The sequence below is a fragment of the Periplaneta americana genome, chromosome 13 (genome assembly GCF_040183065.1).
Source record: "Periplaneta americana isolate PAMFEO1 chromosome 13, P.americana_PAMFEO1_priV1, whole genome shotgun sequence".
In the NCBI taxonomy this organism is placed as follows: Eukaryota; Metazoa; Arthropoda; class Insecta; order Blattodea; family Blattidae; genus Periplaneta; species Periplaneta americana.
In genome coordinates this window covers 59,528,916-59,761,955 of record NC_091129.1, presented here as the reverse complement: position 1 = coordinate 59,761,955, position 233,040 = coordinate 59,528,916, and the positions used below count along the sequence as shown (strand labels likewise).

The following is a 233,040-nucleotide window of genomic DNA, read 5'->3' as shown; positions in this document are numbered from 1 at the left end:
AAACGTGTAATGAGAAAGTATGTGTCATGTTCATGACATTTCTGGCCAGTTTTTCCAAGTAATGTTTAATTTGGCTTAACAAATGTTAAAATAACCAACTCTTAACTTTAACTGTTGTTAATACTATTCTAACTACTCAACAGCAGTTGGTAATGATTTTGCATATATAAGACAACTTCTTATTGGCTGATATTATTATTTAAATTCTGTACTGTAGAGTAAGTCATGAAACATGTGTAAAATCGTAACCTGTTACAGTAGCCATGATTCATACAGTACAGAGAGTTGATAAATGAAAGTTGCATTGACTACTGTTGAATAATAATAATAATTATTATAAGTATGGTTATATTTTATAATGCTAAATATGAATTTCTGTTTAGAAAAATCTCAGCATTATGACCACCAGGTGACAATAATTACACGAATGTGTGTAGTCAACTGTACACAAAACCCGAGGAGAATTCCGTATCATAAAATTCTCTAATTCAGGTCCATGTATAAATTATATGTAATTTCGTCCTAAAGAAGCAATTGCTGCTGACACATTTTATTATTTACTCACTGCGTATTTTGAAGCACTATTGACATCGGCTATAGTTGAAGAGCCAGTAACATAGAATCTAGAGTTAATAGTAGCTGGTGAATTGGAACAAGTGGCCTATTTCTGTTTGTAGGATATTCAAATCTGACTTCAATTTCTTGCCATGTTCAGATCGCACATTTCCTCAATATTAAATGGATAATAGCTCAGCATCGAAATAAGCGTCAGTATGATAATCAGTTGACTTATAAAGATTATCTTCCCTATATTAATATTCCAAAATATCTTTTAAATTATATATTACCAGTCTTATGGCCGGTTTCACACAGCTTCATTAAGGTTTTAATGATTCATTAATTTATTTACTGGTTCATTAAATCATTTTTATATCTCACCAAGCATCTTTAGTCTAACGAACCAGTAAAACTATCATTAAATTTAGTGATAGAATTTTCCGTCTTTAAATTTTTAATTATTCATTAGTTGCAATATAAAATGCGGAACGTTTCGACGCAGAATTGTTATATCTGGAACTGCTCTAAAATTAAGAATCAAATGGAGATAATGTTAACCATTTAAAAACCGATCATTTCGAAAATTTGAATGACACAAAAATTCACAAAAGATACCGCGTCACGAAGATCGTGGTACCGGTACTCAAAATTTTAGAAGAAACTGATCATAGGTTAGAATATCATAAAAACGGCTGAGACAAAGCTGAAACTAGTCAACTAAGTAGCATACAACTGAGTTTTATTTTAAGACATGAAAATTATTATTATAACTACATACCGGTACCTAAGAACTATTAGTAAATTAATACATAATGTGCATTCAAACATAACAAAACTTAATTGGTATATTAACTTTCATTTATTAGAATTATATTATAGCTAGTGATAAGATATGTTTGCACTGGCTTTAAAACAGAGATCGAAGAGCTGGATTCTTGGAATTTATAATCATTTTCTTTCCGATGGAAATTTAATTTTCCAGCAGGATAATCACCCCGCCTACACCGCCATAAACGTTCAAAGACGGTTCACGGAAAAGCATGAAAAAGAGGAGGATTGACAAATATCGAGACATCCCACCTCAAAATCCAGATCAGTTCTGGGATCAAGTTCTGGCTACCTGGAAAGATTTCGCTAAGGACCAGAACTATTTCCGCGATCTGGTGGACTCAATGCCCCGAAAATGCCAGGCAGTGATAGACGCCGGTGCCATGTGGATGAAGTATTAGATCCACATGTGTATTTATTTTATTTTTCTTTAATTTGTTTGTTTATCTTTGTTTTATTTCGGGAAGAAAATTGATCTCCCAAGAGTTTTTTAAATTCTCCTAGTGGAGCCAGATTTGCGAAATAATTCGTTCCAGTACACAAAATTTAAAAAATGAAGAAAGGTAACATGTATAAAAATTAGTTACGTTAATAAAAAAAAGTTATCGCCGAGAATCGAACACGGGTCCCTGGGATGGCAACCCAACTCGTTACTGACTACTCCATCGAAGAGTCATGACGTAACTAGCGCGACGAGGCACATATAGCTGCTCGGCTTGAAATCTAGGGAGACAGCGCACATATAAATGTACTGTACTCGTGTAAATATTTTAATGTTCAGTACTAGGTAATGTTTCATTTGGACTGATTTACTGAAGCTTGCTGAATTTTTATATTTTCATTGAATCTGGCAGTTAAAGCTGAGATCTTCAAGATCCCCTATTTGCTCAGAATGACCACATTGGACCTTATTTACTAGGCTAAGATATTTCTTTATTGTTACTTCTATAAAATTAATTATTTATGTTCGCAAAATAGTTAGCGAAGTCCTATATGAAATATGGACTATTGCTATAGTTAACTGGAATCATGCATACTTAATTCTCATAAAAATGCGAGACGAAACAAGTGTTTATATGATTTAATGTTATGCTGACTTCCCTAGTACACTTCATCTCCCACGAGTTATAAAATATTCTGTATAATAACAGGGACACGTGGTTAAAGCACTGCACTACAAAACTTAAGGTCGCAGGTTCGATTTCTGACGAGGTCATTGATTTTTCCCATTGATCTAATCCTGTTACTAGCACTATGTCCTAGGGTTCACTCTGCCTCCAACAGAAATTAATATCAGTATGTCTCCTTGGAAGCAGAGGTGGTCAGTACTTAGGATTAACATCCTGTCACCCCTTAGGGTCTTATGGGTTCTATAGTGGGATAGCTTTGCTTTGTTGTATGATACAATTAAAGGAAAGTGCCATGTATGTTTCATTATTAATTTTAATAGACAAAATATCACTTTAATTCTCCCTATCCTATAAACAATGATAGCTCATTTTCATTGTTTAGCTACAGCAGGCTAGACATAGCACTATCGTGTATTTATTGCTTATGAATAGACATCGGATTTTTAGGCACTAAAAATTGCAGTTTTAGGCGCCTAAAATAAGCTCAAAATTTGTAAAATTAGGCTCTATTTTAATGAAAATAGGCATTTTAGGCACATCAAGGTATCATACTTATTTCTTTCACTGAAATTTTTAGTTATACACTAAAATATGCACAAAAAAGTATGTTTAAACATTAAAAAAGAATACTATATTATATTTATAAACAGAGCTGCACAAATTTAATATATTGAAACTACTGAAATAATGATTATTGATATCAAGATTACTCATTTTAAGTTATTGAAATTCAGTTCCATGCTCAGACTTTATTATAATTATCTGCACAGTACACCACCAGAATTTTTTCTAAATTCTCCACAGTTAACCTTTGCCTTTTGTCACTGAGAATCATTTTGAAAGCAGAAAAACTTCTTTCAACCGAAACTGGTGTGAGAGGCGCAAATTTTAAATTAGGTACAATAGAAACATCAATACTTACTGGAACATTTACACTTTCCCCCGATATCACTCTTGATACTTTTTCCAACAATGAAAATCCTACATTCTTATTTAATACGTTGTCCCACTTATTTTTAACTTTTTTTCCCAGTTTCGCCCAAAGCAGAATGTATGTTCACTTGAGCTTCCTTTACTATTGCTATTTGGCTACAAAGAGATTGTTTTTCACGTTCTAATTGTTCAGTGCTTGCAGGTATGAAAGAAAAGTTTGATGTTATGTAGGCAATATCGTTTTTCACTCGTGAGTCATTCAGACAATCTTTCACTGCTTTCACACACTCTGCACTATCAGTTTCAGGTAATTTATCAATAACTGTGACCACTTCTTTAAAATACTTAGAATAATACACCACTGACTGAATCCAGGTTCCCCATCGTGTAACAACCGGCTGAGGTGGGAGTGGGATATCTGGAAAGTTCTCTCTGAATATTGAAATCCTGGATGGGGCTTTACAAAAACTTTTTTTGTGTTAGAAATAAACGAATTGACAAGAGGAAATTCATTCCGGATTGTTTCAGAAACCCTGTGAAGGCCATGGTGCTAGACAGGTTACATGCGTGAGCTTAGGATAAATGTTTTAAGAAGTGGAGCTGCAGCAACCATGTATGAGGCAGCATCAGTACAAAACAACAGAACTTTAGAATCGTCTATATTACCTGAGTATAAAGACTGTAGGCCTTTATTTACAAAATAAGCAATGGCTTGGCTATTCACTTTCGAAAGTTCCTTAACACATACGAGGTGTGGAATCGAAGGTCCATCAGGACTAAGTTTTCCTACTACCATATTTGCTATATACCTATTCATAGGATCTGAGGTTTCATCCACAGAGACCCATATGTAAGAATCACCTATATCCTCCCGAATGGAAGCTAAAGTTTCATTGTATATTCTGTCTAAGTAATTTTTTCTTAGGGTCGACTCAGATGGGATATTTTGTTTGCAGTATTTTTGTGAAAACTGTCTTAAAACCGGATTTTCAATTGCATTCCAGGGAATGTTAGCAGCAACAAACGCTCTGGTTAAATCAGCATAGAAATTGCTGCTGAGATTGGATGAAGTAGGCTGTGTTAGTAAAGTTTGTTGCAGTTGATTTTTCTGCTGAGCTTTAGCCTTATGAGCCGCTCCTTGCACATGTTGCTTTAGGTGGCACTTCTTTTCTTGCGAAATCTAAAAATGTAAAGTAAACTGAATTAAAATAAAATCCTAATTGTTGTATTGCCGTATTTCTATCACAAAGTTAATGGGTTCGAACAATCAAAATTTTAATTACCTGCAAATACTTTAACTAATCGGAATTTAAAAGGTTAAAGTGTAGTGGTCTTAAAAAGAATTATACCTCAGGATAGCTCAGTCAATGTATAAATATTATAGGCCTACTCATTAAAATTAATAGAATTTATATATTTCAACTATTGTTACATACCTGTTTGCTACAAATCTTGCAGAATATTATTTTTCCATCATAAGTAAATTCTGAATATTCTGTTAGCCATTGCCGGATCAATGTAGATTTTGCACTTATATTTTTCGGCATTATCGCGTTAAACTTCACAGGAAAACGTCCTACCGCTCAAAACTTCTCAACACAAATAAGGTGAGGGAAAGAGCAACTGTTAACGAGCATTCAAATGAACCGTTGTTATTGAGATTCAATTGGACAAAAATTCAAAATTCCACTTATTGTTGCATTTCCTGGTAGTGTTAACACTAGGAGGGCCATTCTTTTAAATATTTTGTAACGGTTTAATCCTACTAATTCGCAGTTTTACGACTTTTCATAAATATTTCAAAAACACTCTTTCTCCAAAAATTGTGATTTTATGACACTCTGAAGGGCAGTACAGCTAATCGGTTTCAGATCGAAAACAGTCATTTTTATAGTATAGTATATCTCTGAATCGGTAGCAGCACATGTTGTGATTGTTGCCTGCTTCAAAACTAAGGTTGGTTCTTTGTCGGCATTTATGCCTCCAAACATGTTAAATTCGGTGAAATCTATTGCGAGTGTTGTGAGATTCAAAACATTTTGTTTCCTTTATCAATGGTTTCATGGCCGGTGTGAAGCAAACTTTCCACTTTTTAAATTCCTTAAATTTCGCAGTGAATGCATGTATAAATTATAAAAAGTAAGAGTAAAATGCGAAACTTTACAGTGAGTTAGGCATTTTTAGGCGAATATTAACAAATTAGGCTCTAATAACCGTTTTAGGGCATTTTAGGGCACTATAAAACTCTTTGAATACCTTTCAATTCCCATGAAACACAAATATTAATAATTATTTTTACTTTTCTCCTAAAGAAACAAAATAGGCATTTGCCCTAGAATCCGATGTCTGCTTATGAAATAGTATTAGTCTTATTTCGTAATAAACCACTGCCTGCTCGAATGCATCTGATTGCTGCTTATACAGCCTGCTCATTCAATGGTCAAACATGTAACATTAATAAAAAAATTGTCACTAGATGGCAGCTCCTAACAGTCAGTGAAGTCACTTGTGGATATAGGTCCTACGTTTTTTTTTATGTTTGTAGTATGTGATTTATATATTATTTTGTTTCGTGACTCTAGCTTTTCTTTCTCTTCTTTAATCCATTATATTCTTTGCTCTTGAAACTTTCTTACCGTCAAATGGGCAAACTTGGAACAGTGTTTAACTTGGAACATTATCATAGGGTATTTTCGTTTTGTCACAGTAACACCAAGCTGTAATAGAACCAATGTGCTGCACAACAAAGTAACAAGTGAAGATTATGTTGCCACTGTGACAAAACGAAAGTACCCTAGGATAATGTTCCAAGTTTGCCCATCTGATGGTACATTACTAAAGTAAAGGATTCACAAATTTATCCACAAAAATTCCTGACATAAGTTTCTGATGGTTATTATTGTTAACACACTTTAATATGTCACACTGGCACAAAATAGATAGAACGACCTTTTTCTTTTCATAGTTTGAAGTAGACATACGGATGAACATAGTACTGGTATATTTGGTGCTGTCATCAGTGAAAGCATTGTTAGAATGGTTTTTTGAGCAGGCAGTATAAGCAGCCATCAGATGCATTCAAGCAGACGGTGTAATAAACACAGTACATAATACAACAGGAGATCTTCAGGCTTATCCAGTAAACTTTCTCTTTAGTTTTCAGTTAGAAAATATCTTTCTATACTCCTATCGAAAGTTCTCTCAGAACAGAGTATGGCCCACTTTTTTAAATTCTTTTTCTGTGCTCTTATTTTAGGTATATATTACATGTACCTAGTGTGGAGTTTATTAATTCTCTTGTTAGCCACTTCCCCCCATTCTCCCTTGGATGTACTTTTAACACTATTTTGGAAAATTATTACTAGTATCTTAATTTTTTGAGTGGTTGAACTCGATCATGATATCACTGTAACAGCTGCTTTATAATATAGCCTTTCAACATTGTATCTAATTTACTGGTTTAATGATTCTTTCAAATTTATTAAGAAGATTAAATGAGTACTCTTCAGTGTCCAATATACAGAATTAAAATGTAATACAGGTATTGTAAAAAGGAGTGATCATAATTATAATAATGATTAATATGTTTATAAACAGTATTCAGTAGGCCTATGTGTCAGCATTAACTTTTGTTGTGAGCCAAAACCTGGATTTGATTTTGAACTTTATTTAAAAAGGTCATAATTCATAGTCATACTTGCATAAAGAAAAATTTGTGACAATTTTCTAAATTGAGTTTCCACATTCTACATATTGTAGATTACAACAGAAATGAAATCTACGAACTTCTCTTTACATATTATACCTACATTCATAAATATTTTTCCTGCAATGTATCGATTTGAATAGACAATCATTACACGATATCTATTTACACATAGCATAAGCATTTTATGTACCGTACGTCAGCTATAAGAACTGAATAAAGTGAGAGGGAAGGATTATCTTTCAGCAATAATAAAAAGCAAACTAACTCAAAATACTAACACTTTATTTAGCCGTAGCAGTTTTGTGTCTACTAAAGTCCAGGTTTGCCATGTCCTGAAATGCTAATTGTTTTGAGAACTGGGATGTTACATACAATCGATATTTACCAATGTGAAAATTTCAAGTGTAAATGAGCAAATACATATTAACAAAATCCATGACTTTTCTTTAATCGCATGTTTTTGCAGGTATATGTTTATTGTTGTTTACTATACTGTAATTGCAAATATTTGAAAAGAGAGTATCTGTGTGTAATGAAATGGAATTTATATGATCATCTGGAGTTACTTTGTGCCGTATTTTAACAAAAAAAAATTTAAGCCGAACCCTATACAGATGGAAGCAGAGTGGTAAATGATTTTCCAAGTGGTACATCTCGCTCTATTTAGTGTGTCTCCATGTTCTTCATACAATAGTCATGGAAATATTGGGTAATGGTTATGTATATACATAAATATCAAATACACTACACTACAATACATTATTAAAAAAATACATGTTGTATTTTATGGTATAGACGTTTCATGCCATCATTGGGATTTCCCTAAATCCCCTGTCAATGCTTTTATATATAGGGTTTATCACATACGATGCAATTGCCTGCCCACATCTTCTATGGCACATCTACTGCATACACCTAGCACAGTTACTGCATCATGCCCAGCTTGTCTCCCAAGTTGTGCGTAAACTAAGAAGCAATGTGGCTAGATCAAGCTCACCTTTATTTACAGAAGGTGCTCAAAATGAAGTCCCTCTGCTCCTAGGGAAGCCTGGCACCTTTTGCATACGTTATTAAACACTTGATGAATTTCAGCCGCCGAAATTGTTGAAATCATAATCACTGAAATACTAAACGAGGCAACGATTTTCTCGGATCTCTTTCTAAGGCAGCTCCTATTTCGTCTAAGTTTTCCTCTGTTAGAACACTTGGTTTTCTAGTTTTCTTTATGTTTAACACAGATCCAGTCTCTTTAAATTTTTATAGTAATCTGTATATCGTCGATTTATTGGGAACATGTATGCTAAGAAATTTCTGTATAAAAGCAAACTGACATTCCACATATGACTCTGTTTTTTCATAGCTTAACACAATAAACACTCATTCCTTCCTAGCGTATAACATAGTGAACGAAATTACATACAATAAAAATGAACAAATGTGTACTCAATCACACAGCAAACGAAACTGAACGAGGCTGAGTAATACGCACTGTTTACAGCTAAGGCACCTGCAAGCTTACGAGAAATGGGAAAGGCCACCAGCTGCGCAATTGATGAGTGCTGTCTTCCTGCCAAGCTAATGCTTTCCAAGCAATGCCGGAAACCTCAAGTTGCATCATACGTGAGAAACCTGGTAGCTGACTTCGAATTTCATAAAATAATAATAGTAATGTTAACAAGAATGATTTATTTTAGCTGGTAGAGTTAAGACTGTAAGCAGTATTTCGAAAATTCACAAGTTTTATACATTTTTCAGATAAACTGGACATTTGATAATGTGTTTAAAATTTTAAAAACTAACAAATGTTAAATGACCTTTATATAGGATATTATTTTTCGTCAGTGGCATAATGTTACCCTTGTATAGGTTACTTTGTGTCATGCAGTAAATTAAAAAGGAAACAAAAAGAATACGTTTTTATTCTAGGGAATACATTTTCTCACACACAGGTGTTAGATTGCTATGCAATGCTATTTTATTAGACAGTAAGAAATTTAGATACCAGTAAATACATAATGATAATTACAGGTATCATTGACGATGATGGTGATGATGATAAAAAGCAGTTTAGAGATATCATACAAAACTTTCACTGAAACACACAGAGTTATCTTTCCCACAGATATTGAGCTCGTTATATCCCAAACTCTTATTTTGTTTGTTGCTGGCTCATTGGGCCCTCTTGAACAGCAGTTGGACATTTTTCCAGAATTTACAGTGTATGGTCTGCATATTTCCAAGATTTTTTATATGTATATGTTCTAGACATTGATGTATATCTGTGGGAAAACTAAAATTGCACGAAGTTACCCCAGATCTACCCAGGGAAAAGAAAATTGAAAAGTAAAAAGTTTTGTCAGAAACAAAAAAAAAAAAAATACTACAGTACATCATTGCAAAAATAACAAACTTGTAGAAACACTACAACTTGAAAGACGATATAAATCAATTTTCCGTAAACAACACTGTAATTTTGAACACATGCAGACAAAAAATCAATTGTTTGTTATATGAATAATGCAATGTGTATACTATATATACAGCTATTTAGTCTTCTTGGAATAAATATGACTTCTACTGTATAATCGCTACATGTCAATAAATACACACACATATGACAGACTGACACAAAGTAACCCCAAGTGATCGTACTTCAAAGCATTCTGCTACCAATTTTTCAAGGCAAAATAATTGTACCGGTAGTTGATAAAATTAAAATAAAATGTATTATGTTGTATGGAATATTAATCATTGTTGTGCGTCTTTTGTTAAATTCCTCTTGGATAGGTATTTTAATTGGTTCTTGCAATTTATTTAATATTTTACATATGGTAAAAAATGGAACTCTCTGCATCATAATCCACAGTTAATTCCCGATTTACCACGAAAATCGTCTGTAGCTGCATTTAGATTGGCAACAGGCCATGATTGTTTGGCCAAACACTTGCATAGAATTGGAATATATCAGTCTCCTAACTGCCCATTGTGCAACTCAAACCAAGAAATGGATTTGGAACACCTGAAAATCTGTGCTTCTGTGGCTGACCATGATAATATCTTTGAAAAATATTAGAGTGCAAGAGGTCAAATGACTTTATTGTCAAACGCCTGGCATTAGAAAACAACAACAACATATGGTATTGTAAATTCTATTGGATTTGCATTGTTAACTCCTATATTCAGAATTGTAATGTATTCTTTTCCTTCAAGATTATCAAAATAGGCCAGATTTTTTTTAGTATAATAAAGAGAGACAATACTGATGAGATGTGAATCAATCACAAGTGTACTAATTATAACATAAGCTATATGTAAAGTTTTAATGAGACTTAATTTTTATATCCCCTTTATTGATTATGAAAATTTTAACATAGAATTTAGAAATTGCTATGTTTCGTCATGCAAGATGTTTAATTAAGTGAGAAAAATATAATTAGTGCTAGTGTTCGTTTCATTAAGAGTATTTGTATTCAGCAAAAATTTCTGCAACCGGAAACAGAAGCAAGCAATGAAGACTGTGTAAGACTGTGAAGTGGCTGTTCACTTAATGGCGTAAGGACCAGTTTCAAGGCTTTGTAAATAGTCCCACTGAAAGTTTCTATGTATATTGCTGACTTTTGTGTAGATTTGTATTATTTTATTATCTATGGTCCCATTCAATATTGGTTGCTTCAGATGTAAATTATATAATCGAATTTCCTCTGCTTTCAAATAGCCTACTGTAATCGCTTGATTTTATTTTTACATTTTTCCATGTATCTTTAGACTGAATTGTCTCTAAATGTTAAAAATGTATGAAACTTCATAAGGACGAAGAACCAGAGTTTGTTTAGTGATGTAAAAATATGTATATACGTATACTGGTTCCAATACACTTTTATATGCCCGCAGCATATTACTTTTTGTTGTAATTTTATCCTTACCATTCTTACATAATTGAAGAATGTTCTGCAATAATAAGGTATGTACACATACCTCGGTATAGTCGACACCATTAATGTATCAAAATAACAAATTCAATAACGAGATTTTAACGAATAATACATGAAACTTATACAAATAAACTATCAATAATACTCATTCAAAAATGCAGATTCGCAAAAGCCTTTCTTTGTTAATGAAAACAATGTTACTTTTACTTCTGCCAAACACCCACTTCTTACACATACCTTGTTATTGCAGAGCACCCCTCAATTCCCTTCCTCTTAATGATATTAGTACATGGAATACACAATACAAGAAACTGCTTATTATTATGCATATGGAAATTCAGAACAACTGATTATGGGTTTGAAAAGTGTCAAATCCCAAGCAAGAGCATGAGTTGTGATATATTTATGTCTTAGTACACAAATATGTATTAAATACGGTACAGTTTGGAGTAAACATGTTACACACGTTACAAGGAAACATAGATTATTAAGTACGAATTTAATGTGGTAGGCGAAAGGCAATGGGAAACCATAATTTTTATAGTGAAAAGTTACATATTTATAAATTCCCAGGCACATAGGTACGTAATACGGGTGCCGCAGCTGTGGCTCAGTGCTATCATGCTGGTCTTCTATTCTGACAATGGTTCGGAATTTATGGTGGACAAAGACGTTGCAGAGGGTTTTTCTCAAGGTACTCTCGTTTTCTTATTTCATTCCACCAACACAGTCAATCTACATAGTTAAAAATAGGTTGGAGTGAAGTCTTGGGCAAAGTATAGGTCTCCATTGTTGATATAAAATTTAATAACTTGGTGCTTGGAGGATACTTGTCTGGAAATGGAACCTGATTCCTGTGACAGGATAGTCCGTCTATCAGCATAGAATTTATGAATGCCACCCATCAGATTTGGAAATATTTATAGGGTGCATAGCAGGCCAAAAGTGCCTACATAAATGGATCTGTGCCAGGTCCGGCCCTCAAAAAAGCTAAGCCGAAGGCAAATGTAAGAAGTGCACTTATCATTTCAGCGTGTTTTTATATTGGTTAGAAGTCTGCGTTTTACATAATTAATAAAAGAAATGTGTGAAGTAGAAATTATATATAGCCTATATATATATATATATTTCTGTTGCTTTGTTCTAAAAAGCCAATGTCAAAAATGTTAGTTTTGAGATAAATGGGTTTGAAGTTTGCGCACTTATTTTGTACAATGAACCTATGACATTGGCTTGTGAATGCTCTGTACCTTCCATATTAACTTCAGCAGACATTGGCCCTTTTAGTATATGGAAGAACAGACCGAGATAAGCTCGAAAGTGTATATAACTCAAAAGTGCAAAAAATTGACATTGGCCCTTTTAGAACCAAGCCACAGATATATGTATACAGTATTTATATTGTGAAAAATGTAAAATCAAAATTTGCAGCTATCTCTGAAATTATTTTTTCATGTACACAATTGAGTTACTGGTATTTAAAATTCACTGATACTACAAATGACAGAAAATCAGTTCTCACCATTGCAATGATATAGGCTTATGCAATGAAAGAAAATAATAAGATGAAGGCATTTAATCTAACATTTACAGAATCTAATGATCCTTACTTCAGTGGTTGAACAGTCGAGAGAAAAAGAAAGCACATGACAGTGTATACTATTCGAGGAACGAGTGCTTTTTGAACAGCACAGCAAGAATTAAACCTTCAGGTACCAAGACACTGCAGTGTCCTACTCGTACAAAGACTTTGAGACAAAGCTGACAGTAAGAACAAAGGGCAAAAACAAAAGTGAGCTAAAATTGAAGTGGGTTATAGTATGAGAGTTCGAATCTCAGATTATTCAGTTTATGAATGATCTTTAAGATAAACATGAGTCAAATCCAGATGATATAAAAAAATGGAGACAGACAGACAGTTAATTGATTAGGTACCTCTTTCCGTAAAATGGAAAGTACTTAAATGCCTACCAGTGAAGATAAGAAAGAAATACTTCTAGTCATTGTTCAGCAGAAAAGCAATTTCAGAACAATACAGACAGTTCAATGAAAAGATTTCTATACGTCTTACTTACTTACAAATGACTTTTACGGAACCCGCAGGTTCATTGCCACCCTCAGGTAAGCCCGCCGTTGGTCCCTATCCTGTACAAGATTAATCCAGTCTCTATCATCATATCCCACCTCACTCAAATCCATTTTAATTTTATCCTCCCATCTACGTCTCGGTCTCCCCAAAGGTCTTTTTCCCTCCGGTCTCCCAATTAACACTCTATATGCATTTCTGGATTCGCCCATACAGGCTACATGCCCTGCCCATCTCAAACGTCTGGATTTAATGTTCCTAATTATGTTAAGTGAAGAATACAATGCATGCAGTTCTGTGTTGTGTAACTTTCTCCATTCTCCTGCAACTTCATCCCTCTTAGCCCCAAATATTTTCCTAAGAACCTTATTCTCAAATACCCTTAATCTCTGTTCCTCTCTCAAAGTGAGAGTCAAAGTTTCACAACCATACAAAACAATCGGTAATATAACTGTTTTATAAATTCTAACGAAAAGATTTCTATACCCAAACTTTTTCCCACCAATGTTTCAGATGATGAAGACTAGGCCTTATGAAGACAACTGAAATTATAATATATGCCTAAATGGACCAAACTTCACTATAACCGAAAATGAGGTTGATAGCTTCTATCTATTAAACAATGTTCTCGACCATTAGGCCAACCTTGAGTACTCTAGTCCTGTTTATAAGCTGTTGAAAATATTGCTCCAAAGGAGATATTCATGAAATAAAGCACAAATTTCTGTAACATCCTATTAAAACTAAAAACTCCAAAATAATCTTGTATTTGTAATGTATGGTGGTTTCACATGCAAAATTTTCATTTAGGCTGGGATTGTACATGTACACATGTTACAGTTACTAATTTTTATTTCATTTTTTGTATTCCATAGATCTTACATCAACATTGTAGCTTTTACATCTGGAATAAGTAAAAATTATACTTACTTATTTACAAATGACTTTTAGAGAACCCGGAGGTTCATTGCTGCCTTCACATAAGCTGCATCGGTCCCTATCCTGAGCAAGATTAACCCAGTCTCTACCATCATATTCGATCTTCCTCAAATCCATTTTTATATTATCTTCCCATCTACGTCTCGGCCTCCCCAAAGGTCTATTTCCCTCTGGTCTCCCAACTAACACTCTATATGCATTTCTGGATTCGCCTATATGTGCTACATGACCTGTCCACTCAAATGTCTGGATTTAATGTTCCTAATTTTGTCAGGTGAAGAATACAATGCGTGCAGTTCTGCATTGTGTAACTTTCTCCATTCTCCTGTAACTTTATCCCTCTTAGTCCCAAATTTTCCTAAGCAAAAAAATTATACAAAAATACATAATACGTAATTATCAATACATATTGTAGTAAGTAGATTGATTTAATTTACAGGCATGAGCAGTTCATCAGTTTAGCAGAGTAGAAGATATAAATGTAGAGAAATTTTGTTAATTCTGTTCTAAACTTTTTCTTATCAAAGCCTTTAAGATAATTAGGCAGTGCATTGAAGACTGTAATACATGAATAAAGAACCCTTTTTATAACAGCTAAGACTGACAGTGGGTAGATGGAAATCTGATTAGTACCTAGTATTAAAATTATACAATTTCTGATTAGTAGGCCTACTAAAAGTATCTAGATTTTTAACATAAAATATAATCTCACGTACAAGAAAGAGACAGATGCTTCAGTCCATTTTTCATGTATTGGTCATCTGAATATACAGACAGTTTAACAACAATGTAGAATTTGAATAAGTACTTTAGTACGATTCTTGGCATCTCTCAGTGCAGTCCCTACCCGGAGATCCGATTGAGGGACTATTTTATCTCTGGAGAATTTTACACTGAGAGACTCCATGAATCATAAGCAGTGAAAAATATAGTGGGACTGCGTTGATCTTAATGCAGCTTATGTGAGTACCTCTTTGTTACTTGTTAGCTTAAACAACAAGTTTAAGCCCCCTCACCACGACAAGGTGAGTACCCACGGGCCATGAGAGACTGTAGTGGACTTTATGTTATCAACAAACAGCTGGATACATTAAGAAGATTGACTGATTATGTAGAATTTGAATAGAATAATAACTTAACGTAAGTGATACAATGAGCCTAGTTTCACGAAATCCAGAATACTGAAATTCAATTTCTAAGAAATGAAGAAATTTGGTATCAATGTGTGCATTAACCCATATATACATAGAAAGACTTCGAGGTCTGCACTATTTCCTACATACTTTTAAGTGTCAAGGTTATGAATGCTTGGTACTTCTATCCTGTTGATTTCGTTTTTCAATCCAATGGCGGGTATTTGGCTTTGCATCATTCATCCAAATGCCCCCATCTATGAACAACGCACCGAAGCTGTAGTTCTTTTTGCCATTCCAGGCATTGTTCTTAGTGCACCATGAGAAGCAAACTACATGGCACTGCATAAATATGATTAATAGAGCAATGATAGAATTATGGTAGGGGAAACAGGAGATCATGCAAAACCCTACCACCGAGTATTGTTTTATCCTTCACAAATTCCGCATGGACAAGCCAAAATTCGAACCTACGTTACCAGCAATGAAACCCGGCACTCTAGTCGTCTGGCTAATGATGCGTCCCTGTGGAATTTTATTCATCTTGATATCCACTGAAACACAATTGCTTCTTATGTTCTGCAAATAAACTCTGAGTAGGCCTAGAGTAATATTTTGTTTCGAAAGTCAATTGGCTTGAAAAAAAAAAACGAACTGTGATACTCTGATAATGCCCTAAAATTATTCCGAGATAAGATTTCTGAAAATATTTATTGAAATTTTAATCATAATTTTAACTTTCTCTTTACCATAATACAGGGCAAAAAGAATCTAATTTATGAAAGATGACAGCGAGAGAAAGTATATCAAGGATGGGTTCTTGTTATCATGGTAACTCCAGTAATATGTAAATTCATGAACGTGATAACTTTTGTTGAAATCATACGGGATATCTGTGTAGGCAGCAACGACACCCTTGTCAGCTTTGATGTAGTAAGTTTATTCACAAATGTTCCAGTGAATGAAGCACTCTCCATTATAAAAATAAAACTAGAATCTGACAACATCTCTTCTTCCACACAACTCTCAATAGAATCTACAATAGAACTATTGGAAATCTGTCTTAAGACTTTCTATTTTACATTCAAAACAGGGTTTTTCCAACAGAACGAGGACATGGCCATGGGTTCTTCCCTCTCCCCTCTCATCAGCAACATCTACATGGAGCATTTCGAGGAAATGAGCTTATCTACTGCTAGCCATAAACCTACACTGTGGCTCCGATATGTGGATGACACTTTCATAATCTGGCCTCAAGGTGCCCAGTTAATGGATGGGTTCTTAAAACATCTGAACTCACTCCGCCCCTCTATCCAGTTCATGATGGAAGCGGAACAGAACAAGTGCATTCTATTTCTACATGTACTGGTCACGAGGGACCAAGAGAAATTGGCTACCACAGTCTACCGGAAATCCACACACACGGGGAGGTACCTTCACTTTGAGTCTAATCATCCTACACACATAAAAAGAGGGATCATATCTATCCTCCACAACAGGGCTACCTCCATCTGTAATAAAGAATCCGACCTTCAAGATGAAGTACAGTCTCTCACCAACACCTTTGTATCCAATGGTTACCCCTACAAATTCATCAGTAGGAACCATCAACAATAACCGAAAAAACAAGAGCATTATTTCTTCTTCCCCTGAGCTCCTGAGTACCATTGTAATTCCATATACTAAGGGTACTTCCGAAAAATTCAACAAAATTTCTAAGAAATATAATATCAGAATGGTCTTCAAATCAAAGAATACACTCCGCCAAGTCCTGCCCAACAACAAACTGAAGTCAGACCCCGCGGACACCAGAGACTGAATTTACAACATTCCTTGTGAATGCGGTCGTGTGTACATAGGGAAGACTAGCAGATCCCTGTCCACAAGAATCAAAGAATATAAGTACAGTACAACTTTAAACAATGCCTCATAGACAAATCCAGAATAGCCCAACATAGCTTTGAATCTGGGCACAGAATAAAGTGGGAAAACACCTCCATCTTACAAACTGAGTGTTCTCTGGTTCAGTGTAAGTACAAGGAAGCCGCACATACGAGTTTTTCGGATAAGGCTGTCAGCCAACCCAGCCTCATTCTTCCGGACATATGGCTACCTATAGTCGAACAGGATGTCAAGAAAATTAAAGAAAAATGCACAAAGTAACACCACTAGAAAACAGTAGTAGTTTGTTTCCCTGCACCACTAGATGGCAATAGCAGTTTAATTGGTCCCACTTGTTTATTACTCTCTTCTACCACTAGATGGCAGTAGTAGTTTAATTGATTCCCCGCTCATTTATTTATTTCCTATTGTTTCATCATTTCACTATTTCCACTATTGGTTATTATCAGTGTCTATTATTCCTTGTTGTTGTTGTTATTGTTCTATATAATTAGTTTAGTTACAATCACGGAATTCTTCCTTTTATTCTATATAGTTTACATTACAACAGCTTATGACATAATGTGTTCCGTCTTTATATTTCGCATCGACCTGACGGTCGTCGATTAGTCACACAGGTTAGCTGTTTGTAATGATCCCCACAGTAGGTTTTCACCTGACGATGAAGAGAGATCCATTTTTCGAAACGTTGTGGTACAATTTTGAAAATTAGCTATGGAAAAAGTCCAAACAGCTCAACCATTGAACTACTAATAGATTAGATATTTCTGGTTCTCGTTATTCTTTACTTTCCACAATAAAATAAATTATAATAAATAAAAATTTACTTAGATTACGATATGGTTTTATAAAAAATAGTATGTAACATACTGCATGTCTTACAAGGCTCATTGCGATCTTCGCATGATATGAAACCCTTGGTAAACCTTGAGTTGCAACCAATCACATTCGGATGCGCAATATTACTTACTTACTTACAAATGGCTTTTAAGAAACCCACAGGTTCATTGCCGCCCTCACATAAGCCCGCCATTGGTCCCTATCCTGTGCAAGATTAATCCATTCTCTATCATCATATCCCACCTTACTAAATCCATTTTAATATTATCTTCCCATCTACGTCTCGGCCTCCCCAAAGGTCTTATTCCCTCCGGCCTCCCAACTAACACTCTATATGCATTTCTGGATTCGCCCATACGGGCTACATGCCCTGTCCATCTCAAACGTCTGGATTTAATGTTCCTAACTATGTCAGGTGAAGAATACAATGCGTGCAGTTCTGCATTGTGTAACTTTCTCCATTCTCCTGCAACTTTATCCCTCTTAGCCCCAAATATTTTCCTAAACCTCATTCTCAAACACCCTTAATATCTGTTCCTCTCTTAAAGTGAGAGTCCAAGTTTCACAACCATACAGAACAACTGGTAATATAACTATTTTATAAATTCTAACTTTACGATTTTTTGACACCAGACTAGATGACTAAAGCTTCTCAACCGAATAATAACAGGCATTTCCCATATTTATTCTGCGTTTAACACTTATATTACAATATACTATTAAGTTTGGGTCTAATTAAGTTAATGCTTATTAATTCGTCTAAGCCATTGCAGAATTGTGTGTAGTTTATTTGCAGACGTTTAAAGTGTGTCAGGTAGAGTGCCAAAATGTTTCAGTCTCAGGAATCTTGAAATGAAATGTCTCTGCTATAGGTTCATGTACAAATGTTAAGATTCTAATACATTCAAACTGGGTACTTGACACAATAAAATTTAAATTCTAAATACATGAAAAGGAATATGAGTAATTTTCAGAGTACACTATAAGCAAGAGGACTAGAGCCCTCTTGACTATACATTCAAATTTTGAATAAAATAATGTAGGTTTACCTAAAATTAAAAATGTTACTTAAATCCTTCCTTAATGTGTCAACTATAGGTGCCACTACTTTACATTCCGAAACACAGAGAGATCAGATGAGGTGTAAACAGGAGCAACGAGATTTTCAATGTACGCTGCTGACATTCTCACGGAGAGGATAAGATAGTGTAGAGTCGCAGTGATATAATCATACAAGTTTATGTAATGATGACGCAAGCATGCACATATTTGTCCTGGTTCGTGTCAAGATTACTGAATCAGTCTCTAAGTGAATGACGAGTAACACAGTACATATTTCTTGTGCATTTAAAGTGAAAGTGTGAATAAGTGTAAACTGTATATTGGCTAATCAGATGCTTTCAACTGAACAACGTGTATATATTTATGATTCACATATGTTAACCAGTCTACCACCCAAGACAGTTTTAAACACAATTCCATCACATACAACAATCCATAATCTTTATAATAAATTTCAGGCAATGGGAAGTGTTCAGCCTAAGAAACAAAACAGACAGCATAGGGTTCTCAAAGAAGAAACATTAGATGACTTTGGTCATCGATTGGAACATTCTCCTAGAAAACTGCTTATACATCTTTCACAACAAGTAGATACCGATTTCTTATAGCTCTGTGCAAAAGCTACTAAATTATTGAAGTTGCAGCCATATAAAATAACTAAGACACATTCTTTTCAATTGGGTGATTCTGCACGTAGGCGCGCATTTTGTGGTGGATGCTGAATAATATTCATAATGGACTAATAGACCCACATTTAATATTTTCCTCAGACGAGGCATGGTTCCACCTCTGTGGTTATGTGTGTTCACAAAACAACCATTATTGGAGTGCTGTGGAACCTGATATCATTCACAAAGTAGCCCTCCATGACGAAGTAACCCCACACACCCTGGAAGAACTGAAAAGTAATATATGTCACGAAATTAACAGCAATTCATAAAGAGGTGCCAAAACTGTGTGGACAACCTCCATCAATAAAGTTGGTAAGTAAAACACTTTTTAAAATAGTTACGAAAATTTATATGGTCGTATCATCATGACTCTACACTATCCGTTCCACGCTGTAAGAGCATCAGTAGTGCACAGTGAAAACCCCGTCGCTCCTGTCCACACCCCATCTGATCTGCATAATTGTCATTTAAGAAAGAAGTAACTAGTACACCTAAATTCCATGCCACTAGTTAGGACGGAGAATTCAATGACAGATGAAAAGGTGGTTGACAGGCTGTCGAAAGGATCATGAAATATGTATACGTTTTATATTGAATTATGGAATTACAGAATTAAAAGTCACAAATTGGTACTACCAGAAAATCATTAAACCCTCTCACCAGTGTAAATGTCAATCATTATGTTTTACATTTTAAAAATAATTAACTGGGTAATTTCCCAGACTGTCCCGCGCCGTGGCGTCACGGTCTAAGGCATCCTGCCGAGGACTCGCGTTACGGAATGCGCCCTGGTTCGAGTCCTCATGGGGGAAGAAATTTTCTCATGAAATTTCGGCCAGTGTATAGGACTGGTGCCCACCCAGCATCGTGATGCACTTGGGGAGCTACGATAGGTAGCAAAATCCGATTGCGAATGCCAGCTATAATGGCTGGAGGGATCATCGTGCTAACCACACGATACCTCCATTCTCGTTGGATGATCGTCCACCTCTGCTTCGACATGTGGGCGTGAGGTCAGCAGCCGGCTGGTCGGTCTAGGCCCTTCACGGGTTGTAACGCCACAGATTATTATTATAATTTCCCAGACTGTGTCGCTGTACATTGACCAGTTTTACACTAAACCTAAACTTAGTGTATACTAAAACCCTAGAAACTTTAGACCATTTCCCACTAACATCCACCATGTTGCCTTTTCTTGCGTTACCAGTTTGAAATTAATGTAGGCCGTGGAAAAAATTCCTATACCTACTATCATTATTTGTTATCAGATTATTCGAATGAGAACAAGCTCTAAAAACCGTAACAAACCAAACCTAACCTTCGTCATATTAACTAACGTTTCCTACCGAACTTAGTATTTAGAGGATTATTACATATTAGCATTACTTTTAACGAATTGTTTCTTATGTTGGAGACATTGATTATATATATATATATATATATATATATATATATATATATAATTGTGTGCAAAAACGGCGTAACTGCAGTAGTGGGGGAAATGGTCTAAAGAATACCTCTTTCCTGAATCTGTGACAGGTTAGCTTAGGATTTTAGTGTACCTTGCATACACTAAGTTTAGATATGGTTTAAAACTGGTCTACGTGCAGCGACACATTCGGGAAATTACCAATAACTGCATTATTATATTGCAATACTGCAAAGTTTCTTGACAACAAAATTGAATATTATTATTTTTTTTATTTCATAATGGCTAATAGAAATATTTGTAACGCCTTATTCGACAAATTGTCCCTTTTGATATAATCGCACATTACCGATACCAATATAGCCTACGAAGTATAATCCGCTATACATCGACGTCGATTTAGCCTACCGTACGTACCAGCTAGGGCTACCGGTATGCGGTAACATTTTTATTTAGTTATGAACATGATGTCAATATTAAAATGTTTCTAGTACGCACTGTATAAAGTATAGGTAAGAAAGCTCGTGTATCTTAGGTTTACATAATGGCTCACAGAACGTAAATTGGATCTTCTGAAATAGTGTTTCTAGGCTACGAAACTGCTATAATTTTCATGATGAATGTAGCATAGGTACTTTTTATGTAACATCCCCTTTACTCTGCCTCTCCAGTATGGTATGTACGGTATATTAAAAATAATTATTTGCATAAAGTAAGTTTAAAATGACAAAATATTAGGCTACGAATAAGTTCCGAAACGAACAAACGATACTAACCTTTTATAGAACATTCTGCCTTCAGCAAGTCTTTCCAGCAAGAGAAATTCACACTACTTGAGTAATTGTTCAACGTTAGTATTTTGCCATGATGTTTATATTAATGGTGCTAATAAAAATAAGTAATTTATTACCGGTATACGTGACTTCGGACATCGATATACAAATACGCACTTCTTCACAGAAACATCCCCGTACACGTCATATGTTTTCATTGGTCGTTGACAATGAACACTATACTGTAATTTTAAGTACCGACAACTTGAATTTGTTGTTTTATGAATGAATATCAAAGATAACTTCTTCTTCTTCTTCTTCTTCTTCTTCTTCTTTATCCTCTATGTATTTATAGGACAATGGCTGAATGGCTGATACGATATTCGATCATATTCTATACCGACATGTTTTCAGTTGTTCATGTAGTGTACAATGATTTCATTTAATTAATTAATTGCTGTTGAACAGTGGTCACGGATTCAATTACCAGGTTCGATTCGCGGGGAGTTTTTCCTTGCAGGAGAAAAGTTTCCTGGGCGTCTGCAGTCTGGAAATTTGTATGAATGCGAGTGTGCCCCGTTATTAATTAACCAGTCTTAAATAATAGTTATTTATGTAATACGTGAAACGTATTTTTAGCGCACGAGTACCGATATTGTTTATGGACGAGACGTAAGCTAAGTCCGTAATATTATCATACGGGGCCCCAAAGGTTTGACGTAACCGGTACTTGTTACATTATGTTTTTTTGGTACAGGTACTCAGTCCGTAAAGTGGTTTCTGAAACTAGTATTAAAATAGAATGTAGTCATATTTTCAATATTTATTCATATTGGCACGCATGACCTTCTATTTATTAGAATGTATTTCCGATATCAATTTTACAAAGGCAGCCACTTGAATAATGTGTTGTCGTGGTTACGAAAAATTCAATCCGTAAAATGTTGCCATGATGACTATAGGATTGATTACTATAATAGCTAATTTTACGGACTGTTATCGGTCTCTAAAGCAACTATTTTACGGACTGAGTCCAAAAAAAATAGCAATCAGGACTGTCGCTGAGCAGAAACCGAAGACACGTTTCAGCCTTACATTGTTTACAGTATAGTCACTGTAACAATGTGTGTTTTTTTTTTTAACTTGGGCGGCCGAGCTTGGAACTACAATGCTATGTTGCCAATAATGGACGACCACGAGATCAGCTGATGTTAGCTAGTAGTTGACTAACATTCATTGACAACTGACACGAAGATAATAAAATAATACAAGAATCGACAGAGAATTAAATACGAAACATATTAATGCTAACATTGTATGCACAACAAATGGTGGCAAGAGAGGTATTTAGCACTCACCACGTGAGAACTGTAACTTTGGCAATTCAACCGTTGTTACCATAGCAATAGGACTCCCACGCTGTGATATTCAATTGTTTTTCCGATCACAGCACTTATGTCATGTCCCATCTTTCGAAAAAAAAAAAAAACAGGTATACAAGCTGACTCAGGGGCGGTTTTTCGGGTGAAGCTCGTGAAGCGCAACTTCACTTATTTACAAGTATTTTAATATTTTATTTTATTTCACTTCATTTTTGTCTTTTACGTTCTGCGTTGTGATATGTTCTGCACTTAGGTATTCTGCATTATGGAACACTAGTCCCATTGTCACTATGGTTGGCGCAGAGTGGAGAAGGGTGGAAATTGCAGCTATATCCCTTTTTCAGAGGTAGAGCTTCTCAATTTGCGGATTTGTTTACGGGTAACCATGGCAACGAACCCTTGTAAGATTTCTATAGAACCTGTCTGCGAGAGTACTTGAATCGCTGACAAAACATTTCTCTTGTAGCTGCAAAGACATTATAGCCTCCTGGCTTGGCTCTTTTGAAAGGAAAACAACGGCACGTGAATACAATGAGATAAAATTCCTTGTCTTTCACAGTGTTCACACTTCTTTGTACCTGTTACTTTCAGTTTGTGAGAAATGTGAATAGAGTGACTGTGTTACGTCTTGTTGCTAAAACGGTATATTAGAAGATTAAGTTAACTAAGCAGTTATTTATTTTTAGTGATAGTTTTATAATTTTAAAAGTGGCGACTCAAATATTTTTATAAACAACGAGGAATGTATCCTATAAACGATAGTGTGTAGCGTGTTACAGACCCCATTTTCGCGATGGACTGAAGGTGATGAAAGAGATGTAGTGTTAGCGGGGAAACCACCGGCGTGGCTCAGTCGTTTAAGGCGCTTGCCTGCCGGTCTGAAGTTGCGCTCGGGCGCGGGTTCGATCCCCGCTTGGGCTGATTACCTGGTTGGATTTTCTTCGAGGTTTTCCCCAACTGTATGGTGAATGTTAGGTATTCTGTGGCGAATCCTCGGACTCATTTTGCCAAATACCATCTCGCTATCACCAATCTCATCGACTCTAAATAACCTCGTAGTTGAAACATCGTCATTAAATAACCGACTAAAATTTAAAAAAAAAATCTTAGCGGTGAAACCAACACTAGTTATTAATAACTTATATCGGAAAAAAAGTTGAAAAGGAAAGGTGCAAGATCTTACAGCAAACATTTTAAAAGTGCGTGTTACAGTGAATATCAGTGGCTGTGCGGTAGTTCTTATTTGGAAAAATTGTTTTGTTGGCCCTGTTTGTTAGTTGGAATAAAAGAATCGGCATGGAACTCGGATGGATTTTGTGAAAACAGATAAAGTTTTTGTCATTTTTTTGAAAAGGCTAAAGAAAGGGGTGAATTTTCAGGGCGGAAATATATTAAGCTGTCAGAAGGTGAACTTTTTCAGAAGTACAAACAATTATTTTTGAAATACGTAACGTCATTTCTATGCAAGTTAACACTAGATATCCAAGACATTGAACAGCTTCAGTTTTGCTCTTTTGCCAATACTTCAAAATTCCTTCAGTATTCAAATATTTTTCCTTCTAATGCTCTTGCCACTCTACAAAAGACTTTCCCAAATTTGTTCAAAGTAAGTCGTTTGAAATCAGAACTAGAACTTCTCTATGCAGATCATGAGTACCAGAACATTTCCCTTGGTACAAGCACTAAAACTTGTAAGAGAAAACAAAGACGTATTGAAGAAACCCATAGGCTCTTTTCCCTTATTGTGACATTACCGTCAACAAGCGTTTCAGTGGAGCGAAGTTTTTCTGCACTCAACCGCATAAAGACAAATCTTCGCAATTCAATGGCACAAGGGAGATTAACATCATTGGCGTGCATCTCCATTCACAAGGACTTGCTACATGATCTGATTAAGAAGCAGCCATTTCATGACGACATCAGTGACAATTCTCCTTCCGTAGAGACAGACGAATCAATCTAATCTACAGAAAATAGGTGTCTTAGATCATGTTCCTTAATAAAAGAGCTTCACCAACTTTTGAGGTTGCGAGCCGCCACTGCAAGCTGTTAGTCTGTTAATGAATATTAAAAAATATATATATAGTAGTCGCGACTATAAAAATATAAATAAATCCTACTAAACAAAACCAAGGGGTGTAGCAACTCTCGTAACTACTGGGCTCATTGGAGGAGAGGAATTAAAAAGGAAGTTATTCAGGAAAAACAAAATGTTAATACCTACTTACGAACTTTCCTATTGCAAAAATAAAACTTAGATCAATCATGTTACTGATAGTCAACTAATCAGTCAGAATAATTACATAACTAATCCTTGTACAAATCACCCCTAATTGAAAAGTGTGTATCAATTGCACAATTCATTTGTATCCTGATGGTAAACTGCAGTTGAGCAAGAGACGAAAATTGATAAATTTCATTAGTAGTATGATACCTATATCGAAAGCATCCTTGTAAGGAAAATAAAATGAATTTTATGTTCGTTTTATACCAGTACATCTTTCGTCACTAGGCCTACATGCTGTTAGTATAGAAGCCTTTTCATATTATTTTATTGATTTACTCTGACAAGATTAAGGCCATAAGGCCTTCACTTCCATCATACCAGATAGCACACATAAATAAATAAAAAAAAATGCTCTGACAAAAATAATACAAATTAAATTAAAGCCCTATAAAGAGTGAACAAAGTTAAAAAAAAAAAAAAACACCACCGATCTCTCATTAAGCTAATGCAAGAAAAAAACCAAGATACTTAAAATAACAGTAATAGCAATTAGCCTATAGTATCGTAAAAAATTCCGCTTAAATATGGTATGTTCTTCGTCCTTGCTTCTATTCGAATTATTGGTATAAATTATTAGAATTCTCATGCTTTACTTTCTCTTTACAACAAATTATATTACAATTTTCCAACATGTAGGGTATTTTAATATATCTCTAAGAATTCATAATTTTCTTGAAGCTCGAACTTACAGTGATAAATACAATCAGAATCATTCTCATGCTGCTCGCTCAAAAATTACACACACATGGCAATACTTGTTCAATAGAACAGTATTTTCTTTAATGTATATTCAGGTATAGGTATCAAAACATGTGGGAAAGCTCTGGGGATTGATAGAGGATTGAAAACCAGCAAAAACGTTCATATAAACATATAGTCAATTTCGCTTAGTTTTTTAGTTACAGTCGTTTGTGGTGTACATAATATCTGTGATGATAAAGTTTAATTTACAACTTACAATACCGCTACTTTTTTCTTATATAGAAGCGCCTAACTTCTACAGAAAGTGCTCAAAATGGCCACCATGAGCTCTAGTACAGGCTTCTGAGTGCTGGATCATCAACTGTCTTACTCTTTCTCATATTCCAAGCATCTGTCGCATCTGCTGATATCCTTCTTTAAGTCACTGGCGAAGAATTTCCATGTTATGAATAGGTCTGGAATACACAATGACCTTTAAATGAATGCTTAAGTAGAAATGAGCTGAATTAAGTTCATTGGAAATTCTTCCAACAAAACATTTAAGTAATTTGTTAAAAAGTCATGTGGCTTGTTTGTTAACACAGATATTATGTACACCACAAACAATGACTGTAACTAAACAACTAAGTGAAATTGATCATACATTTATATGAACATTTTTGCTTGTTTTCAGATCCTCTATCAATTCCCCAGAGCTTTTCCATATGTTCTAATACACCCTGTATATGCCAAGAAGGTACAAGAGGTGCATGGAAGTAGAGCTCCATGCTTTTTCGACAATGAGATGATGTGGTCAGTACTATGCTCCGATGGTCCCTTACTCCCGGAAAAGACGTGGTACTCAATTTCATAGGACGCTGAGTGAACTTCGGGGTCTTCCTAGAAGTAGTGGCAATGAGAAAATCTCATTACCATGCTGGATTGAACTAAGGATCTTACCAGTTCATCTACCAAATATACATTGGCAGTGAAGCAAATTGTCCACTAACGTGGTGCAAGGAAGATGAAGAAAAAGAAGTACAGTTTTAGTACTGGTAATAAACAGTAGTGAAGTCAATAACATGCATGTGCGAGTATTATTCATACGTATTATGTCCTTTTGAATTTTATCTCATTTTAATATAATCTATTTTATTTATTCTTGCACACGCAAACATTCTTTCACACCTTCTCATTTGAATTCAATTCCTGAGAGATTCTTGTTTGATATTGCTGGCCACAAGGGTAAACTATCTTTTAAAGTGCCATACTTTATTTTCTTTTCTTATTTCCATTCCCCAGATGAAGACTAGTGCTCTAGGAGTTTCAGTTAGTCGATGAAATAGAATAGAAAACTTGGAAAGACAAGTGAAGAAACTGTGTGTGGGAGAGCCACGAAGAATCTAGATTTCAATGATAATTGTAATTCCAATTCTTATCTCACCATTACTGCATTAACGCCATATATTCATCTCCCCCATTGATTTAGACTCTACAAATTCAAAGGCCTGTTAAATACCATCAGTTTGCATACATTACTTCACCAGTATTCATATTTACCTTGAAAAGGTGATCAGACTGATCGTGATCAGTTATAATGGCTCTGTAAAAATAACGTCGCTCTTATTTCCAGCAGCCAATCGCGTTGCAGGTCGCCTACATTTAAACGTGTGCATCTTGTGATTCGCTGATTCATTTCTTAAGGCTCGATAAATACTTAATATAATCGCCCGCCATTTTAGCTCTTTTTTTGGCGTTCGCAGAAAACACACGAAGACGTTATTTGCCGCTCAATTATTTGCTGAATTACATTGCGTTTGATTTATTATCATAGGAGATATGATATGATAATGTTTAACGGTGCGGCAAATAGATTCTTCGTATGGTAGCTCGGCAATGTGAGAACAAAAATGGCGAACGATACTACCTACCTAGACTTCATAGAGCCTTTACTTTCTAAGACGTAAGCAAAGTGGTGGAGTCACGCTGGAAATAACAGCGTCGGGACTATAATACCAAAGTCAAACTTCTCTTTCACTAATGAAAATTGGTGAAATAATGGCACAAAATCTCGAGAAAACTTTTCCACATGTACCAGCAGAAGTTGTATTTGTTAAACAAGGCATTAAACCTGAAATATAGAACGTAACGCCATTACAATGTCTTTTTATATGGAATATGATAGCACAGTGACCTCAATGCACTAAAGCAATGCACTAGTATCTGATAATCTACTGATTGGTTTTCAGACATTAAACATTATTATAAATTTATGATTTACCTGAACTTCAATCTCGAAAGATGACTCCCATCTTGGATGCATAATTCACATCTTATAAAAAATGTTCCTGAAAACATCAAGAAGTTCACCTTTGTGGAGTAATGGTTAGCATGTCTGACCATGAAACGAGTGTTCTTGGTTGGGACAAGTTATTTGGTTGAGGTTTTTCCTGGGGTTTTCCCTCAACCAATTAAGAGCAAATGTTGGTAATGTTCGACTGTTGAACACAAAGGAGGAATGGCCCTAAATGCCTGTTGCAAACGTGTAAGACATTGGGCCTTTGATTAATCCACTTTGTAATCATCTGAGTGAAATAAAGGTGATAATGCCAGCGAATAATTCCAGAATTCAGCATCAATCAGTTCTCCTCATTTTCCTAGTGACTGTAGTGACTGCTGCATCTTTAAATCACTGATTTGAAGACTGTAAAGTGTGTTCTTTCGTAATACAAAGCATAATAACTTAGACACTGTTTATTTATAACCTGGACTAAATATAGGACGAAGTCATGCCTAGTGCACGTATTGGATTTTATACTATGCTCGTCTCCATATAAGTATACTGTGTATTATCACTGCTTGCAGTGTTAACCTACATGAAAATAAACATGTTGCAGAAAATCGAAGTCAATTATAAACAGACATCAGGGTGAACATTTGAAATTTAAAAAATTATGTACAAACTATCACACTTGAGTGAAAATGTGTCACTGCCTGAGCTACACCGGCTGTTAAAAATCCTTGATTACATTTTGTTAAAGTACTCTTGCTCATAGCTTTACCACATGGTTACAAAAGTGATGCTGCTCTAACCCTTAGGTCTTTGTTGAGGTGTTTGCCAACTTCCCCTCCTATTCCATAAACAGCCTTCCACCTCTTGACATCAAAGACGACTATACAAGCAGCCTTCTTTGTACCACTGTATTTACCCGCATAATAGACTTCTTTTTTCGATTTTTATAACAAAAGAATAAGGTGTGTCTTTTATGAAAGAAAAAAATTTTAGTGAAAAAAAAAAACACGTATTAAAGATGCGCGCCAGCTTGAATGCTGAAATAATCGATAGAATATGTAACAATATATGGCAGCAACTAATTTATATATCGATTGCGTTGCACTTAAGATGATCGATCATTAGCAGCAGTTGTATAAACAGATGGTAGGCCTAACTTGTAACAATGAATACAGCGACAATAAGACAAGACACTTTATTGTTAACCCATTTTGAATCTTGCGTACACCACTTTTAACACTTGAATATAATTAATTGACGAACTAGTGGACTTACTCGTGTTAAATATTTAACACGAGTAAGTCCACTAGTTCATCAATTAACTTTATTGTTATTATTAACACTAGCCTTACCTCATTCACTGTCAGGTTCAGCATCACTGGTATCATTTGTCACAGATTCACATTCCTCTATGCGTCCAGTGGCGGCTCGTGGGTATTGAATTCAGGGGGGCTGCATACAAAAATAAACCATGCAACTTACTTTATTTAAAGATTAGTTCCATGCACCTTGTCTTTTAGGTTGCAAACTTTTGAATCATCTTCTTATTAAAATCAGATATGTCGTTTAACACAGTATTTAAAATGGAAAATACAGCTAATGCGGTCAGTCTCTCTTCTCTCATCGTATTTCTGAGATAGGATTTTACTCTCTTCAAGCACGAAAAGCAATGTTCTGGTTCGGAAATTGTCATTGTTATGGTGATAGCTATGCATAGTAGTTTCACAACTTCTGAAAATGAGGCCTGCAAGTTCTCAGATAGAAGAAACTGCAAGAGCTTGACTGTGTCACTGATATTTCTGAATTCTTGTCTCTGATACAACACAGTGAGTTCCGTTTTTAGTTTGTCTTTATCGAACATTGGAAAAAGCTTCACACATACATTTAGGTCATTTTCAGGAAATGAGCTTTTGTAGCATTCAAATTTTTCTTGACACAGAAGAGAAGATAATATCAGATGATCTATGAACTGGAATCGGGTGTTAGCTTGTGTGAAAATGAGGTCACACACTTCCTTGGCTGCCGCAACCCTTGTCTGAATCCCTTCGACCTTACGACGCTTTTTAGGGATTTCATTTTCACAGATCTTGCTGCTCAACTGTGCACTGTTCCGTATTGTCTGTATGGCATTAACAAAGCTTGATATGCAGAGTCGGCCTTGGTAGCATAGTCGGTTGCGGGTTCGATCCCGGCCCAGGTCGATGGCATTTAAATGTGTTTAAATGAGACAGGCTCATGTCGTAGATTTATTGGCATTTAAAAGAATCCTGCGGGACAAAATTCCGGCACACTGGCAACACTGATATAACCCCTGCAGTTGCGAGTGTCATGAAATAAACCATAATTTAATTTTTTTATATATGCAGATTTGAACCTTAGAAATATCTAACTGGCGATGTTGTAGTTGGTTGTATAATATATCTACATGATACATCAATAAATGAAAAAGATTGAGCCAGAAATTGAATTCAGGATCTTCAAGAGTACGCAGCAGGGCACTTGCCTCATTTATTGTGATATTGTTACATGTTTCAGATTCCATTATATTTTGAAAACATTCTATCAATGGCTCCTTCTTCTCATGAACAACATTTATTGTTCTTATTTTAAAACTCCATCTTGTTGCCCCCAGCTGATGGAATTGTCTTTGAAACACATTAATCTAATACAGGCTGTGTGGAGATCGAGAGAAGAAAGCAGGGATACTGGATAAATTAGCAAAAAATATGCGAGCTTTGTAGGCTATTTTGTTTAGTGGCTCTTTCCATTATGAGATTCAACTGATGGGCACTTAATTTCACATTTCTCCTGAATTGTTAAGGTACTGAACTGAATAGACTGTAAATATTGTACGGAATTAAACATTGTTGCACTTGTTATACTCACAACAGTAAAGAAAATGTATTTAAAACTGTGCGCTACTGACAAACTGCTGCAAATTTTGCAGCACCTGGAAACTGGATTCACGGCCAGGGGCAGCAGGGGGAGGGGTAAAACTAACGTGCAAAGCATCCAAGACGAGACTGGCAGCTCCAGGGGAGGAAGTGATTGCGTGCATGTCAATGAGAGCGAAATTTTAAAAAAAATTCGAGCTGCTAAATAGAGGCTGTATAATAAATGTATTTCACAACATAAAACGAAACAAGAGCCACAGATGTCTGGGGGTGCTGCAGCTCCGCAGCCCCCCTTCGAAAGCCGCCCCTGTATGCGTCTATTATTTCATTTTAAAGCGAAAAAATTGGGATGTGTCCATTATGCAGGGGCTTCCATTATGCGGGTAAATATCAGTAATATCAAAGCTCGCCAACTGGCAAAGATATGACGAGGCAACTATTTACAATAAGTCATCATTTTTATATACGTGCATGAGTCACTAAGTTAAAATCTTTGTAACTATGAGCAAACAGTAACATAGGAATGAGAAAGGTCACATTAAAGAACAATCATGAGGTGTTTCTTTGTACAAAAAAATTACAAGATTGAGATCAAACTTTGCTATATCTACAGAACCCAAACACATGTAATACATTCATTTATTTCATTCAATGTAAATGTATATAAAATTGTACATAGTAATAGGAAAGATAGCCATTGAGATGATACAAAAGTATAGTTCTACCAAGAAAAATAATTTCGAGCTACTTCATTAGATATTAACAGTTATATCCCTGTGAAAGAAAGAATATTTACATTCCACATGGCTCTGCTGTCAATAAGAAAACAGTGAACTGAAATGACAGCTTCAGTTTGGCAGTAATAATGCTACATCACACATAGTCAACATCACATTTTGCGATAGTAACATCTATTTATTTAACAAGTATACAATGCCTTGGAAGATGGGCACTCTTTTTGCACCGATATTATACTTTCCATCAGTGCTTTTCTTCTGGGGAAAAAGGTGGTGGAACTCTTGTAGAATATAAAGCAGATGGGGAGATGATTACTGTCCAGTGCACGGGAATTTTGTCATTTTAACTTCCTTCCTTTCAAACTTTAAGACTTTCAAGGCCTAGGTGGAATACAAAGGAAAATTAAGTTAAAAACTTAATTATTGACACCATGATTAGATGATGGAAAATACAACAAAAAGGCGCCGGAACATTGTTCTGGCACGTTTTGCCAGAAAAAAAAGCGCTGCTTCCATAAAGAATTAACTGAAAATGGGAAACATGCCTGTTTTTTTTTTTTTTTTTCGTTGAAAGTTAGTTATTTTAATAGATTTTATGTAATCTCATAATATGTTTTCAAAAAACTTAAAAATCGAAAATGTCACGTAACTTAATGTCATTTCGTTAACATGACGTCACTGCACACTGAATTACAATTATTTCTAAGTCAGATGGTGTGAGCTCCATATTTACATTCCTGACAACAGCTTGTCCGTCATCCATTATAAATGTGATTTCTATTCACGACAAAGAATGCTCTTTTATTTTTTTCTGACTCACAGGTGTGTTTGTTAATGTTTTTGAAATTGTATGCTCTTAATGAATCCAGATTTCCCTTAAGTGACAGTAATACATTTTGCAACCTTCTATTCTGTATTGTTGCATTGCTCTTTAATTCTCCATAATAATTCCTATTTATAGCATTATATCTGGATTACTTTCAGAAAACGATAGGTCCAAATTACTACAAAATACGACAATAATGATAAGTTTGAATTATCTACAAAGTTAAACAATAAGTTATACCAGAACAGGAATTGTAATGCTAATAAGTTATCGTCATCAAGTCATAAATTTAATGTGATTTACGTTCAATTGCTAACATACTATGCGATAAATAGCGTAACAAATAACAATGTAAAATTAATAATTAAGTGACAGAAAGGAACGACTCTAGAATACAGATAAGTAGCTAAAAACAGTACTGTAGCATTGCAAGAAATGATGGTCAACTGTACAGGAAAGTTGTGAAGTACGGTAATCATGCAAGATTCAACTAGTATGGTCATAGTGTAGAATTGAAAAATCAAAATTCGGAAAAAGGAAGTACCATAAAGGGAAACATATCAAAAGTCAATGAGTGTTTGATGGAATCAATCAAATGCACTACCAAACAATTCATTTGGTCCAGAGAAAATACTCGTCTTTTAATTTGCTGTTTTTTTTTTTTTTTTTTTTTTTTAATTAAAGTATAAATTTTTAGTCTAGGGTAAATACTTGCCTTTCATTCGCTGTTTTATTTTTTTATGCAAGGGAAAGTACAATTTTTTTGTCCAGGGAAAATACTCGTTTTTATTAGTAAATCAAACACATTACTTATTTCAACTTGATATTTTGCAACATTTCCTAGTTTACGGCAGCAAGGCATGTACGATAAAGAAATGTGATGAGAGATGGTTAACAACAGTCAAAATGCGATTCATGCAAAGAACTGTAGAATGTTCATTACTATCATTACTTTACCACCATCAAAAATTGGTCTTATTGTTAATTATCTACAGCAATATAAACCCCAATAGAAAGAGCATGTCAAGAGGATTGATCGTACTAGATGGGCTAAACAAATCTTATGTCCCAAGAGGATGAAGAAATTTAGGAAGACCTAAAAACCGCTGGCACGAGACCATAATAGATCCACTGGGGTCTAATACATGAAGGCTCACGATGATGATTTTGCAACATCTTTTAAACTAACCATCATTAAAACATCTTCTTGTTACTAAAACAAATTAACAATTAAAACATGCGCCACTTTTTTTCCTCTACTGATCGGCTCTTGTTTTGCTTCCAGCTCGGCACAGAATGGTCACCAATGCCAGAACAGTTTCCTTACCCATATTCTAGAGTCTAGCCAACAAAAATTTAAAAATATTAAATCAATTAATCTATTTCCTCCCAATACTATTAACAAAATAAGCACATGCGTTCTTTGTTACTGTTTAACTGTGCATATGATCAATAAACTTTTTCCTTACATTTCTGCGAACTTTATAATCGTACCATTTACATAGATGCATCAAGCCACTCTGTGATGTTAAGTGTTAAACAGTATTTTCACTTTTCAGCTTGAGATACTTGTGCTAATTATGATAGAAACCATGGAAACTGAATCATTTTCTTGGCTAAATGCTGATTAATTCCAAATTCATAAAATAGACAGAAAGTCACTTTTAACAGATTTGATGGAAACCTGCTTTATACCTGACATAATGAATACTTATGCACGATTTGGGAGAGTTAGATCTGATAATATCCTTTTATTTATAGTGAATGAACTCTACACGATCACACAGCAAGCATAACCTGAAGTCAGGACGTGTGCAATGATGTTTATTTTCATGTATTATTTGCACTAAAGTAGTATTTTAATTAAATCGTGTTCTTTTTCTCTCTCATTAAGGGCAGAAGAATATATAATGTGTTTCATATTCTCTGCAACCACACTCTATAGTGAGTCTACTGCAGACTATGACTCGTGCATGTAACACTAGACTAAGTGTGTATGTGACCATGTGTTGCAGTATACAGCTGTTATCAGTACCAGCGAGCATTGTGAATAGACATAGTTTGCTCTTGCCATTTACTATTTAAAGTTAGATGGATTGTTTCAGTTTTCTCTTGAAGTCTTTATGTATAATTCATACATTTTGTACAAATTCTGCATGTGACATGTCAAGATTCCTTTCTGTGAAGTTCCCTATGAAGATTCCAAAGGTCGTAATGTTTCAATGAAAGAGAAATTAGACAATAATTATTGAACAAACATTGGAATGCTCTCCCAGAAAATCAATATGCAAGCTCGTTCAACAAGTCTGAATTTCCTGAACTTCTACATTTAAAGCCACCAAACTCTTAGGTTATGATCATATCAAAGGAGGCTTGTTTATCGTCTGGTGGTTGGGTAGCTACCTAGGTGAGATTGAATTGAATTGAAAAAGGTGAATTGGGAGGACAAATTTAAAGGTACGCAAAACGCGTCCTTGCAAGGGGTTCGGGGCTGCAAGAAACTAAATATGTGAGCTCCAAGCCTGTTGGCCACTAGTCTCACTCCAGGTTACGCTGCTCCACTGGAGCTCTAGAAAATTTTGAAGAGGAAAACCGAAAATGGACGTAACCTCTTAGGTACCACATACGCGAGGGGGACGGGAATGTGATCAAAATGATCACAGGACGGGACGAGGATGAGATGGCTGGTGTAAATCTGCACATTGAAATGAACTGTGTCATTTCTCAGTGCAGGAGGAGTCGAGAAGACTCTGTCGTCTGTTGTTCAATGACAAGGCAGGTGAAGACCGCCAGGAGAGACGCCTTGAATTCTGAATCTGCAAATTGAAAGGTTCCCTGTCCTTTCGCATTGTGACTACATGAGTGACGTTGCACATGTATTTCATAATTTTATAGGCTCTGAACTAGGGCATCAAGTTGTTTGTTAGAAAAGGGGACCTTATGGGGAAGGGCATATAGGCCCATTTCTCTTAGGGCTCATCCTGACATTTGTCTTAACGCCTTAGGAAAACCACGGAAGTACTTTAGGCAGGATGAGTTGTCTCAATATAAGAGACTAGCCAACTTGGCTTTTAGGAATAGGTCGATTGATTATGAATTTAGGATAGATGTAATTATTAATTAATTTAGAGTAATTAAGGGGTGAGAGACGTAGTGGTTACACAACAATGCTAGGCACCTATTGGCCAATGATTCCTTGCTTTTTGTTCATCATCATCATCCTTCACGAATTAGGCCTCTGTAGACCTGTTTCGGCCCCATCTAGCAGTCTTCTTAACGGTCTTCCTGGTCGACGATGTCCTCTAGGTTTATATTGCATCATAATTTTTGGGATTCTTGAATTTTCCATTCTTCTTACATGATCTAGCCAATTGAATTTGTATCTGGTGATTTTTTCTTCTACTGACTCTACTTCTAATTGTTCTAAAATTTCTTCATTCCTTTTTCGGTCTAAAAGAGTATATCCTGCTGTTCTCCTGAAAAATTTCATTTCCGTTGCTTTGATTCTGTTCATGTCTTTTTTCTTTAATGTCCAAATCTCGCTTCCGTATAGAAGGGTGGGTAATGCTAGTGTATTATATATTTTTATTCTTGTAGATTTTTGTACTAATTTAGCTTTTAATGTATTGTTTATTATTCCTAGAATTTGTGTAAATTTGGTAATTTTCTTGTTCACATCTTTTTCATTTTGATAAGATATTTCACAACCCAGATAATTGAAATTTTGCACTTGTTCGAGGCATTGGTTATTGTGTATTATCTTACTTCTCACTGGGTCTTGTCCTAAAAATGCCATTACTTTTGATTTTTGTGCTGAAATTTCCATCCCAAAATCTTTTAATATTTCATTTAATGTATACAATCCTCTTTGTAAATTATCCTCTGAATTGGAAATTATGACTTGATCATCGGCATAGAGTAAGGTATTTAATGTTAGAGCACTGGTTTTGTTCAACAGTGCGGATATGCCTCTTTAAAAAGTGACTAGAAAACTACTTCTTACGGAAAATACTTCTTTGAAATATATTCTATATTGACCCTCATGTAGGGCGCATGATTACAGCGTTTCGAGATTTACGCCTTTATGTCTTTGTTTAATTCCTGTGTTACGTTTTTCCACAATTATTTTAGCATCATAGCTCTTTTATGCAACTCATAAAGTTCCAAAGTGTCCCTCATTTGAAAACAGCTGCCATCAATGCTTCATTCATATTATTATCCATTATTATTACAAACACAACAATAATTAAGCTAGTACGTGAAAAAAACACTGTTAGCTGCCTAGTGGCAATCCAGAGAAAATAGACAGGTTTGTTTGGCTTGGATAGTTGGTGACATGCCAGGTTGCAGACCACAAGGTGGCAGGTTCTGATTGTTCCTGTTTACTTGGATTACTCATCTAGGCGACTACCCAACCACCAGGCAATAAGCAGGGAAGAGAGAAGCCTCCTTCATTGTGGCCGTAGCTTTAAAGTTTAAACCTATAAAATAATAGTCATATATGCACTGCATTTTGATCAAATTTTTGTAACTGAATCTAACTAAATCAGGTTCATAACAAAGAAACTGACACACACACCATTTTTTTTTTTTTTTTTTTTTTTTTTTTTACCTTTACAAAATGTTAAATTCGCAAACTAATAGAGTTCTGGAAAATCAAATATCATCCACGAAATTTCACTTCTTTTTTCCTTGTTTAACCTCCTCCCAGGGTCTTATAAGCCAGAACCTGTAGGGGAGAGTTAATTCTTTTGGATCACACGAGACATGGACAGTGAAGGGATCTGCTCAATGCAGGGACCACCTAAGACAGTATGAACACACAGACGACAGAACATTCGAGGTAGATGGAAAGTAAATTCCAATCTGATATTCGCCTTTGCAAGTGTGGAAAACCCCACTCGAGATTTGAACCTGGCCCTCCAGAATATGAGTCCGAGATGATAGTGTCTCGACCACCCTGCTTAGTGAAGTTTCACTTCATGATTATAAATCAGTGCGAAGTGAAAAGATAATAGAACCGATATTTTATAACACTGTAAATGGGCTTCAGTATAGAAATGATATTCTCCATTTTTCGCCAAATTACGGTGGTCATATACACTACACATTCTTTAATATATCAATGTAGGTAATGCTAATTTCTCTCTTCAAACTAACATAGTTTTAGCCTCATTTTATACAAATTTTATTTTAAGTGTTGATAACAGTTTAATTTATTATTATTTACACTACACTGTTAAAGAATGTCTATATGCTATATTTTTTTTTACCAAAATTGTACGAAACTTGCACTAAATCTGTCTACAATATGTGTGGAATGTTTTCTTGCACTTTTGTTTAAATTTATGAAGGATTAAAAAATTAAATTACTTTTTCAATTCCATACATATATTACCTTCAATTTAAATCAGAAATCATGAAAACGTATCTATTCTTTCAAAAGTAATTGAATTTTGAAGTAATGAAAATGTTAGAAAAATGACTTCATGGTAAATTGCATGCAAAGATATCAGTACATTTTCACTCACATGACTACTAGGACGTTTTCAAAAAATCATGCCAAGGAGTAAATAATTTAATTTATATCTGAAATATGAATGATACACACATAAAAAAGACATATTTGAGAATTACAAGATATTTCATACCAAATTAAAAAAAAGTGAAATTTGAATTAAATTGTGTATATGACTGATCAAAGAATGATTATATGTATTCTTTCAGTAGGATTATGCCTTGTGTAATATAATCAATGAAACTTTATAAGACATAAGGAACATGTTTGAGAAAACATTCAAAGATAAATTCGTTCAGTTACACAAGAGAAACTTAGACATATGATGTGTCAAAATGCGCGGATATCAGAGGACTTTTCAACATCACCTTTAATTCTGGTGAGTAATTAGTAGAGCTGGGATTCTTAGGCAAATAAATATTTTATTTGCACTGTAATAGTAACTCGTAATTGTGTTGTAAGTTTCGAACAAGGTTACCTGAGCATATATTTTAAATTTTATTTCACATAAAAACATATATTTTGAATTTTTAAAATGTAAATACATATTTTCAAATATTCACATAAAAACACATAAAATTAAGCTTTCATCAAATAGTTTTCGACAAAAGCCCCATTTCAGATTAATCATCACCTAAATGTTCAGTGCAGTTGCCTAGACATGACAGCTACTAACTATTTCTCGGAACTGCCTATCTGTGGACCTCTGGAACTACAGTCTGCTCTCTCACCACAAGAGATAAGAGCTGTCATCACTAAAATATTATACTGTAACTAACACACACAAACATTGATGTATCATTTAAGAGTGGCTTGTAAGTTATAACGCTGATTCAGGAAGCAATTATAATTTCATAAACATCAACTATCTCTGTTTTCGTTTCCAATCATAAACATGTCTCTATGGAGTGCATGTTGTTTCTCAATGGCTAGGGTGCTCTTTTTCCCAGCACAAGGCAGTGTTCCACAATAATCGTCAGTCATTTGTGATGGACAATTTGAGGATGAATCTCATTGTGTACTGTAATTCTTCAGCAGTTGGCAAGACAGCATAATTTATACTGGTGTGTACTGCATATTATTATTTATATTCACATAAAATAATTGAAACATAATAAAATATTTTTCCTTTTTGGTCACATATTTTCCCGATTTTTAGCACCTAAAAATCTGAGCCCTAGTAATTAGTAATAACAGATGATATCAGCATGTTGATCTATAAAGTACTGCAAAAGAGATAGCTATTTTATTTTCCTTATGTTACTGATGGCTGACAGTGTTACATTCCAGCTATAGGGCCCCACTGGCAGAGCACACATTTTCTGTGTCTGTGGCTGCAGAGAATACGAAACACATTGTATTATTATAACAATTGAAAAGTGTGATTCAAGTTCCTCCAATCTCACTTGCCTAGCAATTTATATTTTACTTAGGAATATGTTTCTTCGATAAATATCCCACTAGCTTAATGAAGTTACCAGAGATTTTATAATATTGTATGTAAAATAGAACTGCAGAAAGAAATAATGAAAATCATAAAGTCAGCCCTGAACTTAAGCTTTCTTCAGGAATTTACTTATGAAGCCAGCCTTAGAGATGCAAAACTGATCGCCTTTTAAAATATTATCTTTGATATATCCAGTGGTGGCTCATACTACTAATACTTAGGGAGCTGCACTGACAAAAAGCTTACCTTAATTATTTAAAGATGAATTCCATGCGGTAGCCTTTCACTGTTGTAAATTTGTCCATCACTCTCTCATTAAAACGTGGAACATTTTCTACCATTTCCTTTCCTTTGGACGACATAGCAAATGCAGTCAATCAATCTTCTCCCACTGTGTTTCTAAGGTAAGTCTTAATTCTTTTAAGTGTAGAGAGACAGTGTTCAGGTTCACTTGCTATTAAAGGCAGTGTTATGGCTATTTTCAAAAGTTTTAGCATTTTCAAAATGTCGAAACAAGACAATGGGTTCTAATGTAGCCTATTGGACCAAATTTACACAATCACAAATGAGATTTCAACAGAGAGTCGATTTCACTGGCATATTTCAATAATCCCATGAATATCCCTTGATTATGTGATCCTTGAGACCCTTGACTCTCACTATGCTCTCTTAATGTTAATTTGTGAAAACCACAAAATTTCAAACAGTTAATTATTTTTGAAAATGTGGCTCTATTTTTCTGGACCTGAGCATTGTGGCGTTCATTTGACTTGGCTTGGCTTAAACATGTCTGCACATTCACTGAACCCAGTGTAGCACAAATTAAGCATATTGGTTAAGTGTTTTTTTTATTTTTCATGTTATGCCCTTCTCAACCCACGCTAAATTTGCTGCGTCATTTTTAATTCCAAATAGAGGACAAGAAAAGCAGAAAAGTGCATTTTTTTACCTAACAACCGCATATCCACTCATATTCATTGTAAATTTCAGCAGTGAAACTTCTAGTGTACTGTTTCTGGTGGCTTGGTGCTGTCTGTGTAATATTCAACATAGGTGTCGGTCTCCCATGTGTTTTAATTTTACATTTTTCGTGCAGTGTTAAAGTAAAGTTATTTTAAATACCAGTATTGCACTAAATTATTTATAGCAAGCACACGCACTGTTCAAAAGATGAAAACACATTAACAAAACAGTTGCAACATGTCACTAATAGAAATTCACTTCCGTTACAAAAACATTTAAAACATATGACTCGTTGTACCAGAAGGAAATTTGAAGTTCGTGGAGGTGGAAATGACATTATTCGTTTGGTGTAGCAGAGGAAAATTTGAAACTCGGAACGTGTTTTGAAAACTAAGGGAAGTAAAAATAATAAATAAATAAAAAAAAAGGTAAAGGTATCCCCGTAACATGCCATGAAGGCACTTGGGGGGCATGGAGGTAGAGCCCCATGCTTTCCATGACCTCGGCCTGAATGAGGTGGTGTGGTCGGCACCACGCTCTGACCACCTTTTACCCCCAACTGAGCTACCCGGCCACCCAATAGTACATAAAAAATTTATCGGGGGAGGGGGGCATGGCTGCAGTCCTACAGCCCTCCCTGCATGGGCCACCCCTGGATATATCAAGAAGCAATCATGTCATGTTTTACACTGAATGAATGACATTGTACTGAAAGGAAATTGCTTTTTTTTTTCACTATCATTATGAATTATTCTGGCTACAAGAAATATATTTACACCATTTATCAAACACAGCTGCAAAGAGCTAGAGCTATTCAAAATAATACGTCATTAACCATATAAGGGTATAGAATTTGTAAACAATTTATTTGTCAGAGAAACTGTTCTATTTTGAGAACAAGACAATAGCAAATTTCTGCTACTTGGTATGTTAGGTTATAGACGATGTTTATGGAGGTCATCTAATAGTAAATGAAGGACACCTGCAGAATATCTCACTCAAATTATTGCAAGCATCTTTCTGTTCAAAATATGATAAAACACTCAATGTGTCTCATCGTTGTTATACACATTAACTGCCTGAGAATTTAAATGGAAAATAACATAGTTTGCCTTTAAAAATATATGAACAAGTCTGAAGCTGCTTCAACATTCAGAAGGAACAAATGAAGTATAAATTCATTTTACAATAAAAATTCTATTAATTTTCATTGTTCCACAAACAATTATTTAAAAGTTAGCACATGCCTTTAAAATTATTCTTACTTTTGATCATTATTTTTAATTTAAGTAAAATATTTCTCAATAAACAAAATATCGACAAAAAATGCATTTGTAATGTTTAGCAGCAAACTGTGGAACGTACCATATGTAAATGAGGTAGCAGACAATGACAAAAGGAAATTAAATTCTAAGAACCAGAACGAAACTATCTTAAACAACACTAAAATGTTCAGTAAATTCAAAAGATGATTAACATTTTACAATTAAATTTACTGGACAATTTAAATTAACAGTGATTATAAAGTACTACTTTTAAACAGAAACAAGCAATTCTTGTACCACATCCACATTTATCCTTTTCTTCATCTTCTTCATAATACACCCTATTTTCCTTAAATTCCTTCAATATAATTTTACGGAAATGTTCAAATTCAATATATGTTAAATTGTTGACAGTAAAATTACCGACAAGTCAGTTTTACTCCATGTGGAAGAAATACTTCATAGAACATTTTACTATACAGAAATGAAAGTAAGTGTTAGTGGATTGTGTCAGAGCTTACAAATCCATCCCCATTTGCAGTTTACTGTCAGATTATTTGGAAAGCAATACTAATATTGCTATTTTGCATAAAAAGTATCTACAGCTATTAAAATGTTATCACTGTTTCCCAATACTATTAATATAATCAGAATTCACGAACATTTCCAACTTTTTCGTTCATTATTGCAAAACTAATATATAAATTTGGAAGTGGAACCCATACATGCACACACATACGTGCATACATTCATATAATACGTATATTACATTACATTACATACAGTACTCATATGTTATGCAATTGAAGAAAGAACAATGTAACGGAATACAGTACCACAGAAAAATAATTTCTTTAAAGTTTCAAAATGTGGATATTTCTAAATTATGTTACTTGTGTCTGCAGAAATATATGATAATATTTAAGGATTGAATGTTTTATTTTAAATTATTTATATTCATTGTGGAAGAGGTAATATTTTGGTGCAGGTTTATATATGTCATTTTCCACTCTAGGAACAAGGCAGAGTAAAAAGAAAACAGAATAAGAAGATGAAGTTGTTTTTTGTTAAAATGTGGCCCAATCATCCTGCCGAAGTCAGTATTTCAGTTTGTCATATTCGTAAAATGAACTCCTTACAATACTGAGTGCCCTGAGTAGTAGTCATAAGAATATTCTCTCTGCTCTTGAAAAAAAAAATTGCATTTCATTCCACTTGACTAATAATACAATCATTACTTATCATAACGAACATAACTGTAAATGAAATATTAATATAAATTAACATGTATTTCTCATACCAGTCATATCCATTTCAGTGATAGTATTCTGTTTCATCTTTGTAAAAGGTTTCTGTACACAATTTGGAAACAGTAATCGAACCGAATTCCTGTAATATAAAATAATCTAATCAACTCACAACAAAGTCTCTTAGAGCGTAATTTTGTATATATTCGATTGTCATTTTGTAGGCATAACCATTTTGTTAAGCATTGTTAATAATCTGATTAACAAACGGTTATAAAACATTAGAGATAACCATGCACTACAGAAACCTAGTATTGAATACTTTCAGTCAGAATATTATTACTATCACAAATTAGAGCTCAATTAATTACTGTTTAACTACTAATTACTACTGCAAACATTCTTAAAATTACAATCTGTAGATGTCTTTTTGTACCAGTAACATTTGTATACTTTCTGGAACCCTTTCTGTCAGGTTTTGCCAAATATGTAAGGACTACATATGTTCCTCAACAACAATTGTCTTTGTTTTCTTGCATATATCAGAACACACATAAATGAAAATTATTTCAAAACATTACAGTGGTCAAATTCAGATATCTGGTCCATATTATATATGAACAACGTTTTTATCTTCACAACTTCAATATTTCAGAAGTTTTATCATTATAATTCATGTAGAAACCTGACTGTGGTTTGCTGCAAGCTTTTTTAAATTTGTCAAAGTTAAACATTCATACAGGCTGGCCCAGGAGGAATGTAAAATATTTCAAGACAATGTAGTTTTGGTTAAAATATATCAGTTTAACCCTATATATCTTTGTCCGAAGAAATTGATGGGAGAAATATTGGAACATCTTGCAGTTCCATGTACCATACTTGACATACTAAGTCAGTTCTTTGCATACAGCACCAAATGGACATTGCAATGCAGCCCATGTAAATTGCAGAATACTGGTACTATACTGTATTGTTACCCTACTGTATATAAAACTGAGGAAGAATGTAACTGCACTCCAGTACTCAGATACTCTCATACAGACTATAGTGATGGAATTGTAAGCATTCTGTATGTTACTGTATTTTGTTTCTATGCTTATTCGTCTAGTAAAAAGAAAAAAAAAAAAAACCGTATCCTTATAGCAAATGTTTCCTAGACTCTAATGTAGAGATCAGCATTCACATGAACATGAATACACTTCTCCTGCAGCTATGGTAGAGTTCATGGAATCCATAACAAGAGCAACCTCAGTATGTGCTTTGTATAACTATTTTATTTTCTTGCCGAGTTTGTGGGAAATAAATTTATCGGAACAGCACCAAGATAAGCATTTTCAATAATGTATCAAATAGTATAAATACGTGTATAATGTCCCTCTCCATTTAAAAGTTCGTCCATCAGTATATTTCAAACGTTAAATTTCGGACACAAATATATCAGGTGAAATCAATGTACATTAACTCAAACTACATTATTCTTAAGTATTTTACATTTCTCCTGGGACATCCTGTATAATGTTATCGAACTTGGAACATGCATTTAGAAAACACTAGAGAAGATGTACATACAGATTATAATGAGAAGTTCTGTATAGTGTCAAAGTATGAGTAAAATAAATATTCTAGTCAGCACAGTGTTGCTTATGGTGCAAATACTCACAAGTGCCAACATTTCTAAACTAAGTTTTCGATACCGTTGAATTAGTCTTAAGTGATGCAAATCTACTAACAAAGTCTCGTAAACCACATTTTAATACACTGACGGAAATGGAAAGTGTTACACCATGAACATCTTGACCGAATGCTACCAAACTGATACTCCAATATTTCCATGCCTATGGAATATATATTGATTAAAATTTAATCCTCACGTGAGCTTATTTTCAGTACAGAAAAAGCCATTCCTAAAGATGACGTATGGTGTGAGTGTACATGATGACTATTGGGTGTGTCTAATGTCACTGTACCTTTTCCGGTAGAGATCGCAATACAGCATGCCCAGAGGTCGTGCATGGGCAGCTTATCGCCACCTTTCAAACTTTGTGAATGGTCGCATCATTGGCGTGAGGAACAGGGGAGAACCTTTCCGACAGATTGCGCAGATAGTTGGTTGTAGTGTAATGACTGCAGAACAAGTGGTGACGAGATGGACTCAGGACAACAGTGTGGCAAGAAAAGCAGGCACAGGTCCTTTCAGAAGGACTACACCATGAGAAGATCGTAGGATTCTTCGACTGACTCTGACGAATAGACGGATGACAATAGCTGAAATCCAGGCATAGGTTACAGACAGAGTATCACCACGAACAGTCGGCAACAGATTACTGGAAACTGGTTTGAGATCTTGAGTTGCCATGCATTGTTTACCGCCGACACCATACCACAGACAACACAGACTTGCATGGTGTAGAACCAGAGTCAACTGTGACATTGTGGTGTTCAGCTTCTATTTGTGGCAGTCAGATTGAAGCCAACGTGCCGTAGAGGACCTGGTGAAAGGTCGCTGGAAGCAGCAATTATCGAGGTGCATACCTCTCCAACTCCTGGAATCATGGTGTGGGGAGCTATTGGATATGACAACAGGACGGATTTGGTACTTGTTAAAGGGAGACTGAATGCTCGCCAGTATGTAGTAAGAATGGTAAACCCTGTTGTCATGCCCTAGGGTACCAAATGGCATATTTCAGCAGGATAATGCAAGACCCACACTGCAATTCACACCCAAAACGCCCTTAGGAATGTACGACCCCTGACTGGCCTGCCCGGTCCCCTGATTTGTCACCCATAGAGCATGTCTGGGATGAGATGGAGATGTATACAGTCATACCTGCCTTCAGCCAGCAATCTTCATGAACTGACACAGCATGTGTTTCAGGCATGGCAAGAAATTCCTAAAAATTACATCCGGAGGCTGTTTGTTTCTATGCCACAACGAATAAAAGAGTGTATTCGTGCCTGTGGGGTCACACCTCATACTGATGATGATGATGGTGATGATGATGATGATGATGATGATGATGATGATGATGATGATGATGATGATGATGATGATGGACATCAGTTCCGAATGGACTGAAAGTTTAATCACTTAATACCCGTTATGTGACGAACATCTCCACAAAGTGTGATAAATATCACAGTGGTACTTCATGGTGTAACACTTTTCATTTCCGCCAGTGTATTAATTGCGGAAAAGTAAAAATTTTAATACCACGTAAGCTCACAATGAATGATGACAAAAACAGTTTTTTTCATTCTCCTGTAAAATTTTGATTTTGTGGGGTATGAGCATTTTCACCTTAAGTGACAATAGATGCTCATGCTTTTAAATTTTCAAATTGAACTATTTTTTATATCTCATGAAGTTAATCATCCACAGTATTACTTCCACGTCCAAAACGTTACTTTTACAATATATAATTTTGTTCTCAACCATTCAACTTATCACTGCAGAAAATTTCAAAACGATTGCTGTAATATTCTATAAGAAAAATGTAGATTTCAGAAAAGGGCATTTCAAGAAAGAACTCACATTATTGTGCCTAAGTGTCCATTTAGAAGCCAAAAAATACCCTTAAAATAGTGAAACATATACTATCTGTTATATACTGATTCAGAATATAATGTTTGATATAACTACGTAAAATCTAAGAAATGATTACATTCATTTTATACGTCCTGGTCCCCTTAAAATATAATATCCTTCAAAACAACATTTTCTACCTCAGAAACAATGAGTCATCCATATTATCTTGAATGATATCGAACTTTGAATATAATTTATATGGGCATCTTGGTTAATTCAAGGTTTTCTATTAAAAAAAACATATGCATTACAAGAATTTTTCAAAATACGAAGACAATATTTTACATTCACAAACTAATAAATCATCTTTGCACATTTCACTTCTCAGACTTAATTTGATTGTAAATATACTTGATGCAAGCTACTTAAAATGTTTATATACTTTTTAATACATAATGAATTGTCATTTCATTACATTTAGTTGTGCTTCAAAATTATCCATGGACGACAGCATTTAAATCATAAATATTTAAAACTACAGTAGTTTCTTTCATTCTAAAAATGATTGTTTTGTGCTATACATCTCGGTGGAAAAAATACTGCAATATACAAAACCTGAACTTAAAGTGAATCATGAATACTATGGAAGAGGTGTTTTCTCTAACACATAATGATTTAAGAATACATACAAAATTGCTATTTGTCTTCAATTTAGAGTCATAGGTCTATGTGCCATTTTAAAACTGGAAGCATGTCAAAGCACAACTATTAAATTAAAATACATGCACACACAATATTACAGCAAAGTACCACACAAAAATTGAGCAATAACAAACCAGTAATTGGTGCCAATAACATCTATATAACACACATTTGGTAACAGTCAAAATATAACATGTGACAATAATAATAATAATAATAATAATAAAAAAAAGTAACAATTGTACTTCAAATTACAAGAACGAAATTTAATATCACATTCTCTGTAATCATAATATGCTACTAGGGGTGAGTAACCATTGTACTGTCCAAGAATGTACATTTCCTATACAGAAGGATGAACAGAAGCATCATAAAATTACGTTTCTCTTTCAGCAAATGCAAGCATGAGTCTTCAATAATATTCATTACCAAATTTAATTAAACATGTTATGGGTAACATAGCATTATCTTGTATCTGTAAGAAATCCATGAAAACTTCTAACATGTGTGTAATGACAACAGTATTCAGAACACCAATTCAACAATATAGCTACACATGCAGTATACCACAATGGAAACCTCTGCAATAAGAAACATTAGCTGCTCAATAACGTCTTTGAAATCTATGAAATGAAACTCAGTCACTAATATACTATTTTTCCATATGTTGAAGACAATGTGCAGTACTCGCATAATTATTATCACCTTCATTCTTAAAATTTTTATAACATGTATGACTTCCAACATTGTTCTTATTTTCAACAGCTTAAAGGTTACACACCCCATGTCGGTGCCTTCTTACCCCTGAATACATTGCACTACTTTTAACAAGGCAAGTACGACTTCAGTCATTAATTAAAGCTGATTTATTAACGCCTATAATTTTAAAGGCTGGTACTGGATGTCATCTGTCTTTAAGAACATCACACAAGCGAATTCACTTTGTACATAATTTTGTTTATGTTCACAACAAGTGTATATATTCAGCATTATTCAATTCAGAACTCTTTTGAAACCACTGAAACTTAATTAAAAAATAAGATTTACATAAGAATACAAAAGATCATTTCATTCACAAAATAATAGGGTTTAATATCATGATACCTTTTAGTTGTTCCAGTTTGTACACTTTGATAACATTCATTTCAAAACGTAACAAATCAAAGCTACTGTTGTTGTTGAATTTCTTCCGCATATTTATTCCTCAAAATAACAGTTTTGTACCTGAAGGTGCGAATTTATATTAGTCATGTGTTATTGCGAAAGCAATGTAGGATTTTCCAATGCTCTAGAAATATTTAGAACTCTATTGAGATTTAGCTCCTGTAATGTCTGTATTCTGTAAGTTATTAATGATCGAAGAACAAAGTGGCAGTCATATCTGAATTTTATATTGATCGTATTCTACGGAAATAAACCTTACTTTTTTTTTGTGAATGAAATGATGTGTCTATTTTACGTAAGCATTTTAACATAGCAATTTCTAAATCTTCTTGATTTTTTTAATAATCCCATATAAATAAATTCATTCTGCAATGCTGAATGCTATTTAAGACCTGAAAGCATGATCTGTACACTTAATATTTATTTTACACAGCCGCCACAGTGGTCTAGTGGCTAGAGCACTGGACTTCTAATCCTGTGGACCCGGGTTTGATCCCCGGTGTACCCCCAATTTATAACTTGTGTTGGGCAAGCATGTGGTCCACGTAACACAGGGGTTATCTCCAGGAACTCCGGTTCCCCTGTAGCATCCCAATAAATTTCCATAATCATCTCATCTCATTGCTAGTGTGGCATAGACCAGTCTCCTATGGCGCACCCTAGGCAATGACTCTGTTGGTAAATTGTTCTACATAACTAGCTTCATATGGGTGAATAATATAAGTCAAGCACCTGCCATTAGTAAAAAAAAAATTACAACACTTCGTACATCTCCAGGGAGAGAGGGGATGTGTGAGACAATCAATGTATTACTGCACTTTGATTATATGTCAGTCATCTGAAGAAAGGATCCAATTAAATAAATTTGACATGGATAACCGAGGTAAATAGAATGTAAATCTGTAACTGTATTTATACGACTTTTTTACTTGTGTTTACGAATTTACTGAAAGCTAAATCACCTAGAAAAAAATAATAGATATGGAAAATCACAATACTCTGTATCTCATTCAAGAGCAAGTAAAAGTGACAATATAAGATACAATAACTCTTAACAAGATCATTCAACCATCCATTAAGTAACCGCACCTGCTTTTCTAGAACACACTGTTGCCTATTCCTTGCAAACTCACAGTCCTCTTCTAGAATCTACAAAAATGTTTGCACCCTGAATTCAATTGTTCATAATAATATGTTATCTAGGATATAATAGCTAACTGTAATACGCCAATAATGTTACAATTGAATTAATTCTAAATTCTCAAAAAATATTCCACATGTTAAAACACATTTAGGTAAATGCTACATTATTATGGTACCTATTTTTCACGAACTAAAATTTAATACTTTCTTAAAAATTTAAACCTTTTGAAGTGTTAAAACTATTAAAAAAGGTAATGTACCTTATTGACAGATGGTAACATTTCGACACTTGTATCGTGTCATCGTCAGTGTCTCTTTAACTACTGAGGCTTCAGCTCCTCTTGCTTTTCGATGTTTGCTGTCATCTGTGGCAAGACGAACTGAAGCCTCAGTAGTTCAAGAGACACTGACGATGACACAACACCAATGTCGAAATGGTACCATCTGTCAATAAGGTATATTGCCTTTTTTAATAGTTTCAACACTTTTAAAGTTTTTAAAGAAAGTTTTATATTTTATAATAAGTGTTAAAGTGCACATTAAAGAAAAATAAAATTTAATAAAATGGGAACTAGTTACAGAAAATTGGAAAGGTTGATATAGTCCCAAATGATGAAAAGATCACTGCCATTCAAGCATTTCAACTATCTCATGATGTTATCAAGATTGAAAAACTCATACTTTCAGGTCTTTTGTAAAGTTATACTAAATATTTGACAAAGTTTAAACAACATTATATTGAATAATGAACAGCCATACAAAATTTGTTACTGCTGGAAGCAGTTTATATAAAGACATACTAACTTACTATTATTACTTAGTAGTACTATTTCTCAAAATGGCTTCTTTATAGTTATTTAGACAAACGTCTACTCAAGTACGAATATTAGCACCAGAAGTGGTAATGAAGAAGAGTTACTAGTAACAACCTCATCATTGAAAAAATACTTTTTTTTTCTGTGTTCTTCAGATGTACTGAAATCACACTTTCAAACATCTAGAATTTATCTGCTTAAAAATCTTGAGAAACGTTTTAGAAAACTTGCATATACATTCTTTGAAGGAAAAAAGAATGTGAAAATGTTTTAACAGTGGAATCCTCATTTAATGCTTCTTAATTTAACATTTGATTCTGAGTTTTTCAAGACATGTTTAAACCTCGAATTACTTTCTTCAGAGGTTAAACTCAAGTTTGGTGTTTAAATTTTTGTACTCTAGAAACATTAAATTTGGCTTTCACTGTATTTCATTAACAACATATACTACTATTTCAGACCACTACACTCTATAACTACAATAATGCAGAGAGGAAACAGTAAATATTTTCTGTACTGTCATAATTATTAGGAAATATTTAGAATAATAAAAGTAGCGTAGGATCAGGAAATCCACATGTACTTTGTTAACAATGTCATGGTTCAGCAATGAATGAAGATAGATATTATTACCCTGAACTCTTAAAAACATCACCTGATTGTGTTGTATTAGACACATTTTACTTATAGAATGGCTTTTAAAAATAAGTATAAAAACATTAGATAATCATCAATGACAAAGTGAAAAAAATAGACCTCTATTTAATAAGCTACTTAAAAGGAAGGGAAAAAAAATGGCACAGTGTTGTTGAAAAAAATATGTCATACCGTATCTATTTTCGATCTCTCCAAACGACAAGTCAAGCAATCTCACTATATCATAACAGCTTCATATTTAAAATGTTCAGATTCAGTTTCACAAAGCAGAATACTTGTATCTTGGATTTACTTTTTTTTTATACAAGGTTCGGCAAAAAGATGTGATTTTTTTAGGTTGGCAGTAACTATGGCTAAGACAGTCGCACAGAGGTGGGAGGATTGGGAATGAACACCATTACTGAAGCCATTTCAGTTGCAATGGATCCGTGGAATGCATTGCATTGGGGTTTGCCATGGAGATGTTTTTCAAAACAAATCATTCATTAGTTCTTATGCAGTGTAGATTCTGAAAACATTTAAATGTGGGTCGACATGGGCGAGTTCTCAGCCATAATACAATTTTATTGTGGGTAAAAATTTTAGAACGACTTCTTCAGCATCAAAACGTAAGTCAACAGGAAGGGCAAGGACCAACTGTACACCAGAGACGTAGTAGGAAGGGCAGTGTGAAACTTCACTCAGGCTCCAGGTGTGCATTGGAAAAAATGGACGTCATTTGGAGGGTGTAATTTTCAAAACCTAATTTTGTTCCTTTGTATCAGTAAATGGCAATAATGTCTCTTTTCGATAAAAGAATAAAAACCAGCTTACATTAAAATACAACTGTGTTGTCCCATTTCAAAAAACGTTAGATCTTTTTGCCTGACCCTGCATTTGGTTTAACAACACTGTATCAACTACTCGGTTATTTAGCGTCAATGTAATTTGTTATAGTGAGATGGTATTTGGTGAAATGAGGCCGAGGATTCGCCATAGAATACCTGACATTCGCCTTAATGTTGGGGAAAACCTCGGAAAAACCCAACCAGGTAATCAGCCCAATCAGGAATAGAATCCATGCCCAAGCACAACTATGGATCAGCAGGCAAATGTGTTACCACCCAAGCTATGGCAGTGCAATAACAAAGCAATAACTACTGACGGGAAAAAAGTTGATATAATGTCACTAATAATCAAGAGCTGGAACAAAGAATAGATTGAAACCTGAATGAAATTTCATTATAGCTTTGAAGGGTAGCTTGTCATTTGGAAGATGTTTTCTTTGGTCTGTTTATAGTACTGTAATTTTAAGATAACGCATCAGCGACAATTTGTAATATCTTAAAATTATATGGAAAATGCGAAAAGAAACAAAGAGTGATAAAATCATGCAGTATTATCTCCAAGTCAATTTCTTCGTCAAATTATGTTTTATTCCTGAATGATATTTGTTAAGAAGATTAATTTTAATGTCTGTTATATCAAGATACTTCAAACTTTCAAAGATGTTAAGTTATAGGACACGGTGGAGTATTCAAAAGTTTATTTTTGATCACAATTTCTGTGGAAGCCTAAAAACTCGTACCTTGAGCTAATAGCATTGCTGTATATATCTCTAGAAAAAAAAAATCCAAGGATGTCTTCAGGTGTGCACTCTCAAACGTTTTTGTAGCAATTGAAATTCTTTCTGAATGACATACCACTACATTCTTACATTCCAAACTATTTAAAATTAAATATTCATTATTTTACTCAATATAATTTGTTAAAACTATAGTTTCTCGGCATTCAATAAAGAAAACATGCAAAAATAAAATTAAAAATAGTGTATAAAACATCCACCATGTAATATGATTTTTCTAAATTTACTTTAAAGATTAACATTTCTGAATTAAGAGACCTTGTCAGCAAATTCTAAATCAAAACATGAAGTGGTAAGCTATTTGCTATATATAACCATTTACCTGAAAATGAAAGATAAAATGGTTCATTCATAACTCAATGGCTGAAAGTTAACGAGATTCTCTATTGCAAGATCAACATAAAGAGCTAGGCAATCTATTAACGACATCTTTGCACCAATGTCTCTGACCATCCATGAAATGTTTCTGAAACTTTTTCTTAATTTTAGTTACATTTGGAACAGCAAACCTCTCTAATAAAATTATTTTAGATATACCATACATTACTAGTTTTCATGTGTGCACTATAAGAGTTCATACAAATTAGTCTGCATTTTTCGTATCATTTTTTTTACGAACTCTCAAATTCTAGTCAATCACTATTACCTTCATCAAGCAGTCTGCTAAACAAGTTTACCTAAGTCTCTGCTTTAAATCGAAAGTTTTACCTAAATCTCTGTCTTAAATTGGAAGATTTACCTACCCTGCCTTAATTGAAAGTTTTGAAACCTGAGATTTCTTTCTTTAATCTGTAAAGAATACGAAGAGGTAGGTTTACATACCTTACTCTGGAATTACAAGTATTTAAGAGTTACTGCATCCATCCATTAAGACTTCGTAACTGATTACAATCTATTTTTTTTTCTAAATGGAATCTGAATCCATATTAACTCAACCAACTGTCATGAAAATGGTTTTATAACGAATATCGCTGTTCAATCTATATCGCATTATTTTAACTAAGAGAACTGTTACTTGAAACTCTAATATTTCAGACTTTTCTTCAGGTCCCTATGCGTTATAAATGAGCTTTACTTAACAATATTCCAGTGATTAGGATGGAAAATTTAAGTCCATCTCATAATTATAAATAAGATTAACTATTGAACTAAATGCTGTTAATAAAAAACTGTACAGCAACGTAGGCTGGTAGGTTCACATAGTTTTCTATTACTGCATAATGTTACATACAATAAAAACATTAATAACACATCAGCTGCTCTTTATGATGAATATAATTATAACGATTAAAAAAAAACATACATCTTGTAAGAAGTCCAATGTTTTGCATTTCTTACGTTTAAATTTACAAATATCTAAATTAATAAGTAAGCATATTAATTACAATTACTTCATAGTTACTTTCCTATTTCTTCAGATATGTTTCAGTAACGAAATTATGGCAAAAGTACACATTAAGAATTTTTTGGAGTTACTCTAACAGAATTCTTGTGTCACTAGTCTTGGGTTAGCTTTTTGAGGACTGGACTTCATATGGATTCTAGAATTTACCTTGCTCTGGCCCACTGTGTGCTCTAATATGCGATGATTGTCCAAGTTCTATAGGTGGCCTGGGTGTATTCGTGAATCCGATGCTGACAGGTGGGTCATCCTACCTCAGCCCTGATAAAGCCAGGCCCCATCCTCAGATGAGTACCTGATAAGCCCCAGGACTCAGAGCCCTAAAACCTATCTATATCAGCATTGGAAACCCATACTATCCCCAAGACTTCAACTCAGCCTGTTTTTATTACTGCACATGATATATATGAAATAAGGGGAAGATGGAGTGTGTTGGTGGAATGATAGAAACGGGAGTACCTCAAGTAAAACCCACTACAACATCTGTTTTGTTCACCACAAATTCCATCACGACCTAGTCAGAGATCGAACCCAGGCTGCCTGCATGGAAAACCAGTGCACTAGTATTTGAGCCACAGATGTAACTAATTCATTAGTTGCCAAGCTAACAAGAGAATGTTCCAAAATCATTATGTCGAATTCTCCCTTGAACGAACTTCAGGGTACAACAAATAGCTTTCGAAAATGTCTCGAAATCTACATTTCAGTAGCCTTTCTCTTCTATCGAGTAACGCAACTGCTTGCCATGGAACTGCTCACAATATCCTCATTTGCTTGTCCAGTATGAACATAACATTCTTTCTTCGACTCTGTTAATAATTCAGTATTCGATTTCTATTGTTGATCCATGAATTAATCAACAACAGTACAGTGCACAGCAAACATTCAGTTGTGATTTATTAATAGAACTTTCCCAATATGAGCGAAGTGTTAAATCTTCTCACACAGAAATATTTTCGTGACAAAAATATTACTTCTAAAGCAAAAACATCTTTACAAGAGCATCAATTAGTGAGCACATTGTACACATGTTAGAAAATCATAAGATAGCAGCAGTTCCATTGAGAATTCGACATTTCTTGGTATTTTGGACGAAAAAGAATCAAATAAATACACCTCTGATCCATCTTATACAGAGAGAGAAGCAGCGGAAAGTTACTGCACTATGCAGGAGGCATTGGGAAACAGATTTCCCGCAATCCATTGCTCAACTCATCAGTAAGCTGTAGCAGCACGAATGGTCTAAATTATTAGTCAAGAGTTACCTAATGAATGAATGAAGTTAAAAACTGATGTAGATCTTACCTCTATCAAACCAGCTGTTGGAAATGATGTCCAGCATTATATTAAAAATTTTGAAAAATTCGTATTTCCGCCTCTGAAATTTCAGATATCACTCATCTGATTTCATTCTCCAGGGCTTCAAGAGTATGTGGCTTGTTCTTGTACACTTTCTGTTATAAAGTTCCCCATAAATAAAAATCACAAGCACTTAAATTGGGGGAACAAGGGGGCAATAGTCCACGACTAATTATTTACTCATCAAACACCTGTTCTAATGCATGCATTGAATGCTGAGCTGTATGAGAAGTGGCGTTATCCTGTTGGAAGTAGGCATATTGCTTTTCTTCCTCAGTCGTTCCGAGTTAATGGTATCATAAAAGAAAATAGGACCAATGATTCTGCGTGCAGTAATGCCATACCAAACACTGACTTTCTGATCGTGAAGAGGAGTTTCATGCACTACATGAAGATTGTCAGTGTCCCAATACCTTAAATTCTGAGAATTCACATACCCACTTAAATGGAAATAAGTTTCGTCTGTTGTAATTAAAAGAGAAGGATCGACAATACTATCGTGGACAGATTGCAGCATCCACCAACAGAAATTTACGTGGGCAGCTGGATCTCGTTGTGTTAACTGATGAACCACTGACACTTTGTAAGAATGAAAGTGTGGCATTTTCAGTCCCGTGTAATGTTATCTTTGTAAAATACAACACTCCTGCGTCAATTGGCATGAAGATTTCCTCAGGCTGGTTTCAATTCTTGCTTGAATATTCAAGCTTCTCCTCTGTTAATACCCTCTTCTGTGGTTCTCTCTTTTTGTTTAAAACAGACTCTGTTTCTCGTCATTTTCCAGATAACTTGGTTATGTACTGTATTGTCTCGAAGGCACTGCAGCATCATGGAATTGACGTAGAAACTTGCGAGCGGTACTGTCATATGATTTCTTCTTTAGGAAAAATGTCAACTAGAAATATCCATTGTATAACATTATGTCACCATACTGATAGCGAACACAAGTAACACAAATAATGTTCAATAACAAGTGTAGTATCCTCTGATTGAGGTTCTGGCTGATAATATGTACCTCTATTATGTTGTTGTTGTTTTCTAATGCCAGGCATTTGACAATAAAGTCATTTGACCTCTTGCACTCCAATATTTTTCAAAGATATTGTCATGGTTAGCCACTGATGCACAGATTTTGAGATGTTCTGAATCCATTTCTTGATTTGAGTACCTTTATTATCAGGCAGTACATCTCACTTGATGATATGTGTCAGAAATGAACAATTGTTTGTATGCATCTGAAGTCTGATTAGTGTAAATGTAGCTAATCGGTGATGTGTGCAATGGAGGAGGAAAGGAACTGGCCACTCTACCCCATTATCTCCTGGCCTAGTTGCTTCATAAGTGGTGCTTTTGGTATCACTTGTGAGGTTCAGACCTGTCTTTGGAAAGCTGACTAAACAACAACAACAACAAGTGTAGTAATGCAACACTACATAATAACGTGCGCTCAACAAACACTCCACTTGTCAACTAAACACTCTGTACATTTCCCATTGTTCATGCACTCCATTCCCACCCACACTGCTACAGCTTACCGGTGAACCGAGCAATGGATTGCGGACAATCTGTTCTCCGAAATCCCCTGCATAGTGCGGTAACTTTTCACTGCCTCTCTCTGTAGTTCCGAAACAAATTTAGTGAGCACTTCACTACAAGAAGTCTTTAAGTTCTCTTTCAACTTCCAAATATGTACCAGTCCCTAAAAGAAATTGGAAGGCAACGTATGTCTTGAAAGAGAAAGGGAAGGATTTGAGTTGAGCTTTGATTCAACAAAAATGAGAAGAAATGACATTCCTAGTCTACAATCTGATATTTCGTTATGTTAGTTTTGTACAACAATAAATAAAATTACTGATACCAATGCCATTTTAAATGAAAAAGTATATGTAAGATATGTGGAAGTGTGAAAGACGAAAATAAGTATGATTTTCTCTTACAAGAATGGCGGGAGGTAATTTCAATAACTGCCAGATCATGACTTTTGAAATTTAAAAGAGCGATTTCACATTGGGAGTAGAAATGTGAATTATGAAGCAGATTTTCAAAAGAGAACCAATCAGTTTATAACTGCTGTGAGAGAGAAATTCTAACCTTCAGTTTTTTTTAAAGCAGAGTGGATGGCGAAAGCTTCTCAAAGATATAACAACAGGCATTTCCCATAGATCTATATATTTAAAACTTATTTTTTACATCTTACAGTTTATATTGACAGTTAATATTTTGTAAATACAGTAAGTTTTTCTTGACAGTCTTTGTCAGTATAAAAATTTACAATGAAGATTAGAGTAAGATGTGGAACATTCCCTTGTAAGTGTATTTCCCTCATCCATCTACTCGTGTAGAGAAACAAGATGGAGGAAGAGGAGGAAAGGAGAAGCATGTCTGTCCAAGACAAAGTGAATTTGCTTAAAAACGGCTGAAAAAAAACTTACTTCTCATAAACATTGCTTATTTCAGCAGTAAATAGCAGAAATATGTGAATCTACCGAGCTTGTTCGATACTACAAAAGCACTTCTTCATATGAACAAAAATTAGAATTAATATAATCTATATAATGCTTATTAATTTTGTGTTTGAATTAAAAAAATACAACCACCCTGTTCAGTCTTCCTTCATAACTATTGCAATTCCTAAATCTAACCGAAAATACTATACAATGCTTCTAATGGGTGCAACAATATGTCACGTAACTGTGCACGCCAATTACATAAATTTAAATTTATAAATAATTTTTCATTAATAAGAGGAAGGAAGCATCAACACTTTTTATAATGAGTAAGTTGTTACATGCTGTATTACCTTTGTTTCATCCATTTTTGTTCACTATGGCATGTGAAACATAACCTTAAACCTTAACTTGCAAAATATTAAGCAAAAACGACCAGTACCATATCTAATGTTCAGAATATGGTGGAGGTGGAGCCATGTCATTGCCGGTTGCTTTTGGTGGATTTGGTTTGATATTCCTGCTCTTCATGTATCCAACTATTTGATCTGGAATTTCAGCCAAAACCTCCTTTGCAAGATAAGCTTTTGCAGCACTCAAATTCCGTACACTCTGAAAGTTCCTGAATGGCACAAATTGGACGATGTCACGATGGGCCTGAACTCCATTTAAGACTAGTGGAACAGTATCGGCATCCAGTTCATTCATGGCTGTGAAGTCAGCATTACCAACACCAACAATGATGATTGACATTGGAAGTGCAGATGCTCTAATAATCGCCTGTGACAGTGAAGACAAAATTTTCGTTTATTTATTAACAGTGATACAAGAAAGATGGTAGTTCTAGTACATGTCATCTAGCATCAAAATATGAAATTGACAAATTTTTCCTATTATTCAATGCATCACACAGGGCTAAATGGTTCTCTCCGTAACTATATTGAGTTCTTGCACAAATTAAAAATATTTAGCCTAAATAAATGTTTTGGAAGTGGTTATGGTCAGCTTCTTGTCTAAAAGTCAACACTTTCTAGTTTTGAATCTATTTTCTGTTTATAAAGCTTGTATTTTTGGCATCTTTTTCAATTTACTTTTTGTGAAGAAAATACCATATTCCACATTTTTAATTGGACCTTATACAGACAATAAATCTACGTAAATTTATGAGATAGCAATTTAATCTAAGGAGTTCACACAGAATTCGCTATACATAACAGGTTTGTTCCAGCACAGTTCAGAATCGATTTTGAACTGCCTGTTCATGTGCAGTAGCTCAATGTACGTTTCAACAAGACTAGAACTGATTCCAAACTGATATGAACTCCCAGTTCCCTGTTCCAACGTGCTTTAGAACTCGTTCGGAATGAGTGATTCTCAATTAAGAGAGCTGGAAATTCTGAACTGCTGACGCATGTACAGATGGTTTAATCTGAAATGCTTCGAGAATAGGTAGGTTAAAATTAAAAAAAGTCTATCATGAGTGATTTGGAAGGTGATAGCAATATCATCATCATCGTCATCATCATCATCATCATCATCCACAGGGATTAGGCCTTTCGACCTGTTCCGTCCTCTCAAAGAAATTGATCTCTCCATCTCTTTGTAGGCCTTCCTCTGTCTCTCTTGCCTTTGGGTTTGTACTCTAGAATCTTTTTAGGAATACGGTATTCTGGCATTCTTTGTACGTGTTCATAATATTTTTCTTGGTATTCTTCATCATCATCATCATCATCATCATCATCATCATCATCATCATCATCATCACGCTTTAGGCCTCTCGACCTGTTGCGAACTTCATACATATTGCTTATTCTTGGTCTTGCCATAGTTTTCTTGGTCTACCAATACTACAGAAGCCCTTAGGTTGATACCCGAAGATTAATTTAGGCAGTCTTTCATCACTCATTCGTTCTACATGGGATCTCCAATTCTGTCTATATTCCACAATTTTGTTGTTTAAGTTGTAGATATTCAGTGATTGCCTGATTTCTTCGTTTCGTATTCTGTCCCTCCTTGTTACACCCATCACTGAGCGAAGGAACAGCATTTCTGAAGCTTGAATTCTACTTTTATCTCTATTGGTGAGGACCCACGATTCTGCTCCATATAAGCCCACTGGTACTGCCATTGTCTTATAAAACTTCAACATTGTTTCCTTCCTTGCCTTGTTTTTTAAAGTTCTAGTTATTGTACCACACATTCGGTTGAATATTTCCGTTTTTTGTTTGACATCCGCTTCTTCAAAAGGCGATAGTGTGTAATCAAGGAATTTGAACTGGTTGACTTGTTTAATCAATTTATTATTAATAACAAACTTGCAACGAATTTGCGTTGGACTTTGGAATGCTATAGATTCTGTTTTATCATTTGAAATTTCAAAGTTATACACCTCTATTATTTTCTGCAATTCAAACAGAGCTCGTTGGAGTGTATATTCAGAATTTGAGACAATTACTTGATCATCAGCAAACATAAGTGTAAGGACAAAGTTATCACTGTTTATGTCATTGTCAAAACCCAACTGTAATAATTTTCTCTTCCATACTCTAATGGTGTCGTCAATATACAAATTAAACAATATAGGTGACATACAACAGCCCTGTCGGACACCCATGTTGATATATTTGGATTTAATGTCTTCAGAGTTTATCTTAATGCTTATTTGGGTCCCTTTATAGAGGTTCTGTAATATTTTTATGAGGTGCTTAGGTATTCCCCTTCTATCCATAATTTCCCAAAGCTTACTCCTCAGCACTCGATCAAAAGCCTTGACATAATCTATGAATACAATGTAGGTGATCTGATTCCATTCTCTCCTGCTGAATATGTTGTCAGCGCAAGATCTACCCTTACGAAACCCAGCCTGTTCTTCCAGTAGAATACTTTCAACAATTGGTCGGAGGCGGGAAGCAAGTATCCTGGTGTAGAGCTTGTACCCAGAATTCAAAATGCTGATTCCTCTATAGTTGTTGAGGTTAGATCTATCTCCTTTCTTAAATATGGGAACAACAATAGCTTCTTTCCATTGGTTTGGGATCTCCTGTTGTCTCCAGCAATGGTTAAGAAATTCTAATATTCTGAGCTTGGTTTCTTCTGATGCGTATTGAAATAGCTCTATATTAAGGTTATCAGTTCCTGGAGCTTTTCGGTTATGGAGTTCATTAAGTGCAGTCTGCAGTTCTTTATATTCAATACTATCTATATTATTTGACTCAGTTGTTAAGATTTCATCTGGAGAGATTGTTTCGTTATCAGTGTGCCAATGCATTTTGCAGAATTGAAGCCAAGCTCTTTGGTCAAAACAAGCAAGACTTGCAGCATCTTTTTCTTCCTTATTAAGATGTTTCATTATCTTGTATGCTAATGTCTGTCTTCCATGTATATCGTGTTCTATATTTGATACATATTTATCCCACGACTCTCTGTGAGCTTGTCTAACTAATTTTTTTACAACTCTTGCTTGTGCCTGATACTGTTCTTTATCCTCTGGTCTTTGTCGGGACATCCATTTTAGATAAAGGTGTCGTTTCTTCTCTATCTCTTTTTCTAGTTCTTCATTCCATATATAGAGACCTTTTTTTCTTCTTCCTGATATTTCGAAGTCCCAATACCTCTAAAGCTGTATTTTCTATTGTTCTTTTGATCTTGGACCATTCTACTTCAATATCAGTAGTTACGTCGTTATCTTGTAAATGGTGTTTCATCCTATTGACATAGAGGTTCCTTATTGAATAATCTGATAGAAGATTCGTTTTCCATCTTTTCTCACTATTTCCTTTGGTAGTTGATGATTTATCTTTATACCACTTAGTTTTAAGTGCCACATCTCCTCTCAGCAAATAGTGATCTGATCCTATGTCGCTACCTCTATAAACTCTCACGTTTTGAAATAATTTACCTAGTTTCTCGTATGACATGAAGTAGTCAATGATGGACTTCTGACCTCTGGCTGTCCAGGTGTAGCAGTGGATGTCTTTATGTTTAAAGAAGGTGTTCTCGATCCGAAGTTTACTGAAGTTTGCAAAGTCTCTTAAAGTTCTTCCATTGGAGTTAATGGTCAGCTCTCCATGTGGACCCATTATTCTATCTATTGGTACACTTCCTACACGAGCATTCAAATCTCCAGTAAGTAGGATGTAATCATTCTTATTTACACCTTCAAAAATCTTCTGTAGATGTTGGTAGAAATCTTGTGATTCTTCTTTTTTTCCTTCCTCTGGAGCATATACACCTAGCACTGTGAGGAAACCTCGATCAATCCTGAATCTACAGCTGACGATTCTCTCGCTATACCATGAATAGGATTCAATACGTCTACTCCATATGTTGTTGATAAGCGAGGCTACTCCAGCAACTGCTCGTCTTGGTATTCTTTTATTTTATTATTTAAGTTGAATATGTTCAGCTCGTCTCTTATCGTTTCATTATATTGTCTGTCTGTTCTTCTGTATCCAGCTACCGATCTCAAAAATCTCATTTCTGATACTTCTATTTTGCGCTTTTGGTTTTCTGTTAGGGTCCAGCATTCTGAGCCATACAAGAGAGATGGGACTGCCAAGACCTTGTAAAACTTCAAAATGGTTTCTTTCCTTGTTTTGTTTAATAGGATTCTTTTAAGCGTTCCACATATTTGATTAAAATTTTGTAATTTTCTTTGTTGATCTAATTCTCTTGTGTTTCCAATTTCACAGCCCAGGTATTTAAAATCTCTTACTTGCTCTACTATATTGTCGTTAATTAAAATTTTACATCGTACCTGTGTTTTCCCTTGGAAAGCTAAAATTTTTGTTTTTGTTGGAGATATTGTTAAATTATAGTTTGAGGCTGTGATTTGTAATTCATATATTAGTTTCTGAAGACCATCCTCTGAAGCAGCTATTACTAATTGATCATCTGCAAATAAAAGAGTTGTTAAAACTGTTTTGTACAATTTCTTTGTTGATTCTATCCAGTCTTGTATGACTTTGTCAATATATAAATTAAACAATGCAGGCGACAGCGGACACCCTTGTCTTACTCCTAGGTTTGTTAAAATGTTTTCTTTACTTCTTCTTGTGCCACTTGTTATTTGTATTTTTGTTTCTGTGTAAAGGCTCTGAATAGCTCTTATGAGATGTAGTGGAAAACCTTTTCCCTTTAGTATATCCCATAATAGGTTCCTTTGTACATTATCGAAGGCTTTTACGTAATCTATAAAGCCAATATACATTGGAAGATTATATTCTCTTCTCTTTTCTACCAGCTGGGAAATTGTAAATACACAATCTATACACGAACGGCCTTTCCTGAATAAATGCTATTGTTCTAGTAATATATTTTCTGATATTATGCTTAACCTTTTCGATAAAATCTTTGCATATGCTTTATACGAGGAATTCAGGAGCCTTATTCCTCTATAGTTCGAGCAGTTATTCCTATCTCCTTTTTTATGTAGTGGTATTATTAAGGCTTCTTTCCATTTATCCGGTATAAATCCATTTTTCCAACACATATTTATCAATTCTAAAAACTTGTCTAAAAATGTTTCATTTGCATATTTTAGTAATTCATCGTTTATTTCGTCTGTGCCTGGGGATTATCTGTTTCTAATTGTTTTTAGGGCTTCTTTTAATTCCTCCAAAGTAATGGGATCTATATCTGGATCATTCTCTTCTAAACTCCAAGGAGGATCGTTTTTATCTGTCCATAATTCAACATAGTATTGCTCCCAATCATTCAATGTTATAGCAATATATTTTACGAAGAATTAAGTTCGGAAGATAAATACGAGGCGTGTTCTTAAAGTAAGTTCCGTTTTCAATTATAGCCGTCGCATTGCTGCAATCGTTATTTTGCACATGTGTGTTTTCTTCTTCAGTCCTCAGGCAAGCTGTGCATGCAGTTTCAGAGCTTCAGTCCGTGTGTGTGGTTAGTTGTGATCAGTTGAAATGTTTAAAGTGATCGAGCACCCCGCCAACTGTGAGAATGATTTTTATATTGCAGGCCTACTGAAATAATTTCGCATCATAAAGTTCACTGTTGTGAAAATTAATGCCCCTTCACTCTATGCTCAAATTTAGCCACAGTAGTTACAAAAAGGACAAAGTGGGTAATTTCAGGAAAGTAGAAAGAGGTTCACAGTTGCTGTACTGTGCAAGGAAAACCCCCCTCTTATTTTACTGTGCTAATGGTCTTTGTAAAACAGAAGGGTTCAATGAAATTCAACTCTTAAACAGGTAGAAATACACAATAAAACAAGAGAATCGTCCAAGATAGAATCACCTTCGCTGAAGAGAATTTCAATACAAATAGAACCTATGTTTTCATTATAACTGTAATTAAAAAATTTGTTAATATTTTTTCTTCCAAAAAAGTGTAAAATTTGACAAATATACTCTGTCTTCTAGGCAACCTGTAAGTGGAGAAAGTGTTCTTAATAAAAATATAATTCATATATCGTACTCCGTAGCAAAACATTTCTTTCATCTCATTTATCAATTTATTGCATGTAACACAAAGAATTATGAAGAAAATTGGCTGATGATTCCTGAACTGGAGTGCCACTGTGTGTTGTTGGTTTCAAATAAAAACTGCCTATATCAGAGATGCTAAAACATGTATTTCTGCGAAAATCTCGAACTATATTTTTTAGAAAGTCATTCATAAAAACAGATCTTTTAATGCAAGGTAATCATATTTAAAAATTAACCATTATATGCTAGCAAGTGAAAAGTACTTTTAACAGTAGAGCTAAAAGTAACTTACTTTTAACATCTATTAAAAATTAACTATTAAATTCAAATTATTTAAATAAATTCAAATTATAAAAAATTCGGGAGCACACAGGTTTGAACTGGGGACTTCTCAATCTGAAACTGAGCTATATCCCCCACTTGGCTTTAATGTGACTATTACACTTTTACTACGTCATACTACTTTTGACCAATAAAACGGTACGAAAGGACGTCTTTCAACCAATCATGGCTGCTTATCGCACAATTTTATCGCATCCCTAGCATTTGTTTAATTTTATCGCTTTCGTCGTAGCATTTGTTTATTTTTATCACTACCCTAGCATTTATTTCTTTGTTTGCCAACATTTCAAACTGCACTGGTCTGGACATCAAAAAAAAAAAAAAAAAAAAAAAAAAAACAGAAAATTACAAACCACTCCAGTTTCAAATATGACTCGCATTGGCATTCAAGAACAAGAATTCATAAAGATCACTGGTCATAGCTATGCATCTTCCCTGAAACCCTATTTACAAATAAATGAAGAGCACCATTCGGAAATCCTGAATAAGTTGAGGAATACACCATGTACATCAATGAGATCCACTTCTTTTACGCACACGTCCAATATAACATCAACTGAACAACCAATCACTAAAACATTCAAATTTGAAAATTGTACATTCAATAATAAAATTGTTCCCTTTAAAATTATTCATGTTTATTTTTTATTTCATCGTTAATTAAAACTTTTCTTGTTTATTTCATCATCCCTAATTAAAACTTTTCTAACATTTATATTATTTAGGTTATGTTATAGCTTCTGCTACATGATATTATGGATAGTCACGTATCAGACATTGTTTAATATACTAAGATTTATTGAAAATTATCTATCAAGTGACGTTGATTACTGGGATCCGGATAATTGAAGTGGAATGTAACTGTTTTAATAAAAATGAAACTGAATCAACAAAGCCTTCTTGACTAGTAACTGTCCACAGAGTTCAATGAAGATTCCATAGTTGGCACAACTGATAACAAGAAAACAGCTTGAGATGGTACAATAATACATTTGAAGACAGTTGTATTTTCGTAAGTCAATTAATATTTTATTGTATTGGAGTGCTTTGTTACTTCTTATCTTTATATACTTTCTTCTAATCGTGTAATAGTCAATTAAATCCCACTCGAGTTTTGATTTTCTCTAGATAAATCAAAACCTCTACTGAGATTACTGTTGATAAAATTTCACCATTACAATGAGGGGAAATACAACAGTGGAGAAGTGGTAAATTGTCTCTATACCAGTACATATGAACAGCTACCTAAAATACAACACACACATCCAAAGATCTTAAAAATTATTTTACTTTATATGATACAAAATAAAATGTCATTTTTAACACTTGTATCGTAAATACAGTAACTACTTCGTAGTATTACAGTACTTTCTCTTTATATGCTACTTTGTATAATAAGTAAAAGGTTAAAATAACATATCTTAATTGGCAATTTCATTAACCTCTAGCGTTGGTATGACGGGACTGTCACGTCGCGTACTTATCGCTATGTAATGACCGTGATGTGAACCTCACGTCATGCCTGCTTGCTCGCATGTTTCCAGCAACATAAGCAAAGTTCTATTGCTGTGAAGCACGGGTCACATTCTGGTTAATTTATGAAGAAGATAGGAAGGTGTTTCTTTGTGTTTGGTGTCTTGAGTTCAGTTCTAGAAGATGGAAGGTGTTTCAATGCGTATTGAGTTTGAGTTCAATTGGAGTTGATAGGAAGGTTTTTTGTTGTGTGTTGTGTTCTGCGTTCAATTCCAACATGGAAGGACCCCGTAACAGTAAAACAATATCGCCGAATAAACAGGAAGAAGAGAAAGAGTCCTGTAAAAAGATTCGGTCGAAAATTTTAAGCAATGAAGAAATATGTGAAGAAGTTTCGAAAGAAGACGAACTAAGTGGAGATTCAGAAACTGATACAGATGTGGTGTTAGTGTAAAATCAGCTGGTGAACATAGCTATAATAACAGTTCTGAGGATAATAATGTAAGTGATGAAAATGAGATACACGACACATTCAGAGACAGATGGGTTGAGCAACCTCAATTTCCATTTACCGGCAAGCCAGGAATAAATGTGTAATTAGAAGACCCAAATTATCCTTTGGATTATTTTGAATTGTTCCTTATCCAGAACTTGCTGACAGAATAAGTAATGAAACAAACCATTACGCACAACAATTTTTAGACAGTAATCCAATTTTTAAAGCGTGATCAAGATGTTCACCAATGGAAAAACACAAACAAAGAAGAGATAATGAAATTGCTGGCATTTCTTTTGCTACAAGGAGTTGATCAAAAGCCAGAAAACAAGACCTACTTTTCTAAGAGAGAAATACTGGAATCCCCTATACATTCGAAATTCTTTACAGAAGTCAGATTTCACTTATTACTAAAATTTCATTTTGTTAATAATTAAAATTATGATCCAGCAACATGTGATTCCAGAAGATTGTACAAAATAAAGTCTATACTGGATCACCTCAGTAACAGATTTATGGATGTTTATACACTGGAGTGTGAAGTATCAGTGGATGAATCTTTGATGTTGTGGAAGGGCTGGCTATCTCGGAAGATGTACATTCCATCTAAAAGAGCTGGATATGGCATAAAGTCTTTCGAATTGTGTGAATCGAAATCTGGATATTTGTGGAATTTTATTGTGTATATTAGCCAAGACAGTTTTAAATGATTCACTGAAAGATGAATTTTATGGATCGAAAGTGGTGCTACAGCTCATGGCTCCACTTCTCACTCAGGCATACCGAGTTACAATGCACAACTGGTTCTCCGTCCTGATTTGTTCAATAAACTGAGTGCCCAAGGGACTGATGCCATGGGAACGCTGCATCAAAACAGAAAGGGGATACTTGAGGAAATAAAAGCAGCTAAATTGAAAAAAGAAGAACATGTTGCAATGTTCAAAGATAAATTGATGATAATGAAGTGGAAAGATACAAAAGATATTTGTCTTATGAGTACAACTCATGGAGAAAATTTTGTTCAAACCAAGGTTCGAAACTAAGAAGTAAAGAAACCTGAAGTGGTTGCGGACTATAACTGGTATGATGGAAAGGGTAGACACGAATGATGCACACCTAATGAGTTACTGCACAGCAAGGAAGGGATTGAAAAAATTCTACCAGAAAATGTTTCGACATATGATAGGTATCTGTTGTTTGAATTCTTATCTGCTGTAAAAAAAAAAAAAAAAAAAATGAAAAAACGACTAAGTTACAATTCCAGTATAAACTAATAAGAACTTGATTTTGAAGTACTGCTCAAAATCTGTCACTCCTACAAGGATAAATGCTCCACACCACCAGTCTTTCATTCCTCCTACAGCTGCAAAAAAGTCTTTCATTCCTCCTACAGCTGCAAAAAAAAAAAACCCCATACTGACGCTGTGTTGTGTGTTACAATAAAGGATTGCGTCTTGAAACAAAATACTGCTGTCAAGAGTATGATGTAGCTGTGTGTGTTGTTCCCTGCTTTCAAATCTATCACACTGTGGAAAATTTCTGAAGCAAGTTTATTATTATTATTATTATTATTATTATTATTATTATTATTTAGAATCGTTCACAATGTGCATATTGAATCGGATGATAGGGAATGACGTTTGAGCAAATGGTGATATAAATTTACAGGAGAAACCCAAGTGCTGGGAGGGAAACATTCTCTCTTCAGCTGTTTTGTAGAGCAACATCGAATCCCAGTTAGCCTAAGTGAGAAGTCGTGTAATCAAGCCACAGTATGTAAGTTACTCCCCTTATGTGGGTTGTATAATGAAATGATGTTGATGCGGTTTCATTCAGCTTTGTTAAATGATAAACAAAATTATCTCTGTTATTTTTCCAAGCTTTGTACTTACATACTGCAAAAGTGCCTTATTTCTGCTCTTACGAAGCTTGAGAATCTATTGGTATAACTTTGCGCACTGAACAGAGATAATCCCATCTTGCATTTAGACTGCATTCATCAGTGACTCACATTACTGCACGTGTGTTATGGATATGTAGTAGCCTACATATGATGACGTGAACACAAGAACACATTCATAGCAATGTGACTTCAGACATTCAAGGTTCAAAGTTTCCTTTGTCTGCTATCAGAAATATAATTTTACTCTTTAGAGACAGTGGTGGACTGGTGTTGAAGACCATGTGACATGTATTATGTACTAGACTGTGGTGTCACTATCTTTTATGTTTACTTTTAAGATTATATTAGATATAAAGTTTCAGTATTTATCAGAACAATATAAATCTATTGTGTGGCAAAGGGATGAACCATAACAGAAACAGGTCGCTGCTATAAGGTTTATTGTCATCAATTTGTAGTTAAATTACAGACCTACTAACTTTCATGGATAATGCACAAGTACCCACAATTGGCTCATGACTTCTGCTCTCCCAAGTTGACATGAAATCTTCAGGATTTAGGACTGACCACATAACTTTCGTATTTAATGCTATATTTTTGCTGCATTATCATTATCATCACATTATTATTATTATTATTATTATTATTATTATTATTATTATCATCATCATCATCATCATCGTCACCATCATCACTAAAAATGGAAGGGGATTCACAAAGTCTCTATAACAATTGCTTGGAATGTTTAAGTAGTTGGTGGTTGTGTTATTGGGTTTGGATGTTTATAAGTTATGATGTGTATTAAATAAATTAAAGGTCATTATGCCTACTGTGTTAGTATGAGTTATTTTATTTGTATTCTTTATACTATGTTGCGAGTTGGATCGGACAGTTGTTGCTATGGAGCTAAGATATGTTGCGGATTGAATCGGCATGCTTCTGCTAAGGAGTGAAACACATGCAGAATAATACAGAAATGATAATGGACATTTCTTCTCGAATAGGTGCCCACTAAATCCCCATCTCCCATATTTCATCTCTCGTAGGTTGGCAGGTCTGATATTACATGTGCTCTGTGACTGTCAAGAATGACGTAAAACGTTTAGTCCACTATTTCACCGATACGGCTGAATGCTTGCTCGCATTATATAGTTCATACAGATACATCGCACGTAAACAGAATTTTAACCCAATTTGGTGGCATTCTTACTAGCCATTTGTATGGTAAATAGTACACTAAATGGATAAGACACTACCCTCTGTTGGAAGTCAAGAGGGTTAAATGAAAGGGCAAATTGAGGAAATGCCAGGGAAAGGGGGAAAGAATACTCTTTTCCTCACCTGCTTCGTTCGAGCCATGTCAGTGATGACACCATCCGTGATAATGAGCAGAATGAAGTACTGAGATCCATCTTGATAGGTTTCAGCAAACTTTGCAACATGATTGATGACTGGACTGAAGTTGGTTGGTCCGTACAGTTGAACCTGTCTGATGCATGCCTTGTATGCATCCATTACACCTGAAATCATATAAACATTATACATACATTTGTCTATTTAAACTGCATGTAATACCTTTTTTGCAAAGAATAAAATGCAGATCAGTATTGAAATGTTATTTACAGTCTCCAACATCATGTCCTTTAGATGAGAGAATCACTTTGTACGTTGGCTGTTGCACTCTAGTATTCATAACTGTTGGGATTCCTGTTCGTGTTGTCAGTATCACAAATTATCACACATTTGATTCTTACAGCAATAGGGAAAAAATTTCCACTTTTCACCAGAAATCAAAGCTGGCTTTCCTCAGTTTAAAATCGTAAGTACTACTCTGAGGCACAACTTTATGTACAGTACACACCAGTGGCGTACACAGAATTTTGTCAAGGGGGAGAGGGGTTAATATTAAAATTGTTTACAATTTACATTATTGGTATTTTAAATGTTGTGGATTATTATTATTACTATTACTATTGTTAAAAATATGAACTGTCAAAAGCACAAAACGTTAAACAAACTTTTACAATAAAGTCAGAACTCAAACTAATGAACTGGTGAATATCGCTCTTAAACTGAGTTTAAAATCGACAATGCACAATATTTAATATCTGCACTGCAGAACTGTCAAAACAGCCTTTTCAATATGTTTCACGCTTCATTTTATTACAAGGTCGGTACTAGGCAGTAGGTCTCTCTATAATAAAGATAGCATAGTTATAATTCTAATGCGTCGCAGCACAAAGCACAGGGATTATACCAAAGGAGAGGTAGGAGGATATGCCTTATGTCAATGTAGATTTCTTTACTCTGACAGTGAAAAATTACAGAAAGGAAAACGATTATGGATAAGAAATATTCAAATCTAAATATGTAATTTTTCTTTTTAAAGTTCAAGGGGGATTCAAATCCGGTGACCCCCCCCCCCCTTGCGTACGCCCCTGTACACCACCAAAAAATAATTAAATAAACAGTTCAATGTAAATCGCAGGTATTTTCAGACATATTATTCACTTGACATGAAACAAATTGATATCAAAAACAGGATGACAAATTTAGGCATCTTGGATGTGTAGAATTTGAGAAAAAATGTACATTTTCCATGAATCAACAGAACAATATCCTACATTTAATTACAGTGGACTCCTGATAATTCGCGGTAACTAATACACGAACTTCTGCAAAATATCGAAAATTGCGAATTACTAGCAACAATTTTTTATTATTATTTCAAGTTCAGCAGATGTTACTCTAACAGTTTAATTACTAAAATACACTTCAAAATCAAATGAAGAACATTTTGAAACATTATAACAGTATACAGTATTGCAGTGGGGAAGAATTTTAAAAAAGAAACACAAGTTTTACAAAATATCATAAGACACAAGTTTAACAAAAATAATCTCTCATCCTTTTGTTTCTTAGAGGACTGTTCATTTTTTCTGATTTTAGATCGCTAACTTAAGAGGAAGGGAGAGAGCGTAAATAGAGTAAAAACAGAAATGACATTACTTCGCCCCCTCTCTAAAAAAAAAAAAAAAAAGGATTGAAAAGTTAATTAACAGCATGTGAATTATTGGGAGTCAATTGTACTTTAAGAAATAAAATGTTGAACATTGTATCATCACTGGACCTGTCAATTTTGTGATAGACAATGACAGATTAATATGCAAGCTGAAGGGTAAATTAACTGCCATTATGATCTTATGAAGTATCAGCTGAAGGGGCACTGGATTTTAGATTTTTAATCTGTGCGTGCGTGTGTGTCTCTACCCACTTCACTTAACGTGAGTTCGGTTCCACATACTGCAGATAGATGGCAGGACTGTGACCCATTTTCAAGTTGCACACCATTTTGGCAGGCCACATTATGCATGATGTGTATCTATGAAGAGTTATGTAGTGTACCAGGTGAGTGTATGTGTAAGTGTTCGTGTAAGTATATTGTAGGGAATGGGTGAGGATGATGATGGTGTGGAAGAAAAAAGGGGAAACCCGGTGCCAGTGCCGGTGTCTAATAGCACCAAGGGGACCACCACGCTTGACATCCCCATCCAACAGACGAATCACTATCAACAATGACATGTGCCTTCTCTTCATATGCACTGTGGAGAGATTTGGGATTTAACCCAGGTATATTGGTGCACAATCTAATGATTAAAAGTTGTGCACCGTCATCTCTCCTAGTCCTGAGATAGAAATTTTATATGAAAATTTCTGATTCCGCTAGGAATCGAACCCGGGCTGGCTAGTCTGCAGGCAGACGTGCTACCACAGACCTAACTCGGCAAACTAGATTTTTAATATAGTGCAGTGGATTCCATAACTTCTCCTACTCAGATCCTATCCTCACCTTCCCGTGGTGTAACCTGTTTTTCACAACTGAAGCTCTGGGGACTGAGTCATAGCAATATAACTGTTCCATAAAAAATAGAGGAAATGCCATTTCAGCATGCTGATCTGCCATGACATGGGTAAGTGCCCCCTAAGTGGTAAAGAGGGGATATGGTCAGTGAAGTTGCCTGACAATCCTCCCAGCTAGGTCATATGGATCCGCTAACCAACGACAGGTTTAGTCCTCCAAACATGGTGCCTACATTAAGACAGTTATACTTTCTGCTACTCTCTCCTATATTGGACGGCAAGTGCATTAATGCCTTATTGCCAAGAGCTTAGCATTAGTTAACAACACCATATTTTGGTAATAAAATCTGTGGAATGCTATTTCCATTTCTTCTCATACTTTCGGAATTAACTAAGCGTTCTTTGTCTTTAAACGTAAACTGATAGACACCTTAGTTTATTGCTAACCTATGTGATAGTTCAATGTCATTCCTCTTCAAACCCAAAAACAGGTATAGTCTCTAAAAACTTCCAATTGTCTCATGTAAATTTGCAACTTGCTAGCTTCGCTGCGATTTTCATGGTAAGCACAATCTCTGGACAATTACGAGTTCTACTTAAACTTTGTCAGCATGCATGATATACAGTTTTAACATCTATAGAAGGGCTTCCGGATTAGCAAATTCATCCCAATGCATATTAAATCAATGAGAAGTTCAGTTTGTTCGAAATTTCTCATTTATCTCATGCACAGTATGACTTCCTTGCTTCATTGTAACTTTCCATCTAGAGTGAGCACTATCTCTGGACAACGATATATCATCTTGATAGTTACAACATTCTTATTCTAAAACAATTTGGATTCAAGAAGAATAAATCAACCAAACAAGCAACATTTAATTTAACAGATAAAATCTTGGAAGCAATTGATAAAAAAATTACATGTAGGAGGGATATTCTGTGATTTCTCCAAACTCTTGGATAGTATTAATAATAAAATTCTACTAAAGAAATTTGAATACTATGGAATTAAAGGCATAGTGTACGAATGGCTTGAATCATATCTCCTACACAGAAAACAAAAAAGTTGAAATCATCACATTCAGTAAATCCTTTAAATCTACTCCAACATGGGGAAATGTTCATATTGAGGTTCCACAAGGGTCTATCATTAGGGTCTCTTCTTTTTCTAATTTTTATAAATGATTGTGGACCCTTAATAAAAGAAACAGGTTATTCTAAACTATTTGCAGATGACACAAGTATATATATGTATGGTCATTTAAAGAAACTGTATCAACTACTAAGTTATTCAGCATCGATGGTATTGGTGATAGTGAGATGGTATTTGGAGAGATGAGACCGAGAATTCACCATAGATTACCTGACATTCACCTTACTGTTGGGGAAAACCACGGAAAAAACCAGGTAATCAGCCTAAGTGGGAATCGAATCCATGCCCGTGCACAACTTCAGATCGGCAGGCAAGGGCTTAGCTAACTGAGCTATACCGGTGGCTCACAAGTATCATCCAATGCTATGGCCCACAACCTTGTGTTGATATGTCTAAGTGCATAATCAAAGAAAGAGAATCTGATGAGGAGTTATAGAGTGTCTGGAGATCTACACCAGCTATAAGAGAGACCAAAATCCTTATTGGAAAACAAAAACCTAACTTAACTAAACAACTCCTAGGCTTAGGAAGGAAAACTTTAAGCTGGGTAACCTGACTTCTGGTTGGACATAGTCATCTGAATAAGCATCTACATATTTTGGGTCTCGATGATGATCCAACTTGTAGGAAACGTGGGATGGATGTTGAGTCATCACCTCACATTTTGCTAAATTGTCCAGATTTAAGCCACATTACCTACTGATACCTTGGAAAAAAATGTTGTCCCCTGAGGAAATTCAGGAAATAAAATCCAGCAGCATCAGGAAGCTGGTCAGCTAATGCAGTCTCCAGCGTTCATTTCTAGTGTATGGGACGTACAATGGGCCATTCATGCCAAAGTGCTTTGCTAGCAGTCTATGTTCTTACTGAAAAACTTTCAGGAATCTTGAATAAGAAAATAGCATTATAAATTATACCTGATATTCCATTGCAATATGGATTCTGTTGATCCATATTAACAAAAAACTCATGTGAGACATGTCCATCAGGGGGCAACCGAGCCCCAAACCCCAGTACAGGAAACAGACGGTCACTGTCATAGTCTTGGATGATCTCTCCAACTGCTCTTAGGGCTTGTTCATATTGGTTTGGTACAGCAGATGCTATAAAGTGCAGTGAGTCAGGAGACTGAGGATCACCATTAGATGCTGTGGACAGATGAAAATATTCTTGAAATTTCAACACAGACACAGTGTTAAAATTAGGGCACAATAAAAAGACAGTGAAGAAATAATATTTTTACAACCCGATTTCCCTAATTTACAAATACATAAAGGTAAAAGGTAAAGGTATCCCCGTCACACGCTATCAAGGCACTTGGTGGGGGGGGAGGGGGGCCATGAAGGTAGAGCCACATGCTTTCCATGACCTCAACACTAGAATGAGGTGATGTGGTCGGCACCACACTCTGACCGTCTTTTACCCAGGGAAAAACCCGGTACTCAATTTTATAGGAGGCTGAGTGAACCTCGGAGCCATTCTAGAAGTTTGGTAATGAGAAAATCACAAATACATAAAAATAAGATTTGCATAATGTATCTTAGGTTACTGCAGACCTCATTTACTATTTTCATCTGTTGCATCATACTCTACTTGCATGTTTATCTGTAACAGTTTTCCAACAATAATTTTCAATTGTTATCCAAGCCAGTATTCCCTGTATGTACAGGGCTAACGAGTTTTATGCATAAAGTATAGAAGTTTTTCACTCTCTGTTTCTCTCTTTTATTTATGAACTCTTTTAACAGTTTTGAACCCATTTAACCACAAAAATGTAAATATGTAATGTGCATATGCTCTAGGGTTGCCAAATTTTCAAACTAAAAATACGGGAGATTTTGGATATAATTGCCAAAATCATTCCATCAAGAAATTATCGACATGTTTTACCTTTAGGAGGATGTTATATTATACAGTACAACTATGCGCAAAAGTAATTTAAAATTAATCTCATTAACACTATTAACATTTACCACTTGTTTTACATTTATTTAGAAACTTTTAAAATCAATTGAAATTTCCCATAACAAAATAGGTTGAAAATTAATGAGAATTTGTCACTGTAGATTGCACTTAAAATATGTAATTAGAATAACTTTCATAGCATCATAACACTATTCATTTTTACTATTTAAATAAGTAATTAGGTAAATAAAGAAATTACGGAAGAAAATACAGTATTATCAAATACATGACATGGGAGACTGGTGAAAATGTGGGTAAAATACGGGAGACCTGGCAACCCTAATATGCTCATATCTGTTCTATGCAAAACTCTTCTGAACATATAAAAATAAATCTGTCCACACCATAACAGTGTGCCGTTTTAGTTTCTACACTCTGTGTTTCTTTCTTTCTTTTCTTTTTTCTTCCTTATTTATGTCATTTTTCTTGTTGTTAGTTACCCTTACTTCTCATAGATGGCATTCTATTCCGCCATTTTAGGTCTCTTTCTTTCTTTTATAGATAGCTTGTTTTCTTTCCGCCATTCTTGGTCTCTTACTTCTCACGTATAACGAGCGAATTTAAGTTATCACGTGACATGGGCTTTAGATTTTCATTGGCCCTATTCACATTAATTATTAATTAGCGTCGGTTCTCCTGAGAGGGACACTTGACGCGGTGCAGTCTGGGGTCGACGCTCGAAGAGTATGGTTGTGTGACAGCCGTGGAGAGCTGAGGGGTTTTTGTTTTGCGGCTATCTGTGATGGGATCACGGATAACCCAGTCCGCGCAGGGACGTGTACTGCTGTAGCCGGGGCTCGATCGGGGATAGTGCCTTACTACATGTAGAAGCGTGGGCGAGCTGTGGTGTGGTGTGCTGTGTGATAACGGAGGCATGAGAGTTGAAGAGAGGCCATTGTTGTTTGGTTTCAAGACTGGCCTACCAGGGATCATAACAGGTTTTTCTACATCAGTAATTGTATGTTTCTTTTGATTAGTAGAAGTATATTTGATTTCATATAGAGTATTTGGTAATTCGCGAATAAGCTGGCATTCGTCAAGTGTATATTTTACATTGGTTGTGTTTGGTTTCGTACTATGCTTTCTGCCACATCCGACAAGTTTGGACTTGTCTAGCAAGTTACTTATACTTATAATCTGTGGGTATAGATGGTGTTACTATTGTGTATAATGGTGAATGCCAGTTGAGTGACGATTAGTGGCAAGCCAATTTCGATGCGTTGGTGGAGTTATAGGTGGCTGTATTTCTACTGCATCATTTCATTTTGTTCATTTTCCAATTACCGGAAGTGCTAATTAATAAATGTATACGGATAGTTGATTATTTATGCTGAGTGTTTTCTTTGTACCACCTCACCCATGAGACAATCGACCCTATCATACGTTTGACAGCAGGGTAAACCTTAATCATTTAAGTATTATTTACTTATTATTTATACCAACTATTCAAAGTAAACAGAGGCCCACCGTTGCAACAGGTACATAAAAATATAATTAGTGACTAAACTCGAATGGGAGTTCTGAATTCAGTAAAGAAGACTAGAGGATCAACTTCTCATTCAAATTATTACTGCAATTTATACTAACAATTATACTTCTCGCATAAAATAACCATTCTGTGTGACTTTAAACAATATACAGATAACTACATGGCATATTTATTAAATCTGACTTCAGAGTTTGAGGTAAGATATTCAAATTATTAGTTATACATCAGTCAACATTTGAGACAGATATGTGCGAAGAAGCTCTTTGGTAATGTAAAGTAAACGCAGTGGGGTCTTTGACCAACAAATAAAAAAATTTTGTGAACAATGAAAATGGAATATATCATAATGGAGATGAAAGCTAACATCGAGGAAGTGAATAGGAAGATGGAAGTATTGCAGCTGGAAAACGAGCAAATGAAGAGTAAATTAAAATTTTTGGAAGTGAAACAGAGGAAAAAGAACTTGGTAGTTTCTGGCATAAAGGAAATAGGGTGATAACAGAAAGTGGAAACATATGAGATAATATATACGTTGTGTTGGGAGATGTTTAATTTGTGAGTGATGAGCAAACAGAAGAATCTTACAGAATTGGAAAGGGTATTAATAGACCAATATTGATAAAACATGTTAATGCAGGAAAGAATATTCAACAAATGGAAAAACCTTAAAAAATAAGGCTGGAACTGGATTACGACTATGAAATGAGATGTAGAAGAAGATTATTGCTGCCATTTATGTGGACAGCTACAAATAACAGACAGTTTGCAAGACTATACCCGGCAAATTGAAAATAAACAATGAGCTGTCTGACCTGGAATTTTGTCAAGAAAACTTGAACTGCATGGACTGGGAGACAGGAGACATGGAAAAGAAATGAAATTACTTAAAAATGGAAATAAGAAAGATAGTAGTTAAACGGAAAGAGAAAGAATGGGTGAATTCATAAGAAGCGAAGACATTGGATAAGTAGTAACAAGGGAAATAAGACAGGAATTGTTAAATGTAGACAAGCAGGAAGATGTAATGATGAGAACCAATGAAGGAATGTTAGAGTCAGTTAAAATGGTGAAAACAATGAATGACATCAGTGACTGACCGGAATCTTGGCATTACATGTATACATCACCACAAAGCAGGTAATAGGAAGAGGAAACGGGCAAAGAACTGTAGTACCGTATGTCATAGTAGCAGATTTATGATGTGTCAGCCGAATAGCAGAGTAAAAATTAGGAGAAATGAAAGGGCAGAAAAATAAGGTCAGGGAGATATGTAAACAAAGGAGATGTCTCAATTCGACAAGGAGGGGAAGTGAGTGAGTCACCAACTAGCGGTGTTTCGAAAAGAGGTAATCAGGGTCCGAAAAGTTATAGTTTAAGAAGCTGGTGTTTAAAAAGTAAAGTGTAAAAAGGAAGACAAAGGACAATGAACCGAAGATAAGGGCACAAACATCAACAGTGAGGAAGAACAAATAGTGAGTGAAGAAGGGTGAATAAAGTGAGAAAAAATAATGAATTAAAGAATCATAATATTAAAGTATAAAGTGGAAATAGTGTAATAAATAAATGAAAAGTGACAGCAAAGTGAAAATCGAAAATGTTACAGTTAAGGAAAAGAAATTATGTGAAACTAGGGTAAGGAACAAAATTAGTGTAGAACAAAAGTAGCCTATAAATGAAAGTGTACAGAAGATAAACTACAAGAGGACAGGCAATGCCTATTAATTAATGCTGTTCATCGATCAAAATATTTAATCAATTAACTATTTGAATTTAATCGATTAATCGAGTTTTGATAGAGTTGAAAAAATGTTTTAATATACTGTAATACACAATTATTGTTAAATTTAACTTGTGTTCGGTGATAAGCATAAGTATTAAATTAATGTTGTGTATCTGTATATATTGTATCGTTATATTACAAAACAACTATTTTAATTACTTACTAACATATTTATTATGAGGCTTATAATTTATTGTGTCAATTTCTCTGGGAGTTTTTGAGACAAGCATAAATATAATACCGCTTCATTCATGATTTTAAACATGTGAGTGCATTTACATGCTCCGAATTAAGTGCCGCTCTATGTTTAGTAACAATGTTTCCTGTATCATTAAACACGAAAAAACTTTTTTTCTGTCACGCACTTCTCCATGATCATTCAATTTAAATTAAAATATTTCACCGAGTTTACCTCTCAAATTCTCATATGACATAATGGAGTTTACACTTTTCACAAACTACAGAAAACTGATTTTTTTCTTTATCAAACTAAACACACAATCTTCATATACAAACTCAGTACACAAACTGCAACTGCAAAACTACAGCAATCGAAACTGGAGACTGGTCCTATTGTAATCGAATTACCAGATTTTAAAAAGAGAAGAAGGTAGTTACGCTCTCACTTACACACAGTGTAGACATGGCTATTTTAATAGGGAAGAGGGAGACGAATCCCAGAAAAGTATGTATTTCATATGCTAGAAAGATGAGCTGACAACAGGGTGGAAGTTTTCTTGGAAAACCATAAAACTTAATAAGGGTTTCGCATTGTGTTTCAACTTTCAATAGAGGTAGACTAGGTCACTGTCCTCATATTTCCATCTCTTTCTGAAGTGTTTGTGCAAAGATTTTCCCTACTCTACCTGGTTTACAGTTACAAAATAACAGTACTCTTGTGCTTAAGTAAGCAATTTCTGAGAGAGAAATATTGTCGGAATTTTTAGTATGAGTTTATATTAAAAAAATAATAATTATTATCACCTACAACCGATTAATTTTAATCGACTCGATTATTTGATAAAATATTTTTGATCGATAAATCTTACAACAGAAATTGATCGATTAATCGATTAAATCCCACAACATTACTATTAATGCAAGAATGAACTAAGGACTTTTGTTGAAAGTAATATGGATGATTTTAAAGTGAATGGGGAAGGTGCTGAAGTGGTGGACAGGTTTCTTTGAAATAGGTTAGTTTGAGTGTATGAATAAAACAGAGAAGAATGAGTGATATTTTGTAGGTTATGATTATAATAGTATAAGTAGCATTAAGAAAACATAGGAAAAGCACAGTCTGAGGTGAGAAAAAATACTGAAATTAGGTTATGGGTAGCCCGTATATAGCAATGTATTGGCAAATCATAGCCAGTAAGTATGATGTATGAATAAATATGAATAATATGATATTCAAACACACCCTACTTCAATGTAATAACACCAACAATAAACTGAAGGAAAGAATGAAAAACCACTCATTACATGAAATTCTCACCATAGCATGTAATCAGCTTATAGCTGGACACACGTATTAAGAAGTAAGAAGTAATATTCAAATTATGAACATCGAACTCTTCACAATATGTTGAACACAAAATTATATTAACTACAGTTTACTTCTTACTATTAAACTTATTGCCTGAACTTGCAAACCTTACATAATAGTTTCCTCTTGTAGACAGCAATAACAACATACCTGACCAGCAACCTGTGCTGAATACAAAGAGAAATATAAATAAATTGTATCTCTGTCTAAAGGATACAATTCTATCACACTGTGATTAAATTATACAATGAAAAAATATGCTGCCACATTATGGAAGGTGGTATAAACATATAGACGTATCCCACTATATGAGGAATGCTTGTTCACTCTTAGTGCAATTATACAAAAGATACAGATGTGCTGACCTCTCCACGATCACTGTTTTCTGATGTGTGAACAGTTGCTCATTTCTTTTTAAAATATATTTAATTTCAAGTAGAAAGATTCAGCTTCCTGCAATCATTCCTGCCAAATGACAATGACTACCATCTTTTATCAAATAATTCTTATAAATTTGGTCTGTGCCAAGATGCAATGTATAAATGTCATTAAACATTGTATTTTACAGAAATGAATGTTAATTAATGTTCGAAAAAGGTCTGTTGCGAACAAAAACAGTTCTTCTTATACTTACGTCAAACAATTCAGACATATATTTACTCAGTAATGTGTATTCACGTTTTAGTACTTTTAACTTATAAGGAGAGAACACGCTCTGTATATCACCGAATTAAATCAGATTCTGTGACATGAAAGTACAAGACACACTGTTTAAAGTCATACCTGGTATGCGTGGCCAATGACCCCTCGTTTTGGAAATATTGGCTATTGTTTATGACATACTTCCGTTAGGTGCCTAATAGGGAAGCATTAGACTGTGTAAGGGCGTAGCTCATGTGGTTGGATGCTGAGTTGTCATCCAGGCAACACGAGTTCGAATCCTAATGCCTTCTCATTTTTTAAAGATTATTATTATTATTATTATTATTATTATTATTATTATTATTACTATTATTATTATTGTTATTATTATTATTATTATTATTATTATTATTATTATTATTATTTTAATTCACTTTCAGTTGTCAGTTCCTATATTCAAAGCCATGTTGAAATATGCGTGGTATGCATCAAAATTGATAAACGAATGAGAAGTATTTGTAAATGTGAAGGATATCTGTGCGGAAAAATGTGTGTGACTGTGGACAACCTTCTTTCATTTGCTGTGCATGGTGGTGCAGGAAAAATGTATGTTTTGTGTGTTTTTATGACATCATCGGGTACAAAATGAAATGGAATAGCTGCTACAGAAATAGAACAGACGCCAGTGACACATCTTACCTTCCTAAGTAAGCAGTATTTCATTGTTTATCCTTTACAATACAATGTTAGTTAATTAGTAATTTGTTTAAAACATAATGAAGCATTCAATACATTGAGAAATATGATATAGGTATGTAAATAGGTAACTGTGATCACAATATTAATCATTATTAAAAGAAAAAATATAGAACCAGTTAAGATTCGAACTCAGGTTGCCTGGATAACAACTCAGCATCCAACCATATGGGCTACGCTGTTACACAATCTAATGCTTCCCTATTGAGCACCTAATGGAAGTATGTCACAAACAATAGGCAATATTTCCAAAACGAGGGGTCATTGGCCACCCATATCAGGTATGACTTTAAACAGTACGTCTTGTACTTTCATCTCACACAATCTTATTCCATTCGGTGATATACAGAGCATGTCCTCTCCTTGTTAACGGTAGTGATATCTTTCTTATGTCTAATTATTTGTTTTGATAAATTGTGATTTATGATTTTCCAAGCATCAACAATACTGTATCTTTACCGAAAATTGCATCCTTTCCACTAAACTGCCATTTTATAAGATTTCAAGATCATGTCCTATGAATAGAGTTTTGTAACAAGATTTCATTTTTCTAATGCCTTTTTGAAAAATTTCACAATCATATATTGTGTAAATCTATATCAATTTCAATTTCTCAAAAATTAAATTATGTCAACAAGAATTCCTTATTTTTTCAAAACGTATCCATCTAGAAAGTTTCCTATTCCTATTTTAAATTAATATATACAGTATAATATCTATAGAAATTCAAAATGCCAGATGGACATTTCAACCATAGGTTTCATATCGAGAAATCACAGAAATAAACAAAATACTCCTTAAAAATGTATGAATATTCTACACTCTGGACAAAAGTGAATGGACGACAGCTACACTTACATTACATTGAAACAGTCCTATAAATTTTTAAGGGCTAAAATGTAAGCATTGTATGTACATTTTTCATACAATCCCTTAATATTTATTTGATTCAAAGACAAATTAAAGGTATATGTTTTGTTTCTTAATTAAACCTGTGAGAAATGTGATAAAGTTACCACTCTTATTTAATTAAAGCACATAAAACTGGCATTTTTTTTTATTTTGACTACGTCTTTGTATTCAGCATGGTAGGTCACCAACCGCTCAGCAACAATCATCAACCGCTCAGTAATAATGTCCAAAAAAAAGAGTTACATTAGAATCCTTATAACTTTTCGAACATAAATATAGCAAATAGAAAGTATACCACCATGTAAACACAGGAATCCCATAACCGTAAACATCTGAACAAAGCTGAAAGATATGTGGCGTAAAACGCACCTCAAAAACTGCGTTAAAGCGGCCATTTTATGTGCATAACTTTATGAGATCTGAACTGATCCGGACATTTGAGGTGTTGATTGATCAAGTGAGACGAGATCAACTAAAACGGAAAAAAAAAAAAAAAAAAAAATATCTGGACTAAACTGGACCCACAGGTTTAAAAAAGCAATCGTGAAAATTTGTGAACTTTCAAAATGCATCAAAATTCAAGGGTTCAGGGAGGGCTAATGGAGATGAGCACAAGAGGACAAAAGGGAATCCAAAGACGAATGAAACAAGACCAAGATCACCACTGCAGAGTACAAGAGACAGCAGAGAGAGCACACAAGAACGGCAGTGCACATGAGCTCCATATACTCCATGGCTGTAGAATGGCAAGACATATCACTGCAGTCATCTAGATCTATGGACGCCATGGCTGTAGAATGGCGAGACATGTCAATGCAGCCATCTGCATCGGCTTAAACAGTGAATCCAGGTATTGTTAATCTGTAGACCTAACCATACTCTGTACTGTGTAAACCATTCATTCATTCATTCATTCATTCATTCATTCATTCATTCATTCATTCATTCATTCATTCATTCATTCAATAAATGAAATAAATTCAAAACATTTTTCTACACCAATTTCGCATAGAATTGCTCTTGCTGACAAATGAGTGTAATTATATGTTCATAAATTCTTATGCTCACTTCACTAGTGAGCCACTTACTTACGTACTTACAAATGGCTTTTTAGGAACCTGAAGGTTCATTGCCACACTCACATAAACCTGCCATCGGTCCCTATCCTGAACAAGATTAATCCACTCTTTATCATCATATCCCATCTCTCTCAAATCCATTTTAATATTATCCTCCTATCTACGTCTCGACCTCCCCAAAGGTCTACTTCCCTCCGGTCTCCCAACTAACACTCTATATGCATTTCTGGATTTGTCCATATGTGTTACATGCCCTGCCCATTTCAAACGTCTGGATTTAATGTTCCTAATTATGTCAGGTGAAGAATAGAATGTGTGCAGTTCTGCATTGTATAACTTTCTCCATTCTCCTGTAACTTCATCCCTCTTAACCTCAAATATTTTTCTAAGAACCTTATTCTCAAACACCCTTACAGTGAGAGTCCAAGTTTGACAATCATAAAGAACAACCGGTAATATAACTGTTTTATAAATTCTAACTTCCAAATTTTTTGACAGCAGACTAGATGACAAAAGCTTCTCAATCGAATAATAACAAGCATTTCCCATATTTATTCTGTGTTTTATTTCCTCCCGAGTGTCATTTATATTTGTTACTGTTGCTCCAAGATATATGAATTTTTCCACCTCTTTGAAGGATAAATATCCAATTTTTATATTTATATTTTGTACAATATTCCGGTCACTAGTGAGCCACTGCTGTTTTTAATCGATTTACATGTAAATGTTTTAAATATTGCATGAATGTAATGTTTTACATCTACATGATATGTTTTACTAATCAAAATTTTCCTCAACACAGTATAAACACCTTGAATTTTATTGTCACTGCTCAAACAGAAAAATGTATAAATTATGGTAAAATAAAAAAATCAGAAGTGGGGGGAAAAAGATGAAAATGATAACATAGATGCTTTGTGGCTTCCCAATGTTGTTTATGCAGCAAAATACTCTAGAATTAAGTAATTATGCACATGGTTGGTGGTCATTACATCGTGCTGACTGCAAAGGGAAATAACAGTCGAAACAGACATTTATCCAAATTAGTTTCTTCATTTATTTAAAAAGAATACTAAATTACTGATTATCTTAAAGCCTTGAAGGGTCAAGAGAAAAGTTTGCAACATAATTAACAAAATTTCTCCATATTCATACCTTCTGCTCAACTGGTGAAATGTTTATGCTTATGAACTGAATTAAACTATTACTATGTATTATATAGTTTTGTATAATTTCTGACTTGTTCCATATTTCAAAGCTACAATACGTAGAATACGTTAGATACGTAGAATACAACCACTGAAATGAAAACGAAAAAGTTTCTAAATTTCAAAAAGATGGCGAATATAATGTTGAGAAAGTGAATATACATATTGGCATAAAGTAAATCCATGGCGCTACAGCCCATGAAGGGCCAAGACCGACCAGCCGGCTGCTGGCCTCACATTCACATGCCAAATCAGAGGTGGACGATCATCCAACCAGAATGGAGGTATCGTGTGGTTAGCACGATGATCTTCCAGCCATTAGAGTTGGTTTGCAAAACCGGATTTTCGCTACCTATAACATATTGGCGTGGTTAGCTAAAATTATTATACATTTTAGAACTTACGTTTATCAATTCTTCATTTTATAACTAATAATTTAATAATAGTCTTTATTAAAGATTGTGTACAACTTTCAACCATTTTTTTATTTGTTCTGAAAGCCTATCTCAGATCCTTGCAGAGCGAGTGTGATTGTGGAGTATTGGTGGAATAATGATGATAATGGTGTTGGGAAATGGGAGAATCCCGAGGAAAACTACTCGTGCTCACTTTGTCCATCATAAATTCCTTTGTGATCCAGACGGGAATCGAACCCAGGTCGCCATGGTGGAAGGCTGAGAGGGCAAATCACTCAGCCAGAGGCGACTGCAACTCAATATAATATATTTTTAAAATAGGTACCGGTACAAAACTAAGTACATTATACAGATGGTAATACTAATGTGATGCTAGCTAGCACACGAATAATAATTAGGAAAGTAAATATTAATTCAATGTATTTACTAATGTGGTATTGCTTTAAATTATTTTCAGTCCCTCTATGGTGAGGTACTGGCTTGGGCTACCAGATGTCCGAATTTCGCCGGACATGTCCTGTTTTTAGGTGTGTGTTCTGTCTGGCCAAGCATTGTATAAAATCAGAAACTGCCCTGCTTTTTTCTCTTGTCAATTCTCAGTGTACCAAAGAAAGAAATCGTCTATGTCTGGAGTCCATTAGAGGTATTATGTTTGTAAAATTTAACTTAAGACATTTATCTTGTGTGAATTTCCACAAGTAATTACTACTGGCTGACAGACAGCATTGCATACTTAAATTTGGTCATCAGAGAAGTACCTACAATCAGGAAATGAAATAAGGTACAAGTACCTGTACAGTTAAAGAGTTCAGGGATGAGTAAAGAGTTCATTCAATTAGTAATTATTAACAGTTCTGTATCAATGGTATTGCATACTAAGAGTAACATTTTACCTTATTATATAAAATATTGAAAATCTGCATCATACCACATTGTAACAGGTTTCTTTTTTTCTTCTTCTTTTTTAGAAAATCGCGTCTTTCTTTTTAAGATAAAATGACCTGTTTTTCATTTCATTTTCAATCCGGGAACCCTAGTACTGGCACACTAGAGAAAAGAATCTAATTTTTCCATAGAAGACCTCAACTATCTACACTCATCTGATCTCTTATATCCCCAAATTCTACTAAAATTTTATGAAATTCATATCATTTTTTTTTTTTCTGAAAAATTACGCATATACCCACTTGACGAGGTGGAAAATGGATTTACTTCTTAAATATTCTTGTCTTAACCTCGGCAAGCTAGCAGGGTCCATTTTGTACCCCATACCCACTTAGCTTACAGCATGTGCTTTTCAGATCAGCTTGCGGAGGGTTAACACAGTGCACCAGACAACTGAAATAAACGCTATTTACATCTCAGTATATCCATCAAACTTGAATACAACTTCTAATTCACATTTCCAAAAAAAAAAAAAAAAATTTCTTTTTAGCCATGTTCCACCTGTTACTTCAAGAAAACACACAAGCAAATATCTGAAATCAGTCATAACATTCTGACAGCTACAGTGGTAACCTACTTGCTATTTCAAGTTTCTAGGTCTAGTTGTCTACCAGGGTGAAAGCATTCTACATAACACTAATCGTCAATTATAAATAATACGTATTACACAAAATCTAGAAAGGAAGCTATTCACAGAAGGTCTGTTTTCATATGATCATGAAAATGAGGTTCTTCAAGCCGTATCACTCTATTTAGTACTATTATTTTACACCCAACAGTGTTTGAAAATGATGTGCAGCAATAAATTTCTATACCAAACTTTAAAATGCTTTAAATATTGTTTCATTAACATAGGTCTTTTAACAAAAATATTGAGAAAGTTACTTTGAAGTACTCAGCAATCTAAACTTCACTTTACAAAATATTTTATATGTAAAAATGAAATTAATAAAGAGGCAAAATATTCAGAGAAGTTACATAAAGTAATTGATATAAACAATTTAAAGAGTAATAATGTTACGAAAAATGATCTAGTAATTTTAAATCAGTTATAATAGGATGATGATGATGATGATGATGATGATGATAATAATAATAATAATAATAATAATAATAATAAAATAACCTATCCCTTTTACATGCCATGGAGGCCCATGGAGAGAACAGAGATAGAGTTCTATGTTTTTATGACTGTGGCACTAGAATGCTCGAGGTCGTGTGATTGGCACAACTCTCTCTAACAGCTTTTTACCCTCGGGAAAGACTCAGTATCCAATTTGAGAGGAGGCTGAATATATCTTGGAACCACACTATGCAGGACTGAACCTGAGACCTTCCAGTTCATAGCCAATTATTATACCAACTGAGCTGCCCAGCCGCCAATAACAACAACAATAACAATAATAATAATAATAATAATAATAATAATAATAATAATAATAAATTGTTCCACCTTCAAACAGAGTTAGATAGCTGAAGTATGCGCATATGTTGAGATTGTCACTTATTTCTTAACCACACATGAAGGATAAACTACTCTGTCAAGTTACATCTCATTTTTAAACTGACCATGTAAAACACACCTTCCACTTATTATCAAAGAAAATACGCACTGCTTTTCTACAACAAACTAAACAGAGAAGGTGTATACTATACACAACCTCCTGCCCTTATGGCTGTAGGATACTTTACCCTGGCAAGCAGCAAGTTACTATCCTCATGCCTGTCAAGAGAGAAATATGACTTCGTAAGAAATAAGCAAAATGAATGCAGGCATTCAAATTAACTACAACTCTGGGGTGTGAAGAAAATATGTTTCATAAATCTGTAAATGTTTACATGCAGTGAAAACTCAAGAAAGAAAAATGGTAGGAATGGAAAGGAATGAAGGACTACAAAGAGAATGAAAGAAAAGAGAAAATATGTTATGACTAATACTAATTATGTGCTTCACTTACACTATAGATTCTCAACCTTTATACTCCAGTATCACCCCTGAAACTGAACTTACACTTCTCCTCCTTTCCCAAAACAACTATAGTGAATCTAGATATAATTAATACAGAAATGTTATTTCAACCATCCTCAAATACACAATAGTATCAAAGAAAAATTCGTTCTTCAGGAAAACATTTTTTGTTTTTCAGTATGATTATCGAGTCACTTAAGGCCTCAATGTCATTTAATGATACGGTTGTTGATGCTTCAGATCGATGACACCACAAATTAGGGATACAGTCTCAGACAGCGCCATACATGGAATCCAACTGATTTCTTGTTTTTGTTTTCACAGCCATTAACAGTGAAAATCCTGATTCATATAGCATATAGGTACGTTGTTGGGAAGGGAATCAAAAAAATTTTTTTTTCCAAAAACATTTTCAAAATAGGAAAAATTTCAAAATTATATTTCTCCAAGAATCTCTTCCACAAAGGTAGCATTTGCTGGAAAGCAGTGATTTTCTTATTTACATTCTGACTCTTGAAGTGAAATGCTGAAGTCATTCAAATATGTTGTTGTTGTTTTCTAATGCCAGGCGTTTCACAATAAAGTCATTTGACCTCTTGCACTCCAATATTTTTCAAAGATATTATCATGACCAGCCAATGAAGCACAGATTTTGAGGTGTTCCGAATCCATTTCTTGGTTTGAGTTGCACAATGGGCAGTTAGGGGACTGATATATTCCAATTCTATACAGGTGTTTGGCCAAACAATCATGGCCTGTTGCCAATCTAAATGCAGCTACAGACGATTTTCGTGGTAAATCGGGAATTAACTGTGGATTTTGATGCAGAGAGTTCCATTTTTTCCCTTGGGATTGTGTTATCAAATATGAAAGTATACATAAGAATCTTTTGGCCTGCATAAAGATATTTTAAGAGATGTAACAATTGCAACACTCAAAAAGGATCAATAGCTATTTTCAGGCATCATATATATATGGACCATGACTTTAATTCGCATCTTCTTGACATTACTTCGTATATTATTGTGTGTTTCAGTCTTTTTCAAATTGTTATTTTTCACTATAACAACAATGTTTCATTAAGCCTCAAGGCATTTACTCTATATTTATTGTATCATGGTACTCTCTGTCAATGGCAACCTGTAGTGGTTACAGAAAGAAATAAATAAAATAAAAATAAGCAAATGCCATATTGAAATCTTGGGTTTCAAACTCTTCACACAGTAAGTTTTTCTTTCCTTGCAGAAATTCAGTTATTTCTTTCCTAAGTTCCATAACCTGAATGTAGACTTTTCCATGTAATATAATAACAAGCATAGTTCTGTGTGATAGAGTAACATTTCGTGAGTAGCTTCAGAATTCTTGGCAGAACATCTTGAAGAGTCTGTAGTTAAAAGCTCGAAACCATATGAAGTTCACTGCTTGAACTGTAGTATCTATTTCAGTTTTACAGTGACTGTGTTTGATCTCAAGGAACAACGGTATAGAAAACAATGGATTACCATGACCAAAGTGCCAAAACCAGATTTCTTTCCAAACATTGTAGTTAGTTATGCAGCCCAATTTCACCTTCTAGCCCACATCATTTTTTTAAAAGAACTCATCAATTAGCTGTAAACATCAACAGCTTTTGTGGTAGGCAACAGGAACTCAGAATAAAAAGTTCTCTTTGATGCAGGTGTTTGTGAAATATCACACAAAAGCCAGGAGTTGAAAGATGACCACATTGAGCCTCATCCATACTTTTATCCAATTGAAATGCAAGGGGTAGAACTACTTTCTGAGTTCTTCCACAAGTTGAAAGTTGAGCCAAGACATCAGATAACATAAGTACCTAAAATTCTACTTCAGATGTCGTGTGACAGAAATATTTAACAATTAGTTTCCTCTGCTGCTCTCCGAAGACAGTTTCGACCATTTGAAGTACACATGGCTTAACTAGAGTCTCAACAAATGTGTGACGCCTCTTGTTCTTAGCAGTAAGATACATCACTTCGTAGGAGACTTCAAGCAGTAGCTATCATATAGATGCAAAACCCAATTTGGTAATGTACCTGAGATTTGAAACGAGCTCTCTTCTGTTTATGTGACTCCAGCAAATCTTCAGAGCTTCCTGCATGTAGTTCAGTGAAATACTGCTGAATTTGATGGGCCTCATATTTTCATTATAAAGAATTTTCGTACATAAGCAACACTGCAACTTTTCAATTCCATTACAGCTAAGGTAGTATAGTAAAGCTGCTTCGTTGAAATGTGGTCAAACATGTTTTCGTGTGATTTAAAATACGACTAGCACACACCTGTCAAGCACTATCTAGCATGATTTGGCATTAATATTAGGCAAAACGAATTTTTCTCGTCACATTTAGTCAGATCATTGCTCTCTGGTAAAGCATTTTGTTGTGTACATGTGCCTTTGACCTGTCAGTCTATTTATTTTCTAGTGGTTGTGATTCATTTACAGATTTGAACCAATATGGAAACAGCTGCAGAGGAGTCAGTTGTTATGACAGGACAGATCATCTGCTTTGTATAATTACACAATCTTTATTCTGGAGTGATAATTTTTTCTGTTACTGATGTCTTTTCTTTACATTTTGTTACTGACGAGATTTGCAATAAAATAAAAAATACCAGTATCAAAAGATGATCCTATGAAATTTCGAAATTTCTTCCATCACATTGCAATTCCTGGAGAAAAACTTTGTAATATATTTTCCTTTTGCTTTTCTCAGGAACTAGATCCACTTAGAGATGCTTCTTTTTTGTGTATGATTACTCCAAACAGCATCACAATAGTATTTTCCTCAGCCATAGCAACAAGCACAAATAATTTTGCAAAAGTCCTTTACACAAAATCAGCTTTGCTATATTAGTTTGTGCCCAGCCTTATATTCTCGAATGCTGAAATATTTTTTGCAGATTAAAGCATAATTAAATAAAGCACAAACAGATACTTAAGTCTGACATATCACAGGAACTTTCTCGAACTTCATTCGTACATTCATGTAAAAGCTGGACAGCATCCATCATCATTTTGACAAAACTCAGATATTCTACATGAAGCTAAACATATACAATGACATGTTATGAAAGTAAAACCTTATTAATAAGTATTCAATACTCCTTTCAAAAATGGCTATTTTCGTTCCATTAACAAAAATGTAGAACTTTGTGGCAGATGCTGAAAGAGAGCTCGGGATGCTGTCCTTCCTGTGGAAATAGTCTAAACACTTCCATTGTTTTTAATAATCGAAAATTTTCACTTCATTAAATTGAGTTGCGATATTTTCACATGCCACATACTGAAGCTTAGATAAATTAGACAACACGCAATACTAGATCAGGTTTGGTCGAGTCCCTCTCTTGGACTATTAAAACATGATTTTTCCAAGACAACGAACATTGCTGCCACTTCGCACCATTCCTGGGCAGAATCTCGAATAGACCACTCATAACAGATGTAAAGTAACAATTCAAATAATATTGAATAGTTTCTTTGGAAGCGAGTGTGCAGAGTCTACTTGGTGGATAGAAAGTTGTCAAAATAAATGCTTATGGTTTCTTTGGAAGAGAGTGCGTATTTGTCTACTGAATGAATATGAACATTGTATCAATTCATATGATTAATGTAAGCGCATATTTTCATTATGCAACCCCAAATTTTCAACATTTTAGACATTTTGTATTTTCATAACTGAGCCTCTCTGGCTCAAAAAGCTAATATAATTGATATTTACGCATATTTTTGCTTAATCAGTCTTCAAAAGTACTCGCCAAAATTTCTTCTCCTGCTTATTCTGCAATCTTTTGCAATGGCATTGGTGAGGACTGCTCAAGTGACTTAATTAGCACTACTAATTTCCAATGGTATATGAATGACCACATTTTTATTACATGATGAATACAGTTAGATAAAAATGTAGATTAAAGATAGTGAGAATGAGTTTGGATGTATTTTCTGTCTTCTCATGTCTTCCTTGAATTCACTTAACATAGTATCAAACTAGTATTAAGGTTGTTCCTCTTCAGGCAGATTGGCTGGATCATGATGCTAACCTCTGTTACCTTCTAATTTAAAAGATATGGAAGCTTAGAGATTCTATCAACCTCCTCCTTATGCGCTAATAAAATTCATTATTAATAAAATATTTAAAAAAATAATAGGTAATTTCATACATCATTAACCATTTTTATGACCGTACTTAAATAGAAACCTCTGTATACCAATGAATGTGCTTAAGAGTCTAAAAGTTAAAATAATAGCAAGAACAGAATATTCTTTTCTGCATATATCGACTTCAGATAAGCTGAACAATGTCAAAAATAATGAACAGAAGGCAACATCATACATCTATTTTACAAATAAATCACAAGAAAAGAATGGCTGCATGACAATTCTCTTACCTGTGAAATCAATAGCTATAGTACAGTTCAGCTGCATGCCTCCCAAGATGTAATCCAGAAACGAGTACACCTTTCGGAACTCATAATGCATGAGAACAATCTCACCTGAATTCTTATATGACGATTTTCGCTGAAAGAAAAAAAGTAAAGAACTGTAAATTTGAAGTATTATGCTTTTCATATATATACTGTTAATACTACACTGATGCTGCAATGTTGATAAGCATAGATTCTTGAAGGATACATTAATATAACTATAATTTTCCTTTGTAAAGAAAATAAACATAAAATATCCTGTTACTACATTTGTAACCCTTGTATTTATAATTAATTCAATTTTCACTTTTCTAACTGAACATTTTTGTAGAAGAAATACTTCAACATAGTCATTCCATATCAAATCAACACACTTTAGCACCATTTTCACCTGACTTTCAATTTCAATGAAATCTGGTGAACATGTTATTATGTATGTAAGAAATGAACACATACAAAATTGTTCACAATTATAAAATTATACCATGTTTGAGAAATTCAAGATCAAACTTTTCAACACGACCTTAAATTGTAGTTCAAGGTCATTACATTGTTGTTATATAACATCTTTATGTCTGTTTCATTAGCTCCCAAATGGCATCTTAAAGAATAGTGTGGCTCAATTACAACGTGAGATATTTAGATTTTAACATTAAAAAGGCGAAAATCTCTCATTTTTTAATTAAAAAATTAATTCCAAAAAAAGTATTCCGCAGAAATCTTTAATATTTCAAAAAATTAAATAAAACCATAAAATCTTGAGCAAAGTTTCATGGCTATCCAAGAGGGTTAGGTTGTATGCTATGTTGATTTGACATGAAACGACTCCATACTATGAAGTTAACAAATATTTAAATAATAGACCAGTAGCAACAAGTTAGGAAAAAAACATAATTCATTCTTTTAAATCTCTCTTCCCTTTGTAGATTATATATAGTAGTCATCATCATCATCATCGTTGTTGCCATCGTCCTCATCATCATCCATTTAAATATAAGGTCCAATAGCTTATTACAGTCTCAAAGCTGAATTTTCATTCCATCTCTCCTTTGGATGATCCAATGATTTCTTTCCATGTGGATGGTAATGAAGCAAGGCTTTTGGGAGCCAATGAAATTAGAACTAAGGAAAGTGATATACAAATCAATAGTATGCAATACACAGTACACAGACATAAGGTGCTGAGACCTAGAACCTTTAAAAAATATATATATATATATATATATATATATATATATATATATATATATATGGAAGATTGAGAATATTTTCATTTCACTTATTTCTTTGAAGGTAGATTGATTCCAACCTTGTTTTTGATTTTAGGTTGGGGTTATCAGCCCGAACGACTTCAAGCTGGTCAAAATTATTGTTTACGGAAATGAATTTCTTAAGACGTTTGGCAAGGTGTTGAAAATTGGATAGAGCCAGAAATGAAACACTAAAAGAGAGAATGAGTGTTCCTGACTGAAGTCTTCAATTTTTAATTTTATTGATAATAAACAACTGGAATAATATGGTCACATAAGGAGAATGGCAGAGAATAAATTGAAATGGATTCCACCAGGTAAGAAAAAAAAAAAAGAGGAAGATGAAGGAAACTATGGATAAGATGGATAACTGATATCAAACATGTCACGCAAGAGAAGAGATTGAAAAAATTGTACTAGAATGACGAGGTTTTGTGGTGAACAAATTAAAAGTATAAAAACTCTAGGATTATAAAGATGATGTTAAACATTGTAAACCTGTTTTATATAAAGAATGAATCGTAAGTAATGTCATTCATTTCAAGGGGTTATTCTTTGAGATATTTTAAACAAAACAGTTTAATACAATTTTGTTCGTTTTTGCTTCCTTTTCGAGAAAAAATTATTTTATATGAAACATTTCATAGCATATTTAGGGAAAGCTAATGAATTAATTTCTAATATGCTCAGTCAATTTAAGAGAGCAATGTATTACGATAATAAATTACTGAAAGAATTTTAGTTGTGTCATTTAATTGTGCACAAATTTGATCCGACAAATGTAAGTTTTCATTCTGCAAAGAAATTTTAAAACTTGATGCACTGTGACAATGCTGTAAAGGTTACTGCCTGGAGAGAGCAGCTCGCATATGCAAGAAATGAGTGAGACAATGAAAAATGTAAACATAACACAATTGCTTTTAAAGATGGGTCGGAAAATTTGATTTCTTGTATGTAAGTTTACCAGTTACTACTTTAAAAATTAAAGTGGGAGGGAACTATTTCAACAATGTACATGACAATAACCTTCAACAAGCCAGGTGAAGGGGTTGTTCAGAGCAACACAACTTCATGTGTACTCCCTGCTGGCTGCAGCACTGCACGATCTCATAATTCATGTATTTTAAAATGCATATTTTTCTGGAAAACTATTCAAAATATAGCAAAATGGTATTTGACTTTTTTGTTCTTTACTGAAGGAATCATCCACCAGAATTAATAACATTATTTACAGTCCACCCTGCATATAAAATAATTCGAGACCATTTGATTTAGGCAGAACAGAGAAAGAATTATATGCAGATATTGACTATGACGAGGAACCACAATCTGCAGAAACAAGACAAGCAGAACATGATTTTTATAATGATGAGCTAAAAGAATAATAGGAGCAGCAACAAAAACAGGTATTGAACTGGAGACTCCCAGCACAGGAAAGAAATGGAAGCATCCACCAATTCATAGGTGATGTACTAAGACAGAGATATCTCACACAAACAAATACTCAACTCCACTGAGAATTTTCATGTTATATTTCTCACAAATTATCGATCTGCTGGGGACTCAAACAGATATTATGCACAATATCTTCACGGAAAAGATGAAGGGACTGCATCACTTCCTGACATGACGAGATCAAAAATGCTACTTTTTCTGGAAATTATTATTAAATATTCGTAATTTAAATATGTATTGTATTGATTAAGGCTGGTTGAGTGGAAGAAAAGGCCGTATGGCCTTAACTCTGCCAGCGAAAATAAATTATTATTATTATTATTATTATTATTATTATTATTATTATTATTATTATTGTTGTTGTTGTCGTCGTCGTTATTATTATTATTGTTGTTATTGTTATTATTGTTGTTATTATCATCATCATTATTATTGTTGTTATTGTTATTATTATTATTATTATTATTGTTATTCTTATTGTTGTTGTTATTATTATTATTATTATTGTTATTATTATTATTATTATTATTGGTGTTATTATTATTATTATTATTATTATTATTAGGGGTGAAGAAGGGATAGTGACGCGAAACATACAGCCTCTCCTATCCAAATGCCATCCTCACCTTCCCGTGGTCCACCCTGTTTCTACCAACGAGGAAATGGCGACCGAGTCACAGCGGTATAACTGTTTCATCAAATGCAGAGGAAATGCTGCATTACAAGCCTGTCCAGAGGCTAAAAGTGGCAGCCCCACTACTGGACTACCTAACGATAAGGCTAGTAACCTATCTTAGGGAAAACTACATTACTTTTAAGCCTCAAACAAGCAGTATAAGGATAGATAATTTGATGACAACCCAGAGCAAGTCAACGGTTAAACGAAATTGGAAAAAACAAAATATGTTCACATACGCTACTTGGAATGTTAGAGGGATCAATCATAAAGAAGAAGAACTAGATGAAATATTGAATAAAAAGCAGATTAAAATAGCAGCAATAACAGAAACAAAAAAGAAACTAAAAGGTACAACTGAAACAAAAAACTACATAATCATATATAATGGTGTTAATAAGAAGACAAGAGCACAGGCCGGAGTAATGATTTGGATTCATAAATCAATAAAAAACAAAATAAACAATTATACATACTGGAATGAAAGAATATTAGAAGTACAACTCCAGATAGGAAGAGGCAAACTAACTTTCTTTAGTCTTTATGCTCCAGAGGAAGGAAGAGTTGAAGAAACTGAATTGTTTTATGCCCAGTTGCAAGAAATTTTGAATAAAGTAAATAAAAATAATTACATATTATTAGCCGGAGATTTAAACGGTAGAATAGGCAACATCGAAATAAAAAATACCATAGGAAAATTTGGAGAACCTACCATAAACAATAATGGAGAAAAAGTAAGAGATTTTGTATTATACAATGAAATGAAAATCATGAATTCATTTTACAACCATAAAGATATTCATATGTATACATGGTCAGCACGTGGCTCAAAATCTATCATAGATTATTTTATAGCAAATAGAAAATTATCCGAATTATTTTTAGATGTCAAGGTCTTCAGAGGAAGTGACATTGGATCAGATCATTACCTTGTATTAGCAAAAGTGAGATATACACCAAGATGGCTACATTTAACAAAGATAAATGCCCCCAAAAAAGAATTAATGCGTTACAAAATTAGATTAATCCATGACGACAGTGTACGCTGGCTTTATCAAAAAAGACTTGAACAAAAAATGTTAGAAATACCTGAAGATGAAGACATTCACAAAGAATGGGAAAATATTAAAACTCAAATATCACAGGCAGCCACGGAGAGCATCGGAAAATATAAGGCTTTCACACAAAAGAAAAAATTAAGATCTTGGGATGATGAAATTAAGGAGATCATAAAAAATAAAAATATAGCTTATAGAAAATACCTTCAAACAAAATCCGTTAATGATGAAATAGATTATAAACATAAAAGGGCGATAGCTAACAGAGAAATTAGAAAACGACACAGGCAATCATGGAAAGAGTTTATATCTTTTTTAGAAACTGACATTTATAAAATGAAACCCAATACATATAAAATTTTAAAATACATGAACAGAGACATAAAGGAATCCGCCAAGATAAACCCTTGCCCCAAAATAGAAACATTCCTAGACTTTTACAAAAACTTATGGAACAATCCTACTTTTGATTCAAAATTCTGGGACACAAAAAACCCAGATGAACAATGCATTACAAAAGAAGAACTACAAGAAGCATTAAAGAAGACGAAAAATAGTAAATCACCTGGAGAAGATAACCTAAATTCAGAATTGTATAAATATGCAGGAGATCTATTTCAAGAAAGATTACTAAGATTTCTAAACAGAATATATCTGACTGCCACTTTACCGGAAGAATGGAAAAATAGTGTAATTATTCCCATATATAAAACAGGAGATAAACAGAATGTTGAAAACTATAGAGGGATTAGTATCCTCAACACATGTTATAAGATATTTAGTAGGATTTTAAATGAAAAATTAAAAAAACATGCTGAAACTTTCCTTCTGGAGTGTCAAAATGGCTTTAGAAAAGGAAGATCATGTGTAGATCCATTATTTAGTATCAAACTATTGTTGGAAAAAAGAAGAGAATTTAATTTAGAAACCCATATAGCTTTTATTGATTTTGTGAAAGCTTTTGATAAAGTCCGAAGAGACCTTTTATTCGACATATTACAAGAAAAAAATATTCCAAATTTGCTGTTCCAAAATATAATAGAAATCTACACAGACAGCAAAATAAGTGTCAAAATAAATAACTGTATATCCGAAAGAAAATTAGTTAATAATGGAGTTCGACAAGGTTGTCCACTATCACCAACTTTATTTAATATTTATATAAATGAAATTATTTTAAAATGGAACCAAATCTACACATCAGGAATCAAAATAACCAGTGCTCTAACATTAAATACCTTACTCTATGCCGATGATCAAGTCATAATTTCCAATTCAGAGGATAATTTACAAAGAGGATTGTATACATTAAATGAAATATTAAAAGATTTTGGGATGGAAATTTCAGCACAAAAATCAAAAGTAATGGCATTTTTAGGACAAGACCCAGTGAGAAGTAAGATAATACACAATAACCAATGCCTCGAACAAGTGCAAAATTTCAATTATCTGGGTTGTGAAATATCTTATCAAAATGAAAAAGATGTGAACAAGAAAATTACCAAATTTACACAAATTCTAGGAATAATAAACAATACATTAAAAGCTAAATTAGTACAAAAATCTACAAGAATAAAAATATATAATACACTAGCATTACCCACCCTTCTATACGGAAGCGAGATTTGGACATTAAAGAAAAAAGACATGAACAGAATCAAAGCAACGGAAATGAAATTTTTCAGGAGAACAGCAGGATATACTCTTTTAGACCGAAAAAGGAATGAAGAAATTTTAGAACAATTAGAAGTAGAGTCAGTAGAAGAAAAAATCACCAGATACAAATTCAATTGGCTAGATCATGTAAGAAGAATGGAAAATTCAAGAATCCCAAAAATTATGATGCAATATAAACCTAGAGGACATCGTCGACCAGGAAGACCGTTAAGAAGACTGCTAGATGGGGCCGAAACAGGTCTACAGAGGCCTAATTCGTGAAGGATGATGATGATGATGATGATTATTATTATTGTTGTTGTTGTTGTTATTATTATTATTATTATTATTATTATTATTATTATTATTATTATTATTATTATTATTATTATTATTATTATTATTATTTATCCAGCTATTTGCTAACAACATAACGTCCACCACAGTCCACTGTAGTCTATTCAGTTTTTGTTTTTCATGAGAAATGAGGGGTATTTGATCAGTGTTCATTATAGATGCCTGTTGCTAATAGCCAGAGTTGGGGTGTAGTCAATATATACTGCAGGGCTGTGTTTTCTGCGACTGGTACTAATAATTTTAATTTACTTCTTTTGTGGTTTATGGATGGACAGTATAGAAGAATGTGTTCCAGATCTTCATCATGATTATTACACCACAGACAGATAGGAGTGTCAGAAAGGTGACAATGTGACCTGTTCTGACTCTTGCTAAAAATGTTTAAACATGTCTGGGCAAGTTTTTGTACATTTCCAGGTCATTTGGTTTCTTTTGTACAGACTAAAATTTTTCCTTTGTCAGAAGAGAGCCAATTGTTGATCCATAGGTTTATAAAATGAGACTTTACTGAAGCAAAAGCACTGGACAGAGATATCACTTGAAGAGGTCTTGGTTGCAAATATGTTGCCTGTTTTGCAATGTTATCGACTTTCTCATTTCCAGGTATACTACAATGACTAGGTATCCAATGAAATGTTATTTCCTTTTGGAGTTTTTTTAGTTTACTTAGTTGTTTCTGAATTGGAATAATTCCATGTGCATATAGATTTGGTACATATTTGATTATATTAAATATAGCCCCCTTGGAGTCGGTAAGTATACAAACAGTTTTGCAGAAATTTGAGTAACACACTGAAGAGCAGCATCAATAGCTAGCAATTCAGTGTCAAGACTGGAGGATGAACATGGTATGAAGTAACATTCTTGATATTTTGGAATATAATACCCTGCTCCTGATGTCCCATCATTAGGGTTTAAAGATCCATCTGTATAAATTTGAAGGTGAGTCTTATGTGCTGTAGAGTAGTGCCATGGCATCTTAACTAAAGAATGTTTGGAGAATCATTTTTGAAATGATTTCCTGGAATCTGTATGCTATATTCTGGAATCACTCATTTCCATGGAGGAATTTCGTTCACAACTAGAGTTTTAGCAATGAGTGTATCTATGATATAGATTGATATTTCTTCTTTGTTTATTTTATACAAATTACACAGGATATTATCTGACAGTTTGAAGAACATCTGAGATCTGGATGAGGCTTGCAATTTTAAATGTATTTTTAGATCCTTTTGTAATACAATGAAAACTCGTTAGCACATTCATTACCACGTTTTCCTCTTTAGTACGTCTACTTTTGAAAGTCCCAGCCCCAATTCCATTAAACATACATTAAAATTACCCATTTACATGTTTGACGTCTCCTGCTTACTGTGTTCAAACTTGGCAGTCAGTGGCCTTATTGATGAACAATTGCACATCGTGCATGCATGCATTCTCTCTCCCACTCTCACCACCTCACCTCAGCCACCCATGCCAACACACTGCTACTTCGTTTCCGTTAGAAGAAGACGAAAGAGGACGAAGTCCGATAGTATCTTCAGTAACTTGTTTCACTGTTGGTGGAAGTTTGTATGTAAGCCACGAGTTTGTATGCCATGGATAAGAAGAAAGTAAGGCACATTACAAATGAAGAAAAATGGTGCATAATTCAAGAAGTGGACAGCAACCTACACATGAAGCGCGTTGATATTGCACAGAAACTAACATTCCTCCGCCAACACTGAATACGAGTGAGCAAAAGAAAAATAATCGAAGCAGTGTATTTAGAAGGAAAAAGTGGTAAACGAAAACGTGTACGTGAAGGTCAGTTTCTAGAGTTAGAAAACGTGTTACTAAAATGGTTCAAACAAGTCTGCACTTCAGAATACACCAATCGATGGCACCGTGGTTCGTGCTAAAACAACGCATTTAGCACTACAAATGGGATTTTCAGACTTCAAAGCTTCAAACAGTTGAATTGAAAGGTTCAAGAATTGTCACAATCTAACGTACATGTGTATCCAAGGTGATGTTGCAAGTGTGAATACTGACACTGTCGAATCATGGAAAAATAAGACAACTCCATCCACTATAGAAAAGTACAACTCCAATGATGTTTTTAATGCAGATGAGAAAAAAAATGTTTTTCAGTAGTACAGTTTCCCGTATATGACGAACAAATTTTTTTGTCCCTAGAAAATCGTACTAACGAGATTCTACTGTACATAGGCTAAACTCTGATTGGTTGAATATTACATCCAATTTCTAGGGCAAAAGTTGATGTGGATTTTGGTATTCCTAGGCATAATCTTAAGGCTGAGTTTTGAAGAACAGAAATTTTTTGTAGATGAGTTGCTGATGCTCCTCCCCATATTTCACATCCAGAGGTCAATTATAAAACAGACGCATTGATATCTCATCCTCATTCCTTATTAGCTATGATCTTCAAGAGATTTAATCGGAGTGGACACTGCAAAGCAACATTGGTTAAATGTGTTTTCCATAAAAAATTAATCCTAGGTTCTTAGGAGTTGGATTGTACTGAATTTCTTGATTATTCAATTAAATGTGAGGTTTACAGTTTTTTAAGCTATATCTTCTTGTGAAGACAGTATATTCAGCTTCTGATTGTACATAGATTCCAATTGGATGCCCAATTACTGATATCATTTACAGCTGTTAGTATAACTTTTAATGTTTCATTTGGATCAATGTTCGTAGTCCATATTGTAACATCATCTGCATAGATATTTATTTTTATCTCAGGTGGAACAACATCAGGTAAGTCATGTAACATATTAAATAAATTTGGGTTTAAAACAGAACCTTGAGGTATACCACCTGTAATTTTTTTGGATAAAGATAAATGATTATTTACTGAGGTTTGAATTGTTCTTTTATTAAGAAATGAATGTAGAAATCTTAGCATTCTGCCTTTGATTCTAAGTTTCATAGATTGTAATCAAATGGATCTGTGAGGATAATTACCAAATGCGGCTTCAAAATCTATCATTACAGGTAACGTGGTCTTTTCTGTGAAACCTTTATAAATTTCATTCAAGTGATAGATAGTATCATGGCTATTAACGCTAAGCACTGCTGTTGCACAATGGATTCCGCAAAACACAAGCGAAATATTCTTACGTTCAAATCATCGAACATTACTTCGTCTTCATATTTGTGATTTTGACTACACTGCTCTTCACGTCACATGACTCATATGACCGCCATTTAAAATTGTCATCAGGTTACGAAAACTTTTAGTATTTTTACGCTATTATGTATTACAATAATTATGAACTGATTAATGTACATTACCGTATTCAGTACTAAAAATAAACATTGTACGTATTTCAAAACCTTATTTTGAATATCTATATGAAAATTACTAAATTTCAACATGGAAAAAAGTTTGTGGAGTACAGTGTATCTTTACATAACCTATAAGTGTATTTTCAAATTATCTGGCAAAATTAGTTATCTAGCACTGGCTTTGTCCCACAGTTGCCAGATACGAGAAATTCTATAGTATTGTTCTTCTTTGTTCATATATTTAGGCCATGATGAATTATAATAAATGACGAACGCAGTGTGGTCAATGATAACTGGTGAAGACAATAAGAACAAGACTGATGTGAGTTATGAAGAGGCCCTAATCGTCCCTCTGGAGTAATCATGGTCAGATTTACTCTCCCCCTCCCCCTCCCTCTCCCTCCCTCTCTCCTATTGGTTCTCATCATATGCATGAGGTTTGCTGTAGCGTGTAGGTATCCAGTTATTAACCAATTACAGAATATATGTCACACCAAGAATCTCAAAGTACCTGCAATGCCTAATATTGCTATGGAATTTTCACAAAGTTACTGCTTTTCTGGTACTGAAGGCACCACCAAAAGCTAGGTGATGAAGTCATAATATTACATGTAAAAACTTATGCTTATGGCTTTAGTTAGTTGAGTGTCTAAAATTCTTTGGTATGCCACAGACTTGGTGTAATATGGGACCTACAGCTTAACTTTCCTCCAGAGAATCCAAAGATCTCATGGTTTGATCCTATGATACTTGCGGCCAAAGGCACGCTAGAAAATCACAACATTGAGAATGACTAACGCAAAAATGAAAGACATCAACATAAGGTACCTGTTTCTGTGGATGTAAACAAGCATACACATTCTGTGGTCCAGGACCTTGGCTCAGATCTTTCAGAGTCATGAAACACTCTCCTATCAAACTATGGTTGCCACTGCGGTTCCAGTCATAACACAGCACTTTGATAGATCGATCCATATCTCCACCACATAACGATCGCACTGGTATAGTAAAAGGTTTCCAGTTTGGATTTAACGTCCATTTTATCACTTCTGTCCTATGCACAACACAGTACTCTCCATCTTCACCAACTTTGTAGAGTTCAAGAAAAGGATCTGATCTAGAAAAAATAAAAAAAAAAATCAATATTCACATGTAATTCACTGTTTGTTCCATTTTTATAGGGAACTGAAATTATTGTTAAATAAATGTTTTTTTAACTGGAGCTAACCCAAATACTCAACAGTTTAATCTCACCACCATCCTTTCATTATTCTTGAATCTTAAGGTACCTAATAACTTGTGCATACATGATAGTTCAAACAAAACATGTATTCACTGAATCTACCCAGCTTTTGTAGTGCTAACAATAACATATGTTAAATATAAACTGTGTCACCACTCTCATTGTCCCTTCAGTTAAACTTTCTTGGAAGACAAAATCCCGTCAAGTATCTCATCGGCCTATTCTTCTGTTGCTGCTCTCTGAAGACTCCATTAACCTCTAGACTTCATAAGTATAAAATGTTTACCTGCCAAACCAGTCTTTACGATCCAGATGACGTCCACTAAACTGCAAAACCACCTCATCTCTTGTCACAGCCATCTCCTCAGCCATAACTGTCAATTCACCTTTATTACAAGGCATTCCCGTCAATGGTATTGTTAGCTTTCCTCCTGACACAACCTGTAACAAATAAATATACTGGGTATTTCAGAAATCAACCGAAGAAATTGAAGAGCTTGTAGAGGGGTCCTAAGAAAGTATTTTAGGATAGGGAACTAGGCCACTTTGGGTTCAAACTTGCATGTAATAGTAGGAAATATTTTTTGGACCAGTACGCCACTGATTGAACCTGCACATGGCATAGTGATACATTTGGAAATGTATCTGATTCAATATTGCTATGTCTCTGTGACATAATTGGTAAACACTATAGATAGTTTCTGTCAGAGGATGAGGTTGAACATTCAAACTTCAGCAGGTGTTTTTTTTTAATTAAGGTATGTAACTTTAAACTTGTGTTGTAACATTAAAAAGCAAGCTCTAATTATTTTGTTGTAATGTACTACGTAATAATGACAATAATTGTTTAGAAAGATGGAGAAAGAATGTAGTTTAAGAAATGCATATCCATTACTCTGAACAAGTTACGAATTTCATACAACTTAAATATTAAAATGGGACAAACGTGCATGAAAATGAAAACACAAAGGTCATGGATTCGTCACCTCTGCAAACAAAGGCCAGCGCATTTCTAACAATTATCTAAGTTTATAGGAGTCCAATGTGACTAACTTGATCTCAAGTGAACTGTACTGAACCAATGGCTATTAGTGTACAGTACATTCTTGCCGAAAGCATAATAATTTTATTAAATACAACAATACATATTTCAGTGATTCGAAAAAGAAAGAATTCAGAGATCTCACCAATAAAATAAGAGGTAACGGAATAAAGAAAAATTACCACAGAGGGACTCGAGCGTACTATCTTTTTGGCCTGAGGTCTGACACGTTATCTATTGCACCACAGCTTCATGCTGTACAAAAGTACACAACCGAAAATGAATGAGGGTGAAACAAAAAGCAGTGCACACTCTGTCATTAATTGTCGACAATTTTACAGATCCTGTAACAACTAAATTTTGGATACACAGTTGACTAGTTTTTAAAAGGATGGATAATGACAGGATACCCAAACAGTTCCTACAATATCAACTCAAAGGAAAGAGAAATGTGGGATGACTGAATAAATGACTAAGGCCAGAAGCCTAGACTGGGAAAGGATCATGATTAAGATGATATCAAGGCAGGACACAACACATATTTAACTGACGTTCAGAATGAAGAATTAATAACTGATTAAAATTTTTATTGTTAAGTAAAAATTAATCATGACAATAGAAAAATAATGTAAATGTATTCATTTCCAATGAAAGTTACTAGAAAAGGCCCTTGTAATGTGCAACTAATAAAAGCTTGATAATATAATATGCTAGATCAGCAGGCCTCCTGATGAATATGACCAAGACACAAGTAATGTCAAACGGGCCGGAGTCACCCATAATAATTGATGGTGCAGAACTACAATACGTATCTGAACACATATACCAAGGACAGCTAGTCTCCTTTCACCAGAAGACAGAGAAGGAAATAAAACAAAGGATTTCTCTCGCGTGGAAGGCATTCTGGACTCTCAAGTTCATCGTACTGGAGAGAACACTCAGCAAGAAACTCAGAATAGAAATATTGGAGACTTGTGTAACTCCTGTACTGTTATATGGGTGTCAGACATGGCCAAACTTCGTAACAGTCTCCAAATATGCCAAAGGAAGAGGCTGAGAAGGATACTAGGCTTATCACTGAGGGACAGAGTTCCAAACGAAGTGCTACAAAAGATGTCAGCAATTAAAGATCCAACACTGCAAGCCACCAACACCAAATGGAAGTGGGGAGGCCATGTTGCAATACTTAGAGACGGAAGATGGACGCAGAAAGTCACACTATGGGATCCCCGCATTGGCAAGAGATCACGCGGAAGACTAAGAAGATGGGCCGACCTCTTCAGTGAACGTGTAGGAAGCCATTAGTCAAGCAGAGCAAAAAATAGGGAAGACTGGAAAAACCTAAGAAGACAAATGACCAGCGACTAAAACCAGTGCGACAGAAACAAGCGAACAATATCAAACAGTGCAGAATGTGAACCAAGTAAACAATACCAAGCATGTAAAAATTCTCTTATGCGCAGTAGCTCACTGCATGAGACAAATACAGCTCTCCCTCTATAGGAGGAGGCCTTTGCCTTAAACGGGACATTTTTAGGCTAATCATTTCAATATAATACACTAGTGAAATATAAATTATTCGATATTTTATTTATGCTTTTTTTATTTCATAGTGCCTATTTTCTATTATTTAACTGCCTTTTTAAGCACCATAAGTGCCTACCATCTGGGCTGTACAGTGTACTTATGTTTAAGGATTACACCAAACATTATGATCCAATTATATACCTACAGAACTCAGCTCGCAACTCTCCTAAACTCAAAGACAAAACCATATTCTCATAAAAATACCTCTTGGAGCTTCCAGACGAAATCAGAATGCAGTAATATACCATAAAAGAAACCGAACAAGGGTTGCAAGGGATAGTGAGGTATATTTCATAACCTATCCTATCCAAATCTCATCCTCAACCTGCTCGTGGTGCAACCTACTTTTACAAACAAGGCTTTGGGGACCGAACATTGATGGCATAACCACAACAGAAATAGAAGAAATGCCATTTTACCAATTAACCTTTAGGAGCCATGTGTCCATTATAGTGACCAGCTAGTATTATGGTCATGACATGATATAATATGTTATAAATTGTATGTTATATATAAAATACGTTGATATTCTTTAATTTTACATGATATTAAGGACATTGCACTTGATTGAAACAATAAACAAAATTTTTTTTGTAATTTCTTTTTTCTTAAAAAGAAGCAAAATCATTTCAACTGCAGTTAACTGAAACCCCATCAGCTTCCTTGCGTACCATTACACCAATTGCTTTACATGGGCCTTCCCCATCGTTTACCATAGGTTCAATTGACTGAAGTGGCTGGGACATGAACCTGCGATCTTAGGCATGATATGTTGGCCGGACATATCTTGTGCGCCTTAAACCGCTTGGCTAACGAACCCAACACGAATTTACCCGATAATGTAGATATACGAACCTCTGGTTAAGAGTTAGGAATTTCCATGCAATAGTGACATAAGTCTTCCGACTTCTAAGGGTTAATACTGGCCTGTCACGGTGTTAAAAGATGACCACAAGTGGCGATTGGTGGAATAGTTGGTGGATCAAAAGGCTCCTCACGATTAGGTCCGATGGACTCATTGTCCGACAGTTGCGGCTTGAGTGAGTGGGTAATGTAACCACCATAAAAAAAATGGTGCACACTTAAAGAACGGTTACATCTATGATGTGATGAGAAAAATAGGAATTTACAATAATCTAAACCGCCTTCTATGCGATCAAAAAGAACAAATAATTGAAGACCATCTTCAAACCTGTAATGCATTACCTGCTGGATCCATAATAGAAAAATACTGAAGGGCAAGAGCGCTAATGACTTCACTGCCAAGGGCCAAACAGTAGACAACACAACAACAGAAACCGAACAATAACTCACGGAAATAAGCCCATTTTATACATTGGAAAAAAAAAAAAAAAAGCAAATTGCTTATCACAAACTAACAAAATGTCAATAATTTCTGCACTTTAATGTAAATTTAAGCCAAATTCAAGAACAAAAATTGTCTTTACATTTAATTTCTTAGTTCTTTATTACTTTCAACAGAATTCTATGAATTATGGAGAGTTTATAACTATGTTTGAAAACAAAACGAGAAAAATGAAAATAAAGAGTGAAAAATTATAAATAATACCTGTCCTAGAGTTGTTTCACAGCGGCCCAAGAAGTCCTGCTTTTCCAGTCTTGGATCACAAGTGTCCACATCATAAACTTCGAACTTCAGGTGCTGTTGCTCTTCAAATCTATACAATAGATGTACCTACAAATCACAGTCATCAAAATTTAAAAAATATACGCTGGCTGGCAAAAAAATATGGGTAACTTCATAAAAACATACTCATCATCAATAAACCACCAACTCGGAGAGAGAGCATTGTTAAATAAAGGAGGTTTTCTGACTATGAAAAGATGTATTCAACATGTCATAAGATGTCATAAAATGTCATCCCATGAGTCACTTTCCACTCTCAAAGTGTCAGGTTTTACAACACTGACTGACACTAAAACCTTTGGAACAGATGTATTACAGGGGACACATCACCACAGTACACAAAAAAAATGTCAGCAGTTGGTTAGTGTTTTTTTTTTTTTTTTTTTTTTTTTAGTAATTGATATTTGGTAAGCTATAACTGACATTATCAATAAGCCATAAATACTACCAAAATGAAGACATTAAATAAAGTAATTTTTCTATTTTATAATTTTTTTGAAGGACCCAAATAGTCCTAGCCTTAAAAATGATGACTCCCCTACTGCCATTATCGCAATTAGTTTTCATTTTCATCATGTTTTGATGATAGTAAGTATGAAATACAACAGGAAGTTTTCTCTTTAAAACTATCTAAACCCCACAAACTCAGTACATTTATGCAGAACTTTTGTTTCAAAAGAGTTTTTGTGCTGTTTTGTTCTCTGTGTATTTTCATGAAACAAGGATAAAGATTTTAAAACTGCTAACATCTACCTATCATATTATTACCTTTTTGGCGAAGTTAGGATTAAGTGTATTGTGTATGGTCTCGGTACGAGCAATCTCCTGCCAGTCCAACATCTGAAAATTCTTGAGATATACAACACACATAGGATCAGATTTGGAAAATACATCGCAGTCCAGGAGATTTCTGGAAGAAAAAAAAAAACTTATATACTGCATGTAGAACAAAAAATGGTCCATGTGAGCTATACGACCTCTTCCTCCACTCCTGACGTGCATGAGCATATGCTTTTGCCTGCTTCAGATGTCAAGTACAGCTTGCTATCGTCATCATAAAATATTCGCCCCTCAAAGAAAGAAACATTAAACAGTGACAGAAATTGTAAACTAATAATAATTTAACTACATAATTGTAAACTAATAATTCAACACTTAAAAAAGTAAACGTTATTAAATATTGATTTGTAATTGTTAGGAGCTAGCAATTGACTGAATGACTATCTCATGGCATATCTTGAGCACTGAATGACAACAGTGGGCATTAGAACCAAAATAAGAAAATGAAGTATTATCTTCGAAGAGGTGGAAAAATTCAAGTATCCTGGAGCAATAGTAACAAATATAAATTAAACGCAGAATAAATATGGGAAATGCCTGTTATTATTCGGTTGAGAAGCTTCTGTCATCTAGTCTGCTGTCAAAAAATCTGAAAGTTAGAATTTATAAAACAGTTATATTACCGGTTGTTCTGGTATGGTTGTGAAACTTGGACTCTCACTTTGAGAGAGGAAAAGAGATTAAGGGTGTTTGAGAATAAGGTTCTTAGGAAATTATATTGTGCTAAAAGGGATTAAGTTACAGGAGAATGGAGAAAGTTACACAACGCAGAACTGCACACACTGTATTCTTCACCTGACATAATTAGTAACATTAAATCTAGACGTTTGACATGGGCAGGGCATGTAGCATGTATGAGCAAATCCAGAAATGCATGTAGTGTTACTTGGGAGGCTGGAGGGAAAAAGACCTTTTGGAAGGCCGAGATGTAGAAAAAATTAAATTATGGTTTATTTAACAACGCTCGCAACTGCAGAGGTTATATCAGCATCAGCGGTGTGCCGGAATTTTGTTCCACAGTTCTTTTACATGCCAGTAAATCTACTGACATGAGCCTGTCGCATTTAAAGACAATTAAATGCCATCAACCTCGGCCAAGATCGAACCCGCAACCTCGACCATAAAAGGTCAGCGCTATACCAACTGCGCTACCGAGGACGATTCGAGACGTAGATGGGAGGATAATATTAAAATGGATTTGAAGGAGTTGAGATAAGATGATAGAGACTGGATTAATCTTGCACAAGATAGAGATCAATGGCAGACTTGTGTGAGGGCGGCAATGAACGTCCGGATACCTTAAAAGCCGTAAGTATTACAAATAATGCAATACAACTTTCTTGACATAAAGTCACGTAGGGAACTGATGTGTTGTAGCTGAAGTGTATAAATCAGTGTAATACATGCGCAGCAGCTACTCCTACTTCCAGTCACTATCGCTCAAGATATAACGTGAGATGTGTACCAGCTATAATGTACAAGTGTATGGTTTCCATTCACTTTGAATGTATACTATTTTCCTCCTCTTGCCCTTTAGTAAACATCCACTCAAAGGTCTCTTCTCGTAAATGGTGATCAGTACTATTGAATGATTGTCGTACTAGATTTTCAAATAACCAACAAATTTAATATTGAAGTAGTAATACACACAAAATATAATATAGATATCAAATTTAATTTAAAAATGTAATAATCCTTAGTCATGACCACACACACATGTATTTATACATCCCACCCTCCCTCTCTCATTCCCAATCCCTCTCCCTCTCTCTCTCATATTATATTCATAAACACATGATGGTGCTATTAACACTTATGATTAATTTTATTAGAATAATCATGCACGTAAATGCCAAACACACACTCCTAAAAGCATATCTTCTTCCTTGTGAATATTCAATGGACTTATGATCGAACTATGACCACAACAGCAGCAATATACCAGTGTCACTATAATGTCAACATGGATTGTGAAGTTCAATGTAAAATCATAGCTTGTTAACATTAGGAAGAACTTCGAAAAAATATTAAATGAAACACGGTTCTAATCAAAGATAATCAATACTACATAAATAATGTGCTATTACATATTCAATAGCTAAATAAAAAGTTCAATGCTTACAATGGTTGCTTACATTCTCTGTAGGCTAATATTAAAAGTTCTACTACTATTATCCTAGGCCAGCTAAGAGGTCCCAAGGCAAAAAAAAATGTGATCTATACAGTTTAAACTCCTGTGATCAAATATTCAGTAGGTATTGTTATAAAGCCTAAGGAAATTAGTATTTACTTAAAACATGTAAAAGGCGTTCCAGTGAATGGGGATGACATGTTAGACACTTATAGAGTGGTTGCACTTAAGCTATCCTATTTCATGTCTACTCTAGGTCTAAGTTTCGGAATTGTCCCAGTTTCTAATTAGGTACAGTTTCCCTGGAAAATAATGAGACGATTGAATATTCCTAAGTCTCAGATATAAAACACTGCGCATGATCAGAGACCAGAGCACTGATACACAAGATAACGAATATTGAGTTACTTAAATTCAGGCTATTTGGTTTGTTACTAGCATCGTTCCAGAATTCACTTCAAAAACTGCAAAAATATGATAATATTACGTAAATAAAAGATAAATATATACATAAATCGTGTAGTTAAATCGACAATGGACCTTCATGACTAGATCAATACTCCGCACAGAAAGGAAAGCTTTCGCGTCGTTTCAATAGCTCAGATGCTAAGACTTCCGCGTGTTGTGTAGAAGAGAGCGAGTTCGATTCTTAGTCTACATCAACGGTTTTTTTTTTGTCTAAATAACGTTGAAATAACTAAGTAACGTTGAAGTAGAGTTTTACAAAGTCCTCAGATTAAGTGTTAATGATCACAGACAATACAAAATTACAAGTTATAATATTATAAACGTTAATCTAATGAATGCATTTATATACACACATATACAATGTAAATGCATATATATTAAAAACTAACAATTAAAATGAAACTAAAAAATATTCCTAAGCCACACAGACAAACTTTTACAAAGGTTTAGAGTCCTTAGGCTATGTCATTTGTTGAGTAATTATTACAATATTTTATTAGTAGCTTTCCCAAATGTGTAATAAATGCACTCGCACAAAAACAATTTTTGTTAAAAGTGTGACTTTGGATTATTTTATTCTCACCCCTTCAGTTGATTTTAACTATTTTATCTACGTGTTTGCAATAGTGTTTAATTTAATGTGCTTTTAACTTTATTCATATTATGATTGAATGAAAAAGGACTGTTGCAGTTATTGACTGATTACATATATTAATACTAATTATTAAATGCATCTGTTAAGTAACTAATTGCAGTATCTTTTGCAAAATCTTGAATGTTTAAGTTGTCAATAATATTTCTGTACTATATAGCCTACTATAAGACGTTAAAAGAATTTTCAATAGATTTGGGATCCTCTACATTATAATCACTGGTTTTAATGAAAAAATATTTTCTTTCTTAGGATATCCTCAAGTTCAACTTTAATAATATTCCGAATAGCTTTAATTGCATTATCTGAATTTTATACTTTTCTATTCAAATGTATTCTATTTCCCTCTTTCATAATTGAAAAAGAGAAGGATAGTCACCTATGCCCACCGACGCCATCGAAATCGAGACGAATTGTGGGATCAAGTTGTTGACACCTGGGAAGATCTCGCCGGGGATTAGAACTTATTCCACAATCTCGTGACATCCATGCCGGACTGACTTAGAGCTGTAATAGAAGCTGATGGTATGTGGACAAGATTTTAAGTTAACAGGTCTCTTTTTGTTTCGAATGATTTTTGTTTGAGGAAGAATACTTTTAACTTCCAAGTAATATTTATTATTTTTTGACGAGGTTCAGCCCACTTGTAAGACCCAGAAATTGGGCATAAATTATTCATATTTTTCGACAAATTAGATAGTCGAGGAACTCTGAAGAAATTAATTACACCTCAATAAAAAAAAAAGTTTTACCTGGGATCGAACACGAGACATTTTGGTTGTACAGCGGAACCAACACGCTACTATATGAGCTGCCGAGACAAGACAGTGACAGCAGCAGTCCAGAATGTAGATCCCTTAGCAGGCATTTGCCATTCGGTACAGTGAAGCAATGATATTTTGTGACTCGAGCTATGTTGTGAAATCCTGGCCTTAAATGGCAGTCTTCTTCGTGATCCTTATTCTGGTCCTTGTCCTTGTTGTGGTCCTTGTAACAATTCTTGTACTATTTCTCATGTTATGTATCGTTACGTCGATATCGAGTGAACCGCGCTGTAGAACTTTAACTTCCGACGACCAAGAATCGTCTCATTCTTTTTAAGGGTAACTGTACATCCGACGGCCTGTTTATGATTGTGAATCGACCTAAAAGGAATCGCCCTAGAACCAAGATCGCTGATGATACAAATCACCAGCAGTGTACGCTAGGCGAAGATTACCATATTTGAACAGTATGTGTACTACATTAGGCATGGCATTCAGAACACTCCATGCCGGATAACTATAGGAGTAACTACATTCCTCAAAGGTCAAACATTTCAATGAGATAATTTGAGACTTTACAACATGCTACATAATTAAATATAATTACCGGCATCCTAGAATATTAAAATTCTCATGGAAATTTTCTAGCCAGATCCCAGCTCGATATTCAGAATGTTCAATACCGTACGTATATTTAGTCATCTATATTTTTTTTTCCTATAAGCCCTTACCTCCTACTGTCTATTATTGTCGGTTCCCTGAAATAAAATGAGAAAGCAATAGAAACCAACTACTGTACCTGCAGAATATAGATAACTCCACTTCTGAAGTTGGGTCTGAGGCAGATCCTGGTACAAAACGTGCCATTATTTGAACTTGGCTTCACAACACTAATTCTGAAACAGAACTAATGAGATACACAAATAAACAAAATGATTATCCTGATGACAATTTATTTGCACATAGACTATGCAAATAATTAAGTTACCTTGCTATAAAACTTAGGTTACAGACGTTGTTTTTGACAGATATTTCATTTTGCTGTTATTTTCGTTATATTCTACTATCTATTACGATTTCAATGTTGGGGAAGTCCAAATCGCTTTATGTGTCATACAGCATTCATTAATATTACAAATCAATTACGCTATTCTTGCGCCACTATGCAATACCAAACATCTGTAACATAAAAACACGCCACGCCCACTATCGAAGTTACGTTGTTTAACAGTGGTGGAATCTCTACAAAACCAACATTCTACAGTATGTAATGCAATAAAGCAATTCAAACCGTAAATTGTCTAAATGCTACGCAACATAAGAATTTATATATCGTTATATTCAGAAGTTGAAAGCATAGTGCATTGCCATGAATCACATTTACGCTTCGCATTTTCCTTATATACATTCATAATCATAAAGCCTCCCAATTACTATTATTACCAACTTAGAAATTGCACTACTACTTGCAATTTAAATCTCTGATCTTAAATATTCCCCACATGAAGTTTACCGGTATTATTCTTTTAAGCATTTCTTTAGGGGTATTTACAGAGCCATCTGCCATCTATATGAGCATTTCCGAATCTCAGCGCTGAACAATCTGATGGCCCTTCTATACTAAAAGACAGGTTATGAACCGACGAAACAGGAAGTAGTTGGATGGGCGAGAGGAAAGTGCGGGTTAGAGGGGTAGCCTGTGCAGTGATGACATGTTGAGTGTGGGGGATGGAGGGGAGAACGAGAACGGAGCTTTTCATTGGACCTCGCGTGAAAATGTCGTCTGCTAACGAAAATCTGGCAACGGAATCACGGAGACAGTGTAGCCAGTTCATTTGCAGTACCACGTGCATTACGAGTCGCATTTCGTACCAGCGTCATTAGCTCGTGCTTTCTTAAAAACAGTAATTTTAATTACTAATATTGTGGATAGTGTTATCGAGAACTATAGACAGTAGTTATTTTAAACATATCGGTGACAAACGCTGAACACGCTTTGAATCTCGCGCCACTATGTGGCAACAGAGCTCAGAAAGAGACCAACAGAACGTTGCTTCCGGTTTAGTCGGTTCATAACCTGGCTGCTATAATAGCTATACTAAAAGCCAGGTTATGAACCGACTAAACCGGAAGCAACGTTCTGTTGGTCTCTTTCTGACCTCTGTTGCCACATAGTGGGGCGAGATTCAAAGCGTGTTCAGCGTTTGTCACCGATATGTTTAAAATAACTACTGTATATAGTTCTCGATAACACTATCTACAATATTAGTAATTAAAATTACTGTTTTTAAGAAAGCACGAGCTAATGACGCTGGTACGAAATGGGACTCGTAATGCACGTGGTACTGCAAATGAACTGGCTACACTGTCTCCGTGATTCCGTTGCCAGATTTTCGATAGCAGACGACATTTTCACGCGAGGTCCAATGAAAAGCTCCGTTCTCGTTCTCCCCTCCATCCCCCACACTCAACATGTCATCACTGCACAGGCTACCCCTCTAATCCGCACTTTCCTCTCGCCCATCCAACTACTTCCTGTTTCGTCGGTTCATAACCTGGCTTTTAGTATAGCTACTTAGGAAAGAGATCTTATAATAAAGTACAAGAGAAGAAAGAAGAAATCTTATCAAGTCCTCATAGATGGCCAAGCATCTTCCACTTATATAGCAGAAGCTGGAGTTCCACAAGCCTCTGTACTTGGTCCTACTGTTCACGCAACTTATCTAGGCAGCTGGGTCCCTTAGTGTTTTCTCGCTGCCCCGTAGCCAACTGCTAGCTACCTGACCGTCGATGCTGCAGTTGTACATACAGTTACAAAAACATCGTTCGGTATTTATTTTCAGTGCATTCCACTGGATATGGTAGGTGAAGGTGTATGGATCCACAAAAATATAAATAAATCGCATTCTTCTTCGTCTGTGTACACCCATTCATAGTGGTCAGTTTCAGCATCATTCTTTCTTCATCCACTCTTTCCAACACAGCTTCGTTTTTTACTCTGTTCGCTTCACACACCATCCTTATCCATATCCACATTTCAAATGCTTCTACTCGTTTCCCGTCACTTCGTCGTAACGACCATGTTTCTGGCCCCATAAAATGCTACACTCCACACAAAGCACTTCCCTAGTCTCTTTCTTAGTTCTTTTTTCAGAGTTCCTCAGAAGATGCTTCTTTTCTATTAAAAGCTTTCTTTGTCATTGCTATTCCCCTTTTGATTTCCCGGCAGCAGCTCATGTTACTGCTTATAGTACACTTCCCAAGTATCTCAAGCTGTCCACTTGCTCTACTGCTTCATTTAAAATTCGCAAGTTTACCTTCTTTATTTTTCTTCCTATGACCATGATGTTCGTCTTGGTGGCATTTAGTCGGCCTAGTTGGCGGGGTTGGTATAGCACTGGCCTTCTATGCCCGAGGTCGCGAGTTCGATCCCGGGCCAGGTCGATGGCATTTAAGTGTGCTTAAATGCGATAGGCTCATGTCAGTAGATTTACTGGCATGTAAAAGAACTCCTGCGGGACAAAATTCCGGCACACCAGCTGATATAACCTCGGCAGTTGCGAGCGTCGTTAAATAAAACATAACATTAAGATTGTTGGCATTTATCTTCATTCCATACTGCTCACAGCTGTCATTTAGCTCCAGTAGCATATCCTTTAGTATCGTCTCCTCTTCTACTAATGCTAACAATGCCATATTATCAGCAAATCTTATACAATTCATTCTTCCTCGTCCTACTATCACTCCTCCCATGTTCTGAAAACAGGTCTTCACTAAATTCTCCAAGTAGATGTTGAACAGGGTAAGTGATAAAGGACATCCTTGTACTCTCTATTTCACTTCCTTCTGACATTTCTTCTCATATCCTGACTGACTTGTTTCTGAACAAGCCTCCTCTGTTTCCAACCCACGCCAATTTTCTTTAGGATCTCCCATCAGTTTATTTCAATCCACTCTGTGAAACGCCTTTTCTAGGTCCACAAATATTGTATATACTTCTTTATTCTTGCCTAGATATCTTTAGCAGTAAGCAAGCAAATGTATTTTACCTGTCTCATAGAATGTCCTTCCCTCTCCTGCCTCGCTACCGCTAGAAGCTACTTCTCTGCTCCCCGTGCCCCTCTCTTTTAGCTGCCCAGATAAGTTTCGCGGACAATATATTGTACTGTCTCTACACTTCAGACATTCCAACTACTCTCAAAACTAAAACACTTCTATATGCTCATAACACAGTTACATATAGTGTTAAATTCAGTCCTCAATATGCTGTCTCTGAGGTTCAAAATCACGTACTTCTATTAGAAGAATTGCTTAAAGAATGGCGTATTTCTTTAAATCCAGAAAAATGTCAGTCAATAATTTTATCCAAGTGTTTAAAAAGACCTCGTGATAAAATAAAAATACGTAATCAAGAAATTCAATATAGTGACTATGTAAAATATCTTGGTATTACTCTTGATAACAAATTGTTATGGCACAAGCACATAAAATCTGTAACAACTAAGAGCTCTCTTAGAATATCTCATCTTTACTCTCTATTCAAATCTCCTGTTCTCAGTCTAAGAAGAAAAGTTATGCTCTACAAAATGCTGATTTTACCGATCATAACTTACATCGCCCCAGCTATAGTTTGACAACTTCAAGTGAAACCCCATAAAACACGCCAACTTCTGGAATCTCTCTCTTTCTTTCTTCTCTCTCACTCGCTCCTCGTCATTCAGTCACCAATCACCACATAAATATCTGAGAGGGTGTGTGTGTGTGGGCATTGTGACCAATAGAAGAACCACTCTCCAGTATTACCACAATAACGGATTCTTCATTTTTGCCTCGACTGTCGGCTAAGAAGGTTCCATTATGCTAGCATTGCAGGCAACTAGTCAACGTTTTAATGCTTTTGTTAGCAGGTTTGACAAACTGTGAGTGGACCCGCAAGTACATATTGCATAGTGCTCTCTCTCTTCCCCCCGTGCTTTCTCACTTGCTCCTCCCCAAGACAGTCAGCACTCACGTAGTAATTCGGTCAGGATTTCAGTTCGATTTGTCAATCTATAGGTGTTAAATTCCAAAAACAGTGTTTCAACCTCTTCAAATTGTTCAAAATAAAGTGCTCCATAATTCAGACTGGTACACAACTAATGCACAAATACACTTTGATCTGGACATGACATTTTTGAAAGACTCATTACGTGAATAAGTTAAGAAGTTTTATAACAGTGCAAATTCTAGTGAAAATCCATTCATCAAGCGCCTTGGCCAATACAATGCAAACTTCTACAAGAAGCACAGAGCACCAAAATCTTTTTTAAATGAATAACATGCACTTTTCCACAACCTCCGACTTCCTAACATCTACATTAATGACGCCATGCCCAATTGTATTGACAGCTGGACATGAACAATACTTGTGCATTATTATTTGAATTTTTACACTAAATATGAAAAGGTAGAAAACATATTTGTTTTGGTACTTTATCAATAAATTGCTGTATGTGACAAAAAAAAGTCTGATGGCATTCAGAAATTAAAAACAATTATCAAGACTTTAAAATCTTCAAAACAAAATTAGTAACTTAGCTCTAAAAAATCTAACAAAGAAAGCTGTATGCCATATTACTAAGTTGTTAAACTCAGCATTGAAAATTCAATATTTTCCCTCATCTTGCAAACATTTACAAATCATAAGAATTTCTAAACAGAACACATTTAAATTTAATTATATGGTTTATTTAATGACGCTCGCAACTGCAGAGGTTATATAAGCGTCGCCAGTGTGCCGGAATTTTGTCCCGCAGAAGTTCTTTTACATGCCAGTAAATCTACTGACATGAGACACATTTAAATGCCATCGACCTCGGCCGGTATCGATCCCCGTAACCTCATGGATGGAAGGCCAGCGCTATACCAACTGCGCTACCGAGCGCGACCTAAACAGAACAAGAACTCTATGTATTGTCAAAATAGAAGACCGATATGTCTTTTGAATACACATGGTAAATTATTAGAAATGATCATCCTCAAACGAATGTTGCCTCATACAGACACCATTATTCCTCTCTGGCAAACAGCTTTTCAAATAGAAAGATCAGTAACTCATAATGTAGTCTCTTGTAGAAGATATAACCAAAGACTTCAACAAATTCTACACAGCAGCAATCTTTTTGGATGTTTCGAAGGCATTTGATAAAGTTTGGCATTTAGGACTGTTGTAGAAACTTAATAACTTTCTGCCTCGCTCATGAACTCACCTACTTAGAAAAAAAGATCCTTTCAAGTCCTCATAGATGGCCAACCATCTTCCACTTATATAGCAGAAGCTGGAGTTCCACAAGGCTCTGTACTTGGTCCTATATTGTACTATCTCTACGCTGCAGACATTCCGACTACTCTCAAAACAAAAACACTTCTGTATGCTCATGACAACAGTTATATAAAGTGTTAAATTCAGTCCTCAATATGCTGTCTCTGCGGTTCAAAACCACGTACTTCTATTAAAGAATGGCATATCTCTCCAGAAAAATGTCAGTCAATAATTTTATCCAAGTGTTTAAAAAGATCTCGTGATAAAATAAAAATATGTAATCAAGAAATTCAATATAGTGACCATGTAAAATATCTTGGTATCACATAAAATCTGTAACAACTAAGAGCTCTCTTAGAATATCTCATCTTTACCCTCTGTTCAAATCTCCTGTTCTCAGTCTAAAAAGAAAAGTTATGCTCTACAAAATGCTGATTTTACCGATCCTAACTTACGTTGCCCCAGCTTGGTGTTATATTCCAAAAACAGTGTTTCAACCTTTTCAAATTGTTCAAAATAAAGTGCTCTGAATAATACATAATTCAGTCTGGTACAAATACACTTTGATCTGGACATGAAATTTCTGAAAAAACAAGTGAAGAAGTTTTATAACAGTGCAAATTCTAGTGAAAATCCATTCATCAAGGGCTAGGCCATTGCAATGCAAATGTCTACAATAAGCATAGAACACCAAAATCTTTTTTAAGCGAATAACATGCATTGTTCCACAACCTCCGATTTCCTAACATCTACATTAATGTCTCCGTGTCCAATTGTATTGACAGCTGGACATAAACAATACTTGTGCATTATTTTTTTTAATTTTAAACTGAATATGAAGAGGCAGAAACATATTTGTTTTGATACTTTATCAATAAATTGCTGAATATGAAAAAAAAAAATCTGATGGCGGTGTTCCGAATTACAACCATGACGTGAATGAATGCTCCACCACTGTCACAGTAGTTCCATTGAGTGTATTCTGAATCTCAGCGCTGAGAAATCTGATAGCATCATGGTGTTCCGAATTTCAATGATGACATCACTGATGCTCCACCAGTGTCGCACTGGTTTCGTCAGCTTACAGAGGTGGTGACAGTATCCATCAGCTGCCATCAGTGAATCTGATTGGTTCTTGTATAGGGCGGGAATTAGCAGAGAATGATATTGTGCACTGTTGTGTCATGGCGATGTGTTCTGCTTTGGTTCTGCTGTATTGTTTGTAATGAGGACAACGTAATGGCTTATGAGCGAACATGTGAATGGATCAGTTATTACTACTGGTTCAAGAAATAAATTGCTTATGCTCTCTTTTCTTTGAACGAGATAACAGTACGGAAATTTCGCAAAATCTTGCTATCGTAGCACAGACAACAACTTGTACAGCTGCCATGATAGCCATTGAACCTTCATTTTCAGCATATTCCGAATCTCACCGATGAGCAATCCAATGGCATCACGGTGTTCCGAATTCCACCAATGACGTCATTGATGCTCCACCGGTGTCGCAGCTTGCAGAGGTGGAGGCAGTCTCCATTAGCCGCCATCAGTGAATCTGATTGGTTCTTGTATAGGGCGGGAATTAGCAGACGAATGACATCATGCACTGTTGTGTCATGGCGGTGTGTTCTGCTGTATTGTTTGTAATGAGCACAACGTAAAAACAATATGTTAATGGCTTATGAGCGAACATGTCAACGGACCAGTTAGTACTACCGGTTCAAGAAATAAGTTGTTTATGATCTCTTTTCATTGAACGAGATGGCAGTACGGAAATTTCGCAAAATTTTGCTAGCGTAGCACGGATAACCACTTACACAGTCGTCATGACAGCCTTCAATCCTTCCAGCAGTTCTGTTCCTATTTCGCTGCAGCGTGACATCATTGTTGTCCACCAGTCCGGTGAGATTCAGAATATGCTGTTTGTTTCTATTTTGCTGCAACGTGACGTCATTGATGTCCACCAGTGCGGTGAGATTCGGAATACGTTGTACGAAGATAGCTCTGGTATTTGCCATACACAGGGTTGCCATATGTCTAATTTTCCGGGATTGTCACCACTTTTGTGTCCACTGTCCCGGTGCCTGGCAGATTCATTTGGGGCGGTCAGATGTCCCAATTTTGAGTTAGTTTACAGCTTCTTTGTATTTTGAGGTTACTACAATCTCTATTCTGTTATTTAGCCGAACTTGTTGAGGATTTTGATTAAATCTTTCCAGTGAAGGGAATTCTGGTTCCAAACAAGCACACGTATTTGCGATTATCTGACGCAAAGTCATTTCTCACGTAGTCGTCATTCCTTGATGTTGTTCTTTGTGATCATAAAGTGTTATGCGACATTTAAAGTATTTAGTCTTTAAATTTTGAATATGGTTCAAAGAAAGTGTCGTTTCCTAGACGAATTTATATAAAAAAAAAATAGGAGGTCTGCTGCAGAAGTATATTGCTCTGTGTGAAACTGTCACATTTTGGTGATTCATGGAGGAAAATCGGACATACAACATCATTAGAGCAACCCACATTATGCTTTTTTTTTTTTTTGATAATTATGTTTTATCCATTTTTCAAATTATGCTTTATTTTAAATTTCTTTTAACATAAATAATACATAATAATGTCTTTTATACCAATAAACTTGAGTCAAATACTGTTTATGTTACGTATATCATAAAAGTGAATTTTTTTTTGTCACTAATGTTAGTTTGCAGGATAGGTATTAAGTTTATAAAAGAATACACTGTAAGCAATCTAGTCATAAAATGAATGAAAATCTAGTCATCCTTGTCACTGTCACTCGAACTCTCCAGATGAACAACACCCTCTTGAAGTTGATTTTGATTAATTGTAAGTTGTAAGTGGGACTGTAGATTTTCTTCTGTCAGACATGACCGTTTAGAGTTCAAAATCCAATTGAGAGGAGAAAAGCTTCTCTCAACTGAATCAGATGATGGAGGAACCATAATTGTCTTCATTGCCAGCTTACTTAGGATAGACATCTTGGTAGAATGTTTCTGCCAGAAGGATAAGGCAGAAGTTGAAGACAAATTTTCTCCATGTACCATTGCTGCATATGTTGATATTTCTTCCACTGGAACATCAATGGCAGAGAAAGGTTTCAGTTCACCTGAAGTAAAAACCGAAGAAATCTTCTCAGGAACAGCTAATGTTGGATCTAAATTCTGAACCTCCTTCCAGAAATTTAGAGCAGGATGACGTTCATTCATATATCCTGCCAATTTTTTACACATTGCACCAGAACTTTGAACCATCTGAAGAACTGATGATAGAAGCCAGACCTTTGTTGCATCTTAATTGTCTGATTCCAAAACCTGTATTTGACTGTAGAGTTCATCAGAAATTTTAGATATAGTTCTGAGTTGAAGTAAAAGTTCTTTATTTTCAACCAGTCGCTTTAAGTTTGTTACAGCAGCAGTGCCTTCACCATCTTCCAAATCAATCCAATGTTTGACTGCATTGAAATTGATGCAATGATATTTTTGTGCCTTCAGCCATGTCCCACAGCAAGTTATTACAGGAACTGAAGGTAGGACAAATGTTTCTGTCTTTTTTTAGGGAGTTCAGCAATCTCTCCTTTCTGGCTGAAGTTTTCGCTAAAGCAGCCTTAACAGCTGCAATGAATCCATCAGGACTTTTTAGTGGAAATCTAATCTCTTCAGCAGAAAGATGCAATACGTGAGCCCAACATGTAGAATGTAAAAGCTGAAGTGCAATTCCAGCCAGTCGCCTGCCAGCAGAAAGCATATATGGTGCACTGTCTGATATTAAAACAATAAAATTGCTTCTGTGAACACCAATAAGATCTAGCATATCAGGTATTAAATTTACTATATTATCGGCATTGCTGTGTTCAACAATTTTGGTTTTCACAAGATGGGGTTATTCATTCATAACACTCAGTCAAGCAACAAGAACATTCATTACCTTGCGATTCTTTATAGCCTATCTGTTGTTTCATCAACCACTAGATAGACAGAATTTCCCTCACATTTTGACTTAGTTTCCTGAAAGTCGTCTTCAGCACAGTTTGCAAGATACCTTCTTAGAGTGGTTTCACTGGAAGCCGGCTGCATACATGTAGCTGTTGCTACCCACTGACGAAATCGTTGGTTACGAAAGACATGCAATGGGATACCAGTAGAAGTGAATGCTTCCACAAGATCTTTCATATTATTCTTGGATTTTTCCATACGCTGTCATACTTGAGGTATCGTACTGGCATGTATGCTGCTAGGACCACCTGAAGTTGAACCCAGTGCATCACTCTGTTTCCGAGATCTATGCTTAAAACTGTTCACATGTTTCAGTACAATGGATTTTTTTTAATTAATACACTCTGAATATAAGGTACACGAAAGTTTGTCCTTTTCAGTCACAAAATTTTCTGTAGGGAACTCGCGAACCCTTTGTATTGCAGTTACATATGTTTTTGGCATGCTGGTGTCAAATAGATGTGAACCCTTCTGATTCAAAACTGGCCATAAAACCGTTAAACTTGTACTCTGTAATGTTATTTTAATTGTTGAAGGGAAGGGGGGAGATGGGAGGGGGTGGGGAGGGGGAAAAGAGCGAGAGGGAGGGGAAGAGGGGGATGGGCGATGTGAGGGGGGATGGGAAGGGGAGGGGGAGGGGAGATGGGGTGGGAGGAGAGGGGGGGAGAGAGAGAGAGAGACACACACACACACACACACACTGTATAAGTGTTACACAGTACACAAAAAGCAATAGTCTTGAAATAAGCTAACATAAATAGAAGAAAAAGTGAACTTTATTTTATATTTTGTAAAGTTTTAATACAAAATAATGTAATGCATAAAGTTAAGAAGTATTTTCTCATCTGTAAAAAAACGGTAATTATAGCTGTTTTTTATTTACAGGAAGAAGACTAGAATTAATGTTAAACTTATTTCAGCTACAATATTACTGTATGTGAAACATCTAGATCTTCGTCAATACATTTATATTTATTAAATTCTAATAGTTAATTGTTCTATGATCTCTGATAGAATATTAGTTTATATAGATCATCTGATATCGATAATACTGTATTGAATGAAAATAAAAAAAGCTTCATAATGTAACAATTGCGGATATTAACATGTTTAATATAGTGGTTTTAACATTTACGGCCAATCTGAGCTGATTAAGATCCTGTAATAAGAATATTTCACTCTGCAAAAATACACTTTCCTTTTAAGGGATTATGTCATCAGTAAAGCAACCTAATAAAGAATGCTCAGCTCAGCTCCTGGCAGGGAACAAGAGCATTATACATGCTAGCATGGCCAGTGTAGACTGCATCATTAGCGATCTGTAACTTCCAGCATATTTTTACTCACATAACTTTGATTATATCTATGGACTGTACTTTCAGGGCTGTAGGCAGGGGATGGATGAGGGGATCTATCCCCCCCCCCCCTGAAATCAGGAAGATGAAGAACAAAATGGATATTAGTTCTTCACAACGATTTACATTTGGCGGTTCATCTGTATCCTTTATGTTTCATTTATAGTAATGAGTGAAGTTCGCTCAGTTCTGAGCAGTGATGTCGAATGTCAATTCTTTTTGAGTCGTCACTAGCATAAGGTTACCAGATTTTTTTTCATAATTTCCGGTGACAGATATCGACATATGAACCGTTCAGAGCAGAAGTGGCGTAAGTCAAAATTGGGTAATGAGGTTTAAAGTAAAAATTTTGTAAAATACAGAGCAAAGTAGCAATTAATATATCCTTCGTGCTATCCACTGACTACTAATAATTTAAATAAATTTAATATTAATTGCTACTTTGCACTGTATTTTACAGAATGTTTAATTTAACCCTCATTACCCATTTTTTACTTACACCACTTCTGCTCTCAATGGCTCATATGAAAAAAAAACTACTTTTAATATTTAAGTCAGTCTGCCATTCACTTATATTGTTTTTATACACTATGAAAGAAAAAATACTCATTCTATTTACACTGTAAAAAATTCATTCTGCCTAATTACTACTTAAGCTACTGGTATTCTCAGAAGAGTGAATTTTTTTAAGTACGTCTTCTCTGCATACCCAATTTTACAGCAAATTCCTGAACGATCATGTTGAAGTTGGTTAAGATAGCAAGCATGGCTCATACAGTTTCTAAACTCAATCTGGATCTTTGGGATTTCCACATCATGTTCACTGAAGAAAAAACTCTTTTCAGAGGAGCATTACTTACAAAAAGGGACCAGATAGTGCAATCAATTTCTGGATTTGTGAACAAGAAATTCAGTATGCAAATCTAGTCTTTCAGGTGAAGCTCCTTGTAAAGCAGATTTGAATAATTTCAAGGGAAAAATTGTTCCGGGGCCAGGTATCGATCCCGGGACCTCTGGTTGAACGTACCACCGCTCTCTCAACTGAGCTACCCGGGAACTCCACCCGACACCGTCTCAACCTTTCCCTTTATATCCACACAACTCGCATGGGCTGACGAAATGCCAGAGACCCACATCGAGTGCACACAAACTCTGTGTGACTTGGAATTGTTGTTTTCTGTTAACGTACACAGTGACGTATATATTATGCAAATCTAGTCTTTCAAGTGATGCTCCCTGTAAAGCAGATTTGAATAATTTCAAGGGATCGATACCCGGCCCCGGAACAATTTTTCTATTAAAAGCTCCCTTGGCCATTCCTATCCTCCTTTTGACTTCCTGGCAGCAGCTCATGCTTATAGTACACCCCAAGTATTTGAATCAGTCCACTTGCTCTACTGCCTCATTTAGAATTCGCAAGTTTATCTTTTGTATTTTTCTTCCTATGACCATGCTCTTCGTCTTATTTGCATTTATCTTCATCCCACACTGCTCACAGATGTGACATTAGGAATAAAAAAGTTAACAGCTCCTCACATTACCTCACGTCAAACACACAGATCATATATTGGAATTACATGTGAAAGCGACACTGCAGAAGACTGTTTTAGAAGAACTATCTTTATTTCATTCCTGGATGATTTAAGAGGGCAATTAAATGAACGGTTCATTAATCATAAATCAATGATTTCATCATTATCTTTGATATTGCCAAAACAATGTACTGAACAGAAAGCAATTCGAAGAGTGTACAGGTAACTGCTATTACTGAATTGTTTCCTATGTTCCTCGACAATGATGGACTGAAATCAGAATTTAAAATTGTTCTCTGAAAATATAAATGGAAAGAAATTCCAAAAATTGATTGGTCAGAGTGTGCGCTTACAATGTTACACCGGGGACAGAACATCTAGAAGCTTGGAGACCGTTACTTTTAAGCGGTCCGACCACCCCCTCCTCCCGCACTAGCAGGTACGGTGCCATTTATCTGCAAAACATTTTCTGAACGGAAGTTATTGTATTGTGAAAGCGCAGCTGGATCAGTGAAAGTAAGTGGTCAACGTTTTCAGTTTGTAATGCAACGAACAATTCTGCTGTGTGTGGACTCCTCTGTAGTGACGTCACTGAAGCCTCTAGTTGTTCTGTCCACAGTGTACCTTAATGTAGGCCTAATGACTTCTTTGCAAACATAAACTGTGCGTTATGCATTTTAGTAATAACTTTTATGTCTACAGCGACATCTGAAAGAACATTCCCTACACTAAGAAGGCTGAAGAATTATTTTCTCAATTGCATGTGAGACGAAAGGCTATTGCCTTGCTTTGATATCTATTCATAGGAGCATTTGCATTATCGGTGCTGCTCCTCGTAGACTTACAATATTAACTACTCTAATTTAGTCAGTTGTGTCTATTTGTTTTTCTTTTCTTTTTTTTTGCATAACATATTGGAAAAGTGCATAACACTACATAACATCATTGTGTCAGTCCCTCCTGAAAAATAATTCTGGCTATGGCCCTGTGTACTTTGTTCTACGAGGCTATATTTCAACTAGACTGTGACTATAATTTATTAAGACTTTATAGCACCATACTATTAAGATTTTTTTTTTTCCGTTTCACATGTTCCACATTCTAGTTGTGAAGTGATGTAGGAATACCATGGAATGTAAATAAATACAATACAAGATTAAATATTACTGGAGTTTTTAAGTGGACAATGCATTTGCATCTAGCAAACGAAATACTTGGCTGACTTCTCATGCAACTCTCCATTAATCAAGTTTGGCAGAACAAAAGATAGACCACTTTAACAATTACACTAATATTTACAATTTCAATTATTGACACCTATGTACACTAGATTACCAGTACACCATTTTTACTATTTACACTGTCATAAAGAATGTAGACCTACAATGATCAAACATTATTTACCGGTACACTATTATGTACAGTGTTATGAACTGTAATGCAATTTAATAGTAGTATAGCCTACTTATTTTATAAAGAGTGTATAATAGTGTAAATATGTTTGATCAATGTAAGCCTACATTCTTTATGTTAGTGTAAGTAGTAAAAATAGCGTATTCTAGTGTACATTATGTAAAGGAGTTGTCAGACATTGACTACTTTCAAAAGTCAATTGTCAAAAAGACTGCTTTTCGTCTCTAGAATATGATCTTTATTCAAATATTACTTTTGTAGAATATGATTTTTATTTTTAATATATCATTTTTCCTTCATTATGTTAATCATTCCTTTGATCCAAATTATCTTATTTAACATTAAGTCGTAATTGTTTAACTCTTAGAATTACATTTAACTAAACAAATCTACATTTTGCTGTATTATTAATATTCCATTGTTTTCTGTATTGCTGTTATTTATATCTGCTATGTATTTTTATACTGGTTGAGTGGAAGAGAAGGCCTTATGGTCTTAACTCTGCCAGTAAAATTAAATCAATTAAATAAATGAACAAATAATTTAAATTGTAGGAAAGTTCATCATAGTATCAGTCTTTATGGCTAGAATGCATTCCAAACAGTCTCCAAGGTGCTAGTTCTACTAGTATCATGCGACAAACATGACATCACATCAATATAATATAGTCTATGAACAACTAACCTTATCTCTGAATGGCCTGGGCCAAAATACAGTCCCTAATTACAACAATGTGCACACAATTATATTTTTATATCTAATAAGTTCAGTGGTGTCTGTCTGCATTCCCAACAAGCTGTTATTCACATGTAAAAGTTGTATGTATTTTCGTAATGCTAGCCATCTCTCTTCTTATATTGTAAGTTCATCTATACCAGCATTTTTCTACCTTTTTCAACATGTGACATACTAAAGATGTAATTTAAAATATCGTTGCACACTCATATAATCTAAAACAGTGTTTCCTCACTAAGGTGGAATTCTTTTTGATAAAAACAAGTAAAATACGATATTTTTTAAGATTGATTCATAGTGACACTTGTGGCAGAAGAGGTTGCAGTTGGGGTTTTTCTCAGGGTTCTAATATTTTTCCATATTAGGGATCTACATTATTCTATCAATGTTCCTCCATTCCATCACGATTCCACAGCATTCCCCAAATGCCAGTTGGCGACACGTGGAAGGGGCTGGCATAGGGATGAGTGGTTGCCTGCTAGGAACCTAGGTATACAGTGAACCTTAGTGTGGACACCCTGTGTGGGTTGAGAATCCACCTAGCTTGAGAGTCAGCGCGATAGGTTGTAGTGTCCTCCTCCCTTAAATTCAGGGTTGGTATGATATTCTAAATTACTGATCTGGCAACCCTGGCCGCACATCAGTGATTCTCTTCTATGCCAATTGCACACCTACACTGTGTTTACTGAATGTTGACTTGTGCTGCTTTCGCTTAAAGTCGACTCTTGTAGACTCACTTTTTTACTACTTTTTTTCACATTTATTTTTTAAATTTTGCTGCGACCAATTTTATTTTAATCATTTTCTCACGACATACTGGCAGATAGGTCTGCTCTGTTTCTAGGATGTAATTAACAATTTCATCAAAAGATGTCAGAAATGTGTGGGTATGCAGATGGATACCATTCTGGACAACTTCTATAATACAGATTATACTCATTATGAAATAAAAAAAATTGACTGTGAGCATGCCATTATTAATCAAAGTTGTGTTAGTAACATACAACTATGCCTGTCAAACAAGCATGTCTAATAAGCGTGTTCCTGATTGAACCAAGCTGAATGCCTTGTATGCAATAACTGAATTGTACAGAATAGATTCCTATCATTCAAATACTAAGATTTCTAAAAATGAATATACAATGAGACAAGGAAAATATCTTATGAGATCATTTCCTGAGTGATATTTCTATAAGCAATAGTCTTAACGAATCTAGTGAAAATTCGTGTCAAGGAAGTCTCTCTGGATGGAGATGCGAAAATACAAAAAGCAAATACCGTATTGGCCCGAGTGTAAGCCGCACCCGAGTATAAGCCGCACCCTTAATTTTAGGGGGAAAGGAGAAAAAAAAAGAAAAATTGAGTGCAGAATGAGAAAAAAAGGAAAATTGAGTGCAGTGAAATTTACCTGTCACATTATCCAGTTACAAAACTGTTTACACTATTTAAACACTTTTTCTTCAATTACGGTATTACGTGGGTAAATCACCAAAAATACCGGTACAACTAATCACCGTCTTCTCCAATGTCACTGCTGACTTCACTACTACCGGTACCGGTATTTGTTTCATCACTGTCACTTTGTTCATCACTCTCCGCCCAAAGTACGTCGTCCTTACTGCCATCCAGAGCATTAGACACGCAGCATTTCTTGAAGCCTTTGATGATTGAATCTGGTGATATCGTGTGCCATGATGAGAGAATCCACTCACACATAAGGCTGACAGATGGCTTCTTGATCTTCCCAGATGGAGTGAATGCATGACCCCCTTCTAGAAGCCAATCCGAATACTGTTTTCGGAGATGGTCTTTAAAAGGCTTGTTCACGACGACATCAAGCACCTGCAATTTTGATGTCATACCTCCAGGTATGACGACTAGGTCTGTCTTCAATGCAGTAATTTTCTTCTTTACTTCGGGTGTGAGGTGACCTTTAAAGGCATCCAATACTAACATAGCCCTCTTACAGAGCAGCGCACCTGGTCTGTGATTCCAAACCGTAGCTAGTCAGTCCATCATTAGTTCGGTTGTCATCCATCGTTTCTCTTGGCAACAAATCACTAATCCCTTAGGTAAATTCTCCTTGGGCATAGTTTTACGCTTCAGAATAACGTACGGAGGCAGTTTTCCTCCATCTGCCGTAACCGCCAGCATCACAGTGATTCTTTGTTTTTCATTTCCAGTTGTTCTCAATGATATGTTTTTCGCCCCTTTATTGTCAACTGTCATATTGCTCGGCATGTCCCAAAATACGGGCGTCTCGTCAGCATTGCCGATCTGGTGTAATGGGTAAGAATGGCGCTGACGCAATTCAATGACGTGCCTCTGGAAGTTGATGAGTTTCTCAGTAAAATCCTCTGGCAGTTTCTGTGCTAATGAAGTGCTTCGTCGGAGAACAAGGCCACTTCTACGCATAAACCTGCGGCACCAACCTATACTCCCATGGAATTCTGTCTGTGGAATGTTTAGGGTCTTCGCTATTTCCAACGATTTTACCTGGATTACTTGTCGAGAGATAGGCATCCCTTCTTTCCTTTTGTCTTGTACAAAGGAAAGGACCCTACGTTCTAGTTCAGGGTATTTCCCAGCCTTGGGTCCTCTGAAAGATTTTCTGGTTGTATTGGCATTTTTCAGTTTATCCTCCGAGGCGATCCAGCGCTGCACATTAGACTCATCCACACTAAACTTTTTGCCGGCTTCTCTATTAGACGTACTCCTAGCATGACGAATAACTGCAAGTTTGAAACTAGCGTCATAACTGCGCCGAATTCCCAAGCTTGTTGAAGCTTTTCTTTCTACGTTTCCGCTCATGGCTTAACCCGTAGCTACGTACAAACTGTTTTAATCTGTCCTATCATACAAAAGAGTACGATCACTGTAATATGAAGACTGGTACATTGTTGCGTCATATACCATACGACTGCTGACAATTTCAAACACGAGCGCGTGGCATTGTTGCTCCATTTCAAAATGATAAAATTACCGGTAGCAACATGCGCCACATTTCAAGTTTAAATTTATCGGCCGCGCAAATAAGCCGCACCCCAACTTTTCGAGTTTGAAATTTGAATAAAAAGTGCGGCTTATATTCGGGCCAATACGGTATTTAATTTGGAAGTGAGTTTGGTTGAATTAATACCAATTTGGACAACAAATATGTGCAATGGATGAATTTTCGTGAAAAGAATTTAATCTTTTGCAGCCATGTTTGTAATGACGTTGACTGCTTGTGCTGTGTTTCATATCAATAGAAGTAAACATGGTGCCAGTGTGTGTGTGTGATTGGTGGTATTGAAAATTGTGTTTCTACTTTCCTTGTTTTATTATTACTTTTAATCTTACTGTTCTGGGTTTCTAAATATAATTAATTGCACAAATAAATGCAAAATAGTGAGGATTCTGATATTATGACCACTGCTTGCAAGAGTGGTATTGCATTGGAGAATGACCCTGGAATGTCTTGGTGTTTGCGAGGCTAGTCACATGTAGTATGAGGCAAAGAGGTTTAAATAAGAGTGTATACAAGTGGATTTGGGAAATATGGAGACAATCTTGTCTTGAATGTTTTCATTGTCATTAATTGAATCAGTCGGAGCTGAAAGGCATTGTCAGTTTTGCAACTTTTCAGGAGAAGGAAGAAACATTATATGGTGAAGAAAACCAAGCAAGTTTATTGAATGTTTACATTAAGCTGTAGAATAATTCCCTATGTATGGCACAATAGAAATACAAATTCATTGCCTCGTGCACATTAAAAAAATTATTTAGAAAAATTGACTTAATGCATTTTAGCTCCGTGGTTGCTACTTACATTTCATAAATGCTTTAGATATTTAAATATATTGCATGCTATTTTAGTTATATTTATTTGTAACATAAATACCACCTACATTCAATGAAAAGAGTGTTATATGGTAAATTACAATGACAAAAAAAACTAGAAGGAATCAAATAAGAAACGAAAAAGTAAGAGGAGAGGTAAAACTAAAGAAATCCATAATAGAGAATATAAAAGAAAAGCAACTAAAGTGGTTCGGACATGTGTATAGAAAGACAGAGGAAAAGAAAGTTAAACAGGTAATGAAGATGCAAGTGGAAGGAAGGATAAGAAGAGGTAGACCAAGGTTTAAGTGGGAAAATACTATAGAGATACTGGAATGTCTTGGTGTTTGCGAGGCTAGTCACATGTAGTATGAGGCAAAGAGGTTTAAATAAGAGTGTATACAAGTGGATTTGGGAAATATGGAGACCACTGATAAAATTACCGGTAGCAACATGCGCCACATTTCAAGTTTAAATTTATCGGCCGCGCAAATAAGCCGCACCCCAACTTTTCGAGTTTGAAATTTGAATAAAAAGTGCGGCTTATATTCGGGCCAATACGGTATATGTTTAAGACATGGTGGTATTCTCATAAATACAAAATGAGGCAAGGAAGATACTGTATGAGATCATTTCTTGAGTGATATTTCTGTAAGCAATAGTCTTAACGAATCTGGTGGAAATTCGTGTCAAGGAAGCCTCTCTGAGTGGAGATTGGAAAATACAAAAATCAAATATATGTTCAATATTATGCACTAAGTATAGAGATTAAATCTCTGCATCTCTCAAAAATCATTCAAAGTTATACAATCAGAGGCACAAAAAATTCAACACTTCATTTTTTAATTAAAATTTATTTTATATTTCTGTGAATATCATCGGATTATATATTTCTGTTAATATCTGATTCCTTTAAGGTGCAGTATTAGGTTACAAATTGTTGTTGCTCAAATGCCTAGGAATTTCTCAACGAAGCCATTACTCCTCTTGCACTCCAGTATTTTTGAGGTATAGAATCATTTTTTTTTTTTTTGTCCATCTTCCTAAATGTTCTTAAGTTCATGGGTTCATTTGAATTGCATAATACACGAAAGGGAGAGTTAAGTATTCCAATCCTGTGTAGATGTTCTGCCAGACAGTTGTGGCCAGTAATTAACTGGTACATTGCAACTGCAGATTTTCGTGGTAAATGAGGAACAATTCCTGGATTAGATATAAGACTTCGCCATTTCTTGCCTTCAGCATTGTTTTTGCAGTTTTTATGTGCACTGATTAAAATTTTCTCTTGATTAGCAGTTTTACAGAATGGTAGGATAAACTTCGTTGAGTTTCTTTTTTTGTAGGATTTCTGTGTCTTTCTTAGCCAAAAAGTCTGTGAATTCATTCCCAATCAAACCACAATGTGATGGGATCCACTGAAGAATAATTTTCGTTTCAATTTTCTTAAGATGGCATATCATTTTTCTGCATTCGTGTATTTATGGTGATTTTGGTGAGTAAAGACTCGCAATGGCTAGTATAGCTGCTTGAGAAAGACAGTATATAACAAGATCTTGAAATCTGTTTATTCTATAATATAGAATTTGTTAAGGATGTATGAATTGCAGTTATTTCGCCATCAAAATTTGTAGTATTAGGTCCCAGCTTGGAATAAAATGAGAAAAGTGGACAAGTTCCTCCTGCTCCTGCTGTTATTTCTATTTCATTTGACAGTTACAAATTTAAAATTTTGTTTAGGAAAAGAAGTTGATTTTTATAACAATTAACTGAATTTTTGCAACAAGGACAAAGGAAACATAAAATGTTTACATTGGTTTGTTTTGAAAACTCATTTTTTTGTCTACTGCACTTTAGACACTTTCTTCTCACCTACAGAAGCATATATTGCCACTTGTTGCATTAATTACATCATTAAACCTCTCAGGCATGCTCCTGACTATGTTATAATTTATCCTCCAGAGAAATCAGTTTCCACTCTTTTTCTCACAGCTCTTGTAGGGTGTCTGAATAATGCTGGCAGACCCTTCTTCCCAGATTAACTAATAGCTGCTCGATAGAATTCAAATATGGACTTCGAGCAGGCCATTTCATGACATGAATCCCAACCTCATTCACGAACTGTGCAGACATCAGACCACATGTCACATGCATTGTCACGCGTCAGCAAGAAATCATGATCAATATGTGGAGTAAATGGCATAACAAGCTCCTGAAGGGCTTCCTGAAAGTACCAATGTGGACCAGTTCTGTCCTTGCCGTTAAGCTTACTCGAGCCCACATCATTACAAAACCATCATGGAAAGCAATTCTAGACGAAAATGTGTTGGAGAATATCTTTCACTAGGCCTCCTCCACTCTCTTTCTCTACCATTTGATTAATGCTGGGAAAATCGCGTGTCATCACTGAACCATACATGCTCCCATTATAGCATTGTCCACCCATGATGTTTTTCGCTTAATGTAGTCAGGCTACATGATCCTGTCTGTAGAGTTCTGGACATGTGGCAGATCTTCTAGCACAAAGATTTGCTTTTCCCAACCTCAATTCTCACACTCACATTAACACTTCGAACTTGATGAATCGATTCCTAGCTTTAATGGCAGTGGTGTGGTGGTCCAGGACTTGTAGCTGTAGGAACTACTTGTCCCTAGCAGATGTCGCCCTTCTCAGGCCTGATCCTTGTCTCCTAGAGTAAGGTCCAGTTTCCCTGTACCGTCTTAACAGTTCTCGAAATCGTGGAAACCATAGGTCCCAATACTCTTGCAATGTAATGCATGCTGTGTCCATCTTCTACCAACGCAACAGCTCATGCAGTAACTTCAGGATTTATAGGCATATTTAATATGTAAGACCGATTTTAAAATTAAAATATCTTGAGAATCCCTTTCATTCAAATCCTTAAGTGGTTTCAGGGTGGAAGAGCAGTCAATGGACTTTATTACACAACTTCTGCATAAACTTCGTTCAGGTTTAGGGATGGGTTTGGTAGTGAACCCTCATCTTTTCACAAAATATAGCCAACAGTATTCCCCATGAAATAAATAACCAATAAGCACTAAACCATGGTTAAAAAGAAGCTACACATCATTATTTCAACATTTATCAAATGTTGCATTTCTTGTGTCTCTTGAGTGTATTAAGGAGATGGGGGTGGAAAAGATCTGTATCTTTTGCTGTTTCACACAGTAAATAAACTGTAATTTTATTGTTTTCGATAAAAATTCATTAAGTTTATAAAAAAATAAACAAATAATCACACCAAAGTAGCCAGCAAAAAATCTCGATATTCCTTCCTTTAGTTCTTAAAGACACCTACAATACTGTAAAATAAAAACTATAATAAATATTCCTAAGCATAAACATTTCTTTCTTCCCTGAAGTTTGGTTTCTGTAATAGTAATAGTGGTAGTGGTAGTGGTAGAAGTAGTAGTAGTAGTAGTAGTAGTAGTAGTAGTAGTAGTAGTAGTAGTAGTAGTAGTAGTAGTAGTAATAATAATAATAATAATAATAATGTCAAACTGTCAAATCAAGCAATTTCAATATCAATAATAATCACAGATATTAAGAACTTCCTGACAAAAATATATTGCTCTGTGCGAAATTTTAATTATTAAAGCAAGTGACAAATTTAAAATCATACACAATGACGATAATAATATGCCAGGTATCTTACACAAACTTTCACCTACTTCACTTGTTTCTGAACCTTCCTTAGACTGACTAAAAATCTATTTACGTACCTATATAGTTAACACTAAATAATGCTACTACAATACTTCACTTTGTTCTAACAGTGAGTAGTGGCAATTTTTTTAACTCGACAGAATGTGTTAAATTTATGGCAACAATTTATTGACAGAGAATTCAAGTAGCTCCCCTTCCTTTTTTACATAAAACATAGGGGAGAGGGAGGCAGATTTGAACACTTCGAATTTCCCGTCTTAGAAATAGTGGAGAAGCGAAACTTTACATACATGCACTCCATTACTGATATCTACTGATCTGACTTTGAATTGAAGGTAATCTATTGTATAAAAAAGGATAAGTGAATGTTTTGCTTTCTTAAGCATAAATATCTTCATATTTACTCTTTAATTTTACTGGTTTGTCTTCTTGGTTTTATTAAATATGAACTGGGAGACAATTTTTAAAATCTACCTAATAAGGACTCCTTCACACCACATGGAAATATTTGTAAACATAAACTCAACTGACGTTTTTATAAAATCTCAGAAGTTATGTTCTGGGATACCTCTGAACAGTAGGCTGTGGGGCAGGTTTGAACGCTGTTCAACAGATTTTAGTGAATTATTAATTTTTATTCCATTTCATTAATTACTGGGTATAAATTCTGTATTAGTCAATATACGAAAATTGGTGTACTATTGATATTTAGAAATAAATATTAATTTTTTAAAAATAGATTAAAAGAACTAAAATAAACCTATTTACTGAAATAATGGGTGTTTATTTTTTCAGAAAATTATAAATTTTATTATGGTCAGAAACGGGGTGAGAAAAAGAGCCGAAATTGATGAAGAGGTACTTCAGAAAGCAGGAATGCTGTGAATACTGGTACTCTTTATCCACGTTGATTTGATAACGGATACTTATCCATTGTCATATCACCATGGTAATGGCATTCAGTACCGCACTGAGAGAATATGTAAATGATTAGCGCACCGAGTGCGATATGGCATTCATTACTGCACTGAGTGTGGTAATAATTTTCATATCCCACTCAGTCAGCGATCGTATCATGAATGCATTAAACACATTAAAATATGTAGATAAAATATTGTATGCAACTAGTGGTATGAGTATAATTACTGCTCTGATGTAATTACAGAACTCTGCTTATGCCTTGTTCTTGCAAAACACATTCGAGCAGCAATGATGCTCATATCCCACTAGTTGCATAAATAACTATTAACAGAATAAAAAAAAAACCAGAACCAAAATCACTGGAGTTTTCAACAAAGTTTACTGTCAGTCAGGTCTTCACTAATGAACAGGCACTGATGTTGGAAAAGCATGTACTGACATCATATAAGTTGCATTATGGACTGACATATTCTGATAGAAGGAAGTTAACATTTGAATATGCTAAAAAGTTAGGTCGTTATCCAGGCAGATGGGAACACAATCAAATGGCTGGTATTGAGTGGTTAAAAGGACTCTACAAACTTGTGAAGTTCTACCTGTTGGATCCACCACAGAGAAGTATTGGAGAGCAAGAGCGCTAATGGCTTCGTTGCCAAAGCCCAGCATTGGATAACAAGTGGTTAAAAGGACTTATGAAAAGACATTCAGGATTATCTCTTAGAAAACCTCAGAACATTAGTCTAGCTCGTGGAAGTAATTTCACCAGAGAAAATTTGCATAAATTTTATGAAAACTACTCTAGTTTTGGAGAAGTACAAATTTTCTCCAGATCGCATATAAAATATCGAAGAGACTGCCATCCCAACTGTGGTATAAGCTCCACCCGCCCCCTCTCCCCTACTATTTACTGACCTTTCGATGGCTAAGAAGTGATACCTCTTATTTGCAGGAATGATCATTCAGTTTAATTACATTATCATGTTCGCAAAATTGAAGTTACTAATATTTCTTACTCAAACAGAAATCCTTGTAAAGCAGCAAAATATATATAAAGTTCGTCTATTTTGAGGAAAATTAATTTTAAAAGCTTTTTTATTCACCTGCTAGTTACGAGGTATCACTTTTTACTCATCGATATAGCATATTTCTTGTGTATTTCATTCATATTATGTATGAAGACGAACATGCTTCTTCAGATACGCGCTGCTTGAGTAAGATTTCAGGCATATATCACAATTAAATAGTTTTTCTCCCGTGTGGATAATTTGATGTCTTCTAAGACTTGCTTTATTAACGAAACGTTTCTGGCATACCTCGCAACTGTATGGCTTCGTCCCATTGTGAAGAAGGATATGTTCCTTCAATTTCGAACCGTTCTGATACCTTTTCGAACATATATGACAACTGTATGGTTTTTCCCCTGAATGAACAAGACCATGCTTCTTTAGATCGGCTCTGCTTCTGAACTTCTTTTCACATATCTCACAGGAATATGGTTTATCCCCTGTGTGTGTGCGATTATGAATTTTTAAATTAGCTTTGCTTCTAAATCTTTTTGCGCATACTTCACAGACATAAGGTTTCTCCCCCAAATGAATAAGATAATGTCTATCCAATACAGACTTGTTATAAAAGTTCTTCTCACACACGTGGCAAGTGTGTGGGTCTCTTCCCCTGGGATTTGGAGTACCATCTTCTGCGTGACTATACGAATGTACTTTCAGACCCCAACTAGTAGAGAATTTCTTGCTACATGTTTCGCAAGAGAAAGGTTTCTCTCCTGTGTGTGTTCGAATATGTCTTTTAAGGTCTGTACTACTGACCAACTTTTTATTACATATATCACAACTGTACGGTGTATCTCCAGTATGACCACGATAATGTTGCGTAAGGTTTGAACTATATGCAAACTTTTTATTACACACGTCACAAGAGTATGGTTTCTCACCAGTGTGTACTCTGTAATGAGACTTTAGTGAAACACTAGTTGCAAATTGATGGCCACATACATCACAAGAATATGGTTTTTCTCCAGTATGAACACGTATGTGCTTTTTAAGATCAGAACTACTAGAAAATTTTAAATTACAAGTCTCACAAGCATATGGTTTCACTCCTTTGTGAAATCGGACATGTTCCCGAAGATTAGCACTCCTAGAAAACTTTTTCTCGCACATATTACAACTGTATGGTCTCTCACCAGTGTGGATACGAAAATGGGCAGTTAAGCTACTTTTACATGAAAACTTTTCGTTGCACACGTCACATACAAACGGTTTCTCCCCAGTATGTTTGCGCATATGGAATTTGAACTTGTAGTTCTCAGTAAACTCTTTACTGCATAGTTTACATTTTAATTTTTCTTTTCGTCCTGGTGTATATTCTTCTGCATCAGATTCATCAGTTTCAAGAACTCTGATGTCATTCTCGCGTTCATTATATTGATCTTCATTGTGAAATGTATCACTCGCCAATCCCAACAGCATTTCTTCTTGTTTTGGACTGCAATGAGAGAACATTTGAACTTATGGCATATAACAAGTGTAAATGAATAAATAACTATGAATTAGCCATGATTCTCTAAAACAATTTTGTATGTATATGGCTACAAAATTATAGCAAATGGGGACGGGGGGGGGGGGGGAGGGAGGCGGAGAATGCAACACTATCTGAAAGAAAGTAACCAAAAGCGTTTTTGTAGAGAGCAGTATTTTCTTCTCCCCCATATCATACTTAACTTTGTCAAAAGGGTGCATGACACCACTAACCGCAGTATGCATCCTGGACAGTTATCTATAGTAAATGAAAATAACATTATGCCTCAATAGGTGCACAATAAAATGAAGATTGAAGGAGGCAGACCTTATCCCTAAAAGACTGCCACGGATCATCTGCTGACATTATGAACATTGTCACAGTGACTTCAATCATCCACATCAAACCTGATCCAAATATCTAAACAGAAGAACAATGGTGGCCTCTTCTCTTCATACAGGAAAATACTTGTCTCCAGTCCTCCTTTACAGGATTTCCAATTTGGTGATATTACACTGCATCTTAACTTGTCCATGAAGAGAATAGTCTACCTATGCTCCTCTAACCTGAACTGATCTTGATAAACAAAGCAAAGATGTGCAGCCAAATTTTGATGTGTCAGCAATACTGTATATCTTTGTTCTATCTTTCAGAATTGAAATCCGCTTCTTCTAGTCTTACTCTTCTCCCACTAACATACAAGTAGACCCTCCATCACATTTTGGGAGGAATTCATGTTCCTACAGAAGTGATACATCAGTCTTGTGAACATTTTTCTCTTCTGATACCCATTCCAGGCCCTCTAAATACAGTGCTAAGTTCTCTGTACCTTTCGAATATTCTCTGAATAGAAAAAAAAAAAAAAAAAACATTAACACTGCACACCCAACCAACACAGAGCATATTCGCCCATATTTCAACAAAGAAATCACTCTTACATATTACAGACTTAAAAGAATTTAATATTTCAAAATTAAATTTTCTACTGATTGAAAAGCTTAAACAACTACAGTTCCGCTAAATAATAACATAGGATATGGCCAAGGTTAAGAACGAAATCATTAATAAATTAATAAGACATAGACTTTATTGCTGGAAGGACAACAGAACAATCTGAGATGCAGATTGAGGATGTAGGACCATAAACAACCCTTTAACAAGGAAAATTCTTTAGTAGGAAGAAGGAACTATTGCTCTCAACACAAAAAATGTATGAAAAGAGTTGCAAAATGTTTCAATGAATATATTTCAAATAGTGTTTCTTTACCCCTTCCCCACAACATGAAAATCTTTGTCTCAACTTATACAGAGATAACAGAAATGCAAATCTGACTGATAAATATCAACTACTTTCAAAGGAAATGTGTATTTTGTACACTAACTGAACACATGCAATGTACTTATCATATGAACAGAAAGATGTGAATGCCTACTGTTGGCACAAATTCCACAAACTTTTACATTTCTTTAACACTTCTGTAGATTCCACACTTACATACCTTCAAGATAATACAAAATTATAATTATTAGTATTTAAGAAAATTCCTCTCAAAGACTAACCACATGCACAGGTACATGTGTATGTGTGCACATATAAATATGTTATAAAATATGCGTGTAAAGATTAAATATATATTTTTTTAACTTGGTTATTTAACGATGCTATATCAACTACTAGGTTATATAGCGTCAATGGGATTGGTGATAGTGAGATCGTATTTGGCTAGATAAGGCCGAGGATTCGCCATAGATTACCTGACATTTGCCTTATGGTTTGGAGAAAACCTCGAAAAAAAAAAACCCAAACAGGTAATCAGCCCAAGCGGGTATCGAACCCATGCCCAAGTGCAACTCCAGATTGGCAGACAAGTACCTTAGCTGACAGAGCTACACCAATAGCTTAAATAACTGTTCCGTATTATTGCAAATATCACAAATTACAATCACTATAACAATAAAATTTCTTTGAAAACCATACAGGGCTGCACATGAGATGTTGAACCATTTGCTTTCCATTTTGTGGTCACATTAATGGATCGAAATATTTGAAACTTTGCGCACAAATGCAGTAATCAACACAGAGCAGTTGGTTAAGATGGTTGACAAAGAACAGCTTGCTGTTGCAAAGAGCAAAGTTGGTGCTTTTGTACACAGAAACGAAGAGTGTGACTTTTACACCAAGAAGTTTCCGTCAACATTTTGGCACAAGGTAGGCTCCCACTAAAAAACACAATTTATAGGTTGTTTTAGCAGTCTGAAAATAATGAAACGGTGTTAGAACCAAAGCGTCGACGTGTTTCCCAACCACAGAACATGAAAACTGTGACAGTGGGCATGGAATGCAGCTCTAACAAAGTCAACAAGAAGTGCCACAGCCAAACTTGGAATCTCTTGTTGCTCTATTCAACAGATTCTTCATTCAGACCTAAATTTTTTTCCTATATGAAATGATAGTACTGCATTCTCTGAGTTGGGTAAAGAAGAAAGGCTTAATTTTATTTTGCAACTTGGACAATGCAGACAGTAAGCACACTGCACATCTACTTCTCCAAGCTTATTTTCATCTGAATGGTGTGGTAAATAAACACATCAGCTTTTGGATTATGGAACAACCACTGAACTTTCATGAAAGGTAAAATTATGGTGCTGTTTGGACAGCTCTGTCAAATCACGACATAAATGGACCTTACTTCTTCAATAAAAGTCAATGCTGTTCGGTATTTGGTAATGCTGCAAAACCAGATTCTTCCACCACTGTATGCCACTCGTCTTCAAAGGCACATACAATGATATATGCAGGATACAGCCTGGTCACTTCGTTTGGCTTTATGAGGACTGCACCCAGGATACACTTAGGTACAGTTTGGTCCTGTGATCCATTGCACCCTATGTAATGATTGTCCAAGTTGGTCTGGATGGCATTCGCGAATCCAACGCTGACAGGTGAGTCATCCTGCCTCAACTCATGATAGAGCCAGGTCCTGTTATGCAGAACAGTAGTTTGTTAAGTCCCAGAGTCCCAAGCTCTTCCTGATCAAAACTGTCATATGCACCATCCTGCCTCAGGCCCTGGTAAGAGCTAGGTCCTATACGCATACTAGTAGCCCAATAAGTCTTAGGAGCCCCAACCCTTTCTACATCAGCATCAGAAATCAGTACCTACTAGCCAAGACTTCACTGCAGCCTATTTTTACTATTGCAGATTATAGATGAAATTAGGGGGAGGTGGAAAGATAGAGGGAAAAGGTAGTACCCCGAGAAAAACCCTCTATGTCTGCTTTGTCCATCACAAATTCCATCATGATCTGGCCGAGGATTGAACCTGGATGGAATTCCAGCCACAGATGCGACAGGTCGCACAGAGTTAATGATGTTCTTTTATTTCAGCATGAACTGCGAAAAAGAGCTATCTTACTGCTTTCCTAAGTGTCATCGGTATGGCTGTATTTGGCCACCTCACAGCCTCAACATCAATCTCTGTGATTATTTTCTGTGGGGATCCTTAAAAGTCTTCCAACAGGATCCTGAAAGTTTGGTGGTACTCAAAGCCTGTATCATAAAGTCTGCACAACAATCAATGAAGATGTGCCAATGAGTAGTGCAGAATATCAAGCTTGAAGAGAAGTGAGACAAAATTGTGGCCACAATGAACTTTTTTCCATTAATGCCAAATCCCCATGCTTTCATATTTGAAGTGTATGTAGGTTGTAAATTTATGTGGTATAATATTGAATTAAACATAAATATAAATAGTTCAATAATGAAGGCACAACTCTATATATACTGAAATAAACACAATCTATATTCTGTAAATAATTAAAAACATAAAAATTTAAAATTATGGTTTATTTAATGACGCTCGAAACTGCAGAGGTTATATCAATGTTAACGGTGTGCCGGAATTTTGTCTCGCAGGAGTTCTTTTACATGCCAATAAATCTACTGACATGAGCCTGTCGCATTTAAACACACTTAAATGCCATCGACCTGGGCCGGCATCGAACCTGCAATCTCGAGCACAGAAGACCAGCGTTATACCGACTATGCAACCGAAGCCGACTAACATAAAAATTGTAATAAAGTATCTGTTTATAATAATTTCACACTCTCGTTTCAGTTTATAAACTACATGATAATGTTGCAAGTGTGGACACAAATTCAGTTACCTTAAGTTTAATTGCTGGTGAAGCAAATAGACATTCATCACACTCACACACAAGAATACCATGTGAGCATTCTTCATATATTGTCCTTCAATTGAGTGACAAATTCAGTATAGTCATTCGTTATCTCATGAAACCAAATGCTTACATGAGCCATAGCATGTAATAAGAACTTTATGGTGGGAGTAAGTGAGCTCTCTAGCTACAAGTAGAAGTGCAGTGAAGGAGGGAAGCTTCTTTCGTCTTCCACTTTCTTCTTCCCCTGACGCACAGATAGGTTTCATGAGATAACAAATGGCCTAGAGAAATGTATTATGATTTTGATGAAATGAAGTGATAAGTACCACAGAAAAGTAGAATTGAAGAGTGTGATCCCAGAACTCGCTCAGTCCATTTGGTCATTATTATGATACATAATGTTTGAGGCCTCTATCATATTTTAAGCTTGCTTTCTTCCAAAACAACGCCAATTCTTGTCTGAAAGTTGTGGTATTGTGCATGTCACTTGAAAACTCGCTCAGTCCATAGACCAGAGGATAAAAAAATTAGCCCAGTCCTTTCATAAAAATGGACTTAACGTATTTCAGGATCACACAGCAAGCAAAATAAGACTAAAAGACAATATAATAAGAAAACTCTCTATGTCCCTTTTTAAGTTTTTATGATTATTGTGATCATTGATCAGAAATAGACTTTGGGTATTCTACTCCTGGAACGTGTCATTTACAATGCTTTAGAACTACGTAGAGGCAGTGGCGGCTCGTGACCAAATTATTTGGTAGGGCAGAACTTAAAACACTAATATTGAATTAATTGAACCCATAGTTTCCTCATTACACGAACATAGGCTTGCCATATGGAATAATTGCTGAAAATTTCAATAGCAGAATGTAAATATAAAGAATGCATTACAATACACTAACCTTTCTATGTATAGATGAAGTCTATTCTTCGATCCTTAGCTCGAACAAATACTTCGATAACTTGCTGATTGAAGTTGGGTATCAAATGCACCATTTTACTATCAATTGAAAGCATTGCTAATGCTGTCAGTCTTTCTTGGCTCATTGCATTCCTGAGGAAGGTTTTTATTCGATTTAAAGTAGAGAAGCACCTTTCACTTTCCACAGTTGACATAGGTATTGTAACAATGATGCTTAGTAATCGAACACACTCGTGAAATGTTTCTTGCATATTGTTGCGCAAAAAGAGTTGCAAAAGTGCTGCAGTTCCTTCGGCAGCATGCAAGTTTACCCTGGAATATAGCACTTCAAGCTCGGTTCTGAGCATAGATTTGTTCACTTTTGAATATGTGTTGACAGTTGCCGCAAAATCTTTCTCTGGGAACCGATTACAATATTCTTGAGAACTAGATACGCGGAAAGGTTTGGCAGCTACCAAGTGGCCTGTAAAATGAAATCATTCTTCTGCTTGCGACACAATAATATCACACGTTTCCAATGCACTGACTCGTTTTTATTGATCGACATTTCGCTGTTATTCAGTAGGGACCGGATTGTCATCGTCGTCATCATCATCATCATCATCATCATGTTCTCCTAAATCAGAACGAATCCTTCTGATGTACGAACAAAGTTCGATAAAAATTCGGAGACTTGAACAGGATCAATATTCCGCTTCTGAATTTGGGAGAACAGTATGTCCACATGAGGCATCACTTCATGGAAAAAGTTTAGCCAATACAAGAAATCATAATCTCTAAGTACTCTGACGAAATCAGAAGCTTGCATTACTATGTTCTGATCTTTTTCTGTTTCAAATATGGTTTGGAAACATTCAATTAGCGCGTCTTTGTTTTCAGATACTGTATTGACAATGTGGATCTGAAAATTCCAACGCGTCGGAGCTGCTTTATGTAAACGCTGCATTACAATTGTATCGAATACCTCGGTGCGGTTACTAGAGCAGCTGAAAAATGAGCAAATGCCCTGGATATTACTGAAAAATATATTCACTGGTGTTACATTCGATGTGGCCTTTTTCTTGATCAGATTTCCTTGATGAGCGTAACAGTGAACAAAATTAGCTTCAGTGTATCTTTCCTTTATGCGAGCTTGCATACCTGTCTGCGTACCACTCATTACGCTTGTTCCATCGAATGTTTGACAGATTAGTTTATCGGGGGTTCTATCGATACCTAACTTACTTAGTTCATTTAAAATCAAGGAACTTATACCTTCAGCTGTGTGGCTAAGCGCTTGAAAGAAACCCCAAAACCGCTCATGTATTTCACCATTTACATGATAGCGAAATATTAGTACCACCTGCATTTTTGTAGCAGTGTCTGTTGTTTCGTCTTCTTGAATAACAAGGAAGTCAGCAGAGTGAATTTCATTTATTATACAATCATGACATACTGCGAGTATGGCATCATAAACTCTTGCAGACTCTAAATGTTCCTTCATCGCATTGTCTAAGTTAGCTACAAACAAAATCAATAAACCACGAAATATACCGGGATTGTCCGAATCAACGGTTTCATCATGTGCACGCAGCACAAGTTCAAACGCACCACAAAATTTCACAGTCAATCAGATGGGATAAAATATGTCTATTTTTGTCTACCTGTTCATACTGTTTGCAAAGGGAAAGTCTATACCCACTGTCAAGTTGCAACCTTATGTATACTTGACAAAGAAGCGCGACATCCATTTCATTATTATTTAAATGTTTCTTGGACACACTATGCTTCTTAACTTTTTCATTGAAATGTTTTAAATCTTTAACACCTGTTGTACTCCATGTGTCATCACCACCAAAAAGAATGCAAGGAAAGCAGAAAAATGCATTCTTCTCTTCGCATCCACACAACCATTTCGCTTTATCATACATAGAGCTCTTAAATTTTCTGTTGAAATTTCTTTTTTGCCTTCCGTCTGCTGTATAATGACCATATCAGGCCGGGGTGTGCCTAAATTCTTGGTGCGAACTCTGCTGTCGAAATCTAATTGCTTTCCAATTAGTTCACTAACTTTATTCATATTGAAATGAACAAGCACACAACGAACACTAATGTAACTAACTTCACTACTTCACACTTAAAATAAAAGGAAGAGAATTATTAACACCACTCAGAATTTTATTATTGCCGCTATGAATGCAAACGCGGGAACCGAACAGAGAGATGTATTTTGTACAGTTGTCAATGTTGCCAACACTCTTAGTAAAAAAGTAGCCTATCATAATTTTGAATATAGGTAAACTACTATATTAACAATGTTAAACGATTTAATTTTAGTAGCTAAATTAATCAGAAAACATAGGGTAAGCATTGCCTCTGATATGGAGTATAGCAATTATAGTAACTAATCTAAAAAAGCTAGACCTAGCTACAGAATAGCTAAGATGGCAACTCAATTGGTTCTTCAGGCCATGGCAGTGTTACCATCATACTTCTATATGTAACAGTAGCTTCCTTCTTGTCCGCATCGCGTTCTAAAAGTTGTTAAAACCATTTGCGCATGTGCAAAGAATGACCACGCGAATTACTGTGCCCTGGCTGATGCTTTCCCTCTCATCTTCTCACCCTGCATCTATCACAACACACCGCTCTCCACGCACTTGAAACTCGAGTTATCTGTGTGCATGTGCAAAGGATGGGCACTAGAACTATGGAGCCCAAGAGCTGAAATCATTCACATTTCACAGTATGTTTATACCTGAATGGAAGCTCTTAAGTCATTACGTTTTGAGCAGATAATTTTAAGCAAAAGTTGCTTTATTTTTTTGTAGGAAAATAAAACGAATGGTGGGGGCACGTGCCCATGTGCCCATGTGCCCCTTAATGCGAGCCGCCACTGCGTAGATGTTCCACCATCACAGCAAATACCAAAAAACGTCTGTCTGGGTACTACAAACAACTGGGCATCAATAAAATTCTCCATTAGTGCTTTTCACTCTATATATTAAGAACATTTCTTTAGTTTTAGAGCACTGCCAATATCATCTGTATGTGGATGATCTTCAAGTATACATACACTCTCGTCCTGATACTCTTACTGAACGTTTATTGAGCCTCAATGACGATCTTTTGTCATGAACGTTTATTGAGCCTCAATGACGATCTTTTGTCAATCAATAATTGGGCAAGAAAACTTGGACTAAATCTCAATCCAGATAAAACCCAAACCATATTCTTAGGGCAGCAAAGGCTTCTTATTCTCTATTAATATGAACACCATTCAGTCTATCTCTCTCAACAACACAAGTAGCAAAGGCTTCTTATTCTCTATTAATATGAACACCATTCAGTCTATCTCTCTCAACAACACAATCATTCCTTTCAGTGCTATTGTAAAAACCTTGGCATCTATTTCGACTCTAATATGAACTGAAATACATAAATCAGATATAGAAAAGTTTTCTCTATTATGCATTCTTTGAAACATACGAAAAATTTCATTCTTACTAAACACAAAGAAAACCTACTACAGATCCTTTGATACCTCATTTTGACTACTGTGACGTTTTATATAGTGACCTAAGTGCTGAACTTTCTCAAAAACTTCAATGTGTACATAATGTCTGCATCCGATTTTCCAATATCCACTGAATGATCATATATTGGAATAGTTTCTATGACTCTCCTGGCTCTACTTGCAAGATAGACGTTTAGTACATTCTCTTTGCCTACAATATTGAATTATACATAATTCCACAGCCAACTAACTACCTTGCCTTTCGGTTTACTCTTCTAGCTTCACATCATAATCGTAATACACATTCACAGCACAATCTGTTGCTATCAATAATCATCAAACATCTCTGTACTCAAGTTCTTTCTCAATAACCATGGCCCGCTCCTGGAATTCGTTGCCGCTGGACATCAGGGGTAGTCTTAGTCCTCAGTCCTTTAAAATTAGGTTATTTAGGAATATTTTTAATGCACAGAATTAGTTTTTAGCAGCTATAATTTTTTAATATACAGTTATTACTTTCTTTCCATTAACACTAATATCTAGATAATTGTCATTGTTTCAATGTATTCCATATTGATTATACAAATTGTACTCTTCCTTCAATTTTGTGATTGAATTCATATGTATTCAATCTTTTTTCTTGAGTTAACACTTGTATATATATTTTCCTGTATGTGCTTTCATCCTGGTTGAGTGGAAGAGAAGGCCCGATGGCCTTAACTCAGCCATGGAAAATAAAACTATTATTATTATTAATGTGACAGCGACGTGAGATTCGAATTCACGACCAGCGTCCCGCAAGAGAGCAGATCGCGCGTTAGTCGACACGGGCTCCATGGAGCACTGAAGGACGGCGCGCGGCGAGAGAAGAGAGGGGAAAGGGCCTACGCGGCAAGGGAGTTTGCGCGCGCATCTGGTGCTGGCAGAGAGGAGAGGGATCTGGATTGTTCTCTGGAGTGCTATCTCTGGACACGCGTGGAACTTTCCAGGCTACGTCGCTGTGGTTATAAAAGAAGAAACGCGAGCGAACTTGAGCAGTTTTCAGTTTATTCAGCCATTCAGTGAGTAAGCCAGAGCAAGCAAGCCAGTCTTGTGTACCGGAGTTCGACTCAAGTGTGCGTCCGCAACTGTGTCAGCATCCGAAGGCCTGAGTTCGAGTGCAGTGGACCGCAGTTGGAGAGACCTGAGTTCGAGTGCAGTGGACCGCAGTTGGAGGGACCTGAGTTCGAGTACAGTGGACTGTCTCTGAAGGTCTGTGGTTCGAGATACTGTGAACTCGAGTGACTGAGCTAGAAGAACTGTGAACCGAGAACTGACAGTTCTGATTTGTAAATAGTGCTTTGTAAATATTAGTTAAGATTAACAGTTCATTGTTGTTCGTAATCGTCCAAGTAAATTGTCATTGTCGTTTGTGGAGTGCAATAACGAACGCTGTGTTGCTATGCGGAGAGCAAATCCCATTGTTGACAAGAGTGTTTAAGGTGAATTGTAGAAGGGAATTATTGTTGCTTTAAATAAAAGTTACGTTGTCTAGTTCAAAAAAAAAGTTACATTATTATTATTATTATTATTATTATTATTATTATTATTATTATTATTATTATTATTTTAGCATTCAAGATAAAAAACTAACAATAACAACACAAGAAAAATCCAACCATCAAGTTTCAAAAAATAAATACTTATATACAGTAGACTTACAATAATATGCGTACAGTTAGTTCATTTTGTGGGAAATTCGCGATTCTTTTTTTCTCTTTTTAAGGGGGAAGCAAAGTAATATAATTTCCATTTTTACTTGATTCACGCTCTCTCCCTCCTATCACACTTCACTCCTCTCTCACCCCACTTCACATCGCATGGGCCTGGGCCAGTACCAGCTGAAAAGCATGACAATCAAGTTTGTTCCTATGCTGTGTGTCTTATCCCATTGCAGTACTCAATGACAATATTATAAATGAATATTATAATATTATAAAGTTTCAAAATGTTTTGCACTGTTTCACAATTTGCACTTGTTTCTGAAGGGTATTTCAATAATTAAACCTGTTAGAGTAACTTTTATTGGATTTTAAATAATAATACAAAATGTTGCTGATAATTCGAAATTTTCGATATTTTGCAGAAGTTCGTGCATTGATTCCATGGATTATCACAAATTGACTGTAATCCATGATGCAATCAGCAATCTAAGCCATTGTGCAAACCAATGTGGCATATAAAACTACAATTCTACAGTAACTGACATTAACAGACATTGATGTGAAAGAAGTTATATTTGAGCTAAGTGCACATCTAATGTATTGAGTTATTACAGATTAATAATTTACTCTACCTCCCACTATATTACTTCTTCAATTTCTCTTAATTACCCTTACTATAGTGTCCTAGTATAGTCTGTGTGTGATCTATGCCTAGAATTATACACAAATTGGTTTGCATTGTGGCTGAGGTTACTGACTGTGTCATGGATACCACTATCCTCATCATGTAACTACGTATTTCTTAAACTTGAGGATTGAATTTCTTTTTGTTAATAATAATATTATTATTGATTTATCTGTTACACTAGTCAACAGCCATTTTGTAACCTAAACGAAAACACGTGATCTTACATGATTTTTATACACTAAATTCGAATATATCGCCAAAAAGTCTCCTATCGGGCTCTGTTTTTGAGTTACAAGTAGGCTTGCCAGATTTTAAAAATATTAAAGAGAGACATTTTACTGCAGTTGATGTATAAGCTAAATAAATAATAATAATAATAATAATAATAATAATAATAATAATAATAATAATAATAATAATAATAATAATAATGAATTAATACAGTGTAGCCTAGCTATGCATAAGGATTAAAGAACTACTTTTTTTCAAGATTTTAATGATTATCATTATATTTTGTTATGATTAATGGTACTATATCATTTCATAAAAAGGAGAAAAAAAAAAATAATAAATTGTTACATAACATTTACATTAACATATAAATATCAAAATAAAAACTTGAAGTGGTAGGAGAGTATTCTACGAGGGTCACTCCAAAAGTAATGCACAACATTTATTTAAAAATTACATTTTTATCCTACAGCTTTGCTATTTTCATAGAATGTAAATACATCCTTTAGAAACAAAATGTCACTTTTCCACATAATCCCCATACCTTTCAAACTGCCTTACGCTACCTTAGAACGAGGGCCTGTATACCTGCATGGTAAAAGTCTGGATCAACACATCTGAGCCACTCTTTACCAGTGTGCATGTGCACCTTCAAACCTCGTTCCACAAAGCAATTCCTTCAGTTTATCAAAGAGATGGTAATCATATGGTGTCAGATTAGGCCTGTAAGGTGGAGGTTTCAGTGTTGTACATCCAAGTTTTCTGATCTGGTCTATGGTCTTGTGACTGACATGTGGCCATGCATTGTCGTGCAATAGCAGAACATCCTGCTTCTCCCGATGTGGTCGAACACGACTCAGGCGAGCTTGAAGTTTCTTGAAAGTTACCACATATGTGTCAGAATTAATGGTGCTTCTGTGTGGTATGATGTCCACAAGCAAGAGTCTTTCTGAATCGAAAAACACAGTAGCCATAACTTTTCCTCCCGAAGGCATAGTTTTGAATTTCTCTTTCTTCGGTGAATTTGCATGATGCTACTCCATTGTCTGCCCCTTTGTCTCCAGTTCAAAATGGTGGAACCATGTTTCATCTCCTGTCACAATTCTTGCAAGAAAATCATCTCCACCATTCTCATACTGGTCCAAAAGTTCGCTGCACACTGTTTTTCGGGTTTCTTAGTGGGCTTCTGTCAACATCCTCGGAACCCACATGGTACAAACGTTTTTTAACTCCAACTGTTTCAATATTCTGCACAGACTTGCTTCTCCTATTTCAACTTGGAGTGACAATTCTTTCACTGTTACGTATTTGTCAGCCACAACCATGGACATTGACAGGACTTCGTGCAGTGCAGGGTCTGCTGCTGCAAGGAGTATCCCGAATATCAGCAGGCACTCTTCCACCAGATAATCTCCTTGTCCACCGACTAACCATACTGCGATCAACAGCTGCATCTCCAGACACCTCTTTCAACATCTTGTGAATGTTTCCCACTGTCTCGTTCTCACAGCACAGGAACTCAATAACAGCACATTGCTTCTGACGAATGTCAAGTACAGCAGCCATCTTAAAGGAGTGCTATCATGGCGCCACTTACGGAAACGACTTAAATTAAATTTGAATACAAGCAGGAAAGATGTATCTATGACTTCCATATATTGCCAAGGTATAGAATAAAAAAAAAATAAAAAAAAAAAAAATGTTGGAGTTATCCTCGTATTAAATTTGCATATCCCTTAAGTCTGAACATGGTATGTGATGCATTTGTTTCACGTCGTGAGCGAATTTCAGTTCTACTTAGGAATGGGTAATATCTTAAAAGCAAGACATTTTACATCCTGCAACAGGTATGAGTGGTACACGGGTAAATTTCCTGAAAATCGGGAATGTCACATCATATCAAGACATCTGAAACCCTAGTTACAAGCTATATGTGAATAAAACACACATAAAACCAGACATTGGCATGCACGTCAATCTCAAAAATCATCACTGAACGGTGAAAAAATAATTTTGTCTTTCAATAAGGACTTGTATATTGTTCTATGAATAAGTGCCAAGGTGAAAATCCCATAATGAATATAGGCTAGGTTTACCAAGGGAAGAGAGTAATGGTAACTGAACAGCCCTTCAACCCATAGCTCAATATGCCATCTTTTCAGTCAAGCAGTTGTAAAGGAGATGTGATTAAGTTAACAAGTGAAGTTTTGTCTAGTAAAGTATTTTATTGTGGTGATATGTCTTTGAATAAATTTTTAACGAATTTAAACACAGTTAAAAACAAATGATGGTGGTAGAGGTTCACAGTAAGTAAACACACGACATCATGTCAAGTTCTGAAGTTTGCAGGTGTGTAAACTATCCGAATAATCTCTGTTATAGTGTTTCTGGAAAATTCACTCCAAAATCACAAAAGAAAAACATTACAGAAGCTTACAAACTCTGCTTTGGCTGTCCACTAGGTGATCAGAATAGGCTTTGGGCCCCCAAGATATATTGTTCTAGATTTGTCATTTTATTCGAATGGCAGAAAGGAAAGACGAGAGCTATGCCTTTTGCAGTTTCGATGATTTGGAGAATATAAAAATCATGTGACAGATTGCTACTTTTGCAGGTCAAAAAAATTCAGAATTTACTGCTAAATCAAACATTTAATTGTTTATCTCAAACTGGCAACAGTGTCGATTTAAGCCAGGCGTATTCACGTAAATCCCATAAGACTTTTCGTTTGGCATCAAAAACAATGCACTGGCACATCGGAGACACGAGAATATACTGCCTAAAAATTTTCGCCCACGTTCAAAATGGTCGCCAGTCGCTGCGGGCCACTACCTGCACCTCACACATATGCAGCGCCAACTGAAGGTCATGCTCGCATCATAATCATATGCCCGATCGAACAAGACCACATTTATTTCCATCGTGTTATCAGTTACGAAGTTATAGTGTCAAAATGGATCACTCTGCAAACGTTACACTATGTATATCGCAGTTTCCATCCTGGTACCCCATAATCGATCTGATTTTAAACACATATTCACGTCAAAACGCTACCAAGGACGTTGGGATTCAGCTATAATGGGGAACCAGTAGAACCACTGTTGGTTTCTCTACAGGAAAAGGCCAGATTTGACCTACAAAAGAAAGTGAACAGAAACATATTTCTGATTTAAAGTATGAGCTCTTTTAATATATTTGAACATCTTTACATGCCTTATAAATTAAAATCATATTTTGTTTGTTGTTTTTTATTAATATGTGGTATAAGAGCCAATTTTTATGGATAATAACTGCATATCAGCATGGGTGTTCTTACATATGCTGCAGAAGCAAATTAAAAAATATTAGAGGAACATACCGATAATTCAGAAATGTGACCCGATAGAGCAATTTGAATGTTTTTCCTAAACTTAAGTTCAAATTACTCCTTAATCACTTATTTTGATGGAAGTTATAAAAAAAAAGTTGAACTCTGTTGACCAATATTATTAATATTAATGTGCTAGTCAACAGCAGATGGCCAATAAAAGATTACCACAATGATACAATAATAATACAATATAAATAGGTTTACAATGATTAATTGATATGTAAATAAAAATAACATGAAATAAAATTCTAATCAGTAATTTTTTTTAAGTAATAGCGGGTACGGCTTATGTCATTCACACATATGAAGCCACTTGTGTAGACCAATTTACCGAGAGTTTTTGCCCAGGGTGCGCCATACAAGGCTGGTCTATGCTACATCTACAATGAGATGAGATAATGATAGAGATTTGTTGGGTTGCCACAGGGGAACCGGAGCTCCTAAAGAAAACCCCTGTGTTATCTGGACTATGGGCTTGGCCAACACAAGTTCTAAATTAGAGGTATGTCGGGGTTCGAATCTGGGTCCACAGAATTATAAGTACAATCTGCTAGCCACAAGACAGCCATGGCGGCTCTAATCAGTAATACAATATAGTATAATATAGAAAAATAACACTCAATAATTAAAGACTAGTAATAAAGGTAGAAATTGTTTACAAAATAAATATAAGATTACGAAGTTGCCATGAACAAACTAAGTCTATACACTGAATGGATCGAATGCACAGCCAGGCATGTTAGCATTTTAATGCATCTGAAGACTAGAGAAAAAGATTTTATACTTCTAATATAGAAAATTTTGTGAGCTCTCATGTCTCTCTAGGGCCCGGATATATATGCACTGAAAATACCTAAAATATGCATGCAAATATGCACTAAAAACAAAACAATATGCACTAACCAAAGGAATTATTTTATTTTAATTGAATTCATTTCTTTGATTAAGACAATATTTTTGAAGAAATAACCGTAGATGTGGATTATTTAATTTATGCAGCGGAATGTTGCTGCATACAAAAGCTTTATAAAGGTAAGCGGAAAATGTACTAACTTCAGACCATGATTTCGCCTGAGTTACAAGTACCTGTTGCGTGTTCTTACCCTTTTGTTTTGACCTGAGATGTGCAGTTGTTTTCGAATGCTGTTCTAGTTGAAACTTTTTCTCGCATTTCACAGTCTTCTCTTGACAATACACTACATCGCCGTTACTTGAATAGTCACAATTGCCTGAAATCAACTGTTTAATTAAAAAGGATTTAGTGGACTTATCTTTAGGCATTTTTAGTTTAATCTGACAGAATACCGCATAAACTATTAGTAGATGAAAAACAAGTAAACAGATGAACACCTGCCATCCTGTCGACACAAACTTTGAGAGACTACTGCATTGAGAAAGGAATTATGTCCAACATACAAATTCATTACTAGATTTACAGTTCGTCCAGAAATGTCACATAATTGATCATACACAAACTAAATAAATGCCGAAACATGCACTAACTCTTAAAATATGCATTTCCATTATGCGCATATGCATTTTCGAAAAATTCGGGCCCTATTCATCAGAATATAAAAGCTGACATTACTTATGAAAGAGTCATAGGTAATATCACCTTTAAGGACCTTACATAAAAAATAAACAAACCAGTTCATGGTGTCTAGCATATAAGCTTTGAGAATTAAAGTAATCACATTTTAGCTCATAGATATACCATGAGTTATTGGGCAGAAATCTAAATAAATATAAGGATATAAACTACATATGCATATTCGATCTCACTAACATATAGCACAATTATTATCTTCCAATCATTTAGTGATTGAGTTAATGTCATCTTGAAGTGACTGACAGTCAGCACTACTTTTGATTGTACAGAAAATGTTTCGATCAACAGCAAATAATAGACAGTCAGAACTTATTCTTTTGCATATATCGTCAATGTAGATTATAAATAGGAGAGGTACTAAAGTAGAGCCACGCGGGACTCTACAAATTATGTTGTATGCATCAGTGTGAGTGTTAGACAGCCGTACACATGAATGTCTATCACATAAATAATTATAATTTATAGGACCAATTCACATAACTTACAGAAAGACCAATGTTTCCTAACTTATGTAGTAAGATACTGTGTGGAACTACATCAAACGCTTTACTGAAATCAAAATATTTTGATTCAGTTTGCCTTGAATTTCAATTAATAGTACAATTTGATTCAAATCAGAAACCAGGTTAGTTGCAGTGGATTTAGATTTAGTAAATCCATGTTGTACTGAATTTATTTTGTTTTTCACATAAAAGGCAATGTGTTTGTGAAAAATGGTTTCAAAAATTTTTGAGAAGTTATTTAGAACTGAGATAGATCAATAATTACTAAGCTCATTTCTTTTGCCATTTTTAAATACGGGAATAATTGCTACTTGTTTCCACAGTGAAGGAAATATACCTAATACAAAAGAAAATTAACTAGGCTACATTTAGGCATAAGTCAAACTAAAAAAAAAAAATGTATATACAAATAAGAACCGTAGTTACAATCAATACAATTGTTGTTCCGCAACACAAACCAGTGTCTTTATGTTACTGCTTTAAAGCACACATCACACTTATAAAACAATACTGCGCCTTCCACACTTGAGCAGTTTTTGTGGGCCCGCCCTTTACACTCTTGACACTGTATCCAATCTTCATCAAAACTTTCCCAATACAAAATACAGTTGGTTTCTTTTTCATTGACTTGCGGCAATGTTGAGGGACCTTCGCAGTAAAGAGTTCTTGAACATTTAAACCTAGACCAAAGAGGTTTCTGTGTTTCCTTGCTACTTTCTCATCATGTTTGGCTTGCAACTGTTTGAATGGACTTGAAGGATCTCGCTTCTCTGTGCTTTATGTTTTAGACTTTCAAGTCTTTATTTGCTGGCATCAGGCACTGGTGAAATCTTCTGGAGAATGGATGTAGGCCTACCGCCACTAGGAACGGCCTGGAATCCTCATTTGCAGATGTTTGAGATAGCATCATCTGAACTTCAGGTTCTCTATCCTCACCAGAATGTTGCATTCTGTCATTCCAGATGACAGGAAACCTAGATTGGAGAAGATCTCAAGGTCAAAAGAATGGATGCCTGTACAAGAGAATCCTTTTTGAGCAATCTCCAGACGATAGACTTTACTGTAGGATGTAGATACAAGCTCTGAGATATTGTATTCATTTATTCTCAGGCCAGGGTTCTTTCTCATCCATGAGGAACAGGCTTCCAGATATACACCTTTAAAAAGCTTCATGAACGTCCTGTCTAGAGTCTGCAAGTTGTGGTGTCGTGTGGGAAGGTGTTGAGAGCATGTGGATATATGGTGTGCTCTAGAGTAGCAGAAGACCTTCAGTTCCTTGTGACTGCAGTGACCATGTACCACCACAAGCACAGGACTCTGTTATGTTGGATGTGCATGTTTTTCAAAATACTTCAACCAAGACAAAAAAATGTTACCATTCATCCAGCCATTTGGTTGAGCAACCTCAAAGTTCTCGTCAGAAGCACCTATCATTAACCTCTGATTCATTTTCTGATGTGGAAAAATCAAAAGAGGAGGGATATATTGCTCTATGGCACTCATACAAAACAACAAAGTGATGTTATGGCCTCTTTCCCCTGAAGTTAGTTTTCCAATCTGTCACTTGCCCTTCACTGAAAGAACTTTGCTGTTCTCATGGACAGAAGAGATGCCCATTACATCGGCACTGAAAATTCTCGAGGCAGGAAAAGAGTATTTTTCTAAAAACCAATGAAGATTCTAAAAAAAAAAACAAAGCAACTTGTGGCTTCTTAAAGCCCACTGTTCGCAACATACTGGTGGATTCTGGTATCCACAATGCCAGTTCGAGGTGTCTATTCATAAAATCATAACAGGAATTCTTTCCAGCTACTTTATTGTCCCTACTGAATCTGTGTGGCAACTTCAGTGTCTCAGCCAAATCGAACACCAACTTCAGAAATTCTTTTCTACTTAAAGGCATGAGCATGCCATCCAACTCCTTGACGTAATTACTCCTCATGAGTGTCACTGAAGTTCTTACAAATCTTCCTAATTTTGGCAGAATCTGAATTTCTCCTCCTTTCTTTATTTTTGCAATTCTGTCCTGCAAAGTACTCTTTGGAACGTTGAAAATTCTAGCTGCTTGCCTGACACTCATTTTGTCTAATAACATGCTGTTTAGAGGCTATTTCATATTTTCTTCTGACCAAGAACCTTTTTCATTCCCATTAGAGTTGAGTTTCGGTTTATTTCATAGCTGTGATGCAATCTGCAATACAAAAAATAAACCACTTTACTATCTGGTTATGTACGGTCATACCAGACATGCATGCTGATAATGAAATTCCCACCATTAACTATATGCAATAGATTTCTAACTGAAATTATCTCAACACACACTATTATGCACCCACACATAATAAAGTCACAACTCACTTACCTAATTCAATGTACCCACACATAATAAAGTCATAACCCACTTACCTAATTCAATGCAGTGGACTTCCAAATCTTACTTGAGGTAGGAGCGCATACACTTAGAAACACAATAAACTGCTTAACTTACGGACGATTTGAGATACAAACTCACACTGCCTGCCTTGATATATGCTTGGAAGGGAGTCTGAGTGACACTAAGGGAGGTGCTGCATTTTCGTGAAAATATAAGTGTCCAGCAGTAGAGGATGTCCAGACTTAATGGACTCTCCTCTACTTGGAAAAAACTTAGATTATGCCTATCCAAAAAAATTTTCACGATTAAAAATTATAATACTGTAATAAATTGTCCTGACGTAATTGTTGTGATTGAGAAACTTAGTTGTTTGTACCGGGTTCTTTGCTCAACGATTACTAGATGGCGACACATGTCAACGATAGATGTGCTGGGACAGGCTGACCGAGGATCAATGGGTGAGGAAAATGTTTCCTTGCCTCTTCAACAGTCGTGGCTTTACAGGGGTGATTGGGGGGAAGGAAACTAGTATGAGGTTCTTTGATGGCAGAAGGAATTTCTAGCAACCCCCTCCATTGCACTATGAGGCATGTCTCACGATCAACCACAGTAACCAACAGAAATTATTCAGACTTCCCCGCACTTAAAGTCAGTTTTACTAATTTAGCGTAGCTGGATCTTTTAACAATTTTCCAGAAACAAATTTGATTAAACTTTTGTTTTGTAAATTGTTCAAATATAATTTAGCGACTTTAGAGGCTCTTACAAAGCAATAAACTTCTAACTATTGATAACACAGTAATGTATTACTGTCTGCTTATCCACTTTTTAAATACTGGCTTTGCCACTGGTAAGCATACAGGCAAAATACAATGCAAATTATCAGCACTATTACAGGTCAGAAGATCCAACTACTCTCTCACATGAGAGAAAAGCAAATCAGCGATGAATGGTGGTGATTTAGGTCTATAGTCCCATAAAAATAATGCACCAGTAAGAGGCTATAAGGAGTTATGTTGATCTTACCTTTAATCAAAGCATATGTTTTAAAATATGTCCACCTTCTGTAACTCTCAATTTGTAATTTCACTCGGCACTGGCCTAATTTCATTTTCCATCTATTCAAGAGCATGTGGATTGTTTTAAATTCACGAACATTTAAATCTGAGAAATGAGCTGGAAAAATTTTGTGACTAATTAAGTGATAATCAAACATTTTTTCTCGATATAGTGCCTGTATGCTGTATGTGCAATGGATTATTCTGCTGGAAATAAGCATACTGTTTTCCACCTTCAGTCAATATTGTATATAAAAAAAAGAAAGCTGCAATATGTCTCGCATAGAACTTTGAGAGTTGAAAATGGGTCCAATTATCCTGCTTGCAGTAATGCCACACAACACACCCAGTTCCTGACTATGAAGGGAAACTTCATAAACTAAATGAGAATTTTCAATGCCCTAGTGCCTTGTATTCTGAGAGTGGACATAACCACTTAAATGGAACCAAGCTTCATTCGTCATTATTAGTTGAGATGAATCAACAGTAGTCATAAACAGATTGCAATATCCATGCACAAAAATTCACGCAAGTGGCTGGATCTCCTTACTGTAATCGATGAACCACTGTCACTTTATAAGGATAAAAGTGCATCTTTTCCAGTCTTCTTATTCCTTATCTTTGTGACAAGTCACATTCTTATGCTAACAGGCATGATGATTTCTGTGCAAATTTTTCCAATGTGATTCCTGCATCCAGAAAAGTAGACATTTCCAACACATGCTTTAATAAAAGGTAAGATCAACATAACATTTTCTTATTACCTCTTATTTGTACAAGACTATAGGACTCAATCATCGCCATCCATCGCCAATTCGTTTTTCTTTCATGCAAGAGAGCAGTCGGATCTCCCCACTGAATATGCATGTTATGGCTGGTTATAATGGCAGTAAGTTGTATGTGTTGCGCACCATATCTTAAATACTATATTGAAAACGATAATTTGTTATATTTTCTAAGTATAAGAAAAAAAATGTTATATTTTCTAAGTATAAGAAAAAAAATGAACACTTAGCTCATAATTATCTATAGGTGACAAATGTCCTTAAGAGGGAGGAATTTCCCCCTGGGTGTCCCTAAAATACACTATTGGTGGTTGTGGTGTTAGTTGTGAAAATGCAAGTGAGAAACAATGAAGAGGGAGAGAGATAGGAAACCGATAATAGAAAAAGAAGAAGAAAAAATGACGATAAGAAGGAATATGAGGTGTGATAATATAGGAAAGCATGTCCTGCAAATGAACTAATTAATGTAGATGCAATTTCCATACAGAATCCAGCTTTAGGAATGTTCTTCACTCAGCAGGAGGGCGATTATATCACTACTTCAAGTGATTAAGAAATTCATGCACAGGGCTGGTGATAAAACACACTTACCTATTTAATTGAGCTCCAGGTTCTAATATTTTTGTATCATTCCATTCTTCTTTCACTGTAATTATTTCTTCCTGAAATGAGATTCTATAATAAGACATCCTCATAAAACAGCAATTCTTTTTATTTTTTAATTGTGTGATCATTTTCTCCCTAGACTTCAACAAAAGATGATATTGGGGGGGGGGAGGGAGATGGGGAGGAGAGGGGAGGGGAGAGAGAGAGAGAATTTTATGTGGAAAAAAAAAAGCCTCTTCCCAACTGAAAATTTCACTAATGTACAATGTTTAATTCTATATAAAGCACTATTTAGTTTCTCGCATGGACCAACAATCTTCTTTATCCAAATCAAACACTGAAATCATTCTAGGCTGTATGATATATAGCACAGACATTCATTTGAATCAATTTTCTTCTACCAGAAGTATCACAAGTCCTTCATTACAATTCTCAGATTTACTAATTTAAAGCATCATTCCTTTTTCTTGCTTCATTATTGTAAGTCACAAACGCAAGTATATCTTTCTCCAAATCAATCTCATTGCTAGAAGCATAAGAAATCGAAAATCCCTCAATAGACATAAACAAACTTAGCAATTGATTAATATATGAAATAAACTTTTTAATTGTAAGAAAATTACTCGTTTCACTGATTTGACACTAGGCAAATGAATTCTATTGACATTATCCAATTGCAGAAAGAAAACATTTAGCATTATAATTTATTTTATTAGGCACTTCCTTTTTCTAGTATCTGCTTCTTATGCTCTTTTCTCTCAATAGAGGGGAGCGTAAGTTGTGATACTTCCTGAACAGATGACCAGCCTATTGTGAAGTTGAGAAAATTACATACGAAATTGTTATGAAGGACTGTAGGATTAGGAAGAAAATTGGTCAAGGCGCTTGTCATTGGCACTATCTCCACATTAGCTTGAAGACTTGGAAACACGAAAAACCGGAGTCAGGATAGCTGGTCAATGGGATCGAACCCCATACCTTCCAAACACAAAGCAGACGTGTTAATCGTTACATTACCACACACTGTAGCATTATAGGCCTACTTCAAAATAGTTAAATAATACAAAGAAAACATTTCTATTTGCTTCACTAAACTAGTCGAAATTCGAAATATTACCTACCTTAACTTCACTCTTCATTTCACGACAATTAACAGTTCTTCTACCTTCTTCCTTCTTTGCGTCACTAGTAGGAGATGTTTGATGTGTTTCGCCATCAGATTCATAATCTGGTGGGTTCTGCAAAAGCAGAAGGAGAAAAAACATTCTCATATACTAAATAAAAGTGTTTAATTTTAGATTCTTAAAATAATATACATTCTTTAAAAAATCAATATTATGAAGTTGATACTTATATTGATCATATATTTTGTAACAATTCTGTTCTTTTGTCGTATGTAAATAATATTATCATTTATTATTTATTATCTTAGACAATTATTCAAAAGAGACACCTAATTTATCTAAAGTGGACAGGGCATAAAATGAGCACCCTATATGGAAACAAAACTAAAAGAATTTTGGAAGAACTATTACATAATAATAATAATAATAATAATAATAATAATAATAATAATAATAATAATAATAATAATAATATCTAATTTTTTATGTATCCAAATCAGATAAACTTTCGTTTTCTGGATTTCTCACAAAAGCATTCTTCACAATTCCAAAAGTAAGGTAATTTATTTCATTTATAAATTCTACTGCTAAGTAGGGAAAGGAACTGGCCACCCTACTCCATTATATCCTGCCTTAGTTGCCTCACGAGTGATGCCTTATTGGTGTCACTCATGAGGTTCAAACCTGTCTTCAGACTAAACAACAACTGCTAAGTAGATGTATATATTTAATTTGACACAGATTTACAAAAAGTAGTTATTAGCATACCGTAATCATGTGTAACATTACATAGCTATTTACGAAAATCAACATTTAAAAGTGATATGTATTAATATGTATCAGTAGTTCATAATGAAACTCTATGTATATTTACACGTCAGTGAAATTCTGTACAACTACTAGCAACTAGTAATACTTTAAGAAATGTGAGGTATTTACAACTCGTAATCAACAATCCTTTGCAATCTATATATTTTTTGGTCAAAGGTAAATCAGGATGAAACTCAGAGATCACAACGAAAAATAGAAAATATATCATTTCTCTCAACAAAACCTTTTCTGTCGATACTAACTACATCATCTGATTTGTCTGTTCAGTCAATGTTGTTGCTGTTGTTTAGTCAACTGTTCAAAGACAACGGGCTTTTTTGTAGTTATTCGTAAATACTCAACAAACTTTTCCTCATAATTCCACAACTGATTGTACAGAACATTAAACTCCCTATGCGTAATTCTCAAAGATTAATTAATATCATGAACTCAACATGATGCTCAATACAAAAAATCATATTTCAAAGAAGTATTTTCCTTAAGAAGTACTTTTCTAGTCAATTTTGAAAGATGTACATTTACATAGCTGAACAAAGAAGCAAGGAATGACTGGCCAATAGGTGCGTAGCATGGCCGTGTGAGCACCACTAGGTGCTTACCTTACCACCATATGAAAAGAAAGCCTTTTTGGTGTGGCCATATTTAATTTAGTAGTATGACCCAATATTTTGGGTCACAATAAAATTTAAAATAAAAAATTATATAAACAGGTTTCAGACAAAAGTGAATAAGACATAAGAAAAAAAGAAAAAAATAGAACCAAATGTAATTTAAATTGAATGTACACCATAAAGATGCTGACGAAATATCGCTACAGAAAATTTTATTATGGTGGTGACAATGGCATCTTGAAGATCTCTCGTTAGCTTGTATTTTTCTCTCCACTTTACAAAGGCTTTCGGGATGGTGCCTCTCACCCCAAAGAAGAGACCGGTAACTGTGATTTTTTTTTTTTTTTAGTTGGTTATTTAACGATGCTGTATCAACTACTAGGTTATTTAGCGTCGATGAGATTGGTGATAGCGAGATGATATTTGGCGAGATGAGGCCGAGGATTCGCCAGAGATTACCTTGTATTCACATTATGGTTGGGGAAAACCTCGGAAAAAACCCAACCAGGTAATCAGCCCAAGCGGGGATCGAACCCGCGCCCGAACGCAACTTCAGACCAGCAGGCAAGCGCCTTAACCGACTAAGCCACGCCGGTGGCCGATTTTTTCTATGTTGTATTTCGCCAATAGGTACTGAATATTGGGCTCGTAGATTTTCTTTTTCTCTTCGTTCACTTCACATGGTTGAGTGGCTGAGATTTCAAATCTGATGGTAGGATCAATTATTTCGGCTGTCTGTTTATTCCTATTTATAGCTATGATATCGATCCTACGATTGCTTCCACCATCAGCAATACAATGAACTTCCTCGTGAACGTCTAGATTTTTGGATCGAAGTGCATCTGCGATCATAGAACGTATGGTGTTGTGACGTTTTATTCTGAGTACTTCTCCCTGTGGGCAACTCCCAAGCACATGTGGTAAAGTTTCATACTCACTGCAGTGCCTACAGTGGGTTGTGCCTGTAGAGCGACTAGGGAGAGAACGTACTGGTGCCACCATCACAGTCATTTTTAGCATTTCTCTCCATTCAGAACTTGATAATCCGTCATGCTTGATGATCAGCGAGTTGGCTGCAGGTACTTCTTCAAACAATACAACTCCTTTTCCCTTCTGGGGGTATGCACACCAGGTTTTAAATTCACGGTAGCGAAGATGTTGCCTTAATTGCTTCACGGATCCTGTAGCCTCATCTCTGCTCACTTGCAATTCCGACAAGCAACAGGTTCTTATAGTTTCGTAGTCTCGTACAGCATTAACGTGCTGGTCATTTAGGTGTTCTAGCTTGGTATTGATGTTGAGTTGCTGCAGATAGGCTTCCCATGTAGCGCGCATCACTGACAATCCTTTGTATTTGGTATTTGTATATATCATGCTATTAGGAGTGTCACCTGGTAATTGTAATATTTCCTTTACTGCGCTTTTAATCATATTGTCAGCTTTAATGAGAAATTTTTTGGGGATCAGATCCACCGATGCAGTTTGAAATGGATATATTAAAGTTGGGCCGATGAACTGGTTTAAGATGACTAATCTTTGTTGTGGCTGAAGCAAATGACTTGATGTTAGTTTGTTGAGGTGCGTCTTTAGTTTATCCAATACTTGGTTTTCATTGAATGTTAGTGTTTGTTTAAATGTAGCACCTAGATATTTAATTTCTTCGTCTACACCAATGCTATTAATATGACCCACAACAGTTGAAATTTGATCTTGCTCCAGTTTTCCATTGTTGATAATGATGGCGCTTGATTTTTCTGTATTGATATTCAAACCTATTTCATGCAATAGTAGTATTGCATTCGTAACAAGAATAGAAGCAGCTTCTTTGTCTTTCCCAACAATTACAATATCATCGGCAAAGCAGAGTAATGTAAGGGGATCAGTGTCTGAGGTTAACTGGAAACCGTAGTTTTTAGATACATTCCTTTCTGTCAGTTCACTAAGTAAGTGGTTTATGCCCCAATTGAATAGAAGAGGTGAAATACAGTCGCCCTGCATTACACCACAGTTTAAGCTCATTTTTCTTGTGTAACCATTGCTAGTTCGTATTTGCGTGGTGTTACCTACAAGCAAGTTGATCAATAGTCTTTTTGTGGCTTCTGGCAAGACAGAATTATCAATCGTATTTATTAGATGAGTGTGGCCAATGCTATTGAAGGCTCTACTATCAAGAAATACTAGGCAAGCTGAAGGTTTTTTATTACCTGCTGTGCACAGGATTCCATCTAATATGTTTACATTCATAAAGGTGGTATTCATAAGCGGTTTACAGTGAGATTATGTACTTGTTAATTAAGCAGTAAGATTGTCAAAACAGACCACTGAAGGTGTAATTATAAAACTACCAGTCTGGAGTACTGGTATATTATGTTACTTACATTCATCCTCCTGTAATAAGGAGTCTTTTGTAGGTAAGAGTTAATTTTTTAAGAAACAGCAACCTTAAATGATTCTTCCATCCTGCTTGCCTATTACCTTATTATTAATACCAAGAAATTATTTCTGAGAATACATTTTCAATTTAGCACAAAGTCTTTCCTTTTAAAATAAAGTAAAAATTATTATTTTTCATGTATACTATTCCTTGTTAGATTAACTCAAACTGAATATTATCAGTACTGTTCAACAGTTTAGAAGAAATCACTGTATATACTTGGACAGAAAAATGATATATTGAAAACCACTTTTTATGTATCAAGGATGCTCAAAACATAGTTCCCCGAAAAAAGATTGAGCTGATGGAATATTCAAAGTCGCAGATATAAAACATTGTGTGTGATCTGAGACCCAGAACACAGGTAACAAGATAATCCATAATTGGGTTATTTAAATTCACTCTATTTGGATTGTTGCTGTAAGTCATTCAGAAACTCACTTGAAAAACCGCAGTAAAAATGTTAATTTGTTGCAAATATTAGATAAATATTTTAGAAATTTATTCTTATTGAAAGTAAGTTTAATTTTCTTTTCTAAGAGTTCTGAAATGAGATAGTAGCATAGAGGTACATAGGTAGCTAAATGAAAGGAACTCCTTAATTTTTATTTTCTTTAAATAAAGGAAATAAAGTGAACTGAAATGATTTGTTTCACTGTAATTTTTTTTCCTTCCCAACCATAACTGAAATGTAGAAAATTTTCAATCTAAATGGTTCATTTTAACAATGGTTTAAACAAATAGTAATTATTATAATTTAGATTTTACAATGTGATTTTTCCATTAAACAATAACTGGTACCTATATTTAAGGGGAGTGGGTAGTGATTCCTGCACAATTCAAGCATTTTGGTACAGAAGTTTAATTAATCATTTCTAGGCTTTTAATGCTCAGATTTGAATAAAAACTGTCATGGTTATATAATAAATCATTCTGAATTCAGTGGTGTAGAGGACAATTAATTATTTCCTTATTCAAGTGCAAAAAAAAAATCCTAACTGATAACCTGTTTTCCTACTTTCCTAAATGTACCTAAAAATTTATTTGCTACAATCTTCACTCATATTCCTTGTATAATTTTTAAGTTATCAAATAATTTGTATTTTAAATTCTAAATCATATTTACTTAAATATTTCACACTTATTCAAACAGAAAAAATTATACTTTAATTAACAACTTTTGCCATTTTTTTTTCAATGCACATACGAGGCCTGTCTAAAAAGTATCCGACCTTTAGCCAGAAAAAATATTTCAAATACCTGACAGGGTTGGGACCCTAATCCCCTTCAAAGTAGGCCCCTTGTGCTTGCACACACTTAGCCCACCGATCCTTCCACTGCCAGAAACACCTCTGGAAGTCTTCTTTTGGAATGATGTTCAGCTCCGTCGTCGCGTTCCGCATTATCTCTTCTCTACTTTCAAAACGAGATCCTTTCAGTGGTGTCTTCAATTTTGGAAACAACCAGAAGTCGCAAGGAGCCAGGTCTGGAGAGTAGGGAGGTTGGCGAACGGTTGTAATTCCATGTTTGGCCAAGAAAGTGTGGATCAATTGGGATGAATGTGCGGGGGCGTTGTCGTGATGCAAGTGCCAGTTGTTCGCCGTCCACATGTCTGGTCTTTTGCGCCGAACTGCATCACGGAGTCGCCGGAGAACATCGTGATAGTACTCCTTTGTCACCGTTTGTCCTTCCGGTGCGTATTCGTGATGCACAATTCCACGGACATCAAAGAAAACAGTCAGCATCACCTTGATTTTGCTTCGCACCTGCCACGCTTTCTTCGGCCTTGGAGACTCAGGATGCTTCCATTGCGACGACTGTCTTTTTGTTTCTGGGTCGTACCCGTACACCCATGACTCATCTCCAGAAACCTAGGATCAGTGTTGGCAGTGTCCAGAAGGTCCTGTGCAACGTCACGACGGAGGTCTTTTTGTTCCGGGGACAACAACTTGGGCACGAATTTCGCAGCCACTCGGTTCATGTTCAAATCATCACGCAAAATTGCATGTGCAGAATCTTTACTCACTCCAACCTCTTCGGCAATCTCCCGCATGGTCAAACGACGATCTGCCATCACAAAATTTCGCACCCTCTCAACAACAGCTGCACTCTGAGCAGTTTGGGGCCTGCCACAACGCTGCTCACGCTCTGCTGATGTGCGGCCATCTTTGAATCGGTTGAACCACTCCTTAATTTGTGTTACACCCATCGCATCTTCCCCAAATACCTGCTGAATCTTACGAATTGTTTGACTTTGAGAATCACCAAGCTTTTGACAAAATTTGATGCAGTATCTTTGCTCAATTCGTTCAGTCATCTTGCGAGAAAACTAAATCCGACAAACACTTAGAACAGCACCTTACTTGGCGACCACCAGCCAGTGACTGGCACAAGCGAACGCGGTGAAAAAATTCAAGCATGCGCATTACGGTTCCTCCTTCCACCATGCACAGTAGCGCCGCCTTAGAATCACTACTTTGTGCGGGAAAATTAAAGGTCGGATACTTTTTAGACAGGCCTCGTATATTGTTGTCTTATGTTATATGTGTGATAGTCATAAATCTGTAAGTCTATTTTGTAGAACACAGATTGCAGAAAACATTGTAAAAATTTCATGTAAATAGATTCAGTAGTTTCAGAGTAAAATGCACTTATGTTTGCAGTCTTAACTTACAGAAAACTGCATTTAAAGAAAAAAAAAAAAAGAATGTATGAATTACATGCATTGCCATATTTAAAGAAACTATTTGAAGTCCTTATCTGCAGAGATACCCTCACAACATATATATTGTTTTATGTAGCAAGATTTTTACTTTTTTTTTTTTTTTTTTTTTTTTTTTGTAACACAAAATAAAAATTCGGATTTTTCGCCTCAAATCACTACCCATTTTACTTATATACTATTGCACAGTGATTTCCTTCTAACTTCTTTCAAGTATTGATTCCTGAGGTTAAGAGGAAGGAAATAGGGAGGGACTTTTCTCTTATGTTCAGAAAAAATTTACAGCACATATCTTAAAGATGACTTGATACTGTAGTTAATGAAAGGAAATTAATGAAATAATTACTTACTTTCTAACTATTATTTTATAAAACTTGTAATTTTGAGGGAATAATAATTAAATTAACATTCATTATATTCAAATAATTAACACTCATGGGTGCGTGAGAGAATAATTCTAGATTCATCAGCATCTTATTAAGTCACTGTTTGTTAAGAAACTATAGTTTACTTTAATAAAATAATATGAATGATTGTAAGTGAAACCTAACCTAATAAAAGCAAATTATATTCCTCGATCACATTCAAACTCTGTTCTGTGGTCATTCGCTTAGCTGTAGAGTTATTTCAATGGTTTTCTATATGAAGTGGTATCATAGTGGGTTTGTTTACATTATGTAATTAGACTTAAATGTGATTAGGTCAGCAATTAGCTGGGCAAATTGACCTTCCCATTATTTCCTACTATTTATATATCGTTGTTGCACCTCAAAAAACCGCTCTGACACTTTGGTCAAAAATGAGTTATGTGGTGCAAAAAGATCAGAAAGCTGTTTGGAATTGTCTCATATAACCCGGGAGATTTCACTTGTATAATGGAAAAATAAAAACTGCTTTCTATAACCACTCTGGAAATATGGAATGTTTTTTTGCTTCTCTTGAAAAGTTCTGGTTTTTGTACATAGCGGTTTTTCGAGGCACAACGACGATATATAATTTTTATTTGGGGCAATTACTTTTACTGTGTAATATGTACCTTATTTCCTGTTTTTGTTTCATGTTAAACTGTCATTTACTACACTTGGATACCAGCCATGTCTCATTTCTTATTACAATGGCAGAGAGACAAGTCATCAGATAGCATTCTCTAGTTCAGGCTGGGTTTTCAGCTTCACAGGCAGGCTGAATGGTCAGAGTACTTTTGACCAAGGCCAAGAGATGGGCTAACCATTTTGTAAATCTTGGGGAGATCGAAAATTTCCCTATTCCTGGGCATTCACAGGTTTTTCACATAGTGAGGATATTGCCTTATTCAAAGCTCTCTGAGAGGATCTTCTTCAGGATGTATTTAAATTGATGGTTGCATGTAACTTTCCTGGTTGTTCACAAACAGTTATCATTGAGGAGCCACAAAGCTACTGAACAAGAAAAGTTTGGGGGCCACATCATATTTCTCCTTCATTTCGCTGTGATTACATGTTCCAATTGTTTCAATTGTTCCACATTTTCATCTATTTCAATGTCCTACTCATGAGAATAGATAATGTTTTTCAGCCTGCCGCCCTATATTCAACACCTACACTAGCAAGGTTTTCTTAATGTGATTATGAAGGACGTAACTTTAATCTTCTAATCATTTACATTTAACTGGGTAGGTACAGTCAAGATTTATATTTGTCGTAATTTTTACATAAGACTGCTACTTAGAGACCTGTTACTAAAACTACCTATTACTCTGTGAAAAGATTTATTAAATCTACATACTTAGACTTCAACAAACAAAATTTGATAACACAATCTCAAAGGAAAAAATGGAACTCTCTGCATCATAATCCACAATTGAGGGGCTTAGAACAAAAAGCAGGTAAGTGACATTATTAAAAAAATGAGGTAAGTGCGTGTTGTGATAGCCCAAAAGGATGTTTCTTTGGGATAAAATCAGGTAAGTGATCACATTGTGCAGTGCTGCTATATGGGCATCATTTCACCAAACTAGTGTATAATATTTCATTGCATGTAGAACTTTAACTGTAATTTCCTCAAAACTAGGTTTCTGTCACTTACCTGCTTTTGTTCTAAGCCTCTCAATTGATTCCCGATTTACCACACAAATTGTCTGTAGCTGCATTTAGATTGACAACAGGCTATGACTGTTTGGCCAAGCATCTGCATAGAATTGGAATATATCAATCCCCTAACTGTCCATTGTGCAACTCAAATCAAGAAATGGATTCAGAACACTTCAAAATCTGTGCTTCAGTGGTTGACCATGAAAATATCTTTGAAAAGTATACTGGAGTGCAAGAGTCAAATGACTTTATTGTCAAACGCCTGGCATTAGAAAACAACAACATAAGACATTTAAGAACTGACAACACTAGTACTATGAAGTCTGACACTGGCATAGTTACCACAAGAACAGTGAACTCCTGAACAATCAAAGAATTTCTTTTGTGTGGTGTGAGGATTTAGGGTATTTTGCACTGAGTGATAGATGTAAAGACTATTTCGAAGCTACCATGTAAGCTTCATTTTGGCTTGGTTTCCGAAGTCTGAATCTATTCATTTAGACTTACATTGGTCCATCGTGCACCCTATATATATATATATATATATATATATATATATATACACGAGGATTGTCCAAGTCTCACAGATGACCTGAGTGACAATGGTTAATCTGATGCTGAAAGGTGGATCATCCTACCTCAGACCTGACAGAGAGAGGTACCATAAGACAAGTACATAGTAAGTCCCAGGGACCAGTGCTCCAAGTCCTTCTACATCAACATAAGAAATCCATACTACCTCCAAGACTTCACCCTAGCCTATTTTTAACCATTGCAAATGTTAATGAAATGAAGAGTGCTGGTGAAAGGAATAGGAGTACCCCAAAAAAATTCCTCTACAACATCTGCTTTCCCACAACATATTCCATCTCGATCTGGCAGCCTTGATAGAAAACCAGCATGTTAACACTAAACCACAGATGTGACAACAGCTATATCAGTAAGTAAGGTAGAGGAAAAGAAAAAGAGAAAGCTATCTGCTGGATCCATTACCAAGAGCTATTCTCTAGGACTGGACCAACTAAAGATGCAACAGACAGCATTAATCATTCTCCTTCCCTACCTTCCATGATGATGGGAGCCAAATGTAGTTCCAAAATAATGGATATCTTTACATCTACAACACAGGACAAATACTCAAAATCCTCACACCTCGTTGATCACAGTGAAAGATTCAAATCATACTAAATTTGTTTTACGGTTACTTTAAAATATGAATGGTTGTAATGTCTAGAAGAATTTGAGATTTTCTACAAAATTTTTAATGTGAAACAAAAAAGCGAAAATTTTTAATGTAATCTAAACTTCATAATCAAATTACATGTAGTTAAGTTCGCACAAATATATATGGATTGTAGTCGTTTCGGATTGAATTTTTATATGTCTTTCACTTTACATTTTTATTTTGATATAAATTCACATTATTACCATTATAATTAATTATTAATTAATGTTACCTTTTCATCTCCAACATTTTCGGACTCAGGTTCCCATTCAAAATCTATTTCCTGGAAAGAAACAGTTTCCACAATTATATGTGTACATCTTATTATCTGATATAAAGGAGTGATCCATGAAGTAATAACTGTTAGTATGTTGTTGCCACACAAGTCAATTATCCTTCTGCTATTCAAGGTAGACTGGTTTCCCCAACATATTTTCTCATTAGTCTTTAAGTGCAGGTTGTAGAGGGCAAAATGAGAGACGTTATTGAAAGATCCAAAGTTGAAACCTGTGGGAATGTACCATTAACTGAAGGAAGTGTATATTGATGTATTAACGGACGAAAAAAAAAAATGTGAGAAAGTGATGTGAAATACTCAATAACGGACGAACATATGTGTATGATGAAACTAGACCCATCACTCATTACAGTTGACTTGAAGCATAATGTGGATGAAAAAATCTTGGAAGAGAGATGCGTAACTCTCAATGAGTTGCACATTGTTTCCCAAATATCTCAATTTTTGCTTGGTGGAAGTGTCATAACATCTTGGCTACAACAAAATTTGTGCATGATGGATTTCCCAGCATCTCAGTGATCCAACATAAAACCAAGAGAACTGGCTCAGCATTAACATTTTTTAAGTGGTATCACGCAGATGGAGATGCCTTTCTCGATCAGACTGTTACTGATGATGAGATCCAGGTGCCCCATATCACCCCAGAGAGCAACTGCCAAACACTCCAGTGGCATCATCCCTCACCACCAAATGAAACAGAGCAAATTCAAACAGACTCTGTCATCACAAAAAGTCCTCATGAGTTTTTTTGGAATCATAAGGGTATTCTCTTGGTGAATTTAATATCAAAAGATGCTACAATCAATGCAGATCACTACTGTAAGACACCGAGAAAAGTACAATGAGCAATCCAAAATCGGCAGTGTGGAATGCTTTCTCACACTGTACTTCTTCACCACAATACTGGTGATACCCAAGACTTGCTGGACATTTTGGTAGTAAGTTCCACCCTAAATCCCAGACCTTGCTCCAAGCGATTTGCAATTCTTTTTTTTTTTCAGTGGGTTATTTCATGATGCTTTATCAACATCTTAGGTTATTTAGCGTCTGAATGAGATGAAGGTAATAATGCCAGTGAAATGAGTCCAGGATCCAGCACTGGGGGAAAATCCTGGAGAAAATTTCAACCAGGTAACTTTCCCTGACCAGGAATCGAACCTGGGCCACCTGGTTTCGCGGCCAGATGAGCTGTTACTCCACAGGTGTGGACTTGCACTTCTTCAATGACCTCAGAATTCCTGGGCAGGAAAAGTTTTGGATGTGATGACTTAGTGAAGATTGCAGTGAACAACAGGCTTAACGGACTGGTGACAGCTGAATACAATGGGATTCTAAAACTCGTGAAAAGATATGACAAATGCTTAAATGAAAGAGGTGATTATGTGGAGAAGAAAACTAAGATTAATAATCTATGTACGGGAAATAAATAGTTTGAACACAATTTTTTTTAAGTTATTATAGTCAAACAGTCATTACTTCCTGGATCACTGTTGTGAGTCCATTATTAAATTAAGCTACAGAAAATGTTTGTCTATTAACCAAACTACATGGAAGTTCTATTGAATTTTAGAAACTATTCTATGAAACTTTAAGCTTGTGTCATAATATAAACCAGCAAAGTTAACTTTCTCATCCCTTACCATTTACAATGTATTAATCTTGTGTTACTTTCCTTTTATACCCAATACTTCGACACATCAAAGTCACAAATTAACAAGTTATTATTTCAAACAGCATTAAAACTTTATATTTGTTAGAATTACAATATAAGGTTACAAAACTTAGAGAAACTCGTACTCAAAAAGCATACAATCTTACACTGCAACAGCACATCGCAGATAGTGACGGAACAAATTATAATCAGTAATCACAAAACTATATATATCACAAATTCACAAAATGTATATTAATTCACCAACCTACACTACACTAAACTAAATACAGATAAACTATAGTGATATAAATAGACTATATAAGCCAAACTAATCTAGGGCCTATACTAAATTAAACCAAACTGAAGTGAAAACTGAAATAAACTGTATAGGTTTTTAGGCTTGCACATGATGAATGTGTTCAGAAATAGACTTTTGGGTATTTCACCATGTCCTGAAATTTAACATTCCCAAAGTTTTGAAACTAGGCTATATACAGACTACACCATCAGGGCAAACAGATATGACCACCAGACCTAAATTTCAGGACATGGAGGAATACCCTTTTGTCTATTTCTAAAATAAACTAAATAACAATAAACCCAAATAAAATATAACTACACATCCAACACATCTTTACAAGGTGTCATAAATTACAAACATTTTCATGAAAGGTTACAATTGAGGAGCTTATTTTCAAAACAACCCTTGTCCTTTCCCGTAACGTTGTGGGAAATCAAGAAAAATGTATTTAGGTCTACAATTCGTACCAGCTAGGCAAGAGACATTATGAAACCAAAGAGGCTGGGTGCATTTAAAATCATATGGGAGCATGAGACTCTCTGATTCTAATGCTGGAACTAATATTTTGTCGCAAATTCTGCTAGGGACAAGAGTCAGTTTGATCCCAATAGTCACTTCTAACACAAGATTTTTGTGGTTTAGAGGGCGTTCTGAAGTCAAATCATGACAGTTTTATGTAGATTAATAATTGAAGAATGTATGGACACAGGAAGCTCATTTTCGTTATCAGGTATACACGAGACATTTTGAAAATGAGCTCCTCAATCATTGTAAATGTTAGCAACTTATATAGTATAAATGCAATTCAAACAATTCGTCAATAATGTACCAAGATAGACTCGATCAAACTTATCTCAGATGAGAGATAAGACGACTTTCCCAAGATTCAATGTTAACAGTTCATATGCACTTGATTTAACAGAACACCATAATCCTAACAGAAGTATTTTACATAATAAAAGTGAAATGAAAGAATGGACCAGCTCTAGTAGTGTTTGCCATTCAAAAACTTATATAAATTTCTTGCCTTCATCTTACTTCATGAGGCCCTACTAAATTAAAAATTAAGTAAGGGTTTTGCACTCTTCCATTAGTTGTCTCAACAGAGATAAAAACGTAATCTATGCTCTTCTTGGCTTTAAATATAGTTTTCACTTCAGTAATTGCCTAAATTAGTATAAAACAATACTGCAAAACAAATTGGACTCAGATTCTGAGCTCTGCTTGGGCATGGGTTCGAATCCTGCTTAGGCTGATTGTATATTAAGGTTTTTTCCAAGGTTTTCCCCAGCTATACAGCAAATATTAAGAAATGACATGGCGAGTCTTCTTATAAGGGCTCTATTTTTCTTTTTTAAACCGGTTTATATTTGATCTTACTTCACATAAATAGTGGTAATCTATACCAATAATAAATCTGTAACCGAAATTTTTCTGGTAATTTTCGCTTTTCCAAAAATAATTGGTGTTAACATGTATAATTAACCATCTGAAATCGAAAATCGCTTTTTTGAAATTTTTGTTTGTATGTCTGTCTGTTTGTTTGTTACCTTTTCACGCGATAATGACTGAACCTATTTATATGAAAATTGGAATATAAATTAAGTTCGTTCTAACTTAGATTTTAGGCTATATGGCATTCAAAATACTTTATTTAAAAGGGAGGTTATAAGGGGGCCTGAATTAAATAAATCGAAATATCGCTTTTATTATTGATTTTCATGAAAAATGTTACATAACAAAAGTTTCTTAAAAAATGATTTCCGATAAGTTTTATTCTATGCAAAATTTTGATAGGACTGATATTTAAAGATTACATTAGTTTTAAAATAACAATGCTTTTTATGGCATTGCCACCTTAGATTATATGAGTAATAAAGATAAAACAAATGACTGCATTTATTTAAAACAGTCTTGGACAACAAGTGCTTCAAATGTGTGGTTTCTGCTCAAGGAGTAGAAGAATTATTTGAATGGACTAAAACGTGTTTCCTACTTGATGAGAACTGGTTCATCTTGTTGTGGAAGTGTTAGTATATCTTGTTTTAACATATTTATGAATATTTGGACTGATTTTCATATGGCATGAGTGATAACTGTTTACAACGGTATCCATAGTGCTTCAAATGTGTGGTTGTGGCTGTGTGTTTCTCCTCTTGGAATAGAAGAATTATTTGTTTAATGGACTAAACTTGTTTCTACTTGATGAGAACTGATTCATCGTGTAGCCGCAGTGTTCGTAAATTTTATTTTATCTCATTCTTGTTTTATGGACATTTTATCATGCCATCAATGTTTGTTGATTTTCGTTAGCAACGCTATATTTTATTCATGTGCTTATGATTTCCAGTGATTTTCTCACCTGCTCCCTCTGTGGCACTTCTGATTCGTCTTCTAAGGGTACTTTTATATTTTGTTCTGAATGTCAATCCTGGTTTCATGGTGATTGTGTATGCTTATCTGATGAAGAAGTACAGCTACATAGTGAGTCTAATTCTTTATGGATTTGTCCTTCTTGTAATAACTTATCGGATATTACTCATAATTTTTCAACCCATACTGACGACCTTTTATCTTGCTCTCTATGTTCTGACAACACTGATAAATTTTACAAGGGTCTGAAGGGACTACGTATCCATACCGCCAAAGTCCATTCTAATGTCTCTCCTCTTTCTCAGCATCTTTCCGATACTTCTTCCGAAGACACTTTCTTTTCAACGCTCTCAAGATGTAAGAATAATATCCCCATTTTACGTCGAATTCCTAAAGATGCACGTTGTTTCGCAGCTGATAAATTAGCACAACTTATGGATAAATGTGTCTCTCTCAATTCTGACCAATCTTGGCATCAATTATTCCTCTTTGCATATATTGCTCTCAGAGTTCCTGTGAAAGAAAATCGAAAGTCGGATAAATCTTTGATCTCAAAAATTAATGCGAACATTCAGACATTCTCACTGGAATCTACACCCTATAAACATAAATTTTCTCTCTCTACTTCTCGTCTAATTGAAACTAAGGTAGCTGATGGTGATATCCGTGGAGCTGTTGGAGTCCTTTCATCTGATTATGGCATAGCCAAAGCTTCAAGTGCTACATACGAAGCCTTAAAATTGAAACATCCTCCACCTTCACGACCTCTTTCCTTTCCCATTCCACCTTCTGGGTCAGATGTTATGTTGACTGTCTCTCAAGACATGATTCTTAAAGCTATACCTACATAGTTTTCCCACTGGTTCTGCGTCTGGTATTGACAGCATCCGACCTCAACATTATAAGGATCTCACATCTAAATCTGCAGGTGATTCTGGACGTTGTCTCCTTCAATCTATTACCCAATTAGTTAATTTCATGCTATCAGGCAATGTCAACAGCCATATCTGCCCACATTTATACGGAGCATCTCTGTTAGCCATTAATAAGGAGGATACCGGAATATGACCCACTGCAATTGGGAACACTATTCATCGACTAACTTCCAAAATCGCCTGCATTTCTGTCAAAGAATCAGCTAGTACTTTATTACTTCCTCATCAGCTTGGTTTTGGCGTTGCTAAAGGATGCGAATCTATTATCCACACAGTGTGAACTTTTGTAGACATAAATAAAAACAATAATCATGTTCTATTAAAGCTTGATTTTAGAAACGCCTTTAACTGTATAGAACGCGATTCTACGCTCGAAATCGTTCAAAATTGTGTCCCCCAATTATATGCTTTTGTATGACAAGCCTATCGCGAACCTTCTAAGTTGTATTATAATCTTGATATAATCTCCTCTCAAACAGGCATTCAACAAGGCTACCCTCTCGGTCCCCTTCTTTTCAGTCTTACTCTTCAATCCGTAGTATCTAAATTAAACAGTCCTTTGAATCTCTTCTATTTGGATGATGGCATTTTAGGTGGTCCTCAGGGTATTGTCTTACATGACCTTTCAACACTGATTAATTCTTGTCAACTTATTGGTCTTGAGTTAAACCCGGATAAATGCGAGTTACATTTTTGCTCCTCACAGGATGATACTGTATTTACAACTTTTAATGCTCTCACTCCTGGAATTCGACTTTCATCCCCTTCCACTTTGACACTCCTTGGTTCCCCAATATTACTGCCAGCTGTGGAAGTTATGCGTGATAAATTAGATACTATGAAACATTTATTTATTGGCCTACAATCTCTTTGCACTCATACAGCATATTTCCTTTTAAAAAATTGCTTTCATATAACTCGCCTAACATACTTCCTTCGCACTACCCCTCTCTGGTTATTTCCCTCTCTTCTTCTAGAGGCTGATTGTATTTTACGGGATTGTTTGGAATCTATTCTTAATATCCAACTTGACAATCATTCTTGGTCTTTCGCTACTTTGCCTATTTCATTTGGTGGTCTTGGCATTCGCAATGTTAGCGATATTTGTGTGCCTGCGTTTTTAGCCTCGGCTCATGGAGCTCTGAATTTCGTCAAATCTACTCTCTCTAGTCACAGTGATGAAATCAGAATCCTTCATATGTCTGAGGCTTTTGAACAATGATCCTCCGTTACTCACATTGTGGATCTTCCAAACAGTCCAGAGTCTCAAAAATGCTGGGATCTTGGTCTTGCTTCCAAAACTTTTGACAGCCTTTTTGCGTCTTCCTCCTCAGATTTTGACAGCCCGTTTTCTTGCTTTACGAGAAAAAGAATCAGGATGCTGGCTTCAAGCCTTACCTTCTTCCAACATAGGCACCTTAATGGATAATACGTCCTTTAAGATTGCTATTGCCTTAAGGCTTGGTGTTAAAATTTGTTTTCCACACAAATGTATTTGTGGTGCAGATGTCGATTCTTCTGGCCTCCATGGATTAAGTTGCCTCAAAAATTCTGGACGATTTTCCAGATGATTAACGACATCATGATTAACGACATCATTAAAAGGGCCCTAATTTCCGCTGGTTTTCCTACCATTCTAGAACCCATTGGCATAAATCGTTCCGATGGCAAACGTCCAGATGGCTTAACTTTAACACCATGGTCCAAAGGCAAATCACTTTTATGGGATGCCACTTGTTATAACACCTTTGCTTCTTCTTATTTGCCCAAAACTTCCAAACACATTGGGTCAGCCGCTGCATCTGCTGTTACAATTAAACACAATAAGTATCTCGATCTTCTGGGTAGATATAATTTTGTCTTTTCGCCGTAGAATCTATGGGCCCATGGTGTTCTGAGGCGAAGTTGTTAACTTCTGATATCGGCAAGTATTTATCGGCACTTAACGGTGACTCTCGCTCTACGGCTTTCCTCTGCCAAAGAATTAGTATTGCCATTCAACAAGGGAACGCTATAAGTGTTATGGAGACTTTTCCAGAATCTAAATCGTTGGAAGAAATATTTTATTTCGTGTAGAGCTGTACAGAGTATTTCGCATCCTTTAGTTTTGTTGCTAATTTCTAGTTTGTCCCTTACTCAATTGTTTAATTTAATTTTAAAATTGAATTAAAGTTTATTTTGTATATTCGGAAAATGTAAACAAAGTAATAAAAAGTAAATAATTTTGGATATGGATGTATATTATATGATTCAATATTGTTGCTATTTTGTGCTAGTTGTATTATACTGGAAACATTATACATGCACAAAATATTTGAATATAATATACCTATTTACTTTCATTACTATGTATTAAAAAATGTACATATCATTTGAGGTTTGTTTGCGGACTAGTTTATTAAATTGACTGTCTGTTAATATGCAAACAGTGATTACATTTAAAATTATATAACAAATATATTAGAGGCAATAAACAATTTTATCGGATTAATATTCATAACCCATTTATATGGACGATATTCGTATGTGTTTATAATATACTAAATATTAACTTATTATAAAGAGTGTTTGTATGAGGCAATCTTAGGAAACTATTTAATCGATTTGTATAATTCTTTCATCATTGAAAAGTGTAGTTCCTTCAGATGGACATAGGCTTTATGTCAATACAGAAGCTCCAGGGTGAATTGAGGGCTGGGCACAAATGCACGATAAGGTATGATTAAAACAGACTCTTACACACAGGAAACTTGATGTACTGTCGAAACTAACGACGAATGAGTAATCTGTACTTAAATTTAATGCTATTAGAAGGTAATAAAATTTTATGTCTGATTTGCGTTGCGTTTATTTATGAACCAATGATAGTCAGGGATGGAATAATTTTACAAATATATTGTACACGCGACACATACATATTAAGTATTAATTATTCAGTAAGATAACGGTACATATTTTTATTGTTTAATTACATATTTGGGTGAGCTACGGTAATGTATATTTAAAATTTATTTGGCACATGTAAAATATTACTTTTTACTACATTTTATTTTTTTTTTATCCATGGAATATAATCGTACTTTTACTAATGTTGTCGTAAAAGGCAAGCAGGCCTATTTCACCTGGACCAAAAATAAAAAGAAATTGAGTAGAAATTAGTATTTTTACCCTGAAGCTCACTTGCGCTGTTAATTTTCTAGATTATCCAAGTCACTTTACAAACTGCCATGAAATGGCTTTCTTTTGCTCATTATGTACCCACATTTGTTTCCTATGGCTCTTAAAATAAAATTTATGTACCACGTTAACTTTAATGTGTTTTTATTTACGTAAACAAAGATGTGCAATGAGGCCAACAAAAAATTACCTTCGTACACATTCCACGCTATATTCATATTGGTTTGGAATGGTTTGTTAAGGAATGTATTCAAGACTAATTTAGAAACATGTTAAACGAATTATTCTTGCACCAAAAACGGATGCTCCCTGGACCAAATAGTCGTTTTTCAATTATGTAATTACTTCATAGTTCCATCTGGTACTGTATCATGTTATGACTGAGATACCTATTGTTAATTATTTTTACTCATAAAATTAGGCCATAACAAGCAGAGTATAAAAGATCTCGCGCGCAGAGAGGCGGAGTTCGAGATTTGGGGTGGCCTACACACCACAAATCGTGCTGAAGTTGTTTTGCTAATATTATTCATTATGAAGTGTTGTGCACTATACAGAACTCTTATCTATTAAGTATATAACCTTCTCAGTGATCACATTGTGTCTGTAGAGTAGTGTGTTATAATTCTGAGGTTATTTTAATTGATTTAAGTACGCTGTGGTGTGAGAGGATATCGAAGTTTCATCTTATTTTGTTATGTAGGTTGGACATTAATAAATAATGTGTCCCATTTTGTAGGTTCTTTATACTAGAGAGCATTCGCCTACATAATGTAGATCGACTGGGTGACGTGCTACAGGCACAAAGGCCATGCAACACGTGGAAAATCGTCTCGCGTACGCTCGACAGTTTTATTATTACTGAACTTCCCTAGAATATGAGGTGTTGAAAATGAAGACCTTCTGCTGCAACACATCTCTGATAGCTTTTAAGGATTTTAATGACTTCATATGCTGTGGTTTTAGAGACACCAATGTTTTTCACGAGATGATGAAGATATTTCTATGAAGTGTGATCCAATCTTTCTCATATTTCATCCAGTTTTTCCTCAGTAAGTACACAACGTGGTATTTTGCTTTTATTCAATATTGACCCAGTTTCTCTAATTGTTTAACGAGGTTGCGTATAGTGTTGATAAGTGAAACAGTACTATTAGAAAATCTTCTTGCAAATCATCTTTTTACCTTTCCGCAATCACTCTTTTCCATTAAGTCTCTACCATGAAAATCCTAGCTTTAATGCAAATTTTAAATTTCTGTGATGTTATGTGAACGAGCTAATCAAAACACTTCACTAACACAATCAGAAGAATAACACGCAATCTAATGTCAACACGCCACTCTAACAGATTTACTGAAATGGACTGTTGAACGTTTGGGAGATGGTTTGCCGCGGGTTGCTAAGCTTTCGTGCCAGTCGACCTATATTATGTAAATGAACGCTCTGTAGATGACACCATACGATTGTGCCTTGCCTTACCAAGAATCATGGAAGACTGCACCCAGGCTCCGCTGCCTGTTAGAGGAGCAGTGCATGTGGTGTTTTGAATTCGATTTGTGTTTCGTTCATTTAATGGATAAATAAAAGTTGGACATTAATAACTTTGGGTAGTGTTCTATGAGAAAAGATTTTATACGTTACCATTAGGCAGACAGGCCTGTGCTGTTTGAAAATGCCAAACAAATGTTTCAGTTATACCGAAACACTTCTGCCTGAAGGCAAAACAAAATTCGGAGCTTAATAAGGAGGAGGAAGAATGGGAGAATCGTTTTTTAAATAACTATGCAAACATTTCAGTGGTTCGAGCAAGGGAAACTAGCATTGAACGCTTTGATTGACATGCCAATAAGAGAGTTCAACTTACCAGGGTCGAAAAAGAGAAAACAGTGCTGAACATTTCCAGAGAATTAACAAACAACGAGAGCATATTGCTAGAACTGGACAGTGTAGTCGAGAGTTAATATGCATATTTATACGTATCTGAATATCAATTATGCTCATTTTAATGATATCCAAATAGGTAAAACAGATAAAATGAGACGCAAAATGGGGTGAAGGACTAAACGGATTATGCTGTGCTGCTGGAAACGTTATTTCTGAGAGTCAAGATCCCCCATAACCATTTAAAAACTTACAGTAGTACATCTGCTATCAATACACGTCTTAAATAATATAAGACATTGCAACACCTTATTCCAAGTGGTGCCATTTGGTGACAAAGTCTTCTTTCAATTGAGAGAACAATCCTCTGTTCTTACAAATATATTCTGTTAGATCGTAATACCAAGCTTAAAAGTAGAATTAATTGAACAACTCCAGAGTGTATTGCATTCATACTTAAACACAACTTTGAAAATAATTCAGGAGCAAATGACTTATAACTTATAATAAACTAATTAGGCCTATTCATTAATAATAACAAAGATGTATTTGAAATAAAACAGATTTAAGTCAATGATATTTATTTATAACAAGATGTGCAGCAAAGCACATGGGTATGGCTAGTATTCAAATAAAATAAAAATTAACAAAAACCATCCACTTCAAATAAGAAATAAAAGTGAGGGAAGCAAGTCCTCTTGTTTATAATAAAGAAAAATATTAGGTCATCTCATAAGTACCAGTGTTGTCGATTTTTTAAGTTTTGTGTTTTGTAAGATTTTAATGATTTTCTTTAGTTGGACAATGTCATTTACAGAATGCTATGGTTATTATTGCATATTGTGAGCATGTGACAGTCATCAATTGTTATATAAAGGAGGTGATATAGTTTGAGATAAAAGTTCTTCTAAAGCATTACTGGAAACAAGATTATAAAGATACTGCTGCTGCTGCTCGAAGAATATGTGTAGACTGGATAGAAATATTATCCTTACAAAATAATAATAGTTAAACAAGGTTACCTTCATGTGTGTGTATTCTGTAGCTGCTGACAACCTTCTTGTACATATTGAGAGACCCCCAACAATATTCTGATACTTTATAAATCAACATATTACATTCATAAATTATTTCACCACACACTCATAACAGGCAAACACATCACAATTATAATAAAACAAAATAGACCCACTTCCAACTGAAAACACAAAACAAGAGAAGACATTTATGAATAATGCTAAAACATAAAACAAGTGGGGACATCTATGAATAATGCTCAAACAATGTGAATTTGAGGGTGAAAGTGCTGTTAGTTAGCATGTAGCACAACTATGGTTCCATCGTTTCATTAATAGAGGAGACTTTAAAGATTTAAAATGTTCTGGAAGACAATACATCGCCATATTAAGATGCTTAGAAAATCATATAGAAGTTGTAAATCTGTACCTCATGAATTGACACCTGAAGAGGCTCAATGCGAAGTGGATATCTATTGTAAGCTTATTGCTAATCCCATGATAATAGATTTAGGCCTATCAGGAGAATTGTTACATGTGATGAGAAAAGGGTAATTATCGCAATCCTGACAATTAAAAACAGTGGCTCAATCCCTGTTAGTCAGCCAATGTCGTCATTAAACAAAATTGCTTCAGTCCCAAAGTATTGTTATGTGTCTGGTGGAATTCTGAAGGTGTAATTCACTGGGAGTTTGTTCCAAACAGATGTGCAGTCGATATGGATCTTTATTTTCAACAGGGAGAATGAGTTCATAAAGTTTTGAGAGAGGTACCTGGTATTAATTAATTGAAATAGAATTATCTTTCAACAGGACAATGCAGGATCTCACACCGCTTGAATCATGAAATAAAAATCCAGCAATTGAGAGAAATCTAACTGCTACCACACTCAACATACAGCCCTGATCTTGCATCTTCAGATTACCATCTGTTTCGATTCATGGCCCACTTGCTGCTGCATGGAAGGAATTTTCAAAACTTAGAAAACATTGAAATGGTTATCATCGAATTCTTTGTATAAAAAACCAGAAACTGGTACTATGGCAGAATAACAAACCTCGCTCAAAGGTGACTCAAGAATATAGAACCTAACAGCCTTTACTCTGAAGATTAATTTCTTATCACAACATCTCCAGGTAAAATTTTACTCTAAAGGCGACATTATTTATGGAGACAGTACCTGTAGTAAGATATAAAAGATCTATATGTACAGTAAAGGAGACAAGACCTGTTCTGTGACCTTATCATGTGCTGTGCCTGTATCACCAATGGTACGGAGGGAAAAGATAAGTTTTAATCTGAGATGAACTTCCATATCAGTAGATTCATATAATATTAACAATCATGAAACAAACTCTCTTTGTATGTTCATATCGCATAGCTCATATGTCAAGTCTCGCCTCTCACCTGTATGTTATTAAAGTTATTATCAACACTTTGAAGTTAGATAATGAATGACTAAAGCAATAGTACAAGACAGTATATGCTAATGGCTTCATTGCCAAATGCAAGGCACTAGACAACAACAATGAAGACATTGATTATACCTTACAAGATTTTGGTGATTTTTCTTTTTTTACATATTGATAATTTTGCAACCAACTGATACAACTTAAGGATGAACAATGTGAGTTCTCTGAACAATATATTGGTTTTCAAATGAATAAAACATAATTTCTGCTTACCCCGAAAAATGACAGAATTCTCATTCTGTGTCCAAGTACAATGTGATCATACAATTCTTTTCTAGAAAATTGACACAAATCATGAAGTGCCAGTCTATCTACTGTAAATTCACAAATAAAATTTATGTACCTTATGTTACACACTGTACAATTATTTAAAATAAGTTAAATCAATAGGTAGTGACATAGTAATAGTAGCAATAATAAAAATAATAATAGTGCTGAACTGGAGAATTTTCTACAGTAGCTTTTAACCATGCCGTTACGGTTAGAACCAAACTGAACTGAATACACAATGTCACCAACATAAGGACATGAAGTTGGTCTGTGGTGTCGTTAGAAGGAGAATTTTTTTTCTCTCTACCTCCTTCATTCTGAACGTTACTGAGAGATAGCATCACTGTTAGCGAGAAGGTGTATTTGCACAAATATTGCAAGTAGATTATGTGGCTTAGATGAGGGGCTCGCGACAGGAACAGTTTTGCTGACCTCTCATGCAGTGGCAGCATCATGCTTACATGAATATATTTTCGTGTGTACATTCCAGATCAAATCAAGATCAGTTCTTGCTTCAGTTACACATCTTGCAAATTATACGAAGGTTAGGTTTGGTTAATTTAGGTTTTTATTAACCAAATCAGCACATGCGCAGACAGCCAAGATGATCCTGTCGGTCATGACCCTTACGTTAGTTTTTGTTTCGTAATATTGATAAACAATAATATGATGAAAGCGGTGAATAATTTCATGGCTGCTAAAAGTTTTCTTCGTAAAAGACGAGGTATTTTCTCTAGACCAAAATAAAACAGCAACGCGGTAATAATTACGTACTTAACGCTTTGGTGAATGTTATCAGGAAATTTACTTTCCTTCATTTGAATGATATTCCTTCAAACACACCTTCCCCCCCCCCTTTATTTCTTTGTGATAACCTACTTTAAGATCTTACTACATCTGCATTTTCTTTTGGTGCATTCAAAACATCGCCGTTGTACTGCATAAACCTTGCACTTGACTAATGGAGTGAATTATTTAAGAATATAGTCGCGAATTTTACTACCACTATTTCGATTGTCTTTTGTTTGACATGGCTCGGTACAGCCTGGTGACTAGTGGTCAGCGAGCAATGTCGACTACCGACGTTGGTCTGATGTGCATATTATCCAGTTGTTCCAATAATAGTAATAACAAACATCCAAGTAAGTAAGAAAGTATAAGACCCAGGGGCTGTTATGATCTCAATGAGTCATTCTCGGTCCACCTTTCTTTTTTTTGACGATCCATTGAAGCATGGCTTTTGGAAATCTATTATGATTCATTCGCTGAACATGGTTTTTCCACTGCGGCTGGTACTTGTTTATGAACAGTGAAATTGGTTCTAATTGGAGTTCTGGCATGATTTCCTCATTTCTTTTGTGGTTCAAGCAAGTATAACTAGTGTTGTTCTCATAAATTTCGTTTCACAAGCTGTTATTCTGCTGATATCAATACTTCTCCTTGTCCATGCTTCACTTCCATAACATAGTACTTACAGGTCTAGCTAAGGTTTTATAAAAATATATTCTTATGTGTCGCTGTACTACACAAGGCTTCACAATTTTGTTGATTATACCCATGTTTTAGATATTGTATTTGAAATTTTAGAATCTGTATCAGTGAAACTGATATTATAATAATAATAATAATAATAATAATAATAATAATAATAATAATAATAATAATAATAATAATAATAATAATAATAATAATAATAATAATAATAATGCTGTGTGCAACAATCCATAGAGGCCACCAGCGTAGCTCAGTTGGCTAAGGCGCTTGCCTGCTGATTCGGAGTTGTGCTCAGGTGTGGGTTCGATCCCCGCTTGGACTGATTACCTGGTTGGGTTTTTTCCGAGGTTTTCCCCAACCGTAAGGTAAATGACAGGTAATCTATGGCGAATTCTCGGCCTCATGTCGCTATCACCAATCTGATCGATGCAAAATAACCTCGTAATTGATACAGCGTTGTTAAATAACAACGTTAAAAAAATAATGGTTTATAGATTCCATACACTGGCCAAAATTTTGCCAGAAAATTTCTTCTCTCACGAAGATTTAAACCAGTGCTCATTTTGTAATGCTCGTCCAAGAATGACACTAGACCACGAAGATAGTGCAGAACACTCAGTTATGCCATTACTTGTTAAAGATGTAAAATACTGATAAACGAATGTAAAACATGCAAATGTATTCATGGAAGATACTGACAATATTCAGTATGATGAGAAAGTGATGTCACAGAAAATAACAAATTCAGTGCCAACATTTGAACAAGAAAACTGTTAAGAGACTGAATTTATTAATAACATAAGGATGTTAATGAAATCCATTGATCTGCAAGGACTTTTCTGAATCACCTATGACTATCATAGCTGACAAACCAGCACATCCTTATATAGTAGACTGACACTGTTGAAAAAAAAATCTCTCAAAAGAAAAGTTTTAGTATATCAGAAAATGAGGCTGCTTCATTTGATAATTAATCAACCTGAAAGAAACAAGTTTGATGATAACTCAGAGAACCTCAACCATACTGATTCGCCCAACAAGTACTCAAAAATGAAAGAAAAACACAACAAAAGATCAATTTTCTCATTAAGACAATAAACATGCACATACAAATAAACACTTCTGATTGAGGTTCTGGTTGATATGTATATCTATTATCAGGCAGTACTTCTCACTTTACGATATGTGTCAGAGGAAGAACAACTGTTCGTATACATCTAAAGTCTGATTAGTGTAATATGTAGCTTCTCAGCGATGTATGCAATGGAGGGGGAAAGGAACTAGCCACCCTACTCCATTGTCTCCTGGCCTAGTTGCCTCATGAATGGTGGCTTGTTGGTATCACTTGTGAGGTTCAGACCTGTCTTTGGACAGTTGACTAAACAACAACATATAAATAAAAAAAAAAAGATCATAGAGAAGTTGTAGAACAGATATAAGGAAATGAAAGAAAAACACAGCTCGAAGGATAATGTACAACAGCAAAACTTAAAAATAATTCTGAGAGGGAACATATTTCTGCCTCAACTACAAACATAAACATTGCCAAGACTGTACTTATATACAAGTACGCCAAAGAAGGAAGCTACTGCCAACAGAATATCTTCTCTGTAACCATTGTTCGACAAAAAAATATATAAGTCTTCACTTTTTAGGAATACTCTTATGTTAATTGAGTGAAGCACACTGTCCGTGTCTCACTTCCTGAGCCAAGAGCTCCCTAGTGCTTGGCATCCCTTTTTCATGAATTAACAGCGAGGGAATAAGTATCAGATATTTCCAACAATATTCAACAACAGGACATAACAGCTGATAATTTCATGGACGTACTTTGTGAAGTGCTCGAGGATAGGATCATCAGTAGAAATATGTGGCCCCCTTCGATCTCCAATCCTATCCCCATGTAACTAGTACCTCTGGAAACTTTAAAAGATAAGTGTATGAAAGTAATCCTAAAACCTGGAAGAACTGGAAGATAAAATCCGAAAAAATATCACCATTTCTCAAATAGAACTTCCTAGACAAGTGCCAGAAGTGTTTGCAACGCGAAGGCAGACAGCTCCAGCAGATCTTTCTTAATACGGGCAACTAAAGTTTATAATGATAGTATGTTGTGAATCGAATCACTGATACTGTACTGTCTCAGTAACCGGGGCTTGTAGCTATGCATTTATCAATAACTGAAGTTGCCATGTTGTGGTCTTCATGGATTTGATTCATCCACTTTATTATAAAATGTAGGTGAAACATATACAAGCTTATACTGTTGCTTTGAAATTCATCAAGAAAAAAAACATACGTGAAACAACATTGCTCATCTCGATATTAAGGAATCAAAATATGAGCACATTCCTTCATTCATCCATTTATTCAGTGAGCAAGTTAGTCAATCAGTCTAATCAGCCCATAAGATTCGGAAAGGAACTTACGATATTAAAGGTAAAGTCGAGAAAAGCTGTCTGCGTACAGCAGCAGTTATAGAGCACACCAATATCGACTTGTGATGGGAAACTAGTTTTCTGTCAGTAATGAGTAAGCATGTAAATATTTTAGTCAAAAAAAAATAAATAAATTTTATTGTTACAGAAAGAACTTCAATAATGAAAGTAACTTGAATGAAGACTTTGATTCTTGGTTAAATTGAAATATACATAGCTTCTCATAATTTACCTAACATGCAACACTCTTTAATTTCAAATCTACATATATTTGTCATTATGGGGCCTATCTAAGGCACCTAAATTTGTCTTTTTCTCGTGCCTAAAAATTCGATATCTACTTGTTACTGTCAAAAATTATTGTCATTAATATGTTGAATTGATATAAGCAAATTATTGCCATTAATATGTTGAATTAATATAAGCAATATCCTCATAATGCTGATGCTAATTAATTAACAATTACGGCCGAGAAATCTATTTAATTTTTTTACAGCAAGGGTGAGGGGGATAGAGAGGAAGGAAGGGAGAGGAAGAAAATGATAGTGTGTCACTCTGATAACATTTCTAAAACAATCTACATAGGCTTAATTAAGTTATAAGTTAAATTGTTTATACGATATCATACGAAAAATGAACTTCTGGATGATGAAAAATAATTACAGTAAATCCGATGACACCTGACAATCAGACAAAGTACAGGTATAAACCTATAAACTAGTAACTTAATGTCTTACTCACCCTGGCTTCAGTCTTTATAAAAGGTATTATACATTCTTCTTCATCCTTCATGTTGCTGATGGGGTCAGTTTGAGGAATCTCATAGTCTACATCCGGTTCGACTTTTATCAAGTCCATTTTTCACTGGAAAACAAATAAAAACTTTAGGTATGGATTTATGTTCATTTAAAAGTCCGTAATTAGCTCTTTACTTTAATGGCACAGCAAGTTTACCACATTCTAACACAAATTAGTGCTAGCATCTGATTGTGTTGCACTGTGTTTTACCCTCTGCTGGCGTGTATTTCTGCAAATATTTCGAGTTAAAGGTTAGGTTGGATTAGGTTGGAGGGAATAGCTAAGTGACATGAGGCCGAGGAATGTGACAAAGTTAGAGTTAGATGAGCAGATAGCTAACTGACAGGAGACCAAGGTCTTTGATAAGATCAGAGTAAGTTAAACGAGTGGATAGGTAAGTGACATGAGGCCAAAGAATGTGATAAGATAAAAGTGGGTTAGATGGGACATGAGAGGATAACTAAGTTACAGGAGACCGAGGACTATGATAAGGTTAGTCACAGATGTTGCTATTGTCTCCTCACATAATTTATGATCACAGTTGATGCCACTAACATAAACTCAAATGTACCTAAAAGTCTTCTCAAAAATAAAATAATATTTCAACTAATTTGTTATGTAGCCTACAAACTGACAATAAGTAACATAAATGAAAACTATTTATCTAAATAGCCTACTAGGTATCGTTCCATAGTGATACTGCCCTGCAATATGGCTGGCCACGAATTTGAATTATATTATCTACCTATGAGACACCCTATTCTTGGAATTTGTCCCATTAACCTGGCGATTAAGTCTCACACACGCCACAAAGAAGTAACTATTTGAAGGATACAATGTATTAAATCTTAGGCTTATAGCATTTTCATACCAAAATTGAACAGAAGAGACCCTTCAAAATGGATCAACAGAAAGTAGATTACAATATGGATAAAGATTTATTTATTAATTTTCTGAAACTGTTTAGGCTACAATACAGACAGTGCCTATCCAGACTGGCCCCAGGTAGTAATGTTCCATCAGCGACCGAAATGCAGAGTGACCATCCCAAGAAGACTAAGCAGTAAAGGGTGGAGTGGGATCCATCAGCAAAGGCCAGCATGCATGGACTTGTCCGTATGTCAGAATACAACCACTCACCGCCCGCCAACAGATTTGTTAGGTAGAGTGAGAGTGGGACTGGTTTGCATAGGAACTCTCTGTTCACATAAATACTGGGTGAACAACAAGCAAACTCGACTCATCTGTCCACAGCAAGTCGAGGCAATATCAGTAGTGCTGCTATACGGCTGATTGTGAAGCCTGGTGTATGAAGATCAGTCTGTGTTACAATTTTGTAGGATAAGCACATGTTCTATAGGCGGAGTTCTTCAGGGTGTGTATTGTATCTATGTGTTAAGTTAATATGGCTGAATTTAGGTAGGCCTATTCCATTTCAAAAAGAGTGTTTATGTATGTATGAATCATATGTGCATGCGGAATCAGCTCGGGCTGTAGGTAAGGAGATTATTTCAAGAGAGATTCCCAGATGTTCAAGTTCCAGATCAAAATATGGTTCATAGATTGATAAATAAATTTTGTGAAACAGGACGTGTTCAAGATAAGTCTAAAAAGCAACATACTGTGCTTATAGAAGAAACTCTAGATAACATTGGGCATTCTATGGAAAATCCCCCCACCCCCAAAAAAAAACACTTAGGCATCTTTCGCATTTCTTCATGAATGATATGTTTCAGTTCATCTAAAGTGTGTGAACTTGTCTGGTACACTTTGTCTTTTTAATCGATTTGTCTGGTACACTTTGTCTTTTTAATCGATTTGTCTGGTACACTTTGTCTTTTTAATCTTTATTTTGTTTACAGACGAAGCATGTTTCCACCTAGAATATGTGGGTATATTAATACACATTTTTCAGAGGGAACAGGGTAGTACAATGGTTAATTTCATAAGCACGTGCCGGGGTAAATGGAAAATGGAAGCAGTTCCAGCATCTTCTTGCGTGACATGGAAGAGTAAATTACATTGGTAATTATTTTCAGCGGTCCTTATTTTCTTCTGTGCCAAATTGAACGTTGGTCAGTATGGCAGATCATTGAGGATCAGTGACAGATTAGGTTTCGTTTCTTCAGGTTTATGGCATGCCTATCAAAAAACGTATGCAAGGCAAACCAAAAACCTGAACAAACCAAACCTAATCTATCACTGATCCTCGATGATGTCTACTTACTGATCAGTGTTCAAATTGGCATAGAAGTAAATAATTACCATTACTTTTACTATTTTTGAGGATCAGTGATAGGTTTGGTTTGTTCAGGTTTATGGCATGCCTATCAAAAAACGTATGCAAGGCAAACCAAAAACCTGAACAAACCAAACCTAACCTATCACTGATCCTCGATGATGTCCGCCTACTGACCAACGTTCAATTTGGTATAGAAGTAAATAATTACCATATAAATCATTGGCACTGAAAAGTGCCTTTTCGTAAGCATGATGATGCGCATTCGACAAACGCAGACAAATCTGGGTGAATGTAGAGTATCCAAAGCCCACTGAACGAATATTTCACTTTTATCACTGCCAATATTGCGCTATAATCGTATATGCAAGGTAGGCTATAACAAAAACCTAAACTAACCAAACCTAACCTGTCAAAGAAGCAACAAGTTATACTAAATATGTGTAAAATTGGCCTATGTATCTATAGTGGGCGCGACATAAGTAACATTGACCCAAATCTGCTCTTTTTAGTATCTTAAGCCATAACTGCCAGTGAGGAATCCGTATACTGAAATTTTCCCACACATATGAATGATAATTTAGTCATTCTATGCAGAAATCAAGAGGCTTAAAAATTTGTGGGTTAAGCAACTCTGGCACTGAGGCACTCAATTAGCCTCCTACTCTATATGAAATATTTAAAATAATCGAAATGCAGTAAATTAGAAAATAAGGACAGTCATAAGTAATTATTCTACCCCTCTATAAAACATCGTATTATATAATATTTATTAAATCTCGGGCAAGGCCTATACAGACTCATTTCAGTATAAGTCTACTCCCTCTTCACCACTACCGACTAGAACACAAAAAAAAATAAACAAAGTAACTTACAAATGCACTCTTCTGCTATTAAACTTAGCACTTTGTTTTCTCATTCAATTATTTCCTCTTACATTCCACTGTTTTACACTAGTTACAAAGTTAAGAATCAACACAAATATAGCTTTTCAACTACCTCACAATATTACATTATTTCGAAAGTTGGCAATGATTGGCTGCAGCTTAGCCAACTCGATTCTTAAAAATTCGCTGTGAAGCCGTGCAGAAACTGCAAAGTTGCTATATTGTCAATGTAAAATTATATTATTTTGCCGCTGTGAGTGCTAAAAATACCCGCTAAATCCCTATATTAGCAATACAAATATCATAAATTTTACCCGCTAAACAAACATCGAAAATGCTAGATCTAGCGGGAAAACCGCTGCATTGGCTACATTGATTGGCTGCCTCAATTTTAACGTTGCCCAAAGAGCCATAGAAACATGGCTGTCGGAGTGTACTGAACTAGTACCGATAGATGTCTCCCCTGTACCAGCCGGTATGCGCTTCTTGCGATTCATTTGTTTTCGCATTTGGCAATGTTCGTAAGTAGTGCAGTTCTCAACTAATATTTAATTATTATTTATTATATAATATTATATGAAAAGGGGATACGGAAAACTGCGATGCCTGACTACTGTTGTGTTCCTTTGTGCAAAAATCAAGGTCGACCGTTTTCGTATCATCAATTTCCTAAGCAGGAAACTTTAAAGAAACAGTGGCTACATGTCATTCGCAGGAAAAACTTAAAAAAACAAAATGTGACAAGGAATATTAAGGTCTGCTCTCAGCATTTTAAGATGGAAGATTTCGTTACCACTTTATTAGGCAAGTAGTGTTTATTAATTCTAATTAAGGAACCATAATTACATTTATAAAACTGCGATGTCAGTTTCCATTGCCTAGCATTATTATTATTATTATTATATTTTAGGGGAAAGACCACGACTCAAATCGAACGCCGTTCCATCTGTATTTAAATGGTCGAGATCCACAGGACAAACCACAAGGGAGAAGAGGTTTCAGAGTAGGAAGAAATCCTTGGACAGATCTGCCATCCAAGAACCAGGAGAAATAGAAATGGCAGAATGTCAGATATCGGCCTACGAAGAAATTGAACTATCATGCGATCATGAGAACGAACTTCCTTCTGCAGTGGTGGAATATCAAAATACTGGAACGCAGACAGACCAGGGTGGCATCCTAGACATTAACAGGGTCATGTGTAACCCAGCTGCTGTGCTTCTTTTCACTTCCTTCACCGACAGAAATCATTTTAATTTAGTGTTTGCTGCTCTTGGGGAAAATAGTTTCCAATTACAAGTGTTTCCCCTTTCACCAGAACACTGTTTCCTTCTCACAGTTATGAAACTTAGAACTAACAAGTCAGATGTTGAGTTAGGCCTAGCATTTGGTATAAGTAAGAATATTGTGGGTCAAATATTCAATGTCTGGATAAATTTTATGTACAGTCAATTCAAAGAGCTGAACATATGGCTTGATAAGAAAACTGTTTTATCACATGTCCCACCTGCATTTAGGGAAAAATATCCCACAACCAGGGTCATTATAGATGCTACTGAGGTGTCCATAATGAAACCTAAAAATCCAACAGCCCAACAAGCAACATTTTCCAATTACAAAAACTGTAATACAGTTAAGGTGCTGATAGGGATCAATCCCTCAGGTTTCATTTGTTTCATTTCTGATGCATATGGGGGTGCTATTTCAGATAGACAGTTATTTATACGACCTGGCTTATTAGATCTCTTGGAAGAAGGAGATGCAGTAATGGCTGACAGGGGCTTCAACATACAAGATCTACTGTGTGTGTTAGGTGTGTCACTGAACATTCCACCTTTCCTGAAGGGGAAAAAACAATTTTCCCCATCAGAAAACATCGAGACGAGGAGAATTGCCTCTAATAGGATCCATGTAGAAAGGGCAATAGGGCTTGGAAAAACTTACAAAATTCTGCAATCAAAGCTGCAGTACAGCAAAATACGTTTATCCAGCAGAATAATATTTGTCTGCTATATGCTCTGCAACTTCAGAAAATCAATCATGAAAGAGCACTGATGTAAAATAAAAATGTTCTGTGTAAAATCATCTGTAGTTTAGTTAAATTTATTTATTATTGCAAAATTATGGTTTAGGATATTAGGCCTAGTCTTAATGTATTTTTATTTCATCAATCAATAGAATCATTAGATTGGTCACAATCAAACACAACTTACTAAAATATACGTAATATAAATCTACCTTAACCTACGTAGTTTCAGTACCTAGAAAATCAATTAATATTTGTAAAAAAAAAAAAGCCCTATAAATGGCAAAAGTTTGAAGTTTTCTTAAACATACTTGTTAGTGATTTTTATTCTTATGAAAGTTTGATTCCTTTGCATTTTAGACTTTTCTTAAATACAGCTAATTGTAATTTGCCATGCTATAATTATCTTCTTCGTATTGTAGTTTTAATTTTCAGAATTCAATTCATGTTTATATCCTTTTCATAATTTCATAGAATTGATGCAAACCATATTACCCACTACGTTGTAATTTAAAAGAATATATAAATTTTTAGCTGGATATTAAGGACTTCCAATATTAACAGGAAGAAAATAATTTTGCGAGAATGTGTTTAAACGAATCCATGGGTATATTTTTGTCAAGTCAAGATGTCATAGTTTACACAGCATACTGTTTGCATCAGCTCTATAAAATTATTCTTTTTTATCAAGCATGTTTGTAGAAATAAAAATAAACAATACATTTTACACCATGACAGATGATCAAATAACAATAATAAACCACATATTTTCATGTAACTCTCTTCATTTATATATTTTCATACATACCTCTTATATTGGTAATCTCACTGCAACTAAGTAACACTGACACATTATTAACCCATGAGATACAGGAGTCAATTTAAGTCAAAATTTAAGACAAAAGTGATGGGACAAAATACTCCTTGTAAAATTTATCTAGTTGCAATGACATTTCCTGTATGAAAACATTATCCCTCTCGACTTCTATGGTAAGCATGTCAACTGCTGTATACACCACAAAGCAGCAGTACTGTCGTCCTGTCACATACAACTGTCCTTGAACCTGATAGAAGTAGTTGTGATTTCTTTTTAGTACGACATTCCGTCCTATCATTTGCAGGTATGGCACTGCCTTTACAGAAATCTTATAATTTTTCTGGCTTGGAAGTCCTTTTAATTCTAGAACCCCTTCATTACCTATAAGTCCATCACAAGAGGCTGCTCGGTAACTCTTTTCTGGATGAATTATTAGTCCACACCTTACAACACGATTATCGGTAATTTCTTCGAATCTCATCCTTGCTAAACCTTCCATTTGCAGACCCCACTTCATATTATTATTTTGAAAATTTGATCGCATTCTTAATTGTCGAGCAAGTTTCTCAGGATCCCTCGTGCGACAGATCTTTCCAAAATTGCTAGCTGTTAAACGGCATTCTCTTTCTTTGAACCACAAATGTTGCTGAGACTGCTCTTGCATTGTTTTTTTCCACTTGCGCTCTCTTCACCTCATCAGTAGCAACTAATGTTTCTGCAAATGTCGTCATTGGATCAACACCATAGTAATGGTCATGGACTACACCTATCAGTGGAACAGACTCTTTTTTTACAGCATATGAAAAAGTGAGTTTATGTGTTGAACTTTGAATGAGTTTATGTACATAATTTTCATATCCTTCTTGATTTATTCCACTTAGAGGCCTCACTTCATGACGAGGCATCTGAGCATCTGGAGCTAGTGGTAGATCTTCCGCTTTTATAGGACTTTGTGTTCTTTTCTTATTGGCTGGTCGATGAAATGTTTGCAGAACTTGGGTGCAAGTCTGAGAACACTTTATTTCCCCACTTTTGGAGAAATGCTCTAAAGCGTAACACAGAGCGGCAATATGTTTACAACTGGCTTTGGGACCTGCTCCTGCAACACATTCACAGTCTGCTCCTGATATAATAATAGCAGTGGCGATTTCTCTTAAGGAGCACAGGAGCAGTGCACCACCTCTTCAAATAACACGTTTTTAAAGTTATATCAATGAGCTGCAATAGACTATGTGAGCGACATAATTATTTATTATAATACTGTGTAAAAATAACACTGCACGTGTACTGGTCTTGTTGACGCCTGGGAATTATGTTTACCGCTCGACACTTGCGGCGCACTGTTCCATTGGAGCATGCGCAGTAGTGCTGTTTCACTGGCAGGCTTTGGAGCCTGGTAGGGAGGCAATACAATGTGCATAAGAGGGGTTAGGAGCACTTTCAGATGTGTTCTCAAGCTGCTTGCAGTAGTAGTTAGATCGTTACATCACAAATGTTACAATGAATAGTGTGCAAAATCTTTTAAATATGTAATTTTCTGTAAGACCTTTACACGAAAAGATCAAAATAAAGAAGATGGGTACACCTACACATGAATTAAAATTACAAGTGGCGAAGCATAGTAATAGAGAAGAGAAAAGAAAATTGAACATTCGGACTTACGAAAAAGCAATATGCGGCTACAATATAAAAGACGCTGTATTTTGTTTTGCTTGCCAATTGTTCGACGGCGATAATTTATTGGCAAAAACAAGTACGTTTTATGAATTTTATTTATTTTTCTGTTTGAATTTAGGACTGTGAGTAGTAACTAAATAATTTTGATTATCGTTCTGCGGGTATGATTGATTTGAAGCACATGAATGAAAGAATTAAAAACACGATTCTTCAGCTGCACACATAAACAATAATGAAAGAATTAAAAACACGATTCTTCAGCTGCACACATAAACAATAATGTTAAAGTAGCAGTATTGGGTCAAACAAACATACAGACACAATTGGATTTAATATTGGATTGTTGAATTTCACAATGATAAAGTTACCAAGAACAGATATGTGCGTGCGGTTTTGTGGAGCTTTTGAGTTGGCTTTAAGAGGTCACGATGACGGAGACTCATCTTTAAACGCTAGTATTTTTCTTGACCTCATCAATTTAAAAGTTCTGAATTAGACGCACTCTTAAGGAACATTTGGAAACAGCAAAAGTGTTTAAGGACACATCAAACACTATACAGAACGAAGTCCTTCAAGCCATTTTGCGTGTATGCCATGATGAGATTTCAAAGAAATAAAGAATGCTGTTGACTTTTTAGCAGTTAAGGCTGATGATGAACTTTGTTATAAAACGCAATATAGCTGAAACAATATTATTTACGGTGTGTTGCAATAGAAGTTCAACATTTTACTTTGCTATTAATGGATCTACATAGGAAACTAATTAACTGCAATTTCTTGACTAACAAAATTATGTAAATCTATACCTATATAACATATGTTAATAGTTATGGAATAGTTAGTACAAATAATGATAATGGTAATAATAATAATAATAATAATAATAATGATAATAATAATAGGGTGTAATAATAATAATAATATGATAATCATAATAAATATTTGTGCACCACCAGGATTATTTATCACCACACGCCACTGAATACTAGACTTATTTAATACTAGTTTCACTTCATATTTTTTGTTTATTGTGTATTCTGATTTCACTTGACTAATTATAAACACTGCACTGGAATTTACGTAGCATTTAATGAAGTTAATGAATCTGTCATTAAATAACCTATAACCTGAATCACACAATGATCTATAATTCGAAACTGAGCAACCATCAATTTCTGACTTTCTGAAAATAAAGTAGTTCATCAATTCAAAGCTTGACAGTTTTATTTCACTCCGATGAGCTGATACGATATCTTGAAATCCATCAAGCACTTCTGGAAAATCTAATGTAGGCCTACCGGTAACAGCCAATGACACTGATGTCTTCTGGATATGAAGCTTCATATAAGCTTCTAACCTAAAAAAAATAGATATGGAATATACAGTATATATTTTCATAAAACATTGTGCAATATAATTTCACTCAATTTGTAACCCAAAAATAAAGTAAAACAATTTGTTCCCATAACAAACAGTTTAACCTACCTTTCTAATAATTCGCGTTTGTTTCCACTTGTTTTTCCACCTCTTTTCTTCAGTTCTGCTTTTAAATCAGCAACCTTCATTGACTGTATATTATTCCGCATCACATCTGGATCAGAAAAGGACGAATCCATTTTTTATAATTACTAATTCACGTAAAAATAATATTTTGAACGCCGCAAATAGAGATGGCCGATATTTCACAAACCGATATTTTGTCACAGGTATTTTTTTGTCACAGATAAACCTGTGACTGATGATGCGAAATATCTGTGACAAAATATCGCTATCGAAATCTGCTCCGTATTCAGTACTCTGTGACTGTTGCAACGTCTGCGACTGATATTTTCTCCTCTACGTCGTGGGTTTGCGCATGTGCATGATACAATAACAGCAATCGGGCGGTGGTATTTGATTATTTTTTCGTGATATTTTGTTCAATATTATTTTTTTCAAAGTGATGATGTGTTGCAAAGTTATTAGCGGCATTATAATAATACAATCATGAATCTAACATTTAGTTTTCATATTAAGTCTATATGTTTTATAAATATTTTATATATTCCCCCGAGATCTTCACATTTTCATATTACTGTGAATATATATTAATGTATAAGTATTTTCCACTCAATTTTTACGCAGTAACAATATTTTTTTTTAGTTATACTATTAATTACAAACAGAATATTTACAGGAGCCTACATTATTTTAATAACTTTACATGTACTTCTGTCATGTATGTATGATCCAGTTTTAATGTATAGCTCAAACACGAACAGTGCAGGGTAGTATTCATTAAAATAATTAAACTTAAAATAAAATTATTTGTAATAAGTTCATTACCGGTATGTTTATGGTTATTAACTCTTAGGAAATCGCACAGTGCTTTCCAACATTGGTACTCGTGTGGGGTGTTATTTTACCCAATTAATAGGCCTAATCAATGTTCTAAACTTGACATTTAGTGATATTTGTCTAGATATTGTTAAAATCATCAACTTGCAAGTAATTTTCAACTTTTAAATATAATAATATGGGGTATTAGCAAAAATTGTCGATTTTATAAATTCCAAAAAGATCTGACATCTAGCAGACACTGCTCCAACAAATCGTTCTCATTGCCCTTGCACACTTTTAAAATAGACCTACACTTACACATAAATGGGATAATTAATTACATTTGAAAATAAGGGGTATCAAACGTAAATCATGTTAGTTCATTCCGTATCACTGAACGTTATGCTCTTCCGAACTTTCGAAGCATTTCTCACAAGCCGACAACAGCACCTATAGAATTAAAACCGAACGAGATAAAACTTATTTGGCTAAACTAACCTTGAGGTAGTTTCCTTCGTATTAGCCTTATACACCTTGCATATACGAATCTGTGACAGGTTAGGTTTGGTTAGTTTAGACTTTGTTATGCCTTAGATATACGATCAACTGCATCTCCACAAACAATCAAATTCGACGATTTTCACTTCCGAAATCACCGAAACTACCTCAGCGCTAGTTTAACCTGAGCAACTGTCTCTCCACAAAAAAATTCCTTATAAATGCAATGATTTTCACATCCGAAATTGCCGAAACTACTTCAGCGCTAGTTTCACCATCTTATTATAAATGATGTAGTGATTACACGATTTAAATAATAATAATAATAATAATACCATTGGTTACCAATACTTTATCTTGTGTAAAATCCTGTCTGAACAACTGTCTTGTTCTCTAATTATTTTCTATTGTTTTTCCGAATACTTACGTTTCGTTAATTTTTATTCTGACTCAATATTATAATGTTAATGCACGACTTAAAATAATTTATCGATTATATTATATACAATAAAAAGGATCAATTTTTAAAACGATTAGGATAATCACATAACCTCAATTTCTCCGTACCCAACTACATTAAAAATTATCAACTGATTTCGTATCTACAATCAACTACGATATAACCTCTTGGTATATGTTAACTTTTTACATGTTACTGTTCAGTTAGATTATGAATGAATGAATGAATGGTTCGTCCAACACCAACTTATCTCACCTAGGCAGTTCGGTTTCCAAAAGAATAAATCTACAGTATTAGCCCTGGAATACCTGGTCAAAGAAATCATTACAGCATTTGAAAACAAAAAATGTGTCTCTTTAACACTGTGTGATCTTACTAAAGCATTTGATTGCATATCCCACGATCTTTTAATAGCTAAGTTACAACACTATGGTATTAGAGGAGAGAGTTTAAACCTTATCAGATCTTATTTAAAAAATAGAAGACAAATTGTTAATATATCAAATAAGCTCTCTGATGTGAGACTTGTCACTAATGGAGTTCCTCAAGGCAGCATATTAGGCCCTTTTCTCTTTCTTGTATTAATAAATGATTTACCATTCAGTCTGCCTCAAGATCTAATCATGTATGCAGATGATACCACCTTAATAACATCTCACTCAGATCTTAACCAGTTAAAGTTGTCACAGATGAATAATCTTAACATAGCTAAGCAATGGTTTCACTCAAACAAGTTAATGCTTAATGAAGAAAAAACCCAGAAACTAATCTTAGGCCTCCCCAACACACTAGATAATGAAATATCTTATGTTAAACTGTTAGGTTTTTACTTGGATCCAAAATTAGGATGGCACAAACACATAGAAAGTATATGTACTAAATTGTCGAGGGTAATTTTTGTTTTTAGGAAGTTAAGGCCATTGGTTTCAACGTATATTTTGCACTGTTTGAATCTCACATTAACTATGGAATTCATATATGGGGAAGTGCAACAGGAGTCAATAGCATCTTATTATTACAAAAAGGAGCACTGAGGGTAATATTCAATAAAAATACCAAGGAATCATGTAGACCACTATTTCCAGAGTTAAAGGTAATGACAGTTTACAATCTATTCATTTACAGAACCTTGATATTCCTCAGATCCAACATAGATCTTTATCAGACTAGATCAGATATACATTCCTTCAACACTAGAAATAAAGATAAATTAGATTACACAAGGTGCAGATTGAGTGTAAGCTCAAATACCTGCTTTTTTAATGGCATAAATATATTTAATAAGTTACCATTGGAAGCGAAAAAGTTACCAATAAATAGGTTTAAGTCCTGCATACATAGATGGTTACTGAACAGACCTTTTTATTCAGTGAATGAATTCATGGAGTGTGATGTAAATATTGTATTTTAGAAATGTAACCCTTTCTTTATATTTTAATTTGTCTCTTTGTATTTTAATTATACCTTTTGTCCTTATATAAATGTGTTAACCTACAGCATACTCTGTTTATCTCTCAGTGTTTGTTTATTTGACTATGTATGTTTATTTGCTTATAATTATTTGTCTATATTTATTTGTGCTAAGTTTGTTTATGCATGTGTGAGTGTATGTGTGCGTGTGTGTGTATTATCGAACCTGACGATGTCATATCCAGGCCTTGTACACTGGTTTCTGACAAATAAATATTATTATTATTATTATTATTATTATTATTATTATTATTATTATTATTAGTAGTAGTAGTAGTAGTATTTATTTGTTAATGGTACATGTACATAATTTATTTGTTGGATTTTCCCATATAAACCACTGAAATGTGGCGTGTATAGAGAAATCGTATTCACATTGCACTGCTCTTCAATATTTCCTGTTAATTTTTATCGGTGTGACAAAATATCGGTATAATTCATGCATATTGTGCTTACTTAGCGATATAAAATATCGGTGTGACAAAATCACAGATAAAAGTGACAGATATTTAATTGTCACAGTCACAGTTGTCACAGATACTTGAAAATATCGTTTAAGCTCAACTCTAGCCGCAAAGTTTGTACAAACTATAGTGAGGATCACGTAAGTTCAGTTCCCAAACAGCAAATATTTCCGCCTTGTCAGTGTTGCCAACTGTTACCAGATATCACCACATGTAGTAAAATCACGATCCTATGTACTGAATGACTTCTTTACTCACCGTACTTTACCTTAATGTCGGAAGGTTATTCTAAATAGTTTCAATAATAATGAGAAATGTATTGCTATGTTCTATTCTTTTATTCCTTTACATTATTATTAGTATTAGCATTAATAGGTTACTAGATGTAAATATACAACAAATTATAGTATATAATATTCAAGAATCAAATCTGTTCCAAGACCAATTAAATTATTGTCACTTCACTTCAAAGATTCCAGCGTACATATACTGTACTTCCTAAAGGTAGATAAATTAATAACCAATTGACTTTTGTTTGGAATTCGAATGAACTTCTGATTATCTTTTGAAATTAGTAAGGAAATGGATAATACAACTAGGCTAAAACTGAAATAATAATAAATCAACTTACAAAAATAATTTTGGTCCTTAAAAGCCATAAGTAATTTCACTTCTAGATACCTTTTTAAAGATTTCATTTGTTTGTAAATTGCTTAATAATGCTACACTTACACTTATTATTTCTGCAACTCCACGTCTGTCAATGAAAAAATGTATGATACATAACTGTGAAGTCTCTTTTTGGCTCTTGTGTCCTAAATTTAAATAAGAAAAAACAAATGATTCAAGAAATGTGAGCTGGTGAAAATTAAATACTCAATTAATAAAATAATTACTACCAAAAGAATATTTTATTAATTCTATACAAAAGATGGATTACACAGAACAGATGGCCAGAAATCATAGATTTTTACACAACATACAGCATGAAACGATCATCAAAAAATGCTTTTTGTACACAATAACATCTTTCAAACGAAGTGAAATAGCCAATAAGTTCAATAAATATTATGCTAATAAGTAATAACTATAATTAATAATTATCTACAAGTTGTAAAAGGGAATAAAATAGTATATTGTTGAAATTAGGGGGTTATGGTTTATTACGTGTATTTATAATTTTAATTACTTTTTCTACATTTAATTATATTTTAATTTCTATTAGATTAGTTGGTGGTGTGGTTGTTAGTTTTATCTGTGTACGTAAGACTATTAAGGAAAAACTGAAAGAAATGTTAAATCTACTATCTACTTTATATAACAATATTTAATCAAGAACTGAATATTACTATTAATTTAATAACATAAGACCCAAAACATCTCCAAGTCCAGACAATACACATGCTGATTTTCTTAAACATGTTGGCAAACAAGCAAACTCACTACTTTTATCTTGTAATCTCATCTAAAATACAATATCTGTCTGGAGAAAATCTATCATAACATCAATTTTGAAAAGCAATTATTCAACTAATATCTTTTCGAGTTATCGACAGATACCACTTACTAGTATGATAGCCAAAATTATGGAAGAGATGATTTCATAGATTGAATTGGTTCCTGGAATCTAGTAACTAACTTTCATTTTATTGGGTTGACTTTAGAGAATTGCATTCAACAAATGGACAGATTTTAAATTTTAGTCAAGATATTAAAGATATTTTAAACAGAAAACAAAACAACTTAACAATTTTAATTTATTTTCAAGGATCATATGGCTCTGTAGATATAAATCACTTAAGAAATTGCAAACTTAGGGTGTCCATGATAAAGTGTTACACTGGGTCAGTGACTTGATTATTTGATTCATTGTCACAAATATGTAAATAGAGACAGATTCATCTGGGCTTCCCACATTGTTGTTTTCAGGAATACATTTTCCAATATTAATGTCGATGGTCTAACTAAAGAAATAGATCTTATGATAATCTCATCATTTGCAGATAATATGGTTGTCTAGAACAAAAAATCACAGTCCACAAATATTAATAAACTGAGCCAAAATCCCAACAGACTTTTTGACTCTATTTGGAGAACTCAAACTTGCTCAATTAAGGGAAACTTTACTAATAAAACACAATCCCAAGTTATTTCAAAATGAATAGTATATAAGTTAACTTTAACAGATGATGTTAAGAAATGTGATACTTCTCCAGACATTTTAAAAATCATTAGAAACGATAAATGATCTGGTCAGTGAGTGACTACATACAGTATTTTTTATAGATGGATCCTGTTTACCAAGCCATAGATGTAGTGGTGTTGTAGTACAATACCAGTATATTCCCTTTTACCGGGAATTATATTCAAACATTTGTTTGCCCCATTTTAACCGTGACAACGCTTTTTAGCTTTTTAAACATTCTGGTTATTGTATTGTGTTTGTGTTTAGTGAAAGATTTTAGATAAGGGCGCAAATAGCCATAGTAGCTGACGCGCCCTTTTTAAACGCCACTAACTAACTTCAAACACTGACTAATTTTGATAGTGAAAATTTAGATACATTTTTAAGCTTACAAAATCTCCAGTATCGACTTCATAAATCTGAGAAGGCTGTCATACTATCAGATTCAAAATCAGATGTTCTTGCTGCAGTAATGGACGTAACAGCATGAAATCTCAATATTTTACAGTGTTTTAATATTTTAAGCAAAATGGTCGAATTACATCGACGACTGGTACTTCCGTGGATCCATGAACTTTATGGAGTGGGAGGTAATGAGGTAGCTGAAAGGTAGCAAAATTACTGTAAGGTTATCTATACCTGCATCTTACCACACTGTTAAAAGAATAACAAGACCAGAACATGACAATGTGGTAACAAAAATCGGAATGATTCTAAAGCAAATGAAAAAATTGCAATAGGCCATCCGGCATCTGCTCCACGATGGAGGAAAATCCTCAGAAGAAACCAACTAATCAGACCAAATGGGGGATCCAAACTACCCTCGAGTGCAGCTCTGAATTTGCAGGCCAACGAGTCTACCGACTAAGCTACATTGGTGGCTCCACTAAAAATATGAAGTACATGGCACTCAGATTATTAAATTGACAAACCTAAACAATTATTCATCAGTTAAGCTATAAAATATAATACATAGCAAGCAAGTTAATTCAATTTAAAAGTATAAACAATTCAATCAGTTGAAATATACAGAAACTGATAATAAATATCATGCAAATTACTTCACATTACAAGCATAAACAATTCATCACTTGTGGTATACAGCCTACTATTTAATTTACAGCACATACAATTCATCAGTTAAGCTATAGACCTACAGTCTACTATTCAATTTACAGCATATATAATTCATCAATTAAGCGAAACAAAAATATAGTACAATATATAGTAAAAATAATACACCTAATTTAATAACTGAACTTCTATGAAAATCTACAGTGGCAGTACTCATATTATCACAGGCCATGATTGTCTCAAATATTTACAAAGAACTGATATTTCAGAATCTCCCCATGCCATTTCTGAAATCTCAATGAAGATATGGATCATTGTCTTGACTGTTTAACTTTACACAGCTTTCAATCATCTGGTTAAATATTGGAGTGCAAGATAACAAATGACATCAACTGCTGAACACTTGGTATCAATCAACCAACAACTTCATTACATTAAAGGGGAAAAAAAACTGAAAGAATTAATTGTATATAGACACAACACATAAGACAAGGCCGCTTCAGAACAGTAATTGGCAAGGCTCTGTTGTTTTAGGATTCTTATGTAGATTCAATTTCACCTGAAAGAAAAAAGTAGCATCTATAAGTAGTAGTAGTAGTAGTAATGATAATAATAATAATAATAATAATAATAATAATAATGACTGTAAAGTATGGAAATTAATATTGCAATGTAATATCAAAAGGTGATTTCACACCATCAACTCTTATCATTTAGTACAACAAATCTATTATATTCAGTTGCAATCACCAGTAGCTGTTCTTTCCTCCATTTTGTTGTTGGCTGATTTTTCACAAGTCTGCTATGATATGCAGCACTATCCATGACAATAACGCATTGCCCTAATGTTCTCAGGTCAACAACTGTGTTTGCACCCACTTCTCAACTACAGGGCTATTCATAGCACTATGGTAGTCCTGACTTTTCTTTCAATTGCATGAAAAAATTAAATCAGCACCTGCAATAAAAATTATACCTGGGCATATAATTACGTCACATGAATTCACAGCATTTAAATAAAGAAAATAAAACATGACATGAGATCCTCTTTGGTGAAAGGCTTTCCCACGTTTTTATTTAGTCACCAATTTTTATATTTTTGTACCCTGATTTAAAAAATTACTCTTGCCAAATTTATGTAAAATATAAATCAATATAACTCACCGAGTATAAATCCACCTTTCGTTCCGGCATCTAATCTTCCACCCTCATTTGTTGGTCTATGAATAACACCATTCATGTCACTGGAAACTTCACCTGGTTTATTTCATGAATAAGTGAGTGATCCTACTTAAAAAAACAGAGAGAGAAAAGCAATTCACATTGACACTCTAAGAGACACAAAAATTTTAAAGACAGGAAAACCGTTCAAGAATTTTATAACTAACCTCTAGTTATAATATGAAACTATTAATTGCAAAACATGTTGTTCCCACCTGATTTCATTACTAGCAGCCTATATTAATTGCAATTTCATATTCCACATAAGTGTTAATCTATTTGTTAGTAAAAAATTCAATCACTCAATGTCTCACAATGCATTGAAATTTACCATTCATAAAAATCCAAGTCTCATCCAAGAATACTACGGGTTTAGGGTTCTCACGCTCCACATTTCTTATATATTCTCTTAAAAATGAATAACATCACTTTCTCATACATGTGTATAAGGATCCCCTTTGCTCCATAGAAATTTCATCTCTTTCAAAATTTTTTTCACCGATGATAAGGATACTCTAAATAAATATGTTTCATAATCATCATTCATATGTTCCAGAACTTTTGCTGTTGTTAGTACTTCCCCTGTAACAGTAAATGAAAATTATGCCATATTTTTATACATAGGCCTATGACTAATATCAGAATTACATTGCATAAATCAACACAATAATTCCTGTAACTTCCCTACCTTTATGTAACTTGTCATAAATAAATCTCGCAATTGCATCTTTCGTAAAATCATCAGCATCAGTCACTGGATGTTTACGTAGTCTATGTTTTCCTGGTGTCACGAGTGGGGTCCCCTTGTGTGAATTTATCACTTTCGTGGCTGTAGTTAAGCCAAGCTGTAATAACAAACAATAACATAATACTTCTAAAAATTGTTATATCATAAAATTCATGCATGATACCAACATTTACAGCTATATGAATAGAAAATGATCAACATGTTAGGTTGGGTCTACGATAGGTTTAAGTAGGCTAATATTTAGGTAATTCTCCAGAAAAGCTACACCAAAGAAGGCATAATTTTATTTTGTTTAATTGATTTCTGTGATATTTACATAGTGATGAACACGTGGTTTTAGTGCACAGCCACAAATACTTTCAGCACAAAAATCCTTTGACACTTACCTGTATATTCTAATGCATTGTTGTAGTCCCTCCCTCAAACTTGTTACTAATTACCAATATAACATGCGAGAGGTCCAGGACGAAGAGAAATGGTTAGTTTCCCAGTAGTGCGTCCTCGTCCTCTCGAGTGTTATATCTTAACAAGTACTTTGGGTGGGGTAGCTTTTCTGAAGAAACACCATATTTAATATTACTTAGACCAGTCATGAATAAATTATTCAGCCAGAGTCAACGTTCCTATGCTTTGTAGAGTATGTTATATAGTCATTATATAAAACTGAATTATTTTTAAGCACCATAACAGGCCAACATTCATGTAATATTTGCTGCAATATCAAGTTAATAATTACAATATGACTTGTATTTTCTTCAGCCGATGTGGCATGTAAATTGTGATCTGAACGGTTAATTTAATACCAAAAGAGAAAACTGGAAATTTACTTTCGTGCTGTTTGATTATTTGTTCGTCTAATTTGTAAATGTATTTAAGCTATCACCTACTGCAGTACTACAGTATCTTAAATGTATTTAGTGTGGCAATATGAAAATCACTGACTTGATTAAAGATAGGCCTAACCTAAAAATTTGTTTTGTTTGACCACAATCATGAAATTATTAGTGCAAACTCCTAAAACTGAATACCACTTTGAAATGTATGCTTAAGAATACTTACTCCTAATAATTTTCCTATTCTGGTTGTAATTGCTGTCTCCGTTAGCATAATTCCTTCTTCATTATCTTCTTTCTTCAACTCATTATACACGTGAACTACAGATTTCTGAAGCGTACTCTGAATGCCACACATTTTCTTCCTTGGAGGAGTCACTGCAACACTATTTCATTTTTTTGACATAGTAATAAAAATCTAAACACGAAAGAAATTCATTAAAATTTGAAATAATATTTCTATCCATTACCCACGTGCATTATCACGCCCAAATATATTATATTTATTCGTACTTATCTAACTATTCTTGAATTATAACCACAACGCAACACATAAAATAACTATTATGTATTAATATTAATACTAATATTAATTAATTATTAATAAGTTCGAATTTCACTATCTTCCAGTAACCGGCTGAGAAATCTAGTACAATTTTAATTTCATGGAACTCCAGTACCGGCAAATATTGTCGATATTTGCCTCAGCTGCCAACATACCAGTTACAAAATCACTACCATTTATAGTATTTGTCAGTATCGAAATTCGAAACGAAGTTGGCAAAAGAAAATTCAACCTTCAAACTAGAAAATCACCATAATCCACTAGCATTTGTAGTAATGGGGGAAAAATGGTTAGGTTTCACCCTTAGGGTATCAAGTTACCTGGTCTTCCCTATAGTAAGACCAACGAGTTAGAAAGAGAAAGTATAGAGTGATCATTGCGCCGCCATGTTTGAAGAAAATTGAACGACCGTCGGTAATGAACTTATGCGCCCAAAACAAAGTGGGCGTGGTGATAACTGACATTAGAATCGTCAGCTGTCTTAATTTCGTTTGCATAAATCAGTTAAACTGAAGTGGAAAAACCTAGTATTTAGTCAAATACGTGCTAGGAACTTAATCTAAACTAATGTACGCTAAATTTAAAACACTTGAGCTATTCCTAGAAGGAATGCTTAAAAGAATAACCTAAGCAAAATTGTCATGTAGTATGACAAGAAGTCCTAGCAAATATACTGAAGAAAATGTTAATATTCCTAGGTTCTTTTAAATGCGACCTGCAAGATTGCCTATAAAATGAACGAGTATGATTCGGATGATTTTATTAAATTGTTTTCCCAGTCTCTACACGTTGCAAAACTATTTACTATACCATAAGATCTAGAATGAAAGTAGGCCCTAACTGTAGTAAACAACCTTTACTCCAAGCTTGTAACGTGGGTGAAACATGACAAAACACGCTTTCAGTTTTTTTGTTACAGTAAAGTATAATTATTATCGAAATGTGAACGTGAGGCCAACAGCCGGCTGGTCTGTCTGAGCCTTTCAAGGGCTGTGGCACCACAGATAATTATTAGTGTATAATTGAGCACCCACGTACAATAATGGGGTAAGTAGTTACGAAATATATTCATACTTACCCCATCATTGCACGTGGGTGCTCAATTATGTTTTTTCATGTCCTTCCAGTCAAAATACTAACAACAATACGACCTACCCCAGAGTTTTGCGTTATTTTGGATGCGAGTGTCGAAATACAATTTCAATATTTGATTGCTATTACTAGGTTTGAAACGGAATTGTAGCGGTTTTATCCGTATTTAGTTTAACTTTATTACTAGTGAACTATTTATTTGATTAATCGTTTGTCTTCGAAATAGGCCTACTTCTTATAAGCTACAGCTCATCGTCTTCTTCTATAAGCAGTAAGGACAGAAAGAGCAGAAATAAAGGATGCCGGTGTCGAAATACAGTTTTAATATTGTATTGCTATTTGTTTTTCACTGGGTCTGAAACGGAATTGTATTGGTTTTATCCGTATTTAGTGTAAGTACATTATCAGTGAACCATTTATTTTGTTTATGCCGGGCGTTGTTACACATTTATGCATGAAAAAAAAATGCTGCTAATTAACAAAACTATGGACTTAACTTCATAAAATTTACATGAAATATGATATATCAGTTGTCTTTTTCCTTTTGACATTGCAGTTATATGCAGCACACACAACAGGCATGTTTTTTCTTCGTTTTTCTTGTACTTCTTACCTCCGTTATACAACATTGTAAGCAGACGAATTTTTACAAAGGTGGGCGCTTAGCTCAGATCTGCCGTGTTTCGCGGTGGCACCGCAAAGAGCGCTGTACAGGACAACATGGCCACTCTATAGTCTTCTCTTTCTAACTCGTTGAGTAAGACACGAGACGATAAAAGTCACCCTCGGCTCTCTTTTTGCGCATGCGCCATCGGTGTAGTATTTCCGCTTCCGGTGTGATGCTGGGCCTCGTTGTAAGCATAAAAATTGTTTTATTCACCGCATTCTAGATTCACCTTCGTCACGATCATATATTAATTTACATTTCGGTGATACAAGTTACGTAATTATAATAATAATGCATTCCTAGATTTCACAATTATTACTCCAGCTCCTGTTATCCAAGTCAAACGTTATTTTCGTATAATTGTATTCCAGAATATTTCCTCATAAGTCTTGATAGGCTATATGTATTAAGAGTTAATTTTTGGTGGTAGTATTGATATTAAACTTGGCTAACACAATATTCCATCTACAACTTCAGAGGGGCGGCAAGAACTAGCGCTGAGGTAGTTCTGGATATTTCAACTGTAAACCAACTTACGAATCTCGTGATATGCAAATAAATATCACCAAACGTAGGTGCCAACTTCAGAGGGGCTGCAAGACACTTTGTGTCCAAATTTATAAAACCAGGGGCAACACATCCAGTAAAATTAAGAGTGATCTCAACCTTGTTAACAATTCGAAGAGATATTCCTATGTAAATAAAGCGGCGAAACTAGCGCTGAAGTAGTTCTGGTGATTTCGGAAGTGAAAATTGTTGAATTTATAAGGGTTTCTTTTTATGTAGATACAGTTGATCGTATATGCATCATAGGCAAATATATGCATGGCGTAACAAAACCCTAAACTAACCAAATCTAACCTGTCACAGATTCGTATATGCAATATGTATATAAGCGGGGAACTACTTCAGCACTAGTTTAGCCAAAAATTGAATTAATTTGTTTGAAAGATGAAGTAGGTTATAGGCCAAAGATTATTATTTGAACTCTATAGAGAGTAGTGGTTTGGTTCGACTGGAACATCTCGTAAAAAAGAAGATATATATATATATATATATATATATATATATATATATATATATATATTATTACCGGTATAGACCTATATTCATTATTATTTATTATTCCACAGTTGAGTAACAAAATGGACAAGGAACCATCCAAAAGAACAAATCGGGACACCCTTAGAACAATAGCATTTTAAATATCATGGTAAATTAGGAAACATACCACTAACTTTATGAGTTCCTGTAGGCCCTAAATGTTTTTATCCATCTAAACCACTGATAGAGGAGGTCAGCTGTCGAACATGTTAGTAAAGCAATTCACAATGCCGCTATCGTTCCTGAATTTGAGATCGGTGAATCTTCACACATGCAACAGAGTGACTCCACTTCTCTATCCATGATCCACATTTTTGTAGTTCAGTTCAAATCTATGAACTATTGGGATCGAACAGTAATGATCCTAAGACTTACCAAGCGGAAATAACACAGAGCTAACAGTTAATTAACAGTGTATGGTAATTATGTAGTAATAATCGGCCAGGCCTCCATATTCCCTCAATAGAGGTCCAGGGCACCTTCGTTATCATATGTATTTTCTTTTATTAAATTTCGTTTGTATATGTATGATTAACTTGTCATCCAGTATCCACTTTACACCCTGGATCTCTGTTGTAGTAAGATGATGGCCTGGCCGATACGACCTGTCGATGGTTTGTTTCTACACAATTATTAAAATATATGTATATACTTGGTAATGTATCTATCCTGGATCTCTATTACGGGAAGATGGCCTGGCTGGTGATTACTACTTAATTACCCAAAATTTAAAACTAACCATTATCAACACTCGTTTTTAGGTTGATTTTTTTTGTTATGATCGTCGTCGTAGGTGTGTGTTCGTTAATTGATTAGCAACGGCTATATAACTACTGATAATGGATAAATGCTTAATAAAGAAAATTGTCCCCACTGAAAGTGCAGTGAACGGGAATACAATGATAAATTGGGTTATATTAATGACAGTGAAACTAATGGCTCATCGTCGGGTGGCGATCAAAACCTTGTAATTCCAAAACTGGAAATTTTACAAGAGAAAGATATAATATTACTGATACGATATCATGTTCAGTGCTCTATTTTATGTACATGTCTTAAATGTCTGTTTAAATTCGACTGCTTACTAAATATGGTACTGCAATGTTTGCATACCACAGGCATTATTACAGAAGTTTGAAAACTAATCCATCAATCTCGAATGAAAGTAAAAGAAATCCAGTTCACAATTACTGCGGTAAATAAAACATTTTTATGCTTACAACGGGGCTCAGCGTCACACCGGAAGCGGAATTTCTTCACCGATAGCGCATGCGCAATAAAGGGAGCCGAGGGTGACTTCTATCGTCTCGTGAGTAAGACTGGATGCAAAACAAATGAGAAGCGGTAAGCGCATACCGGCTGTTACATCTGCGCGATCTGTCGGAGAAGTTTGGCGTAAGACACTCCTATTCTCAAGAATGACAAAGTACCGTAGTTGAACATAAAGACACTAATGTCGCGAAACACGCCATTGTCTTTGTAATTTACTGGGAAGAAGGGAGTCCTAAAAAAAATGTCTGAAGGACAGATCACTAGACCACGTATACAGGATGAATCATACCTATGTTTCAAAGCTTTATGAGCGTATTCTTGGATAACAAAATATGTATGAACATTATTTACTTACAAATGGCTTTTAAGAAACCCACAGGTTCATTGCTACCCTCACATAAGCCCGCCATCGATCCCTATCCTGTACAAGATTAATCCAGTCTCTATCATCATATCCCACTTCCATCAAATCCATTTAATATGATCCTCCTATTTACGTATCTGCCTCCCCAAAGGTTCTTTTTCCTTCGGTCTCCCAACTAACACTCTATATGCATTTCTGGATTCGCCCATAACTGTTGTCCTGCCCATCTCAAACTTTTGGATTTAATGTTCTAATTATGTCAGGCGAAGAATACAATGCGTACAGTCACTGCCATCGTGATCTAGACCAGGCCGTAATGCAGGTTGTGTGACGTCACTCGATGAGTCGGGCTTTTCTATTTGAGTATACGGAGCTGAGTGAAATATATTACTTTATAGCGTGTCGGCGCTCAATTTTATTTAGTGTAATGTGTGTATAAGACCCCTTCACACTTCTTATTGCATAATATGTTGCAGAAATAATTACAAAACTGTGTTATTTTAATGTGAACGGAGTTTTACATGTTAACATAACCTGGTTGCATCAACATTTTAAGTTTGGAATGGAAGCTATTTTGAGATTTAATAAAGAAGAATTATTTAGATTGTGATTTTAATTTAGCACATCTACCTTCCTTACTTGTAGGTACAATATTTACCACAGTCCCTCCCATGAAATTAGTGTATGTACAGTTGTGTGATAATCTGGTAGGTTAGATAAATACAATTCATTACAACCCAGTATAGTAGGGAACAAATAAATAATACAATTAAATTTTTATTCAATGTAATATGTGCATAAGTGCCATTTATGTGTTGCATAATGTGGCAGGAATAATAAATAAAACTGTGTTATTTTTATGTGAAGAGAATTTACCATGTTCACATAACCTATCTCCGTCAACATTTTAGGCTTAAGTTGAGAACGATAACGGTTTTGAGATTTAATAAAGAAGAATATATTTATAGGATAAACTTCAGAACACGGTTACCGTCCTTACTTATAGGTAGAAAATTCACCACAGTCCCTCCTATGAAATGTACATATGTTATATTACTTAGTAGCGCTGAGGTATAGTTCCGGTAATTTCTGAACTGAAAACAGTTGAATTTATTTTTTGTCGAGATGCGTTTGATCCTATAAGCAAGGCATGTTAAAATCCTGAACGAACCGAACTAATTTGTATATTCAAGATGTATGAATACGAAGGGAACTACCTCAGCGCTAGTTTAGCCCTAGTAACATATTAAACTAATCAGACTTCAGACTGGAGTACCGTCTGAAACGAATAAATACAATTTAAGTGTAGACAAATTGCATTTATGAGTTATACGTAGCGTTATGCTTAATTATAATGCATAATTGCGAATATGGAAATAAGGAAAGTACTGATAGAATAAACATAACCTATAACTTCAACACATTAAAATATGCGTGCGATGCAACTGAAAATTGTTGAAACGTGCATAAATGAATGTGCAAGAATTTCGTAATGAAGCATGAGTGCTTTATTTCAACTAATTACAATTCTAGATACTGTAACAGTAATGAAAACTATAGGGTATAATTTTTCGTAATATACTAACTATATGTATCTCGTTTTTAGTTCAAATTGTGTATATTATCAAACGTCGTATTATTTACTCGTATAATGTAGGTTATTCACAAATAAAAAGGGCGCAATAATTTAAATTTATTAAGACAAATACGGTAAACTAGCAATAATGGATTAGACAAGAGTAACATCGGTAACGCTGCACTTAGGCCTAATCACAACTTACTTTACATGCCAGTCAATGTTTCACTTTCACGTATATATTATTACACATATTTAGCCTACTGTTTATAAGACCAAAATTTCACTTAACCACATTAGGGCGCAATATTTAATCGAAATAAAGGCAGGTATTACACATACGAACTTTGCCTGCAACAACGTAATTTTCACACCAAAAATAATATTATACCTTAAATTGCAAGTAAATTGTGTCTCAAGTGTCTCACAATCACTGTTTAAAATTTTACTGACGCAATTACACTGCATTTCAGAAAAATATATGTTATTCTTCATGCACTGCAACTAATTCATATGGTTGAAAGACCGCCTTTCGCGATCTGCTGTTAAGCGAGTCACGTGGTCTGCCTTACGGCCTGTATTAGATCACGATGGCAGTGGTACAGTTCTGCGTTGTGTAACTTTCTCCATTCACCTGTAACTTCATCCCTCTTAGCTCCAAATATTTTCCAAAGAACCTTATTCTCAAACACTCTTAATCTCTGTTCCTCTCTCAAAGTGAAAGTCCAAGTCTCACAACCATACAGAATAACCGGTAATACAAATTCTAACTTTCATATTTTTTTGACAGCAGACTAGATGACAAAACCTTCTCAACCGAATAATAAGAGGCATTTCCCATTTTTATTCTGCGCTTAATTTCCTACCGAGTGTCATTTATATTTGTTACTGTTGCTCCAAGATATTTTAATTTTTCCATCTCTTCGAAGGATAAATCTCCATTTCGTACAATATTCTGGTCACGAGACATAATCATATACTTAGTCTTTTCGGGATTTACTTCCAAACCGATCGCTTTACTTGCTTCAAGTAAAATTCCCGTGTTTTTCCTAATTGTTTCATCTGCATAGACAAGAAACTGATGTAACCCGTTCAATTCCAAACCCTGTCTGTTATCCTGAACTTTCCTAATGATATATTGTAGAGCGAAGTTAAAAAGTAAAGGTGGTAGTGCATCTCCTTGCTTTACCCGCAGTGAATTGGAAAAACATCAGATAGAAACTGGCCTATACGGACTCTGCTGTAAGTTTCACTGAGACACATTTTAATTAATCGAACTACATAGTTTCTTGGGAATACCAAATTCAATAAGAATATTATATAAAACTTCTCTCTTAACCGATTCATATGTATTTTTGAAATCTATGAAACTGCACGCATTGTATTCTTCACCTGACATAATTAGGAACATTAAATCCAGACGTTTGAGATGGGCAGGGCATGTAGCACGTATGGGCGAATCCAGAAATGCATATAGAGTGTTAGTTGGGAGACCGGAGGGAAAAAGACCTTTAGGGAGGTCGAGACGTAGATGGGAGGATAATATTAAAATGCATTTGAGGGAGGTGGGGTATGATGATAAAGACTGGATTAATCTTGCACAGGATAGGGACCGCTGGCGGGCTTATGTGAGGGCGGCAATGATCCTTCGGGTTCCTTAAAAGCCATTTGTAAGTAAGTATGAATAACTGATGTACTGTACCATTATACTTCCATTTTTTCTCCAATATCTGTCGAATACAAAAAAAAATCTGATCAATAGTCGATCTATTACGCCTAAAACCGCACTGATGATTCCCAATAATTTCATCTACGTACGGAGTTGATCTTCTCAGAACAATATTGGACAAAATTTTGTGCAACGTCAGCAAAAGTGATATTCCTCGAAAGTTATCACATTTATTCTTGTCTCCCTTGAACTCCTTCCATTGTTCTGGTTCAATTTCCTTTTCCCAAACAGCAAGTATAAGTTTATAAATTTCGCTATATAATGTATTAATTCTGTTGAAATTTGATCGATACCTGGAGACTTATACTTTTTCAGATTTTTTTTATCGCAATTTCGACTTCTGAAAGTGTGGGTTCGGGTATAAATGGCTCAGCAGTTTGTATTTGAATTTCGTCCCGGTCATTTCTATTTGGCTTAAGTACATTTAGTAGTTGCCCAAAATGGTTTTTCCATCTGTTCAGGACTGAATGAGAGTTTGCAAGCAAGTCATTATTCTCATCCTTGATCACGTTTACCCTTGCCTGATATCCGTTCTTAAATTCCTTTACACCATTATATAAATCTCTTTGCTTTTATTCTTACTATTTGTTTCTACCTCATTCAGATTTTCCTTCAAGTAACCTCTCTTTTATTCCTAAGTGTACGACTTGTTTCCCGTCTTTCATTGAAATAATTATCTCTATTCTCCTCAACTGGATCCTGTAAGAATTTTAATTTTGCCTGTTTCCTTCTTTCTACTACCATGCAACAATCTTCATCAAACCACGGTTTCTTTTTCTTAGTTTCATTATAACCTATGCTGTGCTCAGCTGCAATTTTGATACTAAAGTCGTGTCGCTGTTATTTCCGGTGTGGCTCCTCCCCTTTGCTTACGTCTTAGGAAGTGAAGGCTCTATAAAATCTAGGTAGGTAGTATCGTTCGCCATTTTTGTTCTTTCATTGCCGAGCTACTAGATGAGGAATCTATTTGCTTCACCGTTAAACATTATCATGTCGTAGCTCCTATGATAATAAATCAAACGCACTGTAATTGAGAAAATAATTGAGCGGCAAATAACGTCCTTGTGTGATTTCTGCGAACGCCAACGAAAGAGCCAAAATGGCGGGCGATTATATTAAGTATTTATCGAGCCTTAGGAAATTCATTACATCATCAATAGCGAATGACAAGACGCACACGTTTAAATGTAGCCGACCTGCAACGTGATTGGCTGCCGGAAATAAGAGCAACGGGACTATAGCTCTGATATTTTCCCACACGCTATTAACATCTAACTCTTTCTCAACTTCGTCGGAACTTCCTAAAGTGGCAAACCTATTCGAAATTTCGACCTGATAATGTTGCTTAGTTTTCTCATCCTTTAATTTCAGAATATTGAATTTACTAATATTAGGTTGTTGCTCTACTCGCTTGGCTACTGATAGTCTTTCTCTTAATTCTCCAATTACCAAATAATGGTCAGAATTACATTCTGCCCCCCTCCACCCTGAAAGTTCGAATGTCTACTATACTAGTATGTCTCCGTTTATCTATGAAGATGTGATCTATCTGGTTGTGTATCAATCCATCTGGAGAAGTCCACGTATATTTATGTATAACCTTATGGGGGAATGATGTACTTTTGAAATCAAATTGTTTGATGTCGCAAAGTTGACTAACCTAACTCCATTATCATTACTAGTTACGTGTAGGCTCTCTTTTCCAATAGTTGGTTTAAAAATATCCTCCCTGCCACTTTAACGTTGAAATCTCCCAGTAAAATTTTCATGTGATATCTAGATAACTGATCAAAAGTATGTTCCATTTCCTCACAGAAGCTATCCTTTATATCGTCGTATTTCTCTTCTGAGCGGGCGTGAGCATTTATGACTATGATATCGCACCATCTACCCTTAAGTGCTAAATATGATAACCTGTCACTGATAAATTCGATCTTTTTTTACTGCTGATGAACATTAGGACTAAAAATGTTTCTTTTAATAATGAAAGCCACCGAGTAACCCAGGCGACACACGCATTTGCGTGTTGATCCAAGCTGTGTTCGAGTATGGTTTCGATTCTCGCTTGGACTGAATACCTACAGTGCATGAGGGTTAAGTTGGCGTGATTTCTACTATCCTTGTCTGCGGTCCTTGTCTATCGACTGTCAACAGATGTAAGGGGGGAAAGGTTTTCTTTTGTAGAATTCTTGGAATTCCCTTCCCTCCTTCTCCCTTGGCCCTTCTAGAACACACTTTTGCAAATCCAATTAGTGGGTCTCTCAGTGGCGTCTTGGCGTTGTTCGAGTTCATTTATTCAGTAGTGTTTAGTGAATAGTGAAGTAAGTGTGTGTCTCGTTGTGTCAATTTAATATAATATAATATAATATAATATAATATAATATAATATAATATAATATAATATAATATAATATAATATAATATAATATAATATACAATAATTCACAATTTAAACAAAATGTTTTCGGAATTGCATGGTTTCCCTGTTATCTTAAACATTGTAATGTGTGTTGTGCTCTTGTTTTTAATAATCATGGTAGGCAATATGGGAAAACGCGGGAAAGCCTTGAAGTCGGACAGTATGAACATGGTTATTAATGTACACAAATTCTTTACTGAAGAATATGAGGCACTGAAACGCGGAAAGCAAATAATATCTGTGTCGAGTGTTATCGAAAGAACTGCTGCAGCGACAGGTATATCGTCTCGTAGTGTTAGCAGGATTTTAAAAAAACAAAGGGAGGCACTAGAAAGTGGAAGTGTTCTGCGAACTCCAGGAAAGAAACGCCCAAACAGGATCCCTCAGAAAACTGCAATTGACTCATTTTCTGCCGCCGCTATAAGACGAGTAATTTATTCTTTGTATCGGACTGATTTTTTGCCTAGTTTGAAGGATATAAATGACGCATTAATTAAGGAAAGCTTATTCACTGGAAGCATATGGAGTTTGAGAGAAATTCTTAAAAAAATGAAATTTAGGTATGTTAAAAATACTCAAGGCAGAAAATTTTTAATGGAAAGGTCAGATGTTATTTTAAAGAGATTTAAATTCTTAAGAAAAATGAAAGAATTACGCGCCACTGGACGCGCCGTTGTTTATCTAGACGAAACTTGGGTTAATGTGAACCATACGAAAAGCAAAGTTTGGAAAAGCGATGATCACGAAATTGACTTCCCACTTCAAACCCCAATAGGAAAAGGTCAACGGTTTATTATTTTACACGCCGGATGTTCGACAGGTTTCATTCCAAACGCGCTTCTAACTTTCAAATCTAAATCAACTAAAGACTACCACGAGGAGATGGACAGCACTGTATTTAAGAACTGGTTCATTAATCAATTATTACCAAACATTCCTCTCAATAGCATCATTGTAATGGACAATGCCCCCTATCATTCAACAGAACTCAATAAGGCACCAATTTCATCAACACCGAAATCTGAAATGCAGTCCTGGCTTCGTAACAATAACATTGAATTTGATTTACGATCCACGAAACCTGTATTATATGAACTTGTAAAAACTAAAAAAGATAATTTCAAAACATACGAAATCGACCAAATTGCGACAATGCACTCCCATACTGTAGTGAGACAGCCACCATACCATTGTGATTTAAACGCGATCGAATTAATATGGGGGCAGGTTAAAAATGACGTTGCGAAGCGTAATATTTCGTTCAAAAGTAAAGATGTGAAATTGTTGTTTGAGAGCGCTCTTGCAAAAGTGACGGAAGATAATTGGAGAAAGGCCTGTGAACACGTGGAAAAAGTCGAACAATTTTATTGGGAGAAGGACGGACTAGTAGACGAAATTAGCGATCGATTCGTAATAAATTTGGATGACACGGACACGGACGAGGAACTTTCTGGCGGAGAGGAGTCAGAATTTGAAGAGGAAGAGAGTGCCGCCGCTGCTAACTCCTGGTCGCTGGAAGGAGTGTCGACCATACCGCCGTCACCATAAATGAGGGTAGAGAGAGATGGTGAGTATTCTTTCTCTTTCTAAAAGGGACTAGACAAGTAAATCCTCATGGACTGTATGTAACTGGATTTCTTTTCAGGATTTGCCCAAATGTAAGATAAATGGCTTAGGCAATCTACGGCAAAACCTCGGCCTCATCTCGCCAAATACCATTGCACTGTTAACTGCTCTTAAAATGTACGTTATATCAATTTCTTCAAAAAACTTTAAAATATGTTTTAAATATAAAAAATGAAAACGACAATATTTATATTCCCTTGCGCCCGGTTGACTACATTTTAAAATCAGGTCAAAAGTTTCCAACCAAAGTACTATCAAAGACTATACTATAACAAGACGGACATCTTTGCGAAATATTGAGCGACATGAACAACAGCGCCTCTAGCGGCTTGAGCTTGCGGAGAGTCAGCTGTGTGCTCTGCATATGGCATTACGATTCAGCTACTCTGTAATTTTATTAATATAAATTTATTCATAGTATTTACGGTAATGTAGTAATGTAGTGGGTATAAAGATCATGCGAAGTATGTCTGGAAAGTATTATGCTGTATCCGGTTGCAATAATTAATGTAGTGGGTACAAAGAAGATCCGAAGTATGCTGGAAAGCACAGCCTAATATATACAGTCACGAAGCTCAATACGTATTAAATATGCAAACATTAGATAGTTGCTCACCACTAGGATCGCTAATATCGCCTCATTACAGGCAATGCAAAATAATACCGGCACAGTCTATTGTTTCTAGCAACCTCAAAACTCAAGCTTCGTGACTATATAGAGTAGACCAACGGTTCCCAAAGTGTGCTCCGCGGAGCCCTTAGGGCTCCGCGAATGATTCTCAGGGGCTCCGTCCGCGGAAATTATGAAGATGACAAAAATTGCTAATTCCATCTAGTCTCTAGCGGGGAAAACGGAAACTACTTCCATCAAGCGAAAAATACTGTCTGAGAAAGTAGTTTGCGTTCTTCTTGCTACATGGAAGCATTAATATTAGATCTACTCGTCACTGGAACTATCTCGATCTTTCTTGCTTGCCAAGTACTCAATGATTCTCGAAATTTATTTAATTTTTATATACTGGGCAGGCAGTGTTTGTTATTCGTGGTACGTGGAATCTACAATCTATTGACTGTTACGTTACCTCAAAAAATATATATACTGTATACCTACATGTTAATTTGATAGCAGATGTGTTAGCTAAACTTTCGTTGAACCGGAACTGTGGCTTAAGATGGGCTCCCTAAGACCTAAGAGTCATTAGCCATCAACCAGTGCTCAGCCAAAGGGAGATAACAACAGCTATAACCTTACTTTCAAAGAAGATATTGCGAATATGTTGAGCATGATCCTGTCTCAGAATCTACGACGCCTAGTGTAGAGGTATTGAAAGTAACAAACTAAAATATTGTGATTTATATTTGGACATGGGATTCACTGAGTTTGCTGATGAACGTCCACAGTGTGTGATATGTAACAAAGTTTTTCCCAATAGTTCTATGTTCCCTGCCAAACTTAGACGGCATTTCTCAATTCACAAATAAAACTGCAGACTACTTCGAAAGAAAAAGTGACAAACTCCATGCATTTCAGACAAAATTTTACCTCTTGTAAAAACAAACAACGAGAAAGCACTGAAAACGTCGTATTTGGTTAGTCATGACCAGGCTCTTGCTGGTAAACCTCACCCTTGCTGAAACTCTTACGAAACCCTTATAGTGAAGGTACCGGTAGTGAAGTGCATGGTGGATGAGAAAACTCCAAACTTGATTTCCATTGTGCCCTTATCAAATAACACTGTACATAATGGAATCCAGAATATATGAAAAGACGTAAAAATATCATGATTATCCGTATCAGTTAAACGAAATTTTCGTTACAACTTGACAAATCCACGGCCTTTGCCGGATTAGCTATGTTAATTATGTTTGTGCGATATGAATTTTCAGGTTCTTTCATGAAATATTTTGTTCTGCAGCCATTGCCATCCTCTACAAGCGGTACTGAATTTTTTTCTTCTTCATTGAAAATTCGATGCCATGGGACAATTGCATTGACATGTGCACAGATGGCGCAAAGCCCATGGTAGGTCCTGTTGCTGGCGCTGTTACAAGGATCAAGAAAGTTTTAAAAACTGAACAAGCAGTCACTGTGTACTACACCGACACGCCTTCGCAACGAAAAAATGCCAGCGTTATTAAAGCAGGTACTAGACAACGCCGTCAAAATTATCAACTTTGTTAAGGCACGACCTTTCGCTGTGTAGACTACTTAAAATCCTATGTGAAGATATGGGTAGCATACACAAGTCCTTGTTAGTAATATTACACACAGAAGTGCGATGGTTGTCGCGCGGTAAAGCGTTGTCCCGATTACATGAACTTCGAACGGAAGTTTATTCACTTTTGAATTACTAGAACAGTTTGCTAGCAGATTATTTTAATGACCAGGGAAGGTTGTACAGATTATGTTACTTGGCAGATTTTGTCGAAAATGATTTCAGGACATACACACAAGGTAAACGGAAGACTATATTCGATGCTGATGACGAAATTGTCGCACTGAAGGAAAAGATAGCACTCTACATAGAAAGCGTCGACAATAAGGATCTTACGTTTCTCATTGACTTCAAACTTTATAGAAGAAAATAACATAACATTGAATGTCTCATTCATAGCAATAATAAAAGAACACCTTGACAATTTGCTTCAAAATATGAATTCATTCTTTCCAAGGGACAATCGGGAATCGATTCTAAAGATATATGAGTGGATTGTAAATCCATTTCCAGTGATGTCAAAACCAGCAGCCCTCACTGCTTCAGATATGAGGTCCTTATAGACATGGTTTCGAACAGCCACTGTCAGGCATAATTTAACCCTGCATTACTCAGGTGGGGTGTGGTAAACCCCGGTGCGTATTTTTCAACGAAAATCTAAGAGATGGAGCTAGTGTGTACTCTGTGCATCTGTATAGCTTTCAATCACATCCAGAAGAGTTCACTTAAGAAATTGTTTAAGTGAACTAAGAATAGTATATTTAATTGCGTTTATCTGATTTCTGAAACTTGCGGAAAAATATATTAGTTATTTAAAATGGGGTTTGTGAAACCCCACCTGAGCAATGGTGAGAATATTTATAACATGAGTAACGCAGGGTTAAAAGCAAACCATTTCCAAAATTTTGGACTAAGTTAGGGGAGGATCTTTTGATATTAAGTTCAAAAGCTAAATTTCTCTCACTGCATTTTGGTACTGTGTACCTTTTCGAGGTACGCGGTTACAAAAACAAAATATCGAACTTGTTTGGACACAGAAGACGATATACGTCTTCAACTGACTTCTATGACACCGGACATTGACAAACTCTGTCGCAAGAGACAGGCATATTTTTCACATTAACTTCGGGTGTACATGTAAGATTGTAACATTTTAAAAATATCTTTACTACTCGTTAATATCAAATTGTATAGATTTAAATAAATTATATCCAGTACTTTTTTACTAGTGTTTCCTTTATATATATATATATATATATATATATATATATATATATATATATATATATATATATATATATATTCATACTTCCGTTTATGTATCGTGTGAAATATGCTTCATAGAACGTAGACAGATAAAACTAAAAAGTAAACATTTCTTGGGGCTCCACGAGAAACTTTTGCTTCAAAGAGGGCTCCATGGCTGAAAAAGTTTGGGAACCGCTAGAGTAGACTGTGCTGGAAAGTATTATCACAGTCTAGTATTATCGCCGCACTCTCATGATTAACATTCGGCAGGTCTTTGAGCGGCCTTGTGCATAACATTCGGCAGGTCTTTGAAATTTAATAACATTTCTGTTTTCAATTTCTTATGTCGCCGCTCCAATCACTCGCCTCAATTTCAATATTACAATCAATAAGCTGCTTCCATTATTAAATGACACCTACTTGTCTAATCCAAGTGGACTAAAACCGAGGTTGCAATGTCTTATGCTGAGGACGAATGTGATTAAAAATTATTATTAAAGATTTATTATTAAGAGTTAAGAATGTCAACGTACTCGTATATGAAATAATAATAATAATAATAATAATAATAATAATAATAATAATAATAATAGCCATTTAACAATATAACAAACTAGTGCTTATTCTTATCGAGGAAGTAGACGTGACAACATGACGCTTAGAGTGAAACCTACAGAGCAACAATCGGTCGGCAAAATTGTGTTTTAAAAGTACACAGCACGTTATTGTATGATGCCGACATGTTAAGCATGAGAGCGCGGCGATAATATATAGTCACGAAGCTCAATACATCCATAGATAGTTGCTAACCACTAGGGTCGCTACTATCGCCTCATTACAGACAATGCGAAATAGTAATTGCACAGTTTATTGTTCCTAAACTCAAGCTTCGTGACTGTATATATTAGACTGTGGTATTATGCTGTATTCGATTGCAATAATCAGGAAATACCAAGGGTTTCCTGATCTTTCTTTCGATTTCTGAAGAACAAGCCCCACTAAGCATCTTGCCGCTTTTGTAAAGGTTTTAAATAATAATTACACAAAAATTATATAATTATTATTACAATGAACTATAACATTTATATTTAGCCCTATAGTTTCTATGTAACCCAGTAATTTCTCCATTTAGTTAACTTTTTCTCCTAATTTAGATCTTCCCTGTAGTAAGAAACGAATAAAAAAGTTAACTTAAATGCATTATAGTTACCGCCAGCCTATTTGATAATATCGATTCATATTCTTATCTGAAAATACATTTCCCTTGGACCAAAAATAAAATACAAATACAGTACTACTACTTCCGTTCACCTTTTTTTTTTAAGATATACATATATAACTGGTGGTACCTATAATGAATCTGTTCCAAAAAGTTAATATTTTTGTTATTTTTTCGCTTATGCCGTAATGCGTTGGCAAATAAGGTGAAATGCAGCAAGGTCATAACAGTCATATTTTCTATAAAGAGTACTATACTGGAAATATACATATGCTTCCCAAACACCAATGCCGTTGCACTGTACATTTTACTCTAATTTTAGGAGTGTATAATTCAGTTTCTTGAGTTTTTAGAGAGTAACAGAAACAATGCATCCAAATTCCTACATGTGTAATGTTGTGATTGTTTGAATATTTTTACTGACAAATATGTCAATGTACTAAATCAAAAGTCACTGAAAAAGGAAAAGGAAGAAATAACACAAAAAATGCATCAAAGAATCCGAAAGCTAAAAAAGTAATTCATTATTAATGTTATGCATTAAAATCAATAAACTGAAGAAGAATTCTGTAACTTTTGTTTCTTTAATCATTTTTTCCTTCAAAATAATCTTCCTCTTATATTTAAGCTAAATACTGAACAAAATATGCATCTTACGAACTCTAATTTCCTCATCCAGTTCCGTAAATTAGTTTGAATTCCCGCCTGATTTGAGAGGTCGAGCCGCAAGGAGCGCCACAGGCAGCATGTCTCCCAATATATCGTATCGTGCGAAATACTGCAAGATATCAACGTCTTTGAAGATATCCGTCTTGTTAATATAAAGTCTTTGATACTATCAATTTTCTTATCTACAGCTTCTACTCACTGACACTAGATCCATTTTTTCATTCTCTATGGAACTTGCGCTCATAGCTCAACGCGTAACAATGCCGTCTTCAACAATGCAAATGACATATTGGATCGCCATTATGATTTTTTATTTCATATATAAAGCACGCAAAGATAGCGTTTTATGGAGAGTATGTGTATTGAGGAGCTCGGTTTGATTCCCATGAGACAACCAGGATGAACCTCTTCCCATGAAAGGTAAGCTTTCTAACTTATATCACGATTCCTACCTGAAAACTGCAACAATAAGTAGGGAATCAAAACATTTACGTTTTGTAGCTCAATGGCGATTCTAGGAATAAATGTGTATATTAATGGAGGCTGATATAAATTAAGCCTCGATTGGACAGGCACATTTAAAAACACTACTGAACGCGGGATGCAATTTAAAAATTACGGTAGGCTGAGGACAATGAGATTTTATGGTTTTAATATATGACATTGTTTTATGTCTTATCAATAAAAACAAACAAAATAAATCGCATAATGCAGTGCTTCTTGAAAGTGTGGAATTCTGTGAATCGTAAATTGTATTTAAATAGTATTTTAAATTTGGAAAATACTGCAAAATGTATACAAAATCACGAAAATACAAATCAATAAAAACATGAAACATCAGATATTATTATTATAATATAATCGTAATATTATAAAACAAATGTTCATAATCATTATTTTTCATTATTATTAATACCATATCATTAATACAGTACCTACTATTAAAGGTCTAAGAAGCAGTATAATATTTATCAATTTCATATCTGGATTCTCTGCATATTTATCCATGAAAACAAATTACCGAAATAGGCTAGATGCAGAAGCAGAAATAAGGCTACTGATACTGCTTTCCACCCTAAAAGCAAATAATTATACAAAAAAAATTATAGTATTTAAAAAGGAACATATTCATTCAACCAAACAGAACAAATAAGTATAGGAGATTTTATGTAGGTAATTACGTGTGTTAATTATTATTAAATACAGGTACTATTAAAATATATTGACATTGCCATCGTAAGGATTGTTTTGTTTTGATTTCTTATTCTTTTAAAGTTCATAGTAGGCCTACTGATTATAGCGAATGTGCACTTTTGAAAATTCAAGTTTTTGACAATGTATGTGCATTATTTACATAACTTCAATTCTACAGTTACACCCACTTTAATAAAATGTGTAATAAATGAGCCGTTCAGAGCAGAAGTGGTGTAAGTCAAAATTGAATAATGAAGTTTAAAGTAAAAATTTTGTAAAATACAGCTCAAAGTAGCAATTAATATTCAATTTATTTAAACTATTAGTAGTCAGTGGATAGCATGAAGGACATATTAATTGCTACTTTGAGCTGTATTTTACAGAATATTTACTTTAAATCTCATTACCCAATTTCGGGGGCAATTTCTCAGGGCATGCTATGCTTGCTGCGCAAGTCCAATATTTTCGTAGAATGTGTATTTCTCAAAATGGCGTTACGTACATTAAAATTTATTTCGATTTTTGGAATACTGTATAGGTGTAATACCATCCGCAGGTTGCACACCGCAAGTATCGCAACGCTTGCTCATTTCTCAGAGCTACAGGAAAGACGTAGAAATAGCGAGAATATGATGCGCACGCAAGTGCCTTCCTCCTTGGTCCGTCCTAGGCGCACATGCTTCTGTTATGTGTTGTTTGAAGCTCTGGTCCGAGAGCTACACCGACTATTTAACGTTACACAGAGCAGTATTGACAGCGGGAATGTGCTGTGCAATGTAATTGTATGAGCGGAATGCATATGTTAGCTGCTGCATGTATTATTAATTCTTAAACATTAATTTGAAGTATTGCAATGAGTTCGGAATTGTGTGTCATTGAAACCTTATTATTAAATCCATTTTTCCGAAGGACTATTCAAGAGAAGACTGACATTATGGAGAATATTTGCGCTCGTTCAGTGCCGCTCAATACAACAATGTGCATTGGCTGGCAGGGTCGAAAAAAAACTAAATAAACTGTTTTGTTGGCCATGTTTGTTATATTATATCGAACTTCTACATCTGATAAGCGAATATGATCCATGACTCATAATGATTTCATAATTATAAAATAAATTATTTATGTGGGTCTGATTATTTTTATTAATTATGAATTATTATATTCTCCCATCTTCCCCTATGAATAAAAGAGCAAGCCTAACTTTCGTGACTAGCATTCGCCCCTGCCCAATTTTGACTTAACACCACTTCTGCTCTGAACGGCTCAAATAATAATAATAATAATTCTAACAATAATGAAACTTAGATCTTCCCATACCACATGTGGGACTTTTATCTGATGTGCATTGTGTTAACTCATGATCAAATGAAAGTGAGAAATGTATTAATATTACAAATAGCATTTCTTTTAGAGAGGCACTAAGTCAAAATTTGCTACTTTTCAGGGAGCAAAGAAACTTATTTTCAAGAATAGTCTAAATATGAGTGTACCAGTTCCATACTATAAATATGAACTTGATGTTGGAGATACAGGAAAAAATTTGACTAAGATCTTTTCTTCGCAAATAAATAGCCTACTTCATGGAAGTATTAATCATTTCATGAGTAAAAAAAAAAAAAAAAAAAAAAAATGCATATTTTGACTTACTTTCTAAAAAGTGCGATTCAAATATATAGATGCTATATATTAATTTATAGGGTAAGGTAGCCTACACATATTTTATCGTTTAATTACATATTTGGGTGAGCTGCAGTAATGTATAAGCTACTTATACTCTGTTCCACATAAAATACTAATTTTTACTAAATTTCAATATGATGATAATAATAATAATAATAATAATAATAATAATAATAATAATAATAATAATAAAATCAAAATAAAAATGGACTACAAGTAATCCAAGTTTGTACAATACGTTAAAAATGATCAGCAATGGAAAAAGTTTGAGAAACACTGGCATAATGTATTACAATATTTTTACAGTTATTATTAAATACTCTTAAATTTAATTCAAATTCATGTAGCTGTTAAGAAAATCTTCATCTATCTCTAATTTAACAGGAATATATTGTACGAATGAACACCTGCTTCGAAATGTTTGTAATTTTTCATCCACATTACGAAATCACAATATCAGAGGCCCCTCGTCCCTCGAATAACAGTTAAATTGACATGAACTCTTCTTTCTTCTATGGTGCTCCTATTATCGAAGCGGTCTCAATGTTGACAGAAATTAAAATATATTGAATTCCACAACTGTTTGTATCCCACATGGTCTGATCACTTGTTTGGATTACATAATGCCGTAGCTCATCACAATAATTAACATCGTTTAGCATCACACAACACATTTCCACCGCACTTCGACAACCATACTCACTTCATTGGCCTATATCTACACACAATGTAATCTTGTGTAACATATTTATCAATAAGCTTTTCTTCGGCGACAACCTACCTTGTGAACTGAAATTTAATTTATTATTACTAAGTCATGTACATTCATTATGTTTCTCATGCACAGTGACACATATTCTAATATTTAATGGTTTTGTATTCCTAATTAATTTTAACTTGTCTCATCTGATATATCACACTGTAAGTACACAATTTTATATTTTCATCATTCTTGTACACATTTATTAACTCAGTGTTGTTTATGCTCTTTTAATATGTTTTTATGATTCTTTAAGATGACTGTTTGATGCATTTTCTAATTTTACGTTCATGAATATTAATTTCTTATGCTACCTGATGATGCCAGATAAGGCGAAAGTACTTGTAGCCACTAGGTACTTGTTTTTACATGATATTTACTTATTGAATGATTCATAATAAATGGACAGTCAAATGAAGGTTCTTTTTATCATCATTTGTTTGTATTGACTTGTCGGTCCATTATGTTTTGTAAATTAATTTAATTGCTTCAAGGCGGCCAAAACTGCCTTCAGCCCAAAGTCCTACTGGATATGCATCCCGCAAAGCAGTCACAACAGCTGCACTGTTCATGCGTGGCACACAGAGTTCAAAGTGGACGCATATGACTGTTCAAAATGAATTTAGTCATTCACAAAACTGCATTATTATTTTTTAGAATAGTAAAGTACCGGTAGTGTTTAATTATAAAGAAACACTTGCAAGTAATACATACAACATTATATTTGACAAATTTCAATGTCTCTGCTAATGTATTGTATTAGACACTTAGAAATATTTATTTGACATAGAAGTTCCTCGGAAAATGCAACTAGCCTTTTGACTCACTACTGTACATGTTTTAAGGTTCCTCCTGGTATTGTTTGCATTATTATGGAACTGAAGTCAGGGGTTATAATATCACATGCATCACATACAGCCAATCGCAGCTGGTCACACAAATGTCTGTCTGAAGACGGCTTCTACATTTAGATTTTACAATTTTCGTTTGTGAGAACAGTTGCTCACATATATAGGTTGTTCCAAAAATAGCTTCCATAAAGCAGACAAAATTTCTAACTTTTCCGTATTTTTCACCACACAATACTTTGTATAGTTCAGAGAGGTTACAGTTTTTATATCGTTGTTTCATTGATATGTCTTCTTGTAATTCAACGAGTTCCTCCTGAATATCTATTCTTACTTTTCTAACATCTACGGAGAATGGATCAGTGTACACAGAGACATGGCTGGGCAGTATTTGAAATACATTTGTATTTTGTATTTTGTAATTTGTAAGGATTTTCGAAAGTATTTTGTATTTAAATACATAAAATTGATGTATTTTGTATTTCAAATACTCAAAAATATCTTCTTCTTTTTCTTCTTCTTCTTCTTCTTCTTCTTCTTCTTCTTCTTCTTCTTCTTCTTCTTCTTCTTCTTCTTCTTCAAGTTTTGGATTTGGATTTGAAGAATGAACTTTTGTCTTGTTTGCCTACCAATTTCAGATGTGCTAGCCTTACATTTAGTTTTCTTGCCACAACTGATTTCCGTAATGTCATAAAGAAATCTCCAACAGCATCAAGGATCCATAACCCAACACTTGATAAATGCTCAGTATTATGGAATGCGTCTAGGAGACCCAAATCCTCAGAAATTATATCAGATGTCTTGAAATATCCATTAAAGTTTCCTTGCCCAACTGGATGGAATTCTCTTTATGACTCTTCTTCTTCTTCTTCTTCTTCTTCTTCTTCTTCTTCCATCCCTCATGCTGTCAAGCATCGGGATAACTTCGGTCTATCCATCTCTGCCACTCCTGTTTATTACTACTCAATCTCTTCATTTCTCCCATTGTCCTCCCACGTTTCTGTCCAATTATCTCAATTCTATCCTCCCATGTTATACACGGTCTTCCTCTTCCATATCTTCCTTCCACTCGCATTTCAAAAACCTGTTTTGCTTTCCTTTCCTCTCCCATTCTTTTAACATGACCATACCACTTCAATTGGCGTTCCTCCACTACCATGCTCATAGCTTTCCTCTGTCCAGCCTCTTCTCGGATTCTTTCATTTCTGATTCTAGCTCTTCTGGTTTTCTCTACTACTCTCCTTACAAATTTCACCTCTATATCAGTAATCTTACTCATGTCTTTATGACTCAATCTCTCAAATATTGCAATTCAAATATGATATAAACAGTACATGCGAAAAGTGGGATTGCCAACTTTTAAAGATGTTGAGTTTCAGTACTTTGAAGAATATTGTGCAATTCTGAAACCCATTGCTGTAACCCTTGAGAAGATGTGCTATTACGGCCAACTTTTGTCCACATTAATTTCCCTCAATAACAGATTCTCTTATCAGTAATCTACGCCATCTATTTCAAGTAACTTTAAGATGGATGGCTACCTGACACTGCCTCACCAGATGATAAGAGGATACAGAATATGTGTGTGTGAAATCAACTGCTATATCTTTGGTCAATTTAGATGATGAAGACGATAAAAACAATTTTTATGTTT

The 233,040-nt window shown here is 35.0% G+C and overlaps 3 protein-coding genes and 1 long non-coding RNA gene across 9 annotated transcripts; all 4 read right to left on the bottom strand.

Moving 5' to 3' along the window:
- Positions 1–32,087: 32,087 nt before the first annotated feature.
- On the bottom strand, positions 32,088–114,726 carry LOC138711997 (copine-8-like). The gene is made up of 10 exons (XM_069843345.1): positions 114,247–114,726; positions 114,058–114,165; positions 109,172–109,313; positions 108,326–108,451; positions 104,413–104,567; positions 103,712–104,000; positions 93,102–93,231; positions 74,902–75,132; positions 70,312–70,490; positions 32,088–59,084 (listed from the first exon to the last, which is right to left on the bottom strand). The coding sequence occupies exons 2-10, from the start codon at positions 114,123–114,125 to the stop codon at positions 58,752–58,754; spliced, it is 1,653 nt and encodes a 550-aa protein (XP_069699446.1). The 5' UTR covers positions 114,126–114,165; positions 114,247–114,726; the 3' UTR covers positions 32,088–58,751.
- A 12,374-nt stretch (positions 114,727–127,100) lies between these two features.
- On the bottom strand, positions 127,101–155,390 carry LOC138711995 (zinc finger protein 271-like). The gene is made up of 2 exons (XM_069843340.1): positions 155,265–155,390; positions 127,101–139,534 (listed from the first exon to the last, which is right to left on the bottom strand). The coding sequence occupies exons 1-2, from the start codon at positions 155,330–155,332 to the stop codon at positions 138,199–138,201; spliced, it is 1,404 nt and encodes a 467-aa protein (XP_069699441.1). The 5' UTR covers positions 155,333–155,390; the 3' UTR covers positions 127,101–138,198.
- LOC138711996 (uncharacterized) lies at positions 155,323–193,515 on the bottom strand. 4 transcript variants are annotated; one of them, XM_069843344.1, is made up of 6 exons: positions 193,335–193,506; positions 190,164–190,286; positions 172,345–172,395; positions 162,218–162,334; positions 161,082–161,152; positions 155,323–155,400 (listed from the first exon to the last, which is right to left on the bottom strand). In XM_069843344.1, the coding sequence occupies exons 2-6, from the start codon at positions 190,278–190,280 to the stop codon at positions 155,397–155,399; spliced, it is 360 nt and encodes a 119-aa protein (XP_069699445.1). In that variant the 5' UTR covers positions 190,281–190,286; positions 193,335–193,506; the 3' UTR covers positions 155,323–155,396. The 4 variants fall into 4 exon arrangements, with proteins under 4 accessions (XP_069699445.1, XP_069699444.1, XP_069699442.1 ...); XM_069843343.1 differs by having other exon boundaries at positions 155,326–155,390; positions 193,335–193,507; XM_069843341.1 differs by lacking the exon at positions 155,323–155,400 and adding an exon at positions 158,328–158,464 and having other exon boundaries at positions 193,335–193,515.
- Positions 193,516–203,655: 10,140 nt separating this feature from the next.
- Positions 203,656–209,805, bottom strand: LOC138711994 (uncharacterized). Of its 3 annotated transcripts, none has more exons than XR_011335571.1 (6): positions 209,365–209,805; positions 208,246–208,402; positions 207,889–208,139; positions 207,501–207,623; positions 207,087–207,294; positions 203,656–206,895 (listed from the first exon to the last, which is right to left on the bottom strand). It is a non-coding gene; the product is annotated as an uncharacterized lncRNA (long non-coding RNA). The 3 variants fall into 3 exon arrangements; XR_011335572.1 differs by having other exon boundaries at positions 207,501–207,626; positions 207,997–208,139; positions 209,365–209,798; XR_011335570.1 differs by having other exon boundaries at positions 203,658–206,895; positions 207,501–207,626; positions 209,365–209,802.
- Positions 209,806–233,040: the final 23,235 nt, after the last annotated feature.

Excerpts from the sequence above, each read along its gene's own strand:
- LOC138711995 (XM_069843340.1), bottom strand. The coding sequence starts at position 155,332 with ATGCGAGAAAAAGTTTCAACTAGAACAGCATTCGAAAACAACTGCACA. Across the intron at positions 139,535-155,264 it reads TCTCAGGTCAAAACAAAAGG|TCCAAAACAAGAAGAAATGC; the intron begins GTAAGAACACGC and ends CTCTCATTGCAG.
- LOC138711997 (XM_069843345.1), bottom strand. The coding sequence starts at position 114,125 with ATGGCACGTTTTGTACCAGGATCTGCCTCAGACCCAACTTCAGAAGTG. Across the intron at positions 109,314-114,057 it reads GAGTTATCTATATTCTGCAG|AAATCTCCTGGACTGCGATG; the intron begins GTACAGTAGTTG and ends TTTTTCTTCCAG. Across the intron at positions 70,491-74,901 it reads ATATTGCAATGGAATATCAG|GTGTAATGGATGCATACAAG; the intron begins GTATAATTTATA and ends ATATGATTTCAG.
- LOC138711996 (XM_069843341.1), bottom strand. The coding sequence starts at position 190,280 with ATGGACTTGATAAAAGTCGAACCGGATGTAGACTATGAGATTCCTCAA. Across the intron at positions 161,153-162,217 it reads AAATGAAGAGTGAAGTTAAG|GAAGAAATAATTACAGTGAA; the intron begins GTAGGTAATATT and ends ATCTCATTTCAG. Across the intron at positions 158,465-161,081 it reads CCTGGAGCTCAATTAAATAG|ATTGCATCACAGCTATGAAA; the intron begins GTAAGTGTGTTT and ends TTTGTATTGCAG.